General features: G+C 35.5%; 6 protein-coding genes and 1 long non-coding RNA gene across 14 annotated transcripts; 5 read left to right on the top strand and 2 right to left on the bottom strand.

Annotated features, from left to right (window-relative positions):
• Positions 1–47,098: 47,098 nt before the first annotated feature.
• LOC127840048 (low-density lipoprotein receptor-related protein 4-like) lies at positions 47,099–259,486 on the top strand. 3 transcript variants are annotated; one of them, XM_052368438.1, is made up of 19 exons: positions 47,099–47,218; positions 49,937–50,101; positions 50,503–50,613; positions 51,644–51,748; positions 52,540–52,711; positions 57,008–57,251; positions 57,948–58,149; positions 58,943–59,071; positions 59,271–59,475; positions 60,639–60,729; positions 62,636–62,733; positions 63,610–63,655; positions 64,346–64,569; positions 65,121–65,305; positions 70,942–71,073; positions 72,326–72,533; positions 73,277–73,397; positions 83,009–83,175; positions 258,153–259,486. In XM_052368438.1, the coding sequence occupies exons 1-18, from the start codon at positions 47,158–47,160 to the stop codon at positions 83,150–83,152; spliced, it is 2,643 nt and encodes an 880-aa protein (XP_052224398.1). In that variant the 5' UTR covers positions 47,099–47,157; the 3' UTR covers positions 83,153–83,175; positions 258,153–259,486. The 3 variants fall into 3 exon arrangements, with proteins under 3 accessions (XP_052224398.1, XP_052224399.1, XP_052224397.1); XM_052368439.1 differs by lacking the exon at positions 258,153–259,486 and adding an exon at positions 82,120–82,153 and having other exon boundaries at positions 83,009–83,138; XM_052368437.1 differs by lacking the exon at positions 258,153–259,486 and having other exon boundaries at positions 83,009–83,609.
• LOC127840053 (uncharacterized) lies at positions 100,881–105,408 on the top strand. Its single transcript, XM_052368443.1, has 4 exons — positions 100,881–101,042; positions 101,973–102,145; positions 103,220–103,560; positions 105,027–105,408. Exons 2-4 carry the CDS (start codon positions 102,001–102,003, stop codon positions 105,150–105,152), a joined length of 612 nt encoding a protein of 203 aa, XP_052224403.1. The 5' UTR covers positions 100,881–101,042; positions 101,973–102,000; the 3' UTR covers positions 105,153–105,408.
• On the bottom strand, positions 106,371–125,937 carry LOC127840052 (Na(+)/citrate cotransporter-like). Its single transcript, XM_052368441.1, has 14 exons — positions 125,730–125,937; positions 124,303–124,452; positions 122,300–122,415; positions 121,704–121,840; positions 120,166–120,268; positions 118,946–119,110; positions 117,631–117,762; positions 116,577–116,660; positions 116,031–116,156; positions 114,866–114,957; positions 114,297–114,406; positions 113,316–113,477; positions 111,251–111,388; positions 106,371–107,155 (listed from the first exon to the last, which is right to left on the bottom strand). Exons 1-14 carry the CDS (start codon positions 125,847–125,849, stop codon positions 106,967–106,969), a joined length of 1,824 nt encoding a protein of 607 aa, XP_052224401.1. The 5' UTR covers positions 125,850–125,937; the 3' UTR covers positions 106,371–106,966.
• LOC127840054 (14 kDa phosphohistidine phosphatase-like) lies at positions 128,280–180,774 on the top strand. Of its 3 annotated transcripts, none has more exons than XM_052368444.1 (4): positions 128,280–128,379; positions 132,852–133,058; positions 155,628–155,752; positions 175,363–180,774. In XM_052368444.1, the coding sequence occupies exons 1-4, from the start codon at positions 128,283–128,285 to the stop codon at positions 175,456–175,458; spliced, it is 525 nt and encodes a 174-aa protein (XP_052224404.1). In that variant the 5' UTR covers positions 128,280–128,282; the 3' UTR covers positions 175,459–180,774. The 3 variants fall into 3 exon arrangements, with proteins under 3 accessions (XP_052224404.1, XP_052224406.1, XP_052224405.1); XM_052368446.1 differs by having other exon boundaries at positions 128,298–128,569; XM_052368445.1 differs by having other exon boundaries at positions 128,298–128,652.
• On the bottom strand, positions 129,651–130,627 carry LOC127840057 (uncharacterized). The gene is made up of 2 exons (XR_008030376.1): positions 130,378–130,627; positions 129,651–130,222 (listed from the first exon to the last, which is right to left on the bottom strand). It is a non-coding gene; the product is annotated as an uncharacterized LOC127840057 (long non-coding RNA).
• Positions 193,801–259,486, top strand: LOC127840047 (uncharacterized). 4 transcript variants are annotated; one of them, XM_052368435.1, is made up of 4 exons: positions 193,801–193,924; positions 232,163–233,576; positions 254,725–254,859; positions 256,221–259,486. In XM_052368435.1, the coding sequence occupies exons 2-4, from the start codon at positions 232,236–232,238 to the stop codon at positions 257,442–257,444; spliced, it is 2,700 nt and encodes an 899-aa protein (XP_052224395.1). In that variant the 5' UTR covers positions 193,801–193,924; positions 232,163–232,235; the 3' UTR covers positions 257,445–259,486. The 4 variants fall into 4 exon arrangements, with proteins under 4 accessions (XP_052224395.1, XP_052224394.1, XP_052224393.1 ...); XM_052368434.1 differs by lacking the exon at positions 193,801–193,924 and adding an exon at positions 218,185–218,466; XM_052368433.1 differs by lacking the exon at positions 193,801–193,924 and adding an exon at positions 225,054–225,218.
• Positions 259,487–271,968: 12,482 nt separating this feature from the next.
• LOC127838244 (germ cell nuclear acidic protein-like) lies at positions 271,969–272,732 on the top strand. The gene is made up of 2 exons (XM_052365866.1): positions 271,969–272,077; positions 272,122–272,732. Exons 1-2 carry the CDS (start codon positions 271,969–271,971, stop codon positions 272,730–272,732), a joined length of 720 nt encoding a protein of 239 aa, XP_052221826.1.
• Positions 272,733–288,358: the final 15,626 nt, after the last annotated feature.

The raw sequence follows: 288,358 nt of genomic DNA, 5'->3' as shown, positions 1-288,358 counted from the left end.
GTTCCCAGTATAACGATATATGTCAGTGGGACGAATTCATGTAAGTGCTATTTCCCTGACTAGGTGACATGGCGTCCGATTGATATTAGATTAGATTGATACAAGGGGTCAAGGTGTCGATACAACTCTGTTCGATGCCTATTACGGACGGTTTTTATGTATTTTAGACAAACAAGGATTTTACCCGCCAACAAGCTATGCAACTTGCAGACAAGCCTATCATCCCAGCGTGGTGACAGTCTAATGTATATTCGTGTCTTGTTCTGAGAAAACTTGGCATAATGCATGTGCGTTAAGTGTCGTCCCAGATTAGCCTGTGCAGTCCGCACAGGCCAATCAGGGTCGACACTTTTTGTTTAAACTAGATGTTTGGTAAAAAGGACTTTCTATAAACGAAAAAATACCATAAGCATGTGGGGACTGCACAGGCTAATCTGGGACGAAACTTTACGCACATGCATTATGCCCAGTTTTCTCATAACACGACACATTCATTTACGCTGAAATGAGTCCGGTCGGCGATAGAACGCTGTTTGAATGATTATTTCACGCGGTTTCAAGAGACCCATTGCTGACCAAATTAGAGTGTTCGCTGTATAAAATCTATGAAACGTTGCAGACATAAGTAATGTCTATCACACTTACTTATTGGCATTTCGATAATATAAGTGCGAATATAAATCATATTGCTTATACCAGTTTCTATTAATTATATTATTTACTCCCAAAATAAAACCGTCACTACGATTCAGGCAATTATAAACAAATCTAATTGGGTTTATAAATAGCTGATACATTTCAACGCATTTAAAGGGGCCTTTTCACAGATTTTGGCATGTTTTAAAAATTGTCATTAAATGCTTTCTATTGATAAATGTATACATTTGCTCTAAAAAGCTCCAGTAAAAAATCTAGAATAAAATTTAGAAAAGGAAAGAAAGTTACCCTCAACGGGGCTCGAACCACTGACCCCTGGAGTCCTGGCGTAAAAAGTCTGCGACTTAGACCCTTGGACCATTCTTCCGCATACAATGTCAAATGTATTTTATACTATATATAAGCAATCATCGAAGTTTTACACAATATAGCGACAACAACAGAACTCTCCAAATTATTCAATCGTTTTGCGTTGCAACGCTTTCAGGTTTTTAAATCGTCTAAAGATGCATATAATGGCTATATTATACCATGGCAAAAGTTCAGTATTACTGTTTCCTCACAAATATCATAACTAAATCGAAAATTTGCGAATCTGAAACATTTTTTATAAATTTTGTCAATTTACCCAAACGTGAAAAGGCTCCTTTAATAGGACACTTTCACATACTTCAACGTCATTACATGTGCATATTCAAGTATGCATTAACAATACATGCAGAAATTGTGTTCTTTAGGCATTGCCTCCTACTTCTTTATGTCCGCATTATGTTATGGAAGATAAAAAAGAAAATTTGTAAATTACAAAATTGCCAAAATTACCATAATCTCCCATTTTTTGGAGTACAACATTTAAGTTACGCGTGCATTACAATCTTTAACGGTCGGCTATTTAAAAACTTTGAGGATGAATCAGATTATCGGTTGCGCACTTGTGTAGATCACGGCCGTAAATCACGCGCGCCATCTCTTTTTTGAGATGCATTAATTAATGAGCCAATGCTACTTCCGAGTTGGCGCTCAGGCCCGGATGTTTTGAAATGTAACGGATAATTGTACAGGGTGATAAGGTTTTATATATTTTTCAACATATTTCGCATTATTTTAAAAATCGGCCAAGGCAGTGCGATTCAGCGATTATAAATTCATTCAAAAATGTACAGAAACATACAATCACAACCCAATTGGAAATGTGAGGACCTCGATGTTCTTTGCCATCATGAGTAAATCTTTGCTGAATCGGACTACATTTCCAGATTTTAAAAATAATGCGAAATATGTTAAAAAACATACAACGACTAATCACCCTGTAAACTTATCCATGAAATGTAAAACATCCGGGCCTGAGCGCCACCTCGGAAGTTGCATTATCTCATTTATAAATGCCCTCAAAAAAGAGGTGGCGCGCGTGATTAACGGCCGTGTAGATATGACTTGAATATATTAAAATATGTTATGGCTAGAACCCGGTTGTTTATGAAATATTATGTTTATCAATTTGTTTAAATGGACCTTTTCATAGATTTGTACATGCATTGAAGGTTTCCTTAAATGCTTTAAATTCAAAAACTGTAAACATTTAAATTAAACAGCTCCAGTAATAAACTATAGTAAACTAACAAAACATTAAAAAGTCGACCATAACAGGGCTCAAACTATTGACATTTGGAGTAAATGTCTAGCACTTAAACCACTCAGCCAGCCGTGATCACACAGTGATCGGTGGCTCAAACTATTGACATTTGGAGTAAATGTCTGGCACTCACACCACTAGGCCAGCCGTGATCACACAGTGATTGGTGGTTCAAACTATTGACACTTGGAGTAAATGTCTAGCACGCAAACCACAAGGCCAGCCGTGATCACACAGTGATTGGTGGCTCAAACTATTAACATTAAAAGTAAATGTCTAGCACTTAAACTACTCCGCAAGCCGTGATCACACAGTGATTGGTGGCTCAAACTATTGACATTTGGAGTAAATGTCTAGCACTTAAACCACTCGGCCAGCCGTGATCACAGAGAGATTGGTGGCTCAAACCATTGACATTTGGAGTAAATGTCTAGCACTCAAACCATTAGGCCAGCCGTGATCACACAGTGATTGGTGGCTAAAACTATTGACATTTGGAGTAAATGTCTAGCACTTAAACCACTCGGCCAGCCGTGATAACACAGTGATTGGTGGCTCAAACCATTGACACTTGGAGTAAATGTCTAGCACTTAAACCACTCGGCCATCCGTGATCACACAGTGATTGGTGGCTCAAACTATTGACATTTGGAGTAAATGTCTAGCACTTAAACCACTCGGCCAGCCGTGATCACACAGTGATTGGTGGCTCAAACTATTGACATTTGGAGTAAATGTCTAGCACTTAAACCACTCGGCCAGCCGTGATCACACAGTGATTGGTGGCTCAAACTATTGACCCTTGGAGTAAATGTCTAGCACTTAAACCACTCGGCCATCCGTGATCACACAGTGATCGGTGGCTCAAACTATTGACATTTGGAGTAAATGTCTGGCACTCAAACCACTCGGCCAGCCGTGATCACACAGTGATTGGTTGCTCAAACTATTGACATTTGAAGTAAATGTCTAGAACTTAAACCACTCCGCCATACGTGATCACACAGTGATCGGTGGCTCAAACTATTGACATTAGGAGTAAATGTCTGCAACTCAAACCACTAGGCCAGTCGTGATCACACAGTGATTGGTGGCTCAAACTATTGACATTTGGAGTAAATGTCTAGCACGCAAACCACTCCGCCAGCCGTGATCACACAGTGATTGGTGGCTCAAACTATTGACATTTGGAGTAAATGTCTAGCACTTAAACCACTCGGCCATCCGTGATCACACAGTGATTGGTGGCTCAAACTATTGACATTTGCAGTAAATGTCTGGCACTTAAACCACTCGGCCAGCCGTTATCACACAGTGATTGGTGGCTCAAACCATTGACACTTGGAGTAAATGTCTAGCACTTAAACCACTCGGCCATCCGTGATCACACAGTGATTGGTGGTTCAAACTATTGACACTTGGAGTAAATGTCTATCACTTAAACCACTCGGTCAGCCGTGATCACACAGTGATTGGTGGCTCAAACTATTGACATTTGGAGTAAATGTCTAGCACTCAAACCACTAGGCCAGCCGTGATAACACAGTGATTGGTGGCTCAAACTATTGACATTTGGAGTAAATGTCTAGCACGCAAACCACTAGGCCAGCCGTGATCACACAGTGATTGGTGGCTCAAACTATTGACATTTGGAGTAAATGTCTAGCACTCAAACCACTAGGCCAGCCGTGATCACACAGTGATTGGTGGCTCAAACATTTGACACTTGGAGTAAATGTCTGGCACTTAAACCACTCGGTCAGCCGTGATCACACAGTGATCGGTGGCTCAAACTATTGATATTTGGAGTAAATGTCTAGCACTCAAACCACTAGGCCAGCCGTGATCACACAGTGATTGGTGGCTCAAACTATTGACATTTGGAGTAAATGTCTAGCACGCAAACCACTAGGCCAGCCGTGATCACACAGTGATTGGTGGCTCAAACTATTGACATTTGGAGTAAATGTCTAGCACTCAAACCACTAGGCCAGCCGTGATCACATAGTGATTGGTGGCTCAAACTATTGACATTTGGAGTAAATGTCTAGCACGCAAACCACTAGGTCAGCCGTGATCACACAGTGATTGGTGGCTCAAACTATTGACATTTGGAGTAAATGTCTGGCACTCAAACCACTAGGCCAGCCGTGATCACACAGTGATTGGTGGCTCAAACTATTGACATTTGGAGTAAATGTCTAGCACTCAAACCACTCGGCTAGCCGTGATCACACAGTGATTGGTGGCTCAAACTATTGACATTTGGAGTAAATGTCTAGCACTTAAACCACTAGGCCAGCCGTGATCACAGAGCGATTGGTGGCTCAAACTATTGACAATTGGAGTAAATGTCTAGCACTTAAACCACTCGGCCATCCGTGGTCACACAGTGATTGGTGGCTCAAACCATTGACACTTGGAGTAAATGTCTAGCACTCAAACCACTCGGCCAGCCGTGATCACACAGTGATTGATGTATTTTATACATTATATAAACTATCATCGCAATGTCACAATATATAAACATAACAACAGACCTCTCCAAATTATTTAATCGTTTCGCGTTTGTAACGCTTTATAATTTTTAGGTATTAAAATTGTAAAAATATGCATATAATGGATATTTAAGAGTATGGTAGATGTTCAGTATTTCTGATTCATCACAATTAGCATAACTACAACGAAAACTTGCACATCTGAAACAATTTTATTAATTTTGTCAATTTACTAAAACGTTAAGTCAGAATCATTATACGTTGTAGCTAATCGAATAAACCACATCATTCCATTTTTAATGCGCAGGGTATTGATATCCCCAGGCCCGGTAGGGTTTTGAAAAGGGGGGTGCGAATTCATTAAATTCATTATAACAACTGTTTAGAAAAGGACGTTCTTTATGGAAACGTATATGGTACACCCTGATACTGTGATGATGTCAACATTCTATGACGACATGATATGAAAAAGGTGTCATGTCGCCAAAAATAACCCATCGTGTCGACTATAACTACAATGGCAAGTCATTTTCAAAAGAGCATGACGCCTAAAATTATAATGATTTTTCGACATAAGATAAGTTGTCAAGACTTAAACAACTCGCATGTTGACATAAGCGCCTAAATCTCTGCCGATATTTTAACCTTTAGCCGTATTGTAAATTTATCTATTTCTGTGTTGTTTACTGTATGACGGCATATATCTTGATGACTTGCAAGTAACATAATGTTGACATGGCAATATAACTGAAGGAGTCGATATAATTTATGTGGACAAAGGTCGTTGTTTAAAAATTATGGAAGCGTATATGGTGCCCAAATAATATGGTCATGCCGAATTAGTTTATATCGGCTTACTGTAAAATAACATTTTTAGTTCAGTTTTTATTGTGCTATATTGTATTGTTTAGTTTTGAACATTTTGAGTTCAGTTTTTATCGCAAATTTTCTATTGAGCGTACTTAAGTACTTTCAGTACGATTCATCCATACACTAGTGCTGTATGGCTTTTACATAGATAGTGACACTTTTGTTCAGTTCTTTCAGATAAACCAAATTGAGGGACACTTTTTTAAGTTAAAACATTATAGGTATGTTGTTAATCTTGATTTTGTTATCCCCCGCCATAGGCGGAGGGATATTGTTTTGGCGTTGTCCATCCGTCCGTCTTTCCGGCACTTTTGTGTCCGGAGCCATACCTTTGAAGTGCTGTGGCGGATTTTATTGAAACGTGGTATGAGTATATATATGGATAAGAGGATGATGCACGCCAAACGGCATTGTACACCATCTGTTAATAATGGGGTTATGGCCCTTTATATCTTGAAACAATGCTTTTTAATATAAGCTTAGAGCTTTATATCCATAAACACATGAGTCAGAGGCATGAAACTTGCCATAGTTAATCTCAATCATCTGTGGGTATTCACATTCAACACCCATAATCCTAGGGTCTAAGGTCAAGGTGACACATTGTGGTCAAAGGTCACAAATTTGATTCATTATTAGGTCATTCATTTACTATGCATCAAAGGATTTTGTAATAACTGCATTTTATTGTCTGCAAACCCATCAAATGAGTTATAAAAAATAATTGAGAAAAGGCACAACCATTCACTTATTGAAGTCAGCCTTTGTCATATAAATGTTCTGAATTATTTGCACACGAGTTTAACTCGTATTTCTTTTCATATCATTCCCTCAGGTGAGCGACCTAGGGCCTCTTTGCCCTCTTGTTTGTGTTACTTGTTTTGTTGTTTAAGGAGATATCACTTTCAAACATACGCTATAAAATTAAAGGGATTTAATTAACATGTTTTCAATATGCATGTATCTTTCATATAATGTTTTTTAAAATTATCGTTTCTGGCCCACCATAATTTTTCAAGTGTACTATTTTTTACTCTAGTTGTTTACATTTTTTTTCTTGCACAAAAGTATCCTTTCTCTAACATTATCTTCTACAGTAGTGTAGGTTCCAGCTGGTGTCAGTGGATTTATGAACAAAACAAGAAAAAAATGACTTCCAAAGCCCAAGAAGAAAGTGGTTTATAAGGTGAAAACATGTTATTATTGACTCTTTTTGAAAGATTTCATTAGAACTGGTTCATGTATCACTGAAGTATATGTTATTTTAATTGTGCACATTGTTCCAAACTTCATAATAGAATGTTAATATAAGCAATTACATTATCCTACCCACTTCTGACCATTTCAGAAAGTGATATGTCCTTAACTTTGTTTTCATTTGTCTTACTTTTTCTGAATAAATACTGAAAAACAGTTTGAAACTCATTAGCTGTCATGTTGTTTTATAAAACATCTTTTTAAATTTGATATTTAGAATAAGAGATTTATTATTTAAATTATCAGCTTCTATGCGAAGATTTGAAGCTCGAACTTTTGTTAAATCTGAATAAAGTTTTAATTGAATCGGATTGTAATGCTCACCATTATAGTATCTGATTGATACTTCACTGCAAGTATTGAAGTGTTAATCTTGAACGCGCTTTTCGGTCTTTTAAATGTAAGATGTTTAGTTGTCTCCAGTTGAAAATGTATATGTTTTTTGGTGAGGAACTAATTTGCATAAAGCCGAATTAAATACCAAAACTTACCTACTTACATCGATGAAGCGAAAAAAAGAGCGTTTCAATTCTTATACATGTAATAACAATATCAGTCTGCATGTGCATATGTTTTCAATGGTTTGGCTAAACGACGATATAATTTGGGATTTATTCGTGCATGAATTTAGTAAGCGCCTCCTTTTCCAATACGCAGTTTCGATTGTGTACATGTCGCACATGGCATAATTAATCCAAGTAGTCCCACGATTGATTTCCTCGTGCGCTTCGTAGAGGCAACTCGCTTCATTGAATATTAAAGCTTTGTCAAATGATTTACTATAGCCAATTAGAATAATGTACACTAGTGAAACATAGGGCACTTGTAATTATGTAATCAACTGCAAGAAAAATAAAATGCCATTAAAGCGGGTATATACGATTTTGTCAAATATTTATGCATTTATATACTGTAAAATGTGTAAAAAAAACGTATTATATATATATTTCAATATAAATTAACATAAAAGTTAAGAAGAACATGTGTCGAAAAATGCGAAATAAGCCAGATATTTAATTCTGAAATTGAAAACGGCTGTACAGCCGAATTCGCCAGCATGTATATCATACATGTACGATGTGAATCTAAACTTAGTTTAACGGTTTATTTGAATTCCTGCAACGATATCTATTCATACGACACACGAACACTAACTCCAATCCTAATACAAAGACGAAGGCTTCGGTTATTGTAGGAAAATATGTACGTCACAATCGGCTCCGGCCGCTAATTTGTCTTTGCTGCATTTTATAAAATTCGGCTTTAATGTATAATTTTTCTTGCCTATTTTGTGTAATTGTAACATATTCTATCAATATATTACAATTAAACACATATAAATAATCGTATATACCCACTTTAAAGTCAAGCGTTACTTTTATATTCGCCGTTCATTTTTGTCGTTTTACAATGATGAGTGCACGTATAATCGGCGATTAAATGCATAATTCGCTTTCAATAACACATTAATAATCCTGTTGAGTATATATAAACATGCAGTAGTTCAGTGTACGAAAAATTATCAATTTTGCATTTTATCCGCTAAACTTCCAGATAAATATTTTGGTAGCCTAACATTTTCAAGGACCTTTAATAACGTACCTTCTTATTTTTAAGAAAAATACTTCTACGAAATATTGTATTCAAATAACCTTATTATATAGGGTCATATAATAAGTATTGTAATAAGAAGCAGAAATACAAATCAAGGGACGTAATGCAAAAATATTATATAATGTAAGTACGCAGTTATCTCTCTTGCTTTATCGTTTAACGGGTGATATCCGCGTGTATGTGTTTTTATGAGCACAAACATTGATGTCAATAACAAGGTATTAATTCTCATTATAAATACATCAATGCCTCTGTCGTCTTAGACTTTTTAAAAAAACATGTACGATAAACAAATACAAGTCTTATTACAGACAAAAATTATCTCAATCAAAATATGGTTTGTGTTTGGTCCCTTGTTCAATAAAAATCATGAATAATGTGTGTAGTAGTATTAGCAGCAGTAATAATTGCAATATATTATGCATAAGAAAATCAAGTACACAAAGTAGAAGCGATAACAGTTATATCAAAACCAAGTTACTTAAATTGTACTTAAATCAGAAGTAGTTATAACATTATTAAATGCCGAGCATTAAAAGCAAGCAGTAGGAGATCCATGGTATGATTCGAGTGAAGAATCTTTGCTGAGTAGCGGCGCATTTTATAACCAGGTTCAAGTTCTTAAGCATGTAACGAAATTACAAATTGTTCGTGGAAAACATACAGTAACAAACAAAGTTCATTTCTCTTTTTATCGTGGTTTATTTCTGTTGAATATTGTCTAAAACAACGCTGGCTAATGTACGTGTAATTCAATTTTACAGCACGGCGAGCAATATGGCCGCCACGACAAGAAAACGTGACTGCTCTACTTTATTGTCTTTTTAGAACCATGAAAAATCAAACTGATCAAATAGGCTGTATACAGTTTTGATTTGCCATTATTAATATGTCGGTTGACCGACTCTCTTATGTTCCGATTTAATGAGCGGTCGGCAGGTGCTTTACAGAAATTATCTTATATGAACATGTCAATGAATAATTTTGATGGCTTTTCAAGATAAGTATATTCGGACTGTGTTTCATTACTAATCTTGTTTGACATCTTAAAGTATATACCTATAGGCAGTCACGTTTTAATTTACATTATGTCCCGATTTAATGAAGCGGTCGGCAGGTGTTTGACAGAAATTATCTGTGTTTCATAACTAATCTTGTTTGACATCTTAAAGTATATACCTACAGGCAGTCACGTTTTAATTTGCCGTGATAACCATGGAACGTTTTAATGTAAACTTAATGACTTTCTCTTATCATTTGGTAAATATTTAAATTAAGATTCTATAATGTTATTTAAACCATTATTTTCTCTATAATTAAACATATATCACATTATATTCTTTATAATTAAACATCTATAAATAATCTCCACAATTCCAGAATCCTATTTATGAAATTATGGTTGTTGTGATAAAAGATTTATTAAAAAATTTCTACGATTATTTATTTATAAATACCAAGTATGTTACTAGCATGAAGACACTAAGATCAGTTCCAATGTATCATTCCTTTACTAAGGACAGTTACAAGAGTTACAGAATGTGTATAAACTTAGATGAGCTATGACAGATTTCCACGACGAGAGTCAGCTTCTAAAGTAAGAATATTTGAGCCTTGTTTTGAGAAAATACGGCAAAATGCATGTGCGACGACACTTTCCGCTTTTATGGTATTTTTAGTTTCAAGGAAGTCCCTCCTTACCGAAAATCAAGTTTAGGCGGAAAGTGTTGTCACTGATTAGCCTGTGCGGACTGCACAGGCTTATCTGTGATGACACTTTACGCAAATGCATTATGCCAGGTTCTTAAGCGTTAATATAAACTCTGCGGTTTTATTGATTTGTAAAGTTAATTTAAAGTGTATTTCTAATAATTACATATTTCTGTTTCACGTACATTGGTCTTTTTCGTTGAGTGTTTTAATCGTTAAACATGCGATAATACTATTCTGCCGAAGTCTGCAATAAACAAAGGCATTTGTTCTTTTGATTGTTTTTGTTTTGTTTTACATTTGTAAGATTTTTTACCGTTTTTAACAGTATTTCATTCCTATTTAGGATAACATTTACACAACTGACACGTTTCCTGGTCCAAAATGTTCACCTGTAATGTGTGCACATACGTATTTCAGTGGCTATTCTAATTGTATCAGATTAACCCATTTATGCCTAGTGGACTCTCCCATCCTTCTAAATTGGACCGATTTATTCCCAAAATTAGGGATGTCTGGTATATTTATTTCTATATTTAGAATATTTCTTACAGAAATTCATTTTAGCAAACAGCGCAGACCCTGATGAGACGCCGCGTCATGCGGCGTCTCATCTTGGTCTACGCTGTTTGCAAAGGCCTTTTTTCTAGACGCTAGGCATAAATGGGTTAAGGTAAGATTAAATTTAAAATTGGCCGTTTAAGAGATTGCCTTATAGATGATGACATATTTTATAATGTCGGGCGGAGAGCGAACCCGAACCTGCTTAGAACTGCACGAAAGTAAAGACCTTTTTGCCACAGACGTTCACAGTATCACGGCCGTGTTTAAATTTGTATCCCTGACAATAACACGTTACTATATTATATAGTGACCAGTTTGAAGGGGTTGTTATCGGTTTGCAAAGGTTGATAATTTACGCGTATCAGATAATTTTTTATTCGCGCCTTATTTTTGTTATGTATCACTTCTGGTAAATCTAGTAACAACTTTATTTTTCGAACATGTTTCTTGTTTATTATTGAACATATCATAACTTTTTTGAATGACAAGAATTTAAAATATTTTTAAGACTGAAACGGTGTGCTTCCTATAGTCATATAGATAATTTATAACTTGCGATTCTCTCACGTCAATTACATATTTGAATAGGATGCTTGGGGTTTGTGAATAAAATGTATCAAAAAATAATAATTGCACATCTGCTTGGACATTAAAACGATAACCTTTTTTAAAATTACGGTACACGTGGTTTACTCGACCATATGCTTAGTTAAGGGCTCTTTTCTTTCAGTAAGCTATTTTGTATACGACATGGAATATTTATAAGATTCATGAAAGACAGTTTCAAATGACCTACAAAGATTAAACTAATTACCGGCTAAGTATATTTACAGTTTCTTATTTTACAAAACATTTTCCCTTAAGCCAATGTCAAATTCAAGTTTACTCGCCACGGTTGAACTGGATGGTGTTTCCTTTATCATAAATCACGTTCTATCTTTAAAGATTACTTTGATTTTGTACGACCATGAATACAATTGCTATCTCAATCTTACATTAATTGTTCAGGTTCAATCGGAAATCTGGTTCATTTCGGTAAAAGATGCTACTGCGATACAAAATCGGCCATCGGTCACCCACAAAAGCAGCTTATCAAGAAATACCATCGCATTGGTTTGATCTTAATGGTCACGTAAATGGTCATTTAAATACACTTATTGCTTCTGGTTCATTTCGGATAAAGATGCTACTGCGTTTCAAAATCGGTCAACTGAATTATAACCCACTAGGGATATACAAAAGTAGCTTAACAAGAAAAACCATCGTATCGGTTTGATCTAAATTCGTAAATGGGCATTTAAATACACTAATTGCATATAATAGCGTGTCTCTATTTAACAACATATCACAAATACCCGCTGTAATATGTTTACACTACCCTTTGATATTTCGCGTATATTTATTAGGTAGATCCGATTCTAAAATAGTAGAAAAAACTAAATGTTTGATGAAAAAATAACTAAATAGATAAACTCCTACGACATTCATGATATGCCTTTAACGTGGGTTTTTGTTGTTAAAGATATGCAAACACAAGTAATGAAGATTACAATTAAGCTTATACGGATGTTGTTAATATATACATCAAGTCCGAAAATGCTTTTTTAAGACTTTTAGATAAGGAACCGAAATAATGAATGCAGATAATTATATATATTAATACATACATATTATAAATATATAATCTAATAATATATATATATATATATATATATATATATATATATATATATATATATATATATATATTATATATATCTATATATATATATATATATATATATATATATATATATATATATATATATATATATATATATATATATATATATATATATATATATTATATAGGGTCAGAACATAGACCGATCTATATCGGACCATATAAACCAAATATTTCACATTTTTGAAAATATTTTGATAAATAATGTGCGATGTGGACATAATATGAAAATATAAGCAAACAACAACCTTACTAGCTTTAAAGACTGTTCATGTTTTGGTAATATTGACACAGCTGAGTAGGTGATTTCGCTTTAGTGAAAATTTTGACGGACGACGAAGAAAGACCAACACACATTAACTAACCCTAAAATTGATCTACAAATAGCCCAATTTTGTGTCACATTTGAATAATTTTCCATTTCCTCAAAAACGAATTATTTGACCATTCAACAAAATAAAGATCGTATTGCAGTATGAACATTTATTTCAAACATGTGCTATATACACTACAGTTTCAGGAACAGCAAATCAAGTAAGAAAATACAAAATAAACGTATCATTTATTTGCGCCCGTGTTAATATTAAAAATAAGATTTACAACAGTCGTTTCGTTTCATATATTGAAGTTTGAAATGAAATGTTAATAAATCTTTTGAAAGAACCATATTTTGAAAGGAACATTCCACACTTTACGAGGATTTCATAACTAAATGACCGCCATGTTTTCAAACAATTAGTGACGTTTCATTCATTCTTTTGCAATCTAACAATGAAATGAGGAACATGATTAATCTTTTTTGCCAAGTTTGCAATGTCTGTAAATGTGTACAATAATATGAGTGAATTCATTTTAGCAAAGAAAAAAAAACAACGTTTAACTACTTCATGATCAATTCCAATAACAATAATATCAATTTTGTGTTTCTTATCGACACATCGTAAATAAAACTGGAAACGAAACTAACTTGAACTAAACGAACTTTACGATTAAATTTGCAAAATATAACCACTTTTTTAAGCATATATTTTTGCATATGTAATTAGTAACCATCCAATATTTCATTCAAGGCCAAGAACAAAGAAGTTGCACTTTCAATCGATTCAGGAATTGTCAGTTGCTCCCGCTGCATTTCACACACATGTTCTAGTACTGGTATGAAGTCATCTTTACATCCAAACTGCGGTTTCTTTACAAAGTATCTCTCTTGAATACGATCAATGGTTTCCAATTCGCAAGGAAGCCGAAATGAAAAATCTCGGGTTCCATACACCTCAGGCTGGTAGTACATTACTATCGGTATCCCATTTGGTGTTTCCACATGTCTTTGCTGCCGAATCCGATGAGAATTCCATAGATGGGTGAAAGGGTTCAGATCGCGTTGCATTAATGGTATGAAACAGAATCACAAGCATTCTAAATGCACAGGATCATCATTCCGAAGCAAGCCGCTGTCTACCATATCCTTAAAATAGTTCCTCCAAAACACAGTAAAACGTTCAATTCTTTGATTGCCAGTGGATCTCCCAGTCATGTAACTGTTCATTCCAGACATGTTATCTCTGTCATTAAACCTAAACGCTATCTGCATAGCCCGTACCCAAACGTTTTCTGTCCCTGCATCGCCACGAACTAGACGTGGAAGGCGACCAATCCGTTTCACAAAGTTAACAAAGAAGCCCGCGATAATTCGAGGGTCATTATTCGAATAACATGCCTCCAGCCATAATATGCATCTGGAAAATCCATCCACCGCAACGTGTATAGCAATTCCAACAGGCTTTAGCTTGTGTACAGTAAAATTAGGACCTTTATTGGCATAGACTCTGTTTCACAGGCGATGTGCAGACCTGAGAGCAACACCCTCAAGATCAATTACCTTCAATACACACCTTGTTGTTTCTTGGGTTGCTTTGACATTTGTGGTTGTGTTGACCAGTTTCCATATAGTTTTATAACCACATACAGCCATCCTTCTTTTATATACTGAGCGAATCGCTCGTATAACGTCTGGAAGAGGAGACGACGCGTTGCGTCTTTTGAGCCCTTTACCCACGCAGTATCCGTTTCAGTTGACTCAAACTGAGAGCAGTGTTGTGTAGGAAAAGCAAAAATCCACATATATCCAGACGCGTATAGCCCTGTATGTGATAACGCGAAAACCAAACATCCCTTTCTTGATTTGAAAGTACAGCTAACGATGAGTCAACATATATCAGTGCCACCGAGACACAAATCTGCAATATAAAAAAGTTGTGAGTCGTTAAACACACGTTTTGCATGTATAAGTTGAAGAGAAATATCTAAATGAATCAATCGAGATTTAAGCGCTCTAAATGCTCATAAAACCCAACGAACACATTAATATTTATTGTTTGCAAACATTGTATGTTATTTTTACCTTTATACCAAGCATTCCTGCTGTAAAAATGGACTGTCTGAGGTCTTGCGTGTATCGAAAGAATATACCAGAAACTAAAAATCGGTTCGACGCCGGAAGTCATGGACCAATGTTGCAATAATGGGATGATGTCAAAATTCTACGACGACATGATATGAAAAAGGTTTCATGGCTTAACAATAACTCATCGTGTCGACTAAAACTATGATGGCAAGTCAGCTTCACCAGAGCATGACGTCAACAATTATGTAGAATTGTCGTCTTAGATCATGTCGACCAAATATATTTTCGGGAAAAGCCGGAAACATTTACGTCGAGACTTCAACTTAATGTCGTTATGACGAGTAAAATTAAGGTCGGAAAAGCTACAAAACTATGTCGATATACCATGTTATTTCACAGTAAGTCGATAAAAATTATTCCGGCATGACCACATTATTGGGGTGTATCATATACGTTTCCGTACATTCTTAGTGTCATGTTTGACATAATTAAAACATTGTGGAAAGTTATGTATGCGGAGCAGAACAGATGCCATTAAGTGTTGGTAAACTACAAAAAGCTTCATTGCTTTGTAACATTGATTTGTTTTTTTGTCATTCAACAAAAAAAATATCATGACATGAGCATAGCTGATATTTTATGCTGGAAAACCCTTTAGGGGATCCGAAAATGGTTGAACGAAAATATAACAAAAAGACAACTCAGCTTGTCGAAAATGCTGTGCACAATGTGTTCTTGTTATAAATCGTGGTATAATGCATAACCAGTGACTCATTAGTCTTCAGCAATAGTCGAAGGGTGTTCTTTGATTTCAGTCAAGTAAATATTCAGTTGAAGGCATATAACATCAACTGGAAAAGAGACACGGCCAAAGAATGCTAAGAATTAATTATTTACTTGCTTTGAAGATTTAGTTGTAACGAGGGTAATGAGATATTGGAACGAGGCTGATTTAGAAAGGTACTGTACAAGTATGCTAAAACAATGCGGTTTTACACAATTTGTATGACCAGTGAAACCAAAAAGCTTTCTGCATCGTAAGTTTTCGGAAGCTGACATAACATTCCGTTAATTATCATCTAAAATGTATTTTCTTTTTTATAAGATTATGCCCTCATTCAAGTTAATCAAAGTGTTTTTCAGCCATTTAGAAAATTGTCGAAAACGGTTATTGGACTGGGATTTCGACCCACAATAAGTAGGCTTCAACATTTTGTTATGATATCTATAACAGTTAAATAAATTAATAACGATGACACAAGTTGCAAAACAATCAATACATTTAGCATCAAATATCTATACATAAGTATCGATTTTATACGGATCAGAGTGCCTGGTTAATAAATTTGCATTGTACAGAAAATAAATGTCTATTTGTATTAAAGATTCCGATTCCATTTTGCGGGGACCAGCTTTTAGATCTTCTCAAATTTTGCTGTCACAATTTCTGTTGATTTCAAATATTCTACGGTTAAAACGTGTAAATAAAAATCACGCGCTATGTTGGAAATGACTTAATCGAAAAATTAATTATATGGTGACCTGTCGGTCGCATATTGAATACAACATTATTTTAACGCTTAAATACGAAGCCTCACTTGGTTCTAGGAAAAACTAAAGAACCGTTTTTGCGTCCAATAAAGTTGGATGCAACTTATAGTACAATGTTTCAACTTGTCCAAAAAAAAACTTGCACCCACCCCCCTGGCTACGGGTATGATCCCAATTGTTAATGTCCATTTACAACTCGTTGTCAACGACAAAATGAGTGCGCATACCACGCGCATATAGCAAATATCAAGGACAAAACATTACAACGAATCAACATTTTGCGAAAAGTATTGTTGATATATTTTTCTGGTAGAAAAATTACACATGTTCGTGGAGAACACACAGTTATAAACAAAGCTGATTTCTCTTTACATCGCGATTTATTTCTGTTGAATATTTTCTAATACAACGCTAGCTAATGCTCGTGAAATACAAGCGAACGTGACTGCTTTACTCAATTGTCAAACTTAGACCATCTTTTTTATAAAAATAAATAATCAAAACTGACCAAACAGGCTGTTTAAATTTTCTGATTGGTCATCATTACTATGTCGATTGACCGACTCTCTTATCTTCCGGTTAAATGACGCGCAGAAACCCGCTAGACCAAATTAATATGTTTGAACCTTGCTGACAGGATGTTTTTGATGGCTTTTCAAGATAAGTATATTCGGACTATGTTTCATAACTAATCTTGTTTGACATCTTAAATTATATACCTATAGGCATTCACGTTTTTATTTGCACCGTGATAACTGTGGTACATTTTAATATAAACTTAATTACGTTCACTTATGATTTGGTAAATATTTAAATTAAGATTCTATAATGTTATTTAAACCATTATTTTCTCTATGATTCAACATCTATTACTTTCTATTCTTTATAATTAAACATCTATAAATAATCTCCAAAAAATCAAAAATCCAATTTATGAAATTATGGTAATTGTGATAAAAGATTAATTAATAATTTATTTTCTACTATTATTAATTTATAAACACCAACTATGTTACAAACTATTCAAAGGAAAGAGCGTTTACAGTTCATCATAATAATAAGCGAGTAAGTTAGTTTATTTTGTTGTTGATGATTTATGAATAAATAAGCACTTTAAACATAGAATTATAATACTAAATTTTGTAATTATTTTTATGTGGGGCTATATGTTAATTTGTATAGTATTTAACCCCTTAATATCTATGATATACAGTAAGAAAATTACACTTCTAGTTTGCATTTTTTGTGCCGCATTGACTTTCGAATATATAAGTGTTTTTGTTCTATGAAAAGAGGCTCAGAGTGGTTCAATATTATCGTATGTGGGTTTGTGAACAGTTATATAAAATTCTACCACGGTACGTTACTTGTTTTCTATATACAAAGAAGGAAAACTACCGTGGGTTATTACCCCGATATACCAACGGAGATAAGTATGATGTCATTCTGATTGTCCGCGTACTGTTTATGAATGAAGACGACATCATTTGATTGTCATTGTTGTGGTAACGTCACGTTTTCGCGGAAAAGTGGAGGACGTTCGGTTAATATAATTCTCATTTATAACCTTTAAATCGCGAATAACTTATTAACGAAATCGTGTTAGAATCGAAATAATCGACTTGTAAGCGTTGGTTATTGCGGTAATAACCAAAGGTATGGCGTTCCGATGCTTGTTATGAAACAACTCGGGCTACGCCCTCGTGGTTTAATTCCTACGCATCGGAACTCCATACCGTTGGTTATTACCGCAATAACCAACGGTTACCCGTCGATTATTTCTTAAACAACTTACCGCATCATTTATTCAACATTACTGATGCGCTTCCGCTACACAGACTCGGACATTATCACCAAATTATTCAGACACTATCATTTAATTCATGCGACACTTATTTTCATATTATTGATACAAAGTCTTACAAACGCTTTAATATTGATACAAAGTCTTACTAACGCTTTATTATTGATACAAAGTCTTACAAACGTTTTAATATTGATACAACGTCTTACAAACGCTTTAATACTGGCAAAGCCCGCGTAGCGGGCGTTGACCGTACATACATATTGAAATTTAGACAAAACAACAACAACAACAAATTACACATATGATGCGACTGGATTTGTTTTTGCCACGCGTCACCCATTTTCGCGATGCTATTTATCTCCCCTGAATACTTATTCATTGGACGCTTATCTTGCCTCCGTTCTAAACTGGTTAACTAAAAGTGTGACATTATTTTTTACACACAATCAAAAGAAAGATAACCCGTCTAAATTGTATTGCGTTCATCCGGTTTCAAATAATCGGATAAGATAAAAAAAAATCGTCTCGCATTTCTTTGTTTCAAGCAATATCACTGTCTCATTGTTATGTTAACCTTTTAAATTAATTTACAATTGTTTAAAAAAAAATATCTGTTCAAAACATGAACGACCGCGTTTCTTTCATCTTCTTATATACATTACTCAGTGACGTCACTGCTTTTGTCAAACAATGACGTATGAGTTCGATATCTCAAAAGGAAGTGAAAAGTGACACTGACTTTCTGATTTTTGTCAAAATTTTAAATAAAAAACAGATATGGAATAAAAATCGATTGGTAAAAAAATATATAACTGATTTATTGCATTTGGTTACAAGAAATATTATGCTAGATCTATATTGCGAAAGAATGCCTTTTATACAACAGAAACGGATGGACAGAAACCGTTTTCGTCACAAAGCAATTTTTTGCCAATTTTAAGTTTACTGTTTTTCATTAAATATAAATAAATAAAAACTTTATCCTTTTATGAAAAGTGATGGTGTATTTTTTCAATTTCAATTTTATTCTACATGGTTATTCCATGAGCCTCTATTGTTGGTATGTTAAGAACTTCTTAAGATAAGGTTATGATTGAAAATAATAGTTCAATTCGTACTCGATCATGTTTGTACCAAACTGCTATTTAGTGCTAACAATAAAACTGTGTTGACATGATCATCGGATATTGGCTTATTATGTGTTTTCTTTTGTTTAATATTTTAGAAGCTGTTCTGTCAAGCGCTCGGCTGCACACATTTCATGAATTATTCTGACTGGATGCTATGAAAAAATACTGAACGCCTCGATTCTGGATCTATCAAACTGGGAGGGAATCAAATATAAGCAACTGTGAACTCAACTGTACTGTTCAATTTTTGTGTTGAATTATTGTGATGGAACATAAGTGAACTATAAAGAAAATGCAGTTATAATAAAGGGTATGTGTCTGTCATCAAAAAGCAGCTTCGTTATAAAACATATCAGATATGCAAACACTGTGAAACACAAAAGAAATGAACAACTAGCAGATAGCAAACATGTTGCATTTATGTAAATTCTGATAGTGCAAATGCATTTATAGAATGTTTCAGTAAGTCTAGTAGTTAATAAAAAGCATGCCAACACAAAGAAAGCACACTGAGTTTTGGGACCTTTGTGTTGTAAAGACTCCAGTGAGACATCGAACTTTTACACATTATTAAAAAGCTTGTTTTAAAGGGATCTTTTCACGGTTTGGTAAATTGACAAAATTGAAAAAAGTTGTTTCAGATTCGCAAATTTTCGGTTTAGTTATGATATTTGTGAGGAAACAGTATTACTGAACATTTACCATAGTCTAATCTAGGCATTATACGCATCTTTTGACGATTTAAAAACCTAAAAATTATAAAGCGTTGCAACGCGAAACGATTGAATAATTTGGAGAGTAATGTTGTTGTCGTTTAAATTTGTGAACTACGAAGATTGCTTATATAACGTATAAAATACGCATCTTATGTATGCTTGGCAGGATAGCTCAGTTGGCAAATGCGTTTTTACTTCAGGATTCCGGGGGTCACTGGTTCGAGCCCTGCTGCGGGCTACTTTTTTTTACTTTTTTAAATTGTATTTTTGATTTTTTACTGGAGCTTTTAAAATTTAAAGTTTACATTTATCAATATAGAGCATTTAATGACAAACTTCAAAACATGCCAAAATCTGTGAAAAGGCCCCTTTAATATAGAACTTCTTGTTTATTGACTTGTGAATTGTATGTTACTTTTTTGTCCAATGACCAATTTGCTTAATGGACTGGCATAAATATAGGATCTTGCATGAGTGGTCGTTTTGTTTTGACTTTATTAAACAAGTCATATAAATAAAGATAAAAACGTTGCTTAAAAAATGACCACAAATCTAAGATTCTATTTTTAACATGACCAACAAATTTTCTTTTTATTTTATGCTCTTTTCACCGTTTATTCACATCGTAAAAGAGTTTAACTGAAGAAATTCGCTGGAATAAAGACGTCATTTTGTCAAAGATGACGTCATTTCACATTTAAATAACTAGTGTAATAACACCCGTGTAATAAACAAAATTGAGCATTACGTTATTCCACCCCTTGAGCGTATGTCATGTTATAATTGTGAATATTTAAATTAAAAATACCTGTTGTACTACTATGTATGTTTTTTAAGTACTGAATAAAAAATAATTTTACATATCATGCTGTGTTTATGTTTTTATGTTTAATCAATTTATGCCATGACCAATACTTTAAGGCAGCTTTAGTCTTACGCCTTAGGCTTAAGCAAAATATCACTTCCAAGATGGATGCGAACATTTCGGGAATCATTGTATTGTATAGTTTATTGACTTTAATTTATACAAATAGTGCTCAATTCACTTATGCAGGCTTTTCTATTAGACCCGAGATGAAAACAAAACGAGGTTCAACATCCTATTACTATTTAATACTTTTTTCTGCGTAGCTGTTTTATCAAGCTTTTCACATAAAATGACCTATATTGATAGCTATGAAGTGCTGAGAAAATTTCCAGTAGACGCGAATGAATACATCCGAATATTTTTTGGCTTATTTGAGAGAAATCCCCGAGAACATCGGCCACATCATTACATCTTTTAGTCCATCAAATAGTATTTAACACTGTTTAGTGTAAATATATCCAAACTATTCTCAGAAACTTCGAAAAGACTCATAGACACAGAATTAGGCTCAGTTACTATTACGCATTAAATTTCACCTTGCAGAAGTTCAAGGTCAGTAATCTGTCAGTTAATCGTCAGGGGAATACATTATTGACTACCGTTAAGGGCCTTATGAATGGCTCGAATTTAACTTTTTTTTCTACTTGCAAAACATTGCGAGTAGCTTTAATACCAACTCGCAAAATCAAAAACATTCTCGCAAATTTTGCTGGAAACATTTTTTAATTTCGTTTTTTTTATTCAACAGTTAACTTTGCTTTATCTTTCGTAATGTTATTTCCATCTGTGGGCAAAAAGAAACTAGTTATTTTTCGCCATGTCTGTTCAAGTTCAATGAACACGTGTGAATTAGTCGACTGTTTAACGTTCTTTGTACCAATACCATCCTCGTATCTGTACTATAAGTATACTAGTCTATATACAACCGCACGGGTATTAGGACGTTCTATGACCTATGGTTTAGCGTTCAGGACGTCGAACGCATTTAGCAATATTACTGTGTTTTTTTCACTATTTCTTTACTCGCAAAAAATTACTAGTGGCTTAAAGTGGCGCAATCGGTATTTTTCACTCGCATTTTGCGAGTGTGCGAGTGTTCATTTCGAGCCCTGGGTTAAACTCATGATGATAACACAGTATTGCTTTTAAGATATACAATAACATGAATGATTGAGAAAGAAATTAATGAAACCCTATTGGTAAATGCCACTTATTTGCATTGTGAGAAAAAAAACTACCTAAATACTAAAGGTGTCGTGATAAGGGGAAAATCGTTTAATTATCCAACCACACATGTATGACGTTCATTTTTAATTACACGGGTGCGTTACAAATATGTTTTATGTGATAAACATTGCGAGGTGTACCATGTTTAATGGTAGAAACTTTATAAACTGTTCATGCAATAAACTTTTAAAGTTGATAAAATAATTTATTTACGACGGATAAGGGATAAACAAGTGGTGCACGTTTAGCAATATTAAGTTTTTTAATGAATCTATATGGAATTACCGGCGTATATAGAATTGTTTATTTTCAACTATAATATTTGAAATTAGCGCTATATTTCGTGTTAAGTATATTTATTGTTTAAGCTGAAACTGAGTATATACGTTCTCATTACTTTTTAAACTATAATACAACTTACAAGTTCAGAAGAAGTAGCACCAGAAAATAAAGAAAAGAAAAGTTGTATTTAAAAGTAAATATTTTTCTGATGACCAGCCAAAAACTCCTTCATGTACAAAAGATATGTACTCCGTTTAGAAATTCCAATAAGTCTGTGCAGAATCGTTCATTCCACACAAAAACACAATTACGAGTATATGTGTCTGTATCGCTGTTATCTTGCTCATTATAAAGTTCACTGAAGTAAACAATTATTGATTGAATGTACCATATAAACATTGTTGATTATTTTTTTAACATTCCACAGTCATATTCATGTGTTGGATTTGCAATGATATAATATACTGTTGACATTGAAATCATAAATACTAGCTTTAAGTAAAATTAAGTCTTTATTTTATTTCCCTCTTCTACTTAATCTTCCATCTTATAAACATACTGACATCCCTGCATATTTTGACTATTTGGAAATTATTTCCTCTTTTCGTGGACCACAACTAAGCAGGAGTATGTTTGTCAAAATATGTTGTCCACATGATTCAGCTAGTTATTTAATTCTCGCAGGACTAGACGAAAGCATTGTTGTCGCACCTCTGTAAATAGAAAATGTGAAGTAAGATAAAAGATATGATATGACGGCAGTGATTTAATGATAACCAACACTGTATTATACATGTTCTCCTAAACAATTTTTTAATGATGCATGTATATTCTTCAAATAACATCACTTCCTTCTATTAAATAGATTTTTACATTTAAAATGTCTAATATTGTTCAATTAAAAAGAGAATAACATTCAAACTGAGTATTAAAGAGTTTGAAAACAAGATTAATGGTTGTTTCATCTAAAGCCTAACTCTTATTTTTGTTTGTTTATTTGTCTAAAAATAAATAACATTTTATTGATGTGTTCAGTTTACATATTTTTATGTCAAACATTTAAAGGTTTTGTTCCACAATAATGATTATGTGCAGACATTTACAACTTATGTTATCTAAAACAGACATCTTATTAGCTTTTGCCCGTAAATTAGGTAGCACCTATAATCATATTATTGATACACAGTCTTACAAACGCTGTATTATTGATACAAAGTCTTACAAACGCTTTGTTATTGATACAAAGTCATACAAATGCTTTATTATTGATACAAAGTCTTACAAACGCTTTATTATTGTGTCGAATTTGCCTGATGATTTTACATAATAGAGCCGCTATTTGTAACACATTTCATGGGTGTCATTATGCTTGTTCAAATATTATTCAAACATTCGTTTGGGAATATATGATTATAAACAAAATAATCTTGTCAAACTGTGACTAAATACCTTTCAACAACTTTAAAATTCGAGCTTATGTGTTAGCGCGGAATTCGCGATTGTTTTGTTTTTATTTGAACTGAATTGAGACTTTAAAGGGGCCTTTTCACACATTTTGGCATGTATTGAAGCTTGTCATTAAATGCTTTATATTAATAAATCTAAACATTGAACCTAAAAATATCCATTAAAAAATCAAGAATACAATTAAAAAAGAAAAAACAACTAACCCTCAACATGACTCGAACCACTGACCCCTGGAGTCCCGGAGTAAATAGTCTCCAGCTTAGACTCGTAGTTTCCCAAAATATGACGACAACAACAGAACTTTCCAAATTATTCAATCGTTTAGCGCTGCAACGCTTTATAATTTTCAAATCGTCAAAAGATGTATATAATGAATATTTTAGAGCACGGTAAATGTTCAATATTTCTTTTTCCTCACAAATATCATAACTAAAACGAAAATTTGCGAATCTAAAACAACTTTCTTTTTTTAATTTTGTCAATTTAACAAAACGTGAAAAGGCCCCTTTAACGTAACAGCCCCATAATGTTGTAATAAAATAATAGAAATTTATTTATCCATCTAACATAAATATAATATAAATAATATGATAGGAATTTAGTTACATTATTAGAGATACATAATATATTTATATTAATTGCATTTCAGAAAGTATCAATAGATGTTTTAATAATGTAACAAAATAATAGAAGTATATTTATATTAATATTTTTTAATAAAGTAACTTTTTACATCTTATATCATAATAATCGTGATTCTATAAAGAAAATATTTTAATGATGCAAATTATAATAATGATACATCTTATATCATAATAATCGTGATACTATGAAGAAAATGTTTAAATGTTTGAAACTATAATAGCGTTAGTGAAGTTTGGAAATTTAATATTAAATGTTTGATGTATTAGCCATACTTATAGAATCTGAAAATTGTTAGTATTTGTTTTAACTATAAATAATATAAGAGTATACATAAAATAAAATAATTTTGAAATGATTTCTCGCAAAAACCAGACGTACCTTTACATTAATTGTTAAAGAAGTCTATATCAATAATTTGAAAGGTCAAAGATGAGATACTCTGGACGAATGAATACGTTAATCAAGGATGTAAACTTAACAAGATGTCTAAGCAGATAAAATGTGTCATTATGGTCAAAAGTACTGCCGTGGGAATTATATTATTGTTAAATCATCTATTTCATCCGTTGAACCGCGCGAGTATGATGATAAGAATATTATCTTGTTATTATCAGAAGTGTAATCTGGGTTAGCAATGAAAAACATCCACGGAGAAGATCACGGGAGTCTAATCAGGGTTCTCCATCATTGACATCCGGTTAATGGACTAAAGCGTGGATAATTTGGTCACACCATTTCCGGGGAGTGTCATTGAAACATTACATTAGCGGTCATCCAATCAGCAATTAAAAAGTACTCGGGAATAACTCTTTGACCAATCAAATATTAATGAGAAGTATTATTATGTTTATGTAATTGTGAATATAAAATGAGATGTTTTGTGAAGAAACGGCACTCTGCGACCAATGAACTTGTGAGATTTATAAATATATTATTATAATTGGAGATATTAAGTATTTTATAAGGAAAATAAAAGTAAGACTTAGAATTTATTAAGAAACTTGTATTGTTTATAAGAAATAAAGCAGTTAATGTTTGACATTAAATTACGGTACAATACATTTGTTGTGTATGGAGGAATTAAGATGTTCGCATTCGTATTTTAATATTGTCAATAGTATCTACGTAGTTTTTCATCTAAAACGATTTTGTGCAATCGAATTGTACTACTTTGTGATTTTTCAGATCGAATTACTATGTTGACAGACTTCTCAAGTTGGTTTATACGGAAATACTTTGAGCTTGTAGAATCTTTACATGTCCTCGTGACCATACTTTGTGTCTTTAGGAAATAAACATTTCAAGCGTTACGTGCTGTCCAAAGTATACGCTAAGAACTCCGACGTTTCAAACGTGGGGATTGAACATGTTTCAAACTATGTACCACATTTTTTTAAATTGCAGATAACACAATGTCAACAGGCGTTATGGCACTGCTATTCATAGCGTTCTTTGGGACGGTGTTTTCCCGCGGAATTAAACTCTCTAAGTAAGTAATACGGGGAGTGGTGTCCTCCTCTCTACGGTACTGGTCAAATAACACACCTGATGGTGCATGTTGCCCCGAATTCACCTATAAATATGGTCAGTTCTATATTACATGTACGTTTGTACACGCATGTGTGACACATTCATTTACGATATACAATATTACAGCTGATTTATACACTCATAACATAACACTTTAAAGAACATAGTTAATTCAAAAATCGAATGATTTTCTTAAAAAAAAAATTGAAAGATTTAATTCGGTATGTACAGTTCCTTACTTTAGTTTTTTTTGTATACGCCAACTGGGACACGCTACTTAAATATTCTTGCTTATGTCAATAAGCAACCTCATTTGTTTACTAACTATTAAAATGTGTTATATTAAGACCGTGCAAGTACAAGGAGTGGACATACAATATAAGCAATGGTGGGATCTTCATGGACGAGGACGATTGTACCCTCTGTAAATGCCGGGATGGAAACGTTGACTGTAAAAGGATTGTCTGTGGTGGTAAGTTATAGCTATATAATATAAAAGTTGACTTCTATTCACGCAATTGTTTAACTATTTTAAAAACGAAACGTTAAATAAAAACACACATTTGTTAATAGTTCATTTGGCAAATAACTCGTTCCATCAAATAAAATGTAATCATTTAAAGTCGTTTCAATTAATTTTAACCAGCTAAGATAACTGGTTAAAGACCGACGTTACGAAGCGCAAGTCACAAGTGCGACGTTAAATCTAAACAATATGAATGCAAAATATAGTGTGTCTTCTTATAACGAAATTAAAAAGTTATATAATAAAAATAAATTAGAACGAGTTTAAGATATCAATTTAACGTTTTGCATTTCTTGTGTGTCGTTGAATATCAAATTAAAGCGGGTATATACGATTTTGTCAAATATTTATGAATTTATAAAAAATGTGTAAAAAACTCATTATATATATATTTCAATATAAACTAAAATAAAAGTTAAGAAGAACATGTGTCGAAAAATGCTAAATAAGCCAGATATTTAATTCTGAAATCGAAAAAGGCTGTACAGCCGAATTCGCCAGCATGTATATCATGCATGTACGATGTGAATCTAAATTTAGTTTAACGGTTCATTTGAAATTCCTGCAGCGATATCGATTCATACGACACACGAACACTTACTAAAAAGACGAATGCATCGGTTGTTGTAGGAAAATAATTACGAATTATCTTCGTCACAATCGGCTCGGGGCGCTAATTTGTATTTGCTGTATTTTATGAAATTCGTCTTAAATGTATCATTTTTCTTGCATATTGTGTGTTATTATAACATATTTGTATCAATATTTTACAATTCAGCACATATAAAAATCGTATATACCCGCTTTAATAGATGGGTCTAAGTATCTGAATACATGCAATTGTCCTCCGCTCTAATATACTTGTCAAATTACATCTGCTTGTGCATCCTGCCCCAAATGATCCATACGTACGTTCATTTCTATATAACATTTAAGTTCGTACACGCATATGTGACACATTTACCCTCGAAAATGATCAATGCTAATTTATACACTCGCACAATGACGATTGACGAACATAGTTTAAGCTATAATCGAATGTTTTGCTTTTAAAAACACTCGACAAAGTAATTGCGGATAGTAAAGTTCCTTACGTTTGTTTTCGTATACGCCGACTTGGACACACTACTAAAATGTTTTTGTCTATTTCAATAAGCACCAGTATAATCGTTCTTTTCTTACTAAACAATTGTATACTGTCTATTAACAGACGTCGCATGCAATGGAGAGTTTTACGAAGATGGTGAAAGATATGACCATTGTCAACTCTGTCCCCGCTGCAAGTGTACCGGCTGTGGTTAGATGAAAAAACCACCACAACTGTGGTAGTAAGTAATATCTATTTATCACATGCCATACCCTGTTTCCAATTTAATACAACCATTACATATTTTTCATATTACACATGTGTAATACAACATTTTAAAGCGTTTTAATTGGCTTAGTTTTCGTTTATTGACCACTCGCATTTTGTTATTTTGCTTTGTAAAAGCCGAGGCATTCCAAATGACAACAGGAAAAGATAAACAATATTCGAGATTTATTTTTATGTTTGCGTAAATATTTTGCTCATTTAAAAGCATGTGATAAAAAGATCTGACACTCGTTGTCATATCATACCATATTTTATTAAAATCGTCCAGGAAACTCGTTAGTAAGCTCGCCAAAGGCTCGCTTACTAACAAAATTCCTGAACTCGTTTAATAAAATATGGTATGAGATGACAACTCGTGCCAGATCCTATATATCATATAAAAGTCGAATACTATTCACGTTATTGTTTAACTATTTTAAAAGCGACACTTTAAATAAAACCACACATTTGATAATAGTTCATTTGGCAAATTAATCGTGCCGACAAATAAAATGTCATTATTTTATGCCATTTCAATTTATTCATAACATCTAAAAATGCACTTATTAAGTTTTACTGTATATATCACGTGATTTGAGAATTCCTTAATGGCAAATGTATGGCTTTTTAAAAAGCAATTATTACATATTCATCCAGGGATCAGTTAAATGGAAGGGTCTAAACATGTACTGATTTTATGATTCTACATACAATTGTACCTTAATGAAATTACTAAATGATATGAAGCAAACTTTGATGTATTTAACCTGTCTCGCGTCCTAAAAAGTACTAGTGTCCAAAACCATAGTTACGTGTTGGTTCATCATATATCAAACTAAAATAAGTTATCGAAACCGTTTTGTGGTGGACGTAAATGGAAATTGGATGTACTTTTTACCTTAAATTAATAAATGAAACAATTTGACTTGCTAGATATATTAATCTCTGGTTATGAGCGTTATAACATTGATAACACACCTAGATTACATTGAAGATTAAACAAAATTTCAATGTAACATTTGGACAATATTAAGGCAATCATAACATTAAATAAAGAGCTAAGATATCGGTTTAAAGGTCGACATTAGCAATCGTAAGTGACACGTAACGCCGTAAAATTTAAACCCTAAAACCATATGAATGCAAATAATAGTTTGTCGTCTTATAAGGGAATTAAAAGGTTACATTATTAACATAAATTCGAGTGAGTTTAAGATATCAATTTAACGTTTTGGATTTCTATTTTTCTATTTAATATCAGTTAAATAGAAGGATATAGAAATTTAAATTAATTAAAATGTACTCCGCTCTACTGTACTGGTCAAATTACACCTGCTGTTGCATGCTGCCCTCAATGCCCCATAAATATGTTCATAAAATAATCGATCAAAAATAATAAAATAAAAACACTTGAAAAAGTAAATGCGGTAAGTACAGTTCCTGACTTAAGTTTTTTCGGCGTAAGCTGAATAAGCCAGCTATTCACCTTAGCCTGACCTTTGTAAGTGTCCAATAAAATTCCAATAAAATTTCCCGCGGCTAGGTACGAATGAATACACTTCATTTATTCCATTGGCTGATTTGAGTATACCACCAGAACATTGGAAACATATCCGCGTCTTTGTAACACTGTTTTACTGTATGAAACAATTTTATCTCGAATGAAAAGGCTTAATAGATAGAACAGTTTTACACTCAATTCTCGACATCAATACAGTTTGTGCGTACACCTTTTATTTTCAGAGTATTACCAGCGCAAGAGCGTTTATACTTAAAAGGCTGTGTTCTCATATTTAGTACTTACTTCCTTATTCCTGTCAACATGTTAACATGTAAAAGTATAAAGAGCAATGGAAGCGAGGCCTCACTTTAAAGCATTGCATTTCAACCCGCGAGGTATATCGGGTCAATTCGCGGACATTCAGAGTTTATATACAGGTCATCACCGGAGTTGGCGGCCAGTAAAATAATCGTTATATAATAAAGACGCTATCCGTGAACTAGGTGACCTGGAATTTTCTTTAGACCAGAAATATGTTAAATGAAGATATTCAGCAATATAATTATGGTATGTAAATAATAGATTCTTAATGTGTTTTCAACAATACAATGATAAATATTATTGTTGATAAATTTAACAATAATTATTCGTCCATATTGCCTAATGTACTAAAGTGATATTATGAGCATGTAACAGTTTATAGGTGTCTATCGCAACCGTTGATTATTTTTGATGTTTCTACTTCATATACACTTATATTAATTAATGCAGCATCATCATACTAAAACAATATACCAGAAAGAGAAAAATAATGCATTTGAATATCAACCGTACTTTCGTTTGACAACTGATCATGCGTTTACGAGTTGAACCTAAATTTAGTTTTAGTGCAGATTTGTTCATACGACACAAAGACACGAAATTGTTTTACGGATCATTTCAGCTTACAGGACTGGGTGGGTCACGTAAGAATATCAAATATAAAATATATTTTTATAAACAACTGGTAGCAAGGTGAGTTGCAGATAATTAATCAGTAACCACATTTTAACTAACTATTTTGACCTGTTAATTCTTTTCAGCTCAATTCAACAGTGCAAAATGCCCATAATATCACTTTAAGCATTAGCACGATGATAATTGATACTGTTAATAATCGAATCAAATAGCAATGCCCGACAAACCACTAAAACAGGTTTGTTCGAAGAACGCGCCTATAAATACGGATACTTCTCGTGTGGCCGGCTGACTCATATGTTTAAATTTCACTTCCATTCTTCTTTTGGTTTTCTGTTTTGTATCTATAGGTTTATGACCAGCAATATGTTATAATGTAAAATAAGCCGCGAAAACTCCCCGTAACATCCCGTACTGCGTGTGATGCAGCTAAGAACTGCACAGAAAAAGACATTCGCTATACTTGATCTCATTCATTAAACTATTTACGCCGTATATCTTTTTTAAAGATATTTCTTGTTTCGTATACGCCGACTGGGACACACTGCAAAAATGTGTTTTGCTTATGTCAATTAGCAATCTTAATTTTTTTTTAATAATTAAATTTGTCATATTAAACGGAAATGCGTGCACTTACAAGGGGAAGGTTAACGACGACGGTGAACGCTTCATTGCCGATTGTAACTACTATAGCTATAATACAGCTATTAATGACCGTGTAAACAGACATTCTTGGTACAGCCAACGTTTCCTTGCACGCATTTACAGTAGTTACAATCGGCAATGAGGCGTTCATCGTCTTTGTAAACCGTCCCCTTGTAAGTGCACGCTTTTCCGTTTAATATGACATTAGTTTATAATATAACAGTCGACTTCTAATAATGTTATTGTTGTTAAACAAATTTAAAGCGGCACTTTAAATAAAAAATACACATTTGTTAATAGTAAATTTGGTAAATAACTCGTGCCATCAAATAAAAATGCCATAATGTAATGCCATTTTCATACATTCATAACATCTAAAACTTATTAAGTTTTATTGTATATATCACGCCATTTGGAAATTACTAAACGGTAAAGGTATGGATTGGGTTTAAAACATCAATTATTACTGATACATCATGCGATCAGTTTCATAGGAGGGTCTAAAAATGCACGAATTGTATGATCCATCATACATTGGTACCTTAATGAAATTACTGAAACGCGCAATTTGACTATTACAATATATTTCAACATTATGTAGCAACTTATGATACATTTAACAGGCATCGCTTCCCATAAAGTACTCGTGTCCATAACCATAGCAACGTGTTGGCCCATCATATATCAAACAAACAAAAGTTTTCAAAACCGGTTTGTAATGGAAGTTAATGTAACTGAATTATTCTTACGATACATTAATAAATGAAACAATGTAAACTGCTATATAAATCAACGTTAATGAGCAGTTAAACATCGATAACACACCTACATTACTTTTGATGAGCTAAAAAAAAATCAATGTACCATTTTAATACATTCAAATGTCCTCCGCTCTACGGTACTGGTCAAATAACACCTGCTGGTGCATGCTAACCACAATGCCCCATACGTATGTTCAGTTCTATATTACATTAAAATTTGTAGACCCATGTGAGATACATTCATTTACCTTAGCAAATAGTCAATGAGGATTTATACGCTCATAACATAGCACTTGAAAGAACATAGTAAATGCAACAATAGTATGTTTTTCTTGAAAAAGTGAATGCGAATATTACAGTTCCTTACTTTTGTGTTCGTATACGCCGACTTGGACCCACTACTAAAATGTTCATGTCTGTTTCAATAAGCACCTTTATGATCTCCTTTTTTAAACTAAATAATTGTATTAGGTATATTTCGAGGAAAACCATGCACTTACATGGGGAAGGTTTACGAAGATGGTGATAGATTCATACCTGAATGAAATAACTGAAACTCGCTTGTTGACTGTCACAAATCATTTGAACGTTTTGTAGCAACATATGACACATTTAACAGGCCTCGATCCTCTTAAACTACACGTGTCCAAAACCAAAGTTATGTGCTGGCGCAAAATATATCAAACTAAAATAAGCTTTCGAAGCCGTTTTTTATGGAGTTAATGGAAATTGGATTTTCTTCGTACCTTACATAAATTTATGAAACTTGAATTGTCATATTAATTGTCGTTTAAGAGCGTTATTACATCGATACCACACCTAGATTACTTTGGATCATTTCTTCTTCACTTGTTTTTCAATCTAAAATTTCGACAATATTACGGCAATCAAAACGCAAAATAGCTAGCTTAATTAACATGTTTTATGCGGACATTTTCACGTGTAAGTTACAAGTACGGCGTAAAAGTTGGACCCTAAAACAATATGAATGTTAAGTGAATTATTATGTTTTGTTCAATTCGATCTCGAGTTTGAGAGGTATATTTGCCTTGTTAACCAATTGTTCTAAACTCTAATAAAGTGTCCATGTTGAATTTAAATGACAATTGAATATAGGAAAGGAATTTGAAATATAGGTCCGTGAAAATAATACTTCTTCTGTTGAATATGCATATTTGACCCGATGTTTGTGTTCTCGCATAAAGGACGAGAACTGTTATTATGTGACGCTTCTTTACATAGTCTAACACAAATGTCTTATTTTAGGTGAGAAGTGAAGTGGGGAGCCTCAGCCGCAAGGGAAAGAAAAGATATGTGATTGATGTGGAGAAAAACGGCTAATAAAGTGTTTGTGTTTACCACAACAGAACATGTTTTATTCACGTAAACTTTACAGTTTGTTTTGTAGTATATATATGCATACATATACTAATTAATGTAACCGGATTATACAATGAAGTATGGGTCATTAGCTATCACATCTATTGAACAGGATGAACTTATATACAATCTATATTCTTGCTTATTTGGTATTATGATTTATTTCATATGATAACAATGTGTAATGTTGGAACACAATAAATTATAATCAAATAATAATCTTATCTTATAATAACCTTATCTTATATCAAAATATAAGATTATTAGATCTAATCTAATAATCTAATGCTATATCAAAATAACTTAAAATCAAAAAAATACATTATTATAATGTATTATATCAATGACTAGTCTGTTGTCTTGTATACAATGACCAGTGTAAAAAATTCATCAATGCTACGTTGCGAATTTTAAAAGCTGCAGATATATATTCTCGATTACCGTAAATTCGAGACCTTAACATTTAATTTCAATATTTAAATCATAACATATAAATAACAGAAATAAGAAACACTAACCCTTTAAAATAAATGCATCCCTCGCTGTTTTGTTCCAATATAAATTCAACACTCTGTTTTTAAAAGTCTTAAATATGTTCTTTGTTTACATCGGTGTCAGCCATTTTGTTTTGCTACCCTCGATTTGCGGTTATACAATAATTCATGAAAGTTTGAGCAATTAGGCCAAATCAACTTATTGTTAACAGGCAACATTCGTTTCTGGTGCTTATGCAAACTATAAGAAAAGTCCAACACGTAATAACAATTAAATATTAACATATGAACATTGTTTATTTCATTTAAACATTTATTCCGTCTTCTGACCACTCTGATAGGTATGCAATAGTTTAAATGCTTCCGACGCAGACATGGTCTGCCATTTCTCTGTATATTTTGGAGGCTCTGAGGGCGGACATATTTTCTTCCTTAATAGCTGTGTAAGCATTATCAAGACAGTTGGCGAATAAAGTCTATACTTCTTCCGACAAGGCTTAGGGATGGCCTTAAAAACAAAATAGAAAAAGAAAAATGATCTCAATTTTCAAGTTCTAAGATACACACAATAAAACCTTTTTTGGCCTCATTCGTGATCGGAGCGTAAAAGTGCCATATACGAAAGTCGTACTACAACAGTAGACGACAACTAACGAGAGCGCCGATGGCGTTGAAAGTATATTTGCAAGATACAGAAAAGTTGCTGCTGAGGTAAATGTTAAGGGAACAGTTGACTGAATGAAAATCTAAAAGGCTATCAAGAAGGAAGGATTTTTTAAGATTAAGTACAAATCAATTAAACAAGAAGTGACATATTGCAAAAATCCTATATCAATCGGAAAATCGGAAACAACCGCGGAAACATGTATCAAGCGAGCTGGAATTAACGAAGAAAATGTGTATTGATGTAAGTTTATTGAAGAAATGTACATAAAATATATTAAACAAGGGCTGTTGGTAAAACATGCATGCCCCCCATATGGGCTGTCAGTTGTAGTGCTAGCCATTGTGTGAATACTTTTTTGTCACTGTGACCTTGACCTTTGACCTAGTGAACTGAAAATCAATAGGGGTCATCTACCAGTCATGATCAATGTACCAATGAAGTTTCATGATCCTAGGCGTTAGCATTCTTGAGTTATAATCCGTAAACCATTTCACTATTTCGAGTCACTGTGACCTATTTCTTTGACCTAGTAACCTGAAAATCAATAGGGGTCATCTGCCAGTCATGATCAATGTCCCTATGAAGTTTCATGATCCTAGGCGTAAGCATTCTTGAATTATCATCCGGAAAACATTTTACTGTTTTGAGTCACTGTGACCTTGACCTTTGACCTAGTGACCTCAAAATCAATAGGGGTCATCTGCCAGTCATGATCGATGTACCTATGAGTTTCATGATCTAAGGCGTAAGCATTCGTGAGCTATCATCCGGAAACCATTTGACTGTTTCGACTCACTGTGACATTGACCTTGACCTTTGACCTAGTGACCTGAAAATCAATAGGGGTCCTCTGCCAGTCATGATCAATGTACCTTGAAGTTTCATGATCCTAGGCGTGAGTATTGTTGAGTTATCATCCGGAAACCATTTTACTTTTTCGAGTCACTGTGACCTTGACCTTTGACCTAGTGACCTGAAAATTAATAGGGGTCGCCTGCCATTCATGATCAATGCACCTATGAAGTTTCATTATCCTAGACCTAGGCGTTCTTGAGTTATCATCCGGAAACAATCTGGTGGACGGACAAACAGACAGACTGACGGACCGACATGTGCAAAACAATATACCCCCTCTTCTTCGAAGGCATAACAAGTTAATATTACATGTATATATAATTATTTCCAAACCAGTTTTCGCGAACCGAAAAACAAAAAACTGGTTGGCTCAAAGAAATTTTGGAACAGCGCTAGCCCTGGTAGATAAACCCCACGACACCAGTACATAATATAATCTGCAAATGTGGTCCTTTGTAAGCAAAAAACTGCATCCAAGAACTAGTCACTGTGACCTTGACTATGACCTAGTGACCTCAAAATCAATGAGGTCATCTGCCAGTCAAGATCAATGTACCTATGAAGTTTCATGATCCTAGGCGTAAGCGTTCTTGAGTTATCATCCGGAAACCATCTGGTGGACGGACGGACCGACCTACCGACGGACACACATGTGCAAAACAATATACCCCCTCTTCTTCGAAGGGGGGCATAATAAGCAATAGCGATATTTTTCTCAGCCACATAAGTGTTAATAGTTTGATGATAATGAATATCACAAAATGAAAGTGAAAGTAGAACTGTCAAAAATGACAACCTGTCAACGTGTTGTTTTTGCTGGCACGAGAGGGCGATTACACTCTGACAATGTTTTCACCTTTTTACCATAGGCTTTGTCAATGACCTTTTTAGTATGAGCGGCTTTGTTATTTTTAATTGCTGTCATGTAACTGCATGATTGTGTATATGATAACAATACACAAAGCACAAATAATGATATAAATATACTGATTTAGCTTATATTAATCTGATAACTATAGCCGGGTCAATTAAGGACTTAAAATACATTTTTTTGTCCTGAATTCATCAAGACTTGAGATATTTATGCACATAGAGTATCAAGATATGGGGTGATCCACAAATAAAAAATAATAATTTTATTTGTATTGTGCAGGCTGTTTTTTCCTTGACTGTGAAAAATGAAATTTCCATGTGAAAAGAATGTCAATTTTTTCTGAAGTATTTGATTCAACCATTGCATAAAATGAATTATTCTGAATATAATTTGCCATTTTGATAGGTGTTTGTTAGGTGATAGAAAGAAGATGACCAGGGATCCTGAGAAAAGTGATATACATTTGAGATCTGGTCAGGGCTCCATATGAAAGTGGTAAAATTGTATACATTTTATATTTGGCCAGTGCTCAAGAGAAAATGGGTATAAATTTTACCATTTAAAATGTTTAAACACCTCTTGACTAAGGCTCTTAATTCATCTAGCATGAACATTTGTACTTCAATGTATATCTTTTTAATACAAATAACATTACATGTACAAATTTAAGGTTCATGTAGAGGCTTCAGTTTGAAAAATGTCGGACCCCTAGCATTGAACTCAAATTTGACTAAACGAAGAGTGCCACATTGAAAATGTTTACATATTTTCTTAAAAGGGTGGTTTTCCTTCAAACTGCTACCAATTTTGTGCAGCAAAATCGCATACCATCGACAAAATCAATTAAAATACAAAGCGATTTTAACACAAAAATATACATTATTTTCAAAAAATCTGAATGATGTTTATTCAACGTATTTCGGCAGAAAATTATATAACTAGTTAATAATATCGACATTGATGAGGGCAAGTTATGCTTAAATAGTAAAAAAAAATACAAATCTAGAAATATCAAAACTCGAACACATGTGACGATGGGGACAGCCATTTTTAGATTAATAAAATTGAAAGAAACATGCTAAAAACTCACTCATCGCCTAATTGACATTCCAAACGGTTGACGATGACAAATGCATTGGATTGTAATCTTTCCGTTGATACGTGCAAACTGCATGATCAGACCTCATAAACACTACAAAAGATCGATACGAAACTCCGTTCAATTCATTACGGTATACTATTTTATTGATAATATATAATAATAATTCGCTTCAACAACCTAAATGTAAAAATAATTCTTTAAAACGAAGTTTTTAACAACGAAAGTGAAAACAACGGAAGTCGGATGGATATTATGTGTGATGCACTTCGGCTGCAGAAAAACAATACAAATACACTAAAAAATGACGTGTGGGGAAAAAAATTTCAGCTGGAAAATATTTGAAATGGGGTAAGTGATTATATCTCTGTGTGATCATTTCTGTTATTAAGCGCGATCTCTTCCTGATTAATGTTAACAGTTGTTTTACTAGTCGCGACCAACTGTCAAAATAATGATGTGTTTTCTCAGGTATGTGTATACACATACCAGGTTTTCTTACTACTTCACGTGATTTCGACCGATTTGTAATGCACGTTCGTTCTACGGAGCACATCGCGTGCCACGCTCTCAAAATGGGTTGAAGGAATCGATATACAAATGTATAAAAAGATTCGGTTTGCCAAAAGGAACACATTATGCAAAACGGTAAAAGGACAGTAGTTGTTCAGGACGGAAGAAAGAAAAAACTATGATACCTAGCTGTGTATTTCTATGTAAAACTATGATTTCTAGAGTCGTCTGCACAGAACTCATAAAATCTTGTTATTGATGAGCAATATCTCCTTTTATCACAATGATTTCTACCCAGCCGAACCTATTTCTTTATATTTATTTACAATTTTATATGTCGTCTGCAATTTCTTTCAATTTGAGATGGTTTAAAATTGTCCATTTGGTTATAGCAAAATTGTTAAGCCCTTGAAATAGAATGGTGACTCTTATTATCCACCATACCTGGATTTTTAAAAAGTAGTTCAGTTTAGTTATTTTTAGAATTTTGTTTAGGAAAATTATCCAAAAAAGGCAGTTGAATAATATTTCATTTGTTGTTTTCTGACAATAATTTTCTGTGAAATGTTGCTAACTTGACCTTGTATATGTATATAGCTTTGTATTTATTTAACTTAACGTCTTTAGATTGAGATTTTGTAAATTAGTGTACAAATGTATTGGTTTTAAACAAAAATATGAATAAAGAAAAAAAAATTGAATGTAAAAAATGTGTTTATGTTATTCTATCCGTCTTTACCTTTAAAATGGTATATAGTTTGACCATATTGTACCACATTGAATGAAGAAAAACCAAATCAAAGTTTTAATGAATTTTATCCCTCCCATGAACCAATGTGTACAGATACTACCTAAATATATTTGACTGTATTAAATGTAGCAACTAGCTAAAATATCCATTAGAAAAAGATCAAGGGGTGAAATATGCATTGCCTCAAGCTCTGACCCTGCGGCTATGTTTATATATCAAACACATTAATTAAAGAAGTAAAACAATACATTGATACAACAGATGGAAAATCATCCCCTCTAAACAACATGATACATAATTATGTATAATATTTTTAGATCTGGATCTGTACACAACAGGACCTTTCGGTATGCGTGCTGCGGGAGAGATATGACAGTGACTTAAATTTTGGATTTAATTTAATTCAATGAAATTCAGCATCGAAGTTTCAGTATGATCTCATTTGATATAGATGTACATGATTGTATCAAGCAACATATATAAAATAATCATCAGTATAAATTACTGTCTTGATCTCAGTATCATTTACATGATTTGAGTCAAGTTTATCATTCATATTATACATTTATTTTGTAAATATTATCAATATAAGTATACTAGATGCAAACATAGTTGACATAATACAGTTTTATGTACTGTATAATTTAATTGACCATTCGCCAAATACGAGATCGCTCCGCCCACTAAGTTGTGTTTTCATAAAACGCTTTATCCATTACTCCGACAGTCTTTGTTTGTCGGACCATGTGGCCGCAATACACGAAATCTGATTGATTATTTCGTGAGTTCGATTGACAGCTGGCGACTGGTCAATTATAATCTAACTACACATCCAAGCAGTCGATCAAACCATTGCAGCCAAGCCACCTGGTGTGCCGACTCAGCAGCAAAAAAGTCAAATGCATTCTGACTTAGTGCATTTTACTATTTATAACATCTACAATAGTTAAAGATACATGTTTACATTTGTATGTGTTTGAAAAACATAAATTATCTTTAATGACATCATCTGACCATGCATGTTCTAGATTTCAAAATCAAGGCCCTGGTCAGAAACATTGGTAACATTTAAGTGAAACTGATACCAGGCTTCTGAAATTAGTTTTTATTGAACTATGTAAGGAAATCTAAATCAGGCACTGATTGTTCTTGTTTTAAAACAGTCATAGATCAGTTGTGGCCTGTTGATAATGACCCATTGTTTGCTTACATGTCACACCCTTAAAACTTTCCACACTTCTATAATAGCAAATCTGGATTTAGGCGATCTTCAATAGTACATTTACAATTTAGCTCTGTCACAAGAGTGCTGGTAAAGTCTCTGTCATATATTTAAATCTAGGCCATATCAACTCAAAGTGTCAAAGACAAATAAAAGATGCTATGCTTTTTGGAAGATTCTGAAAATAATAATCCCTCGAGAGCAACCAAACCAAAACTTAAGTCATATATTACCGACTTGGTTTTATTGTGTCGGTTATTATTAGAGCCAGGTCACAAAAACGCAGTCTAATCGGTATCCAATTAAACTATTTGGTATTGTCAGAAAACCGCTTTTAAGCAAACAGCTTTCAAGCGACCGCAGGCTGATCTGGATCCAAACTGGCCACAATCGCCTTTATGTGTCTTTTACTGTGACACAGTTCATTTTTTACTTTAAAAATAGAAAGAAGAAAGAATACAAACCAGTAAAGGGTCTGTAATCAATTTTGAATTTCAGGACAGCTTGTCGATTTGCAAATCCCATATGGTATGTTGAGTTCGGTTATCATAGTCATTCAATAAGTCACAAAATGCTAGAATAAAATTTATAAAGCAAAATGTGATTTAAATTGATAACTAAAAATAACAGTATGCCAGTTTTGTCGTGTCAAGCTGTCAATATCCAGAAAGTCCTTCATTCACATCGAACATATCCTTCGAAATCCATCCATTGTAGTTATTAGCGATATTTAGTGAATAAATAACTCATATATCCAAAATAACAGTTTCTATATAGCCAAACAAACCGATTTATGACATTCTCTCATGGGCGCGGCCATTGTTGGTATCACGTGGGCGGGTTACTTCCAGCCCGTTGTTCTAAAATTGTTTTACAAACGAAATTTGTTTCAGTTTCTAATCACGTTTTTTCACGTAAAACGGTCTTAGAAAAATTCACTAAAAATGGTGTATGCAATATATTGGAGGAAAATGTTAGAAAAACGTTTTGAATTGAAAAATTGTAAGAATTACAAATCGCTATGTTAAATGTCTATTCCGTCTGCCCAAAATCTGGTAAGGCATCAAAAAGGCCAACCGATATGCGCAGTGTTTTTGAAATACGGTATTACTAAAAGCAAAAATACTAAAAATCATGATATTTGATTTTCACACAAATTATATTAAATTCAATTATCGGATATAATTGGTGTTAAGAAAATATGTTTTTATGCTAATCGATTTTAATTCATACGTTTTACCTGTTTAAAACGCATTGTTTTTCAAAAATCTTCAAACGTTCCAATTGAGTAAGCATTCATTAATATTTTCCCACGATCGCGCATGCGCATGAACAAATCTATCTACCGGTAATGTGACATAAACAAAATTCGCGAATCTAGGGTAGTCGCGAAAATAGGTGAGTCGACGATATTTACTTAACTTAAACAATTCAGATTTGTTGTTTGTATTAAACAGTTGTATCAACTTAAACATACTAGGTCTATTTCTTATATAAATTGGTCTTAAATGTGCATCTGCTGTACATTTAAACATCAAATTAAATTCGTCCTCGATCTCATTGGTAGAACAGATTTGACAAATACGTAATTGTCTATCTAATTGTTCGTATCTACCAGTGTGTATTCTCAAGTTAGGGGAACATATACGTTATTTCGTAAATACAACTCTGAGATCTCTCGACACAATGAGATCTAGATAAGATTCAAATCCATGTGCAGGTTAAGTGTTTTATACAAAGTTAAAACTGCACTATCTGTAACATTTTCTTGCTATTGTTGCAAATATTCATCAATAAGCCTTTGCCGAAATGTACAAATAAACTGGTTGGCATTTACAGGTATTTCACTACACCAAACGAAGCAAAAACCATATCGTGTAAGAAGGTTCCTTACTACTAAACCAATTCGTGTTATTACTACTAACATCAAACATAGCATCTTGTACAACTGACTTGGTAATAATGTTATCACTATCCTTTAACTTTAACCAATATTTTATAATACGTCCGTATCGGTTTATATACAATGCGTATCTACCCAGTTCACCGTATACAGGTACATTAGCTGTAGGTTGTCTAACACAAAGCGTAGCTTTGCAAAATTTCAGATGCAGCCTTTCTAACCGTGATGATTTGGTAAACACCCATAGTTCACCCATACGTAATAATAGGAGAAACAAAAGCATCAAATAGCTGCAGTGCTACTCTTGGTTTACATTCGTACTTTTTTAGAATTGACAATAAATTATTCATTGCTTTTAAACCTGTTCCATATAACGTCTGAGAATTAAGATTAAAATTACCAGTGAAGTTCAATGTTACACCTAAATATAGGTATATTGTAAATCTTCTGGGTTTTCACCAATAACAACCATGTCATATGCGAATAGCAAAAGAATCAAACACATAAAAATATTATCCTGTATACCTATACCTTTGCAATTTCTATTTTTCTGCATTTTATAAATTTTATAAATTTTATTCGAGCATTTTGTGACTTATTGAATGTCTATGATACCCGATATCAACATATCATATGGGATTTGCAGATCACCAAGCTGTCCTGAAATTCAACATTGATTACAGACCCTTTACTGGTTTGTATTCTTTCTTCTTTCTATTTTTTAAAATTAAATGAACTGTGTCACAGTAAAAGACACATTAAGGCGAGTGTGGCCAGTTTGGATCCAGATCAGCCTGCGGTCGCTTGAAAGCTGTTTGCGGTTTTCTGACAATACCAAATAGTTTAATTGGATACCGATTAGACTGCGTTTTTGTGACCTGGCTCAAATAATAGAATTGTCATTAATCAAATGATTTTATTTCGAACATTAATCAAGTGCTTTTTTCTGGTCCCTCGGGATCAATGACCCCAGCGCTTTCGTGTTGAAAATTGAATACCGCTTAAGGTGCTGCTAGGGGGCATGAGAGATATTGCACCTTCCATTATCTCTCATGAACCGACTCAATAAAACCGAATCGGCAATATATGACTAAAGTTTTGATTTGGTTGCTCTCGAGGGTATATGTTGCTTAATACAATCATGTACATCTATATCAAATGAGATCATACTGTAACTTCAATGATGAATTTCAGTGAATTAAATTAAATCCAAAATTAAGTCACTACCATCTCTCTCCCGCAGCGCGCATACCGAAAGGTCCTGTTGTGTACAGATCCAGATCCAAAAATATTATACATAATTATGTATCATGTTGTTTAGAGGGGATGATTCTCCATCTGGTGTATCAATGTATTGTTTTACTTCATTAAAAAAATGTGTTTGATATATAAACATAGCCCCAGGGTCAGAGCTTCAGGCAATGCATATTTCACCCCCTATCTTTTTTTCTTATGGATATTTTAGCTAGTTCCTACCTTCAATACAGTCAAATATATTTAATTAGTATCTGTACACTTTGCTAGATTAAATTTGTTCATTTAATGTTCTTAGTATTACAAAGATATACATTGTAGTACAAATGTTCATGCTAGATGTTTTAAGAGCCTTAGTCAAGAGGTATTTAAACATTTTTAAATGGTAAAATTTTCTGAAATGTATACCCATTTTCTCTTGAGCACTGGCCAAATATAAAAGGTATATCATTTTACCACTTTCATATGGAGCCCTGACCAGATCTCAAATGTATATCTCTCTTTTCAGGATCCCTGGTCATATCCTTTTTATCACCTAACAAACACCTATCAAAATGGCAAATTATATGCAGAATAATTCATTTTATGCAATGGTTGAATCAAATACTTCAGAAAAAATTTGCATTCCTTTCACATGGAAAAATCATTTTCACAGTCATGGAAAAAGAGCCTGCAAAACACGAATCAAAGATACTTTTTATTTGTGGATCACCCCATATCATGATACTCTATTTGCATAAATATCTCAAGTCTTGATGAATTCAGGACAAAAAAGTCCTTAATTGACCCGGCTATAGTTATCAGATTAATATAAGCTCAATCAGTATATTTATATCATTATTTGTACTTTGTTTATTGAAATCATATACACAATCATACAGTTACATGATAGCAATTAAAAATAACAAAGCCGCTCATAATATAAAGGTCATTGACAAAGCCTATGGTAAAAATGTGAAAACATTGTCAGAGTGTAATCGCCCCCTCGTGCCAGCAAAAACAACACGTTGACAGGCTGTTATGTTTGACAGTTCTACTTTCACTTTCATTTTGTGATATTCATTATCATCTAACTATTAACACTTATGTGGCTGAGGAAAATATCGCTATTGCTTATTATGGCCCCCTTCGAAGACCACATTTGCAGATTATATTATGTACTGGTGTCGTGGGGTCTATCTACCTGGGCTAGCGCTGTCCCATAATTTCTTTGAGCCAACCAGTTTTTTGTTTTCCGGTGCGCGAAAACTGGTTTGGAAATAATTATATATACATGTACTATCATCTTGTTATGCCCCCCTTCGAAGAAGAGGGGTATATTGTTTTGCATATGTCGGTCCGTCGGTCTGTCGGTCGGTCCGTCCACCAGATGGTTTCCGGATGATAACTCAAGAACGCCTAGGCCTAGAATAATGAAACTTCATAGGTGCATTGATCATAAATGGCAGGTGACCCCTATTGATTTTCAGGTCACCAGGTCAAAAGTCAAGGTCACAGTGACTCGAAACAGTAAAACGGTTTCCGGATGATAACTCAAGAATGCTTACGCCTAGGTTCATGAAACTTCATAGGTGCATTGATCATGACTGGCAGATGATCCCTATTTATTTCAAGGTCACAGTGACTCGAAATAGTAAATAGTACAAACAAGATGGCGACGTCCATTCCGAGGCAGGTATTTTTCGTCCTTTTATACCCTTTATTACTTGTATTATTATTTTTCATTTCGCCCACTTTCCAGCCATATTAGAAAGAAAGTTACTGACTTATTTCTAAGTAATATTCGCTCTATATCTCATCTTTACTCGTTGCAAAATTTCTTAGCGGGATGGCCTAATTAGGGCTCCACTAAGAAAATTTGCACCGAGTAAAGTCGAGATATAAAGCGAATTTAAATACGAAATAAACGCTAATCACCTTATTACTGATAAGGCTGGAAAGTGCGCGCCATTTAAAGAATAAACAGAAGTAATAAAGGGTATAAAACGGCGAAAAATAACTGTCTCGGTATGGACGTCGCCATCTTGACTATCACGTGATTACCCCCTTTGTATACGCGTTATCAAGATTTGAAACTTTAGTATAAAGTTTACCAATCGTTTCGCACTGTCAACAAGTTCAAATCTAGGATACCCAATACTAACATCTGACAATTAAGAAACATTACCAACTTTATTTGCAATGCTATGTTAAAACGAAACGACTACCTTGATATTTTAAGAAACATTACCAACGTTATTTGCAATGCTATGTTAAAACGAAACGAGTACCTTGATATTTAGCTACTTTGTTGTCTACTGATGCAAACCAATTGTTTATTGACGTACTCGTTTAATTATTTTTTTATCCTTATGCGTATGTGTTTTGTATGTAACCAAAGACATGTATTTGCTGATTCTGCCAAACAACTGAAACTAAAATTGTTCAGTGCTAAAATGCTTTAAAGAGAGACCTGAACTTCTTTTAGATAGTTTACATAGTTAAAACTATAAATATTATTGAAATTAAATTTTACTATACCCATTTAAGGGGCCTTTTCTCCGATTTTGGCATGTATTGAAGTTAGTCATTAAATGCCATATATTGATCAATTTAAACATTGTACCTAAAAATCTCCAGTAAAGAAAAACAAGAATACAAATAAAAAAAGGAAAAAAAATTACCCTCAACAGGGCTCAAACCACTGACCCCTGGAGTCCTGAAGTCAAACGTCTCCCGCTTAGACCACTCGATCATCCGTGCTCATGCTTTGAGCGGATGTATTTTTTACCTATATAAGCAATCCTCGTAGTTTCCCAAAATATACCGACAACAACAGAACTTTCCAAATTATTCAATCGTTTCGCGTTGCAACGCTTTATAATTTTCAGGTTTACAAATCGTCAAAAGATGCATATAATGACTATTTAAGTGCTTGGTTAATGTTCAGTATTACCGTTTCCTCACTAATATCATAACTAGAACACAAATTTGCAAATCTGAAAAACTTGTTTAATTTTGTCAATTTCTCAAAACGTGAAAAGGCCCCTTTAAGGAAAACAGCAAGGGATAACGTACCTTAAGTCTCAAAATAGAGGTTTCTCGATCCAGCGAAGTCTTTAAAGAGAATAAATAAATAAACACTGATAGTTAAGAAATACTCAATTGCACATCAATCGAAGATGGATAATTGGAGTAAAATGTTGATGAAAGACGGAGATCTTATGAAGGACGATTTTAAATTTTTTACGTCGAAATTTGATTGATTAAAAATGGCCATACGCAACAAGTATGTGAATAATAAAATTGTGTAGCATTCGGTTACGCTGTGCAACGAGACGGGTAAATTCAATAAACTAAAAAAGCATGAGCCCCTTTTGTAATTATTCACTGGTTTGCATATGGAGCTTTACAGTCAGGGACTTCTTCTGTTGTTGCTGCTTATGTTGGTCATGTTGATGATGATGATGATGATGATGATGATGATGATGATGATGATGATGATGATGATGATGATGATGATGATGATGATGATGATGATGATTATGATGATGCTGCTGCTGCTGCTGCTGCTGCTGCTGATGATGATGATGATGATGATGATGATGATGATGATGATGATGATGATGATGATGATGATGATGATGATGATCATGATCATGATCATGATCATGATCATGATCATGATGATAATCATGATGATTATGATGACGATGATGCTGCTGCTGCTGATGATGATGACGACGACGACGGTTAGGACGATGATGATGATGATGATGATGATGATGATGATGATGATCATGATCATGATCATGATCATGATCATGATCATGAGGATGTTAATAATAATGATGATGATGATGATGATGATGATGATGATGATGATGATGATGATGCTGATGATGATGATGATGATGATGATGATGATGATGATGATGATGATGATGATGATGATGATGATAATGGTGGTGGTGATGATGATTTTGAGGAGGAGGAGGAGGAGGCGGAGGAGGAGGTGGAGGAGGAGGTACATGATGATTAGGATATTAATGATGATGAGGATTATGATGATGACAACGGTCATGATCGTTATAGTGGCTCTTTCAAATTGATTTGTGTTCGTGTCGAACAATTTGTGCGTAAATGCAAACCTCGTTATATAACATTCAAATATTGTAATGTATTCACGAATTCCTCGTGCATTTTCTGAGCGTTTGTGTAGACAGTTTTCAATGCATTTTTTATCAGAAGGAGTTCGGATATAGAGACATGAACATGGGACGGACGACAATAATGTTTGTTTTATTTGCTGTAAAAGTTTTTTTATCAGGTAAGTTGCTTTTATATGAGATCATAAGATTTCATTCACGAAAGATTATTGCAAATAGCATGTTAATATAATTTTTGTATATATGTGTATTTGACGATCGTACATTTTTCTGGTCGGAAGCTATAAACTTGATCAGTAAATGTAATGATTTATATGGGTATCTTTAACAAGACACCTGTAAAAATACTAAAATACTAGAATAAAAACTTATTTATGAACAGTATTGTCATGGATTGTTTTTTTCTTTTCCTTTGAGGGAATTTTTAGTTTTGCAAACTGTCGTTTTATAACATAATTGCCAGATTAAAAATATATTGTATACAACATGTTTTTACAAGCCAAATATCACACGTGAGTAAGGAAAAATCTTTAAACTATTGTTTCATAAATAGATTATGATAGGAAATTTTATTGACGATTAAAGTCAGTACATAGCCATTTAAACATAATACATATTTCAATTAAAAAGCATTTCAAGAAAATGTGATTGATAAAAATTAGTTTACATGCGGATAATGTTCGACATATTCGATGTGAACTTAATATTTGGAATCTGACCTTCACTGAAACAATAGATATTAAGTTAAGTGTTATAACTGCTGATAAGTAAAATTTAACCGTTCCTATTACACGATACAAACAAAGCCAATATAAAATAGATATTAACTTAATTATGATAATTACTGAAAATAACATTTAAGTTTTCCTAGATAAAGATACTTACAACAACGACAATACACAATATGTATTCAAGTATGTATATGTGTTATGATTATTTGAAATTATAATTTGGAACATGCGTTGAGTACTAAGATAGCGTTTGTTTTGCTTAGAAAACGAAAGCCTGATTGGCACTATGGTAGCGCATTAGCTTTTGCTTTATTTAACCCATTTATGCCTAGTGGACTCTCCCATCCTTCTAAATTGGATCAATTTATTTCCAAAACTAGGGATGTCTAGAATATTTATTTCTAATTTTAGAATATTGCTTACAGAAATTCATTTAAGCAAACAGCGCAGACCCAGATGAGACGCCGCATCATTAATAGGTCCTGGGTTAGAGTCCCTGCTAATGAGATATTTTTAATCAACGTTTTTATGATTTGTATAATTAGTTACGACTATTCAAAACCTTTGAAATTTGTAAGGAAGCACATTAAATGTCTTTTTTCATAAATACGAAAATCAGAAAACAAGTCCTTTAAAAGAAGAATACACATATACAAGTCAGGATGATTTTAAATATGATATTTCTGTTTCACATTTGAGAATAACTCGTTATTTTTCACAGTCAAGCATTAAAGTTCAAGTATTTGTTGTTGTTTTATTTCTATTTGATTTCACGTAATTGACCTCACTTGCCACGGACTAAAAAACTTTTCAAATTAATGAAAACAATGTCCGAACCTCAATCATTTAGTAAACGGAACCTGATCACTTGTCGAAGAATTGATGCTGGTAACATATTATAATATTATTCAACCTTGTATTTATAACGATTTGAAATAAAACGAAGCACATCTTAGGATAAATAGATACAATCCATACTGTTTTTAAACAAATAATATGAAAAAACGTGTGTTACTCAAACAAGGAAATACTTTGCGATGTTTCTCTTGTTTTCGTTTACACTGTTAACAACGTTAAGTATAAATTGCATGCTCAATAGAAAATGTTGGAATGGCCAAACTGTTCAGGCATAATCTTTTGTACAGAGAATATTCGGTATTGAAGCCTATTGAAGTAAATGTTTTTGTTTTTTCTGTTTTGAAATATACTTTGTACTTATTCTTAGATATTTTCATGTATACATGTTTCATGTAATCCAAAATATGCTGACATGTCAATATAAAAGTTAATTAAAACAAATATATGTTTTCTGTTGGTTGTATAATAAAGTTCGCAAGATTATTTATGTTAAACTACCCGTGCATTTGAATGAAAACAGAGAATTACAGATTTACAAATCAGTCTCAATATTATTCATTTAAATCGAGCTTAAGTTTAACTGCAGTTATTATTGTTCTATTCAAATTAGTTAACAAATGCATTGTCCATCTACTATATACGAACAATAGTTTCAACAATAAAACATGTTTTAACAATACAATATATTGATGTACAATATTAGAAAGATGGCAATTAAATCAAAATGGACTCTTTATGGCTCTCTAAGATTATAAGGTTTATCACATTTACGCCTTACCAGTAAACGAAACATACATTCATGATTATATACTGTGTTTTGTGTAAATGAGTAATGTTCTCAGTAGTTATATATGGCACTTTGATGGGTTTAAAGACATTTTATGCCCCCGAAGGAGGGCATATAGTGATCTCACTGTCCGTCTGTCCGAACGTCCGTCTGTCTGTCCGTCCGTCCGTCTGTCCGTCCGTCTGTCCGTCACGCTTTGCGTTTAGGTTTCGAAAAATGCTCATAACTTCTCTGTTGCTTCAGATGTAACCTTCATATTTGGTATGCATGTGTATATGGTCAAGGCCTTTCCATACGCACACAAATTTTGACCCCTTTTACCTTGACCTTGAACTTGGGGTCTGCGTTTAGGTTTCGAAATCTGCGTTTCGGTTTCGAAAACGCGTTTTTCGGGAGCATATGTCTTCCGATGGAGACAGCACTTGTTAATATTAATTATGGTACATATCATATGAAGACTAAGGTTGGATTTAAAGCTCTTGTAAATAATAATCCCATTTCAGCAACAGCAAACCATTATCCAGACCCATGTTCCCCTGTCTTCGACGCCAGCAGCAGTGTTCCTCGCTGCAGCCAGATATGCCGTAGTGATGACAAGGGCCAACGGAAATGCTCATGCACTGCGGGGTACGCCCTGGCGGATGATGGCCTTTCTTGCATAGTCCTAGGTTAGTCTATACTTTGCGATGGCCCGATGAACGTGTTTGACATTCATTCCGGATGCCTGTACAACTTGTTTGGCCGAAATAAAATGTACCGGGTTAATACAATGATTTATGTATAATAATAGCGCACTTGAAAACAATACCGATTATTCAAGAAGTCTTCAAGCGAGCTAGTAATGCAATAAACTGATCAGCCATCAATCATGGCTTTATCGTCATACGGTCCGAAAATCCAAGCGGCTCGTGTGTGTGTTGTATGAATAGATTTTTATTTAGTGCAGCATTAATTTTGAATATGGCTATTGGCTCCAGACGCATTAGTTTCTTAGCAATTAAGCAGCTGTTGTGTAGAAAATAAGCATTACAAGTCCATCTAAGCCATGATATAATCTATTTTGTTTCAGGCCATGAGCCATTTCTACTGTATTCGACTGGATCGGCACTTCGTTCATTCTACGTGGATTCTCATCTGGACATGCCTTTAATAAAAACTGGAGCCAACATCAGTGCCTTTGGTAAATTGATGCCGTTCTGAGAAAACTGGGCATAATGCATGTGCGTAAAGTGTCGTCCCAGATTAGCCTGTGCAGTTCGCACAGGCTAATCAGGGACGACAATTTCCGCTATAATGGTATTTTTCGTTTCAAGGAAGTCCTTCCTTACCGAAAATCAAGTTTAGGCGGAAAGTGTCGTCCCTGATTAGCCTGTGCGGACTGCACAGGCTAATCTGGGATGACACTTTACGCACATGTATTAAGCCCAGTTTTATCAGAACGTGCCTTTGGTAAATTGATACTGTTTCAGTTCAAAGTTCTTTTTTTTTGTTTAAAAAATATAAGGGTATAATTAGCTGCAAAACGGTTTTCCGTTCGCATTTTAACAATTAACGAGTGATAACCCCTTTTGATAAAATACAAATTTCATGTTAGATTCATTATGCAATAGCCAGAATTTAACTGAATAGGCGGAGCTGTTACCGATTTAGAAAAAAGGCCTTAGCAAACAGCGTAGACCCAGATGAGACACCGCATAATGCGGCGTCTCATCTGGGTATGCGCTGTTTGCTTAAAGGAATTTCTGTAAGAAATATTCTAAATATTGAAATAAATATAATAGACATCCCTAATTTTGGAAATAAATTGATCCCATTTAGAAGGATGGGACAGTCCACTAGGAATACATGGGTAAATACGCACTTAAATGTTGGTGCTTCGTAGTGCTCTCTTAAAGGTGAAAGTCCTCATCGCTGTTTCTTTCACACGTTTGAAATTGACACGTAGCACGTGTGTTTGCACCAATTACATAAATATATATTAAATGAGCTTGTAGTATAATAGTTTTGTATAGTTTTTATGTAACACCTGTTTCATGGTGGAATCAGTTTCCTTTCAAAGATACATCCAATATGATCGAAAGCTTTGATCGCAAGCCGAACACACTATTTGTATAATACCCTTTAACAATGAATAACAATGCCGTTCACAAAAGAAATATCTCAATAACAAAATATGTTAATATTTCAAAATATACGTGGTATATTTACAGCGTTTGGAGTGGATAAGCAGGTATTCTTGGCTGATGCATCAACCTTGACAGTGTATAGCGTTGAAATAGACGATCCTGCCAAACGAAAGACTTTCATCGATACAGGTATAGTTTACAGGTCATTCAACTGTGTTATGTTGTCATTCTTAACCCATTTATGTCTAGTGGACTCTCCCATCCTTCTAAATTGGATCAATTTATTTTCAAAATTAGGGATGTCTAGTATATTTATTTCTATATTCAGAATATTACTTACAGAAATTCCTTTAAGAAAACAGCGCAGACCCAGATGAGACGCCGCATCATGCGGCGTCTCATCTGAGTCAACGCTGTTTGCCAACCCATTTTACTAGACGATAGGAATAAATGGGTTTAATCAGTTCCTTGGAAGTGTTTAAGTCTATGACAAATAAATTAAGATTTGCGTGTAATAGTTTTTTTCCTAGACGATTTAATGATACAGTCTCTGAAATTTATTTCAATATTGTTAGAAAATAATTGACGTGTATATGTCTGATATTTTTATTGTTTCTTTACATTGATAGAGTATAACCTATACATAAGGTAATGTAAAATTTACAAATTTCAAAACATATTGCTTTTCTCACGATTGATTGATTGCAGGTAAATCAATATTTTCCATGTTCCCTTTATTTGTCAGTTGAAAACACACAACCTGTCCTGTTAAAATCATATGTAAAGTCTGTATAAAACAGACGCACATATGTATGTGTAATACAAATCCATATTTGCCGTTGTTCTCCTTATATGTCTGTTGAAAATACATCGCATGGCATGTTACAAATTTATATAAAGTCTAAATAAAACAAACCCACATATGTTTGTGTAACTTGTGTAACACAAACGAACCTGTGGCATATATTATTTGGTTCCAGGCTTGTACTCAGTGAGCTCAATGGCAGCAGACCTTCTCACCGGAAACATGTACGTTTCGGACCCCAAACAAGGAAGAGTATTCGTTTGTGCAACCAAGAGTAGTGTCCCATGTTCAGTGGTCCTGGATAACCTGAAAAATCCACATTCAGTGATTGTCGATACCATTAACAGGTATGATAAATGGTTGTTGATGTTAATTATTAATGCTGTTCTAAAGCTTGGTGTATATTATTCGTGGCTGTTGTGTTTTTCTATTACAATTCTTCCCATGAAAAGAATGTTGTAACATGAAAAAAAGGCATCTAGTTAATCTTAATCATTACTAGATAGTAACTTTTTCGAATACCAGAAACGGCTAAAATTTGTTGCATCCTTGAATCTTAGATTGTTTTGGTTTATTTAAGTAATGTTGACGACAAAGACCGAAAATTTCCGGAACTTGTGTGACATTGCAAAACAAATATTACACTAACAGTAAATAATCAAACAGGGAAAATAATATTGCTGATATGGCGATATTAAAATAGGAAAGAACATACAGTCATATGACCACACAGATTATTGGTAGATTTATCATTATTTTCCAGTTAGTCTCATATTTCTTAAAAATACATATACATCCTCTATAAACACAATACCCTTGTATAATTTGACTCCTGTTCAATAAAAAAGGACTGCTTTCCAATTATAAAGAAAGGATTACTTGTATAGCGGATTCGATTGGTCTAACTTACAAAACATCAATCATATAAATTTGAGTTCTATTAATTGTCTACACATAGCTGTTACTGGAACCCGTTTTTATGAAAAATAATATTTTTGGTGACAATCGTTGTACATCTTCAAAAAAATACATAAAATTCATAAGCAAGCAGCATATATGAGACGATATGCTACTATATCGGCAATCATTGTTATTGTATGTTTCTATCCTAAAGCTAAGAAGTTGTTGATACACTTGTCTCAACGGCGGAATTTTCTCAATCGAAAAACTATAATACATTGATCAAAGGAGGAACCGAGATTTAAATGTACTTTGCACATCCCCATTCAAACTTTGTCAAAACGCTTCGATAGTTGTCAAAAACCGACAAGCGCAAGCAATTAACCCTTACAGCGCTGGAACCGAATTTTAAAGGCCTTTGCAAACAGTTTGGATCCAGATGAGACGCCACAGAACGTGGCGTCTCATCAGGATCCAAACTGTTTGCTATCCTGATAGTATTCTTTGAAAAAACTCTAAGAAAATGCTAATTTAAGAAATTCAGCAGACAACATTTTAGCAGACGACAAATTTCCCAGCATGCAAATGGTTAACATTGTTTACATGCACATCGATTCACTGCGGCTAGTTTTATTCGTATGGGGCATTATAATATCTGCATCATTGTAGTTACTTAACATATGAAGCAAACATTTGGCACATCTACATAAAAAGAATGTCACTATATCATACTGCTGTTATTTCATAATTACTTGCCATTTATTATGTCCCGCCCGAATCGGGGTGATATAGATTTGGCGTTGTCCGTCCGTTCGTCTGAGACCGTCCGTCAGTCAGTCAGTCAGTCCGTCAGTCCGACCGTCCGTCCTTCACATTTTTCAGGGCTATATCTCAGATACCATGCAAAATTTCAATATGAAACTTAAGGTATAGATATCAATGAGGAGAAATGTCATGCACAAGAACTATAACCCTTCACTTTCTTAAATAAGAGTTATTGCCCTTTGTTGTTGTTTTTATGATGGAATTTTTCAGGGCTAAATCTCAGATTCGCTTAAACATTTCAACATGAAACTTCATGGGTGTGTTAAAAAAACAAATGGCAGAATTGCCATGCACAATAACCATAACCATGCAATGTCTTAACTAAGAATAATTGTCCTTTATTGTTTATCTATGATTTAATTGTTTAAGGATATATCTTAGATACGCTACACGATTTCAACATGAAACCTCGTGGGCATTTAGATATCAATGAGGAGATTTGAAATGCATTGAAACAATTACCCTACACTTAATTATTTCTTATTAATCATTACCCTAAGAGATTTGCACCGATCCATAAACAAAGTTTTTTTGCGGGGGATATCAATTCAACGAATGTACTTGTTTTATGGTAGCAATAAGCGGAACGAGTGATAGTGACTTTACATGAAGACGTGACTGTGCAAAAATACACTGTTTTGGATTTTTTGTAATCAAAACAGAACAGAACAAAAAAATTAAAGACTTGTACATAGTACACCATCAATTTAACCATGTTATAATACACAGGTACTTGAAAAAAAAATTTGGTCCTTATATATATAATACGAGTAAAGGTATCCAAGGCGATTTTCGGTCGATTTTTCACAATAAAACAAGAACTTTGCTACGAACTGCACGTACGTTTTTCATTTACTAAGTTTTCCTTCGAACCACGTCGTTCTTTAGCCCCAGTTGAACGGTAAAAAGTCGGAAATTCAGAAGAAACAGCACATTTAGCGTACTTTCACTTTCACAACCACCATTGTGAGGAAGAAATCGGTGGTACGAAAAGAAGACGTTTCCATTGGTTGAAAATAAAATTGGTTAACTTGTTCTATAATTTACGACTCATTCAACCAATCGACAACAAGATACAATTTAGCGCGTTCCAACAATAACATGTATGCTGTGTTGAACTTACATGCTATACTAATTGGTGTATTTATACTTTTTCTGAGTATTTTTGTTCTGCCGTTACTACAGAACGATGCATTTCGAAGGAAAAGTTAGTAAACGAAAAACGTACGTGGAGTTTTTCGCAAAGTTCTTGTTTTATAATGAAAAATCGACCGAAAATCGCATTCATTCATTACTGACAGCTGGACGTCCGGAATTACACACTTCAATTTTGGGGTCATATTTGTGAAACTTTTAGCTGTTTTGGACATACTTGGTGGATTTTCATTAAATAAAAGGTATTTTATCATAGATGGACGATTCCTGCTTGCAACCACAACGACATATGTGTGCATTGATTGATAATTCATGCTGTTGGATTGTGTTATTCAATACACCTGTGAAATCATCGTTGCATACCTTTACTCTTATTATATATATAAAGACCAAAAATTGTTTTCAAGTACCTGTGTTATAATACATAAATCAAAAGGTCATGCGAAGCGGAATGATCATGCAGTAATAAGTATTGTACATACAATATAACGTAATGTATGACAGTAGTTTAGAAAAAAAATGTAATTTTACAAAATATTTATCTGACAATCGCTATTATGCTGTTAATATTCATGTTGATATTCTAAACTGGTAAATTGACTATCTTGCGCATACAATTCGTGTTATTATGCTTATAATAATAGTAAGAAGTAGCACACATATTTGTCCTATAGAACATAGATTCCATATGGCAGAAAATAAAACAACCAGACACGTCTGTTTGTATCTGTCTGTAAAACAATATTCTTTTTTTCATAAACGAATGCTGGAAATAGATCATATTACAAATACCATATGCTCAATTATGGTAATAACAATAATAAGGCCCTCACTTAAGAATATGTGGCTTTTACCACTAGTCCGCCTTTGTTAAGATATATCTCCACGTTTAATGACAGGGTGCCAGTTGTAACCCGTTGCATAATTATTTTGTAAAGTGTCAAACTATGTTGAATAATTATAGGAAACAATGAAGTGACTGCGTTCAGATGTTGCATGACACACATAGTGTAAACATGAGTGATAAAAAAAGAGTTGTATTCACGGTAACAACGAAGTAAAACCAATGCGTTTGCTATACTACCTTCGCCAATTTGAAAATTGTTCAATCTGCTTCATGAATTGTCTTCTTTATCGACAATTGCAAAAAGCAGCCAGATACCTGTAAGATAATATGAGCCTTGTTCTGAGAAAACTGGGCTTAACGCATTGGCGTAAAGTGTCATCCCAGTCCGCACAGGCTAATCAGGGACGACACTTTCCGCCTAAACTTGATTTTCTGTAAGGAGGACTTCCTTGAAACTAAAAATACCATAAAAGCGAAAAGGGTCGTCCCTGATTGGCCTGTGCGAACTGCACAGGCTTATCTGGGACGACACTTTAAGCACATACATTATGCCCGGTTTTCTCAGAGCACGACTCATATGTTTTCCTATTTATTTACTTAATCGTCTGCAGACTGGGATGAAGTTTGAAATAATTGAATTTTCCGAACAAACGCAAGTCGCATCTTTCAAGCGGACCAATTGTTAGTTGTTTGTAGTACTCGTATACCTTATAGTATAATTGAGAATCACGGTATGCCGACTACACCGCACGGTATGCCGACTACACCGCACGGTATGCCGACTACACCGCACGGTATGCCGACTACACCGCACGGTATGCCGACTACACCGCACGGTATGCCGACTACACCGCACCTACAAGATAATATGTTATATTACAAAACAAACTTGTGCAATTGTATTTCCCTTTCCCAGGAGCCTTCTCTGGTCCGAAGCGGGTAGTGGCAATGTTCTGGGTTCGATTTCTACGGCACGCATGGACGGAAGCGAGCGACGTGTTCTGGTCGACCGACTTGTCCAACCAAGTGCGTTGGCCCTAGATTCATTGTTCCAAGAGATTTATTGGCTAGAGTTTCTCGACGTTGATTGGATAGATGGAACCCCTGACGCTGATCACGTGATCAAAGCGATGAAATTGGACGGCAGTCGACAAATCAGGGTAAGTCTTCTTTGTTTGATATTTTCTGGCAATAGGCCCTTTTCACAATCTGCCAAAAGCGCTAAGTCACCTGACTCGCAGAACTCGGGAACGAGGTTGAACTAGATGCCATTTCTTATAGTGCCTGGCAACGCCGCATCTGAGTTCAACCCTGAAATATGTTGCATATTTTTTGCCAATTGGTCTTCATAATTGAAACAATTTTACATATGGGTACAACGGTTTCATTACAGAGATTTTTACATACCGGTACACAAAAGTATTTATTTTCCCTTAACACAGTTCAGTACAAAACCAGATATGTTATTTTTCGTAATCAAATTTCACTCCACTCCTAACTTAAGAATTGTCTTTCTTCCTTCATTTTTCATTTAAACAAAACCCAAAGATGTCCACGATTTGGTTTCAATTTATCTTTTGGTTTCACGTTCAACATGCAATTTTTTGTTCTGAATGCATGATATATCTAACAAAAAAATGAAGAAAATTCGTAGACCAAATGTTCATCGTTTAAAGTCTTTGTTATATAATTAAAATCTAACAACATACAGTTAAAACAGAAGTACGAAGTCATCCTGTTATTGAATGTTTCACATTGTCATAGTTTTAACGGTCTAGACCTTTTAGTTAAATTCTGAAACATTGTCTCAAATTAAGAGGTTAACCAGTAAAATTAGTTTGTTTCTCTTGTTTCAGACTGTATTTTCAATGAGCAATTTCCAAAATCCTACATTTTCACTGCTTTCTGATACCATCTATATCTCCGAGGGAAGACGTGCGTTTCAGGTCAACAAATGGAACAGACAAACCATGCCCATGTTTGATGGAGTTCCTGGCGTGATTTATAGCTCTTCCATTTACCATCCTATTCTATGCAAAATGACGGAAGACGAAACAAGTAAATAATCGTTTCTGACGTTCTGCTCTTACCGCAAAAAACAATCATTCGCTTCGAATAATTGGAAAGCTTTTAAGGACCGCTTTTAAAGGGACTTTTGTACATTTTGGTAAAATGTCGATTTTGAAAACTAGTATTTGTTTGTACACAAGGAATGCATACTTTATTTTTGAACAAGCAAAAAAACAATCATGACTTAGAAAAAAATGTTACATGTATTGGTTCAGCACTGTATAACAGGCAATTGAAATCGGTAAATTATTGGATCATTTGTAATGCCTTTTCGATAATTAGGAAATTATGTGTAGTACACACATAGCGTTTATAATTCGCAGATTATTTTTACAGCTAGCGTGGCGCTGTGATAGGGCACTAACTTTTTACCTACATATGGACATGGTTTAAATACCGCGGTAGCCAATGCTTTGTATTGGTGTTGTTATTAGTTAAGACTTTTCAAAACAGTAGAAAGTTATTAGTAAACGTGTTTAAAATTAGTTGATTTCATGAAAACAATGTGAAAAAGCCCCTTTAAAATTAGTCTTACAGACCTTTCGATATACAAACAAATCTCTATTTGACTAGTAATCAACAATTCCAAACAGAGATTTTGACGTTTGTTGTATTCAATTGTTATCAAAGATTAATATTCAGATACATATAATGTCAGCTTCGAAGTTGGTTGTCTTAATTTATATGAAGTTGCTGTACACAAAACTTGTACTGAGATATTTCCCTAAAGTTTCAATTATTTTCTAACCAATCATACTAATTTCTTAATTTATACTTACAGCGTCCACTCCTTGCAAGTCCGACCCATGCAGCCACATCTGTGTACCCATTTCTAACCGAGAACCAAATGATTTCCGATGTTTATGTCCGCCAGGATTGAAGCTTGACAACGAAGGGGAGTGTATCCCAGGTAATTATGCCCTGCTAACAGTTACCTCCCATTAGGGGGCATTGTGTTTCTGACAAACACATCTCTTGTTTGTGAATATTACACTTGCACAATTATATTTTCGCAAATTAACAAGTTGCATATTGGAACGTATTTTACTATATTTTGGATGGACGAAAAAAAACGAGCCACGACGTGATTCATTTTCATCGACTTTCAGATGACGACGCAGAGGTTCTTGTGGTCGCTTGTCAAAAGGGCCTATACCAAGTCCCAGTGGACTATGTCGGCCTCGCCAGCGAGAGAGCGGAGTGTATTGTTTCTGGGGATATCGACGTTATTGTTCACGAGCCGAACAGTAGACGTGTGGTCTTCCACGACGCTGACGAAAATGAGATAACAGTTGCTGACATTGATCATTTAAGGTATTTAAGGTTATTTTTAGCTCGGCTTATTCCGGAGAAAACCCGAGGTATTGTCATAGCCAGCTCGTCGTGTCGTCCGCCGTCCGCGTCGTGCTAAAACCTAAACATTGGCTCTAAAATCGAAGTGCTTACACCTACAACTTTAAAACTTCATATGTAACTGCACCTTGATGAGTTCTACACGCCATACCAATTTTTAGGTCACTAGGTCAAAGGTCAAGGTCACTGTGACCTCGAATATAAAACTGTAATATAGGCTCTAAAATCAAAGTGCTTCCGCCTACAACTTTGAAACAGTTACCTTTCTTCCTTTTCTTCTGGCAAGCTTTCATTTATTCAAAACTGCACCCACAGCCGAGTGTTGGCATTCGCTATGCGGTGCTCTTGTTTGTAGTTTCGGTTCATTTTTGTAGTTTTTGTATTTTTTTGTAGTTTAGGTTCATTTTTATACATGTTTGGTATTTAGGTAAATTTTAAGAAAAATACTGTAAAATCATCCGTATTTGACGGCATGAAATTTCGTGGTTAAAAAGAAATACTTCCGTGCACACTAAATTCGTGCATTTCTGACTATTGGGGGAAAATGAGGAATTTGCTAAGGTCATGTTCTCATGGTTTTGTGTTATATTCGTTGATCTGTAAACCCACGAACATAAACGAATAGTCATGCCTCACGAATTGTAAAGTGTTTCAGTATCGCAGTCTGTTCAGGTTTTATGCTGTTTGCTGCTCATCACTATGTAAGGGTTGGAAATGAAACCTTTAAAACTAGAATCTAGTAAAAAATAGGTTTAATTACATTAAACATTTTGAGGCATTACAAATGCGTCAAAATACGTATCATAGTGGCAAAGTGTTAAAACTCTTAATTAAAAAGTAAAATAGAACGCTCAACATATCAATTATCAGTAGTGTATTATCAGCAAAATGCCATCATTGGTGCAAAAGCAGGCAAATTAGTTGAATTTATATCCTCCGCCAAAAATAAATTTTGTGACGGACGGACGGACAACGGTAATTATATATCCCTTCGCCTTTAGCGGGGAATTAAAATTAAATAAAAAATTAAAGTATATCCGACACAATTGAAGAAAACAAAAACATTCCCGGGCTATTTTTAAATTAACTATTGTTCAATAATAAAATTTTCTTTGCAACTGCAGACACAAGAAAGTTCTGTTTTCTGCGGTGCAACAAGTTGAGGGTATGGCAGTTGATATCTCCAGCCGGGTTCTGTTGTGGACAAACAAAAATGTATGTATGAGGTGTTGCTTTAACCCATTTATGCCTAGCGTCCTGAAAAAAGGAAATTGCAAACAGCGTAGACCCAGATGAGACGCCGCATAATGCGGCGTCTCATCTGGGTCTGCGCTGTTTGCTTTAAAACAAATTCTGTAAGACATATTCTAAATATAGAAATAAATATACCAGACACCCCTACTTTTGGAAATAAATTGATCCAATTTAGAAGGGTGGGAGAGTCCACTAGGCATAAATGGGTTAACAACACAGATGAAACTTAAAATTCGAGTAGTAAATAATTACTTGTCTCCATGCATGTGTTTAATGTCAGCAATACAAAAGAATTTTTCTTTGTGTCTATGACCATGTAACCTAAAAATTGTATGTTTTCAGTTTTCACTAAAGCTAACTTTATGAAATCCGTGTGAAATGTCGTCGAAGCATTAATATCTGCTAACATTTGTTGCATCGAAAGCCTTGTAGTACATTATGAATGGAAGCCTTATAGTGCAGAGGTTTACTTGGTGTCATTTGAAGAAATGCTCGCAGACTGGATATCGAACCAGAGGCCTCCCTGATGCAGCTTATGTTTTACTTGTATCTCGAAACAATTCATGTAAAAAACATGATTGTGGATTAATATACACTTATCCCGTTTGATGAATTGGCTTGCTTCAATGTGTTAAGAAATATAATACATCCCTTTAATCAACACTAATCCCGACCATACCAGATACCCGTCAATTAATGCATGTTCTATTATAGATCGATAACCTATACTTTATTCAGGAAAAAGGCAAAATGCCCATCATTCCACATATAACACAATACAAACAAATATATAATTGGTTGATGGTGAGGCATGTTACGTCATGTTAGGTATCTGTACATGGTAACTTAAAGATACAGCAATATTTTGTTTTCATAATAAAACACGTTTGAAAGCAAAACGAGGAAAAAAATCTACCCTTTATCTGTCTGAGACACCTGCTTAATGACATGGAATTATGTATTAAAAAGTGTAAATTTAAAATTTGAAAATAATTTTTTCCAATGCATTTTAAAAGTGTATGTTATATTCTCCAAATATGAAGATCGGAATATACTCAAAAGATGAGTAAAAACACCCCCCCCCCCCCCCAAAAAAAAAATTAGATTTAGGCGACTTAATTAATATTACAACAATAATATTTTGTTTAATACGTGAATTGTATATTCGTAATGCAATAGCCAAAAATAAAGAAAAAACTTAAGTGTAATGACAAAGTGTTTCATTTCAGTTAAAAGTGCATGTCATGTACATTTAACCGTATAAGTTATTAACATATATTTATATATCATATAATAGTTATACAAAATTACGTCAGTTATTTACACACGTATATAGTAAGCGTGCATAGCGGAGGAGCCAAGCGCAAACTGTGAATTAGTATCATGCACACATAGAATATGGGGAAAATGTCCATGCATTCTGATTCACAATGTGAATCATTTGTGCGCGAAACGGTTTTAATGAATAATATGTTCTCCGTGTTTGTTTCTCTGAACATTTTAATATTTTCTGTGTCCCCTATGCTCAATGTTAAACTATGTTCGCATATGTGGTATGCCTTGTAAGTATTGTCTTCCTTGAAATGAAAAATGCTGTATAATATGTAGCCCATCAACCATGTACCTATTGATGCACTTTGTGTAGTTTTTGCTTTTATTGCTTTTTTTGTCTTGGTATGCATTAACTGAGCTTAAATAAATCAACTTGGTAAACTTGAAAAACGGCAAATTTCGTTAAACATTTCAATTTACGGGTAAGCTCATCAAGAACATTCACGATAATTAATATCATAAACAATTCATTCTTTCAGAGTAATGCATATACAAACAATCTGACCATAAACAAATCTTTTCTTTTCTTTTTCAGGGAGAGATTACTGTTGGCAAACTGGATGGCACAATGTCCAGAATCATAGTTAAAGGGCTTGGAAGAATAAGGGGAATCACTCTTGACAGTACTTCAGGGTAAGAGGTCGTATGACTTCCCTTATATCATTCAAATTATCTATGATCTTGATGAAGTTAAACAAAACACGCAATCATAAATGATTGATAATGTAAAAAAAGGAAATTTTAAATTACAATTTATCAAAGGATGACTGATTTTAATGTTCCCCACCACTATAGTGGGGAACATATTGTTTTTGCCCTGCCTGTTGGTCTGTTGGTTTGGTCAAACTTTAACATTTGCCATAACTTTTGCAATATTGAAGATAGCAACTTCATATATGGCATGCATGTGTATCTAATGGAGCTGCACATTTTGCACATTGTGGTGGAAGGTTAAGCTCAAGGTCATCCTTCAAGGTCAAAGGTAAAAAAAGTCAAAGCGGGGCAGAAGGGGACATAGTGTTTCTGACAAACACATTTCTTGTTATTGATGATTCACCATGAAGACGAAATACAATGTTATCATAAAATGTTAGGGATGTCCGGCTAGCGCAGTGGTTGGTACACTCGCTTGACACCTTGGCGACCGGGTTCAATCCCCGTTCCCGGAAGCTTGTGAGTTTGTGTGTGGTCACCATACCGGACAAATGGTGTTTCCTATCAGAGTTTATAATGATTTAATATTCAGTGGCATAAAAACATATTTCAAGGTGCTGTTTGAATTTCAATAATTACAGAACATTAAGCTTGGGGAATATAAACAATTTTGCATTTGCAAGCAAAATTTGGTATTTTCACTTTATACAAAACATGTTGGTGTTTTCAGCCTCAGTATTAAAGCTACTGCCATCGGATCTATTTCAAGACCGAGCGTGCACAAATAGGTTTAATACAAATATGTTTTCAATAGGATATACATACCATTTGTATTTACTCTTTTTCCAACTTTAGGCTGATGTACATTACTGAGTGGGGCAACAGTTCCAGAATCATTCAAGTGAGTCTTTAAACCATTTATGCCTAGTGGACTCTCCCATCCTTGTTAATTGGATCAATTTATTTCCAAAATTAGGGATGTCTAGTATATTTATTTCTATGTTTATAATATTTCTTACAGAAATTCCTTAAGCAAACAGCCCAGACTCTGATGAGACGCCGCACCATGCGGCGTCTCATCTGGCTTAACGCTGTTTGCCAAGGCCTTTTTCTAGACGATAGGCATAAATTGGTTAACACCTTCTTAAACCAAAGCATCAACCTTGATATCAGGGAACAATTTATCACAATTCTGTTTTTATATTGACATAGTTGCGGCCTTCATAATTTTATTAATTTTTTAGCTGCACGATAATAAGTTAAACGTTAAAATCTCGTTGACATGTTATTATGTCATGGCACTGATTTCTGATTCCTGCGACAGCGCAAAAGCCTTGTACACGATAAACGAAAACCACAAATACACACACATGAAGTAAAAACAGTCACCGCCTCGGTAGAGTAAAGAATTAAGGCTTTAAACCGATTTGCGAGCTCAAAACCTCACTTTTAGCCAAAGCTATTAACTTCATTGGCACACATAACTTTGAAAACGAATAAAACTTGTGTCGCCGCCTTACAAAGGTCAGTGTAATAGTATACATTGCCAAAACTACTTGATGAACGACAATGTTCTTTTTTTTTCCACCAGTGCAACATAGACGGCCAGTCTTGCATCACCCTAGTTACCATACCGGATGGCCATCCAAATGACATCGTCATGGACACACGTGACATGGGCATCATCCTTGACCCTTACGGTCGCAGCTACAAACTGAAGACCCTATTCTGGAGCGATTCCAAGCAAGATGTGATCACCGTATGGCCGTTAGATGTCTTCGCAAAACAGACTGGCTTTCCTCTCACGGGATACAGGTACTTATGAACTAATTACTCAATTGCAGGGAGTGGTTTATTGCTGGTCGACTGATTGTCAGGCGGCTATTCGATCCGTCGGTCTGTCTGCAAAAGTGGAGCTAACTGATGCCCCTGTTCTTAAAGCGACTAAAATGAAACTAAAATTGATCATCGCTATAAAGGATACTTGTTCAAATTCGCTTGTTTCATGATTGACTAGCCGCACTGTCCTCGGTTATGTGCACTTTAAGATTAGCTCGTGTTCAACGTTGACCGTGCTAATTAAAATGTTCCCTTTATTCCATTTATGCCTAGTGGACTCTCCCATCCTTGGATAGCCTAGCCTAGCGTCTAGAAAAAAGGCCTTTGCAAACAGCGTAGACCCTGATGAGACGCCGCATGATGCGGCGTCTCATCAGAGTCTGCGCTGTTTGCTTAAAGGAATTTCTGTTAGAAATATTCTAAATATAGAAATAAATATACTAGACATCCCTAACTTTGGAAATAAATTGATCCAAGTTAGAAGGATGGGAGAGTCCACTAGGCATAAATGGGTTAAACTATTTCAGGAACCCGCACCCGTACGCAATGTCCCTGTCGGATGATAACCTGTACTTTACCGACCTTAACTCCGGTCTACTTCATTTCGTGGAGATGCCGGATTCCCGGACACATCTTTCCGGAACGGTTCAGAATATATCGCTCGGTCTCGGTACTCTATATGGACTGGCTGTGGTCCGGAGGAACACGAAAGGTACACAGTTAAGTTTGAACCCATATGAGCCGTGTTCTGTGAATAGGGGGTTTAATGTATGTGTGTTAAGGGTCGTTTCAGATTAGCCTGTGAAGTCCGCAAAGGCTAATCAGGGACAACACTTTCCGCTTTTATGCTATTTTCTGTTTAAAGAAAGTCTCTTCTTGCAAAAATCAAGTTTAGGCGGAACGTGTCGTCCCTGATTAGCCTGTGCGGACTGATCAGGCTAATCTGGGATTTCATTTTACGCACATGCATTAAACCCCCATTTTACAGAGCACGTCCCAAATAATACATAAGGTTTGCTCAATCGCATGGAAAACCATGGTAAATTCATGCACTCTCTAGTGTCTTCATGGGCAGAAAAAGTGTATGATCTCTAATGATATAGCACTGAGAATGTCCCCAGGGTAGGGGATAGAATAAAGGGCTCTGGATATCTGACGGACGCTGTATTCACTACAGCACCATGTCCTTCGTGTGCATTCCCTGGGGAGTTTAATTGGTTAGAGTCATAGCGGACGCGCAGCTTTTCTTACGTCGCTCGCCGCCCCCGACTCCATTCTCTTTTAACACAAAATAGTTTGACAAAAAATACAGCATGGCTTCAAAAGGTCTCTTTTTTGAAAAACACCGACTCGTTTAAACTGTGAATGGTAGCTTGGTAACTACGCGTGTCCTTTTATGTATGTTGAGAGGACCGAAAACAAAGGAACCTTTTAACCCGTTAATACAGTTTTATGTGGAAATTAAAGTAATTGATAATGTAATCGGTTACTGCCGCCCAACCCCTCTTTCAACTCCTCCGCCATGGAAATCGGTTATTTCACAGACTTTGGGGTCATTTTACAGCGTTGTTGATAGTTTACGAAAGTACAACACGTTTTGTGGTCAATCGTTATCATCTTTCCGGTCAGTTGTGTCTGCAAAGACACGGTGTTTCGTCACATGGTCAGTAAACTCGGGGCAGCATATCTTGTCTTGTCTGTGGTTTTACTTGACGTTGTTTACATAGTGTCCACTTAGTCATTTTACACTGTGCAACTACTCTGCTCGAGGGGGTAACCAATAGGACGATAATTTATCACGATTTTGACCTGAATTCTTTGTATTTTAAGTGTTCCCATAAGGAGACCATATAATAGTCGCACCGTATATCCGGGTTTTTTTGTGTGGCTTGTATGGGTCCGTCCATCATGTTTTCGTTTCTGCTCAGTAACTTTTACATCTCTGGAAGAATTTTCATTTTGCTCTAAATTATTATTCTCCCATTTACACAGAATCGTCGCGAAGAACAACGATATTCCTCGGTCAAAGGTCAATGTTACAATTCAAAGTTCAGATGTCGAGATATTGTGGTTCCTTTAACATTCGTGGCAGAATTGTCGTAGTACTTTTGATTATTTTCACCCATTTCCATGTGATGTATTGCGTAAAACTTATTTTAAAGTATATTAAAGTATAAAAAAAAAGTATTTACATTAACCCATGTATGCCTAGAGTCTAGAAAAAAGGCATTGGCATACAGCGTAGACCCAGATGGCGGCGTCTCATCAGGGTATGCGCTGTTTGCTTTTGGGGCTTTCCTGTATATAATTATGACCCGGTGTAAATGACAACAAGTGCCCCCCGTGAGTTTGAGAACATTAGCCATAATTATGATTGTTATCTACTTGATGTCTCCAAAGTGTGCCAAATGTGGCAGACCTTGGATCATTGTAACAGTTTAAAGCCACACGCCTTGAATGAAATACATGTTAATCAATACATATAGATGCAAATTGAAAGTGGCCAAAATTGTCATTAGATCTATAGCCTAGTAAGCAATTTTTTTATTTTTTTTTCTATTTTAAAACCGAAAGTAGGATTTCTATACGTATTCGTCCATTTCGACAATGGCGATTATTTTTAAGTTTTAAAGCGCTAAAAGGCGGATTCTATCTTGTAACCACCAGATATATCCTATTTGGCAAATATAAAATTATATCTTTAGTCTAGTTAGCAAGTAATTTATAATTTTTCAAACGGTACCGCTTTAAAAACCGAAAGTAGAATTTCTAGACGTATACGTCTCTTTCGACAAACGCGATTTTTTTTTAAAGCGCAAGACAAGCGGATTTTTACCTTGTAACCACCAGATATATTCTAATTGGCATAGATAAAATATGTTTCTTATTTATACTTAGATTTACTATGCCAAATAAGGTGTGTGGCTTTAACGACATTCTGTCCTAGTGCCCGCGTAGTCAATATGACCATCAAAAGCCGGCCAAACATATTTAGTGGAAGGAAGAAATATAAAGATGTTTCGAAGATTTTCTGTAACCCATTTATGCCTAGTGGACTTCCCGATCCTTCTAAATTGGATCAATTTATTTCCAAAATTATGGATGTCTAGTTTATTTATTTCTATATTTAGAATATTTCTTACAGATATTCCTTTCAGCAAACAGCGCAGACACAGATGAGACGCCGCATCATGCGGCGTCTCATCTGGGTCTACGCTGTTTGCCAAGGCCTTTTTTCTAGACGCAAGACATACATGTTAATGGGTTAATTAATAAAATGTGTGGGTGTCATTAATTTTCAACTTAATGACATGGGTATAAATAATGTATTTGTAATCTATAAACGATTTGCGATGCAATGCGATTATCGTGTGTATTTTACCAGCGTCTTTGAAATTAGCCATTATTGGAGAGCTAAAGTGTACAAGATTCAACTGTCAAGGCGGAGTCTTAGAGAATGATAGAATGGCTATTAAATATAATTAAGAATTCACTTTCAAGAACGCTCTGACTCAAAACGTTTAATCGCTGTCTGATATTTCGCACAACCATTCCATTTAAGACATGCCCTTACGAATATGTGCATTGGAACTATTGAACATTGCTGAATTAAGTACGGGATTTTGTTGACATCAGTTCATTTTGTCTCCTGAACTCAGCGGGAAAAGTGTAGCAGGGTATAAGTAATGTTTATGCCAAAATCTCGTTATGTAATTATTCATGTGAAAAAGAAGTATCGTAAATTGTTTATATATATATATATATATATATATATATATATATATATATATATATATATATATATATATATATATATATATATATATATATATATATATATATAAATATCTAAAGGATACGCCGTCGATATTTCCCTTTGAACTTTTATTTGCAATGATTATGTAACTGTTCTTAACGGTTTAAACGCTTAAAATTTCGTTTTAGATACCCGCTTACCCTGTTATTAGTCATTGTCAAAATTAAGTGATGAATAGCGTTCAACATAATACATTCTTTGAAATGGTATGCTAACAGAGCTATATCGATAGCTTAAGAGAGGATACAAACAATTGAGAAAATGTATTCAATTCGCATCAAACAGTTTTGTTTGAACCATATTTTGTGTATTATTTACTCATAAAAATGGAGAAGCAGTGACACAAATATGGCAACGTGGTTGAAATTGTTTTGTCAAGCGTTTAAGCATTTCCGTGCAGATAATGAGCCTTGTTATGAGAAAACAGGGCATAATGCATGTGCGTAAAGTGTCGTTCGAGATTAGCCTGTGCAGTCAGGGACGACACTTTCCGCTTTTATGGTACTTTTAGTTTCAAGGAAGTCCCTCCTTACCGAAAATCAAGTTTAGGCGGAAAGTGTAGTCCCTGACTTGCCTGTGCGGACGACACTTTACGCACATGCATTGTGCCCAGTTTTCTCAGAACAAGGCTCATAATGTCCATTTGAAGCGAATGAATTTAATATGGTACATAGCCCAATACTGCTGTGTGTAATGTACGGAATCCATATAGTGCCATCTATAATCTCGTCAAAAAGGCGATATATCGTGTTAAATATATCGTGTGTCGCCGCGACTGTCGCGCAAACTATCGTGCGTCGCAGCGACTGTCGAGAATAATATCGTGCGTCACCGCAACTGTCGCGAAAAATATCGTGCGTCGCCGCGACTGTCGCGAAAAATATATATCGTGTATCGCTTCGTGTGTCGTGTCTCGCGTTCAAAGCACAGGTGGTTAGCGTGTGGCTATGATATTAATTAGTGAAAACATCATTTTGAATGATAAATAATCATATTATAACGAAAAATTAACTTTTCTGAAAAAAAAAATATTTCACTATCAAATATATATATAACAAGGTATGCAACTCAAAATCAGCCCAAAACGGGGTGCATCGCTTTGAACAGCCATATCTTCATAAATTTTGCAGCGATTTTCACGATCTCGGTCTTATTCAACGCAGAAATGAATTTCCTTTCTGGAAATGTATATGTCTTGCAATATTTTAACAAATGCTGGGTCAACTTTTAAGAAATAACACGATACACAACACGCATGACCCAGTTGACAGTGATCATGCTGTCTTTAAGACTGAAATCTTCACGGAGTAAAGGGCAACTTCCCTACAAAGTTCATGTAGTTCGATACCATAATTCAATAAAACGTATGAAAAAACATTATTACCGTTCTTGTCGTTACATTCTGCATCAAGACTAACTGTCCAGCGCCGTTTGAAACCTTTGTTTACATACATTTCAACTAACTGACATTTTAAACATACGAGTGATTTAATTGGTCCAATGCGGAGGTGTGTCTTTACGACTGGAGATTTCATTCATAAAGAATACATGATCACTGTCAACTGGGTCATGCGTGTTGTGTATCGTGTTATTTCTTAAAAGTTGACCCAGCATTTGTAAAAATATTGCAAGACATATACATTTCCAGAAAGGAAATTCATTTCTGCGTTGAATAAGACCGAGATCGTGAAAATCGCTGCACAATTGATGAAGATATGGCTGTTCAAAGCGATGCACCCCGTTTTGGGGTGATTTTGAGTTGCATACCTTGTTATATATATATTTGATAGTGAAATTTTTTTTTTCAGAGAAGTTAATTTTTCGTTATAATATGATTATTTATCATTCAAAATGATGTTTTCACTAATTAATATCATAGCCACACGCTAACCACCTGTGGTTCAAAGGGCGACACTAGACACAAGTAGCGACGCACGATATTTTGCGCGACAGTCGCTGCGACGCACGATATTTTATTATTCAAATATCGCCCATATTATCCGAATCTCGTGTAATTTTAGACCGCGACACTAGACACACGAAGCGATACTCGATATTTTGAGTCGCGGTGACACACGATATTTGTACTGTTCAAATATCGCTGTAATAATATCGCCTGTCGACTGCTGCGTTTTCAAAAAATCAGGGGAGACAAAAAGGGGATATTTTTACGTCATCAAGCATGTGCGTCATGTCGTATATATATCTTTTTATATAATATTATTTTATAATAATGTTTATGTCTGATCAGCAATTAAAATGTAAGCATCTACGTGCATATAAAGTACATTTGAAGCGAATGAATTTAATATGGTACATAGCCCAATACTGCTGTGTGAAACGAGCATTAATATTAACTACACAGTTGCAAGTCGGGCTTTGTAAATAAGTCTAGTCCAGGTGTTCGAATTGATCAGTTCACTTCTGTGTGACTGTAGTGTATTTATATTTCTTGTCTAGTACATTTATTGTATGTCCCACTGTTTGAGTGCATGTGTTACAAAAATGAGAGGTGCCTATTGCTCATTTAGATTCCGAACACACACGCTGTCTGGTAAACAACGGAGGCTGTTCACACGTCTGCCTGGCGTCCCCTGGAAACGGCAGAACCTGCCTGTGTCCCAGTGACCTTGAACTGTCACCAGATGGGAAAACTTGTACAGGTTAGAAGCGGTAAAGCGTTGATTTTGAACTGTCACCGGATGGGGCATCTTGTACAGGTAAGAAGCAGTACAGCGTTGACCTTAAACTGTCGCCTGATGGGGCATCTTGTACAGGTAAGAAGCGGTAAAGCGTTGACCTTGAACTGTCACCAGATGAGGCATCGTGAACAGGTAAGAAGCGGTAAAGCGTTTGTCTTGAACTGTCACCAGATGGGGCATCTTGTACAGGTAAGAAGCGTTAAAGCGTTGACCTTGAACTGTCACCAGATGGGACATCTTGTACAGGTACGAAGCGGTAAAGCGTTGAACTTGAACTGTCACCAGGTGGGACATCTTGTACAGGTAAGAAGCGGTAAAGTGTTGGCCATAAACTGTCACCAGGGGCATCTTGTACAGGTACGAAGCTGTAAAGCTTTGACCTTGAACTGTCACCAGATGGGCCATCTTGTACAGGTAAGAAGCGGTAAAGCGTTGACCTTGGACTGTCACCAGGGGCATCTTGTACAGGTACGAAGCTGTAGAGCTTTGACCTTGAACTGTCACCAGATGGGCCATCTTGTACAGGTAAGAAGCGGTAAAGCATTGACCTTGAACTGTCACCAGATGGGCCATCTTGTACAGGTAAGAAGCGGTAAAGCGTTGACCTTGGACTGTAACCAGATCGGACATCTTGTACAGGTAAGAAGCGGTAAAGCGTTGACCTTAAACTGTCGCCAGATGGGACATCTTGTACATGTACGAAGTGATAAAGCGTTGACATTGAACTGTCACCCGATTGGGGCATCTTGTACAGGTAAGAAGCGGTAAAGCGTTGACCTTGAACCGTCACCAGATGAGGCATCTTGTACAGGTAAGAAGCGGTAAAGCGTTGACCTTGGACTGTCACCAGGGGCATCTTGTACAGGTACGAAGCTGTAAAGCTTTGACCTTGAACTGTCACCAGATGGGCCATCTTGTACAGGTAAGAAGCGGTAAAGCATTGACCTTGAACTGTCACCAGATGGGCCATCTTGTACAGGTAAGAAGCGGTAAAGCGTTGTTTTTGAGAAATAGATCAAGTAATATTGTAATAATGTATCGACAAAGCAAAGCGGTCATATTAGTCTAATTCTCGAAAAACAACTATTATTATTTATCATTCATTAACAACTTGTTATAAATATTTCGTAAATCACACAAGCAAACTAAAAATATAAGTTGATAAATGATACCATTAAACCGAAAACTAAACATGGGTATACGTTAACTTCAGTTGACGGTCGACTGCCACCAACAACACCCAGCGAATCGACCACGCACCCTCTACTCATCACGGCAAGTGGGCCCCACCAAGACAACGAAATGGCGCCGTCACGTGACAACCACGATAAACTCATGCTCAGTCTTATACTTACGTCGTGCATATCCGTCGCGATCGTGGTCATCCTTGGACTGGTCTTCTGTTTCAACAAAACAAAGAAGTATGATGTTTTATATGGTTGTGTTGTTGTTGTAATAGTAGTTGTTTTTGGTGTGGCGATCGTGGTCATCCTTGGAGTGGTCTTCTGCTTTTACAAAACCAAGAAGTATGATGTTTTATATGAGTTTGCTGTTGTTGTTGTAGATGTTGTTGTTGTGTTTTAAATTTTAATGTTTGATAGACATTCCTATGAATGAACTGAGAACTAAAAAACAATTGAAAATACTGATAGCGTTAAAATACTGTTGGGCAGACAAGAGGCCATGACGTCCTTGTCAAATAATTACACGTACCGATCAAAATTTTAAGTACATCTCCATTATTTTTACAAATTTGTCATCGACCCGACCTCATCCTCAACCAATGCGAAGCAGTTTATTTATATGCAATATGAGCCTGTTCAGTCCGCACAGTCTATTCTAAGACGACATTTTCCACCTAAACTTGACTTTTGCTATGAAGAGACTCCCTTGGAATGAAAAACATCATAAGGGCGGAAAGTGTCGTCCCCGATTAGCCAGCACGGACTGCACGGGCTTATCTGGGACGACACTTAACCCACATGAATTACGCCCAGTTTTCCAAGAACGAGGCATATAATATATAATTTAATATTGCAGAAAACAAAGACGACTGATGCTATTTATGAATCATATAATAATATTTTATGTAGCATACCACAAAGGCCGCTGATTTTTTGCTTGATGCATTTTACAGGTCATATAATACTATTGTATTTTGCAGACGTCAAAGACAGCTCATGGATCGTCTGTCACGTTTCATACATCGACGCTCTGATGACGACCACGTGAAACTATTTGACGATGAACACTCCCAGAGCCCGAGTTTCAAGCATTTCGATGATGTTAGTGGCAATATCTGATTCTCGCTCTCGGAAAACTGGACTTAACCCATTTATGCCTAGTTGACTCGCCCATCCTTCTAAATTGGATCAATTTATTTCCAAAATTAGGGATATCTAAAATATTTATTTCTATATTTAGAATATTTCTTACAGAAATTCCTTTAAGCAAACAGCGCAGTCCCTGATGAGACGCCGCATCATGAGGCGTCACATCAGGGACTACGCTGTTTGCCAAGGCCTTTTCTTCTAGACGCTAGGCATAAATGGGTTAATGCGTGTGCGTATAGTGTTGTTCCTGATTGGCCTGTGCAGTCAATACAGGCTAACATCGATCGAAACATTCCGTCTTCGGTTGATTTTCGGAAAGAAGATGCTTCTTTTAAACGAAAAATACTGTACAAGGGAAAAATTTCTTCCCTGATTAGCTTTTGTGGATTACACGGGAGAATCTTGGACGGAAATTAAAGTACGTGCATTAAGTCCAGTTTTCCAAAAACGCAACTCATGGATTAAAAGAACTTTGGAGAAAACGTAATTTCTGTAGAGCTCTTAATACACCACCGGAAACAAACAGTAAAGTAATCGCAAAACAAATCCTTTACATCAACGGATATCTTTGTAATTATGCAATCATTTTTGAAAAAAAAAGAATAAAGATGACGTTTTGACAACAACCGTCAAGACGGCATCTGCATTTATTTTCTCCAAACTGCAAGTTTTTTTGTAATATGAGTGTTGTGCCAAATTCTAGATTCGTTGTGATAGAGATTATTTACGTTGGACTTTTTCCGAAATCCCGATTTTGTGCCAAGCAAATAAATGTGAGTTAATAATTTCCTGATATTCTTTTTACCCTTATGGTTCATGTTTTTTCCAAAAGAGAACATTATGTATACTTAATGTGATATTTTGTCAAGAGCAAACTTTACATGATAAATGTCTCTATTATCAATACTTTTTTCTGTAATTTGTAACACAGCTATATTCTGGTAGTAAATGTCTGAATAAAATTGTCCATATTTGTGCTTACAATCCAGTCAGTGTTTTACTTACTGCAATTTAAAATGAGTATCAACCCAAAACTACGGAATCCGGATAGTGCCATCTTTAATCTCACCCTTCTTTCATCAAGGGCGACACACGAAAAACGAAGCGATACACGATATTTTACGCGACAGTCGCGGCGACGCACGATATTTTGCGCGACCGTCGCGGCGACGCACGATATTTTGCGCGTTACACGAAGCGACGCGCGAGAATGTACCACGAAATAGCGCCCTTGTGTAGGTAGCCCAAAAGGAGATTATCGTGTTAAATGTAGCGTGCGTCGCCGCGACTGTCGCGCAAAATATCGTGCGTCGCCGCGACTGTCGCGTAACATATCGTGTTTCGCTTCGTATGTCGTGTCTCGCGTTCAAAGGGCGACGCACGAAACACGAAGCGACGCACGATATTTTGCGCGACAGTCGCGGCGACGCACGATATTTTATTATTCAAATGTCGCCCATATTATGCGAATCTCGTGTATCGCGGTCTAATTTCAGACCGCGACACACGACGCACGGAGCGATACTCGATATTTTGCGCGACAGTCGCGGCGACGCGCGATATTTGAACTGTTCAAATATCGCTGTAATAATATCGTCTGTCGACTGTCGCGTTTTCAAAAAATTAGTCGCTCTTTTATATGCGATATCTCGCCCTTTGAACACGACCGTCGCATATTAAAGGGCGACGGTCGCGTTCATAAAGGGCGACGGTCGCGTTCGTAAAGTGCGACGGTTGTGATAATACCGGGCGCAACCCTGTTAATTGGTAGATAAAACTTTGGTTTAGAAATCTTACATCGACGGAAAAAAATTATTTTGTTGAGTTCATTTTAAAAATAAATACATACCTGTTATCTCTAGCTAATCCCTTTCCAGGGAGTTAATTATCCGGAAAACTTAAAGCGCTGGGAATCATCCACCTCTAATAAAGAAAACCAAGTCAGGTTAAACATAGTACAAGGTAACCTAACCGGAAATCAAGAACAACAACTCATCTTTCCTTTCCGGACAACCACGAGTGCACGCCTATTTTGGCTCAGGACTTTTTCGTTCTTTTAATCGTGTTTATTGTCGGAGTTTGAAGGATAAATTGTATTTATCTTTTCTGTATATTATTCGGTTTACTTTTTTATACTTTTTATTGCAGTTATTGTTATAATTCTGCTTTTGCTGGGTATCCTTGTTTATAGTGCTCATGTACATGAGCACATGCATCACGAGGTTTTCGTTCCATTTCCTTCTATATGTAATCCACGAGGACTTCGTGCCTTTTTCCTCAATTAATAATTGAGGGCATTTGTACAGCGTTTGTTTATTTACGTTGTGGTTTAAATTTAACAATTGGTTTTGTCTGTTGTAGGATCTTTCTGTTTCATTTATTTTTAGAAATGAACTTACAAAAGAGAGGTTCGTGTGGTCACGTCAATGCAAGGTGGGATTCTCACGACACTTGCCTGGCATGTACCGGTTGTACTCTGCTAAAAAATGTGCGGTGTGCGATTTATGGTCTTACGACACATGGAAACAAGCTGGTCGCCGTCGGACGTCGATCAGCCGCAAACGCCACGAACCTCTAACGGACGTTGATGATCAGGTGACTTCACTGGTCACGGATGACCAGCTGACATTTCAGTCACCGGATACCGGGCACGATGGTGGTGTTGTCTGTCGGTCGTCATCTGACCGTATGACTCCCACCATACATACCGGCGACATTGATTGTGGACCTTAGGATCAATCAATGTCTGACCAAATGGCAGCCGCCATTCTACGGTCTTTGGCCGGTTACGTAACCGGTCATGATATGACCGGCCGGTCACTGGTCACCGGTCCGGTCATGATATGACCGACCGGTTACCGGTCCGGTCATGATATGACCGGCCGGTCAACGGTCCGGTCCGGTCACCTTCACCGGTCCGGTCCGGTCACCTTCACCGGTCCGGTCCGGTCACCGGTCAACAGTCAGAAGAAGGCATCGATCTTCATCATCGGATGACTCTTCTTCCTACTCGTAATCGACGAATGAATCTTCGTCATCAAGGAGTAGACATCGGACACGCTCATCTTCGTCGAGCGATTCTCATCGCCGCTACGCGCGTAAGCGATCACGTCGTCGTTCACGGAGACGCTATTCCAGAAAATCCCGGTCTCATCGCAGCCGATCTACATCTCGACATCGCAGCCGATCCAGTTCGCGACATCGCAGGAAACGAGGACGTCGACAAACCTCACGTAGACATCGTACCTACCATTCAGATAGTCGATCACCGTCTTATTCCTGTATGGAATCACATGTTTCCTCACCACATGTGTCGTCTCCCATGTTGACAGCCACACATGTTGGAACTTCAGGAGCGCAGCTAACAACTAACAACTGCTACATTATCAGCACCACGGGTGTCTTCGACCGTATCTAATCGTGTACCCCCTAATGCTACCCATTCGAATCCTGATGTTCTATGGGTACAGAATGCGTCTGGTCATTTTGTACCGGTCAATACTGATAAGCATTATCATATTGTTGACGTCGTGGATGGTAATTCATCTTTACCAGACAATCTGGCACAGGATAGTTTCATTCCTGTTCCTGCTGTTTCTCTACACACCTCTGTTCCTGTAGAGAGTGAAGCTGAATCGGATGCGGACATTGATTCGGATAAATTTTTGGCTTCCAGTAATCAAATTTACGAGCTGATATTCCAGACTCTGGGTGAAGAGTTGTGTCCATGACCTGTGGGCGACTTCTTCTCGATCTCGATCACTGAACAACTCGTTCGTACATTTGATCCCACAATGGTTACTAAGGCGCGTTACCGCTTTGATACACGCCTTCCGATTGGTACTACTGTCTTATCTGTTTTTCATTCGTTGGAATCAGTGAATAAAACGATTCCTAAACGAGGAGATATGTGGAAAGTACCGAAGGCTTTTGCGGAGTCTAAACTTCAGGAACGTAACTACAAACCACCAGTACCCGATCCGACTTCTTTCCCGGAAGAACTTCGGGATTTATTGATCCACATATCACGAACAGCATTATCCCTTTCACATTATGCTGCTTCTTCAATGTCTGAGATGTTAATGATTCGTAGAGATCTTATCCTTTCATCTTTACCTAAAGATTTTCTCTTAGAACCAGAAATGAACTCGCTCAGAACGGCTCCTCTCACATCAGGTTTCCTTTTTGGTGGAAGGATACAAGAAGCGATCACAGCTGACAAGGATGACCAACTTCATGCTTCTTTAGCTAGAAACAATTCTGGACAACGCCAAGGAGCCTTTAAGCAGCCTTCTTCTAGGCCACCAGCAGTACCAGCACCCAAGAAGGCTAAGAGAAACAATCTTCTGTCTAAAAGACCTGCTGTTAATCCACGGTCGGATCCTAACAGGCCTTCTTCCTATAACAGACCTTTTTCTAAGAAGTTTTCTGGTCGAGATTCTGGGAAAACGAACAAACTCAAGCCGGATCAGAGGAATTTCAAACCTTCTGCTGGCAAGGGCGTACCTCCTCCTTATCAGCCCTAGGTCCCTACCCTTTCTACCTCCACAACCTCCGATGCCGAAAACACCAGTCGGGGCCAGACTTTTCCACTTTTCAAACCTATGGCTTCAAATTACTTCGGACGCATGGGTTCATTCTCTGGTTACAAAAGGCCTGACTTTTCAATTCGAAAAAAGGCCTTCACTTTCTCGCGTTCTGATAGAATTGGTATCTCAGCATCCACATATTCCACAGTCCATGCCCGGGCTATTGGAAAAACAGGCGGTAGAAAGGGTTCAAGATCCTTATTCTCCAGGATTCTACAGTCGTCTTTCTTGTCCAAAAGAAAAATGGTTCCTGGAGACCAGTAATAGATTTAAAAGTGTTCAACATGTACCTTCTCAAACCATCTTTCAAAATGGAGACTCCTTCCTTCATACGGAACTCCATCAAACCCCTGCACTGGGGGTGTCTTTGGATCTGGAAGATGCGTACTTCCATGTTCCTATACATCCAAACTTCCGGAAGTACCTTCGATTCGCCTTTCATGACCAAGTCTACCAGTTCCTGGCCATGCCATTTGGTTTGGCGACCGCCCCACGTGTTATTACCAAACTAATGGCTGCAGTCGTAGCTCACCTCCGAGTTCACGAGATTGTTCTTCAGTATTTCGACGACTGGCTCTTACACCAGCTCGATCGTCATTTACTTCTGACCAACCTAGAATTTTCTTGGAAGGAACTCCTCTCTTAAGGACTCCTCAATGCAGACAAATCAGACCTCATTCCTTCTCAGGACTTCACTTTCGTGGGAATGAATTTCTTGACACACATCAATCGGGTCAGAGTGTCATGTCAACGTATATCAGACCTTCTGGTAAAGGTCAACTGGGTTTTGTCCCAATCTCATATAACAGCTCAAGAGTTCCTCTCTCTCAACGGTATCCTGAGCTCAGTAGCAGACTTTGTGCAGTTGGGACGTCTATTCCTACGTCCTCTTCAGCATTATCTCTCAGCTTGTTGGAAATGGTCTCCGGGCATTCTGTTAAAACAGATTCCAATCCATCCTTCCCTATTGTCTCATCTTCAGTGGCGACTAGACGGGGAGACTCTTAGCAGGAGTACCACTTCTTCTTCAGCAACCGTCATTACATCTAATCACGGATGCAAGCAAGGAAGGATGGGGTGCTCACCTGGAACCTCTCAGTCCATTAGTTTCAGGGTTGTGGTCTCATCAGGAATCTCATCTTCATATCAACAATCTAGAAATGCGAGCAGTATTTCTAGCTGTATCTCATTTCCAGTCGCATCTTCGAGACTCTTGTGTGATGGTGTCAACAGACAAAACATCGGTGGTGGCTTACATCCAGGCACAGGGAGGAACACACTCTCAATCCCTGTATCTGGAAACCAGGAAATTACTTGTTTGTTGCAAAACACTCAACATTTATATTCTGGCCGCATACATACCAGGTCGCCTCAACGCCCTGGCGAATGGGTTGTCTCGCAAACACCAGATACTTCCATCGAAATGGACACTTCATCAAGAAGTGACCAACCAGATCTTTTTCAAGTTGGGTTATCCCCTGGTCGATCTATTTGCGACCAGACATAACTACAAACTACCTCTGTATGTGAGTCCAGTTTACGATCCAGCAGCGTGGGCAATAGACGCGCTTTCGTTCGCTTGGGACCAACTGGAAGCTTACGCCTATCCCCCACCCATTCTAATTCCCCAAATATTGGCGAAAATCAGGGTGAGCTCATGCCGGATACTCCTGATTGCCCCTTGGTGGCCCAGGAGATCTTGGTTCAACGATTTTCTCAGTCTCCTGTACGATTATCCCAGGAAACTTCTCCACAGGTCAGATCTTCTATCTCAAAGCGGCAGACTACATGCGGATCCAGTAATTTTCCACTTACACGTCTGGCCGTTATCAGGCAATCTCTGCAGAGGAAACGTTTTTCTGTCAGGGCTTCAACCCTCGTTGCTTCTGCAAGGAGAAAATCCACCAGAGCAGTATATGATGCTCGCTGGAAACTCTTCTCTAACTGGTGTATTCGAGGGAAAATTGATCCCCTCAATCCCTCTGCTAGACGCATAGCGGATTTTCTCATCTATCTTTTTGATGATAAGAAACTTTCTCTTAGCTCTATCACAGGATACAGATCTATGATTTCGCATACATTGGCTTTGACTGAGTCATCACAAATCTGTGCTGATCCAGCGATTTCGGAACTGATTAGAGCTATGGAACTTAAACGTCCTGTATCTCGTACACTGGCTCCTAAATGGGATTTAGCTTTTGTGCTTTGTTCGCTTACTAAGGCTCCCTATGAACTTCTTGATCAGGCTTCTTTTCAGTTCCTAACCTGGAAGACCGTTTTCTTCTTACTATGGCTTCATCCAAACGGAGAAGTGAAAATCATGCTCTTTCTATAGGAGATAACCATCTTCGTTTTGATGCTGTCGATGGATCTGTTACATTATTATGTCAGCCAGGATTTCTTGCTAAAAATCAACTTCCCTCTATGGCTTCCAAAAGCTTTAAAGTTCCAAGTCGTTCTAGAATTTGTGGTAAGGGCTTTGAAGTTCTACCTTAAGATAGTAAAGTTTATTCGAGGTTCTCGTAAAAGACTTTTCATTCCATTAAAAGGGGGGGGGCGATGTGTCTGCGGCTTCTATTTCCCGTTGGATAGCCTCGACAATTAAGAAGGCTTATTCTTCTCTTTCATCCAGTGATTCATCCCTGTTTAAGATAAGACCGCATGAATTAAGAGCTCTTTCGGCTTCGTTGGCTTATATTATTTATACCCCACTGTCTGAAGTGCTTCAAGCTGTTTTCTGGAGGAATCCTACCACCTTCTCCTCTTTTTATCTTCGTTCTCTTGAGTGCCAACAAGACAATTTGTGTATGTTGGGTCCTCTTGTTGTGGCTCAAACTGTAATTTCTTCTATGGCGTTAGTACTCTAGGCCATCCGAGAATTAAGTACGTACAATATGGTACTAACGAAGATAATATGAGGACATGATCTACTATCTCTGGCTGAAAACCCGTAATATGGGTTCTGCTGTGATGGGAAAAAATATGCGAACCTTCCCGCCGCAGCTGCAAAATCATCTAGAGGTAACAGGTATGTATTTATGATATTAAAACAAATTTTTAAAGTAAAATTCATTTAAATTATTAAATACTTACCTGTTATCGGTAAGTCCCACCTCCCACCCCGCTCATCGACATTTTATGTTTTTGTAAAGGAAAGATGAGTTGTTGTTCTTGATTTCCGGTTAGGTTACATTGTACTATGTTTAACCTGACTTGGTTTTCTTTATTAGAGGTGGATGATTCCCAGCGCTTAAAGTTTTCCGGATAAGTAAATCCCTGGAAAGGGATTAGCTAGAGATAACAGGTAAGTATTTAATAATTAAAATGAATTTTACTTTAAAAATTTGTTTTCATGGCATTTGTAAATAATCACGGTATTGTACATCATTCGTACATTCCTATTGATATGACTGGTTTGGGTTTGGAATGTACAAATAACTCGTGTAACAAAATAATTAACAAACAAATTGTGTTTTTCTCAAAGTTTAATTTATTTTAAACCACAGAACGAGCCCATATGGATTTATTTAACGAACCGTTATTTGAGAAAAGTTCATTAACATCAAACAAGTTAATTATTTGGATAAAAAAACAGGAAAACGATACTTTATTTATTTTTATGTTTACGAATGTTTGCTCAGATTTTTTGTAATAAAATTAGTTTAAATATATGAAAAAAAACATTCTGATGTTTAAACTGTTCTTCCACATCAAACAATTAAAATAAATTATCTCAAAAATGCATCGTGCTATCGATGCAAGTTCATCAAAATAAGCTGTGCAGTTTATTTTGTCATGGTGACGGATATTAACACATTTATGCCTAGCGTCTAGAAAAAAAGGCCTTGGCAAACAGCGTAGACCCAGATGAGACGCCGCATGATGCGGCGTCTCATCAGGATCTGCGCTGTTTGCTTCAAGGAATTTCTGTAAGAAATATTCTAAAAATAGAAATAAATATACCAGACATCCTTAATAATGGAAATGAATGGATCCAATTAAGAAGGATGGGAGAGTCCACTCGCCATAAATAGGTTAAACCGTCCCACACTAAGTACAGACTGCCCCTGTTGAATCTATTTCAGATGCCTGGTTACAATACAATTCAGCACATCTAAGGTAAGTTGTCTATGCACGAAGTAGGCACAAATATGGACTAAAGGAGAAAATGTCATATAAAAGCATGGGTATGTTATCTGACCGAGCCCATCCCCTCCCCCTCCCACCCCTCACCCCCCCCCCCCCCCCAATCGCCTCCTCAGTCCATTCACCCACCTTCTCCCATCCACAACAATGTCCTATAATCGCATGGTGTAGGCTTCTGCTATGCATTTCAACGAGAACCCATCCAGATATTATCTCTTAAGTTTGAATGGGAGTGTTCGAATATTGTGTTGTTGTTTTTTCAAGTTTAATAAAATTATTCAATTCCATGCAATAGTCTTACGAATATAGACATGACAATAAGAATTAAGAGTTAAGTAACAAGAACATATATTTGCCAAACGATGAGTTTAACCCATTTTTGCCTAGCGTCTAGAAAAAAGGCCATGGCAAAGAGCGCAGACCCAGATGAGACGCCGCATCATGCGGCGTCTCATCTGTGTCTACGCTGTTTGCTTAAGGGAATTTCTGTAAGAAATATTCTAAATATAGAAATAAATACACTAGACATCGCTAATGTTGGATATAAATTGATCCAATTTAGAAGAATGGGAGGTTCCACTAGGCATAAATGGGTTAACTCGACTTTTCGGCTCGTCACATCTGTACACAATTGTCAAAATCGACATCAATTGTCCACATCTACAACAATTGTCAAGTCTTCAACAATTGTCCACATGTACAACCATAATCACATCTACAATCATCGTTACATCTCTAACACATCTACTTCAATTCGCATTATTATGACAAAAAATGATTAAAAAATATTAAATAGTCTGGCAGATTGATCTTTGTGTTAATTTTCAGCTGGATTATCCATGTGAAAGCCTATTACGCCACAGGAATGACGTCATCAACTATCACGAGATGTCGCTCATTTCGATGGATTCAGCCTTCAATGAAATGGGGGAATGTGACCTATACTCGTCAATAGTTGATCTATCGCCATAAAAGGCTTTTTAACCGATGTATGCCTAGTGGACTCTCCCATCTTTTATTTCCAAAATAAGGGATGTCTAGTATATTTATTTCTATATTTAGAATATTTCTTACAGAAATTCCTTTAAGCAAACAGCGCAGACCCTGATGAGACGTCGCATCATGCGGCGTCTCATTTTGGTCTACGCTGTTTGCCAAGGCCTTTTTCTAGACGCTAGGCATACATGGGTTAGGCTACTTGCAAAGAAATGTTATTTTCAAAACAGCAAAATGATTTATCTATTTATTGAAATTCTTAATTGCTCATTTGTTCCATGGATATTTTAGAGTATGGTAATCTATATAAATTCAATCAATATTTTTACACATAGAGTTCTATTTATTTAATATATTAAGATGTTTGTTTTTGTGCGTTTAACGGTTATAGTTCACTGTTATGTTGGTGTCTGAAATTAAATGCGTGTTTTGATTTGGGATTTTTATCTTTCATTTGTTCGCCAATTGAGTTACATATCGCTATTCAAAGTCCGTCTGGCATTCCGCTTCCCCGGGTCCGCTTCTTTACTATATGATGACATCTCTAAGAGATCACGTCCATACGACATTTTAATAACTCATCAAATCGTCAACTTCAAACGCTTTTGGTTTACTTTTTTATACATCGGTAAGGATAAAAGCCAAACGCCTTTCCATACCAAGAAGAATTATTGGTTGAAAACGGAAACCTGCGATTTTAGTGAAAGATCAACTGAATCTGACCTCTCACGGTATTTGTCAGCTTCTATCGGCCAGAAATCGTTTATCAAAACATAGGTTTTGTTTTTTATGACGTTTCTAAATTATATGAAATCCAAAGACGTGTGCTGAACAAATTCGATAAATCTGTTAAACGGAAAGTAATAATACTTGTGTATCAGTTTCCGCACTTAATAAGTCGCGATGCCTTTGCCTCATCTTCATAGACATGTTTTGGGCAATACTACTTCGTTTGGGAACAACCCTAATAAGTTAATGTATTGTCGAGGCCTGTGAATATTGTCAATCCAGTAATTTAACCCATTTATGCCCAGCGTCTAGAAAAAAGGCATTGGCAAACAGCGAAGACCCAGATGAGACGCCGCATGATGCGGCGTCTCATCAGGGTCTGCGCTGTTTGCTAAAAGGAATTTCTGTAAGAAATCTACTAAATATAGAAATAGATATTCTAGACAACCATAATTTTGGAAATAAATGTATCCAATTTAGAAGGATGGAAGAGTCCACTAGGCATAAATGGGTTAAGCCGTATTCAGGTACTCAGCCCATCAGGTTATATCATACCTCCTCCTAAGTTTGTGATAATGAAACAAGTTCAGTTGATATTAGCGTGGTCCCAGTACACCAGTTTTTTTAACACATTTATGCCTGGTGGACTCTCCCAGTCTTCTAAATTTGATCAATTTATTTCCAAAATTAGGGATGTCTAGTATATTTATTTCAATATTTAGAATATTTCTTTCAGAAATTCCTTTAAGCAAACAGCGCAGACCCTGATGAGACGCCGCATCATGTGGCGTCTCAAATGGGTCTACGCTGTTTGCAAAGGCCTTTTTATAGACGCTATGCACAAATGGGTTAAAACCGTTGGTTATAGTGAGCATGGTTTACAATTTGGAGACCATTTCCTCACTCCAATAATATATTTGGGCCGTGCTCTGTGAAAAAGGGGTTTAAAACATGCATGTAAAGTGTCGTCCCAGATTAGCCTGTGTAGTCTGCACAGGCTTATCAGAGACGATACTTTACGCACATGCATTAGACCCCCTTTTCACAGAGCGCGGCTCATTTTGCTTTAATGTGTATTTTGTACAGAACCACTCGTTATAAGACCAGCGTTTACTCATAATGCTGATTTGGGACTGTAATATATTGACACAGGCTTATCAAATCTCTATTTCTTTGAAACTACAATAGTTATCAAAAATGTTAGGACAAAGCCAACTTTCCACGGACAGACGAACAGTGTGACTAGTTCTAGTATATGAACTCCTCCGAGGATAAACAAAAAGTCTCGTCAAATTTAATTTCAGTTATATCAAATAACTTCATTATTGCAACCAATCTTCTGGAATTTCAACTCAATATTCATGTTTGTGAATCTCAAAAATTACTTTCATATCGTATTCTCTAAACTTGACAATATTTAAGGCAATTATTGAGATTGTCCGCGGATACTATAAAGGACACGTGATTGCAAATGTATGTGACCTGTATGTGTGTCAAACTAGTGTTCTAATTCTGTTATTTAACTAAACAATGATTGTTATTAGCCGAGTTTGATAATGACATTTGACAATCTGATAACACTCGTTCTGTTTAAATATTAATTATTATTTTGGTTAACTTATATCTTAATGGGTCGCTTTTTCGTTACAATATACTAATCTATTGTCTTAACGAAGGGCTTACAAAACGTGGTCATCTATTTTCACGTATTTGGTTGACTGTTATATTGATATCATGACTATATAAATAATGCTGTAAGCTTTAAATGTAACGTATTTTACATTACATGTATGTCAAATAATATTTTTTCTTGTGCGTGTACAAAATCCTTTTTGTTCTTTATAAGGTTTTCAATTTTTGATATCCATTTCAACTATTACCGAGCTACTTTTCAAATTATCCCCATATTTGATTGAAAAAGGTAAGACTATGACCTTTTGTGGAAACATCTGAAATAAACTGTAGATCTATGCGTTGTTTCTCGAAATATTAACATTGGAAAAAGAAACTACAAACCAGTGTTTAGATGCTTCCATGATGCCATTTTTAGCATGAAAACAACATCATTAAAGAGGTTAGGCTAGAAAACACTATGAAAATGTAGTGCAAAGAAAATGTTTGTTATCGTATTGCTTACGTTTATACGTTCAATTTGTTATCTAAACACGTTTAAACTGTAGTTAAATATAAGCATACTGCAATTAAAAACAAACTAGGTTCTTATTATCAAAATGAAAGCCTTTCTCTCAGAATGTAACCATTCCCTCTAGACTTTCGGTTTGTGCATATATAACTCGTTCTGGCGTGTCAACCTCCGCGCAGAGATTTGACTAGTACCAGCATAGCTGGATCAAATCCCCAACTTCATTACCAACCACTTGATGATAGCCTACCCATAATAGTGGGTGTCCCTAAAAGGTAGAATGAAAACCCTGCATATATTCGTCTACTGCCGTTTGCATATTTTTGCAACTGACTTTTGTCATTCTTAAACGTACTACTGACGTTTGCCATATTTGTTTTCACTCTTTAAACGTTTATTTATTATCCGCTAGATATTTCTGTTTGTTTATGCATAGACATATGTAATATATGTTCGTCTTGTAAAGTATAGACAGTTCTGTGATCGTTTATTTTCTAGAACACTGATTCTTTGTAATTGTACTACTGACGTTTGCTTCTTAAATGGAAATTTGTGTCGACGTGTTCTCGAAAAAAAGAGCAACACAAAAAACGCCTGATATACCGATCGAAAGCTATATGCATGCCATATTGCCTGCACTAGGTCGTATGAAAGTCAGCAAAGATATTGGAAAAATACCTACCTTGCGAGGCTGTTTTCAGTCATAAAATGACTACTGACGTTGACTTTTGTGGTCACGTGACCGTTTTTGATCATTCCCAGTGCTTACCACGTGGTACGATAATTTTACCGTTGTTAATTATACTTTTTTATGCCCCCGAAGGCGGGCAAATAGTGATCGGACTGTCCGTCCGTCTGTCCGTCCGGCCGCCCGTCTGTCCGTCACACTTTGCGTTTAGGTTTCGAAAAATGCTCATAACTTCTATGTCGCTTCAGATAGCAATTTCATATTTGTCGTGCATGTGTATATGGACAAGACCTTTCCATACGTACACAAATTTTGACCCTTGTGACCTTGACCTTAAACTTAGGGTCCGCGTTTAGGTATCAAAATCTGCGTTAAGGTTTCGAAAAAAGCTCATAACTTCTATCAAGCGTTTATAGGGGGCATAAGTCATACTATGGTGGCAGCTCTTGTTTTTATTTTAGGTAATTTAATTTAACTTATACCCTTTTTTCAAAACATACAAGAAAATGATACTACTTTTTTTTACAATATAATAGTTGTATGTGAAAGCAAGGAACGACAACTCTGCGTGGAGATTGCTGGCGTGTTGGCTGATTTGAAGGTCGCCAACACGATAAAAAGTTTGCAAATCTACATGTCTTACTTTAATGTAAGGGGCATCCGTTGCTATTGAAGGTCAAAATACAGCACTTAATGTCAGTCTTGTAGATATGTGTCAAGCAGTGAACATGATAATGTATTGCCGTCAGTTATAGCTCTAGTATATTCACTAAAGGCAAAACAGTGAAACAAATGCTGTTCAAAGTTTAAGGAATACCATTTTTATAAATAATGTTTCATCTTTGCGTGTAAAAGATCGTATGGCAGTTATTTAGGTTTATATAAAAATTGTATTGTTTTAATTTGTGGTTATAGTCAGATTAAATTAGATCACTGGCTCAGGGCACTATTTTGTAAAGGCGCCTCTTTTCGCACGTATGAGGACAGACGTTTGAAAAACGACGTAATCTTAACATTCTTTAAAATGACTTCTTGAATTTTATTATTGTACTTCTTTTTATTATTGCTATACATTTCAATTATGCAGTCTGTGCAGTCCACACATGCAAGTCAGGGTGGACATTTTCCGCCAAAATTTGATTTTCGTTTAGAAGAAATTTCCGTTCAGCAAAAAATTCCACAAAAGAGGAAAGTACCGTCCCAGTATTCTCAGAAAGAGACTCATAATAGACATTTAATACCAAATTGTGCGATATATTAAAAGCTGCTTTAGTGCATTCAACGTTTTGGAGATGACAGCTCAGTCTGTACCATACAGGGAGGCTCCAATGGTCTTATTGTTTACGATGTTCTCAGGTCATCTTCCGTCAATTTGAGCCGTGTTCTGTGAAAAGGGGGTTTAATGAATGCGCGTAAAGTGTCGTCCCAAATTAGCCTGTGCAGTCCGCACAGTCTTATCAGGAACGACACTTTCCGCTGTAATGGTATTTTAAGTTTCCAGGAAGTCCCTCCTTACCAAAAATTAAGTTTATGCGAAAAATGTCGTCCCTAATTAGCCTGTGCGGACTGCACAGGCTAATCTAGGATGAAACTTACCGCACATGCATTAAGCCCAGTTTTCCCAGAACAAGGCTCATAGCTTCTTTTTTCATTTGGAAAAATAAGAGTCTGCGTTGATGCGCATTTTCTATTTTTAGCACATACACATCTTTTTACTTCTCAATTTCAAGTACACACCACTTACGAATGTTATTTTAAAGTGTTGACGCCCTGTAAACGTCTTTAACAGTTTATAAAAACCTTCTCCTTTTCACGACTTAAATGTTAATACAAAAAGCAGTATCGCTCTAAACGCGCCACAAACATGACCAGATAGAACGTTTTTGCTTTTACCCAGCATAAATGCACTAGATGACCGACATCCATGCTTGAAAAGCCATCTCTTTAATCGCAGGATGTCCCACGCTTTCGCAAACATTGTACCCAGCTCGAAAGGATTGTTTACAACTTTGGTCATGAAATTAGGCGTAGTTTGGTTCAAGGTTTGCGTTTGTTAATATGTGCCGTATACCGTGACGTAAACGTGCTACTGCAGCTGAATCAAGGCGTTCGCGTCATCAAATAAACAACGAATAAATTTAACCACCCTCCAACCGATGTTTTGCTTGGTCCTCGTGAGCAAATGACACGAGTATGGGCACGATAGTATCGATTTAAAGCTGTCTTTAGTCCGATCTGAAGCCCGCTGTGAGATGTGACGATATTTGACAGGCCGCAAAGGCTTATCAGCAGCGATACCGTCCGCTTTTATGGAATTTTCCGTTTAAAGGAAGTCTCTTTCAAGCGAAAATCCAGTCTGGGCGGAAGTCGTTGTAGATTAGCATTTTCGGAGTGCACAGGCTACTCTAGACCGACACTTTACGCACATGCCATAAATCCCGTTTTCCAAGACAGCCGCTAAAATATGCCACGTGCATTAAGCCCGGTTTTCCCAGAGCGCCACTAAAATATGTCACATGCATTAATCCCGGTTTTCCCAAAGCGCCGCTGAAATGTGTAACGTGCATTAAGCCCATTTTTTCCAAAGCGCCGCTGAAATGTGTAACGTGCATAAAGCCCGGTTTTCCCAAAGCGCCGCTAAAATGTGTAACCTGCATTAAGCCCATTTTTCCCATAGCGTCGCTGAAATGTGTAACGTGCATTAAGCCCGGTTTTCCCAAAGCGCCGCTGAAATGTGTAACATGCATTAAGTCCCTTTTTTCCAGAGCGCCGCTAAATTAAAGGAAAACAACTTGTGTCTTTCACGGTCCGAAACAAATCTATGTATTGATAAAAAGTGTCATTCTCTACGTGTACTTGCGTGACTTATTACACATGAAGTAAAAATAACTCTTACTTGAATATACTGCGTCTTCGTTTATAATGAGCCTAGGATTATAATTCTTTGGTACGGCTTATCATACATAATCTCTTTTTTTAATTATACAAAATTTCGTCCCAAAAAAAAATAAACTCGTGAAGATAAGATCTTAAAAAACATCGTGCCTTTAAATGTTCTTAAGGTTCGTCTTCGATTGAAATGAGAACAGATGTTAAGTTCTTGGGTACGACTATAATACATGAGCTTATTTCGGATTTATGAGAATGAAGCCCGCATCGAAATAAAAATACCGCGTAAAAACAATACCTCAATCAATTCCCATTCTGTTAACATTTATGCATAGCGTCTAGAAAAAAGGCCTTGGCAAACAGCGTATACCCAGATGAGACGCCGCATGATGCGGCGTCTCATCAGGGTCTGCGCTGTTTACTTAAAGGAATTTCTGTAAAAAATATACTTAATAAAGAAATAAATATACTAGACATCCCTAATTTTTGGAAATGAATTGGTCCAATTTAGAAGGATGGGAGAGTGAACTACTCATAAAAGGGTTAAATAGACTTGTTCACGTATATTGGCATTACATTTTTATTTTTTATTTAATGCATATTGATTCATTTAAACCACAGGATTTAGAGTTCAATAGTTGCATAACAAAACTATAATGTAGGAAAACGAACAAGGAGAGAAGTCTACCCCACGGGGATCATATAAGTTTCATTCGGGTTAAAAGGATAGCCACTCGATCAGACGAACTTCTAAATTGTATATACGTACGTTTGTAAATTAAAGAACCGCTGCGTGTTTGTTATTGTTTATTGTTTGTTTTTGTTTTCAAGACAAGAAAAAAAAATGACAAAAGCAACAGAAATACTCCAAAGTATAATCGACTATTCAATCGTTGTACTTTTCGTAACGCTTTTACAATTTAACCCTTTCAGTGCGGGAACCGAATTTTGAAGGCCTTTGCAAACAGTTTGGATCCAGATGAGACGCCACAGAACGTGGCGTCTCATCAGGATCCAAACTGTTTGCTATCCTGATAGTATTCTTTGAAAAAAATCGAAGAAAATGCTCATTTTAGAAATTCAGCAGACGACATTTTAGCAGAAGACAAATTTCCCAGCATGCAAAGGGTTAATTACCCAATTGAAGAAATGATTTAGACAACTGTACCTGATACACAGTGTTATTTCATGTATTTCTTATTAAAATCTGTAGAGGTACGTTTGGCATTTTATTTATGACAATCTTCGAATACGTTCCTTTAAATGTACTCCATGTACATATTCGTTTGTAATGAGTTTAGATTTGCAATCTTTACTTATGACTTTTAGCGCATAAATAAAGGTGATAATAAAAGTGATACGACTGCTTCGGACTCATTTTGACCGTATCGCGTCTCTACAAACCATCTGTACAAACAAGGCCTGCGTACGCGTCTCTTTGTAGCCGATTTCGGGCCGCAGTTTTATAAACAATGAGTCAAATATAGGCGATCCTTGACGGGAATGATGCCTGTATATATGGTGATGAAATTTATTTAATAATCTAGACGTGAACTGAAAACCGAAGAAAATCTAGGGAACGCCAGGACATACAATTAGCTTAAATAATAAAGCGTTAGGAAACTTTAAGAAAATATTATTTTATAATTTAAGACAGTTACGAAGGAACTAAATTGTGTGCAAATTTAAAATTACCTAAACGGCGAATCAGTTACTCTGCAAGGACGCATATGCGCGTTTAGTGAACCTTTTGCCAAACCACGACTTGAAGACGTTTAATAAGTGTAGTCAACAGCGGACGAATATATAAACGCTTGCGCGAATAACCAGAAACAAGAAAAGGGAAGAATACAGTTTGAAATATTGTCGCCTTATTCTATGAATATGGCAAGCAGCGAGAATGCAGTTGTAAAAATTGTGCTTATAATGTCAGTTGCATATTCCGTGCTTGGGAACGCTGTGCTGACTCCCACAGCTGACACCGAAAGTGAACAAACGCGAATGCTGCAACAAAACCTGTTTAAATCGTTTGGTAAGTTTTGCCGTTTTTATTGAACTTTGATTGAATACAAGCATTCGTTCTTTTCAAAAATGTCAAATTAACCCATTTATGCCTAGTGGACTCTCCCATCCTTCTAAATTGGATCAATTTATTTCCAAAATTAGGGATGTCTAGTATATTTATTTCTATATTAAGAATATTTCTTACAAAAATTCCTTTAAGCAAACAGCGCAGACCCTGAGGAGACGACGCATCATGTGGCATCTCGTCTGGGTCTACGATGTTTGCCAATGCCTTTTGTTTCTAGACGCTACGCATAAATGGGTTAATTCTTTGCTTTTTCAAATGGTTTCAAAGGTGTGGCAATGGTTTGCATCACCGACAGTGCAATTCTGCACTGGAAAACACAAATCACGGAGATATTGATTCACACTAAGCTAGCTCAAATATTGAGCACACGAAATGGTACATTTCTTCATGACAAGAATTATGATAGGCTGTTTAAAACGAACGCCATGGGTCTTGTATTTTCCGCCGATTGTGTCGCAATGTTTAACACTTTAAGTGCGGGAACCGAATTTTGAAGGTCTTTGCAAACAGTTTGGATCCAGATGAGACGCCACAGAACGTGGCGTCGCCTCAGGATCCAAACTGTTTGCTATTTTGATAGTATTCATTAAAAAAATCGAAGAAAATGCTAATTTTAGCAATTCAGCAGACGATATTTAAGCAGACGACAAATTTCCCAGCATGCAGCAATTCACGCCTACATATTACCCTCCGCTCAAAAATAGACGAATGATGTTCATCATCGCCATATGGTCTTCATTTATTTTTTCTTTGGTTACAAACTGAAATTGTATGACACCTTAATTTTATAGCCATCGTCGTTTGAGGGATACATTTAAATCGGTGTATCTGTAATGATGTAATACAAATATTGAAGGTTCAAATTCGTAAACTTATAGAATTCCATTATACAAGAAACATTAGAGTGCAAAAGAACGCAACCAATATGTAATACCTCTTGGACCCATCCAACGTTTGTTGTTCGGATTTCGGCTTACCAACCCTATATAGTTAAAACCCTTTGCATGCTGTGAAATTTATCGTCTGCTAATATGTCGTCTGCTGAATTTCTAAAATTAACTTTTTTTTTCAAAGAATACTATAAGAATAGCAAACAGTTTGGATCCTTATGAGACGTCACGTTCTGTTGCATCTCATCTGGATCCAAACTGTTTGCAAAGGCCTTGAAAATTCGGTTCCGGCACTGAAAGAGTTAACGGAGACACCCTCGAAACATAAGACCTGTGTTTCGGCCTGATTAATAGTGTACTGATCCATTATTGCATATGTCCGTTTTCTCACGCGTTTGCACTGGATAACTTTACTGCGCATATGTTCATTTCCAAATTATTTTTTTTATCAAATTGACATGATGGTCAGTTCGACAGTAAATTGTATGCTTGGTTTCTGTGTAATCAAATCGTTTTTCAAACTCTTTTATCAAAATGTAGTTGTGGTGTATGTGTTTGTTAATTTTTGTGTATATGCATTTAAATATCTTGAAGTAAGCATTAGTGTTTGTTTTGTAATATATTTTCAAACACGTTAATATTTGAACTTGTTTTTTTAACTCTCTATGGAGCTACTATACGGGAAGACATTATTTATTGACCATCAATACTCAATAAAAAATGTGGAACCAAAAGGAATATTCACTTGGTCAATGAATGGCATTCCTTTCATTGCGCGATACATAATAATTTCTTCTCTTTTTCAGACGATGTGACCAATTTCCTTCGAGGCTGGTTTCAGCGTCTTAAATCAGACAGGACACAAAGTACGCCTGTGTCTCAAACTGACCTTTCAAAACGTTCAAAGCGTTCAGTTATCGAAATGTTGTCAGGCGTACAACCGGTAGTCAATATCGAAGCAAACCAGACTTCTTTTGAAGAGCTCGAAAAAGCGTTCCTGATTAACCGCACTATGATGTACTTAAAGCAAATTTACTTCTACACAAAGGATCAATCGACTAAAAAGGACAATGACAATTCTATCGGCGAAACGTCAAATGCGACGGTAACGTCAACCGGTTCCGTCCGCACCGATCCGCTTTTAGAACACTGGATGCAACAACTCGGGAAACTGGACGCTCATCAAATCACAAGCATTCTCAATAACGCCAGACGGTCTGCAGAACTTGGGGTCGAGCAAGCCGACGTGTCTAGCTTGTGTTGCAACATTGGTTAACCCATTTATGTCTAGTGGACTCTCCCATCCTTTTAAATTGGATCAATTTATTTCCAAAATTAGGGATGTCTAGTATATTTATTTCTATATGTAAAATATTTATTACAGAAATTCCTCTAAGCACACAGCGAAGACCCTGATGAGACGCCGCATCATGCGGCGTCTCATCTGGGTCTACGCTGTTTGCCATGACCTTTTTTCTAGACGCTAGGCATTTTGGGTTAATCCAGAACAAATTTCTGCACTTCAGCGTGTTTTCCATGAGGCCTGCTGTTTCAACGCAGGTTTATCGGCGCTGAAATGCGCGCCGATTTGCATAAAACGTGTGTTTTCATGGAGCTAAAACATGACGAAGTTTTCGTGCAAAACGTGAATATGTTCTTGATTTCAATTGTTAAACGATTCATGGATCTTAGATTTGTATGGTTTTGTGCATATGTATTTTGGATTGAAATATTTCGCAAACACATATTGATATTATTTTAAATTATTTTCAATATATTCAGGCTCAACATGTTGCTTATGTCATTACTAAATTGTTCTTAATGAAGTCTTATGTATTTCGATATGGTAAATTCCGTGCACATTAATAATTCTGAAATGTATTTTTATATACACCACACTTACAAATAAATATAAGAATTGTTCGGTGAATACGAGCGCTGATATTGTATTCTGACCAAGTAATCGAAAATATTTTTTTAATCTAGTATCTTTCCGGGCCGAAAACGCAATGTTATCGCTTCATGCTAACCCGGCTCTACACAATTTTACAATTTGTTCTCTTAATAATATAATGGAAGTTTGATTGGTCCGTTATTCATTTAGCGTTCCATTATCATTTCATTTCGATACCGTGTGCGTCTTGGATTACATTTTGTGTCGTGATTTAAAACAAAATTAAACTAATTAAATATAATAAATAAATAAATAAATAAAATAAAAATTAGATAAAATGTTTGTGTTTTGTATAACGGCTGTCTTACGTCAGAATTGCAGAAAAGAGAATGACTCGACAAAATATTAACCCATTTATGTCTAGTGGATTCTCCCATCCTTCTAAATTGGATCAATTTATTTCCAAAATTAGGTATGCCTAGAATATGTATATTTATTTCTTTATTTAGAGAACAGAAATTCCTTTAAGCAAACAGCGCAGACCCTGATGAGACGCCGAATCATGCGGCGTCTCATCTGGGTCTACGCTGTTTGCCAAGGCCTTTTTTCTAGACGTTAGGCATAAATGGGTTAATAGTTTGATGGCAGTTTTGTCAAAAGATTATTATACCTAATTTTAATATTGTCAAATTGTTAATGCTATTGTACTTTTATAATCACCACTGTTAATGGAATTACGTGCTCATTTGAATTTCATACATGTATGTTGTTGGCGTTGAAAACACCTTTTTCTTTGACAATGTCTACTTATGGACTGATTAAATCTTGCAAAATCTGTCGTGTCAGTTTTTCAAATTAAACTGATTTGAATAGCCCGAAGATGCACAGCGAAAAAGTAAAAACAGCGATAGCGTATTTGGGAGGAAGAAAAATAATTCAATTGAACTATACGTGAATATTGGCCAGAAAAGCAATGTAATTTCACTTTCATGTCATGTATTAACCCATTAATGCCTAGTGGACTCTCCCATCCTACTAAACTGGATCAATTTATTTCCAAAATTAGGGATGTCTAGTATATTTATTTCTATATATTCAGAATATTTCTTACATAAATTCCTTTAAGCAAACAGCGCAGACCCAGATGAGACGCCGCATTATGCGGCGTCTCATCTGGGTCTACGCTGTTTGCAATGTCCTTTTTTCAGGACGCTAGGCATAAATGGGTTAATATGATGATCTTTTTAAGAATTTTATTGTAATTTGAACGCTTAAAAAACCTTAATGCATTTGCGTCAAATATCGTCACATATTCGCGTGTGCAGTCTAGACGGAAAGTGCCGCTCCTGATAAGCCTGTGTGGACTACACCGGCTAATTTGGGATGATACTTTACGCACTTGCATTAAGCCCGGATTTCCAAGAGCGCGTATGTATGGTAATTCGCTAATAAGATGCGTTTAAGACGGAGAACAAACCCCACGTTCTTTGGCCAGCTTTTGAGATTTAACATTATATATAAATATATATATATATATATATATATATATATATATATATATATATATATATATATATATATATATAATTATATATATATATATATATATATATATATATATATACCAATACATAGTGCCAGTTACGCGGTCTCTGTAGTTTTCAGACTGTACTTACGAGGTCAATATAAAAAACGGGGTCTATATACAACCCCGCAATCTAGGCTCCTTTAATTACTATGAGGGGGGTGTAGGGGAGGTAATGCAATCAAATCTCACAATAAGGTCTTAAATCGAAAACCACAATCAGGTCTGAAATTGAAATTGTATATACCTCGCAAATAAGTTCGCTATATATTTCCTTGTATAAGACGTTAAATAAATGACGTATTTATATACAATAATAATAGTAGGTACCCCTATATACCTTAATTCGTGTTTATATCGGATAAAAAAGGGTATGGAGATACATGTATTTAAAGTGGGAACCCCATAACCTATTTCTAAATCAGAGACCCCGTAACTGGCCATATGTGTGAATATATATATATATATATATATATGGACTACTTTTTGCATTATTTATCACATAGTTTAAGAAAGATATTGTGTTTTTGTATAGATACAGATGTTTTTTTTCTAATTACACGATATTATTAAGTAAAAACGAAAACGAACACATGCATTAATTGTTTGAATAATTTAGCGTATGAGTGGATGCCTTTTTAAAACGTACTACCACCTGCCGTGTTATCGTCTGATAAAAATTAAGGTCGAATGATCATTCAAAAGCTGCACATTCTAACATAAACGAAGTGGCGCTAACAAAATTTAAAAATTCTTTATCGTAAATCCATTTGAAGTTATGACAATTTAACGATTTAACCGTTTAATACGTATTTGGCGTTATATAATTTTACAATTTATGCATACACATCGTCTGGGGTTGTTGTGGGTTTTTTTTCAGAAGAATTGAATTTCTCTCATTAAAGGGATCTTTTCACGCTTTGGTAAATTGACAAAATTGAAAAAAATTGTTTCAGATTCGTAAGTTTTCGTTTCAGTTATGATATTTGTGAGGAAACAGTAATACTGAACATTTACCATGCTCTAATATAGCCATTATATGCATCTTTTGACGCTTTAAAAACCTAAAAATTATAAAGCGTTGCAACGCGAAACGATTGAATAATTTGGAGAGTTCTGTTTTTGTCGTTAAATTTTGTGAAACTATGAAGATTGCTTATATAATGTATAAAATACGTCATTAAAGTGTACTCGGCGGAATAGCTCAGTAGGCTAAAGCGTTTTTACTTCAGGACTCTGGCAGGACTCCAGGGGTCACTGGTTCGAACCCTGCTCCGGGCAATGTTCTTTTCCTTTTTTTATTTTTTTTCTTGATTTTTTACTGGAGCTTTTACGATCCAATGTTTACATTTATCAATATAAAGCATTTAATGAATAAGTTAAAAAAAATGCCAAAATCTGTGAAAAGGCCCCTTTAATACATAATGCAAATCATCCAAAATGAGCTACAACCGGTAAGAATTGTTGCTTTGCTCATATCCAGAATCTTCAAACGCAGAAATTACCCTTACTGGCGCGTTTTTAGCTGATAAATTAAACTATATATCATCAAAACCCGCGTTGTTCGCATGGTCATTAAACACGAAAAAACAAGTTACGAACCTCAGCCATCAAAGTTAAATATAATTCTTAGGTTAATTGCTGAAAAGTTTGTAAATCCCCGAGGGAAAAAAACAACAAAGATCGCGTATATGTCGTTCTTCGGTAAAATAACAACTTTGTTCTTTTGTTTCATGACTGTTAAACAAATAGCATTAAAGTTTCGCAGTAACACTGCCCGAAAGCAACGCAAAACAAATGTCGATGTCCGCAGCAGTATGATTCTCATTTCAAACTCCAAAATGATTTTGTACAAAAATGGTGGTCGCATCGTGTCCGTTCGCCTCATATCCCGTTCGCCTTAGTTCCGTTCGCCCAAATTTTGACTATGAGATTAAGGGGTTAAATTAGAAAGCAAAAGTCTGTGTATTGTAATACATGTACACTGGTTAGAAATTGTCGCAATAATGAAATTTGAAGTATGAATTCCATGTCATATGTTGGTATTGTTCACAGTTTAAAGTAACATACATACTCAAACTCAACGAATACTTAGCAAAATATTTCGTAAAATAAAAATAATCCATAAAAAAAAATCAGTGTTCCTTATGACAATAGCCAAAATTTCAATGTGGTATGGTAATATAGATAAACGAGATACAAAATGCTCGTTTTTATTTTTTCTGCGACAATATATTCCATGTTAATTTCCCGCCATTACATCGGAACATTTTCGAGCTGTCTTCGGGCAGCGACGGAAGAGCAACGTATTCATAAGAAAACAATCTCGCGTTCGCTCGTAAATGTTCGGATAGAGTAGCCGGAAATTCACATATTGAGACACACAAAAATAAAAACGAGCATTTTGTATCGCGTTACCCGACCACATCTAGCGTTGAAATGTTGGATATTGCTATAAGGAATAATGTTGTTTTATGTGTAAATAACAAGACCACAATTTCAACGCCCGTATTTAAACAAATTACGATAAAATATATTGAACCTACCCTTGTATCGTTTAGCAAACAGCTATGTACTTTTCAGCTTGCGTGTTTTAAATACCAAAACTTAATTGATTATAACAAAAATGTACTTCCAGAGGTTGTTTTACAAGATATTTCATTGGTCAACAAGTATGAAGCGATGTGCTTTACTAATTGTATTGTTATTTGCTTTCCCACTAACATTTGTACTGCCCTTTCTACATTGTCGGCCAGCTTGGAAAAATGACATATTAGTAAATAACAAATGGCAACAGACACATGCGTTTTCGTGTGTAAAATGCAATAATCAATTGTTAGGTGCCGGTATTTTGCAAGAATATGACCGAATGCATGTTTGAAAGTAGTTCATCTGTTTAGTCTACAACTTTCGCTGTTTTGTTTCATTTATCGACATGAATTTTTATTTTTGCTTTGAATCAATATCACGTCTCGGCGGGTAAAATAATAATTTAATTACTGTTATTTGTAAATCAATTTGTCAAAATTTAGAGCGGCGTGAAGACAATTGATTGAGCCAAATATTGTTCTTTGTTTCCTTTAACATCTCCAAAACATGACATAGGTAGGTCGACTAAACAACTTTTATTCCATTAGCTTTTTTACGAAAGAAGATTCGTTGCCCACTTTAACCCATTCATGACTAGCGTCCTGAAAAAAGGACATTGCAAACCCAGATGAGACGCCGCATGATGCGGCGTCTCATCTGGGTCTACGCTGTTTGCTTAAAGGAATTTCTGTAAGAATTGTTCTAAATAAAGAAATAAATATACAAGACATCCCTAATTTTGGAAATAAATTGATCCAACTTAGAAGGATGGGAGAGTCCACTAGGCATAAATGGGTTAATACGAATATCAAGGATATGCGAACATCTGCTTAATATGCATCATGCTATTGTTTTGCTAGTTAGATCTAGTTACTTTGAACTTAATTTAGCGAATACTATCGAGTGTATCTAACATGATCGAAAACTCAATAGTCAATTTGGGGAATTTTATCGTTTGTATCAACAATATGAAAAAACTGCAATATATAACAAAGGCATTAAAGCGGATATGCACGATTTTGTCAAATATTTATGAATTTATATAAAATGTGTAAAAAAAAACTTATTATGCATATATTTCAATAAAAATTAAAAGAAAAGTTAAGAAGGACATGTGTCGAAAAATGCGAAGTAAGCCAGATATTTAATTCTGCAATCGAAAATGGCTGTACAGTCGAATTCGCCAGCATGTAAATCATGCATGTACGATTTGTATCTAAATTTAGTTTTACAGATCATTTTAATTTCCTGCAACGATATCTATTCATACGACACACGATCACTAGCTCCGATCCTAATAAAAAGACGAATGCTTCGGTTATTGTAGGAAAATATGTACAGGATATCTTCGTCGCAATCGGCTCGGGGCGCTAATTGGTCTTTGCTGCATTTTTTGAACTGCGTCTTCAATTTATAATTTTTCTTGCCTACTTTGTGTTTTTCTTACATATTTTTATTAATATATTACAATTTAACAAGTATAAAAATCGTGCATACCCGCTTTAAACGGCCAATAATCACGGGCGCCATCTCTTTTTTGTGATGCATTAATACATGAGCCAATGTTACATCCGAGGTGGCGCTCAGGACCAGATGTTTTGAAGTTTCACGGATAGTTCTACAGGATGTGTAAGTTTTATGGATTTTGTTCAACTTATTTCGCATTATTTTAAAATCGACCATTAGGGTCGGTACAAAAAATTAAGGTAGGTCGAGTTGAGTTGAAAATATCAAACAACGTGTTGACTTGACTTGTGCCAACACCCTTGTTGTTGTTGTTGTTAATGTTGTTTTGTTGTTGATGATAATGATGACTGTTTTTTTCGGGGTCGGGAACAAATAAAGAAGTGCAACGCTTAGCCGTTATTCTAAGAACATGTTTAACTTAAATATAAATTAAATATTATACCTGATATCACACGTACTTGCTAATTAAAATTGTGTATATTATGAAGCAAAATGGAGATTCACTCAAAGAAAAATAATATACATTTATTTTAACTTTTATAACTAAATCCGAATAAATAAATAAAACTGACGTTATATTGTGTTAATTTGAAGTTTCGAGCGAATGGTCCCAGACCACAGCTTTCGTCTAACCTCACGCCCTTTAACTGTTTATTTGGGTGCATTTCATTGTTTCTCAAACTTATACGTCATTCTTCGCGCACTTATCAAATGTTTTTCGATATTTTATCTTGACCGGCGTGTTATCACTCAATATCGTGTCTATTTTATTACTGTGTTTGCTGCCTTGTTTTGCCGCATGGACATTTGCGGTCTGCGTACGCCTTTAAATCTTTGAGTATTCCTTGCTTAAACATTTTGTTCTTGAATTTTAGAACGTGGATATCATTTATACAGAAGGTACGTGAAATATTATTTATTTATTTTATGAATAGCATGAATGGAAGAATACTGTACCTTTTAGTGATATGTGTCACTGTCTGTTTTATATTACATACGGACAACTCGCGAAAACTGCTAACTTTGTTGTCTAATTAATTAAAAATATGACATCTACATGTGTAAGCAAGGTAGACCTTCTACACTGTGTAATGATTATTGCGCAATATTGCTATAGCCAAATAGTTCCTAAATTAAGTGTCTGAATTAACAATATAATTGAAGATATATTCATTTTCATATGCCTCTACGCTGAGAATGTTTAAAACTTTTTGTAGCCGTTCATAAAAAGGCATAGATTCCTATAATAGCCAATAAACAAGGCTAAACCGAACATAAATAAGATTTAGCATGAGAAGTATGTAGCTGATTAAAATGTGCATAGGTCTTCAATGTCTTTTGGGGGCGGCGACAATGTATATAGAAAATATTATGTGAGTTTTGGATAAAGATCAAGTTTATCATGCGAGGCTTAGAACCGATGTAGCGCGAGGCTTGCCGAGCGCTAACATGGTTCGTGCCGAGCATGATAAACTTGATCTTTATCCAAAACTCACATAATATTCTATTTATCCTATTATTTTATGGTCGTTTATTGTTCAAAAAGAGTAAAAATACTTGAAAATTCAAAGAAACAGCGCCGGTTTTCCAAGTTGACTCGGAAGTGTTTGTTTACTTCAACGTCATCATTTGCTATGACGTCACATTGAAACATATAGTGTTCTTAAGATAGAGATCGGAAAACCATGGTCTAAAAAAGCGAAAGTATAAAGGTAAAGTTTATACGATCGTTGTTATACTATCGATTTTCATCTGGTAATAGGATAAATATCATGTATGTCCGTGGAAAAATAGTGATGATCACTTGTAACCATAATTTTCTTTGTCCAGGGATACAAAACATTGCACAAGCATTAACATGGAAAAAAATCCCCAGCAGCCATTGGTTCATTGGTTGTATTGTCTGGCAGTTGTATGCGTTGTGTACGTGGGTCTAGCCACAGCCTACGACTTGCACGCGTCGCCGAAAATAAAAATGGATATGGCGGAATTAGGTGAAAAAGGTCAGATAAAGTCGTTATTGAATTATTACATCGTAATATAAAATTTATTGTTTCAATGAATCCTTTAAATTTCGGTATTAATCTTTTGTTTATTTGATGCAATAGTTATTACTATTTGTTCTACTTTCGGTAAGTACAATACTGCATCGTTAAATTATGGATCAGAAATAAGTATGTAAATTGCGGTTAGTGCCATCGTGGTTACACATTCAAACCCAGAGTGCGACGGTGCGATAGTAAGATGGCGACAATGCAATGGTACGATGGCGACAATGAGATAGTACGATTGCGACAACGCGATAATACGGTGGCGACAATGCGATAGTACGATTGCGACAACGCGATAGTACGATGGCGAAAATGCGAAAGTGATATCGTACTGTCGCCATCGTGTCATCGCATTGTCGCCATCGTACAATCGCATTGTCGCCATCGTACTATCGCACCGTCGCCATCGTACTATCGCATTGTCGCCATCGTACTATCGCACTGTCACCATCGTATTGTCGCACTGCCGTCATCGTATTATCGCACTATCACATTGTTGCATTGTCGCCATCGTACAATCGCACTGTCGCCATCGTATTATCGCAATGTCGTCATCGTATTATCGCACCATCTCATTGTCGCATTCGTACTATCGCACTGTCGCCATCGTATTTCGGCACTGTCGCCATCGTACTATCGCATTGTTGCCATCGTACTATCGCATTGTCGCCAGCGTACTATAGCGTTGTTGCCATCGTACTATCGCATTGTCGCCATCGTACTATCGCATTGTCGCCATCGTACTATCGCATTGTCGTCGTCGTACTATCGCATTGTCGCCATCGTACTATCGCATTGTCGCCATCGTACTATCGCATAGTCGCCATCCTACTATCGCACTATCGCATTGTCGCCATCCTACTATCGCACTATCACATTGTCGCCATTCTACTATCGCACTATCGCATTGTCGCCATCCTACTATCGCACTATCGCATTGTCGCCCTCTGGATTTTAATGTGTAACCACTAAGGCGGTATTCCGTAGTAAATAATCAACAGTGGTGCTTATATTTTTTGATTACAGGTTCCAAGAGCATAATCGATGATCATTTTTGCGACGATGACGTTACAATTGTGAAAATCAATGGCGTCACAGCAAGCCATCTACGGAAACGAGATGCTCGAGGGAAACTCAAAAACGAAACGAGCAAAGTGATTCCAAGCACATCTGAAAAGATCTCCTTCGAAGATTTAGAAAAGATCTATCTAATCAATAAAACCATGAACTACTTGGTGCAGATCTACTTCTCCGCTATTTACCTAAACGACACAATAAACAACGTGACGTCATCGACGGATATGACGTCAAATCACAGCGTCGCAAACACTATCAGAACAATTCCTCTTCTAAACCGCATGCTTCAGGTATTTTCCACGGACTATGCTCAGTAGTTACACATATACCGACATTCTGCATAGTATTTACACAAACAAAATTCTTTGCAGCAGTTTGATATACTTCCTCATAGAAGTGGTTTCCTAATTCTTTCTGTTAAGTGATAGATATTTATCCTTTTTTAAAGTTCAACATGCACAATATGTGTGAACGGTTAGTTTTTAATTTTAAAATTAAAATTATTTGCCTCCAAAACTTAATACTAATCACAATTTTTAAACGTTTTATACACCGTGGATTCATTTTGAAATTCATTAAAAAAAAACCAGTTAAAATATTCTTGAATCACATTCCTTTTTATTTTTAACTTTAAACATATTTGTTATCGTCTATTTTATTGGATTTCCAAAAGTATGGATATTTTGGTGGTATTTGTAACGTCATGGTTGACGTCACAGTTTGGACTTTAGAATGGTTAAAGTAAATTAATATAGAAATAAATCAGTAACAAAACAAATACTATAAAAAAAAACTAATATAAACATAAGGCATCATAATTGACGTAAAAATATAACGTCATTTCACAGTTTTTACTCTGACATCGTTAACGGTCACTTGTATTCATACCGGTAAATCTGGAACATAATTACGCCAATCCAATTTACAGCATGGTGATTTTTGCAATCGTTTAGTGGGTTGGCGCAAAATTAAACTAATATTACGTATTTTCCATCATACAACGCGCATAAGCACACAGGTTAGTTGAGAATTTTTCTTTGTCAAACGTTCAACAAATTATCGATCCCGTTATGCAATTTTCATTCACTGTGTAAACGGACTGAACATGTGGCAAAATGCAAACATAAATATTGTGTCCCGCGCTGTTGTTTTTAAATAACAAACGCGATATTTGGGTAAGACGTCACATCCATACACGCGTTCTCAGACTAACAAAAGCATACATGTGCGCTTAAATAAGCGATGTAATGAACATATTTTTATATGATGTGTTGTTACAAAATAAAATTAAAGACTTAAAATGAGCCGCGCTGTGACAAAACTTTGCTTAATTCCTGCCGCGCTGTGACAAAACATTGCTTAATTACTGCCGCGCTGTGACAAAACATTGCTTAATTACTGCCGCGCTGTGACAAAACATTGCTTAATTACTGCCGCGCTGTGACAAAACATTGCTTAATTACTGCCGCGCTGTGACAAAACTTTGCTTAATTACTGCCGCGCTGTGACAAAACATTGCTTAATTCCTGCCGCGCTGTGACAAAACATTGCTTAATTCCTGCCGCGCTGTGACAAAACATTGCTTAATTCCTGTGCGTAGAGTCACCCCAGATTAGCCTTGGCAGTCCGCTAAGCGGAAAGTTTCGTTCGTGATTAACCTGTGCGGACAGTCTAATCTATAACGACACTTTACGCACATGCATTAAGCCCCGTTTTCCCAGAGCGCGGCTCAAAAAGTATTTCACTGTCGTTTCAGCAACTGAACGACATGCCCGACTTGAACTCGCTGCGAGCCGTTCTTGGGGGCGTGACACACTCGGTATCTTCCGGCCAAGTACAATCCGCTGACCTCACGAGTTTCTGTTGCAACATGGCCGGATGACGTCGGATAACTATTCGTTTTGGAATAGAAGAAAAGAATACCGAACGCACCATTGTATTGTGACGCTTTCATGTTGCAACATTTTAATGTACACAAATCTTGGCTGTTCTTGTTTTTAGTTCAACTTTAAATATATTACGTTTGATATCGACACTGTAAGCTTGAATAGCATGCAATGTTTAAATGTAATTTCATTAGTTTGTGTTGAAATGTAGTGTCGACGTTAAATTAATGCATAACTCACAGATATTTTAAAGTTGTGTTTGTTCCTTCTCTTTTATTATATATATATATGAACCAACAAATATATATATAACATCGACCGATGACGTCTTCTACAGAATTGGGCTACAACACAAATTCGTGTTTGTTATGGCATTTAGCACGTGTATGGGATATGTTTTAAAGCATCTGTGGTGGAATCGTTAAAACACGTTTCGAGGAAGCTTCCAGAATGTAATAAGGATGTTGCAAAATTATAAATAATCTTGTTCTTTCTGTTTTTCAAGGGAAACATACAAGTTCCATCATATTTAGGTAAAATTGGTAATTGTCGGCTCATGTATTACTTAAAAGAAGTCAGTGTACTCTTAAAAGGATCTTTTCACGGTTTGGTAAATTGACAAAATTAAAAAAAGTTGTTTCAGATTCGCCAATTTTCGGTTAAGTTATGATATTTGTGAGGAAACAGTATTACTGAACATTTGCCATGGTCTAATATAGCCAGTATATGCATTTTTTGACGATTTAAAAACCTTAAAATTATAAACCGTTGCAACGCGAAACGATTGAATAATTTGGAGAGTTCTGTTGTTGTCGTTTAAATTTGTGAAACTACGAAGATTGCTTATATAAGGTATAAAATACGCATCTCATGTACGCTTGGCAGGAGAGCTCAGTTGGCTTATGCGTTTTTGCTTCAGGATTCCGGGGGTCACTGGTTCGAGCCCTGCTGCGGGTTACATTTTTTCCTTTTTAAAATTTTATTTTTGATTTTTTTACTGGAGCTTTTAAAATTTAATGTTTACATTTATCAATATTAAGCATTTAATGACAAACTTCAAAACATGCCAAAATCTGTGAAAAGGCCCCTTTAATGCACGAATGCTAGTTCATAACCCTATTCAATTGTATTGCAGAATAGCGACATACAACTTTTAGCAAACCCAATACAATCATAACATAGGAATTCAAAAATGGATTGACAATGAAATGAACTAGGAAATTCATAAGTTTATTCGCGACGATCAAAGTATGATTATGGTGTAAGGTTATTGTTATGGACAAAACTGTTTGTGTAAAACAATTGTTTATTTCAATAATCGTTTATTCGTGGCTTAATTACTTTATCATCAAAGCAGAATTCACATGTACAAGCAAACAACGCACACTAAAAATGTATTTCGTTATTAAACAACTGTTATGTTTTGGTGTTGACCGCAATAATAATTTAAACGCTTTTAATGTTTTCTATTTGAAAGAAATAGTCTTAGGCATTTACTTTTTAAGGGGACACTTAATTACAACAAAACAGATATACATAATTCATTGATAAAGAATACATCATTGGTAAATTGTGAATGTATTTTTCTCTGTGTTTTGCAACACAATCTGCTGTTAAAACAAAACGGTGCTAAGTCTGCTGTTTCCAAAAACAGACACAAATTTGTTTTCATATTCATGCTAACGACTTATTTACAATGTGTTATTTAAGTGTAAGATCGAGTTTCCATAGCAACAGTTTCACACCCAAATAACACAAGAGTGTCATCACCGTGATCCACTGAGATATTCCTTTGTTGTTGTTGTCTTAATCACGTGATGTTGTTATTCTCGGTAGAATTCCACGATGAGTTAGTTGCCATGGCAACCGATGTCATGTTATTGACGGGTTTTAGGAAGTCCTGTAGGTGATCAAGGTCAAACAGCGACGTTCCCCAGGTGTTTACCGCAAGGACTGTACAACAAATGCCGATGATTTTCATAGGAAGTCCCGCCAAGGCCTAAGAATATATATTTATACAGACAATGAAATTGAATACTATAGTATATCGGTATTTATCATAGGGTAATACATATAGGATTTTGCACGAGTTGGCATATCATACTATATTTATTAAACGAGTTCAGAAATTTTGTTAGCAAGCGAGCCTTTGGGCAAGTTTTACAAAATATGCTATGATATCACAACGAGTCTCAGATAATGTTTTATCACATGCTTTTAAATGAGCAAATTGAACAAATATTTACGCAAACATAATGATAAAATCCCGAATGCTGTTTACATTTCGTGACATCATTTGACGTTGCAACCACAGGTGGTTAGCGTGTGGCTATGATATTAATTAGTGAAAACATCAAGACACTGTCAACTGGGTCATGCGAGTTGTGTATCGTATGATTTCTTAAAAGTTGACCCAGCATTTGTACAAATATTGCAAGACATATACATTTCCAGAAAGGAAATTCATTTCTGCGTTGAATAAGACCGAGATCGTGAAAATCGCTGCACAGTTGATGAAGATATGGCTGTTCAAAGCGATGCACCCCGTTTTGGGGTGATTTTGAGTTGCATACCTTATTATATATATATATATTTGATAGTGAACTTTTTTTTTTTCAGAAAAGTTAATTTTTCGTTAAAATATGATTATTTATCATTCAAAATGATGTTTTCACTAATTAATATCATAGCCACACGCTACCCACCTGTGGTTGCAACGTCATTTCAGCAAAAAAAGGTGATTGGTCAATCGAAAGAAAACTAAGCTAATGAAAACGTTTAAAAAGTATATTACACATATGTAAGATGAAACTATTCGATATGGTTATATTACATTGGAAACATAGTATGGCATGTGATAAAAAAGAACACATTGTTAACAAAATCTCCATCCAAACTAAAGATAATGTGTGGAAGCAGAATTTTCTTAGCAACAGTTACCTTGAAATTTATCCGACTGATCCCAAGCTCGGACTGCACATAAGCTACTTACAAAGAAAGTTTCAGCAAAATTCTTCCGTCCCTATTGACGTAATTGAGTGGACTCTTTAAATTTTCTTAAAGCTACTTTGACGTTGACCCAACTGACTATTACTGCAACTCATGCTATGTCTGTATATGAGCTATCTATCAACACAATTTAGCTCAACACCTCCATCTTGATTAACGTTTCTGAGCAGAAACAGTATTTTTCTTTTGTTTAAGTGTGGCTTGTAGCCCGAAATGGTTGCAGGGGTTGCTGTTTTTAAATTTTCTTAAAGATTTGTCAATGTAAACTGAAGTTATTGACAGTTACAATACCCAAAACAAATAACCAGGATTTTAAAATTAACAAACACCTTTTGAGATACATCTGGAAATGCGTTGATATAAGCATTTTTAGTCCTGTAAAACCAACTGAATTCTAGTAGTTTCTGTACACTATAACATTCAAAATAATCGTAGAATTGAATCTCGAGGAAAAATGTGTTGTTTTTTTTAACATGAAGTCCCATACATAATAACAAATATTGGCGCTTTTATCGCGTGAAACGAATTCAACCGGACCTGATAACGAAACATACATTAAGCGCAATTTGATAACTTTAAAACCGGGAACAATATCTATTAACGAATTTGATATGTGCAGCAAAAACTAAAGGGCACTACAATAATTTTATTACGCGATAAGAAGGTACAAAATGTAAAGTACTGTATGTCTTCATTTAAATTGCAGTCGGTGAATAATGGAATATTTAATGTTTCCGCTATTGTAATAACTTTAGCAATGTATTTTTTATCGGAGATAATTTCTTTTATTTTTACGAGAAACACATAAGTTTCAAATGCTTAAAAGGAATTTGTTCAATCTTTCTTGAAACGACGATTTTCAAAATTCGTATTATATATTAAAAAAGAAGTATGCATTTACTTCTCACCGAACGAAATTAAACAAAATTTAGCGAATGCTTCACATTCGAACTTCATTGAAACGTTTTTGTATTTGATAGTGAACATGTTTAATGATTTTTTTCAAAATTACAATTATCTGTAAACAAGTTTTAAAAGTTCCCTAAGCTTTCAACTAAACCGGTTACATGCAAATCAGTTTGATGCATACGTTTCAATACAAATAATAAATATACAAAAATATCTTCCTTTGGCACATATCAAAACAACGGCAACTGTGTAACGTACTTTTGAAGGGTTATCTAATCGATGCTTTAAAAATGTTTATTACTACAACAACAACTGATTATAAAAAAGAAGATTATAAATTGCAATTTACTAATGTGCCAAAGTTTAAAATTTATCTTTTTATCCCGTTTTTTGTTATAATATGCTGAAAAATATCTTAATATGTGGCTTTTTCACAACTTAACCTTTCAAACTAAACTATATAACATATGTGTGTACATATCTATTTTACCACATTTTTGACCTACACAAACGTTGTAGATACGCCATTTTATCTTCAGTTTAAAGCTCAAACAAGAGGTGGCATGGTGTTCGCCTTCAGTTCACGAGGTTCCGGGTTCCTTTCCTTCTCCAGCAGAATTTTTCAAATCCCTTATGACACGACGTACTTGTTCTACCCAGGAAAGGGACATGAGAGTGTCTCAACAAGCCTACGACTGTCGATGCCATTGAGCCAAAATGATACAGTTTAAATAAAAATGACACCAACAAATACGGATACCCGTAATGGACAGTCGCAAATGACATAATTTCTATGTTCATTGAGTGTGTTTTAATGGAAAATGTCAATGAAATGCCGAAAGCATACAAAACATGAAATTGCAACGCTTAGAAAAGCAGCGTCTCTAAACACGTCCATTTCATTACTTCGTAAAAAGCTGACAGGTTCCGTGATTCAACGATTCCAATCCCCGCCTGAACTGATATAAACTTAGTGTGGAAAAGGTCATTAAATGAGCACCGCTCTGATAAAAACTGGGTTTAACCCTTTGCATGCTGGGAAATTTGTCGTCTGCTAAAATGTCTTCTGCTGAATTTCTAAAATTAGCATTTTCTTCGATTTTTTTTTAAAGAATACTATCAGAATAGCAAACAGTTTGAAATATGATGAGACGCCACGTTCTGTGGCGTCTCATCTGGATCCAAACTGTTTGCAAAGGCCTTCAAAATTCGGTTCCAGCACTGAAAGGGTTCAGGCATATGCGTAAAGTTTCGTCCCATATAAGCTTGTGCGGTCTGACTGGATTCTCGCTTAGAAGGAAATTCCTTCAAACGAAAATTTGATGAAAGCGGAATGTGTCGTCCCAGATAAGCCTCCGCGGACTACACAGCTAAATCTGGGACGGCATTTTACGCAAAGGCATTTAGCCAAGTTTCCCTCCATGTATAAGGCAAACAATACGTTCTACGGCCAATCTCCACCTTTCTCTGTTTCAAATAGGAATGCTTTCACTTACTAACATTGGCATGTGAAATTGAATAGCGTTCAGGTAAACAGATTGTATCGGCTATGCCAGCCAATGTGACGTCGCTTGTATTGGCTATTCTTGCAAATATAAAGTTGCTTGTATCGGATATGCTGGTCAAGGTAAAGCCGTTTGTATCGGCTATGCTTGCAAGGGTAAAGTCGCTTGTAACAGCTATGCTTGCAATGGTAAAGTCGCTTGTAACAGCTATGCTTGCAAGGGTAAAGTCGTTTGTAACAGCTATGATTGCAAAGGTAAAGTCGCTTGTAAGAGCTATGCTTGCAAAGGTAAAGTCGCTTGTAACAGATATGCTTGCGAAGGTAAAGTCGCTTGTAACAGCTATGCTTGCAAAGGTAAAGTCGCTTGTAACGGCTTTACTTTCCAATTTTGAATTTTTATTGAACAGAAGAAGTGTGACTTGTCCAGGACAATTTAAGATGGAGCAGAAGAAGTGTGACTCGTCCAGGACAATTTAAGATTGAACAGAAGAAGCGTGACTCGTCCAGGACAATTTAAGATTGAACAGAAGAAGTGTGACTTGTCCAGGACAATTTAAGAAGCTTTACAAACTACCATGATACGACTGTGAAAACGGCGAAAATCGAAATTATTTATTGTATTTAGTAAAACAACAACATACGGAATAAAAATGTATTCTACAACATACTAACCATGTTCGGAATTGAGATGTACCCTGCAGCGAAGACGATGGCCGTAGGTGGCGCCCCAGTAGGCAGCATAAACGCGAACGAGGCTGCAACGGCGCTAGCTATCATCAGATATAGTGGATTGACACCCAGGGACACGGACTATAATCAGACGGTTAAATACTACTAAACATGAGGTATGCGCTAATTGTCTTCAGATATAGTGATAGGGGCACCCCGGAACATGGACTATAAATATAGGGTTCAACACAGCTCAACATTTAAAGGGGCCTTTTCACATATTTTGGCATGTATTGAAGTTGGTCATTAAATGCTTTATAATGATTATGATAAATGTAAACATTGGATCTCAAAAGTTCCAATAAAAAACAATAATTTAAAAAAAAAGAATGAAAATAAGTAACCCTCAACTGGGCTCGAGCCACTGACCCCTGGAGCCCTGGAGTAAAAGTCTATCGCTTAGACCACTCGGTCAACCGTGCTCATGCAATGAAAGGCCATATGTTATGCTTTATATAAGCAACTGTCGTAGATTCACAAACTATAACGACAACAACAGAACTCTCCAAATTATTCAATCGTTTCGCGTTGCAACGCTTTGTAATTTTTATGTTTTTAAATCGTCAAAAGATGCATAAAATGGAGATTTTAGATCATGGTATTAAATGTTAAGTAGTATTGTTGCCTCACAAATATCATAACTACAACGAAAATTTGCGAATCTGAAACATTTTTTTAAATTTTCGTCAATTTACCGAAATGTGAAAAGGCCCCTTTAAAAGGCGTTTGCCATGATCGTAGATAGTGATATCACATACTGGGACACGGACTACCAAAAAAGTTTAAACACTACATTTAATCCTATTATATATTTATGGTGTCGAATAATCTATGTTCCCATTTTCATTTTGACCGATTCTTTCACGACCACCCTTTGCTGTTTTTTATCAATAGAGAATAAACGTAAGCGTGCTTTATTGAAAATAAAACATTGAACGGGACCTTAACATTTGGACGCAGCTCGTGAATAGACCAGAAATTGTACATTTAAAACGCGTCAAACACATTGTGCAGTGCTCACCGTAAAACCACACGCGTAGTACAATTGATAGACAATGTATTTAAACGTGCTTTGTTGTTGTTAATTTTGGTATTCAATTTGCATAATATTGTCACTATTTATTTAATGCTTTCTGATGGTTTATACAGAGATAGTGAATTAAAACTGATAATTTCACTGCTTCAAACAATGAAAATTATCAGTGAAAATTACCGATAATTGTCACTGTTTACTGTGAAATGACGTCATTTTTTTACGAAATGACGTATTCCAGCGATATTCTTTTGTTGAACTCTTTAACAATGCATAAAAACGGTGAAAACAAGCATAAAATAAAAAGAAAATTTGTTGGATTTGGTGGAATATCGATTTTAATTCACCCGTGATCATAGAAACTATATATTTTCACTCGCGGCTGCGCCCCTCGTGAAAATATTATTTTCTATGATCACTCGTGAATTAAAATCGATAATCCATCGAATCCAACAAATATCCTCTATTTATTGTATGCTTTCCGTTGGTTTATAGAGAAATATCAGTGAATTAAAACTGATAATTTCACTGTTTCAAACAGTGAAAATTAACAGTGAAAATTAACGACAACATTTACTGTGAAATGACGTCATTTTTTTATGAAATGACGTCATTATCCCAGCGAAATTCTTTAGTTAGACTGTTAAACATTCTCTATAAACGGTGAAAAAAAAAGCATGAAATAAAAAGAAAATGTGCTGGATTCGGGTGGAATATCGATTTTAATTCACTCGTGATCATAGAAAATATATATATGCGCCACTCGTGAAAATATTATTTTCTATGAGTACTCGTGAATTAAAATCGATAATTCACCGAATCCAACAAATATCCTCTATATTACAATAGAAATGCCGTCCAACCTGATAATACACGCAATGTCAATCAAACAAGCAAATTTCACTTTGAATTATTTTTGATGGTTGACGTAATGGATGATGACGACAAAGACGACGACGACGAATACAGTCTTACCATGTCCCTCACTATGGGAACAAAGAGCTGCGCGGTTGCCGGATTACTCATCACCTCGGTAACGAGCGAGACGACCGTTACCACCACGAAGCACATAACCGTCGGGCTCTGGGCCCCGAACACCCTCAACTCTCGGCCTATCCACTTCGACAAACCTGATTCCTATAACGTAGACGTGTTAAAAGATAAAGTTGCTAAGGAGGAATATCATCTATTACAAACCTTACATTAATTTCCCAAGACGATAGGATTTATTGACTTGCGGTGATGACGATTATAATAAAGAAATCATGCTACGCTTCTGTTACTGCTACTGGCGTTGCAGCTGTTACTGCTGATGATGATTGCAGTGAGCATGATGTGAAGATACTCTGCTGATGACAATGATAATAACGATAATGAGGATTATAACGATGATGATGAGGAGGAGAAGGATGATGATGATGATGATGATGAGGAGGAGGAGGAGGAGGAGGAGGAGGAGGAGGAGGAGGAGGAGGAGGAGGAGGAGGAGGAGGAGGAGGAAGAGGAGTTGGATGAGTAGAAGGAGGAGGAGGAGGATTATGAAGATCATGTTGATGAATATGATTATGATTATGGTGATGATAATTATGATGATGATGATGATGATGATGATGATGATGATGATGATGATGATGATGATGATGATGTTATTCTGCTGCTGCTGTTGCTGCTTCTGATGATGATGATGATGACGACGATTGCGTTCATGACATTGACGTTGATGATAATGATGACGACGATGATGATGACGACGACGACCACGACGACGATGATTATGATGATGATGATTATGATTATGATTATGATGATGATGATGACATTGACAACTTCGACGTGGCGATGACCACGGCGACAACGACGGCAATGACGATGATGATGATGCGGAGGAGGATGAAGAGGAGGAGGACGACAACGGCAACAATATTGATGATGATGATGATCTAGGCTCAAACGCACCTGACTGGCTTTTGCCATGGCGAATCCTCCACCCACGAGAATCAACACTCCCCACGGCAGTCTCTTAGCCACCGTCGTCCACTTGAGTATCGGCGTGTAAAATGGGCGACCTACGAATAGAGTTTCGCAACGTCAAATTAGTTGTTCTTGTATTCAATGTTCCCTTTTAGTGAAAATTTAGTTTCGATTGTTTCCCTGATTAGGTTAAGCGAACTGCACAGGCTCATCTGGGACGACACTTTTTGCACAGTCATTAAGTCCCGTTTTCCCAGAGAGCGGCTTAATTTGGAAATAAACATTTTCTAGATTTAATCATAACGTTGCGTCTATAGTGATAACAATTTGTTGTTGTTTTTAAAAGATTTGACCTTGTGACCTTGTGACCACGATTCTAGATACACGTGACACTAAGATATTGTCAACGTGTCATCAAGATTGAGTGATAACACGGCTTCTAGACAGGAAACAATGTTGAACAGACATTTGATTTTGTAACCCAGTTTTCATATTCACATGATAAAGATTCGAACTCTCGGTCCAAATGAAACAGAATAAAAGAAACACGTCACCTTGCCGCCACCACAGTATGTTTGGTTTCTGTTCTGGCAGTATAAAGAGGATGACACTTAGAAGTATACATGGCGTAGAGTCCGACACCAGGCTAGAAAAACACATACATATTCAAATTTAGCTCCTAGAACTAAATGTTTAAAATCCTCTTATTAAAGCCACGCTTAAATAAAACGGGGCTTAGTTAATGTGCGTAAAGTGTCTTTCCTGATTAGCCTGTGCCGTCCACACAGGCCCATCAGGGACGACACTTTCCGACGAAACTACATTTTCGCTAAGAATATACCATTAAAGCGTTAAGTGTCGCCTATGATTAACATGTTTGGACTGCACAAGCTAATATGGGATAACATTTTAGGCACATGAATTAAAGCGAGATTACACGATTGTCAAATATTTATTAATTACTATAACATGTGTAAAAAACTTATTAAACATATATTTCAATATAAATAAAAATAAAAGTTAAGAAAAACATGTGTCGAAAAATGCGAAATAAGCCAGATATTTAATTCTGAAATCGAAAAAGGCTGTACGATGTTAATCTAAATTTAGTTAAACGGTTCATTTTTAATTCCCGCAACGATATCTATTCATACGACACAAAAACAATTACTAAAAAGACGAATGCTTCGCTTATTGTAGAAAATATGTACGAAATATCTTCGTCACAATCGGCTCGGGGCGCTAATTTGTCTTCGCTGCATTTTAAAAAATTCGTCTTCAATGTATATTTTTTCTTGCCTATTTTGTGTTATTGTAACATATTTTATCGATATATTACAACTGAACACATATAAAAAAAAATCGTATAATCTCGCTTTAAGCCTCGAGTTTCAAGAGCGAGGCTTGTTTATTAAATGCCTGAAATCTGTGACCCGTTCATGTTGATGCTTTCTATAGTTTCATCATCAATAATCAATCATGTTTTATCCAATAAATAACTTGAACTAGTCATCGTCATAATCATCAACACCAACAACAGCAACAAAATGATACGTACAATATTATCATAATTATGGTCATAATTATTAAAATTCTCTTCATAATTATTTAGTTTAAAGTATTATTAAATATTAAGTATAATTAGAACGTTTTCACGTTTGATAAGAACGAACTCAGTCGCGAGTAAGAAACGTATTGGAATACAACAGATACGTTAACCTGTGCCCGTTATTGACGTCTTTATCCTTGAACAGTGAGCCCCATCCCGGAATATTTGGGGGATTGCGGAACAACCAGAAGATCACCATGGATACGAAAACAGTAACCACCTGCCACTCGGCGAATCTAAGGTTAAATAATACACACATTTAATACTTCTTTATAGTGACATGACAGTGACATTTATTTAAATGTTAACATGTTGAGCACGCTAACATACTTCTATACTTTGATATTTCAATGGTATTACTTTGGAATTTGAATGAATAAAATAATAATGCATGTGCGTTAACTATTGTCCAAAATTAGCCCGTGCAGTCCGCACAGGTCAACCTGGGACGACACTTCCTGCCTTTACTGGATTTTCGAAAAGACGAAACTTCATTTAAAAAAGAAATACAATACAATCGGAAATTGTCGTCCCTGATTAGCCTGTGCGGTCTGCCTAAGCTTATATCGGACCACACTTCACGCACATGCATTAAGCACCGTTTTCCCAGAGCGCGGGTCATTAAACATGTCGCCTAAACATAGTAAGAAACTCACGTCACAGCACCCAGTGCCTTGGCCCTTTTTCTTATAACCGAGTTTATAGCCTTCTTTGTTGACGGGTCCATTTTCTTGAAACAGCTAGAAAAATTACAATTTCTTACATAATATAAACACTTGAATTCGTAAGGTATAATTCTAATTATATTTAGTACAATTAATTGGCATGCAATATGGATTTTTTGTACCATTAAAAATGCATATGGTATACGTGCATCGATATTCTTTGAATTTTAAGTGGCAATTATTCCATTCTGCACAAAGATGGTGCGTCAATTTAGACCTGCCATTGCTTTCCACATCTATTTATTTATTAGTGTATGTGTGTGTTGTATTTACACATGTAACATGCAAAAATATTTGATCATTTGAAAAAATATTGTGGCGTTGATTTACTTATTAACGGATACAATAATGACGGTTTTCAACAGTTAATATTATAAGTATGTACTTATAATTATATAATTATAAATATTATCATATGAGTCGCGTTCTGAGAAAACTGGGCATAATGCATGTGCGTAAAGTGTCATCCCAGATAAAACTGTGCAGTCCGCACAGGCTAATCAGGGACGACACTTTCCGCCTCAACTTGATTTTCGGTAAGGAGGGACTTCCTTGAAACTAAAAATACCATAAAAGCGGAAAGTGTCGTCCCTGATAAGCCTGTGCGGACTGCAAAGGCTAATCTGGGACGACACTTTACGCACATGCATTAAGCCCAATTTTCTCAGAACAAGACACATATTATAACATTCAGTTACTGACAGAGCCTTGTTCTGTGAACAATGGACTTCAAGCATGAGCGCAAAATATCATCCCATAGCCTGTGCTGTTCACACATTCGAATCAGAGACAACAATATCTGCTAATGTGGATTTTGTTCGTTAAAAGTGAACCCCTTCTAAACAAAAATCCAGTCTAGGCGGAAAGTGACTTCCCTGATTAGCCTGTTCGGAACACACTGGCTAATCTGGGATGACACTTTACCCACATGCATTACGCCCCGTTTTCCCAGAACGAGGATGAATAATTAAAAAAAAATTATAACCTGCGTCCAAGGAACCAAAAGGAAAGCCACATCCAGCCTATGAACATGGAGAGGAAAGACAGTGGAAGCCCAAACGCCATCCAGGAAGTGAAGGAGATGGGAGATTCGTTCACTCCATGGTCGCGGTAAAACCTGCACAAATAAGTGAACATCGCTCTGGAAAAACCGGGCTTAATATATGTACGTAAGGCTGTCTTCCTAGATTTGCCCTGAGTCCGTCTAGACTGGATTTTCGTTTAGAGGGGAATTCCTTTGAGCTAAAAATTTCCATAAATGCGGAAAGTGTCGTCCCTGATAAGCCTTATAATCCGCCAGGGCTAATCTTGAACAACACTTTACGCTTATGCGTTAAGCCCCACTTTCCAAGAGCGCGACTTATGTATTTTCCAATCATAAATGGATCGTTTGAGCGATAGGATAAAATGTTTTGCACACGTAATTTAAAGTTGTGTTCAGAAAATGTAAAGCAATGTTCTTCAGAGATATACATCTGTTTACAAATTATACTAAATCGGAACAACGTTTTCATCACCCTCCTCCTCTTCCTCCTCCTCCTCCTCCTCCTCCTCCTCATCATCATCATCATCATCATCATCATATAATAATAATAATAATAATAATAATAATAATAATAATAATAATAATAATATTAATAATAATAATAATATTAATAATTATAATAATTGTAATAATAATAATAATAATAATAATAATAATAATAATAATAATAATAATAAGTAGTAGTAGTAGTAGTAGTAGTAGTAGTAGTAGTAGTAGTAGTAGTAGTTGTAGTAGTAGTAGTAGTAGTTGTAGTAGTAGTAGTAGTAGTAGTAGTAGTAGTAGTAGTAGTAGTAGTAGTAGTAGTAGTAGTAGTAGAAGTAGTAGTAGTAGTAGTAGTAGTAGTAGTAGTAGTAGTAGTAGTAGTAGTAGTAGCATCATTATTATTAGTTAAAATAGTATATTAATATAACTGAAAATATTCAATCGTTCATCAAACGCACAATTCTTTGGCAGATTTAAAATCACGCGTTCGACATAATAAACCATAGGAGTTGAGCCCAGCTATGGGAAAATGGGGTTAAATGCAAAGACATAAACTGTGATCTCAGGTCGCACAGGCTAATCAAGAACCACACTTTCCGTATAAACTGGATTTTCGGGAAGAAAATACTTCTTTAAAATGAAAAAATCCATTAAAACAGAAAGTGTCGGACTGCACAGGCTGATCTGGAAAGACACTTAACGCACGTGCATTTAGTCCCATTTTCCCTGAGTGCGGCCCATATACAGATACCGCTATTTTACGCGCTCTTACTTGTCAACCACATCCTTTAGAACGAGGTTCGAAGGCGTTCCCGTGATGGTTGCTAGGCCCCCGCAAAGTGCGCCATACGCAACGCTGAGAGATTGGGCATTCGTCAGGGCGTAAAACTCTGCCTCCGCTTGTTTGTCTTCAAACACGTATGAAACGATGGGTTCTCTGTGTAGATATAAAACATAATATTTATTCAACTTATGCATAACAAGTTTATCGTTTTACAAATGCACAATAAAAAGATGCATTGAAAGAGATATGTAAGAATTTAACAACTATACATTGCTACAATGAATAAATCAAATCGATTTAGGCATAACAAAATTAGACTGAGAGAGTTAAATGAGAAACAAGATATGTGTTTGTTAGAAACACTATGTCCTCTTCTGCGCCACTTTGAAGCTATATATTTATTTTTTCCATGAGATACACATGCATGCCAAATATGAAGTTGCTATCTTCAATATTGCAAAAGTTATAGCAAAGTGTTAAAGTTGGGACAAACAAACAAAATGCATGAATGGTTTTGTTGTATTCAGATTCAATTATCGATACAGGAATGAAGAACGTATTTTCTTAATCATGTGCAAATAATAAACAGCAATGGTTTAGTAAATAAATAACTTGCAAACGATGTGATGTCATAGTGTTTAATAAACTTTATTTAACCTAAAGGGAATGCCCTTAGAGTGTTGTTCAAATAAGAGGTTAACAGTAGTGTTGCGTTTTATATGTGTATACTTTTTGACGTGTACATTGCCGAGTCGTTAACCTTTATGCCAGTCATACCCTCTAAATTATAATTTTAATTTAATGCAAATATTTTTACGCCTAACATACGTTTGACTGTTACCATCTTAATTATTACTGTACTTAAACAGGATTAAAATTGTCAAACTAATAGTTTATGTCAAAGCGATTTTTTGTTCAGATTTATATGAACCTCGTTCTGGAAAAACTGGGCTATATGCATGTGCCTTAAGTGCCATCCCAGTTTAGCCTGCGTATTCCACACAGGCTTAGTTAGCGGAGATGGCATTTTCCGCTTAAAACAGACGTCCTTTAAACGAAAAATACCATAAACGCAGAAAATTTTGTATCTGATTAGCGTGTGCGGACTCCACGTACTATCTGGGACAACACTTAACGGGCATGTGATACGCCCAGTTTGCATGAACAAGGCTCGTTGTATAATGACAATTTTGGAGATATAAACATACTGTTCTGCCATCGTATCACCATTTTGGGCAGCGGTCAGCGAAGTATCCACGTTGTGCTCCACCGTTACGTCCTCTTGAAGAATGAGGCACTCTTCCGTCGGAACTGAACAATAACATATAAACGGTACTTATACACGTGCGCAAAATGTCGTCCCAAATAAGCCTGTGCATTCCACACAGGCTAATAAAGGGGCGACACTTTTCGCAAATACTAAATTTTCGTTTAGAAGAGGCTTCAACCAACCGAAAAAAAAGCACAATAGCAGAAAATTGTGTCCATTATTAGCCGGTGCGAACTGCACAGGCTACTCTGGGACGACGCTATACGCACGTGCATTAAGTCTAGTTTTCACAGAGCGCGACTCTTATCGATTTTTGTCTAAGTTAGTTAAAAAAAAAACAGAAGCAAAAAGACGGTATAACGCACATACGGTATAATATGTATAATGTGCGGATTATTGATCCTTTTGCAGGTGCAATTACCTCAAATCTTGAGCGAATTTCTTAAAATTTGTTATTTAATGGGAGTAAATTTATTAAAACTCTTCGACGTATAGATTTGCTATGACGAAATAATATATGTAACATTTTTGTTTTATTTTTGGTTAATGTAAACGGCCTGCATGCCATACGTGTATATTGAGCGCAGTTACAACATACTAGAAGCTTGAAAATTGCAAATAAACACTTGGGTCGTGCTCTGCGAAAAGGTGGTTAAATGCATGTCCGTGAAGTATCGTCCCAGATCAGCCTGTGCAGCACAGGCTAATCAGGGACGACACTTTCCGCCTAAACTGGATTTTTGCTAATAAGAGACTTTCTTAAAACGAAATATATAATTGAAGCAGAACGTGTCGTCCCTGATTAGCCTGTGCGAAGTGCACAGGCTAATCTGGGACGACACTTTACGCACATGCATCAAACCCCGTTTTCGCAGATCGCGGCTCATTTATTAAGCAATATAACGGTCCATATTTTTATATTATTAGTCGTTAAAGAGACTCTGTACACATATAAATACGCCAACACTCTAATTTACAGATAATATACAGCTCCATTGTACGGACAAGCCTCGCTTTGGGATAGAATGGGCTAATGCACGTGTCGTCCCAATTTAGCGCGTGGAGTCCACAGAGGCTAATCAGGTACGACGTTTCCCGTTTATATAAAAAAAAACATTAAGGAGTCTTTTCTAAACGAAGATCCAGTCCATGTGGAAAAGAATCGTCCCAGATTAGCCTGTGCGGACATGAAGCCCTGTTTTTATAAAACGCGGCTCAATTTAACCCATTTATGCATAGCGTATAAAGGAAAAGGCATTAGCAAACAGCGTAGACCCAGATGAGACGCCGTATGATGCGGCGTCTCATCAGGGTCTGCGCTGTTTGCTTAAAGGAATTTCTGTAAGAAATATTCTAAATATAGAAATAAATATACTAGACATCCCTAATTTTGGGAAATAAATTGATCCAATTTTGAAGGTTGGGAGAGTCCAGTAGGCATAAATGGGTTAAAGCGGAACTAAAAAGTCAGACTACCATGGACCGTCTGTGCCTTGACTTCTCTGACGGAAGTGCAGACCGCGAGGATTATGGGCATCATCATGGCGGTGGCGGAGGTGTTGTTGATCCAAAACGATAAGAACCACGTGGTTACCATAGAACCCAACACCAACCTGAAATACGCGAAATTGTTACCTGTTTTTGAGTGGACTATAATTAATATTTAAAACTAAAATAATATATACATATATATATATATATATATATATATATATATATATATATATATATATATATATATATATATATATATATATATAAACTGAAAGAATTATGTTAATTAAAATACATTTATCTATTGCATTATAAATGTCATAACACGATAGCAGATTGCGTACTATTAAGAATGTAAGGCCTATAAGCATTGATGTATGTAGATATTAACTAAATTCAAAAGTAATTTAAAGATAGAAATTGCAAACATTTTCCGATTGTATGTTAGCAACCAAACAACTTTGTCTGAGTTGTCAAGTTTTTAAAACATTTCACATGTATTTTATTATTTGTCACTATCCCGAATATCGGGATACCGATTTCGGATACGATTCCCGCTTTTGGTTTACTACCCGTACATTATTGGTTGGGCACCGACAAGCACGAGCACGTAGAGAGAGATCCGGATGTGGAGGTTGGTCTCCTCCAGTGCCATGGCGATCAGCAAACCTCCCAGCAGCAACATTGAGATGTCCTGATATGTTTAAACATATGTATTTAAGCTCGATTTGGTCGAAAACGTTAGGCTTATATAAACGCTATCGAGTCCGTTTAATGGATAGAACCAGCCCTTGTTGGTTTGTTTGTTTTTTGTTGTTGTTGTTGTGTTTTCTTTTCTTTTTTTTTTTTTGGGGGGGGGGGGGGGGGGGTTGGTCGTTGAAAACGCTCCTACAGTGTCGGACTAACTTGTGGCCTCCTCGTAGATAGGCGAACAGCTTAATCACTACGTAACGGCGAATAATTCATGTGAAAACCGATATGGGTCAATTGGATGGGGCGGGTGCTAGATGCGAGGAGGAGAGGGGGCGTTATGTTGCGGATGGTGGAACGGCAAACCTGATCATCTGTTAAATCCTCATAAAGATATGTTTAGGTTATTTTAGATCTACTCATTAACAACAGATTTCGGACATATTTACAACATAAACGATAGCCTACTTCGGTTAACACATGCACAACATGTTAAGATATATACGTGGCATTCAATTAATTTAATCATTCAATAGGCATGCCAGTTATTCTATTTAACGGTCTTCGATAAGTATGTTATATTGTTTATATGTGACTTGTTCTGACAAAACTGGGCATAATGCATGTGCGTAAAGTGCCGTTACAGATTAGCCTGTGCATTCCGCACAGGCTAATCTGGGACGACACTTTCCACTTAAACTTGATTTTCGGTAAGAAGGGACTTCCTTCAAACTAAAAATACCATAAAAGCGGAAAGTGTCGTCCCTGATTAGCCTGTACGGACTGCACAGGCTAATCTGGGACGACACTATACGAACAAGCATTAAGCCCAGTTTTCTCAGAACAAGACACATATCTTGTAAAAATGCCTTTTTGAAAATAACTTCAAAATGAAAGTTAATGATAGTAAATGAAAGTAAATGATAGTAAATGATAGTAAATGATAGTAAATTTAATTGAGTGTACGTGCAAAATGTAAGCATACAAATTGTAACAAATAACGAAAACTACCCTTGTATAATCTTTATTTTTGAGGGAAAATCCTTAAATTGGTTACACACATAGCTGACCCATTAAATCCTATAATAATCATAAATCATATCTAATTTTAAGGAACCTTTTCACGTTTTGGTAAATTGACAAAATGAAAAAAAATGTTTCGGATTCGCAAATTATCGTTGTAGTTATGATATGTGTAAGAAAACAGTAATACTGAACCATCCTCTAAAATATCCATTATATGCATCTTTTGCCGATTTAAAAAACCTGAATATTATAAAGCGTTGCAACGCGATACGATTGAATAATTTGAAGAGTTCTGTTGCTGTCGTTTCTTTTTGTGATACTACGAGGATTGCTTGTATAAAGTTTTAAAAAATCTTCCATCATTGTGTGAGCATGGATGGCCGAATGGTATGAACCATAGACTTTTACTCCAGGGGTCAGTGGTTCGAGCCCAGTTGAGGGTTACTTTTTTCATTCTTTAATTTTATTCTAGTTTTTTTTACTAGAACTTTTTTGATCCAATGTTTACATTTATCAATATAAAGCATTTAATGTCAAACTTCAATACATACCAAAATCTGTAAAAAGGCCCCTTTAATTAATTGAAAAAAATCAAGTTGTGCATCAACTGGGTCATTGTTGTTTGTTCCATCGGATGAGATTAATTGTGCCAAATGTGTGGAATTTGTCTTAACCCATTTATGCCTAGCGTATAGAAAAAAGGCCTTAGCAAACAGCGTAGATGCGGGGTCTCATCAGGGTCTGCGCTGTTTGCTTAAAGGAATTTCTGTAAGAAATATTCTAAATATAGAAATAAATAAAATAGACATCCCTAATTTTGGAATTACATTGAGAGACATACGAAAGGAATGGTCTATTAACTTACCGAAAAATACGCCGAGCTCGCTTCCCGCGCGTGCATAACTCCCGCCATTGGGAAAAGAAACACGGGGAAAAGTGACGTCACTGGGATAGGGATGGCCTCCGTCAGCCAGAGGATGGCCATGACGATGATGACGTAAGCACATTTTGATTCCTATTAAATATATAGAAATATGTTCGAATAATGATACCCCGGAAACGTAATCAGTTGAGAAACTATCGAGCCCCGTTGTTGAAAAAATGGACTTAATTCATGTGAAAAAATTGTCATCCCAGATTAGCACGTGCAGTCTGCACAGGCGTATCAGGCACACCATCCGCTCTAATTGAATTATTCGTTTAAAGGATGTCTTTTCTAAACGAAAATCCAGTTTAGGCGGAAAGTGCCGTCCCTGACCAGGCGGTGCAAAATGCACAGGCTAATATTGGACGACACTTTTGGCATTTGCATTTAGGTAGGTTTTCTCAAAACGAGGCTCAATAAACTTGTATTCAAGAATACAGGACAAGACATAACAAAATACAAATGAAAAAGGATTAAAGCTGTGATATCTGAAAATGTACTGTCAATGCAAAGCATTTTATGTTAAAACTGGTTTAACCGATAGAAGGCTCTTTCGATGTATTTCGGATCGCAACTAATAAGGTCTGTTGAATAGACTGTAATTCATTTCATGATTATTAACAAATCAAGTTGTCTTTGATCTCTGTGTTTGGGTACAGGTATTTAGCGAATTAAGTCATCGAAAAAAGCTCTTCATTTTAAGGGCTGCGTCATTTAAAAGGGCCCCAGAGGGGAAGCAAAAAAAATATGAATTTTACACACACACACAAAAACATAAAATAAAGGATGTAGCTATCTTCATATGCTAAGAATATAGTTTTCCATTCTGAAATAAATAAAATAATGTTGGCTGTGTGCTGGTCCTGTTTATGTCTATACTCGTCAGTAAGAGTCCACACATGCTAATAAGGGACTAGCCTTTCCGCTTTTATGATATTTTTCGTTTCAAGAATGTCTCTTCTTAGCAAAAATCTTTTTAAGGCGGAAAGTGTTGTTCCTGATAAGCCTGTGTGGACTGCACATGCTAATCTGGAACGACACTTAACACACATGCATTAAACCCCCTTTTAACAGAGAACGGCCAAAATAAACAATTTCCGAAACTGGAATGGAAAATATCACTTAACTCTTTCAGTGCTGGAACCGAATTTTGAAGGCCTTTGCAAACAGTTTGGATCCAGATGAGACGCCACAGAACGTGGCATCTCATCAGGATCCAAACTGTTTGCTATTCTGATAGTATTCTTTGAAAAAAAATCAAAGAAAATGCTAATTTTAAAAATTCAGCAGACGACATTTTTGCAGACAACAAATTTCCCAGCATGCAAATGGTTAAGAAGAGAATAACTTTGCTTTTGTGTACTTACAAGTTTAAGCTCCGGATCGTAATCGAACAAAAGCTTGCATGGCAAAATAAGTGCCAATAATGTAATCCAAACACATTTAGTAACTGCTAGGTTGTGAGCAATTGTCGATAGGGTCACCATTGTCTAAGTACCTCACACAACGTTTTGATTATATGTGTCTGTGGTTTATACTGGTTAATGGCATCTATGTTTAATTTTTAACTATACAGTCAAGAAATCAAATGCGATAAGAACAGGGATGACGCAAAAGTTGCCAATGTAAAGTCATTAAAACAACCAATAATTGCATGTTCTTTTCGCAACAAAATAAAACAAAAACAAAGTTAGAAATAAAAGTTTATATTATCATCCGCCAAAGGCGGCGGGATTTAGAATTGGGCTTGCTCTTCCGTCAGTATGTCAGTCTGTCACACAACTTTGTATGGCTATATCTCAAAACTATATAAGATATCAACATGAAATTTAATATGTGTATAGATATCAATAAGTAGAAGTGCCATGCACAGGAACCATAACCCTACACTTTTTAAATAGGATTTATTGCCCTTTGTTTGTTTGTTTTTAATGATTTGTTTTCAGGACTATAGAGAGAAACCACGCAAGATTTGAACATGAAACTTCATGGGTGTGTAGATATCAATGAGAGGAATTGAAATTCATAAAGACGTTTACCCAAAAATTAATTAATACCTATTAATTATTACCCTACACTTAATGATTATACTGTATATCAAGGGATTTGCACCGATCCATAAACACAGTTTATTTTGAGGGCGATATCAATTCAACGAATTCGCTTCTTTTGATATATTTCTTTAGTTATTGATTGATAATGGCGTTTCTAGAAAAATCCAAAAAGTATGTTTTGTTTTATGTTTATGTCATACAAGTTTTAATACACGGGCTTTGAAGAACATAAAGCGAAAAGTCGATGCTTGATTAACACATGCATACATTTATATCCTTGTCAATTGTTCAAAGCGATGCATGTAAATGATTGAATTTGTTCGACTTTTCTATAAATTAAATTGTATGCTGTACACATATTTCGAAATAAAATAATCGTTTACAAATATTAATAAAAAAAGAAAAAATAATCGCTGTACAATATTTTATATTGTCAAAACAACCGTTACTTTTGATAGGACCCTTTCAGCTCTTACGGTTTTAATGTTCGCATGGTGACATTTCTATATCGCACGCACATTACCATGAGTATAGATACAATTTATAAGGGATGTTCCAGATTGGCATTCAACGCTATACATTCTCATTTAAGGGACAATTTATCATTTAATAACATTGAATCGCTGACAAATTGATCGGGGGTTTCAATTCATCCGCAGAAAATTACTTTTGGAATAAACCAAGGAATTAAGATGAATCTTCGTTATCTATGTGATATCGCACACACTGTTTACAAAGATCAAAGACCAATAGAATTCTATTCTATAGGTCTTTGCCAAGATTGAAGTGGTAAATTTGACTATAGTCGGACTTTAATCGTAAAACCGGGTCATGCAGCTGTTCGCCGAGACCGAAACTGGTCCCGGAAAAACAAACAATTACTTCATTTCGGAAACAATTTTCGACTTATGCCGAGTACCACATAATGGAATCTCTGGTGTAAAAGGACCTCATAAACTTCGAAATACACACACGCACACACACACAGACAGACACACAAACAGACACGGATGAGTGCATGACACGATTATGCAGGTTTTCCTTTTACTGCCTTTTAAACAGAACTGCTGTTGGCAAGCTCTAACATAATCGAGTACAGTTGGATTTTAGAGATTAAACGTTAAAGGGGCCTTTTAACGTTTTGGTAAATTGACCAAAATTAAAAAAAAATGTTTTAGATTCGCAATCGTTCGATTTAGTTATGATACTTGTGAGGAAATTGTGAGGGAATTGTAATAATGAACATTTACCATGGTCTAAAATATCCATTACCGGTATATGCATCTTTCGACGATTTGAAAACCTGAAAATTATAACGCGTTAATTGCAACGCGAAACGATTAATAATTAAGAAAGTTCTGTTGTTGTCATTATATTTTGTGAAACTGCGAGGACTGCTTATATAAAGTAAACATACGTCTCCTCATAGCATGAGCCCAGATGGCCGAGTGGTCTAATCGGAATACTTTTTACTCCAGGACTCCAGGGGTCATGCAGTGGTTCGAGCCCAGTTGAGGGTTACTTTTTTCTTTTCTTATTTTTACACTTTTTTTACTGGAGATTTTTGAAGTTCAATGTTTTAATTTATAAATATAAAGCATGTAATGACAAACTTCAAAATATGCCAAAATCTGTGAAAAGGCCCCTTTTTGCTTAAAAAACACACGCAGCAAAATCCAAATGTAAATGAACAATGTCGTGATGAAATAGTCACGGTGAACATTTATATGGTACACAGTAAAGCGCTCACTTAACGAAGATATGTGCTCTTCATAGACATCTAAATCTAGCTAAAAGCTAACTGATACGTTTTTCGTTGATCATACCCTTGCTAACATATTAAGGTTGTGTGTAGCCGTTAATTTAATGCTGGCTGTTCCCAATAAGCGCTTAGTGAGACAGATGTTATTGAACGCGGTTAGGAAGCCGTTAACGATTTCATTCCACTTGCTGCATACTGCAAGTACTTATATCGATACATTATCAATTAGTCTCTTGTGCTCATTAATTTAATACATCTCGTTTACCGGTAACTGAATGACAATCACGAAAAAAAACGTAGCAAGCTTTTAAGACAAGCCTTAATGCTGCACCTGGAAATTGTCAGTGTCAACCAGGCGCTCTAAAAATAACGAACACACGTTTTCTGCAAGGTATCAATGCTGTATTGGTAATCACTGCGTGAGCAGAACAAAACCTCAGAGGGAATACGTCTCTCATTATCTCTTTTCTGATGGTAAAAATTGCTTGTGATGGTAAAAATTGCTCTGTGTTTAATAACCTGGCTGATTGGAAACCAACAGTTGACTGGATTTTTTTTCTGATTCCATTTTTCTCAGAAATAATTATAACTACCGCATTCTACTGTTGTGTATGGATCTAGTATGTAGTGTCATTCTGGAATCTTGGAATACAATACTTATACAGGAAATTATTTAGCAGTCAGTGTCAGTGTTTTGTAAATGATAGTCAGATTGGTTTGTAAACATAAGGCCTTGCAGCCCCTGGCTCCTGCCAGATCACACTTTTCTATAGTCAAATTTACAGCGTTATGTCTGAATTTGTTTTATTTTAAATATTTGACAGATGATTCTGCAGAAAAACTGGTAGACAAATGGAAATTTCTTGCGCCAAATTTTCTTATTTGTAATTTCAGCAGTTGGCTTATTTGGCGAATGGCAGATTAAGCTCTGACTTGACTTCAATTTTCCCTGCAGACAAGTTTTCTGTATTTAAACACGTCAGAAAACAGTTACATATGTACAAACCTCAATTTCTTTTTGTGGATATTTTAAATCAGTTTAAATTTATTTGTAGCAATGAACAATTTAAAGTTATAATTCAGGATATATTTTTTTGCAATGTTCAGTTTAAATGCTTTGAATAAAGAATGCTATTAACCAATTAAGATACATGTAATACTCGCAAAGAAATGTTTGGTTGTTTGGCTATCAGTGAATTGACATTAGCTAGCTGCTTTCTAATATCACTTTTGCTCAGAAATTAATCCAGCATTGGAAAATGAGGGTTCATTATAAACCCCTGATTATATTCAGTGCTCCAGTGAAAAGGGCAGGGGGGCGTTTTTGTCAAAAGAGCACTTTTAACGCGCAGTTATTTGTCAAAAGGGCACTTTCGAGCGCGCTAGCGTTTCTGGAATGCTTCCTGTTGCTGCTGCATGTTCATTTATATGTTAGTAATAATTGTTAGAATATATTATTATACGCCCGTCTATTACGGGACGTATTATGGTATACCCCGCGTCCGTCCGTCCGTCCGTCTGTTAATGTCGTACGCTACGTCAAATATCCTTTGACAGATTTTCTTCAAATTTTAACACAATCTTAATATTGATAAACCCTGATCCCCTTTCGTTTTTGACGGAATTCTGAATTGTCGTTCCAGAGTTATGGGACTTTGTTCGTCAAAATTTCGTGATTTCATTGAATGTCCTACTGTAGCTATATAAAAATGTTAAAGTTGTTATAACTTTGGTATGCTTGGACCTAGAGTCTTGAAACTTGACATGAAGGTTGGCCAGAACTAGTAAGTAACCACTGGACATTTCAAGGTCATTCATTTGAAGGTCAAGGTCACTGTGACCTTGAATGTAAAAATGTTAAAGTTGTTCTAACTTTGGTATGCTTGGACCTAGAGTCTTGAAACTTGACATGAAGGTTGGCCAGAACTAGTAAGTAACCACTGGACATTTCAAGGTCATTCATTTGAAGGTCAAGGTCACTGTGACCTTGAATGTAAAAATGTTAAAGTTCTTATTTCATGTTATAACTTTGGTATGCTTGGACCTAGAGTCTTGAAACTTGACATGAAGGTTGGCCAGAACTAGTAAGTAACCACTGGACATTTCAAGGTCATTCATTTGAAGGTCAAGGTCACTGTGACCTTGAATGTAAAAATGTTAAAGTTCTTATTTCATGTTATAACTTTGGTATGCTTGTACCTAGAGTCTTCAAACTTGAAATAAAGATTGGCCAGTACTAGAAGATGACCACTGGTCATTTCAATGTCATTCATTTGAAGGTCAAGGTCACTGTGACCTTAAATGTTAAAATGTTAAAATTGTTATAACTTTGGTATGCTTGGACATAGAGTCTTCAAACTTGACATGAAGGTTTGCAAGCACACTTAGATGACCACTGGTCATTTCAAGGTCATTCATTCTAAGGTCAAGGTCACTGTGACCTTAAATGTTATTGTTGTTCATGTATCCTACCGTAGCTCAAATATCCCCCGATGTATTTTTATACGCCCGTCTATGACGGGACGTATTATGGTATACCCCGCGTCCGTCTGTCCGTCCGTCCGTCCGTCCGTCCGTCCGTCCGTCCGTCTGTTAATGTCGTACGCTATGTCAAATATCCTTTGACAGATTTTCTTCAAATTTTAACACAATCTTAATATTGATAAACCCTGATCCCCTTTCGTTTTTGACGGAATTCTGAATTGTCGTTCCAGAGTTATGGGACTTTGTTCGTCAAAATTTTGTGATTTCATTGAATGTCCTACTGTAGCTCAAATATCCTTCGATGGATTTTTTTCAAATTTCAACACAATCTTAATATTGATAAACCCTGATCCCCTTTCGTTTTTGACGGAATTCTGAATTGTCGTTCCAGAGTTATGGGACTTTGTTCGTCAAAATTTCGTGATTTCCATGCTCATGTACTTATAAAATAAACCATGTATTCAAATACAAATAAACTGAAGTAAAAAAATGATTCAAAGGGTTATTTATTACCTTACTACTTCATTGGCGAACGACGGGCGTATCATGCGCTCATGGCGCAGCTTTTATTCCAATTATTATTAAACCATTCAAATATAATGTCTACAATGAGGGATAAATTAATTACAATGTGATTAGAGATTTATTAATTACCATAATTTTATGTAAAAAAATAAAAATAAAAAATCATTTTTTAAAGGGCAAAGGGGCCTAGGAAGGGCAGGGCAGAGGTTCGGAGGGGCAGGGCGTGGCGCCCTTCAATTTAGGGCTAGCTAGAGAACTGATATTATATAAAAAATATTTATATTTCATCAATTAGTTAATTTTATAGTAAAATATCTAAATAGATATGAGATGAATATGTTATTTGAATAAGCTTAACAGGGGTTTTTATCTGATTTTGGGGAAAGGGCCTGGCCTTTTTTCAGGGAAATAAATTCCCGCGAAACGCCGGATTTTAGGGGAAAAAATTGCGCGAAACGCCAGAGTTTGGGGAAGATAAAAAGTCTTAAATAATCAATTTAACATATTTTACTGTTTTTAAAACAAATTCAAGGCAACAGATAATTAAATTATGCAATATTGTTCTATTTTCTACACTGGATCAGGTCAACTTATATATTTATTCAAAGGTTTAAAAAAAAAAAAAAATTTTTTTTGGGGGGGGGGGGGAATGAACCTAGGAGAAAATTTACCAGCTGAGGGGAAAAAAAATCCGAGGGGAAAGGGCCGATTTTCTGCAGGTCACAAAGAAGGAAAAAAAAACCTGGCTTATAATGTTATTATTAAAAATAATCACCCATCAATTATATACCTGTATTCTATTTTAATAGTATATGAATGCAAAGTTGCATGTCCTTGAGTGTAAATACCAGACAACTAGCCTTGTAACACTTGCTTAGAATTGTTGTTTTTTCGATCTTAATGTAGAATTCTATTTATAATTGAGTAAGGGTATTGTATAATCGAAGTTGACTTTTGTTCATTTTTTGTGGTCATGAGTACCTTGAGTACGCTCAAATTGCGCCCTGAATTCAAATATAAATTGTTATCAGTGCTCCGGCTAGGCCTAAATTGAAGGGCGCCTCGCCCTGCCCTCCTGAACCTCCTCCCTGCCCTTTCTTTGGCCCCCCCCCTGCCCTTTAAAAAAAACAAAACCATATGATTATTAATAAATCTCTTATTACATTGTAATTAATTTATTTTTCATTATAGACATTATATTTGAATGGTTTAATAATAATGGGAATAATATATTCAAACAATGATTAATAACATATAAATTAACATGCAACAGGAAGCATTTCAGAAACGCCCGCGCGCTCGAATGTGCCCTTTTGACAAAAAAGCCCCCCTGCTTTCAAATCCTAGCAGGAGCAATGGTTATGATTTGCAGTCACATAATCATTAAACTAGCTATTTGAGTCGTGTTCTGAGAAAACTGGGCATAATGCATGTGCGAAAGTGTCGTCCCTTATTAGCCTGTGCAGTCCGAGTGGTACCCTGATTTTGATTTTTTCTAAGAATAGACTTCATTCAAACGAAAAAATACCATAAAAGCGGAAAGTGTGATCCCTGATTAGCCTGTGCAGAATGCACAGGCTTATCTGGGACGACACTTTTAGCACATGCATTAAGCCCAGTTTTCTCAGAACGCGACTCCTATTTGTTTTCCTTTGCCCTTTCAGGGAGAAAGCTTTTTACAACCATGGCAGCTTCCCAGGCAGAGGTACAGTCTTCAGGGGCTTCCAAAAATCCCAAATTGAAAGCAGTGCCTGATGTGGATATCGATAAAAACGGGAGATTTAAATACATCCTTATTAAAGTGCACGATCCTGACAAAGAGAGGGAATTTAAGCATATTGTGAGAGGATATGCCAGATGTGAATATCATGGTAAAGTATTACACTTTTTAGTTACATTTTGGTAATATTTACAGGGATGGAAATATTAAACTGTTGCTGACTTAATTATTACAGGCGATTGGATAAAAAATCAGTACTCTGTCCGGGCGAGTAGCTTTTTGAAAAAAGCTGATTTTTAGCTCGACTAATATATATGAAATAAATATAGTGGAGCTATCCTGCTCGCCCTGGCGTTGGCGTTCCCGTTAGCATTCGCGTGCACATGTTTAAAGTTTGCGTACTACCCCAAATATTTCCTATGTCTTTTGACATATTGCTTTTATATTTTGCATACTTCTTAACCAACATGACTCCAATCTATAAACAAGCAGGGGTTTTTCAGCACTGTCTGCGCCTCCGGGAAACGGAGTCATTCCCAAAGCAAACGGACCCGTTCCCAATCGAATTTTGATTGCATTTTTCCCAATTCCAAAAAATGATATCTTCCAAAATCGTAAAAAGTAAACATAATTTATATCGAAAGAGTGACTTCCCTTCATTCGTGATGTAATAAAGCCTTTAGTGACACAGATTTTTTGGTTTATTTGCCTGATGCATTCACTCTCAGCGATGACGTTCGAACTGTTCTGCATTATATACGAGTATATAGAGCCGCACAATACACATTCTAAACCATATCTGTAGATGCTTATTTTCAATCATGGCTTCGCACAATAGTAAATATTACATTAAAAAACCACGAAAAATAGACGCTAAAGGATGTGTAACGATATCATCGATGCTTTCGAAACGCTCAGATTCTTCCGAAATTACTGCCGCGAGTAACCCTGAACAGACAGGCTCGTACGATACGCAGCAAAATGTAGTGTCTTGTGTAGACTCAGTGGAAAGGCCACTACACCAGGGAAACTTCTGGCAACATTTGCTGGTGACGAGGCTCTGCAGGCATGCTTCCCCAGAATGTTCCAACTCGTCCAGCTGATGTGCATAATACAAACTAGCACTGCTGTGGTAGTGCGAGGATTCAGCACCATGAACCTACTGTGCTCCCCATTACGCAGCACATTCACTCAAACCAAACTATGTTATATGATGCTTACCTGCATTGAAGGTCTAGACCTGAGTGACAAAACATTGGAGGAGCTTTGTGATGCTTTTAAAAATAGAAAGCAGAGAAAAATGTTGCTGTAACTTGTGTTTGTGCAGTGTTTGTTTTGCATGTGTTTATATAAAGAAAATTGTTAAACCACAGACTTATTTAAGCATGATTAATTCAATTTTTTTTCCGCAAAATGAGCCATTTCACTAAACAAAAATTCCCAAAATGGGCAATTTTGTCGATAAAAAAAATCCCCAATTTGGTCAGACTCCTTTTCCCAAAGTAGGCAGGAAAAACCCTGACAAGGGCAGACAACTGTATCAAGCATTTTGACAGAATTATGGCCCCTTATATACTTAAAATATGCATATTATTGATAAATCTATGTTAAAGTTTGCGTACCACCTCATACAGGGGTGGCGAAATCTAAAAAAACTATACTTGTCCACGGACAACCATTTAGGAACTTTAACTTGCCCGTTGCTGAACTACACTTGTCCTTTAATGTTTATATAAAGTATAAACGCATTAATTGATTAATGTTAAATAATGTGGAATATATCAAAATGAGTACGATTTGCTTGTTTTGTTTATAATTGTATTTCAATGGTACATTCATTATAGCAGTATATTATAAACAATATAAAGACTTTCTCAATCTTTAAATCTTGCGAAGCTAGTGTTATTAAAACATGTGCTGAACATAAGTCAATTGTAATCTTAACAAATTAAACTAGTCCAATATGTGGACCTCATCAGACTGAGGCTCCGCTACTGGTAGCAATTTGATTATATAAACTGGTAACCATTGAAAATCTGTTAGCCAAGTTTCTTGAAAAGTTCTGGTGCGTTTACTTAGATCATATTTTTTATCATAATCTTTCTTAGTTTTTGGGAGGTGGGCTGCTCAAAGCTTCGGGTTTCTGCTCCGTTGTTGAAGATTAAAAAAAAAGTTTCATCTTTACCATTAAAGTCGTCTGTGTTTTGATTATCTTAGATTGATACTTTTTATTTCCGTCTGATCGTAAAAATAAAGAAACTAGTCTGTACACTGTCTAACAGTCGGGCCGAATGTTGAAAATGCGGCATGCTCCCGGTCTCTTATAGAATAAGGGAGATCACTGCACAGGAAAGTGCACGTATTTAGCTTGATTGCTTTGCAAATAGCACTGACAATGTAATCGCGTGTCCACATCCGGTTTTGTAAAAATTAATTACGGCTTTAATACAATGTATTTTTGTATACCTGGACGCGACTTTTAAAAAACTTGTTGTCCACGGACAATTTAATCGAAAAAAGTCGGTTGCCCAGACTAGCAAATGTACGACTCGGGCAACTCGGACATTTGATTTCGCCACCCCTGTCATATATTTTCTATGTCCTTTGACATATTTATTGCTTTCATATTTTGCATAATTTTTTAACCAACATGATCCCTAACTACAAAAAAGAGCAGACAACTGTATCAAGCATTTTGACAGAATTATGGCCCCTTTTATACTTGAACATTTTGCTTAAATTACCATAACTTCTTTATTGATGATCACATTTGATTCATACTTTGACAAAACAACACTTACCTGACAAACCACAATGCACTCCACCCAAACCATCCCCCATGCCCCCCCCCCCCCCCCAGAAATCCCCTCCTTCCCCCTCAATTTTTATTTTTATTTGTCAAGCACTCGAATAGTTGAGCGCGCTGTCCTCTGACAGCTCTTGTTACAATCAATACTGACATTGTGCTGCAGTCATCAATTCTTTCACCCCTCTGGTGTGAAATGGCCATTCACAGTCAATAAATCGTTTTTTACAAAACACCACATGTACATAAAGTGAATAATTTTCTTCCAAAATGGCTGCGGCTAAAAACCCGTTCTAACCCTTTCAGTGCGGGAACCGAATTTTGAAGGCCTGTGCAAACAGTTTGGATCCAGATGAGACGCCACAGAACGTGGCGTCTCATCAGGATCCAAACTGTTTGCTATTCTGATAGTATTCTTTGAAAAAAAAATGAAGTAAATGCTAATTTTAGAAATTTAGCAGACAACATTTTAGCAGACGACAAATTTCCCAGCATGCAATTTGTTCAAGGCTATTCTAAGTAAAAAAAAACCAAACTTTACAGAATCACAATCATTTGATGACACAATTCTTGAAAATATTAACAATAAATGTGCTTATGAATTAAAAATCAATTTAACAATCAATTGCCATTTTTGGAAGGTAACACACAGGTGTACTGTGTATTAGTGCTGCAACAATATACCGGTATATCGGTATATATCGCAATACGCAATCCGCATATTGTATTGCGATACGATTTTCATCATACCGGTACGAAAATTTTACAAAAAATCATTCACATTTCGTCCAGAAAAGCCATCCGAAATAATGATAACAAGGTAAACAAAACAAAGCAGTGTAAATATTTTTTTTCGTAAAATTAGCATTCTGAAAGTGTATTATACGGAGTAGCGTTGTTACATCGGAGCATTCGTTCGATGCTTTTAACAGATTATCGTTGAATTAATTGCGCACAGCTATAAATGTTTCGTTCGATTCTGAATTGAGCATTATTAAATTTGTTATCCGAATTTCGGAAATACGCTTCCAAATTTTAATGCTAATCGAACAATAAAAAATTCTAGCATCAAATAACAAGTGCTTTATCCTTTGTCTCAATAAAAAGCGCGCAAAAATGATACAGACATGTAGAACGTCGCATGGAAAGAATGGGTGTATTTTGTGTTGTATAAAAACGGGAACATCACGCCAGGTGAATTACGCGTGTTCAGTGGAAAAAAACGCCGCGGTTGGACGTTATTTCATCACATCTTTAAATAGTAACAAATGCCAAAATGTATTTGATTCTTAAATTTTTTTGCAAATGTTTGTGTTTCTTGTTATTCTTGAACACATTTATAGTGAATATATACCAGAATTTGCTTTAACACTGGAATATACGGGATTATCGGGTAATTGGCAAGTTATAATTTTGGTACAAGTTAGCAATATATTGCGATATATTGCAATGCGGGTTTTTGAACTGACAATATATTGCAATACGGTTTTGGGCGTATTGTTGCAGCACTACTGTGTATGTGACGTCATATAGTGAATTTTAGGATATGTATTGCATGATTTTTATGTGAATGCAGAAGGGGTTAGTCCGATTGAATGTGCAATTATCAGGGAACACATGGGTTTTTCGTGTTAAAGAACAACAGTCATGGACTCCATGTTTTCAAAGTGTAGTGAACATGCTTTAACCATAGTGTTAACATGATTAATCTGGTCATCTTCTGTCTGCCTTCTGTGCATTAAACTGTGCAACATTTACTGGATACCTGTTTGCAATCAATAGTGCATTAGCAACATGATAAATAAGACTATCAGAAAACAGAAAGTACCATCATAACATAATGGAAATTTGTGCCTGTTTTATAGATCAACATGAATTTTTAAATTTTTGGAACTTGGAAATGAACGTGATTTGTGTAAAATTTACAGAACATATAGCTTACCAATAATTACAGATTTGGTATAATTTAATTGCCTTAATGTTTGGAAATGTAGTTAATGCTTTTTTGTTAACGTGTTACACTATTTTGTCTGTATAAGATGTTTTTAAAATACCAAATAAAGATAAAAAAATATGCCTCATTTCTGATCTTTAAAAGTAAAGATTTGTCCAAATGTACTGCCTTAAATACCATATTAAAATTCCCCATTTTTTTATTAGCTCACCTGATTGCTCAGGTGAGCTTTTGTGACCAGTCTTTGTCCGTCGTCTGCCCGTCCGTCCTTCTGTCCACAATTTTTGTCCGATCTTCATGAAACTTGGTCAGAACATTTGTCCCAATGATATCTCGATCGAGTTTGAAACTGGGTCATGCTGGGTCAAAAACTAGGTCACGAGGTCAAAAAAAAGAAAAACCTTGTAAACACTGTAGAAGTCACATTTCATGCCCAATCTTCATGTAACTTTGTCGAAATGTTTGTCTTAATAATATGTTGGTTGAGTTCAAAAGTGGTTCCGGTCCATTGAAAACATGGCCGCCAGTGGGCGGGGCAGTTTTCCTTATTTGGCTTTAGAGAAACCTTGTAAACACTCTAGAAGTCACAATTTTTGCCCAATCATCATGAAATTTGGTCAAAACATTGGCTTTATTGATATCTTTGACGAGTGTGAAAATGGTCCAGATCGGTGAAAAAACATGGCCGCCAGTGGGCGGGGCATTTTTCTCTATATGTATATAGTGAAAACATGTGAACGCTCTAGAAGTCACATTGTTGGCCCAATTTTCATGAAATTTGGTAAAACAATTTGTTTCCTTGATACAAGAGTTTAGTTTGAAAATGGTTCTGGTCAGTTGAATAACATGGCTGACGGGGCCCTGGGGGCAGTTTCCTTATATTTATATAGTAAAAAAAGCTTGTGAACACTATAGAAGTCACAGTCTTTGCCCAATCATCATGAAACTTGGTGAAAAGATTGGTTTTATATATATCTGAGATGAGTTTGCAAATGTTCCCCATCGGTCAAAAAACATGGCCGCCAGGGGTGGGTGGGGCAGTTTTCCTTATGTGACTAGAGAGAAACCTTGTGATCGAACACTATCAAAGTCACATTTTTTGCCTAATCATCATGAAACTTAGTCAATACATTGGTTTTATTGATTTCTTGGACAAGTTGGAAAATGGCTCAGATCCGTGAAACACACTTTTTAGCTAACCTGATTGCTCAGGAGAGGTTTAAGAATTGGTCTTTGTCTGACATCCATCCGTCCACATTTGGTTTGTAAACACTCTAGCATTCACATTTATCAAGCATTCTTTATCAAAGTTGCTGAAAGATCTCAGTTAAGTTTGATAATGAGCAAAATCACATAATAAATGCCATAATTATTGCCCTTAGATTGTCCAATTTTTCATTATATTATTCAAAATCCTTGTAAACACTCTAGAGATCACAATTTTGTTTCAGATTTTATGAATCTTGGTCATAATATTTATTTTTGTAAGCAAAGTTTGATGTTTGGTAAGGGGGGTCAACTCAAAATATAGGTCACCAGGTCAAATCTTACAAAAACACTCCATACCCCAGAGTTTAGGTTCAATAATGATGAAACTTGACCAGAATGTTTGTCTGGACAATATCTAGGTCAAGTTTGACGTTTGGTAAAGATTGAATGAACCGATGCCTCTCAGGTGAGCGAACTAGAGCCGTCTTGGCCCTCTTGTTATTCCACATGCTGATTTATTTCTGTATCCTGCAGCTCTTTTTAAATATTAAATGGGGAAAATGACACAATTTTGTTCTCATTTATAGCGTATTTTAAGCAAAATAACCATATTTAAGAGCCTGTCCTGTCCCAAAATGTTTAAAAAAAACCTCTGTGATGTATGTTTGATTTTAAAATTCACATTTTACTCTTATTATTCAAAAGGAATATCAATATTAAAGTGTTTAGTAACTGAATGAAAATTCAATAAACTGCTAAATATTGTTGTGTTGTAATTTATCATTCAAGGTGTAGAAAATAGATTACAAAGCAAAAAACACTAATTTTATGTACATCATTCTAATGTTAACTAATGTATGAAAATTATTTTCCTTTGATAAAATAATAATCTGCGAGTGGCATAAATGCACTAAATACCAGAAGCAAAGAGCCTGCCAATTTGTTTATTAAGGTACACAGGTAACTGATTATAAAAAATTATCATTAATTTAGTAATTGCTTTCGTTAATTACGTCCTCAGTTAACTGGCACACTTGAAGAAGAACAACGGAGAGTGTAATAAGTGTAATCATTTACAGATGGCGCTCTTGTGTGTACCCACTTCAGTTAAGCTGTTGATTTCCTGCATTGTGACCTAGCAGGAATGCTTCTGATGAACATTTAATGCTTTTTGACCTTACACATTGCACTCTGGTATTTAGCCATGATGTAATTATTATAACCAAAATTTTGGCAAAACCATGTCAAGGTTATGAATTGATTAAATCATTAAAGGACATTTACAGGGGTTTGGTTCTTGTTTTTATGCCCCCCCCCCCCAGGATCTAATGATCGGGGGTATATTGTTTTTGGCCTGACTGTCATTGTATGTGTGTGTCCCAAAACTTTAACCTTGGTCATAACTTGTGCAATATTGAAGATAGCAACTTTATATTTGGCATGCATGTGTATCTCATGGAGCTGCACATTTTGAGTGGTGAAAGATCAAGGTCAAGGTCATCCTTCAAGGTAAAAAGTCAAATATATGGCTTCAAAGCGCAGTAGGGGGCATTGTGTTTCACAAACACAGCACTTGTTTTTATATAAAATGAGCCACACTCTTGGAAAACAGGGCTTAATGCACATGCCTAAAGTATCATGCCTGATTAGCCTGTGCAGTCCTTACAGGCTAATAAGGGACAGCAGTTCCATCCGAGACTGAATTTTTGTATAGTGAACGAAAAATCCTGTTCAAGCAAAAAGTACCGTCCCTGATTAGACTGAAGTGTGGACTTCATAGGCTAATCTGAAACGACACTTTAGGCACATGCATTAAGCCTGTTTTTACAAAGCTGGTTGAAAATGTTTTTTAAGACAAAAAACATACAACTAAGTATATAGTTGAAACACAAAGTCTGTTGATTTTCACAACATAGTAGCATAATAGCAGCTGTTTGCAGTCTCGTCCACCTTACTACTTTAACATAAAGATGTTGTAGTGATCATGCTTTATTGTTACCAGGCATGAACACTGCTTACGGCTTAAAATTACTCCCACCATATGACATTAACCCATTTAAGCCCATTGGACTCTCCCATCCTTCTAAATTGGATAAATTTATTTCCAAAATTAGGGATGTCTATATTTATTTCTATATTTAGAATATATCTTACAGAAATTCCTTTAAGCAAACAGTGCAGACCCTGATGAGACGCCGCATCATGCGGCGTCTCATCTGGGTCTACGCTGTTTGCCAAGGCCTTTTTTCTAGATGCAAGGCATAAATGGGTTATTAATCATACAAATGATGAGATGCAGCATAGTTGAAAACAAAAACAAATTAACTGTAATCAAACTCAGTACTAGGTAAGACCTTCTGGTTTCTATTAACTAATAAGTATACAAAAGATGCTTTGCATAGTTTTTGTCAGTGATTCAGTTGGTAATGAGAATGCTTTTCTTTTTTTGTGGGCATTGTTTGCATTGTTTCTGTTAGTGTTGTTATGATGTTACCAGTCAACAACAGTGTGTGGATGCAGTGATTTGTTTTGCCCAAAATTACAACCTGTTACAGGCTGTTTCCCTATTGTACAAAGTTACATTTTTTATGCCCCCCTTCGAAGAAGAGGGGGTATATTGCTTTGCTCATGTCGGTCGGTCGGTCGGTCCGTCCACCAGGTGGTTGTCAGACGATAACTCAAGAACACTTGGGCCTAGGATAATGAAACTTCATAGGTACATAGATCATGACTTGCAGATGACCCCTAATGATTTTGAGGTCACTAGGTCAAAGGTCAAGGTCACTGTGACCCGAAATAGTAAAATGGTTTCCGGATGATAACTCAAGAACGCATACGCCTAGGATCATGAAACTTCATGGGTAGATTGATCATGACTCGCAGATGACCCCTATTGATTTTGAGGTCACTAGGTCAAAGGTCAAGGTCACGGCGACCCGAAATAGTAAAATGGTTTCCAGATGATAACTCAAGAACGCATACGCCTAGGATCATGAAACTTCATGGGTAGATTAATCATGACTCACAGATGACCCCTATTGATTGTGAGGTCACTAGGTCAAAGGTCAATGTCACGGTGACCCGAAATAGTAAAATGATTTTCGGATGATAATTCAAGAACGCATATGCCTAGGATCATGAAACTTTATAGGTAGATTGATCATGACTCGCAGATGACCCCTATTTATTTTTAGGTCACTAGGTCAAAGGTCAAGGTGACCCGAAATAGTAAAATGATTTTCGGATGATAACTCAAGAACGCATATGCCTAGGATCATGAAACTATATAGGTAGATTGATCATGACTCGCAGATAACCCCTATTGATTTTGAGGTCACAAGGTCAATGGTCAAGGTCACGGTGACCCGAAATAGTAAAATGATTTTCGGATGATAACTCAAGAACGCTTTTGCCTAGGATCATGACACTTCATAGGTACATTGATCGTGACTTGCAGATGACCCCTATTGATTTTCAGGTCACTAGGTCAAAGGTCAAGGTCACAGTGACAAAAGTCGTATTCACACAATGGCTGCCAGTACAACGGACAGCCCATATGGGGGGCATGCATGTTTTACAAACAGCCCTTGTAATTTTTATGTCCCCCTTTGAAGAAAAGGAGGTATATTGTTTTGCACATGTGGGTCCGTCGGTTGGTCGGTCCATCAACCAGATGATTTCCGGATGATAACTCAAGAACGCTTAGGCCTAGGATCATGAAACTTCATAGGTACATTGATCATGACTGTAAGATGACCCCTATTGATTTTCAGGTCAAAGGTCAAGGTCACAGTGACCCGAAATAGTAAAATGGTTTGCGGATGATAACTCAAGAATGCTTAGGCCTAGGATCCTGAAACTTCATGGGTACATTAATCTTGACTGGCAGATGACCCCTATTGATTTTCAGGTCATGAGGTCAAAGGTCAACGTCACAGTGACTCGAAATAGTAAAATGGTTCCCGGATGATTACTCAAGAATGCTTACGCCTAGGATCATGAAACTTCATAGGTACATTGATCATGACTGGCAGATGACCCCTATTAATTTTCATGTCAGGGCTCAACATTAACAGTTGTCCTATTGCCCCTGGCAAGTAAATGTTCGGTCCGGGCAAGTTATTTTATAATCTAGTTGTCCGCCTAGGCAAGTGCAAAAAAGAACAAAGAGCATTAAATTTAGACTTTAATTGCTGTAATCTTATCATTTTGTTAAATGTGCAAAAATAAAAAAGGTTTTGTGGTGTATCATTTTGTTCTTTATTAAAAAATATGAGGTTTACAGTTAATGTGATATTTAATGTTTGGGCAAGTGACTTTACGTCCAGGGCAAGTAGATTTTCTAAGTACTTGCCTGGCAGGGCAAGTTAGTTTTTTGGTTAATGTTGGGCCCTGCAGGTCACTACATATGTAGGTCAAAGGTCAAGGTCACAGTGACTCAAAACAGTAAAATGGTTTCCGGATGATAACTCAAGAATAATTAGGCCTAGGATCATGAAACTTCATAGGTACATTGATCATGACTGGCAGATGACCCCTATTGATTTTCAGGTCACTAGGTCAAAGGTCAAGGTCACAGTGACAAAAAACGTATTCACACAATGGCTGCCACTACAACTGACAGTCCATATGGGGGGCATGCATGTTTTACAAACAGCCCTTGTTTACCCAAAATTCATTCCCAAAAACTGATGCCAAACGTTTCCAATGAGTTTATTGAGTTAAATCTCCAGCGATATAATTATGTAGCACTTAATTCATATAAATCAACAAAAGCTGTCTCCATAGGATGACATATGCCCCCGAAAAAGGCTTAGATAGAAGTTTTGAGCATTTTTTAAAACCTAAACATGCGTACCAAATATATGAAGGTTACATCTGAAGCGACATAGAAGTTATGAGCATTTTTCAAAACCAAAACGCAGATTTAGAAACCTAAACGCGGACCCTAAGGTCAAGGTCATAGGAGTCCAAAATTGTGTGCATATGGAAAGGCCTTGTCCATATACACATGCATTTTTTGAAACCTAAACGCAGATTTCGAAAACCTTAACGCGGACCCTAAGTTCATGGTTAAGGTCAAAGGGGTTAAAATTTTCATGCGTATGGAAAGGCCTTGTCCATATACACATGTTTTGAGCATTTTTTGAAACCTAAACATGCATACCAAATATGAAGGTTACATCTGAAGCGACATAGAAGTATGAGCATTTTTCGAAACCTAAACTCAAAGTGTGACGGAAAGACAGACAGACAGACGGACGATAAAAAAGGTATCCTTTTTATGCCCCCCTTCGAAGAAGAGGGGGTATATTGCTTTGCTCATGTCGGTCTGTCTGTCGGTCTTTCTGTCGGTCGGTCTGTCGGTCCGTCCACCAGGTGGTTGTCAGATGATAACTCAAGAATGCTTGGGCCAAGGATCATGAAACTTCATAGGTACATTGATCATGACTTGCAGATGACCCCTATAGATTTTGAGGTCACTAGGTCAAAGGTCAAGGTCACAGTGATCCGAAATAGTAAAATGGTTTTTGGATGATAACTCAAGAACGCATACGCCTAGGATCATGAAACTTCATGGGTAGGTTGATCATGACTTGCAGATGACCCCTATTGATTTTGAGGTCACTAGGTCAAAGGTCAAGGTCACGGTGACCCGAAATAGTAAAATGGTTTCCGGATGATAACTCAAGCACGCATACGCCTAGGATCATGAAACTTCATGGGTAGATTGATCATGACTCGCAGAAGACCCCTATTGATTTTGAGGTCACTAGGTCAAAGGTCAAGGTCGCAGTGACCCGAAATAGTAAAATGGTTTTAGGATGATAACTAAAGAACGCATACGCCTAGGATCATGAAACTTCATAGGTAGATTAATCATGACTCGCAGATGACCCCTATTGATTTTGAGGTCACAAGGTCAAAGGTCAAGGTCACAGTGACCCGAAATTGTAAAATGATTTTCGGATGATAACTCAAGAACGCTTTTGCCTAGGATCATGACACTTCATAGGTACATTGATCGTGACTCACAGATGACCCCTATTGATTTTCAGGTCACTAGGTCAAAGGTCAAGGTCACAGTGACAAAAATCGTATTCACACAATGGCTGCCACTACAACGAACAGCCCATATGGGGGGCATGCATGTTTTACAAACAGCCCTTGTATGGTTAAAAAGCTTATGAACAAAGTCACATTTTTTGCCTAATCACCATAAAGTTTTGTCAAAACATTAGTTATGTGGATGTCTCGGACGAGTTTGAAAATGGTCGTGATCAGTGAAAAAACATGGCCGCCAGGGAATGGGGCAGTTTTCTTTATATGTATATAGTGAAAACATGTGAACAGTCTAGTAGACACATTTTTTGCCCAATCTTAATGACATTTGGACATATCTTGGAAGAGTTAAAAAATGGTTCAGGTCTGTTAAAAAAACATGGCCGCCAAGGGGCCATTTGTTGTTCATTCTTCATGAAACTTGGTTAGAACATTTGTTCCATTGATATTTTGGGCTGCAAAGAACAGGTCATTTCTGTTTATCTCAGGTGAGCGACTTTGGGCCTTTCAGGCCCTCTTGTTAATATTAGACATAGCAACTTGTTTCCATTGGGAATGGGGCGGAAAACTGGAACTGATTTTGAACCAAAAAAAATATGCTGAAATGTATACTTTTCAGTATGCTTGGTTATTGGAACAAAGTAGACCGAATCAATTTTCTTTTCTAAGTCATCTTGTGTATATAAATATTCCTGCTTGAAGAACCTTCTGCATTTTAGCTGAATTGTTCCTGAGATCTTAGCAGATGTCTCATCATAATTATCTCTTTCAGTGCTGGAACCGATTTTTGAAGGCCTTTGCAAACAGTTTGGATCCAGATGAGACGCCACAAAACATGGCGTCTCATCAGGATCCAAACTGTTTGCTATTCTGATAGTATTCTTTGAAAAAAATTGAAGAAAATGCTAATTTTAGAAATTCAGCAGACAACATTTTAGCAGACGACAAATTTCCCAGCATGCAAAGGGTTAATTGCTTTGCAGAGTGTCCCAGTAACTATAATGGATATGATTAGTTTACCAGACACCCCATAGATAACATTGTTCTGGAAATGATAAAGCATTTGGAAACAATTTGTGTGTGAAGCTGTGTCCAAAAAGTATTCCTGGGTTAACTTCACATTTAAACCAGCTGGGAAAGACATTTGCAAGGTCCAGTTAAGTGAATTTGCCTCTTAAACTTGTGGTTAAGCTGTTGTTTTTCTGAGAAAACTCATATTTCCTCTGTACAACTTCTACAAGGCCTGTTTAAAGAATGATGGTTGTCAACCATTGATATATGAAATGTTTCTATCCCTTATCGGGCCTTAACCAATGGTATGTCACAATACTGTTTACTTTAATATACACGACTCAAGGCTGATACTTTAAAAAATTAATTACAAATAATAGGGAAAATTAATTACTAAGTAATTATCATATTTTAGTAGTGCACTCTAGTAACATGGTAAAGTATAAAGGGAGACTCTGTGTGACACGAAAATCGTGCTTTCATTTCCTGATAAAGGGATAATGATCAAGAAGATGATGAATATGCTTGTCAGAAAATTAATTATCTTCGGAGCATGCCTTTAAATTAATCAGTGCCTTGTTTGTGTTTATGAAGCCACTGTCATGACGATAATAACTTGCCTGTCTACCTTTAGTCATTGATGCATGTTAGGGAAAGTTAAATGATTGAATGGAAATCTTATCTGCTTTTACATTACACAGTGGAATAACAAAACATTGAAAAACACAAAACATGGGTGTATAATGCCCGAGCTTCTGTGGGTTTTTTATGCCTCCGGATCCAATGATCAGGAATATATTGTTTTTGGCCTGTCTGTCTGTCTGTCATTGTGTATGTCTGTCACTAAAGTTTAACCTTGGTCATTAACTTTTGCAATATTGAAGATAGCAACTTGATATTTGGCATGCACTGGTGTATCTCATGAAGCTGCACATTTTGAGTGGTGAAAGGTCAAGTTCATCCTTCAAGGTCAAATGTCAAATATATGGCTTCAAAGCGGCGCAGTAGGGGGCATTGTGTTTCACAAACACAGCTCTTGTTGTTTGTTCAATTCAGGTGGAGCTATTCCCAATGGAATTTTTTTTCTCCAAATAGGACCTTAAAATTTCCTATTGAAGATTGGAAAATAATAATAATAAATAAGTCTCAATATTTAATTAATCTCAAATTCCAGCTCTAGAAGTTGAAATTTAGCAAATATAATATTAAAATCACTTTTATTCTCAATTTAAAAGTATTTGTAATAGCAAAAAAATCAAAAACACTAATTTTCCAATTTAGTAAAAAAAACTTACCAGGCAAGTGCATTTTCCATGTGTAAAATTAAAAAAGGCAATAGTAACCATAGAAAACATCATATTTCACATCGCCTTTATCTTCGTTCTTATAAAACAAACTATTAAAACCCCCTGTAAATTTTGCACATCATATTTTACATTGGCTTTGTCTTCGTTCTAAAAAAAACCCACTCCCCCCCCCCCAGAAATTTTGCATAGAAATTCTGTTATAGAAAAGAGGTTTTACCAACCAATACAGGAGTATCTATTTATAACTCCAGTCTCAGGAACATGTAACAACCAATCCAGAAGTTTTAATTACCCAGAGGTACATGTAAAAGGCGACAATGTGAGGTGAGTATATTTTCAGACCAATGGCAACTTGTTAACTTTATTTTTCAAAAAAGCAAATGGACAAAGCTGCTTTAAACCCTTTACCACTTAGATATGTATTTTCGCGCATTTATAGTCCCATAAAAATTTAAGACCTTTCTTACTAGATTCAAGTTGTTAAGGCTTCATCTCCAACCCTTAGATACTGATGAACAGCAAACAGCATAAAACCTGAATAGACTGCGAGTTACTTGCAGGCTGTTCTGGTTTTATGTAATTTGCAATAGCCATTTTCACAAAAGTCATTTTCACTTTGCTTCTTATGGGTGAAAGGGTTAAGAACAATTATTGTTAACTGATACATGTAGGAAAACAGGCACTCGTATCCAGATTTGCAATCACTCATTTGCAATCACTAGTCTTTATAATTGGGTGAGTAGGATTTTTTGGATTTTTACAACCAGGAAATACCTTTGATTTTGAAAAATTATATGAAATTTTATGTATGGCAACGGTTTTTCACCGAAGATTGTGTTACTTGTTCCCTGCATTAGGTCACTGAAGGAAATGTTGTGTATCTGACCCATTGAATTTCTGTTGTTGTATAAATGTGTTTATTTAACTGAAATGATGAGAAAAGTATACCCTTTGAATTTTTCTTTTAGAATAAGTCTATATTTTCAGCCATGGTTAAATGAGTTTTATCTATCAAAGCTGTCCCATTATCCCTGCATGGACCTATAACTTTCAGATTCAAGCATAGATAGACTTATCTTAATTGACAACATTTGCCTGTTTTTGTGCCATTAAATTGACAGGTAATCACACAAAAATCCCCTAAATTGACAGGCTTTCTGACAGGACCAGAGTGCCAGCATCAATCAACAGCATGGCTTGTAGATTGGATAGAACTTTATTACCCTAACAGGGATAGAAACTAACTTTTGCTATATATCTGTAGAATTCCAGTTGCCCATCTAAATGATATATAACTAGCCAGTGATCATTTACATGTTGTGTCATTTGTATCTAATATTTTCTTTATATTAAATAATATATAATTAAAAAATAACAACATGACTGAATTTACAAAATTTCAAATCAGTATGTATCATTGTGAGACAGAATTATTCATTTCCTAGGCTTGAATTAATGAATTATATTATGATCCCCAACCAAAGGCTGAGATTAGTGATGGTTTTTCATTATCCCTTTGCATGCTGGGAAAATTTGTCGTCTGCTAAAATGTTGTCTGCTAAATTTCTAAAATTAGCATTTTCTTCTTTTTTTTTTCAAAGAATACTATCAGAATAGCAAACAATTTGGATCCTGATGAGACGCCACGTTCTGTGGCGTCTCATCTGGATTCAAACTGTGTGCACAGGCCTCCAAATTCGGTTTCCGCACTGAAAGAGTTAGGCTGTCAGTTTATTAGTCTGTCACAAACTTTTTAGTTATGGCGGGAGATATCTATTCAACGAATTGCTTGTTGTAGTGATAATTTACTTACCGTTGTGATCATTGATTTACATTTTCATTCAATGTTTAATTGCAATGAATTGTTTCAAGCTTCAAAAAAAGCTACTGGACTACCAACTAATTGCACATCGATTTGAGATTGAGAATTATATTTTAGGAACTTTTGGTATAGGACAAGTTTCATTGCACAGTATTCTCTAAAAAAACTCAGAGGGCATTGAATAGAGGCTTCAGATAGACAGATCAAACAATGTTTACTCTTAGTGTAAGCATTTTCTGTTCATTTTTTTACCTGGCCATTGCCCCCTTGAGGGCATGAACATTTGTATGGTTATTGGGTTGTGATAATGGTTTGAACATACTGTGGGGTATTGAGATACATATGATATGGCTAATTATCCCTGGCCATCAGCGGAGAGATATTGTTTTGGCGTTGTCCGTCTTTCCGTCCGTCTGGAGCCATATCTTGGAAGTGCTTTGGCGGATTCATTGAAACTTGGTATGAGTATATAATTATATGGATAAGAGGATGATGCACGCCAAATGGCATTGTACACCATCAGTTAATAACGGAGTTATGGCCCTTTGTATCTTGAAAAAAAAGCTTTTTTGAGTGTCAAATATAACACTTTTGTGTCCAGAAGCATATTGACGGGGGATATCAATTCAACAAATTTGCTTGTTTGAAATGAATTGCAGAGCACAGTGCTTTCATGTCTGGGATGTTTGAAGTGTTTAGTTGCATGTACAGCTCCAGTTTGGTTACAAAACACTTATTCATTGTTGATGGATGAGTGATTTGTAAGGTTGAGAAGGTGTGTCACAGTATTTCAAGGTCAAGGCCATGCTTCAAGGTCAAAAGTTTGAGCCTGTTTTTTGAGTTGACTTCTTTAAGGAAGGAAAGATTTTCATCAAACTTGGCCATAGTGGGGAGGTCACTGAGTCCCGATTGGCAGAAGCACAGGTGTTGGGCACGTGACCAATTCATTGAAACACTATCAATATGTCATAGAACAACCTTTTTAACAAACAGGTTGACAAAAACAAAATATTCATATATATTCATATATTATATATCAGGATTTTGTTTTTGAAAAAGTGATGAAAAATGTTGTTTTATGTCATATTGAGAGTGTTTCAGTGAATTGGCCATGCGCCCAACAACTGTGGGCAGAAGGCATGAGTGAGTCTCTTTTGCTCCAAATCATCGTCATCATTTGAAGGTTAACAAATCTCTGCAGGGGTAAAAAATGGTCTCTTGAACTGCCTTGTTTGTATAAGTTACTTTCAGGGGATATTACTCAAAAGCAGATAGACATAGACAATTATGGAAATAATTTGTGGTACACATGTGTAATTATCATAAAATACATGTAAAATTTGAGTTTGGTTACAAAACACCAATTAATTGTTGATCAATGGCTTTGTGATGTAAAATCATATGCAGTCCTGTGGTATAAATTGTAGGTTCCTTTAATGTCATCTCAAAAGTCAGGTGGGTGCCAAGGGTTAACGGCCGTTATTCTGCATCTTCTAGCAAATATCTACCGTAACAGTCATAAACATAAACCCTTCATTAAACTATAATCACCTGTTTTCCCTTTGCATGAAATTTGCACAAAAAGCAATTTTAAAACCTGAAAACAATCTAATGAATATTCCCCCACCCACACAGCAAACATATGGCAGTCTTCAATAAAATGCAGAATTTCTGCCAAGGAAATTGATTAAGATTGGGAAAATCGGTATCAAGAAATGTGTTATACTAATTTATTGTCAAGAGCAAGTGCCTATTATAATTTCTGGTATATCTCAGCTTTATAAACAAGCAACAGGTAACCGTTTACAATTTCCTGATCCCTGAGATTCCACTGCCATTATAGTCAAAACAATGGCTGCTACTCAAAGCATGGATATATCAGCAACATTGTTCCCTTTTACCCCTCAATTCGATGTACATGAACACATTTTTTACACATATGTGTGCAATTTCCCCAGTTTATTAAGAAAGAAAAGTGAACAATTTCAACACCATTTCGTCCAAAAGTAAACTTACACATTCTAAGCTAAAACACACTGCCTAATATAATAATAGGTCAATCATCATTGACCTTTACCTTCAATATCCTGGGACCTGATAGGTTTGCACAATAATTACCAAACACAATGTGAAATATTTATGAAATATTTGAAATTCCTTCCATGCTAGACAAGGTAATACGGTAGTGCCTCATACATCTCTTTTGCATAAAGTTTTCTATTTAAAATTCCTTTCATGCTAGACAAAGCAGTGCCCCTAACTTCTCCTTGGCATTAATTCTTCTATTTGAAATTCAACCCACAACAGTGACCTTGACCTTTCACCAGGAATCAGTAAGACTACTACAAAATATTTAAATGCCAAGACCTTGGGTAAAATAACTGATTATTTTGGCGACAGTTTCACCCTGTGGCCCAGTAAATGAACGTTAAGGTGGGGACTCTAATTGGCTTTTACGTTCAAGATTTGTTCTAGCAGGAAGGCCATACTTTTCTGCGTAATTGCAATCCTGTTTTCATTTTTGCTGCCTATTACTACCAGGAAAGAAATCTTCACTGACAGCCACGGGTAAGGCAGCAAAATTAGATGCCTGGAAGGCCCAGACTTTCCAGTTTTGTGACTCTTTCACTGTTTCTCTTGACATTTCGACAAAGACCACAACAAAGGCTATGGACGTTTACCGTTTATTATAGTTGTTCCATTTGCCAGATTCCACACCTTAAGCTAAGGAATGTCTGAGATCTGAGAGGCATTTGCTTAACATTTTAGACACAATAGACTGCAACCATGGCTACATTATTAACCCTTTGCATGCTGGGAAATTTGTCGTCTGGTAAAATGTCGTCTACTGAATTTATAAAATTCGCATTTTCTTCGATTTTTTTCAAAGAATACTATCAGAATAGCAAACAGTTTGGATCCTGATGAGACGCCACGTTTTGTGGCGTCTCATCTGGATCCAAACTGTTTGCAAAGGCCTTAAAAATTCGGTTCCCGCATTGTAAGGGTTAAGGATAAACGTTGAAATATCCCTAATTTTGCTTGAACAGCTTGAAAGATGCTTTTGTACCTTATGTTTAGTTAATAACATTGATATAATTTCACCACATTAAAGGTCAATGGTTATTGACCTATTATTATATTAGGCACTGTGTTTTGGCTTTGAATTTGCAAGTTTAGTTTTGGACAAAATGGTGTTGAAATTGTTCACTTTTCTTTGTTAATAAACTGAAGAAATTGCACGCATATGAGTAACAAGAAATATCTTTTAAAAAGATATACGGCGTTGATTGTGGTTGGAGTTTATGAAAGGTAAAGAGTTCAATGAATGAGATCAAGGATAGGGAATGTCTTTTTCTGTGCAGTTCTTAGCTGCATCACACGCAGTACGGGATGTAACGCGGAGTTTTCGCAGCTTATTTTACATTATTACATATTGCTGGTCATAAACCTATAGATACAAAACAGAAAACCAAAAGAAGAATGGAAGTGAAATTAAAACGTATGAGTCAACCAGCCACACGCGAAGTATTCGTACATATTTTAAATATTTATACGCGCATTCTTCGAACAAAACCTGTTTTAGTGGTTTGTCGGGCATTGCTATTTGATTTGATTATTAACAGTATTGAGAATCATTGCGCTCATGCTTAATACATTAGTCAATATGGTGGAATAATTCTTGTTAAATTAATTAAAAAAATTATTTATCATGGTATTGTTGAAAACACATTAAGAATCTATTATTGACATACCATAATTATATCCCTGGATATCTTCATTTAACATCTTTCTGGTCTAAAGAAAATTCCAGTTCATCTAGTTCACGCTATAGCGTCTTTATTATATAGCGATCATTTTACTGGCCGCGTACTCTGGTCAGCACGTAGTCGTGAAGACGCAGCGATGACCTGTATATAAACTCTGACATTCACACACACTAATCGCGAACTGACCCTGATACCTCGCGGGTTGAAATGCAATGCATTAAAGTGAGGCCTAGCTTCCACTGCTCTTTATACTTTTACATGTTAACATGTTGACCGGAATATCAAAGTTAGTACTAAATATGAGAACATAGCCTTTAAGTACAAACGTTCTAGGGCTGGCAATCCTCAGAAAATAAACGGTGCACGAACATACTGTATTGATGTCGAGATTGAGTGTAAAACTGTTCTATCTATTAAGCCTTTTCATTAGAGATTACATTATTTCATGCTGAACCCGCAGTAAAACAGTGTTACAAAGACGCGGACATGTTTCCAATGTTCTAGTCGTATGCTCAAATCAGCCTATGGGATAAATGAAGTGTATTCATTTTGACCTAGTCGCGGGAAATTTCATTGTCCCCTACCGGTTTCACCTGAGGAGACTTATGGTTTGCGCTCTGTCTGTCTGTCAGTCTGTCTGTCAGTCAGTCAGTCAGTCACACTTTTCTGGATCCTGCGATAACTTTAAATGTTCTTAATATTTTTTCATGAAACTTGAAACATGGATAGATGGCAATATGGACAATATGCACGTCATTTCATTTTGTTCCTACGTCAAAAATTCTGGTTGCTATTGCAACAAAAATTCTGACAATGGTGGAATTTCTGACAATGGTGGAGCCAGTAGAGGACTATATTGCTTGGCAATAATCTTGTTTGAATTTTATTGGACAGTTACAAAGGTCAGGTAAGGTGAAAAGCTGACGTATACATCTAGGCCGAAAAAAAATGTTCATACATGCAATTGAGGGGTAAAAGGGAACAATGTTGCTGATATAACCATGCTTTGAGTGGCAGCTATTGTTTTGACTAAATGGCAGTGGAATCTCAGGGATCAGGAAATAGTAAATGGTTACCTGTGGCTTGTTTATAAAGCTGAGATATGCAAGACATTATATAGGCACTTGCTCTTGACAATAAATTAGTATAACAGATTTCTTGATACCAATTTTCCCAATCTTAATCAATTTCCTTGGCAGAAATTCTGCATTTTATTGAAGACTGCCATATGTTTGCTGTGTGGGTGGGGGAATATTCATTAGATCCTTTTCAGATTTTAAAATTGCTTTTTGTGCAAATTTCATGCACAGGGTAAACAGGTGATTATAGTTTAATGAAGGGTTTATGTTTATGACTGTTGGATATTTGCTAGAAGGTGCATAATAAAGGCCGTTATTACCCTTGGCACCCATCTGGCTTTTGAGATGGCATTATTAGAAGATACCTCATACAACATAACTTCATTAACTCTGGCAAAATTATTGATTGATAGAAGATACATTACTTCACCCTTTTTCACTTAAGTTTATCCTTAATGATGTAGCCATGGTTGCAGTCTATCGTGTCTATCGTGGAGCAAATGCCTCTCAGATCTCAGACATTCCTTAGTGTAAGGTGTGGAATCTGGCAAATGGAACAACTATAATAATTAAATGATAAATGTCCATAGCTTTTGTTGTGGTCTTTGTCGAAATGTCAAGAGAAATAGTGTAATAGTCACAAAAATGGAAATCCAGGGCCAACTGGGCATTAAACTCTTTCAGTGCTGGAACCGAATTTTGAAGGCCTTTGCAAACAGTTTGGATCCAGATGAGACGCAACAGAACGTGGCATGGTGTCTCATCAAGATCCAAACTGTTTGCTATTCTGATAGTATTCTTTGAAAAAAACACGCAAAAAATGCTAATTTTAGAAATTCAGCACACGACATTTTAGCAGACGACAAATTTCCCAGCATGCAAAGGGTTTACCCTTGGCACCCACCTGCTTTTTGGGATGGTATTTATACAGGTTGCAGAATTTTCAGGGGTTAACACGGGCTGGACAAAATGTAATCACACAGTTAGCCCTTTGCATGCTTGGAAATTTGTTTCATATTTGACCATATCACAGCTCCTTAATGCTTTATATAAAAAATAAAATATTGTCATTGCCAAAATTTGTATTGTTGAAAAATAAACAGTGTTCCTGGGATGTTAAAATATATTTTTTAGACAATATTTAGGCCAAGTTTGAATCCTGGTTACTAGTATTACAAAAAATTAGGTCAAAGGACAAATCTTAGAAAAATCTTACTACCACTCTAGAAGCAACATTTATGACGAAAAGAGTGAGAATTTTTTTTGTTGACAACATATAGGCAAAGTTCAATTCGGGATCCCTAGGATTAAAAAAATGAGGTTCCTGGGTAAAGTCTCATAAAACTCATGTCACTTCTCTAGAAGCCACATGTATGACTCAGTTTTGTTTTGCGAACATTTCTGAAAAGGAAGTTCATTATCTGTTTAAAGCCATTTATGCCTAGGGTCTAGAAAAAAGGTCTTGGCAAACAGCGTAGACCCAGATGAGACGCCGCATGATGCGGTGTCTCATCAGGGTCTGCGCTGTTTGCTTAAAGGAATTTCTGTTAGAAATATTTTAAATATAGAAATAAATATACAAGACATCCTTAATTTTGGAAATAAATTGATTCAATTTACAAGGATGGGAGAGTCCACTAGGCATAAATTGGTTAATTGCAGACATTTTCGATAAGGTAGTTCTTGTTCTCTTTTCCAGCGGATATATTCGATGAAGTAGCTCCTGCGATAGAGGAATCAGGGCTGGACTGTGAAGTACTGGGAGGGGGTCGCATTAATCATGATTCTAGCAAGAAGAAAATAGAAATAAACGGATACTCGCAGGTGAGAAAAAACTCAATGGGCCTTTATTTATTGCCCTGAGAATAGAGAGTTAAATGAATGTGCGTAAAGTGTCTTCTCAGACTAGCCTGTGCAGACTGCACAGGCTAATAAGGGACAACACTTTTCCCTGTTATGGAATTGTTCATATAAATTAAATCTGTTAAGTTCAGTTTAAGCAGAAAATGTCATCCCTGAGTAGCCTGCGCGGGGGCACAGGCTTATTTGGGACAACACATAACGCACATTTGTTTTCCCAGAGCTGCATCTAATAAATCCTAAGTGTTGACTGGAAAATGTGCCTTCCTTGGGACCATGAGGTGCCTGGTTGGATACCAAGTTTGGGAGTGTTCTCAAAAACTTTCTGATTGACATTATATACTGGTTTTTCCCAGGAAATAGACTCAAGAGTTTTGAGCCACTGGTTTTGATAAAATGGGCCTATGAAAAGGTTTTTACTAAGAACAAAATCCAAAGAAAAACAGAGATGATATTGTGATAACGCAAATTATGCTTACACCGTTTATACAGTCCAAGCCCTACTTCCGGTCACCCCTCATCGCCGGTCACCCTGTGTAGGCGGCCGGTCTGTGCCGCGACCGTCGATAAACACTATATAATGCACCCCTCTTAAGCGGTAACCCTGTTTTCCGGCCAGCGGCCAGCAATTTTTCATCCCAAATGTTATATTCCCCCCATATGAGTGGTCACGCGCAAGTAAGTCAGTCATGTACATTGGCAAAATTACACCGACGCAACGGCGAAAAAATCGATACGTACTTCCAGTCTGCGGTTTAGGCCCTGTAGTACTGAAGCGTGATGTGTGATAAACAGTTTGACAGCCAGTTTGCAAATTGCAATTAATTAGCGTCGGATTATCGGGTTATCGGGTTAAAAGCAATATGCGACCGTTTGATTTTTTTATTTCCACACGTGCGAATATCACCTATTATTACTGGAAATGAGATTCTTAATTTATAATTTATTATTTGTAGCTCATACTATTTCAAGCACACATTTATGACAATTATCGGCTAATTAAAAGTTAAAAAGAACAACAAAACTTTTAACCGAAATCAACTGATCTACATGTTCTCTGTGCTACAAAGTTTTTATCCAAAAATCAATACACGCATGCTTTCGAACCATGGGTATGGCGTGACATTGTACATTGGTGCATCATTTTCGCGCGCTTTTGTCGGGACAAAGGAAATACACGATGCTAGAATTTGTCTCGTTAACATTAAACAATCGGGAGTGTGTTTCGGATTACAAATTATTATTCTCATTTGGGAATAAAACAAAACATTTATATTTGTTTTGTATTAACAATGATTTCAATATTAATTTTTATAAGACCCTTTACGCGGCGAAAAAACGTTTTTATAATATTATGCATGAAAAGCATGATTACCAGGAGGATTACACCCGGTTGCTATTATCAGTCTCTTAAGTAACTGGCCACGATTTTATCGTGAAGGAGATCACTGTCGGGACCAATTCTTGCGGTAGGTATTCAAAGCCATAAAACTGCAATAAACCGATTAAATTATCGATTTTATAGTGACACGGGAGTTATTCACGCATAACTGATTCACAACTGTTCCCATCTTAAGTGCATTGGGGCCATACAACGCGCATTGTGTAAACAATGAATCATGAGAATGATTCTTTTTCATTGAATTGATTTTGATGATGATGATATTGATGATGATTAGAAAGATGAATAAAATATTTTTTTGAATGAAAATGTTGTCTTATAGCTGATTTTAGAAAGGAAGAAATAAAATTATTTAAGTCTATACATTGTTAAGTACATGTACACATATTTACCATTTTGTTCATACAAAAATTGAACAGTTGGCCATGCACTCATCAACTCCAGACTCCCTATGACCCAACCATTTCTTAAGAGGCCACCCCGCTTAAGCAGCCAATTTGGCTGTTTCCCTTGACTGGCTGCTTAAGAGGGGTTAGACTGTATAGGCAAGTATTCATGAAATGGTTAGGAGTCTAATGTTTATCAAGTGATCCAGTCAGGTTTCTTATAAACAAAGGATATAAGTGTTCATGCTTACTATAACCCTTTCCCACTCAGAAGCAAAGTGAAAATGGCTATGTGCAAACAGCGTAAAACCAGAATAGCCTGCGAGTAACTCGCCTTCTGTTCAGGTTTTATGCTGTTTGCTGCTCATCAGTATCTTAGTTTTGGAGATGAAGCCTTAAAAACTTGAATCTTAAGTAAGAAAGGTATTCAATTAAATATAACCTTCTTACGGACTACAAATGCGTGACAATATATATCTAAGTGGTAAAGGGTTAAATTAATGTATAATAAACACCCACAAGTTCTGATATGAAAATCATGTAAACATTGTTGGGTGTATTATGTTTGTATTAAGATTACAGTTAATTTCTTTTGACTTGTGAACTACATATCACAGTAGTAGACAGTGATTTTTGCCCCATCCTGAAAAATTAGCCCCCAAAAATCTGAAATTGGAAAATTTGCGTCATGCTGTCTTCAGATTGGGATATAGGTGTATTTTATTTTTATTCCCCCTTTCGAAGAAAAGGGGGTGTATAGTTTTCGCACTGTCCGTCAGTCTGTCTGTCAGTCTGTCACACTTTTCTTGTCTGCTCTCTAATTCAAATAGTTTTCATCCGATCTTTACCATACTTGGTCAGAAGTTGTATCTAGACAACATCTAGGTCAAGTTCGAATATGGGTCATGCCGGGTCAAAAACTAGGTCACGGGGTCACTTAGTGCATTTCAAGGATTTTGCATAGTGTCTGCTCTCTAGTTTATGTGGCTTTCTGATTTATTTTGATATTCTAAGACATTTTTATGTTTCCGAAGGAGGGCATATAGTGATCGGACTGTCTGTCCGTGCATCCGTCTGTCCGTCACACATTGCGTTTAGATTTCGAAAAATGCTCATAACTTCTATGTCGCTTCAGATAGCAATTACATATTTGGCATGCATGTGTAAATAGACAAGGCCTTTCCATATGCACACAAATTTTGACCCCTGTGACCTTGACCTTGAACTTAGGGTCCAAGTTTAGGTTTCAAAATCTGCGTTTCGAAAAAAGCTCATGACTTCTACCAAACGTTTATAGGGGGCATAAGTCATCCTATGGTGACAGCTCTTGTTTGCTAACAAATACTTTAAAATTGATGACTAAGTTTTGTCATGTTGTCAATATGATATTTTTTTGCATACTGCCATAGGGAAATAAACTAAAAATGTTGCCTTTATTACAGAAATAATTTTTTTTTTAAAGAAATTGTGTATTTTTTATATTTTTTTTTCTCATTGGAAGAGTGCCCTTTTCCGCTACTTTATAAAGAAGGAAAAAATTAGTAGAATTAATACGTAAATTAAATTTGATGGAAATTGTCAGTGTATCAAGTAATTAATAAGGTCATGTGTATTATGTTGGCCATACGTGTTTATAAAAAAGGCAAAATAAATGTTTTGTTTTACCCTCAATTTATGAATAATAAATACCCCCTAAATCTGATAAAAAAAATAAGGTTAAAATATGTGTTTGTATTATATTTATTGTAATAGTATGGTAAACATCTATTTACTTCAAACTGCTAACACTTAGTTAGTGTAATCTTGTTTTAAGATCAATTTAAGACAGAAGCGAGAAATATTTATCGCAAAAGTTAATCAAGTGCAAGTTTGCTTATATTATAGTGTTTTCCAAATTATTTGCTTTGATTTGTTTTCTGAGGGCCACCTAGACATTTCATGTATTCATCAAATTATATTAATTATCATGAAAGACTGATAAGTGATTTGTACGCTTGTATCTTTGCAAAACTGAATTGCCCGGAAATTAATTTCAAAACTTTGCCAAACTCCAGCATAATGAGCTTGTAACTGTCGTGCATTATCTCAACATATAATTGAACCCAACAAACTTGTTACAGTACTGCTGTACTCTGTAAAACTGGGATGTCTCTGGGATGGTGCATGGCTTAGGGCCCATATTTTATCAGACGTTAAGATAAAGAATAAACTTATATCCAAGAAAAATATGTTCATCCTTTAAATGAATTATTGGTTATGACTTAAATTGACACGACGCCTTATCAGTGATCGCTCCTCCCACTTAATCACGTGGCTCAGCAGGAAGAAAACCTAGACAAGCTAACACCAAAATGGCTTCTTTGCCTATAGACTGCATATAGATTTACGCGATATTCCGGATGATTTTATGGACTTGTTTAACACCATATTACACTTGTAAAGGGGTTGATGCCATTTAGTTATTCTGCAAATGCAAAAAATATACGATTAAATAGAACATCAGCTATTTATAACGAGTAAATCGGTACATTAAACACGCTTTCAAACGCTTGCGCGCTTACCGAAATTGAACCCGTTATTACGTGTAATGGTGGTATTTGCAATAAATTAACACTTCACCGGTATTTACCCGTATTATTAACAAAATTATTACCGAAACATCCTCCTACCCGTGTATTTGACACGAAATAGCGCTTAATAACTGGGAATTCGGTGAAGTTTTACGCGCTTTCTTACGCCGGGTGGGTACCTCAATCCCACATGTTATTGCGTATAAAAGTGATATTAATCATATTAAACATTGCTTATGGGACATTTATCAATCACTATAATTTAAAGCGCAAAAACAACACAGTAAGTTTGGACATTGTCTGATATAAAATTAGCGTTGTACGAAATGGAATACGGTCAGGCTATTATAAATTAATAAGGCTACCAATATCAGACGCTCGCGCAGGTACCGACTTCCCCGAAGTTACCGCATTTATTGGTTAACTAATATAAGTAATAATAACTCTTTTACAAAAGCATTTATCGATACGTCTTTATTAAAATAATAACAAAATGGTTTTCACTTGTTTCTGACACACACAGAAACGCGATTTTTAACGGGAATTCGTAAAGTTACACGAATTGGGTACCAAAATTCTCAATTATTTTACATGCGTGACATAATATACATACTTAATAATGCTTACTTATTGCTTATATGACATTTCAAGTCTGTGAAATAAATTATTGTTCTATAAAGAGGGATCTCGGTAATTCTTGAAGCTTCCACTCGCTCTTGTCAAGACCGCATTGCTGCGTTGGAAATGGTATAAATTTAATTCATCTAACTTATCTACTTGGTTACCAAATGTCAGAGTTGCATTAACCCTTTTTACACCGTTTTTGCCATATTTCATTTCCGTTTTTTAATCCGAACAAATAAACGAAACTCGTTTAAAAAATGAGATCTAGGCATTCGAGCACCTAGTGTGGATTAAAAGCGTTTATTGGTGACACCACATGAGTGCAAATGTGTAGATACCGTTAATAAGATAATATATCACATGTCACCTTCAAATAACATGTATGGTGTCAATTAAGTGCATTACTATCAGAGTAATAAAACACAGCATGAATTAGGCTTCATGCTGGGTTTTATTTCTCTCTAAGTAATGCAGATGAACCTCGCTTCTGACCTAGTAACTGATAAAACTATTTTAAAAAAGTGAAATATTATGTGATAATCAGATCGATAACACAAACTATTTAAATCTGCTAGTATATCAGATAAAAATATATTATAATTGTCTTTGACAGTGTTGACGTTCAGTTGTTCGTGGTGACGACCGCATGTATTTTTACATCTCTTACACTTCTCAAGATCTCTTTTCGGCTTTGGAAACGATATGAATTAAATGTCACCAACTAATCTTTCAGGATATTGAATGTCCGAGTTACATAATCCCCATTGACACCGTTAAACCATTTTTAATCGTTTTTTTAAAGAGGAAAACAAAAGAAACTCGTTGGAATAAAAGTGAACCTAAACATGTAGCTTGTCTAGAAAATGGCGGACAGGTCGTTGCTAACGAGTGCGCCCGATTAATCGATCGCTGATTGGTGGATCAATTCTAGTGGGCAGAGCGATCATAGATAAGGCGTCATGACAATTAATATTTATAAATGAAGATTGTGTAGTAAGAGGTGTTCAATTTATATTCTTTTTTTAACTTTCTTGTACCAGTAGAACAATCACAGTTGAACTACTTGTACCGTATTTTACCATGCATAGCGCGCGGTTTTTTACCTTCAAATTTCAAAATAAAAATTCAGTGCGCGTAATACATTGACACAACGCTTTCCTGGTTGCTAAATTGCAAAAAATCCATTTCGTATTCGTAAATCTTCACAATTGCCGCCATTTTTGTTATTGCAGAAAACTACACCCTATAATGTTATAGACCGAAGGGGCCGTTGTCGAAACAACATATAGCGGGAAAGGTTAGGAATGAACGGGGTAGTAACAGTTTTGACAAAAATTAAAAGATGAAAAAAATGTCTTTGTTGGTGTTTTCACACTTCTTCATTGATTGTTCATTAAAAAAAATCGAGCTATATCGATCCCCGTGCGTCGCGGTATTGTTTGTTAAAGTTTTTGTTGTCATGAAAACTCGTTGATTTACAACGCAAAACGTCTTATTTGAACTGAGGCTAATTATTTCAATCATATTTTTCAACTTCGCTTTTGCTTTATTTTGATAATTTAATCCAAAGTTTAATGTTAGCAATTCCGAAAATTTGCACTCTATGTGAATTGACAGTTTGACGTCATCAATGGAAAGCCGCTTCCTGTCTGAAGCAATAAAGTGATAAGTTTCTCGCCGACAAAATTGGCTTCCTTTGTCTAGCAATCAACATGCCGAACCAATTGTGTGTTTGTTCCTCAATGGCAATCGTCCAATTAAATAATAGCACGTGCAAAGCTCCGCCTTCGAACCTTTTGAAGAGAACGGAGGTGGAGTTCAACGGTTAATTGAGCAAGTGTATTACGTAGGTTGAGTTCCGATTTGCCGAAATTACTCGGCCCTAAGCATTGAAACGACGAATACGTTTATCAATCATTTTCCGATCTCTGCATAAATATGCTACTGTGCGAGTATACTACGTAGGTTACAAACCAACAATAGAGATATAGACTCGTTTTATTTTCTTTCAATAGAGACAAACAAATGATATTTGTCAAATGGCTTTACGCCAATAACGCCAACTGTATGGAATTGAGCGTTCGGGTGTATTGTTTGTCTCACTATAATATCAACTAGACGCAGTGAAGGCGCGAAATACCGGGTCAAACTGGATTTAATGGGGAGCATCTCTTAATGGGGAAATATTTAAGTCGATGAAAAATAAAATGGGATCCACGGACGATTTGCGTAAAATTGGACATTGCGATGTTGCGGGTCTGCAGAAGAAGATGTCATACGATGTTGTGAGCGGCAGGTAATGAAAATGTTACACTGTTCAAATGTGAGTAATAGGTAATGGTGGTTCGAATTTAACGCGCAGGGGTCTTGAAAAAACACGCGCAGTGCGCAGCAATAAGGACATATCGGTGTTCACGAGAGAATAATCTTAAAAATTATCAAAAAATATAGTGCTATGCAACCCATGCTCCTGATCGTAAAAACGCTCCCTACTTTAAAACAAAAAATTAAGCGCCCGAAAAACTCAGATTAAATGATTGCGCAATATAAAAATGGCGGCCATTTTCGGCCAAATTTTCGGGTTTTTGGTCTTGAATTCTTTTTTTTCTCCATTTTGGCTTTAAAAAATCGCATGCGCGTTATACATGGTAGCGCGTTATACATGGTAAAATACGGTAAATATATTTGGACTAAAGTATCTGATGAATTAATTTGCGAATAAAGTATCTGATGCATTGATAAATGAATAAAGTATCTGCTGAATTGATTGGCAAATAAAGTATCTGATGAATTGATTGGTGAATAAAGTATCTGCTGAATTGATTGGTGAATAAAGTATCTGCTGAATTGATTGGTGAATAAAGTATGTGCTGAATTGATTGGCGAATAAAGTATCTGCTGAATTGATTGATGAATAAAGTATCTGATAAATTGATTGGTGAATAAAGTATCTGCTGAATTGATTGGTGAATGAATTATCTGCTGAATTGATTGGTGAATAAAGTATCTGCTGTATTAATTGGTGAATAAAGTATCTGCTGAATTGATTGGTGAATTAAGTATCTGCTGAATTGTTTGGTGAATAAAGTATCTGATGAATTGATTGGTGAATTAAGTATCTGCTAAATAAATTGGAGAATAAAGTATCTGATTAATTAATTGGCGAATAAAGTACCTGCTGAATTGATAAATGAATAAAGTATCTAATTAATGGATAAATGAATAAAGTCACCGCTGAATTGATTGGTGAATTAAGTATCTGCTGAATTAATTGGTAAATAAAGTATCTGAATTGATTGGTGAACTTTCTTTTTTATTCTGACGTCTATGATCTTGCAACAAAAATCCAAGGGCAGCACAAACACAATACGTAGAGCCATAAGGGTATATTTATTCATTGAAAAGAAATATAAACTTGGCTTACCTGGTAAAAATACACGCAACTCCTTGGCGTAAATCATGAAAACAATGCCATTTTTTAAGTCATTTCCAACTTACCTCACTTAAACCTAGTCAGCTCCCGTTTAGGCATCCCCCCCCTATTTTATCTGCCACTGGCTTTCGGACCATAATTGGGTTGTAAACAAGTGCCAATGTGTCAACGGATCTTTTGAATGCAATAAAATGTCACAAACTAAAATAGAGGGTTCCACAAATTTTGTGTTAACAAATTTATCTTAATTAAAATTTACCAAATATTGATCTGTTATCAAATGTTAAAATTAAATCTATTTTCCAAAATTTGAAATGATAGCATTTTGAGTTTTTGTGTTTTACACCTTGTGGAAAAACGAGCATTGTATTATCAATACAAGCGTATTCAAAATGCAAACTGTTACAAATCTAGTGTTCTCGTGCATCATACATAATGGAAAAACCATACAGATTGTCATTCCAGCAAATCTAAACAGAATGGTTAAGAAAAGCACAAAAGAGGCATGTTTTAGCAGTTGTTTTTGCAAAGCTTAAGGCTAATACAGTATTTTTGTGTGTTTAGTAGTTGTCCCAGTGTGTCAGATGAGCGAAGGGCTTTTCTCACAATTTTGACATATATTAACCTAAAACTAGAAACTTTCTCAAAAATATACTGATCAAACCTAGGCATAAGTTCTCAAATTCATGAGGAAATAATTGTGCACACGATTTCAATAGATTTAAAATTGTTATATGACCCCATGCTTGAAATTTTAAGGGGTCAAGTTAAACTTTCTGGGGTGAAAATACTGAAATACAGATTTTATTTCTTCATATTTTTAAATGCTAATTATGCTCTGATGTACATGTGACGTTATGCATTAACTGGAGTGAAATACAATACAAATAAACACACTTTGTTCAAAATAAACTATGTTTTTGAGTAAGTGTCTTGAAAATGTTAACCCTTTGCATGCTGGGAAATTTGTCGTCTGCTAAAATGTCTTCTGCAGAATTTCTAAAATTAGCATTTTCTTCTATTTTTATGTCCCCCACTATAGTTGTGGGGGACATATTGTTTTTGCCCTGTCTGTCTGTTGGTCTGTCTGTTGGTCTGTTGGTCTGTTTGCGCCAACTTTAACATTTTGCAATAATTTTTGCAATATTGAAGGTAGCAACTTCATATTTGGCATGCATGTGTATCTTATGAAGCTGCACATTTTGAGTGGTGAAAGGTCAAGGTCAAGGTCGTCCTTCAAGGTCAGAGGTCAAATATATGTGGCCAAAATCGCTCATTTTATGAATACTTTTGCAATATTGAAGATAGCAACTTGATATTTGGCATGCATGTGTATCTTATGGAGCTGCACATTTTGAGTGTTGAAAGGTCAAGGTCAAGGTCATCCTTCAAGGTCAGAGGTCAAATATATGTGGCCCAAATCGCTTATTTTATGAATACTTTTGCAATATTGAAGAAAGCAACTTGATATTTGGCATGCATGTGTATCTTATGGAGCTGCACATTTTGAGTGTTGAAAGGTCAAGGTCATCCTTCAAGGTCAGAGGTCAAATATATGTGGCCAAAATCGCTTATTTTATGAATACTTTTGCAATATTGAAGATAGCAACTTGATATTTGGCATGCATGTGTATCATATTGAGCTGCACATTTTGAGTGGTGAAAGGTCAAGGTCATCCTTCAAGGTCAGAGGTCAAATATATGTGGCCCAAATTGCTTATTTTATGAATACTTTTGCAATATTGAAGATAGCAACTTGATATTTGGCATGCATGTGTATCTCATGGAGCTTCACATTTTGAGTGGTGAAAGGTCAAGGTCATCCTTCACAAGGTCAAGGTCATCCTTCACAAGGTCAAGGTCATATATAGGGGGACATTGTGTTTCACAAACACATCTTGTTTTCAAAGAATACTATCAGAATAGCAAACAGTTTGGATCCTGATGAGACGCCACGTTTTGTGGCGTCTCATCTGGATCCAAACTGTTTGCAAAGGCCTTCAAAATTCGGTTCCAGCACTGAAAGGGTTAATGTATCAAAATGATGCAATGCAGATAACTTGCATGAGTCAAAAGTGAGAAAATATCGTAATGCTTGCACCATTAAGCAGAATTCTTCTTCAATAATGAAATCCCAAGATTGGCTGTATGGGAAAACCAAGCATTTTTGTTTGTTCACCAAAGCAGTCAGACATTAATCATTTCATGAGAACATGGGACCCTGCAGTTCCTAGAAACCATTCGGGCCGTGCTCTGTGAAAAAGGGGTTTAATGCATGTGAATAAAGTGTTTTCTCAGATAATCCTATGCAGTCCGCACAGGCTAATCAGGGGTGACGCTTTCTGCTTTTATGATATTTTCTGTTTAAAGAAAGTATTTTCTTGGCAAAAATCCAGTTAAGGTGAAAAGTGTCCTCCCTGAGTAGCCTGTGCGGAATGCACAGGCTACCCTTGTCAAATAAAAACGCACTTGTTACCAAAACACACATTTAGCGCACTTAAAAGTGCGTTAATTGTGTGTTTTTTGTTAATATGTGCGTTTTCGGTGTTCAAAAGTGCATTTAAGTGCGCTTTTTGTGCGTTTTTTCTTTTCAAATGCGTTATTTTAGTGAAAAAGTGCGTTTTTTGTGTGTTTTCTTCATCTGTAAGTGCGCTTTTGAGTGTAGATGTGAGCAAAATGTGTGTTTTTTTATCTAAAAAGTGCGTCTTTTATTTAGGAAGTGCGTTTTTTGTGTGTTTTCTTCATCTGTAAGTGCGCTTTTGAGTGTAGATGTGAGCAAAATGTGTGTTTTTTATCTAAGAAGTGTGTCTTTTATTTAGGAAGTGCGTCTTTTATCTAAGAAGTGTGTTTTAAGGTTTACAGATGTGGGTTTTTTCTCACAAAAGTGCGTTTTTCTATTTTGATGTGCGTCTTTTTTTAGCATAAGTTAGTTTTATTTCATAAGTGCGTTTTTATCATATGATCTGTTTTAAACGGATGTATCTAAATAGACACATGTTTAACACACTTCTTAAAAAGTGCGTCTTTAACAACCGTTTAGCAAATGTTGTACAGAAATTGAACAAGAAACAAAATTGTTGCAGGCTCTAACAATTTATTTACATCAAATAAATAAACATAGACATATATCTCAGTAACATGTTACAATATAAGGGGCTGTTTGAATAATTACTGGTTGTCCATATTAACCTGTTTAATGTTTACATACTTTATCATACAATTTCAATGCATACCCTATTGCTTACGTTTTAATCTCATACATTTCTAAAAATTTCCACCTAAATCAGACTGTGTGTAACTAATTAAAAATATTGCAAGTGTCAAAAGTATTATGTGAGCTTGATAGTATCAATTATATTTCCTCAACATAAATAAGTATTTGAACTTTCTTATACTGATATGTATACCCTAATACAATTAATGTCTACCACATTGACCATAAACATACATTTTAAAAGGCAATTAAAATAATATTCAAACTATTAATATTATTTGCTAAAACCATTCAGCATGTTATATTTAAATATTTACAATTAAATATAATGTGTTAAGGGTGCTGTGTATTATTCAATAAATATTTTGGTGCTGAAATGACTGCCTTATCAGTATTTCTCAAATTATGCAATTTTTGGCTTAGACACAGCATGGAATCAGATAAGAGAATAGCCAGTCCCTATCAGTCCTCCATTTAAGCCTAACTAAGGGGTGTTGATATACTTTTGATTTGTTCAGGCACTATCTATTTGAGAACCACAGATAGGAAGTTATTTTTTGAAAACAAGCAGCAACAGCAACTGACTTTAAGCTAGAATTAAGACTTATTATTCTAGTGTAAAATGTCTTGAAATACTTTCAGCATGAAGTATTGTGTGATGAAAAAAATGTGTATTTACTACAATGTGAAAATCAACAATAAGTTTGTTGCAAAGGAGATTAAAAGTGGGTGGTTAAAGACATATAAAGTGATATGGTCTAGTTCAACAACTGCCTGTATTTTTGGAATACTGAAGAACAGTCTGTTGTAACAGGTTCGTATTTTCAAGTCTGCATCCCTTTTTTATTTAGTTTATTGAATTAATTATGATCATTTTCATATTTATGTATTGTCACTGGGAAATGTAAATGGATGAGTAAATGTAATGCAATTTTAAAGAAAAACAACACCATTTGAATTATTATGGCTGTATTTTATGGTTATTGTCATCTTAAAGTTATTTATACCTATTTTTGGTCATTAATGAACAGATTTTTCCCCCATATTAAATGAGAACTTTTAAATTTAAAGGTTAAACCCCATGGTGACCGTGAAATTTACATTGATCAGAAGATCCTTTGGAAAGAATGTGCATCATCGCATCGCCTGCCAAAAAAGGGAGCAAAAGAGAGACTACCTGATGTATGGACTTGAATACCAGGTAATACCCTGCACAAGCTGGTCGACATGAGGAGAACAGGAGTGGGAAAACCGCGCCCTCTCCTTGACCAAGAAAAGCTGGATTTGTTTAGAGGTAAAACTATACAGGGTACTGGTTATTGCATTTTAAAGGTGTCACACATCCGACCAGTCCACACAGCAAAATGAGACCACGTATCTTGGTACATTTTCGAACAGTATTTTCTATCAAACGTATTTATTTATGAAAAGCGTAAAGTCACATGTGATCAGGGGATTAAAATTGCAAAATAAACAACCAAAAACAACAAGCAAACAAACTAGTTTTGATTTAAATTTATAATTTTTATAGCAACAAGATTACCATAACAGCAATATTCAACACTTACATTATAAAATATCTTTCAGGACCTGATCAAATGAGATCATGCACGAGACGCATCGCGCAAAGGCCATGACAGTATAATAGTTGCAAAGAAGTTTGACCGGCTGGTGGCAGACTTGGAGAGAAAGATGAGAGCTGCACTCCGCCGCCTCAAAGAAATGCTGACAGGCCTTGATTGATATGCATCTTTCTTATGTATATAGCTGTTCGTGTGTATATACTGTACATGTTATTATAGTATGCTATTATTTTTTGTTTATTTATAATCAAATTATGTTTATATTTATTTCATCAAATTGCCATTGATATTTAACTACTCATGTATGTTAAAAAATGTTGGTGTACATTAAAGTATAAAATTGAATTATCTTGTAATTATTAAAATACACAAATATATATGTTTATATAATTATTGGTTTTTATTGCATATCTGAATTAAAAAAAACTTTTAACAGCATATAATTGAATCAACTGTTAAGGCAAAAGTATGCACCTTTAACGCACATGTGTGCTTTTTGTGAGGGCGTTTTTTGCTGCCATTCATGTGCGTAAATTGTGGGTTATAAATGCGCTTAACGTGCGTTAAATGTGCGCTTTTTGTGAGTTAAATGTGCGCTTTTTTATTTAAAAAGCGCACATTTAACGCACATAAAAGCGCACATTTAACACACATGTGCGCTTTTATGTGGGTTATAACTGTGTTTTTCGTGAGTTAAATGTGCGCTTTTTAAATAAAAAAGCGCACATTTAACTCACAAAAAGCGCACATTTAATGCACTTAAAATCGCACATTTTACACACATAAATGGCAGTCAAAAACGCACTTATAAAAAGCGCACGTTTAACGCACATAAAAGCGCACATTTAACACACATGTGCGCTTTTATGTGGGTTATAACTGCGCTTTTTGTGAGTTAAATGTGCGCTTTTTAAATAAAAAAGCGCACATTTAACTCACAAAAAGCGCACATTTAACGCACTTAAAAGCGCACATTTTACACGCATAAATGGTAGTCAAAAACGCACTTATATAAAAAGCACACGTTTAACTCACATTTAACGAACATAAAAGCGCACATTGAACACACTTATAAAAAGCGCACGTTTAACGCACATAAAGCGCACATTTATCCACAAAAAGCGCACATTTTCTTGTTTGTTTGTTTTTGTTAAAAACTCACTCGGTAAGAAAAAGCGCACAAAAAACGCAGTGCCAATACCGCCACGTTTAACACACGCAAAACGTACTTAAAACGTACATTTCACACACTTTTTTGAGAAGGGTAATCTGGGATGACACTTTACGCACATGCATTAATTTAAAACCCCTTTTCACAGAGCACAGCCCGTTTCTTCAACATGTGTTCAATATTATAATTCAGTAGATATACTGGGTATCAAAACAGCAGGTTTTTAATTCCTACTGTCATTAACCAGGGATTTAGCCATTCTGATATTAAATTTAATGCTTTTCATTTTGTATCATGTGTCTATGGATAATGGAATGGTATAAATCATTCAAAAATTGAAATGTTTCATATCCATGAGATTTATTGATGAAAATGAAATTGAGATTGCAGTAAGATAACATATAGGGTATAATAAATTCAGTTTCTGTTGATGTTCTTTTGTAAATGCAAGACAAAGAACTTCAAATGAGACACATCTTGCCAAAATGGATCTTATGAGTCTGTGTTTTTTTTAGCTCACCTGTCACGAAGTGACATGGTGAGCTTATGTGACCGTGTGATGTCCGGCGTCCGTTGTTTGTGCGTGTGTGCGTGCGTCCGTCAATAATTTGTTTGTGTAGACAGTAGAAGTCACAGTTTTCATCCAATCTTTATGAAATTTGGTAAGAATGTTTATCTTGATGAAATCTGGGTTGGGATTGTATTTTGGCATCTGGGGTCAAAAACTAGGTCACTAGGTCAAATAATAGAAAAACCTTGTGTAGACAATAGAGGTCACAGCTTTCATGCAATCTTTATGAAATTTGGTCAGAATGTTTATCTTGATGAAATCTGGGTTGGAATTGTATTAGGGTCATCTGGGGTCAAAAACTAGGTCACTAGGTCAAATCATAGAAAAACTTTGTGAAGACAATAGAGGTCATAGTTTTCATATTATGATCTTTATGAAATATGGTCAGAATGTTTATCTTGATAATATCTGATTTTGGATCGTATATTGGTCATCTGGGGTAAAAAATTAGGTCACCGGGCCAATTCTAGTAAAACCTTGTGTAGATGAAAGAGGTCACAGTTTTCATCACGTCTTAATGAAATTTTGTCAGAATGTATTAATTAATGAAATTTGGCTTGGGATTGTATATGGGTCTTATAAAATTAAAGTTCATGAAGCAAGGTTAGTCAGGTTAGCTATTCAGGGCCATGATGGCCCTCTTGTTTCATTCAAAACCGGGTCCGGTAATCCGCCTAATTCCTAATGGAAAAAAGTATATATTTGTCCCAAATGGGAGCTAAAAATTCCCAATGGAAGGTTTAAAAAAAAAAAAAAAAAAAAGATCTCAATTTTTTGTTTATCTCCAATCCATATAAGGTCAACCTTAGTAAATATTATACTGAAAACTCTTGTATTCTCATTTTTTTATTTTTTTTTAGCAAAACAACAACACTTTATTTCCCAATTTAAGTCAAAATGTCCCGAATTTTCCCAATCCAAACGGACACAGCGTCATTCACAAAATGGTGAAAAAAACCACTGGTACACATAGGAACAATATGTAGAACACTATAGCCAAACTCAACTGTGAGATGTTGTATGTCTGGATTATCTCTTTCAGTGCTGGAACTGAATTTTGTAGGCCTTTGCAAACAGTTTTGATCCAGATGAGACGCCACAAAACGTGGCGTCTCATCAGGATCCAAACTGTTTGCTATTCTTATAGTATTCTTTGAAAACAATGAAGAAAATGCTAATTTTAGAAATTTAGCAGACAACATTTTTGCAGACCACACATTCCCAGCATGCAAAGGGGTAATGTAGGCAACTCTTACCGCTATGTGAGAAAATCTACCTGGAGTATAATGGTGCTGTCTGATACATGACTATTAAGCTAAGTTATGGCACCACATTTTGGTATCCATCTGTTACAACAGAAAACATGTATGTGCCTTTCTTTTTGTATACCTTTAACATTAGTATTGCACCTATGCGGAATTTATAGCTCTTTTTCCTGGATCTTACTGTTCATTGGAATGACATTATTATTCTGTTGACTTCGTTGTTTGCAGGTGAATACTTTTAATGTAGATGTAGATGTGTTAACCACAGTATTTTGATTTATCTCAAATCTCAGAAACTATTGCCTATTAGTAAGATATGTTAATTTTAAACTACATTTTCTGTCGTGATGAGCAAATTTTGTTTTGTGCTACAAATGATTGTTTGTATAACTTCCCGGGGTAAATTTTCTCAATATTTGTGTAAAGTTTTAAAGGGATCTTTTCACGGTTTGGTAAATTGACAAAATTGAAAAAATTTGTTTCAGATTCGCAAATTTTCGATTTAGTTATGATATTTGTGAGGAAACAGTATTACTGAACATTTACCATAGTCCAATATAGCCATTATATGTATCTTTTGACAATTTGAAAACCTAAAAATTATAAAACTTTGCAACGCGAAACAATTGAATAATTTGGAGATATCTGTTGTCGTTTAAATTTACGAAACTACAAAGATTGCTTATATAAGGTATAAAATACTTTAACTGTGTATACCCGGCGGAATAGCCGAGAGGGCTAATGCGTTTTTACTTCAGACTAACTCCAGGACTCCGGGGGTCACTGGTTCGAGCCCTGGTACCGGCTACATTTTTTCCTTTTTATGCCCCCCTTCGAAGAAGAGGGGGTATATTGCTTTGCACATGTCGGTCTGTCGGTCGGTCCGTGCACTAGGTGGTTTCCGGATGATAACTCAAGAACGCTTGGGCCTAGGATCATGAAACTTCATAGGTACATTGATCATGACTGGCAGATGACCCATATTGATTTTTAGGTCACTAGGTCGAAGGTCAAGGTCACGGTGACCCGAAATAATAAAATGGTTTCCCGATGATAACTCAAGAACGCTTAGGCCTAGGATCATGAAACTTGATAGGTAGATTGATCATGACTCGCAGATGATCCCTATTGATTTTCAGGTCACTAGGTCAAAGGTCAAGGTCACAGTGACCCGAAATAGTAAAATGGTTTCCGGATGGTGGCTCAAGAACGCTTAGGCCTAGGATAATGAAACTTGATAGGTAGATTGATCATGACTTGCAGATGACCCCTATTGATTTTCAGGTCAGTAGGTCAAAGGTCAAGGTCACAGTGACCCAAAAAAGTAAAATGGTTTCCGTATGATAACTCATAAACGCTTATGCTTAAGATTATGAAACTTCATAGGTAGATTGATAATGGCTGGCAGATGACCCCTATTGATTTTCAGGTCACTAGGTCAAAGGTCAAGGTCATGGTGACCCGAAATAGGAAAATGGTTTCCGGATGATAACTCAAGAACGCTTATTCCTAGGATCATGAAACTTGATAGGTAGATTGATCATGACTCGCAGATGACCCCTATTGATTTTTAGGTCAAAGGTCAAGGCCACGGTGACCCGAAATAGTAAAATGGTTTCTGGATGATAACTCAAGAACGCTTATGCCTAGGATCATGAAACTTCATAGGTACATTGATCATGACTTGCAGATGACCCCTATTGATTTTCAGGTCACTAGGTCAAAGGTCAAGGTCGCGGTGACTCAACTTAGAAAAATAGTTTTCGGATGATAACTCAAGAATCCTTACGCCTAGGATCATGAAACTTCATAAGTATATTGATCATGACTCGCAGATGACCCCTATTGACTTTCAGGTCACTAGGTCAAAGGTAAAGGTCACGGTAACTTGACACAGTAAAATGGTTTTCGGATGATAACTCAAGAACGCTTACGCCAAGGATCATGAAACTTCATAGGTACATGTACATTGATCATGACTCGCAGATGACCCCTATTGATTTTCAGGTTACTATGATAAAGGTCAAGGTCACAGTGCCAAAATACGTATTCACACAATTGCTGCCACAACAACTGACAGCTCATATGGGGGGCATGCATGGTTTACAAACAGCCCTTGTTTACTTTTTAAGATCATCTAATAAATGACCCCACCCCACAGTATACCCCCCTCTCAACCCCCCCTACCCCCCCCATTTTTTTTAAAAATAATTTTGTTTCCTTTTTTTATTTTTGAAAGATCGTCTAATAAATGACCACACCCCATATTATACCACCCTCTTACCCCCCCCTACCCCCCCTCCCACAAAAAAAATCTTTTTTTTCCTTTTTTATTTTTGAAAAATCGTCTTATAAATTATTGAATATGAACAATTTCTCCATGATAGCTTACGTTATACTGTCAAGCACTCGAATATGGTCGAGCATGCTGTCCTCTGACAGCTCTTGCTATTTACTGCCGATCCGGATATCCTCCCGGGTTGGGTACCGGGCCCTTCTCTAGATTGCTTGACTTTTGGTTGGGAAAATAGTAATGTAGTTGACTTGTTTGTATCAGACATTTTGTAATGATTTTTGTTAAAAAGGTAGAGTTTATATATGATGCATTTCATTTGACCACAATTACTCAAACCTAACCTGACACGTTTGTTTGATACTAAAGAATGCAAAACTACATAAATAGTAATTATCAGCTTTTGATGAAATTATAAAATTAACACGCTACGCGCAGACGACAAAGGGAGATTATCGACTTTTGACGCGCCACGCCCAGGCGACAAAGGGGTGAAATTACGCTCGGTGTTTTGCAGTTTTGTCTTTGGATTTAAGATTGATAATTAGGTGCAAATTATAGTGTTGGGACCGACAGAATCACTTCGAATCAACGATTTCTTCGGTTTAACGAAGTTCAGATAAACAATGAAATTTTACATGAAACAAAGGAGAACCAAAATCGGGACCCGAAACATACTTGAAATAACGGTGACTTCAGATTATCAGTGTTCGAAATAACGGTGTTGAAGTTTAATTGACATGGTTAGACTCGTCAAAAAAATATTCCTTTTTGGAAATTGGAAACCTTCAACTGGGAATTTTTAGGTCCCATTTGTGAAAAATATATACTTTATTCCAATGGGAATCTGGCACCCTACTCGACCCAAATTTGAACGAAAAAAAACACTGCCTGTGCAGTATCAACAGGCTAATCAGTGACAACTGTTTCCCACTGAGCACTGAGCATGTTTACATGAAAAATACAATAAGACGTTTTATCCCTGATAAGCCTGTGCATATTGCGCATGCATTAAGCCCAGTTTGCACAGAACATGGCTCACATTACAATTTATGATTGCAGGGTTATGGTCAGGCCAATCACAGCATCACCGCTAGAATTCTTAACAAGCGATTCCGGGACTACGACAACATCACGTGGAACAATGATGGCTATTAGTGCAATACAACCGACCAAACGACTTTTTTGTCATGCCAGTTATGAATGGAGAAGTTCCAAAGGCTCGTTTTTGTACCTTCGTTTGAAGAGTTGAATAATTAGTCAAGGGAGACAGACATTTTTAATCTGGGCTTTAGGCCTTGAATAATAAGTCTAGAGAGATGGACATTTTTTACCTCCATTTGAAGACCTGCATGGTAAATCAAGGAAGATGGACGTTTTCAACCTCGTTTTGAAGACTAGAATAATAACTTAACCCTTTGCATGCTGGGAAATTTGTAGTCTGCTAAAATGTCGTCTGCTGAATTTCTAAAATTAGCATTTTCTTCGATTTTTTTTTCAAAGAATATTATCAGAATAGCAAACAGTTTGGATCCTGATGAGACGCCACAGAACATGGCGTCTCATCTGGATCCAGACTGTTTGCAAAGGCCTTCAAAATTCGGTTCCCGCACTGAAAGGGTTAAGTGAGTCAGACATATTTTTACCTTTGTTGGAATAGTCAAATGCGTTTTGTTACATCTGACTTATTTTTGGAATAGATGGTATGGTTTGAACCTTATTTAAATACTAATTCATGAGCACATAATTATTTGTTATGTCTTTTTAGATAGGAACATTTTTTAACTTTCATTTGAGGATATGAACATTTTTACCTTTATTGAATTGCCTGAATAGGTAATTGATAGGAATATTTTTTACCTTCCTTTGAAGAGTTGAATGAGTAGCTTATAATTAGGGATGGCAACGAATACCGATTTCGGTATTCGAATATTCGGTCACCCTTCCGAACGAATATTCGGATATTCGGTCAACATCCTGTTGGAAAAAAGTCAACTTTGTTTACCGTACCATTACTCCATGAATTCTACTTTCGTTTTTACCGGAAGTTCACCGGAAGTGACTAAATATTGACACAGCGTTGCCGTCGCTAATTCGAAGCTGATTTTGTTGATTACTTTTTATTGTTAAAATTGAAAGACAAAAACTGTTTTTAAACTATTAATATCGTACATCAACAATAGAACGAGAAATATAATATTACATGACGACAAAATAATTACATGACAAAACAGTTAGATCTACATATAATTAAAGCTGAACTTAAACGACTTATTTACATAGCCACAACACACTTTGAACCTGTTTAACAGACTAAACAGTCAGTCTTTGAAAGTTGCCACGTTTAAAAGACACTTGGATCGGCGACTTCTTATCGGATGATGTCGTGAAATACTTCCAAGCAGCGGAAGGCGTAGGTGGTATTTTGTTTGGACAGATATTTACTTTATGCGTGTAGCAATTATAATATTTTCAATTAAATGAGGGTGCAATACCAAAAACATTTCTTTAAGTATAATACCTGATTGAATATTGAGTAATTAATTAATGTTTGGACCATACAATACGCAAATACTCATTAGAGGTTGAGTAAATTATTTTCTAAAAGCTTTTTTGATTGGACAACATGATTATAACCATACGATCTGTTTTGTTTTTCACACCAAGTCGGCTCTTTCTTTACTCATTTAATCTTTGATCATTTTAAATGTAATTCGAGTTATTAGATCAAGACAGGTTGGTGTTTTAATTGCCATACGGTCTTATTTGTTTTTTTACACAAAGTTGGCTTTTCCTTTACTAATTTAATCTTTGATAATTTTAAATGTAATTCGAGTCATTGGATCAAGTGCAGGTCGGTGTTTTGATTGCCGAAGAGATTTGCACCTATCATAATTTTGACACAAAGTGTCTGGCTTTGTTAGCGGGATTTATGACTGGTATACTGTCATCACCATAGCGACGCATTATCGCGCCAACCGGAATAAACATTATGACACGAGGAACAACTTTTTTTTACAATGTTTGAAGCAAATTTTACGAATACAAAGTCTTTGAAACTACTCGATTTTTTATTTTTTCTTCCGAATATTCGATTCGGAAAACAGTATCCGAATATTCGGTCCGGGACCGAATATTCGGATATTCGGATATTAATTGACATCCCTACTTATAATTGATTGGAACATTTTCTTACCTTCATTTAAAAAATCGGATGAATAGAACTAATTAATGGGACATTTTCTTACCTTCATTTAAAAAATCAGATGAATAGAACTAATTAATGGGACATTTTGTTACCTTCATTTAAAAAATCGGATGAATAGAACTAATTAATGGGACATTTTCTTACCTTCATTTAAAAGGTGAATGAATAGAACTAATTAATGGGACATATTCTTACCTTCATTTAAACAATTGGATGAATAAAACTGATTAATGGGACATTTTCTTACCTTCATTTAAAAAATTGGATGAATAGAACTAATTAATGGGACATTTTCTTACCTTCATTTGAAAAGTTGAATGAGTAGCTTATAATCGATTGGAACATTTTCTTACCTTCATTTGAAAAGTTGGATGAATAGAACAATTGAATGGGAGAATTTTTGCATTTACTTGAAGACTTGAATAGAAAGGTTTTTTCCCTAGTAGCTGTGTTTAAAGAGCCACATAATAAGCCAAAGGAGAGGGTATTGTTTAGTAAACTATTCTGTCAGCAGACATGAACTTGTATATAGCAAATATCAATCTGCCAGGTATATGTATACAGCACAGGCACAAACTGATTACTTTTGAGTGTGGAACTATTGTATTATCCAGGTATTTTATTGTTCAAAAATGGGTCATGTAGGGGGACCGATTCCCAAGGGAAAAAAGTATATATTTTTCCCAAATGGGACCTGAAAATTCCCAATTGAAAATAATAAAAAAACAAACTTTGTTTCAATAAGTTTGAACATTAAATTCATCTCAAATCCAGCTCTTTAAGTTTAACTTTAGTAAATATAATATTAATATCACTTTTATTCTTAATTTACAGCATTTGTTAGCAAAAAACGAACAATTGTTATTTCCCAAAATTTAGTCAAAATGCCGCGAATTTTCCCAATGCAAAGGGACCCAAAATGGTGAAAAAAAAACACTGTTATCTGAGCCAGAATGTTAATCATTTACCAATTAGAAACATATTTTCACGCATTTGTGGTCCCTTAGAAAGTTATATTTCATTTAAGACTTTTCTTACTAGATTCAAGCGTTTAAGGCTTCATCTCCAAACCATAGATACTGATGAGCAGCAAACAGCATAAAACCTGAACAGACTGCAAGTTACTCGCAGGCTATTCTGGTTTTATGCTGTTTGCACATTGCCATTTTCACTTTCGACATGATGAAATAACCATTTAGATAATAGTGTTCAATTTTTTTAACATTGGAATTTTTTTATACAGAAGTAAACATACATGTACTAGGAAGCGCTTGGCTCGAAGTTTTGATGGCTGGAATTTTTTGTTCGCAGTCCCTGCCACACTGAAGCTTGTTGAATCAACTTATATTGTTAATTGTCACTAATTGTTGTTGATAGGTACTTATTGTGAGTACCTAACACGTACATGATTTATTTTATTGTTATTAACTAAATTGTTTAAAAATAAGTAAACAAATGATTTTTGGCCCATGACAATTATGCATTAGAAACCACGCTGGCATTTATGTTGCAGCAGTTTTGGTGATCTTTTTTTACAATAATAGATTTTTTTTAAATATGTCTTGAAAGAAAAATACTATGTGTAAACATGAAAAATTAACATAAGATCACTAAATAATCATTGTTTTGATTGTATTGGCAAGTATGCCACATTCATTTTTGCAGGAAAACTACTCTAGTTCTTCTTGTGTCAAAACTTAACCCTTTGCATGCTGGGTAATTTGTCTTCTGCTAAAATGTCGTCTGCTGAATTTCTAAAATAAGCATTTTCTTCATTTTTTTTCAAAGAATACTATCAGAATAGCAAACAGTTTGGATCCAGATGAGACGCCACGTTCTGTGGCGTCTCATCTGGATCCAAACTGTTTGCAAAGGCCTTTAAAATTCAGCTCCAGCGCTTTAAGGGTTAATGCAATAGCTGATAAAAGTTGATACTGGCAATTTTTTAGGTAGCTTGTATGTATAAGTTCACTCAATTATATTGAAAGAAAACAAAAATTACATGAATGAAATGCATGACATTACATACAATGATGTGTCTGTATAAATTCTATAGTTCTAATTCTACAGAACTGTGTGTGAATTCAAAAGAACTGTATTTGAAGTCTAAAAAACTGTATTTGTGGTTTAAAGAATTGTATTTGGAGTCTATAGAACTGTATTTGGAGTATATAGAACTGTATTTGGAGTCTATAGAACTGTATTTGGAGTGTGTAGAACTGTATTTGGATTTAAAAGAACTGTATTTGGAGTCTATAGAACTGTATTTGGAGTCTATAGAACTGTATTTGGGGTCAATAGAACTGTATTTGAATTCAATAGAACTGTATTTGAATTCTATAGAGCTGTATTTGAATTCAAGAGAGCTGTATTTTGGGTCAATAGAACTGTATTTGAATTCAATAGAAATGTATTTGGGGTCTATAGAACTGTATTTGGGGTCAATAGAGCTGTATTTGAATTCAATAGAGCTGTATTTTGGGTCTATAGAACTGTAGTTAAATTCAATAGTACTGTATTTTGGGTCAATAGAACTGTATTTGATTTCAATAGAACTGTATTTTGGGTCAATAGAACTGTATTTGAATTCAATAGAAGTGTATTTGAATTCGATAGAAGTGTATTTGAATTCAATAGAACTGTATTTGGGGTCAATAGAGCTGTATTTTGTGTCTATAGAACTTTATTTATATTGTATATATGTATGTCAGAGTGCTGTGTCTTTGTATGCTTTAGTAATATTTAAGTATATTTTTGTGTTTTCATGTGTATTTCGTAAATGTTTTACTTGCAATTCACTATGATATCTTTTAAGTAGTGTGTAGTCGTTTTTCTGTTAATTTTATTTGTATCCTTGTTAAATTTATTTTTGTTTGCAAGTTCAGAAATATTGTTCTTTATGTGTCTTTTAGTTTTGGTTGTTGTTGTTATAAATTGGTATTTTGCAAAATTATGAAAAGGCTTTAGATTTGTGTTCATATTTTTGAAAATTTAATTAAAGTTGATAAAAATGAGTTTGACTTTAATTGAAAAGATTAAATGCCTAAGACAAACTCATTGATTCATTAGTAGTACATTTCAACAAATAGTACCCTGGTAATGCAACAATATAGCATTATATGCACTTGTATTTTGTAGCAATAGAATTTCTGTGAAAATGTACCAAGGGAAGTTACTCCTGAAATCTATTTATTGTTTGATGGTTTGCATGATTTGTCTCCCTGAATTATCAATGCAAAGTTTGTGGAAATAAAATATAGAGTGAACTTCTGCACTTGTTGAATTGAAATGTTGTCGTGTTCTGAGAAAACTGGGCTTATTGCATGTGCGTAAAGTGTCGTCCATGATTAGCCTGTGCAGTCTGCACAGGCTAATCGGGGACGACACTTTCCGCCTAAACTTGATTTTTCGGTAAGGAGGGACTTCCTAGAAACTAAAAATACCATAAAAGCAGAAAGTTTCGTCCCTGATTAGCCTGTGCGGACTGCACAGGCTAATCTGGGAGGACACTTTACGCACATGAATTAAGCCCAGTTTTCTCAGAACAAGACACATATCGTCTTAATTCAAAACCTGTTTCTTATGGCATTTAAAGAGCATATAATCTTAGTGGCAATGATTTCATATTTGAAGTGATTTTAGTTTAATTATACAGAGAAAACAATAACGCGTTAAGTCATTAAAATTGTTATTATGTGAAAAAAAGATAAATTAAGACTAATTATTATGGTTTAGGTCACGTGCATAATCACATAGACAGCGGATGAGCCTGTGTCAGAACAGGCTTACGGGCAGAGCGACATGGGGACAGTGGACAAGCTAAGAGCGGTATTGGACAGATCCACCAGCACTAACACTGAAGTTCGTTACCCTGCCTGTGCTATCGTTACTGGAAGTCGTTCAGAGACGAACACTTCAATGCGCTACCTGGCATAACTTATTAATTGTACGCAAATATTTTAATAATAATTTTAATGCCGTGGACAAATTATCGCTAATTAAATGTCAACTTTTGCTTCAGGAAATATCAGTACTTAATGTCTGTTGCAAATACCGGGGTAACTGATGTCACGGTGCCTATACCACGTGACTTTTTAAGATCTGTGCTGGGAGAATAAAACGCGATCCAGATAACATTTTAAAGAATGTCTTTTTAAAAAATTTCACATTTTTAATGGGATAAAGTGGATTGCCTGCGCATTCGTGAGAGTTTTCTATAGGTGTCATTAATTTTTGAACAAATAAGTATTTTTTCAGTAAAATGCAACCACGCGTTTGAACGGTTAGGAAAATGTCGGATCAGTGTGGGGACTTGATATTACAAACTGGCGGTTGCAGGCACCTTGGATGTTGACGATACTTACTGTGTTTATGTTGATATTTACACTACTATGGGCAAAACATGTTTAGTATTTAAGAAATTAAAAAGCCCAAAAGTTACATGTTTCTATGGAACATTTCATTCAATTATAAAGTAAATTTAAAATTGATTAACCCATTTATTCCTTGCGTCTCGAAAAAAGGCTTTGGCAAACAGCGTAGACCCAGATGAGATGCCACATGATGCAGCATCTCATTAGGGTCTGCACTGTTTGCTTAAAGGAATTTCTGTAAGAAATATTCTAAATATAGAAATAAATATACTAGACATCCCTAATTTTGGAAATAAATTGATCCAATTTAGAAGGATGGGAGAGTCCACTAGGCATAAATGGATTAAAGTATGAAAGTAATACATAAACCATAACATAGTTTTATAAATATTTATGCATAAATGTCGGTGTCAGGATGAAATGTTGGCAATTTATATGAGGTAATAAAATAAAGAGGCAACATAAAATTAACAACAATGATGATCAAAAGCAAGTGACTGCTTTCCTTTCCAGAAGCCATTTTATAAGTATGAATGCATGGCTCTGACGGTTGTGATGATGATCTGAGTTGTTAAAAGTTTGATGCAATATTGGGATTTTAGAGTTGAACTTTGAAACTGTGTATTAGCTTAATTAACATTTCAATATCAGATGTCATTATAAGCTTCACACTCAACTTTAAATGAAAGTATGTCAATCAAACAATAAAATTAAAAAAAAAATTACTCACCTGAGCACATAGTGCTCATGGGTAGCTTTAAAGATACTGTGTTGTCTGTCATTTGTCTGTCAGTGCGTTAATGTTTTTATTCTAACAACTTCAACTCAAAGAGCAGATTTTAAGAAAGCTTCACAGGAATGTTCGTAAGGTGACTTTCTTTTAAAGATGTTCAAATATTTTCAGTCTGCTGTATCATAGGCGCTCGATGTCAATGACAATGTTTTTTTAATTTATTTATTTGTTTTTTTAGTTACCTGTTGTTTATTATAATGCATAAACATACTAAATTAATAAAAATCTTCCGACAAAACTTCTTCTTAAAAAAAGATAGTTCGACTATGTACATAGATATTGACAATATCTATACATACATAGTCGAACTATCTTTTTTTAAGAAGAGGTTTTGTCGGAAGATTTTTATTAATTTAGTTTGTGTATGCATTATAATAAACAACGGGTAACTAAAAAATAAATAAATAAATTTGAAAAAAAAACATTGTCATTGACATCGAGCGCCTATTTGCTGTATATGTACAGTAGGTCACAGGAGCTAGTATTTTGTTTGCACCTTCTTTGTGTTGGTCCTCCTAACATTTTTTCAAGTCATTCTCTGAAACCCCAGAGCCTAGAGCTTTTGCATGTGAACAAAAACAGAGTGGAAAATGAATGTGAATCTCACCTCAGCAGCTTTAAGACTAATTTACATATTTGTACACATTACATAATATTATGTAAAAGTAAATGTCTTATTAATTTTGAAGTCAAAATATTAATGAAAAAAGAGGCTGGATTTCACATTCATTGTCCACTCTATGTTTCTTTTCCATGTGTGTATATCAGTCCAGTCAAATATTATATAATGTGTACACAAAATTACTATAAAAAAACTGCTGAGGTCAAAGGGGAACAATTGTTTTCTCAAAACTTGTTTATTGAGTCAAAGTAGCCTCCCTTAAAACGCATTGTCTAATCAAATAATCAAGAAATTGTTGTTAAGTGAAGTCTTTCCAACCAATATGCAAAGAAACACAGTTTTCTTACTAAAATAGTTACAATTTGCTCATTTGTCATATGCCTGTTTGAAAAACTGCCATAATTATGGGGATACTTGGGGGGGAAACAGCTCACTTTTTTTTTTCAAACGCAAATAGATTTTAAAACAACTAAGCTGAAGTGACCAGTAAGATTCAAAAACTGCATCTCTGGATCCACACTCATAGGCACAATTCTAGTTGAAAAGTTGTCAAATTAAGGAACCTTTTAACTTTACTAGACTTTGCAACATTACTCAAACAGATGTATTTTCTAAACAGACTTTTTACTCTCTTTGATTAGACTGAATTGAGATATTTTATTGAAATTTCATCTATAGATACATTGTAAATAGAGCTGACTTGGGGTTTCAAAAATAGGGTGGGTTGGGTTACCTTAAGTATGTATAGCATTACGCTTACAATAGCTGACTTGAGGTTGCAAAAGTAGGATGGGCGGGGTAACCTTAAGTATGCATAGAATTATGCAAGAATACAATTTATTGCAATGAATCTTTGAACATAGATACCTTATACACAGACCTTAGTATTAGGGATTGCACATGGCACATGTGAGCTCAAGGTTACCATGACATCTAATGTAAAATATAATATTTACTCCTGTAGCTGTCATTGTCCCCCTGATCCGCATGTAAAGGCTCAGTCTCACTATGATGCCAGTGGAGCCCCGGAGTGTGATCCGGGATGAACTGGGGCTCTACTGGGATGAACCGGGGCTCGACCGGGAAAATATTAAAATGTTCAATACCTACGGGATGAACTGGGAAGGACCAGCAACAACCGGTGCGGCACTGGGAACAACCGGGATGGCATCAACTGGGACGGCACTGTAGCTCCACCAGGGCCAATACAGACAAGAGCTACAGCAACGCTCTGATTGTCGCCAGTGGTGCCCTGGTGGAGCCCCATTGAATGCCGGCAGAGTCTCAGTATAGCTATGGTACATCGGTAAACTGGCGCTCTGCCGGGACACCACCAGCATTCACCGAGGTTCAGCCTGGGCATTACTGGCGACGACTGTGGCCCTGCCTGGGCTTCACCGGGATAAACCGTAGAATAATTTTAAATTTAGACAGTTCCCCCCCCCCCCTTAACCAATAGGTGCCGGCAAAAAATCTTCAATTTGCAAGGAGTGCTGTATGGGAAGAAGAGAAAGAAGAAAAATTATTTTGGTTTAATAATTCTTGAAACTGCAAACATAGATTACTAGATTGCGTACAAAATCTTGACTGCAAATGGGCCAGATCAAGGGGGGTAATCATGTGACAAACAAGATGGCGATGTTGATGCAGAGACAGGTATTTTTTGCTGTTTTATTCCAGACTTATTACTATTATTAATCGTTAAAATGCTGCTCACTTTCCAGCAATATTGAAACTTCAAACATAACTACTGTGGATTCCTTTTATTTCATTCAAATGAAATTTCATGGATACCTAAATTATGATGTATAGTTGTATCTTAAGTCCGTGGATTTTATATATTTTCTGATAAATTTCAGACGTGACACATTATTTGATTTCGTGGCTGAGCGGACCCATGAAAATCAACAAAAAAATATAGTCCAAAGAATAATCTTTCACAGTACCTTATTAGCTCATCTATTTTTTTGAAAAAAAATTATGAGCTATTGTCATCACCTTGGCGTCGGCGTCCGGTTAAGTTTTGCGTTAAGGTCCATGTTTCTCATAAAGTATCAATGCTATTGCATTCAAACTTGGTGCACTTACTTACTATCATGAGGGGACTGGGCAGGCAAAGTTAGATAACTCTGGCTTGCATTTTTACAGAATTATGTGCCCTTTTTATACTTAGAAAATTGAAAATTTTGGTTAAGTTTTGTGTTTAGGTCCATTTTATTCGTTTAGTATCAAAGCTCTTGCTTTCATACTTGCAACACTTACTTACTTTCATAAGGGGACTGTGCAGGCAAAGTTATGTAACTCTGACTGGCATTTTGACAGAATTATGTGCCCTTTTTATACTTAGAAAATTGAAAATTTGGTTAAGTTTTTTGTTTAGGTCCACTTTTTTCCTAAAGTATCAAAGCTATTGCTTTCATACTTGCAACACTTACTAACTATCGTAAGGGGACTGTGCAGGCAAAGTTATATAACTCTGACAGGCCTTTTGACGGAATTATGGGCCCTTTATACTTGAAAATTTGGTTAAGTTTTGTGTTTTGGTCCACTTTACCCCTAAAGTATCATAGATATTGCTTTCATACTTGGAATACTTGCAAACTATCATAAGGGGACAGTAAAGGACAAGTTGTTTAACTCTGGTTGTCATTTTTACGGAATTATGGCCCTTTTTTTACTTAGTAACTTTGAATATATGGTTACATTTTGTGTTTAGATCCACTTTACTTCTAAAGTATCAAGGCTATTGCATTTAAACTTCAAGTACTTTCATGCTATCATGAGGGTACTGTACCTGGCAAGTTGAATTTTACCTTGACCTTTGAATGACATTGACTTTCAAGGTCAAATTATTAAATTTTGCTAAAATTGCCATAACTTCTTTATTTATGATTAGATTCGATTGATACTTTGGCACAACAACTCTTACCTGACATACCACTAAACCATCCCCCCCCGAATCCCCCCCCCCCATTATTATTATTTTTTAAGTAAAGATCATCTAATAAATGACCACCACACCCTCACACTATACCCTCCCCCCCATCCCCCACCCCAAAAAATAATTTTTATGCCCCCAGTAGGGTGGCATATAGCAGTTGAACTGTCCGTCAGTATGTCAGTCAGTCTGTCTGTCCGTCCAAAAAAACTTTAACATTGGCCATAACTTTTTCACTTTTGAAGATAGCAACTTGATATTTGGCATGCATGTGTATCTGATGGAGCTGCACATTTTGAGTGGTGAAAGGTCAAGGTCATCCTTCAAGGTCGAATGTCAAATTTATGGTTTCTGTCCATCCAAAAACTTTAACATTGGCCATAACTTTTTCAATATTGAAGATAGGAACTTGATATTTGGCATGCATGTGTATCTCATGGAGCTGAACATTTTGAGTGGTGAAAGGTGAAGGTCAAGGTTATCCTTCAAGGTCAAATGTCAAATATATGGCGTCTGTCCGTCCGGAAACTTTAACATTGGCCATAACTTTTTAAATATTGAAGATAGCAACTTGATATTTGGCATGCATGTGTATCCCATGAAGCTGCACATTTTGAGTGGTGGAAGTTCAAGGTCAAGTTCATCCTTCAAGGTAAAAAAAAATATATATAAATTTCAAAGTGGCGTTCTGATGAAGCTGCACATTTTAAGTAGTGGAAGTTCAAGGTCAAGGTCATTCTTCAAGGTCAAGGTCATCCTTCAAGTTCAAAGGTAAAAAAAATAAAATCAAAGCAGCGTTATCATGAAGCTGAACATTTTGAGTGGTGGAAGTTCAAGGTCAAGGTCATCCTTCAAGGTCAAGGTCATCCTTCAAGGTCAAAGGTAATTTTTTTTATAAAATAATTCAAAGCGGCATAATCTGAACCTGCACATTTTGAGTGGTGAAAGTTCAAGGTCAAGGTCATCCTTCAAGGTAATTTTTTTTTATAAAATTTCAAAGTGGCGTTCTCATGAAGCTGCACATTTTGAGTGGTGGAAGTTCAAGGTCAAGGTCATCCTTCAAGGTCAAGGTCATCATTCAAGGTCAAAGGTCATTTTTATGCCCCCCTTCGAAGAAGAGGGGGTATATTGCTTTGCTCATGTCGGTCGGTCTGTCGGTCTGTCGGTCCGTCCACCAGGTGGTTGTCAGACGATAACTCAAGAACGCTTGGGCCTAGGATCATGAAACTTCATAGGTACATTGATCATGACTCGCAGATGACCCCTATTGATTTTGAGGTCACTAGGTCAAAGGTCAAGGTCACGGTCACCTGAAATAGTAAAATGGTTTTTGAATGATTACTCAAGAATGCATACGCCTAGGATCATGAAACTTCATGGGTAGATTGATCATGACTTGCAGATGACCCCTATTGATTTTGAGGTCACTAGGTCAAAGGTCAAGGTCACGGTGACCTGAAATAGTAAAATGGTTTCCGGATGATAACTCAAGAACGCATAGGCCTAGGATCATGAAACTTCATGGGTAGATTGATCATGACTCGCAGATGACCCCTATTGATTTTGAGGTCACAAGGTAAAGGTCAAGGTCACGGTGACCCGAAATAGTAAAATGATTTTCGGATGATAACTCAAGAACGCTTTTGCCTAGGATCATGACACTTGATAGGTACATTGATCGTGACCCGCAGATGACCCCTATTGATTTTCAGGTCACTAGGTCAAAGGTCAAGGTCACAGTGACAAAAATCGTATTCACACAATGGCTGACACTACAACGGACAGCCCATATGGGGGGCATGCATGTTTTACAAACAGCCCTTGTTTTAATTGTTTTTTCAAAGCGGCGTTCTCATGAAGCAGCACATTTTGAGTGGTGGGAGGTCAAGGTCATTCTTCAAGGTCAAGGTCATCCTTCAAGGTCAAAGGTCAAAAAAAATAATTTCAAAGCGGCATTATCATAAAGCTGCACATTTTGAGTGGTGGAAGTCAAGGTCATCCATCAAGATCAAAGGTAAAAAAATAAAATAAAATTCAAAGCGGCGCAATAGGGGGCATTGTGTTTCTGACAAACACATCTCTTGTTTTTTGCAAACATGGTTGAAAAACACAAATATTTATTTTTATTATTATGCCCCCCTTTGAAGAAGAGGGGGTATATTGCTTTGCTCATGTCGGTAAGTCTGTCGGTCCGTCCACCAGGTGGTTGTCAGACGATAACTCAAGAACGCTTGGGCCTAGGATCATGAAACTTCATAGGTACATTGATCATGACTCGCAGATGACCCCTATTGATTTTGAGGTCACTAGCTCAAAGGTCAAGGTCACGGTGACCCGAAATAGTAAAATGGTTTTTGAATGATAACTCAAGAACGCATATGCCTAGGATCATGAAACTTCATGGGTAGATTGATCATGACTTGCAGATGACCCCTATGGATTTTGAGGTCACTAGGTCAAAGGTCAAGGTCACAGTGACCCGAAATAGTAAAATGATTTCCGGATGATAACTCAAGATTGCATACGCCTAGGATCATGAAACTTCATGGGTAGATTGATCATGACTCGCAGATGACCCCTATTGATTTTGAGGTCACTAGGTCAAAGGTCAAGGTCACAGTGACCCGAAATAGTAAAATGGTTTTCGGATGATAACTCAAGAACGCATATGCCTAGGATCATGAAACTTCACAGGTAGATTGATCATGACTCGCAGATGACCCCTATTGATTTTGAGGTCACAAGGTCAAAGGTCAAGGTCACGGTGACCCGAAATAGTAAAATGATTTTCGGATGATAACTCAAGAACGCTTTTGCCTAGGATCATGACACTTCATAGGTACATTGATTGTGACTCGCAGATGACCCCTATTGATTTTCATGTCACTAGGTCAAAGGTCAAGGTCACAGTGACAAAAAACGTATTCACACGATGGCTGCCACTACAACGGACAGCCCATATGGGGGGCATGCATGTTTTACAAACAGCCCTTGTTTTATTTTTGAAATACTGTCCAACCATCCCACCCAAGAATCCCCCCCCCCCAAAAAAAAAAAAATTATTTTTTTTGCCTTTTTTTGCATTTTTGGAAGATAATGTAATAAATGACCACACACCCACACTATACACATCTCTCCACTCCACCCCTCCCTCCTTTGTGATTGAAATTGAGATAGGTCCCTACACCTTTAAAAAGAAAAATAAATGAGCGGTCTGCACCCGCAAGGCGGTGCTCTTGTATTAAGACTTAGAATACAATATATAATGTATCCCGGAAAAGCAACCTTTTGGATAAAACTACTGCTGGTTCTAATAAGGTTTACCCATATATATTCCTTTTAAAATCACATACCATTTCAACCGTTTTTTCTTAAATAAGGCTATCATTGGTGGATATAATGGACAAGCTTTGTGCTAAGGCATTAGTGGGTTTTTCTAAACTTGAGCGAATTCCGGGGTCAGTCTATTGCGTATGGGGTGGTAGGTGTTGGTCAATGTGGGTAGATAGTGTTTGATCAAGGTGGGTGGGTGGTGTTTGTCAAGGTGGGTGGGTTGTGTTTTTCAAGGTGGGTGGGTGGTGTTTGTCAAGGTGGGTGGGTGGTGTTGGTCAAGGTAGGTGGATTGTGTTGGTCAAGGTGTGTGAGTGGTGTTGGTCAAGGTGGGTGGGTGGTGTTGGTCAAGGTTGGTGGGTGGTTTTGGTCAAGGTTGGTGGGTGGTGTTGGTGAAGGTGGATGGGTGGTGTTGGTCAAGGTGGGTGGGTGGTGTTGATCAAGGTGGGTGGGTGGTGTTGGTCAAGGTGGGTGGGTGGTGTTGATCAAGGTGGGTGGGTGGTGTTGGTCAAGGTGGGTGGGTGATGTTGGTCAAGGTGGGTGGGTGGTGTTAGTCAAGGTGGGTTGGTTGTGTATGTCAAGGTGGGTGGGTGGTGTTGGTCAAGGTGGGTGGGTGGTGTTGTTCTGAAGGTCACCTTTATTTATTCAGGTAAGCTCTCTGCATAATAACTCTAGAAGGAATTGAGCTTTTTTCATGAAAATTTTCAATTTAGATTAAGTTATATCTTCTTTTTTCTCAAAGGCGATTTAAGTTTCAGATCATGTTTTTCAGTGTTCCAAACATATGGAACATTATTTATAACAAATATCATGGACATTATACTGATCCAACCAAATAATTACCAGGCCTTTTTTAAATTTCATTACTCATTATATTTTTTACTACCTATACCATATGAAATGAACTGATACAATTGGGCTGTGCACTGACTGAAGGGGGATTAAAGCATGTGCATAAAACATTGTAACAGATTAGACACTTTCCACTTTTATTGTATTTTTGGTTTAAAGTATGACCCTTCTTGATGAAAATCCAGTTTAGGCGGAAAGTGTCGTCCCAGATTAGCCTGTGTGGACTGCACAGGCTAATCAAGGATGACGCTACAAAATGCATTAAACCCCCTTTTCACAGATCGAGGCTTAATTACATTCTTTTGTTACAGAAGATGATCTGGAAAAGTTGTTGACAGGTTCAAAATTCGAAAAAGTGTAATGGCCGATTTGAAAATACTTCTTAAGACCTGGTAAGATAAAAAACAAAGACTAAAAGTACATGATATTTTTAACCTTAATGATAGAGCTCCAACAGGTCAACGTTAAATAATTCAATGAGAAAAGTTGCAGGGTACAAATTAAGAAATTTGGTAATTTGGGGTTTTTCAGGCCAGGAATAAATAAAGTAAATATTAAAAAAAAAAAACATTTCATAAGCATTTTTGTTCTGTAGAGTATTTTATAATAAACTGCTTGCAAAGTAAGAAGTTCAAGTGGAAAAGAATACAAACTAGATATTTGGGTGAAGAAGCCAAATAAAAATGTACTGGTCATTGTTTTTCTTTAAGTCCCATTCACAGTTTAAAGATGATGGAGAAGTTCTGTTTTTGAAATTTCCTTAATTGCCATTAGATAGTCCAAAATGTAAATATCTTGTTTTTTCATGTTTGAATTCGATTCAATAGAAAGGCAACAATACCTTAACAAAAATGTGTTAGTGTAATATATATTCTCCTTTTATTGATTTCGAATAATTTAAGCATTACCCCGGGCAGACTATTTTAAAATAAGAGAAAAAATTCAAGCACTTGTGTAATCTATCAACAATTTATTTCTCTACCATCTTCCATGTGGTAATGTAGAGACTAATGACCCAGAAGCATAAGCAAATGCATTAACCCTTTGCATGCTGGGAAATTTGTTGTCTGCTAAAATGTCGTCTGCTGAATTTCTAAAATTAGCATTTTCTTCGATTTTTTTTCAAAGAAGTAACTATCAGAATAGCAAACAGTTTGGATCCTGATGAGACGCCACATTCTGTGGCGTCTCATCTGGATCCAAACTGTTTGCAAAGGCCTTTAAAATTCGGTTCCCGCACTGAAAGGTTTAAAGGGGCCTTTTCATGTTTTGGTAAATTGACACAATTTAAAAAAGTTGGTTCAGATTCGCAAATTTTCTTTTTAGTTATGCTGTTTGTGAGGAAACAGTTATTCTGAACATTTACCATGCTCTAAAATAGCCATTATATGCATCTTTTGACGATTTAACAACATGAAAATTATAAAGCGTTGCAACGCAAAATGATTGAATAATTTGGAGATTTCTATTGTTGACGTTATATTTTGTGAAACTTTGAGGATTGCTTATAAATAGTATAAAATACACGCCTGGATGGTACGAGCACGGATGGCCAAGTGGTCTAAGTGGGTAGACTTACTCCAGGACTCCAGGGGTGACGTATATCCAGCCCTGTTGAGGTCCACTTTTTTTTCTTTTTTTTATTGTATTCTTGATTTTTTACTGGATCTTTAAGATCTATTTTACATTTATCAATTTAAAGCATTTAATGACAAACTTCAAAATATGCCAAAATCTGTGAAGCCTTCGCCACTTTAAATGGTATTTAAGAGTATTTCTTTAGCTGTTATTTTCATGCCCTTTGGGGGAATGCATATCAAATGGCCCCCTAAACGGTTCGCCCCTTAACGATTTGCCACTTATTTGATAGACTTTCCAATTGTTTAATAACAAATGAAATAATTGAAATCAGGAAATAAGGGGTGAATCGTAACGAAATAAGCAGAGAATCATTAAGGGGTGCAGCATTTAAGGGGTAGGTTGTAAGTCAGTACCTTTTTTGGGTACCTGTTAGTCTAAACAGTTAATGCTGTAAAATTTCATACTCTCATTGTTGTTATTTCCTCCTTACTGGTACCGTAACTTAAATTTCTTCAGAAAGTGAAGAAAATTGTCCCAAATCAGAATGTTTATGCAAAAGATAGTTGAAATTAACCCTTTGCATGCTGGGAAATTTGTCGTCAGCTAAAATGTTGTCTGCTGAATTTCTGAAATTAGCATTTTCTTCAACTTTTTTCAAAGAATACTATCAGTATAGCAAACAGATTGGATCCTGATGAGACGCCACGTTCTGTGGCGTCTCATCTGGATTCAAACTGTTTGCAAAGGCCTTCAAAATTCGGTTCCCGTACAGAGAGAGTTAATGCCATAAAACAAATGTCTTTATTTCTATAAAAACAAATAAGAAAGTTGTGATATTGTGTACGAGATATTTATTACATTTGATATTTAAAAAACCAAAAAAAAAAACAACTGCACCATGATACCCCATCAACTACAGTAGCATTATTGTTTTGTTCTATATGTTCTGTTGCACTTTAGCAATATCAACACAACACAGTGTTTATTTATTTAATTATTTGTACTTTAATTTAATTTGTTTGAGGAAATCAAAGCTGACACATCCACTTAAAGCCTAAGGCAGTCTTGCATGATGAAGCCAGTTTTGGTGGTTGACCGTGATTGCGCAACAACTTTTGTGAAATGTAATTTAATGAAATAGTTTAAATGTTGTTCTGCTTGACTCACTGTCATTACCGTATCTGCTAATTTGAATTAAGGAAAACTGAAATATATTATCAAGGTGATCATGACATTTCATGAAATTTTTGCAAATAATAATTGCTCTATTTTCAAATGAAGTTTAATAATAACAACAAGTTAGTTTGAGCATATTTATTTTAGCTCAATATTCTATGGCTTATTGGTTATCAAGTCAGTTTCTTTGGTAGACCCAGTCCTTGGTACCTCCCGCTAACTAAGGCAGACGTACACCACGGTGACCTGACTTGTAAATTATCACTTGCCCCATTTAAGCTAAAATTTGTAACAAATCAAGATAACTATATTTCAGGGGTCACAATGATTTTGGAAAAAGGAATTAGGGGTGGAAATAACACAAAAAAATTAATCCATTTTCTTCTTTTTTGTGAATAAGCCTTTAACATCTTACCATCTAACTTTAAAATCCAACCATTAAAATATCACAGATTTGATTGATAGTGCTAAACATTATTTTTTCTTGCGGAAACATCTTTTTAACTCATGATCAAACGACGAAATATATTTGCCCAGGTTGTTTAAAAGACCACATACGGTAGCAGTGGTTTTGCGAGTCATTGTTGACAGCTGTAAGTGCTTAGATAAAATCATATTGGTAATAACTGTACATTGTGATTTGTCCCAAGGCACAAAACTGGTTTTGCAAAACATATTGTCAGTGATTTATGGCCTATTTGATACAACAAGTGTTCTCAAAATCAATGGATATTTGGTTGTAATTCCCAAGGTATTTATTTATTTGCATTACTTTGTTAATTTGTATTTAATTGGCTTTAATTTCTATTATAAAATATATATCAATATGGGCTTCCCTCCTGTGTTAATTTGTGGGTTCATTAATTTATTGTACACATTTCGTGTTTAGTTGTTATATTCATAAAAATATTAAATTATTTTTAGCTCATCTATTTTTTGAAAAAAAATTATGAGCTATTCATCACCTTGGCGTCAGCGTCGGCGTCTGCATTGGCGTCGGCGTCCGGTTAAGTTTTGCGTTTAGGTCCACTTTTCTCAGAAAGTATCAATACTATTGCATTCAAACTTGGTACACTTACTTACTATCATGAGGGGACTGGGCAGGCAAAGTTAGATAACTCTGGCGTGCATTTTGACTGAATTATGTGCCCTTTTTATACTTAGAAAATTGAAAATTTTGGTTAAGTTTTGTGTTTAGGTCCATTTTATTCCTTACGTATCAAAGCTATTGCTTTCATACTTGCAACACTTACTAACTATCATAAGGGGACTGTGCAGGTAAGTAATGTAACTCTGACTGGCATTTTGACAGAATTATGTGCCCTTTTTATACTTAGAAAATTGAAAATTTGGTTATGTTTTGTGTTTAGGTCCACTTTATTCCTACAGTATCGAAGCTATTGCTTTCATACTTGCAACACTTATTAACTATCCTAAGGGGACTGTGCAGGCAAAGTTATGTAACTCTGACTGGCATTTGGATGGAATTATGGGCCCTTTATACCTAGAAAATTGAAAGTTTGGTTAAGTTTTGTGTTTTGGTCTACTTTACCCCTAAAGTATCATAGATATTGCTTTCATATTTGGAACACTCGCAAACTATCATAAGGGTACAGTAAAAGGACAAGTTGCATAACTCTGGATGTCATTTTTACGGAATTATGGCCCTTTTTTGACATAGTAACTTTGAATATATGGTTAGATTTTGTGTTTCGATCCACTTTACTTCTTAAGTATCAAGGCTATTGCTTTCAAACTTCAAATACTTTCATGCTATCATGAGGTTACTGTACCTGGCAACTTGAATTTTACCTTGACCTTTGAATGACCTTGACTCTTTAGGTCAAATTATTAAATTTTGCTAAAATTGCCATAACTTCTTTATTTATGATTAGATTTGATTGATACTTTGACAAAACTGCTCTTACCTGACATACCACAATAGACTCCACCCAAACCATCGCCTGTGCCCCCCCCTCCCCCCCCAACCCCCGAATCCCCCCCTATTTTTTTTTTTTTAAAGATCATCTCACAAATGACCACCACACCCTCACACTATACCCCCCCCCCCCCCCACCCCACCCCCCAATTTTTTTTTTAAATGGTTAAAAAACAAAACTATTTATTTTGATTATTTTATGTTTGAAGTACCGTCCAACCATTTTTTTATTAAGATCATCTCACAAATTACCACCACACCCTCACACTATACCCCCCCACCTCACCCCCCCCCCATATTTTTTTTTGAAACGGTTAAAAAACACAAATATTTATTTTTATTATGTTATGTTTGAAATACCGTCCAGCCATCGCACCCAAGAATCCCCCCCCCCACCCCACCGCCCCCCCCCCCCCCCCGGATTTTTTTTTCCCCTTTTTTCGCATTTTAGGAAGATAATGTAATAAAGTCCACACCCCCACACAACACACAATGCACCCCTCTTCACTCCACCCCTGTGATTGAAAATGAGAGTCCCTTCACCTTTAAAAAGAAAATAGATGAGCAGTCTGCACCCGCAAGGCGGTGCTCTTGTTAAGTGTTGACATAATTCTACAGAAAATGCTAATAATTTTATCATTTTCCCCTGAGTGGGATTTTGTAGCTCAAACTTCAGAATAAAGAAGAAGTTGAAGACTAATGCATGAGTGTGGAATAATAAATTGTTGATATTAATTTTATGCTTTTTTTGGATATATTGAATGCAATTTGCAAATGCACAAAGATTCAAATTTGTATTGAACAGTTTTGCATAACAATATATAGCATTAAGAATGGTATTGATTAATTGTCAATCAGAAATGAAACATTGCAGACACCCATTTTGTTATCTTATTGATAATATGTTCGAACACATCTTATGTTTATCTTAACTCTTTCAGTGCTGGAACCAAATTTTGAAGGCCTTTGCAAACAGTTTGGATCCAGATGAGATGCCACAGAATGTGGCGTCTCATCAGGATCCAAACTGTTTGCTATTCTGATAGTATTCTATGAAAAAAAATCGAAGAAAATGCTTATTTTAGAATATCAGCAGACAACATTTTAGCAGACAAAAATTTCCCAGCATGCAAAGGGTTAATGTGCTACTTTTTTTTATTTAAGGCTAAATTTGCATTTTTTATTTTTGAACAAAATGAAATCCTTCTAGTTGTGTATGCAGTAATGTTCAAAGGGAATTCTTACACAATATTAGCAGTGGGTATTGAATCCATAATCCTTCAAACCAAATCCCTCCTCAGGTAATGGTTATTTATTTTGGTATGCACATTATATTAAAATGCCCAGGTGCCATCAAAGAGATCGAACAAAATGTCATTACCCTTGCCAAATATGTAAACTAAAGTATTTGAAAAGAAAAACTGTTTTTTGTTAACCCTTTGCATGCTGTAAAATTTGTCGTCTGCTAAAATTTTTGACTGCTGAATTTCTAAAATTAGCATTTTCTTAGATTTTTTTCAAAGAATACTTTGAGAACAGCAAACAGTTTGAATCCTAATGAGACGCCACATTGTGTGGCGTCTCATCTAAATCCAAACTGTTTGCAAAGGCCTTCAAAATTGGTTCCAGCACTGAAAGAGTTTAAATTCAATGACTATATGTGGAAAATCAAAAGATTGAATGTAACTGTTCAAGGATGACTTATCCATAATAATGCAAATAATTTCAATTTAAATAAATCTACTTTCAGCCATAATGGTGCATTTTTGTTTTGGTAGTTTCAAAGTAAATTTACCTATAGCTTGAAACCTAATTGTTTGCTGACAAAAGAAAGTTGTGTTAAGATACAGACCATTTCTTGCTGCTTTTAGCTTATGATTAATTAACCCTTTCAGTGCGGGAACCGAATTTTAAAGGCCTTTGCAGACAGTTTGGATCCAGATGAGACGCCACAGAACGTGGCGTCTCATCAGGATCCAAACTGTTTGCCATTCTGATAGAATTTTTTGAAAAAAAATCGAAGAAAATGCTAATTTTAGAAATTCAGCAGACAACATTTTTGCAGACGACAAATTACCCAGCATGCAAAGGGTTAAATTGCACAATTAAATGATTACAAAAAATATGTTTACAATTGAAAATAAACATCTTCTGTAGCCTGAAGAGTAAAATAAAGATATAAATTTTAAGACATGCATCAGTGACAAACATTTGGAAATGACCTATTGGCACTCCATTAGTTTGTAGTCCCAATATCACATTTTTACTCATATTTTTTTATAAGATTATAAAGTCAGGGCAATATAAAATGCAGCAATAAAATCAGCGGGGCGCAACACCTGTTCCCAGCTAGATGTGCCCCGCTGATTTTATTGCTAGGTGGAGATCTGCGACATCTCCACAACCATCTACACAACCATCTTCACAACCCTATTCTTGGTTGACTGCTCTAGTGTCATCACTTTGTTACTTGTCATAACAAGGACAGAAAAATTGTTGTTCGATGAAAAAACGTGAAAAAAAAGGCTGTGTGTTGCAATTTTAAGGAGAGAATCATTAAACTTTGTCAGAACATTCGTCTAAACTGTTTGTGACATGGTTCCAAACTTGGTCTCATGGGTTCAAAAACAATGTCACAAGGTCAAATGAAAAAAAAGGCTTGTGAACAGTCTGATTAGAGGCCATATTTAATGCCAACTCTTCATTTAACTTGGTGAGAACATTTTTCCTCAATAAAATTTTGATTGATTTCAAACCTCATGGGGTTAGAAACTAGGTCACTTATTCAAATGAAATTAAAAGCTAGAGGCAACATTTATTACCAAAGTTTTATGTCACTTGATCAGAAAATTTGACCCAATCTTATCTTGGCTGAGTTCATAGGAAACTGGGTCTCAGGAGGTCAGAACCTATGGTACTTGGTACTTGGTAAAATCAAAGAAATTAGCTGGTGCGAGCAGTCTATAGGCCTTGAGTTGCCCAAGTTTCATGAAACTTGGTGAGACAAAATTTGTCTTAATGATAAGTTTGAAACTGGGTCATATGGGGTCAAAAATTAGGAAAATAGGTCAAATTACATAGAAAGCTTGTTAAAACTCTTAACAGTCACACAAATGTCACAAATGTTTGCTCAATCTAAATAAAATAACTCTGAAAATTTGTTCTAAGTATTTCTCAGTTGAGTGAGTTATGGTTCCTGTCTGTAGAAAAAACATTATACCACCATTAGGTGGAAAGTTTTACTTATATTTATGTATATCATGGCTATATAATTGTAAAACCATTTCACCACTCTAAATAGTTACATTTTTTTACCCACCCATAATGACATTTTCTCAGAACATTAAACAAAATGTATATATTTGGGCTAAGTTTGAAAATGATGGGGGTTTCAGTTAAGCAACAAGGTTTGAAGGTGTAGGATATGTTTTCCTTAACCCATTTATGCCTCGCTTCTAGAAAAAAGGCCTTCAGCAAACAGCGTAGACCCAGATGAGACGCCTCATGATGCGGCGTCTCATCAGGGTCTGCGCTGTTTGCTTAAATGAATTTCTGTAAGAAATATTCTAAATATAGAAATAAATATACTAGATACTAATTTTGGAAATAAATTGATCCAATTTAGAAGGATGGGAGAGTCCACTAAGCATAAATGGGTTAAATAATATGAGTCTATAAACTCTACCTGCTCAGAATAGTTAAATTTCTTGGGGTCTCAGGTGAGCCCCTTAGGACCCTCCTGCTTGTGTACACAAACACACTAATAGTCGCTGTGTAAAATACAGTCAATTCGGGCCCTGTGTTCACAAAACGATTTTGCAATCGAAAATCAATTTTAACTGACGTCGATTTTCATTTTTGCCTATTAACTACAATGGAAATCCATTTTCAATGACAAGAAAATCGATTTTCGATTGCAAACAATGTTTTGTGAACACGGGCCGGAATTATATTTACCTTATAATATGGGCCAATGTCTGTGAAAAGGGGGTTTAATGCATGTGCATTAAAAAAGCGTTATCCCAGACTAGCCTGTGTGGACTGCACAGGCTAATCAGGGATGACTTTTTTTGCTTTTATGAGATTTTTCATTTAAAGAAAGTCTGATCTTCACAAAAATCCAGTTTAGGCAGAATTGAGTTTCATCCCTAATTAGCCTGTGCGGACTGCGTTTAACCCCCTTTTTGCAGAGTGAGGCTCATTTATATACCTAAGGTGAGGGTTTCTACAATGTTTTCAACATTGTTTTTCAATTTCTGTATTTACCTCGCCCATTTTTATAAAATGATGTGCTGGATGATGTTTTTGTTTTAAAGATGGAATTTTGCTGCATTATTAACCCTTTTCCACTTCGATACATATTTTTACTCATTTGTAGTCCCCAAGAAAGTTAAATTTAATTGAAGATCTTTCTTACTAGATTAGGAAGGATTGAGTGACTCGCAGGCTGTTCTGGTTTTTTATTCTGTTTGCACAAGGCCATTTTACTTTTCCTCTGAGTTGGAAAGGGTTAAAACAAGATCACCACTGAGTACTCTTTGTAGGAATTATGTCAGTTAGTCAACTGTCTTATTTTTGCCAGTCTTAGACAGTACAAGACTTTGTTTGGTAAGTCACTACCATAAACTTGATATGACAGCTTCTTTAGAACCATATTCAGTCTATGACAGCTGATTCACGAAGACAATGTAAACGGCTCATTAAATCTAGGATATCTTCTTTCATGCATTTTGTAATGGAAGAATTGTACCCATTTATTTGGTGGATATGTCTTCACATTGTAAGCATATGTAATAACAATTTCAATGTAGTCTGATTGTCTGTGTTGTTATAAAAGATTTATCAAAGGTGTCGTGAAGTGTATTCTAATTTTGACAAATCGCTGACAGGTTTTATGTTCGCTTGAATACCAACAGGAAGTTAAGTCCATTTTTTGCATATTAAAGCAGTCTTTGTTTTGATTGTTAAGGGGCCTGTTCATAGGTTAGAACTGAATTCTTTATATATTATACTTAAACAATACTTTATAGAAAAAGAAATTACCATTGACCACTGATTGATAGTTTTAATTCATTCTGCAAGTGTTGTTTCTGAAATAATCATCAATCGTTCAATTAGAATTTTTTTTAGCTCGGCTGTTTTCGGAGAAAACCCGAGGTATTGTCATAGCCAGCTGGTCGTCCACCATGTGGTGTCTGCCGTCCGCGTCGTGCTAAAACCTTGGAATTTGTCTCTTAAATCAAAGTGCTTCCACATACAACATTGAAACTTCATATGTAGATGCACCTTGATGAGTTCTACACGCCACACCCATTTTTGGGTCACTTAAGGTCAAAGGTCAAGGTCACTGTGACCTCTAAAAAAATATTCTTACAATCTTTCATTTATTCAAAACTGCACCCGCAGCCGAGCGTATGGCACCCATTATGCTGTGCTCTTGTTTAAATAACTTTAATTAGTTAAACTTTCCAACTTCCCTTTACATGGCAAAAGAGTGGATTGGGAGGATTGAATATTTTGAAAGTATGCTTAAAAAATAAGTAACTATCATGGTATAAGATGAAATCAGAATGTTCAAACCCACTTCAACACTGTTTTAGTAAAAATTAAAAAGCTCTAATCTCATGTGCAGATCAAGTTTTATGTCATCAGTTTCATTTTGAAAACATGCAAGACAAGATTTAATGCACTCCCATCCTTTCATTTTTCTCATTAAGTGGAAAAACATATTTTAATGTTGCGTGACACATTTTGTTAACAGTACTTATACATTTCATACAAAAATGCACATTTACGTAAGTGAAACATTTCACGACTATCAAACTGTAATGATGCTGCAATTTACACAAAGGTTTCAAACATGCAGTCAAATCTCTTTTATGTTACGTTTTTATGTCAATTGCTTTTGGGCAATTAGTGAGTAATAAAACCTTTCCCACTCAGAGGCAAAGTGGAAATGGCTATGTGCAAACAGTATTACACCAGAACAGCCTGGGAGCAACTTTCAGTCTGTTCAGATATTATGCTGTTCGCTACTTATCATATCTAACCCTTTGCATGCTGGGAAATTTGTCGTCTGCTAAAATGTCGTCTGCTGAATTTCTAAAATTAGCATTTTCTTCGATTTTTTTCAAAAAATACTATCAGAATAGCAAACAGTTTGGATCCTGATGAGACGCCACGTTCTGTGGCGTCTCATCTGGATCCAAACTGTTTGCACAGGCCTACAAAATTCGCTTCCCGCACTGAAAGGGTTAAAACTTGAATCTAGAGAGAAAGGTATTTAATTTACTACAATTTGTCAAAATACATATCGAAGTGGTAAAGCCTGTTAACTCACTCAGGATTAAGCAGACACCCTTTATGCTACATTCTCAGGGCCAAGCTTAAAACACTCATTGGTGTCATGTACATGTATCTGAAAGACTTGCAGCCTTTGGAAAAGGGGGCTTAATACATGCAGGTAACGTATGGTCCTTGATCAGCCAGCGCAGTCCATAAAGGCTGATCAGCCAGGGCAGTCCATAAAGGCTGATCAGCCAGTGCAGTCCATAAAGGCTGATCAGCCAGTGCAGTCCATAAAGGCTGATCAGCCAGTGCAGTCCATAAAGGCTGATCAGCCAGCGCAGTCCATAAAGGCTGATCAGCCAGTGCAGTCCATAAAGGCTGATCAGCCAGTGCAGTCCATAAAGGCGGATCAGCCAGTGCAGTCCATAAAGGCTGATCAGCCAGTGCAGTCCATAAAGGCTGATCAGCCAGTGCAGTCCATAAAGGCTGATCAGCCAGTGCAGTCCATAAAGGCTGATCAGCCAGTGCAGTCCATAAAGGCTGATCAGCCAGTGCAGTCCATACAGGCTGATCAGCCAGGGCAGTTCATAAAGGCTAATCAGCCAGTGCAGTCCATAAAGGCTAATCAGCCAGTGCAGTCCATAAAGGCTAATCAGCCAGTGCAGTCCATAAAGGCTGATCAGCCAGTGCAGTCTATAAAGGCTGATCAGCCAGTGCAGTCCATAAAGGCTGATCAGCCAGTGCAGTCTATAAAGGCTGATCAGCCAGTGCAGTCCATAAAGGCTGATCAGCCAGTGCAGTCCATAAAGGCTGATCAGCCAGTGCAGTCCATAAAGGCTGATCAGCCAGTGCAGTCCATAAAGGCTGATCAGCCAGGGCAGTCCATAAAGGCTAATCAGCCAGTGCAGTCCATAAAGGCTAATCAGCCAGTGCAGTCCATAAAGGCTAATCAGCTAGTGCAGTCCATAAAGGCTGATCAGCCAGTGCAGTCTATAAAGGCTGATCAGCCAGTGCAGTCCATAAAGGCTGATCAGCCAGTGCAGTCTATAAAGGCTGATCAGCCAGTGCAGTCCATAAAGGCTGATCAGCCAGCGCAGTCCATAAAGGCTGATCAGCCAGTGCAGTCTATAAAGGCTGATCAGCCAGTGCAGTCCATAAAGGCTGATCAGCCAGTGCAGTCCATAAAGGCTAATCAGGGACAACACTTTTCACCTTAGCTGGAATGTCACTCAGAAGAGACGTCCTTTAAACGAAAAATGACATAAAAGAGGAAAGCTACCTCCCTGACTAGCCTGTGCAGACTGCACTGGCTAATTATGCTCTCCCAAAAAATTGGGGGAACATAAAGTTGCCAGTTTGCCCTACCCGGGTGTACATTGTCCAGGGTAATCATGGAACTTAGGCTCGAAATCCATGGTATAACATGGAATTCCATGGAAATCCCTGGAATTTGAAACAGTTTCCAGGGTTTTCCAGGGTTTTGTTCTAGAAATGTCCATGAAACGTGGACTTTTTTCCCCAAGCATTTTCCAGCCTTGGATGGAAAAGCATGGAAAAGGAATGGAAAACGCTGGATTTAGGCTGGATAACCATGGAAAATATTTCCAGATAGCATGGAAAGTGGAACATAGAATTTTTTAAGCATGGAAAAGACTCTAACATTTTCAGCTGACCCTGGAAAAAACTTAGACTTTATAAGAGGAGAAAATAACTTATAAAAATGCAACACATTTTATTCAAAGTAAATCAGAGTTCAACAATTTACACAACATATTAATAAAACATAAAACAATGTGCATAGTTTGGGCAGAAATAGTAGTAGTTATAGTAGTAGTAGTAGTAGTGGTAGAAGTAGTAATGCTGAGGCTGGCAGTAGAATATGTTGTAGGAGTAGAAGTAAAAGTGGTTGTTGTATAAGTTGTACAAGCAGTTAAACTACTGATAATTATACTATTGGCGCAAATTAAAGTGACAGTAGCAGTAGTAGCAGTTATTATTGTGTTGTTGTTTTAGCATTTACAGGAATAGTAGCAGTAATGGTAGCAATAGTAGAATAAATAATAATAACAATACTAGTGGCAGCAGTAGTAGTAGTAGTTAAGGAAGTAGCATTAGCAGCAGCAGCAGTAGTAGTAGTAGAAGTAGTAGTAGTAGAAGTAGTAGTAGTAGAAGTAGCAGCAGCAGCAGTAGTAGCAGTAGCAGCAGCATCAGTAGGTAGTAGTAGCAGTAGTAGTAGCAATAGTAGTTGAAGTACTAGTAGTAGTAGTAGTAGTAGTAGTAGTAGTAGTAGTAGTAGTAGTGTAGTAGTAGTAGTAGTAGTAGTAGTAGTAGTAGTAGTAGTAGTAGTAGTAGTAGTAGTAGTAGTGGTAGTAGTAGAAGTAGTAGTAGTAGTAACAGCAGCAGCAGTAGTAGTAGTAGTAGTCGCTGCAGCAGGAGTTGTAGTAGTAGCAGCAGCAGCAGCAGTAGTAGTAGTAGCAGCAGCAGCAGCAGGAGTAGTAGCAGCAGCAGTAGCAGCAGCAGTAGTAGTAGTTGAAGCAGTAGTAGTAGTTGAAGCAGTAGTAGTAGTAGTAGCAGTAGTAGCAGCAGTTTTAGTAGAAGTAATAGTAGTAGTAGTAGAAGTAGTAGTAGTAGTAGTAGAAGTATAAGTAGAAGTAGCAGTAGTAGTAGAAGTAGTAGTAGTAGTAGTAGTAGTAGTAGTAGTAGTAGTAGTAGTAGTAGTAGTAGTAGTAGTAGTAGTAGTAGTAGTAGTAGTTGTTGTTGTTGTTGTGGCTGTTGTAATAGTAGTAGTAGTTTTGCAGAAGTAGTAGTAGTAGTAGTAGTACTAGTAGTAGAAGTAATAGTAGTAACTTTCAAAGCAATGTCTACAAGTTTAAATTCCTTAACCCTGTTCAAGGTGTATACACACTCAATATTTAACTACAGTCCAGGTTTGCAATTAACAAACTATCTGATAAACCTGTGTGTGAGTCAGATATGTCTGCTGCTTATCTATTGGTTATAAAATATCACAGCCTTTTCTGATTGGCTGAGTTCAAATACAGAAAGTTTACCTGTTAGATTGAAATTCTGGAGCAGGCCTATTGTAAAATATGCAGGTTAAACTTGTTGTTAAAATGAAGTTAATGTAATGTTCACAAACAGTAGAGTTAATGAGTTTTTCCATCAACAAGAATTTCTTAAAATAATAATGTATGGATATCATTTGGAAAGTGACATGAAATGTTGTTAAAAAGTGATGCATACAAGTGTTTCAGAAGTCTGTCTAGGAATAGAACAACAACTGAAGGTTTGTGCTTTTCATTATTTCTAAATATTCCTTTAAATTTATTCTTCTTATGTCATCATTGTAGACCTTTTTTGTGTGACATTTTAGGTAAAAGTATGGCAAATATAGAAGTTTAAAAGCAGCTGTCACACACATTTTCACTAAGTGCAGTTTGCAGCTTGATAAAGGAAGTCCTATGTGGAGATTTTAATAAGCTTGAATGTAGTATCGGAAGTTTATAATGCATGGCTAGGGAACTGAGGCTAAGGGAGTTATGTGCTGTGCATGATGAGAACTCAATGCTGATTAATGCTGTTAATGTTTATAAATAAATTAATTAAACCAATAGCATTGTTTTTTAGGTTTTACTGTGCATTTTCATACCAATAGAATTACACATCATTCTAATTATAGCAATAATAAATTTGTACTAATCATACCTACAAATTTTGTTATGCTATGCTTTGTGATGTATTAACTTCATTGTAAGTTATTATTTAAAGACCATTTTACTAAATATTTAAAACAATACTTGAATTATTTTCTATATACATTTTCATTATGTGCTTTAACTGTAGCTGACCAGTTGATGAAAGATACTGCAGAGTTTGGCAGGGAAATAACCCAAGACAGCAAAGCGGCTCTTTTGGCGCATTTACTAAGAGGACTAACATGGCCACAAATTCATGGTAAAAATTGTTATGCCCCGGGCTCATATAAGTAATTTAGTGTTAACCACCTGAAAGTATTTTGTCTTTTTGGTATCCAATATTTTGGTCTAGTTTCAATTACAGGTTATTTTTATATGAATTAGCAAATTAGCATAACTTTCATATAGCAATATCTGAATATAAAATTCCTATATACATGTATGTTTGAGTTTCCAGATACATGCTAGTTTACCCCGTTTTGGGGCATTTAACAATATAAATTTCAAAATAAAAGAGAGTCATATAAAAATATAAGTTAAATCACCAATTTATTCACTTTAAAGTCTCAGTTTTCCTGTGTGGTTGCCTGTTTGCAAGTAGATTAAAGCCCGCTTGCAAACTTTAAGAGAATAAATTTCAGTAAATGGAAAAGAAATAATTGCTAACTACTTAGGATCGTAAATGTTCGCTCAAATACAAAAAAGCCACATGTACCGAATTGAGCAGTGATATGAAATATCTAAAATAGATTAAAATATGAATGAGCATTGAAGTATAGATATTCAATCATATGATTGCTGCACATTTACTTTTACAGATGAATGTAAAAAACTTATGACTTTCTTGTAATATTGTTTGCTTTGTTTTTCTTTCAGAGATCATGCAGGAGCCGTACAGTATAACAGCAGTACAAGTTCTATAAAAGATCCACGACCTACTGAAGCCCAGCTAATTAACAAAAGTTTTTAAAAACTGTAATTTTATCCCACCTGGGTACTTATAATTGACTAAGCTGCCTACACAAGTTTTAGACTTGCAATTATATTTTATTTTTAAACTGTCACTTGGAAAGTATTTTAATGAAATTGAGCACCAAAATTGCATTAAAGTGAAAGTAGCTGAGAAAAATAGTATCCTTGTGCTCATGGGCAGCTACATATATTGTGACAAACATGAATTAGCTAAAATAACTTAAATTTTTCATTTTGTTTCTTGTATATCCTTTGTACAGGGTTTGTGAATTGTTACTGTATATTACTTGACTTGCTTGTATTTTGTTACTTTGAATACATGTTGTGAAGGTTGCATTATACTTTTTAACTTTTAAAGTAGCACCTGTTCTGTTATGTAAGAATGTGGCGTCTCATCAGGATCCAAACTGTTTGCTATTCTGATAGTATTCTTTGAAAAAAAATCGTATAAAATGCTAATTTTAGAAATTCTGCAGACGACATTTTAGCAGACGACAAATTTCCCAGCATGCAAAGGGTTAAGCCACGTTTTCGGAGAGCAAGGTTCATTTATAAATCCGAACCATAGTCACATAATAGAATAATTCAGGCATTAACTCTTCCAGTGCTGGAACCGAATTTCCCAGCATGCAAAGGGTTATACTTTATTGGTTTGCTCCCCATTCTGGATATATTCCCTGCAAATCTTTCTCAAAGTTACTGGGTCTACCCACACAGAAGGGTCCCAATAAGCTTCATAGGCTTCCAGTGAAGTTGAATGAATGTAAGCAGGTGTAAACTCAAGTGATACAGACATAATTATGTGAAGCTTTGTGGCTGTGCAGATTTAATTCATTTCTTCTGCACAGTGAGTCACTTTTTTTCACACCCATTGCAGTGGGTGTTTTTAATGTAGAGGCTCAACTTAGCTCAGAGGTTTGATTGCTGTATATAGTGCACACAATGTACATGTACTAGTATTTGTGGGTCACTCTGCAATTTACATCTCGGTTCTAAATTGACTAAATAGTAAACTAAGTCTTCATTACATTATAATTATTAACCCTTTATAAACACACTTTGACGCGTGTTTAGTCCCTTACAAAATCTAATTAAATTTAAAATCTTTACTAGAATCAAGTTTTAATAAATTATGCTTCATTTCCAACTTAAAGATACTGATGAGCAGCAAACAGCATAAAACCTGAACAAACTGCGAGTTACTCGCATGTTCTGTTTTTTTTGCTGGTTCACTGCAGCAAAAGCCATTTTCAATTTGCTTCTGATTGGGAAACTTAAATAAGACTTACAAAGACTATTTACAGAAACATGCTTCCTATAATATATAGTTGTTTATGTTGTGGTTGTTTCGCGGTTTGAACTGCTTTTGCCGTTGTTGTTACTGTTGTTTTTATGTCCCCCAGTCTTTACTAGGGTACATATTGTTTTTGCCCTGTCTGTTTAATGGTTTGTTTGTTGGTTTGCGTCAAACTTTAACATTGGCCATAACTTTTGCAATTTTGAAGACAGCAACTTGATATTTGTCATGCATGTGTATCTCATGGAGCTGCACATTTTGAGTGGTGAAAGGTCAAGGTCATCATTCAAGGTCAAAGGTCAAATAAATCGGGGGGACATAGTGTTTCACAACACACATCTTGTTTTTAGCTCGGCTGTTTTCAGAGAAAACCCGAGGGATTGTCATAGCCAGCTCGTCGTGTCGTGTCCATCGTCGTCCGCATCGTGCTAAAACCTTAATATTTTGGCTCTAAAATCAAAGTGCTTAATCCTACAACTTTGAAACTTACCTTGGCGAAATGTTGTTCATGATTTCATGAACACTTCAAGCCAATCAGGAATTGTTCATGAACCGTTCTCAAAAAGTTCCTGATCTTGGTTCATGAACTTTTGGACATGAACTGTTCTTAAGACACGTTCATGAACAGTTTATGAATTTTTGTTGAACACTTCAAAGTTCATGAACAGTTCTTCATCTAACCATAAATACTTAGTAATGAACATTTCATGAACAATTATTTCTGATGACTTTTCTGAGACAGACTTTGAGGATCCATCATGAATAACTCATGAATTCCTTTGTGCTAGATGTTTCATAAATATTTTTAAAAGTAATATTGAAATGTCTAGCATACTAATCTTGTAGATTTGTGAAACCTGTGAAGTTAGTATGAATATGCATAGTATTTTCACCACTGTAAGTAATAGTTCTTGACCTGTTCTAGAGAATTTTAAGAACTTTTGTACAAGAACTGTTCAAGAACTGCCTTCAGGAACAGTTCAATAACTTTTTAAGGACCTTTCCTGTTCTTGAATTATTCTTAAACTATTCTTGAACACTATAAGAACTTTTTTGAACAACATGTTTCCTTCTGATGTTCTTAAACAGGTCTACACAATGTTTTTTAACAATTATGATGGACTTTTTAAGAATCCAATATGTTCTTAAAAGGATCTGTCATTGTTCTTGGAAGACTTAAAAGACAAGTTTAAGAACGTTTTAAGGACATCTTATTTCAAGAACAGTTTAAGATGATATCAAGAACTCAAACATGTACATTGCATTGCTGTTTTTACAAAGGAAGAATATTGTGTGCACAGGAAGTTGAAACGGAAGGCACATGGTTTATGTTATATTTGAAAATGTAAGTCTTTAATAAATTACCGGCTGAACTGATCAGCCAATGGTTCTATTTCAAGTTCTTTGGCACTGTAAGTGTAACCATTTCAGGGCAACCATTGATTAGTAAATGATTCTTGAACTGAAAATGAGACTATTCATAATCTTTTTAATACATGAATTAATTATGAACATATAGTGCAAAGTTGTATTATGAAATTTAAAGAGTATTATCAAACCACTTGTATCTCAGTTATTAGTGTTATATTTAAATTATTGTTATATGTTGCTATCTGTTAATTGCTAATACAAGACTTGTTTCTTCTTACCCTGACCTGTTTGTTGAGCTTTGGTAACACTTATGATAACCTTTGCATAAATTGACAAATTCTTGTTCATGAATAGTTCATGAACACTTCATGCCACCTCAGTTCATGAACTCTTGAAGAACTATGGTTCATGAACTATTCACTGACAGTCCGTGAACAGAAAATGAGCCATTGAAAAATAGAAGAAAAATGTTCATGAACTGTTCATTTACAGCAAAACCCTGAACAATTTTTCAAGAATTGTGTTGTTCATGAACTGTTCAAGAACACTTAATGCCATTGGTGTTCATGAATAGTTCATGAACATTTCATGCCATAATGGTTCAAGAATAGTTCAAGAACACTTCATGCCATAAGGGTTCAAGAATAGTTCATGAACACTTCATGCCATTAGGTTTCAAGAATATTTCATGAACACTTCATGCCATTAGTGTTTATGAACAGTTCATGAACTAAAATTTCAAGAACATTTCACAGACTTGGCTCATTTTCTGTTCACTAACTATTCGTGAACAATTCATGAACTCAGTTCATGAACAGTTCACGAATTATTTGTGAACTGCAGAACAACATTTTGCAGGGGTGAATCATATGTAGCTGCACTTTGATGAGTTGTACACGCCACACCCATTTTCGGGTCACTAGGTCAAAGGTCAAGGTCACTGTGACTCCTAAAAAAAAAAACTAAAAAAAAACATTCTGTCAAGCTTTCATTTATTCAAAGCTGCACCCGCAGCCGAGCGTGGCACTCCCTTTATGCGGTGCTCTTGATTTCTGTTGTTGTCATTTCTGTTGTTGTTGCTGCTGATCATTATTGCTGCTCTAGCTGTGTTCATGTGATTTCTTGTCTATCTAAACATGGTCATAAAATGCTTGAGAAACTATTAAGTAATTTCCTTTCTTTAAGTCATAATTGTAATATGCAAACATTTAAGGTTTTTGTGTTGTTGCTTTCTGTCTTGTGATACTCTCATACAGCCTGTCAGAATTTTTTTGTTATTTTCAAGGTCTTTTGAAATTAAATAGTAAGTTGCCGCCTCTTGCTAAATTATTGTGAATGTTTACAATTAATAATAAATGTTTATGAGCGGATTGTTGAAGTAAAGGCAATAAATGTTATTGATCATAAAATAATCTTTTGTGTGTTAAAATGTCTGTATTGAACCTTTTATGTGGAGTGGTTTATTGTGTGAGTGCAAAATATGTTTGTTGTAATAATAGTAACCTGTAAAAAGTTTGATGCATGGGACAGTTCATGTTACAATAATTGGACATTTAAGATATTGCATAATGCTGTGCATATTTGTGTAATTATTTAAAAAATATTCACATATTATATATTATAATTATTTATGTGTAAGGTTTCACAAGGGTAGTTAAAAACCCAAGCCTTTGTGAGTAATACTTCTTTAAGTGAATTCAATAAAAATATATGGAATTACATTTTAATAATTTGATATCATGCAAAATGTACACATACATTTACACTAAGTTCCTCATTTGAAAAAAAGATCTGGTATGGATTTCCCTAGATTTTCTCTTGCCCTGTATTCACATTAGAAATTCTGTTTATTTTATGCTTTCTGGTGGTTTATAGAGAAATATCAGTGAAATAAAACTGGTTTTTCACTGTTTGAAACAGTGAAAAATAACATTGAAAAATATCGATATTTTTCACTGTTTTATTGTGAAATGACGTCATTTTTTCAACTAAATGACGTCATAAATCCAGCGAAATTATACAGTTTAACTCTTTTACAATGTAAATAAACGGTGAAAAAAGCATAAAATAAAAAGAAAATTTGTTGGATTCGATGGCATATAGACTTTAATTCACTCGTGATCATAAAAAATACATATTTTCACTCGTGGCGAAAATATTATTTTATATGATCACTCGTGAAATAAAATCAATATTCCACCAAATCCAACAAATATCCTCTATATATACAAACACAATTACAAACATTTTTAACTTGACATAAAAAAGGGAGATTTGATTGAAGCACGACACATATGCTGTCAAAAAGATCACTGTATCATTTGTTTGCTTTCTTCTGGCATGTTTACAATTGTTTTAATCAACTTAGTTCTTAGAATCCATGAAATTTAAAAGGCATGTATGTAACAAATAAAGGATAAACCAGAGTTATAAATCCCAGAAACTGTGAACAAGCATATCATTTCAACGTCATTATTGGCAATGCAATTGCTAAAACAAGAACTTCTGCATGTTTGTTTCTTAGAATTAAAATAAACTAGAAATGGCGCGGCAGAGGCCGACGCGTATCCCCACGCCGAATGTTTGACCTAGGTGTGCCCCAGGGTTGGTAATGGGGCCATGCATAGCTGAGATTGACCGTATTGTCATAAGAGAAGTTCATCATCAATTAGAAGTGAATTGGTGTAGAAATGAAGAAGTTATAGTAAAAGGCAATTTTGGGTGGGTGTGACATATGTGGGCAGGGCGCCCCAGGGTTGGTAATTGTGCCATGCATAGTTGAGATTGACCGTATTGTCATAAGAGAAGTTCAGTATCAATTTGAAGTGAATCGGTGTAGAAATGAAGAAATTATAGTAAAAGGCAATTTTGGGCGGGTGTGGTCTATGTGGGCGGGGCCCCAGGGTTGGTAATGGGGCCATGCATAGTTGAGATTGACCGTATTGTCATAAGAGAGGTTCAGTATCAATTTGAAGTGAATCGGTGTAGAAATGAAGAAATTATAGTAAAAGGCAATTTTGGGTGGGTGTGGTCTATGTGGGCGGGGCGCCCCAGGGTTGGTAATGGGGCCATGCATAGTTGAGATTGACTGTATTGTCATAAGAGAAGTTCAATATCAATTTGAAGTGAATCGGTGTAGAAATGAAGAAATTATAGTAAAGGCAATTTTGGGTGGGTGTGGTCTATGTGGGCGGGGCCCCAGGGTTGGTTATGGGGCCATGCATAGTTGAGATTGACCCTAATGTCATAAGAGAAGTTCAGTATCAATTTGAAGTGAATCCGTGTAGAAATGAAAAAATTATAGTAAATGGAATTTTTTAGTGGGTGTGGCCTATGTGGGCGGGCGCCCCAGGGTTGGGATTGGGGCCATGCATAGTTGAGATTGACCCTAATGTCATAACAAAAGTTCAGTATCAATTTGAAGTGAATCCGTGTAGAAATGAAAAAATTATAGTAAATGGAAATTTTTGGTGGGTGTGGCCTATGTGGGCGGGGCGCCCCAGGGTTGGGAATGGGGCCATGCATGGTTGAGATTGACCGTATTGTCATAAGAGAGGTCCAGTATCAATTTGAAGTGAATCGGTGTAGAAATAAAGAAGTAAATGTAAAATAACCTAAAAAAATGAGTGATAATTTCTGACGCGGCCCCACCCCAACCGCTATAACTTTTGACCCAGGGGTCAGATCAAAATTCCAAATAGTGCAGGGTCGCACATATGCTCATAGCTACCATGTGTGTAAGTATCAAGGTTCTAGTGCTTTTAGTGTAGGAGGTGATAGTGGCCAGGACGGACGGACAGACGGACGGACGGCGGAGATAACCACAATATCCCCACCTTTTTTTCAAAAAGCGTGGGGATAATCACGAAACTTTAAACACAAATTTAAAGTAGGGGAAAATTTGTCAGAGTTATAAAGGTATGAATTCTACATACATTTCTGTTTGGTTTGGTTAAATAAGCAAAGATTTTTCTTCCAAGAATTATAGTTATCTTTGTAGAATTTTCATGCTAGATGTAAAAGAAATTATCAAATTTTGCATATTTTCAGATTGCTATATAGCTCAGATAATTAAAAGGTACATTTAAAATATTAATGTCAAAGTATAAAGGAATTTGTAAAAAAACATTGGTTTAAGAAAACATTCATTTTCTTTGAAATAACTGAAAATTAACTGCTTCTGTTATTATTCCTCAATCAATATTTGCATCTGGTAGGTAAACACTGTCTGGTCAGTAAATATAGTTCATTAACCCATTGCATGCTGGGAAATTTGTCGTCTGCTAAAATGTTGTCTGCTGAATTTCTTAAATTAGCATTTTCTTTGATTTTTTTCAAAGAATACGTAACATGTATCAAAATATCCAAACTGTTTGCAAAGGCCTTCAAAATTTGGTTCCAGCACTGAAAGAGTTAATGTCAAGGTGTAAAGGAATTTGTGAAAAACATTGGTTTAAGAAAACATTCATTTTGTTTGAAATAACTGAAAATTAACTGCTTCTATTATAATTCCTCATTCAATATTTGCATCTGGTTGGTAAACAGTGTCTGGTCAGTAAATACGGTTGTTTACATAGTTCATTAAAACTGGCCATTGAATGTAAATATCATCAAACAGTTACCACATTGTTTAAACAAACTTTATTGACTTACTGAATTTTAAAGATTGTAGATAATCCATCGGTGTCCGAAAAGAATTAATATAAAGTTCCATTATTTACGAAACTTGACTCTCAGATGAACACATTCCTTATTGTTGTATAATTTAAACTCTAAATCAAAAATCAATACAAGAATTCACCAACATTGTGCAAGTTCTCATGCTTTTTTATAAAATTGTTAATTGTTTTATTTCTTCAGCAATAATACTTTTTAAGTTATATGTGACACAAGTTCACAAATGGACAGACATAGACATACAAGAGAAAATCTAAAAGAAGTCATGTAAAATCCAATAAAATTCTAGTTTTTTTATTGCATGAATTATATTTCTTGCAAAATATGAATACTATATTGTTTCCATGGAATTAGAATATTTCTTGATGACCATGTCCGTTCTAAATTTTATAACACTCAGACTTTGCGATGAAGTCACTATAATCAAAGCCCACATTTTGTTACGCCCGGTTTATGTTCTGACAGAATGAGAGTTATAATAATATTGATTGTTGATCGACAACATTAATAATTCATTTAGGACAATTTTAGAATTTCGTAATGTCATCTGGTTACTGGAAGGCCAGAGTTTATTATTCTTTCTTGCATTTTTTAAACATTATATTTTTTGATACAGAAATCAAGTAGTGTTCGAACTCTAAAATGCTGACAAGAAAGCCACATACTTTCATGGACATTGTAATTATCGAATGTCTCTTTATCTATAGTGGGCATGAACAAATGGGTACTTTATTTAAATTTCATTCATAATGATATGCTCATGATATACCAGTACACTTAAAAAACTCTTGTTAGTATATCTGAGAAACTGTTTTTATCAATGTATTTTTGCCTTAAGTTTCCATGTTACATACATGTATACATAATTGCAAAATAATGTTGATTCAATTGAGTCGCGTTCTGAGAAAACTGGGCATAATGAATGTGTGTAAAGTGTCATCCCAGATTAGCCTGTGCAGTCCGCACAGGCTAATCAGGGACGACACTTTACCCTTTTATGGTATTTTTAGTTTCAAGGAAGTCCCTCCTTACTGAAAATCAAGTTAAGGCGGACTGCACAGGCTATTATCTGGGATGACACTTTACGCACATGCATTAAGCCCAGTTTTCTCAGAACAAGGCTCACATAATTGCAAAATAATGTTGATTAATTTATTCCAAAGGTCATTAACGCAAGCAGTGTGATTTATGGCGATTTCCTATTATGGGACAACTATTGATTGGACCAACTGTTTTACTATCATAATTACGTATAAATAGAAGTCATATGCATTTGTCAGTTATAAATATAGCATAATTAATTAATCTTGTCTCTGGTTATTATAGGCTTAGTTACCCGAGGTGACACATAAAATTTATTGTGGAAATTTTAATAGATTTGATAATTTTTCTAGTTATTTATGTTTATATTAAACTTTAAACATAGTGTGATCAACATTGCATTTTGAAAAAATGAAAAATTATTTACCCATTTATGCCTAGTGAACTCTCCCATCCTTCTAAATTGGATCAATTTATTTCCAAAATTAGGGATGTCTCAAAAGTATATTTATTTCTATATTTTGAATATTTCTTACAGAAATTCCTTTAAGCAAACAGCACAGACCCTGCAGAGACGCCACATCATGCGGCGTCTCATCTGGATCTACGCTGATTGCCAAGGCCTTTTTTTCTAGACGCTAAGCATAAAAGGGTTAATATCATTATAATTAACAGTATTCCAATTGTTTTTATGTGCATCTTTAGCTGCATTTTAAATTTTAAATAAATAGTAAGTGGTTAACAGAATTATATAAATTTAACTCAATAAACCAATGGTTGAGTTCATTGGAAAGTTTGGCATCATGATTTTTGGGAAAATTTGGTTTAAGATTTTTTGGGGAAAAAAGTCACTTTTTGCAATTGGGAAACAGCCTGTAGCAGGTTGTTTTTTCGGCAAAAAAATCACTGATACAAGACAATACCATTCAAGATGAATAAATGTATTTACATCATCTCTGCATTTTTTCTGGATCAAGGCAAACATAAGCTTATTAAAAATGTTTAAAAAAAAAAGACTTCTATTATAATTCCATCAGTTTGCCTCATCTGTCATTCCAAATAATTAAATAATTGCATGTTTACCTTGTGCAACACAAAACACGCTACATATGCAACATCTGTGTGCATGTAAACACAAATTCATGGTGCATAAGTTTCCGAAGGCAAAATATAAAACGCCATGATGACAGAGACAGATTAATTGGCGCATTCAGATTAAAGTTGATGATGTAACAGCTTGGTTATTATTTTAAGCATGGTAACTAATTATATACCGGTATATAATGTTTCTACATGGGATAATAGTGTGATACTGGGTGGTAAAGTTATTTTTTGGGAGGTATTCATGATACCGTTAATAAGAAAGATTTTAAGAACTTATTTGCAATTATTTGATCCAGCCTGAGCATGTCATTATTTTGTAATAAAGCAACTTCTAAACACTATAATTATGTAGTTGTAATTTAGAAATACCTGCAACTTAAAGCAGCCTTTAGCCCTCTGCATGCTGGGAAATTTGTCGTCTGCTAAATTGTCGTCTGCAGAATTTCTAAAATTAGCATTTTCATCGATTTTTTTCAAAGAATACTATCAGAATAGCAAACAGTTTGGATCCTGATGAGACGCCACGTTCTGTGGCATCTCATCTGGATCCAAACTGTTTGCAAAGGCCTTTAAAATTTGGCTCCAGCGCTTTAAGGGTTAAAATGTTTGGTCTATAACATAAATTATCAACAAATCGTCACTTAAGAATCACGTTTTTAAATTGTACAACAATAAATTGATATAAAGAAGATATAAACATAAATGCCTAATAGTTTAATAATATAACTATCTATTTAAGAAAGAAGTTTGATTTACAAGGAAAACATATAGAACTGATATTAAAGTTGCAAAAACTGATTGAAAAATATTAATGAGAATTTTAAAGAATTAAGAAACGAATCCCTGTGAAATGAATGCAAGCTTACTGTACATGAATTATTACTGAACCATTAATTTCTAGTTTATAAACTGGGTTCATGACGATAAAATGTCACAAGTTCTCAAACAGTGCCAAAGACAAAGCTCTTAAACAGTTCAAGAACCGCTGAAACATGAAGTAATTTCATTAACTTTTATGTTCATTAAATTTATAGTTACTGCAAAACAACAAACTATTCTTATATATGTTTTTTTTCTCTGCATTATGTTTTCAAGAACTTGTTACAGTGCAATTCAATGTGCAATTTTATCTTAACGTCAGGTACAAGAACTACTGTCAGTTGAATTCATGAATAGTTCAACAACTTTTGCCAGTCAAGTTCATGATAAGTTCAAGAACTACTGCTAGTTGAGTTCATGGTAAGATCAAGAACTACTTCCACTTGACTTCATGATAAGATCAAGAACTGCTGCCAGTTGAGTTCATGAACAGTTCAAGAACTGCTGCCAGCTGAGTTCATGATCAGTTCAAGAACTGCTGCCAGTTGAGTTCATGAATAATTCAAGAACTGCTGCCATTTGAGTTCATTCATAATTCAAGAACTGCTGCCACTTGAGTTCATGAATAGTTCAAGAACTGCTGCTAATTGAGTTCATGAACAGGGAAAGATCTGATGCTAGTTTAGTTATAGTGGATGAAGATGATAATGATGTTCATGCTGAAGCTGATGGTTGTGATGATGATTTTAAGCCATTTGGATATTTATGAATTACTGATAATGAATAATGACGATACTGATAATAATTGATGAAGATGGTGATATGGAGGAAAAGAAGAAGGTGATGATGATGACTTTCATCATGAAAGTGGTGGTGGTGATTATGATATTAACTTAAATCCAGTTTGATGTATATGATTTATATGTAACTTAACAGTCAAGGTCACACTTCCAAAAAATGTTCTGTATGTGCAAAAGGTGTGTCTTCTCTCTGGCAAAGGTCAAGGTCACACTTCCACAAATGTTTTCCATGTGGAGAAGGTGTGTCTCCTCTAAGGCAAAGGTCAAGGTCACACTAAATGACACCAGTCAGGCACATGGATGGTGCAGTTTTGTAAAATACATTACAGGCATTATTTGCATAAATTTATAAACAATGGGAGCATGGGCTTGTAGCAAACAGAGCCATCTCATCAGTTACCCTTTGCATGCTGGGAAATTTGTCGTCTGCTAAAATGTCATCTGCAGACTTTCTAAAATTAGCATTTTCTTCATTTTTTTTCAAAGAATACTATCAGAATAGCAAACAGTTTGGATCCTGATGAGACGCCACGTTCTGTGGCGTCTCATCTGGATCCAAACTGTTTGTAAAGGCCTTCGAAATTCGGTTCCAGCACTGTAAGAGTTAAGGTTGCTTTTGGCTCTTGCTCAGTCACCGATTTCAAACCAATATGTAAGGCATGGAAAACATAATTTTAGCATTGTAGTCTCAGATTACCAAGACTGCCATGAGGTGTGTTCATAATGAATTTCACTTACTAAGGGACAACAAATATGCCAAGATAGGTATCTAAGAGACTGGTAAAGGGTTAACATATCTTTAAACTTAGCCCACGCTTATAACATAGGCATTATATATCTTGCCATGCTTCAGATGACTCATCTCATTATCTTGCTAAAGGTTTGTGGTTGTAATACTTTAGATTGTACAGCATTGGGTTTACAACGTCTTGACATTTTCGGCAGTTGCTGTCGTGGTTAAATGTCGCAACCTGTATTATAAGCCATTTAAATTTTAATTTTGGGAGTTAAAAGCATGAAAGATTATAAGGCTTAATTGTTGAATTTTGGGAATAGTAACAAAGTGAAGTTTTGTTATGTGAATGATAAGCTTTCCTCTTGACTATCAATGTTGGGTAATTGTGCTGAAATAATTATAACTTGTGTTTGATGAATGAAGAAGCAAAAGTAACTTGAGAAAAGTGTTTTTATTTATTTAATTAATGCCACTTCTATTGTACGCTATCCAGTTCTTTATAAGGAAATATCAGTGATTAAATAAAACTTATCTTTCTGGATAGGAGGAAAGGAGTAAGTAATTAACCCATTTATTCCTAGTGGACTCTCCCATTCTTCTAAATTGAACAATTTATTTCCAAAATTAGGGGTGTCAAGTATATTTATGTCTATATTTAGAATATTTCATAAAGAAATTCATTTAAGCAAACAGCGCAGACCCAGATGAGACGCGGCGTCTCATCTGGGTCTACACTCTTTGCAATGTCCTTTTTTCAGGACGCTAGGCATAAATGGTTTAAGCTCAGACAATTAGCATTCTATTTGATCTACCGGTTATATATTTATACATTTTTACCTCACCCCACATGCCGCAAACGATTATTTTTTTCAGAGGTGGGGGGGGGGTACCGGGGTATATTGGAATCACTGTGAAGGTATGTTGATTGGCCGGTCAGTCTGTCATGCAGAACACATGTGTCATCTTCGATGACTTATATAGTTTTTTGGAGGGAGGGGGTGAGGACTTCTTTGACACCTTATGGCCAATAATATGTGCTTTATTCGATCAGCTCTGTTGTAGGTGCTAATAATGTCCAACAAATGGCCCAGGATGGGTCCTTCATAGCATATGAATGAGTATCTCTCTGGGATAATGGGGCTTAATGCATGTGCGTAAAGTATTGTCCCAGATTAGCCTGTGCAGTCCGCCAAGGAAAATCTGGGAAGACACTTTCCTCCAAGACTTTATTTTTGTCTTTGAAAAGACCTCCTCTAAACAAAAAATTACAAAAAGTGGAAAGTATTTAATGCCTGATTATCTTGTGCAGACTGCTAAAGCTAATCTGGAACCACACTTTTTATTCCTTCTGATCTGTGATTGTGTGGACAATCCTTCTGATCTGTGATTGTGTGGACAATCAGTCTGATCTGTGATTGTGTGGACAATTAGTCCGATCTGTGATGTGTGGACAATAAGTCTGATCTGTAATTGTGTGGACAATCAGTCCATCACTTTGAAGACCAACATTGTCACTACTCCCCTCACAAACATACCCCCCTAGGACAAAATTACATCTATAGTATTATGAGGTGCATTAACCCTTTCCTACCCAAAAAAAAAGTTACATTGGCTATGTGCAAATAGCATAAAACCAGAACAGCCTGCGAGTAACTCGCAGTCTGTTCAGGTTTTATGCTCTTTGCTGCTCATCGGTGTTTAAGAGACAGAGATGAGGCCTTTTAAACTTGAATCTAGTAAGATTAAGGTCTTTAATAAAAGTTAACTTTCTAGGGGACTACAAATGCGTCAAAATACGAATGGAAGTGGTAAAGGGTTAACGCTATCCCACTCAGAAGCAAAGTGAAAATGGCAATGTGCAAAGAGCATAAAACCAGAACAGTCTGCGAGTACCTCGCAGTCTGTTCAGGTTTTATGCTGTTTGCTACTCATCAGTATTTAAAGGACAGAAATGAAGCTAGTAGGAAAGGTCTTTAATAAAATGTAATTTTCTAAGGGATTACAAATCGGTAAAAATAAGGATCAACGTGGTAAAGGGTTAACAAGCTTTCACTTAACCCAAATTGCATGCTGGGAAATTTGTCGTCTGCTAAAATGTTGTCTGCTGAATTTCTAAAATTAGCATTTTCTTCTATTTTTTCAAAGAATGCTATCAGAATAGCAAACAGTTTGGATCCTGATGAGACGCCACGTTCTGTGGCGTCTCATCTGGATCCAAACTGTTTGCAAAGGCCTTTAAAATTCGGTTCCCGCATTGTAAGGGTAAGACTATACCAAAGATGTACCTAAACAAACCGTCATTAATCTGATGGTCAACCAGAGTGCATTATATAATAATTATTTGTGCCTCAAGTGATCATTATGCAGTTAGGAATAATTCATGATTGGATACTAAATCTAGAGCTATTGATAATTGCTATATGTATTGCAGTGTTGTAATTTTATGACCGCAATGTGAATAAATGTGTCGAACACGTTAACAGGAAATGTTAATTTCTTTCGATAATGATTGTATGAATAGGTCACCAGGTCCTGCACTGACCTATTACTGCTAATTATACTTTTTATTATTTAGGACACAATTTTTGATCAACGTCACCTGAGGTCCTGCACTAACCTATTGCTGCTAATTATACTTTTTATTATTTAGGACACAATCCTTAATGTCAATGTCAGGCTCTAAGTACTACACTTTTCAATAAAAGAGTTTTTTTCACCATTTTGGGAAAAGGGCCACTCTGGTCCCTTTGGATTAGGAAAAATGGTGGCGTTTTGACTAAATTGGGAAATTTGGGTTGTTGTTGTTGTTGTGCTAACAAATGCTTCAAAATTGAGAACAAAAGTGTTTTTAATATCCACTATATATACACACACAATATTTACTAAGGTTAAATAACTTATAGAGCTGGATTTGAGCTAAATGGTGAGAATTATTTAAAAAAAAGGGTTGTTTTTTATTTTCATTTATTGGAATTTTTTGTCAACGTCAGGTTCTTACTACACTCTACTACGCATTTTAATTAGCTTCACTGAAATTTGCAAACGTTATTCATTATGATATGAATTGTATATGCAATATTTTTATAGTTCTTAAAAAAATGGCTTAACTCTTCAAGTGCTGGAACCGAATTTTGAAGGCCTTTGCAAACAGTTTGGATCCAGATGAGACGCCACAGAACGTGGCGTCTCATCAGGATCCAAACTGTTTGCTATTCTGATAGTATTCTTTGAAAAAAATCAAAGAAAATGCTAATTTTAGAAATTCAGCAGACAACATTTTTGCAGACGACAAATTTCCCAGCATGCAAAGGGTTATTTTAATTACCTTTATCAAATTCAACTATGTATGACATGATTGCTTATGTTCAAAATCTAGCTATTACTATAGGTTATATTGAGGGGATCAGTCATACAATAATAAAGTGCTTACTTCTTATCTTTTAATAGGCTTAATCAATTCTTAAAAATAGGTCAATTATTGCTGTACAAGATATTTTCCACTTGGTGGCTGCTAAGTTTACTTAGTAATTATAATTATTCAACTTTTTATCCCCAAGCTCCAAATTGGAGCGGGGGAATTATGTGATTATCTCCGCCGTCTGTCCGTCAGTCCTGGCCACTATCTCCTGCACTATAAGCACTAAAACCTTAAAACTTAAACACATGAAAGCTATGAGCATATGTGCGACAGTGCACTCACTATTGGGAATTTTGATCTGACCCCTGGGTCAAAAGTTGCTGCGTGGGGATTTGCGTTGGACGTTGCCGCACCATTTCTAGTTATTATAACATTAAAATCAATTTTTCTTATCGATGGAAATGTCCTATCACTGCTTTTAACTATGGGCCTTTTAATTTCCTTAAAAAGATTCATGTTTCAAAATCAGATTCAATTTTTAGATCAGATTCATATTCTAGATATGATTAAATTTTCTAAATCTGATTTATTGTTCTACTAGCTAATATTGACAATTTTAGATATTTAAGCTTAAAATCCTAAAGATTCATTTTTCAACAATCAGAATAAATTTTCTAAATAAGATTTAAATTTCTAGATAAGATTCAATTTTCTAAATGAGATTCAATTTTCTGAGTAAGATTCAAAATCCTAGCAAAAAAATCATTTTTTTGCAGCTACTGGTTGTAAACCTTCATTTAATGATGCATGGAAGTTTGTTTTTTTGTTTTCAATATCCTGTTTTAAAATAAATATTGCTATATTTTTCGAATTCTACCCACAAATATGACGACCAATGCTCAGTAATTTTTTTGCAATAACACATTGCAAGCGATGACTAAGGCTTTTCACTCCAGGTATCTGCCAATCATATCAGAGGCTTGAATGTCACCATAACCTTGATAAAATTTTAATTTAACTGAAATTACCGCTGTTTTACAGCTTTTTTTTGTTAAAGTTGCTTCACCAAATTTAGAGTTTACATTGCGAGAAAAATATTTTACTTGCATACCCTATACCAATCATTTGATTTTAATATTTCAATTTCATAGAATTTTTTTAAGTTTAAAGGTACTAAGATTCAGACGACTTTAGAGTAACAGTCAAGACAAAAATATTGGCTCCTTAGTCTAAAATAAAAATTTAGATTTCTGTTAGATTTCAAATTCAGCAATTTACCTCCTTTGTATTTACTCATGCATTTTTAGCTCACCTGAGCACAACGTGCTCATTGTGAGCTTTTGTGATCGCCTTTTGTCTGTCATCCGTCGTCAATCGTCTGTCGTCCGTCGTGCGGTGTCAACATTTTGCCTTGTGAACACTACAGATTCTGCATTTATTGTCCAATCTTCATGAAACTTGGTCAGAACATTTGTCCCATTGATACCTTGACTGAGTTTGAAACTGGGTCATGCTGGGTGAAAAATAAGGTCACCTAAGGTCAAAAAAAAGAAAAACCTTGTGAACACTGTAGTCACATTTGATGCCCAATCTTCATGTAACTATGTCAAAATGTTTGTCTAAATGATATGTTGGTTGAGTTCAAAAATGGTTCCGGTCCGTTGAAAAACATGGCCACCAGGGGGCGGGGCAGTATTCCTTATATGGCTACAGAGAAACCTTGTGAACACTCTAGAAGTCACAATTTTTGCCCAATCATCATGAAACTTGGTCAAAACATTGGTATCATTCATATCTCAGACGAGTTCGAAAATGGTCCAGATCAGTGAAAAAACATGGCCGCCAGGGGGCGGGGCTATTTTCTATATATGTATATTGTGAAAACATGTGAACATTCTAGAAGTCACATTTTTGGTTCAATCTTCATGAAATTTATTCAAAAGATGTGTTTTCTGGATATGACGGTTGAGTTCCAAAATGGTTACGTTTGCTTGAAAAACATGGCTGCCAAGGGCGGGGCATTTTTCCTTATATGGCTATCATGGCTATTGTAAAACCTTGTTAACACTCTAGAGGCCACATTTATTGTCTGATCTTCATGAAACTTGGTCAGAAGATTCATCCCAATGATATCTTGGACGAGTTTAAAAATGATGCCAGTTGGTTAAAAAACATGGCCGCCAGGGGGCAGGGCATATTTCCTAATATGGCTATTGTAAAACCTTGTTAACACTCTAGAGGCCACATTTATTTTCCGATCTTCATGAAACTTGCTCAGAAGATTTGTTCCAATGATATCTTGGATGAGTTAAAAAATAATAACCTTTGCTTGAAAAACATGGCTGCCAAGGGGAGGGGCATTTTTCCTAATATGGCTATGTATGGCTATAGTAAAATTTTGTTAACACTCTTAAGAAGCCACATTTATTGTCCAATCTTCATGAAACTTGGTCAGAAGATTTATCCCAATAATATCTTGGACGAGTTCGAAAATGATGTCGGTTGGTTGAAAAACATGGCCGCCAGGGGGCGGGGCATTTTTCCTTATATGGCTATAGCAAAACCTTGTTAACACTCTAGAGGCCACATTTATTTTCCGATCTTCATGAAACTTGGTCAGAAGATTTTTCCCAATGATATCTTGGGTGAGTTTGAAAATGGTAACCTTTGCTTGAAAAACATGGCTGCCAAGGGGCGGGGCATTGTTCCTTATTAATAATGGCTATATATGGCTATAGTAAAATCTTGTTATCACTCTAGAGGCCACATTAATTGTCCAATCTTCATGAAACTCGGTCAGAAGATTCATCCCAATAATACATGTATCTTGGACGAGTTCAAAAATGATGCCCGTTGGTTGAAAAACATGGCCACCACGGGGGCCGGGCATTTTTGCTTAGATGTGAATATGGCTATAGTAAAACCTTGTTTCGTAACACTCTAGAGACCACATTTATTTTCTGATCATCATGAAACTTGGTCAGAAGATTTGTCCCGATGATATCTTGGATGAGTTTGAAAATGGTTTTGGTTGCTTTAAAAACATGGCCACCAGGGGTGGGGCATTTTTCCTTATATGGATATATATCTTTAGTTAAACCTTGTTAACACTCTAGAGGCCACATTAATTGTCCAATCTTCATGAAATTTGGTCAGAAGATTGTTCCCAATGATATCTTGGATGAGTTCGAAAATAAATATGTTTGCTTGAAAAACATGGCTTCCAAGGGGCAGGGCATTTTTCCTTATATGGCTATAGTAAAATCTTGTTAACACTTTAGAGGCCACATTTACTGTCCGATCATCATAAAACTTGGTCAGAAGATTCATCCCGACAATATCTTGGACGAGGTTAAAAATGATGCCGATTGGTTGAAAAACATGGCTGTCAGGAGGCAGGTCATTTTTCCTTATATGGCTATAGTAAAACCTTGTAAACACTCTAGAGACCACATTTATTTTCCGATCTTCATGAAACTTGGTCAGAAGATTTGTCCCAATAATATCTTGTTTTCTCAGGTGAGTGACTTTGGGCCTTTCAGGCTCTCTTGTTATTAATACCAGTTAACCATGTATATCAATTTAAATGGCTGCATCAATGGGAACTGATTGTGTCAAATGCTTAAAAAGTTCTTTTCATTGTTTACAATTTACAAATTACAAAAATACACCTTTTTTGCAATAAATTAAAATGCAGTTGCATTACACCTTTAAATATGCTATTGATTTGTTCTGTCTCGTTTCAGTTTCAGATTTTTGCACCTGAGTGTTATATTTATATCAATACAACATGTACAGAGGCGGTTGTCCAATAAAGGCAACTTTTACAGTGCGTTAAAAGAGAAGCATTGATTGCACCACGCGAAGGCTAACAAAGAATTCACTAAAATCAATTTTGATTATAGTACTGTGACACAATCTCTCTACTGACGCGAAGGTACACACCAGGTATGAGTGGTGTTAAATAGTGAGCTTGCTAAAAATCGAAAATACACAGGAATGAGTGGTGTTAAATAGTGAATTCGCTAAAAAAACGTGTGGTATCTTTGGGATTTGTAGATTTTGTCAAGGGTTTTGATCACATTGGTGCTGGGATGTTACATTCACAGGGGGAATTTCTTGATTTTGTGAAGTGTTTTGATACAAAAGGTGTGATTCAATGGTTTGTTTGAGTGAGGTTTTTTATATACTGTAAGTCAGGCAGCCCTCTTTGTTTTATTGTTGCTTTGTTTTCATTTCTATGAGATAAGCTTTTATATTAAAAAAATAATTGGATTTATCTCATACACAGTCATCATGTGTGATCAGATATCATGCAGGTATGAAATGATGATTCTCATCAATTAATGCTAAATTAATGTATATAGTAATAGTAAGTTTATTGTAAAGAAAGGCCTCCGGCAAATAATACAACATGCATACATAATTATATATAAACAGATAATACAGATTATACAGAATCTATACAGTATACATGTATCATCTTTGTTTACCAGTATTGTTGTTTTCAATTGGTCTCTGCGAAAAAATTACTCGACTGTTCAAATTTGATGGGTTGATATCTTTGATATTTTTTTTATTGAAACCATAATGTTTGCATTTCAAGCAGAAAAGACTCACTATTTGTATATCAATAAATAATCAGGATACACGGGGAAACTGTGACTTTCAAACATTCGAAGTCAATTTTGGACTGAATTTTTACAATGTCACAGGTGTAGAGCACTTAAGCATGATACATGATTGTTAAATGTTAAAATTGGTAGATGATTAAATAATTGTGATGTATTGAAATGCAATTTGATGAATTGTGTTAATAATTGTGATGTATTGAAATGCAATTTGACGAATTGTGTAAAATAGATTTTGACAGGTCAAATAGTAAAATGGCCTGAAGGTAGAGTAAAATTGATAAACGACAGTCACTGTCACATTAATTAAGTTCAATTTACGTCCAAGTGATACAGCCTCAACAATAGGGTTATTCTGTCCTTATTGTTAAAAGAACCAACAATTACAGAACAGATGAACAGATTTTGGTATTCTATTTTACGACCATATATGAGGAAATTAAATTATGACACAGCAATTCGGTTGAGTTAGTCAATTATACAAAATAAAGAATTAAAAGCGCAGTCCCCCTGAGGATCATGAACACTTTGAGTTAATGAATTATAGTATTGTACTGTTCAAATAACAGTTCATTTAGTTGATGTGCACACAGATTAAATGGCACAAATTCTAGAACAGTTCATATGACATTTGGTTTTGAAACTGTCCCATGTTCTCACACAGTTTATGAACCACTGAAACATGAATATTTCATAAAATGTTCATGAACAAAATGAAATGTTCAGTTAGTAATTGGTTTAGTTGTTAAAAAATTGGTCTGTTCCTGTAAAGTTATGAACATTTTAGCGGGAAATATTATTTATGGTTAAAATCTGCATATTGTTTTTATGCCCCTGAAGGAGAGCATATAGTGATTAAACCGTCCGTCTGTCTGTCCGTCTTTGCGTCACACTTTGCGTCACACTTTGCGTTTAGGTTTTTGCGTTTAGGTTTCGAAAAATGCCCATAACTTCTATGTCCCTTCAGATAGCAACTTGATATTTGGCATGCATGTGTATCTCATGGAGTTGCACATTTTGAGTGTTGAAAGGTATAGGTCAAGATCATCCTTCAAGGTCAAAGGTCAAAAAAACTAATCCAAGGGAAGTAATAAGCTTCAAAGGGAGATAATTATCTGTACCTGCCAAATGATAAAAAACTATTAATAAATCAAAGCGGCGCAGTAGGGGGCATTGTGTTTCTGACAAACTTGTTTAGTTGTGAAACAGAGTTAATTAACAATTTAAATGAAATTAATGTCATATTAGGCAGGGGTGTAAATTTATGGTTGCCCGCTTGCATCGGCGACTTACTATTGGCCTCAGGCGAATTCAATTCTGAAACAGTCTCGCCCGATTGGGTGACCTCATTTTCATCAACATAAAATCTCTTTCTATGAATAAATCCAGTTCAATCCCATTTTTTGCACCTGGTTCTCGGTGTCTTCACTCATAGAGCAACAAGCATATATGCTTAACACCCTGGAATTGTAACAGTCCCACGTCATAAGCTTATAGCATGTGCTTCCCATGGAAACGTCTCTTCACTAAGTGGCATTAGGAATTAAGTTATGTACTTTTTTCCTTACACACAAATTACAATGCATGCGTTGTTTGAACTTTCACATCAGCTAATTTCACGTCATCATGTGTGACTTTTGTGAAGAAAAAATTGGATACGCTTTTGGGACTTAACATTGTTACCTGTTCGTATAACCCATAATTGCCATTTAACTAAATTAGTTTGATAATTTAACATAGATGTAATTCATTTAAATGGATAAGCCAATAGAGTAATGTTTTAATAAATTATATTAAACAAATGATGTGCTATACATGTACATCGCAAGCTATATCGCGATCATGATCCACGGATCTGCATTGAAGTTAAGTAAAGAACTGATTGCTTAAAACATAGAATCATTATCATTTTACTGTAAAAAATTCGGGGCAACCACAAAATAAGTATGGGCAACCTAATTAGCTCGGCTGTTTTTGGAGAAAACCTGAGGTATTGTCATGAGCCAGCTCATTGTGTCGTGTCCGTCATTGTCCGCGTCGTGCTAAAACCTTAACATTTTGTCAAGGTTTCGAATAATTTGTCTCTAAAATCAAAGTGCTTCAACCTACAACTTTGAAACTTCATATGTAGCTGCGCCTTGACGAGTTTACATGCCACACCAATTTTTGGGTCACTAAGTCAAAGGTCAAGGTCACTGTGACCTCTAAAAAAAAAAAAAAAAATCTGACAAGCTTTCATATATTCAAAACTGCACCCGTAGCCGAGCGTGGCACCCGTTATGCGGTGTTCTTGTTTTGTACGCATGAGTGGTGGCCCTGCAGGGCAACTTGCTTTTAGCAGAATTTTACAACCCTGCATAAGGGTCAATTGATAAAATATTGTTTGCAATAGCGAAATTATGTAACAGACACATGTAAACCATTCATGCTCATTTGATTATTATAGTTAAATAATGATGTATTACAAATTGAAGTCTCCTTTTTTGTTGAAAATCCAATTCATTATAAAATTATATTTAATTAAAAATCGGTGTTTTTTTAACTTTCTTTACATATTAAAATGCGTGCTTAAAAATTGTGGTAAGGGACGCCTTCCCTTTCTTGGAATATGTCGTTCACTTTCAGCATATTTTGCATAATTATTTTTAATTTCCTAATTAAAGGCCATTAGTAAAGTCAGTCATGCTTTAAGTACAGTTAATTAAGTTACAAGTTATCTAGATTTGCTAACAAGTTCACAGATAATTCTGAAAATGTGAATTAGTGTATGTTTCACTTGTTAAACAAAATGTTTTATCTCATTAGAGACATTTAAAAATAATGTTCTGTATTCACTCTGGACTCACTGATCACTGATCATATTATGTAACATACAGTTGTCAATATAGGAAATCAAAAGAATGGTACATGTACATGTGAAAGTAAAAAACATCAAATTATTTTATACATGAAAGCACAATTTATATGAGCTGTACTCTGTAAAAAGGGGGCTTAACCATTTGCATGCTGGGAAATTTGTCGTCTGCTAAAATGTCGTCTGCTGAATTTCTAAAATTAGCATTTTCCTCGATTTTTTTTCAAATAATACTATCAGAATAGCAAACAGTTTGCAAAGGCCTTCATAATTTGGTTTCTGCACTAAAAGAATTAATGCATGTCCGTAAAGTGTTGTCCCAGATTAGCCTGTGCATGTCCGCACAGGCTAATCAAGCACTAGACTTTCTGTCTAAACTGGATTTTGGCGAAGAAACGACTTTCTATATAAAACAAAAAATACCATTAAAGCGGAAAGTGTCATCCCTGATTAGCCTGTGTGGACTGAACAAGCTATTCTGCGACGACACTTTACGCACATGCATTAAACCCGCTTTTCACAAAGCACTGCCCCTATAATAATAGTCCTAACCAATACTGACATATCACATGGAGCACAATTTATAAACAGAGTAGATCAGTGGATTGTATTTTAACTCTGTCAGTGCTGGAACCGAATTTTGAAGGTCTTTGCAAACAGTTTGGATCCAGATGAGACGCCACAGAACGTGGCGTCTCATCAGGATCCAAACTGTTTGCTATTCTGATAGTATTCTTTGAAAAAAATGCTAATTTGAAAAATTCAGCAGAAGACATTTTAGCAGACAACAAATTTCCCAGCATGCAAAGGGTTAAAATGAGCACATTTCATTCACCTGTTACATACATTACAAACAAATCCAGCTGTCTACTGCATAGAACAAAATCACATCATCATAAAGTTGGCTTACCTTCATTTCAAAACTGTTGCTTCTCAACTATACTGGCTTTATAAGTAGATTGCAAATTATGTTGAGGGTGTTTGTTTCATTTATAAATATATAATTTTTTCCTAAAAAAATCAATCTTTATAAATCTGTCTTCAAAAACTCGTTGATAATTATTAAGAAAGTTAAACTGAATATTGTGTATTTAATATTGTATGGTCTCATATATATATTATACTCAGTGTTCTCCATAAAAAACAGAGTAGCCAGCTTTATTATTTGAGTAGCCAGCGATTAAGCTGGAGGCTTGTTGCGTGTTCTAGCCTCGAAGCGGCGAGTGGTGTAGGTTCGGGAGGGGTATCCCCTCAAGGCATGGAGATTTTGGGGTCACCTCCTCCTAGAAAATGTTCGAATTGATAGAGTGAAATTGTGCAATCTGGCGCATTCAAGAAAGCTTTTAAAATTGAAGTAATACAGCATTTTGCATAGAATATACAATATTTATTTGAAATCTCTCAAACCTAAAAATATAACAAAAACATTTTAATTGCAACTGTTTTAAAACTGTAATAATCTGAATCAGAGTCTAGCTTTAACCCTTTGCATGCTGGGCAATTTGTCATCTGCTAAAATATCGTCTGCTTAATTTCTAAAATTAGCATTTTCTTTGATTTTTTTCAAAGAATACTATCAGAATAGCAAACAGTTTGGATCCTGATGAGACGCCATGTTCTGTTGCGTCTCATCTGGATCCAAACTGTTTGCAAAGGCCTTCGGTTCCAGCACTGAAAGGGTTGAGTCTAACTCAAGGGCTTGGATTGCAAGCTGATATTGGGCCTCTCCAGATTGCAGGGCTGGCTGCAATTGGGTTTTGAAGCAGTTGCAGGTCCTCCTTTTCCAGGGATATTCCATGTGGTGACATCTGTTTTAACATACGTAATTGACACATCGTTTACTTTGAAACAAAGACCTCTTAAATTACCCATGGCTTATGCAGAGTATTAAACAAACCATTTGATATATACAACACGTCAAACAAACGAATCTGATCCAATAATATTTAGAAATTCGTTAGATTTTGTACCGGTAAAAAGAACACAATTCCGCAGATCCTTGCAGCCAATGTTGCAGCTGTCAATAAATGCAGAAGGGCATCGTTTACACAATCTACCAGTGATCTGCAAGGTGCTGAGTTATATTTTTGTTGATAACACAATCAATGGCATTAAAAATGTGTAAATAAAATGAGAATGTGTTATCAAATAAAATAATTATTACCTAAATCCAGGGGTGTCAGTTGTATCCCAATTTAAATTCCGGAAAATATTAGGCCGGAAGGTCTGTGGAAGAACGGAGATAAAGGACAGTGCCCCTCCCCTCACTAATTGTACTATTTTATACTCTTTCTAGTTGCTATTTCTGGTGAATACTATGCGTAATATTATAAATCAAACCGTCCATATCACCGCATGGGTAATCCTCATTCTATGTTTGTTTATTGAGGAAGTCATACATTAATTAAATCGGCGACAAATGCTGTATCTGAAAACAACAATCCGAAAAATGTACGAGTTTTGCACATGAAATAAAACGTGCTTATCGATTAAATTTCGAAAAATGAAACCATTTACCTAGAAAATACGTAATCAATATATAATTTGGTTAATATATTGCTTTACAATATGCTATTGAAATGCTTTAATTTTCTTATCCATCACTAAGAATATTTAAAGATGGCAGACATGTGCAACGTTTTGTTGACGTACAGAAAGTAGTTAAATAAGCTAGCCATAAACTTTCTGAAGTTAGCTAAAAATACCCCTGTGTTCAGCAATCTTCGTCATAAACGAGCAATTAAAAAAGCGGGTGAAAACTGTTACGTAAAGATAGGAAATATCGATCGTTTGTTTATTCGTGCTTGTCACTGTGCGAATATAATGCGCGTTAAAGTAACTTTCATCCAGTTAATTCCCAGCATGCAAAGGGATGAAAGCAAAAGAATCGCGTCAAACTTGGTACATGTATAAACAAGCGTTTTTTTCGCCGCTTCTAATTGGTATTTTTTGGAAAAGTAGCCGGCGCAAAGATTGTTAGTAACCAGCGAAATCGCTGGCCGCCGGTGCTTCCGGAGAACACTGTATTATACTACTCAAAATTTGCTAAGGATCACTTTTTATAGTATGTGTAAGTTGAAGTTCACCTTTAGCTATAGATTCAGCCAGTGTTACACATCAATGATAAATCAATCGATAAAAATAAAATCAAAAACACACTTATAATATCAAAACCTGCAAAATAACAATTTAAATTAAATTAAATTGAAGATAATGTGGAAATAAAAAGTGATCCTTAGCAAATTTTGAGTAGTATATAGCTTATTCAACTTTAAATGTTATGCTTGGCTGATAAAAAATTCTGTTGTTGGTGAAATCTTAATTAGAAACCTTATTGTGGTCTCAAATTAAAATAACACACATTTATATGCAAATGAATAATGAGCAAATTTGCATTTTCCTTTCAGCTCAGCTGACTACAGATGGTAGCAAGGCGCAGCAAAATTCACACATGTTGCCATTGACGCCGTGAACACCACTATGGAAGTGGAGAAGGGACAATGGGATAATTTGAATAGAGAAAACATTTGTGGAAATTGTGTTGAAGAAGTAAAGAAAGTCACTGATTGTGATGGAGGTGGCATAAAAATAGAAGAAGATCATAAGTCCTATGGATTGGTGCATGAAGAATGTATTGATAAGAGTGAACAAATTGAAACTGAAATTGTTATAAAGGATTTAAGTAATGATGTGGTACTTTGCTTAGGGAGTGTTACTGAGGTAATTATTGAGGATCTTGGGAAAGATAAGGATACAAGAGTGTCTGAAAGTGTTAAAGAGACACTTAAATTGAAACTGGATGAAAAGGATCATGAAAACGATTCTGGAACAGACCTGGGACCAGACGATCACAATTTTTATGAAACTGAATGCTCCAAAGTTAGTGTGGTGAGAGATACAAATGTTGATGTGGTAGATATTGATGTAAGTGATATTCCAGATACTTTTGGTGTCTGTAGTAATCATTCAGAAGATTGTACAAATAGTGTAGTTGAAAATATTTTTAAAGAAGGGGGTGCAATGGGGAATACAGTTGAAGGCGAAAATACGCATGAACATGATATTAACAGAATGAATGCAGATGAAGATGAAGCAGAAAAAGACAGTGCTACAAACAATAATATTGAATGTGATATAAGTAAACAAAACTTTAAGAGCAATGATACAGCGATTGAACTTCATATTACAGAAGATAGAAAAGAAAAAGATACTTCAAACAATAACATCTCTGAGTGCTTACAAATGACAGAAAAATGTGAAAATTCAATTATTGATTGTTTGCCAATTTCACAAAGAACTGATGAGTCAGCAGATCAAAATATGAACAATGACACTAAAGAAGAATTTAGTCACAAAACAAGCATGTCAGAAGGTGCAAAAAGTGTGGAAGATGCTGAAATAGTAATAGACCGAGAAATGGTCCAGCAGTTTATTGAAGGAGTATTAAATGACATTCAAAACATGGTAAATGATGGTGAAGTTGATTTGGATCTTTACAAACATATACATGAAACTTCCAATGTGAAAATGGTAAATATTGATGAAATTGCAGCAAATACAAACTCAGAAGAAAAGAATAAGGATAAAAGAAATGAGGCAGATAAGAAAGAAGCAAGAGATAAAGTAATGGAAACTACAGAACCTAAAACTATAAAAGATACACTGTCAGAAAAATCTAATGATAATGCAAACTCTTCAGAAAATTATATTGCAACAACTAATCTAGAGGACCAAAATTATGTTAAGTCTTTGGATCAAAGTCTGGGAACTCAGAAAACGCAAAGCATTGCTGCTAAGGCATTGGTTGGAGTGGGCCGACAGGTAATTTATGATAATCTGAGTCTGGTACATTTGGTTTAATGTTTTAGTACAAAGCAACCAATTAACCCTTTCAGTGCGGGAACCGAATTTTAAAGGCCTTTGCAAACAGTTTGGATCCAGATGAGACGCCACAGAACGTGGCGTCTCATCAGGATCCAAACTGTTTGCTATTCTGATAGTATTCTTTGAAAAAAATCAAAGAAAATGCTAATTTTAGAAATTTTGCAGACGACATTTTAGCAGACGACAAATTTCCCAGCATTCAAAGGGTTAAGTGATGCTTAATTTAGGTTTTTTCAAATATGGGAGACCCGAATTTCAATATGGGCTCTTGTAAAATATACATTTCTTTGATACATTCTCTAAATTATGGACATAGTAATGACAATGGTCATAGTTTAATCATCATTATCATTTCATTAGTGTTTAAACAAGTGTATATGATTTTCATGTCAACACTTTATTTTCGCTATCATAAACAAACACATAAATATGAAAGATGAATGTTATAAAAAATAGTTTACTTCGTTGTTATGGAACCACAAATCAAATATAAAGTTTTATGTTTTTTTGAAATTCATAATGCACTTTTTTGTTTTTGTTGAGACTGACATGTTAATGCGTGTTTAAGATGCAGAACCAAAAAGTTGTGTCTATTTGTTGTATGAACAAATATGCACAGACTGGTGGTTATATTGCAACAACTAATCTAGAGGACCAAAATTATGTTAAGTCTTTGGATCAAAGTCTGGGAACTCAGAAAACGCAAAGCATTGCTGCTAAGGCATTGGTTGGAGTGGGCCGACAGGTAATTTATGATAATCTGAGTCTGGTACATTTGGTTTAATGTTTTAGTACAAAGCAACCAATTAACCCTTTCAGTGCGGGAACCGAATTTTAAAGGCCTTTGCAAACAGTTTGGATCCAGATGAGACGCCACAGAACGTGGCGTCTCATCAGGATCCAAACTGTTTGCTATTCTGATAGTATTCTTTGAAAAAAATCAAAGAAAATGCTAATTTTAGAAATTTTGCAGACGACATTTTAGCAGACGACAAATTTCCCAGCATTCAAAGGGTTAAGTGATGCTTAATTTAGGTTTTTTCAAATATGGGAGACCCGAATTTCAATATGGGCTCTTGTAAAATATACATTTCTTTGATACATTCTCTAAATTATGGACATAGTAATGACAATGGTCATAGTTTAATCATCATTATCATTTCATTAGTGTTTAAACAAGTGTATATGATTTTCATGTCAACACTTTATTTTCGCTATCATAAACAAACACATAAATATGAAAGATGAATGTTATAAAAAATAGTTTACTTCGTTGTTATGGAACCACAAATCAAATATAAAGTTTTATGTTTTTTTGAAATTCATAATGCACTTTTTTGTTTTTGTTGAGACTGACATGTTAATGCGTGTTTAAGATGCAGAACCAAAAAGTTGTGTCTATTTGTTGTATGAACAAATATGCACAGACTGGTGGTTATTTTCTAACAGTAGACATGCCTTTTGCACATGACTGAGTTTTTGACTGTACAAAAGAAAATTGCATAAGTTTTAAATAGCTATAATTTTGTTTTTTCTTCTGAGCTTTAATTTTAGAATTGTATTCATCAATGTTTTAATTGTTTTAAAATAAAAATAAGATCAAAATATACGTAGAAAATATACTTGCTTTATAATCATAATAATAAACATAACATAATACATTTCCTCCTCCTCCTCCTTCTCTTCCTCCTTTTCCTCCTCCACCTCATCATCATCACCCCCTCCTCCTCCTCCTCCTCCTCCTCCTCATCATCATCATCATTAAAATTTTGTTAGTGTCAATCTCATAATAATTTGTATCATCTCCATAATTACTATCAATGTAAACATCATTATCATAAAAAAAGTGTATGCAATCAATCAGCAAATGTCCTTTCAATCATAATTTGAACTTAAGTACAATACATGTCTGTATTTGTGTTTCAAAATGTTGTTGTTTTGAAAATGGGTTGCCTTCTTGTATAAACAAGACTATTGCCAAGCAATATATGTTCCTACTGGCTCCACCATTGTCTGATTTTTTTATATATATTTGTTGCCATAGCAACCAGAAGTTTTGATGTAGGAACAAAATGAAATGATGTGCATAATGTCCATATTGCCATCTATCCATGTTTCAAGTTTCATGGAAAAATATGAAGAACTTTTAAAGTTATCGCAGGATCCAGAAAAGTGTGACAGACTCACAGACTGACGGACACATAGAGCGCAAACCATACGTCCCCTCAGGTGAAACCGGTAGGGGACAAAAAAAACAAAACATAAAAAACACTGGGTATAACTGTTGCATAATATTATTACAAAATTTACTACTAAATCGAGTTAAATGTCCCAAGTGGTTCAGTAAACATGTCAAAGTAATGTCACTTTTATTTCTTTATATGACTTATTTGTACTATGAAACTTGATGTTGTCAAAATTAAAGGACAGCGTTTTGAATTGCATGAATTATTCAAAATGATGTTGGCTATAAAATTTTGTTTATATAAAATATTCTGGAGTTAGATTTATTCAATTTTACTCTACATTTTTCCTTCTTAATAGAAGAAATTAATTAAGTTTCAATGTGCTTTATGGAAATAGATTTTGTATTTATAAAAACTATGAAAAAACCTGTGCAAGAAATTAATGTCATCATGCAAGTACTCACAGCAAGGGTCACACTACTCACTGTTATGCACTGATTGTGAAGGGAGTCGCATAAAATACAAAGAAGAGCAAATGGATTGGTGCATGAACAATGTCTTGATGAGAGTGAATAAATTAAAACTGAAATTGTTATAAAGGATTTGAATAAGGATGAGGTAGTTGGCTCAGGGACTGGTACGAAGGAAATTATTGAGGATCTTCAGAGAACAGTAATTTCTTTTGCTCAAATTACCGCCGATTTTCGGCTTAGCAGCTTCCTAATCGCAAAATTCCACCTTTTTTTCCACAAATCTGACCAAAATTTCCCCCCAAAAAGCCCCAATTTTTTTTTTAAGAGAGTAGTCTCTTATGAATGACTTAATTATGATTTCTGAACTCTAGATCTCAACTTAATTTTTTAAACATTCTACAAAATATATAACTTTAATTTAGTCCTTTTTGTCGAAAAATAATTCCCAAATTTGCCACTTTTATTTATTTAAAAAAAATCCCAATTTGATCAGACTCCTTTTTCGCAAAATGGCCAGAACATGCACTTAAAAACAATATTAATTCAGTTACTTATAGATCATATTTATGATGCTTAATTTTTCCCAATGTCATGGTTTATCGTGCTATTTTTCTCAATATCATGGTTTATTACGCAAATTTTCCCAATTCAAATGGCACAGGCTGTAACAAATAGAAGCAAAAAAAAATCACTTGAGAAAGATAAGGATACAGGAGTGTCTGAAAACTACACACACTTGTTCGCCCATGTCCTCTACTGTATCGCCTACTGAATGTAATAAGTTATGTAACTGACATTTTTATACATTTTTACTTTTTTCCATTTTTGTGTTTATTAAGGTGACATACATCAACTGTTAAAACATTAAGTCAACCTTTTTGGTAAAAATAATGTTTTTATCGAATTTTCGAAATTGACATTACAAACGCATGTCATTTTCTGAATGTAAAAAGTAGCGTAACTGACATTTTTTTAAATTTTCAGGAGAAGCAAAAAGATGTTTTATTAAAATAATAAACATTTTTCCGTATTCAAATTTTCTGATTAGTATTATAATAACACTTGAAAAACAAAACAAAACTCCAAATTGATATGTCTTTTTTAAAACAATCAAAATTTAAGAAAGGAGCAGTTATTTCAACACTGAAATATTTTGAGCGCAAAAAATAACGTAAGTGCTCTTACTGTATTTTGGAAAATGTCTGAAAATATGCTTTCCTGAACAATTCACAAAATGTCAGTTACCCTAGTTATTACATTCAGTAGACGGTATGTTATTCTGTCTGCCCCTCAGTCTGTATGTACTAATATGACCCAAAATATATATCACAGATCACCGTGGCGTAGTGGATATGGTGTCCATCTAGCAATTAGGAGGTCACAGGTTCGATCCACACTGTGGGAGCGTTCTTTAGATCTCCCCTATTGACACAAAGTACTGGTTCTATTCCCAGGAAATGGAATTGAGAGCGTTTTAAATAAGCCTTCAAGGCTTTCTTTGCAACGCAGCTTAAATACACAGGTTTAAACTAAAAAAATATCCCGAAATTGCTTGTTTTGTATGACATCAATATAGAGCTTTGATACTTTCAAGGTTGATGTCTTTGGACACAACTGCATCACCTTATTTTGACCTTGACATTGACAAAGACTAACTTTTGGACCTGGACTTATTGAAATGGGCCAATAAATCAATACTCAGACAAGGCATTCAACAGTTTCAAGCGCAATTATTAATTCGGCATCTTGTTTATTCTGTTAAAGAACACCAAAAATAGCAATAACAAGAGAAATCTGAGAACATTGTATTCCAAATAGATTCACACCCAAAGAGAAATTGCACAATAATTTGAAAGTGCGGTGTTTAAACTCCGCCCACATAGTGTTAGGGGTAGAGTTTGGGGTAAGGTTAGGGGTTAGTTGTAGGGGTCAGGGTTTAGGGTAAGGGGTAGGATCTATTTGGTATCTGTTATTTGTGTGGTATCTATCTGGAAAACAATGCCACCAAGAGAAATCACCCTGTTCCAACAAAGTGAAAAGTGAATAAATGCACACATTGTTTCTGTACATGGCTGTAACTAAGGTACATGTTGACAATCAAATACACCAAACTTTATCAGCGGAACACTTCTAAAACGATACTATACGTCTTCCGCGCAGTTTGACATGATTCGTAATCACAGGAAGCCCTGTGACCCAAATGTTAGCACCAAGGGTTTCCATGTTTTGTCTTGTTAAACCTGACATTCTTGCGTAGTTTACAAGTGTATATCAAGACGACAAGTCACGAAGACAGTCTCTAAATGTGTATGTGTGTATTACTGGGCCATCTGTAATTTTTTACTTGACTGGCGACCTTATAAATGTTAATGATCTATCAGTCTTATTCAGTCATAATTAATTCAGAGTGACGAAAATAAAATGTGCACTGAATCAATGGTAAAAAAATAAATATTATTTCAGTTTGCTGTCATAAGCTTTAATGGTTTTGTGTACATTGTAATTTCAAGTTTGTCTAAATGTATCATTATCCTTTACATACAGTTATATTTAGTTTGAGAAATTTATTATTTGAACAAGTTTTTTTTAATTATTATAGAAATGTATAAGCAAGACTTGATCATACTTAAATTCCAAAAAGTGATTGTTATGCCCCTAAATAAGGTGATCACAAGAGGTCTTTCTGGGTTTCATTCGCTCCATACGCCTTTTTAATGGTTGGATGGATTTAGATATTGATTTTGATACAAACATCTGTTGAACTTGGATGAACAATGGATTTGCAACCGTTTGTTGTACAGAAGTGTGATTACATGTTCATTTGCATCCTGGCAAAATGCTTGACAATCTGTTGTCATATTTCCTAGAAAACTGCATTAAAATTATATTTCCATAGCAACCATATGTTTTGTAATAACTGATTAATGTCACAGTTTCTCTTATTGCGATACATGATCAGGTTGAAGGCCATTTTCATGAAATTGTTATTTTGAATTTTAAGACATATCAATAACATAATATTTGAGGGAACTTTAATTTAATCTTGTGTTTTTGATCAGGGATTTGTATAATATTTTATGTAATACTTGGACGAATTACAATCTTTGTAACCAAATAATTCAGCAGGAAATTGTCATGCTCACTGATCCAATGCCTCTGATTGATTAATTGGACTTGTTTTATTTAAAAGTGGCCTTTTCATGTTTAAGTAAATTGACAAAATTAGAAAAAAAATGTTTCAGAATTGCAAATTTTCGTTGTTGTTATGATATTTGTCAGGAAATGATATTTGTGAGGAAACAGTAGTACTGAACATTTACCATGCTCTAAAATATCCATTATATGCAATTTTTGACAATTTAAAAACCTAAAAATTATAAAGCGTTGCAACGCGAAACAATTGAATAATTTGGAGAATTCTGTTGTTGTTGTTATATTTTGTGACACTACGGGTATAATGCTTAAATAATGTATTACATACATTAAATACATCACTCATGGCATTAGCAACGTTGGCCGAGTGGTCTAAGCGTTAGAATTTTACTCCAGGGGTTAGTGGTTCGAGCCCAGTTGAGGGTTATTTTTTTTCTTTCTTTAATTTTATTCTTTATTTTTTTGCTGGAGTGTTTTAGATGCAAAGTTTACATTTATCAATATAAGCATTTAATGACAAACTTCAGTATCTGCCAACATTTGTGAAAAGGTGCCTTCAAAGTAATTTTTTTATCACTGCATGACCAGTGTGTTATTGTTCTTGCTTAATTTTTTTAAAGATTATTTTACATTTAATGAACACAAAACACACATGAAAATCTTAAATTTATATATAGTATCATTTTTATCGTCATTGCGTTGTACGAGCATTTAAAGAACATTCAATGGTTAAAAAAATTTAAAGCTTTTTTATTCGTGTGTTTTTGTTTTGTTTTTGATGATATTTGATGTACGATAAAATAAGACTGACATAAACTAACTAATCTATTCAACCTAGATGTCATTTCAAATAACGAACACAAAAAAAAAAGGCCAGTGTCTTTTCTTAAATCCGAAACCTCATGCATGTCAGATCGAGATAACAGAAATCGTTTTGTCGTCAAGTGAATAGGCCTGGTGTAAGACACGAAAGATTTAACCTGGATAATACCTGTCTGAGATGTCCTCAGTCTTCCCTAAAGACCGGCTTTAAATCGTAATCTCTAATCTCAAAGTTTGTTTATTTACCATTGAAAGAAAGCAGTTTAAATGTGTCTTCACAGAGGGGAGTTTGTCTGAGTTTTTTTTGTGAAAAAGACAGGCTTTAACCCTTTGCATGCTGGGAAATTTGTCGTCTGCTAAAATGTCGTCTGCTGAATTTCTAAAATTAGCATTTTCTTCGATTTTTTTCAAAGAATTCTATCAGAATAGCAAACAATTTGGATCCTCATGATGAGACGCCACGTTCTGTGGCATCTCATCTGGATCCAAACTGTTTGCAAAGGCCTTCAAAATTCGGTTCAAGCACTGAAATTGTTATATCGTAATCTCTAATCTCAAAGTTTGTTTATTTACCACTGAAAGAAAGCAGTTTAAAGGTTCTTACACAAGAGGGTTTGTCTCATTTTGTTTTTTCGTGATGAACTGATGAATGTTGTGGATAGTGTCATGGGAATTGTGCAAAATTGGGCTAAATTCAATGTTTAATGCGTCTGTACTATTATACCTGTGTGATAGCCACCAGGCAGAAAACGTCAAGCAAAATACATGACTTAAAACATAAGCTATTGTTTCCATATCAGACGCACTATGAGAAAATGGGGTTGTAAATACATGTGCGTAATGTGTCCCAGATTAGCATGTGCAGTCTGCGCAGGCATATCATGGACGACACTTTTTGCGTGTATGGTATTCGTTGAAAGGAAGACTCTTCTTGACGAAAATCCAGTTAAGGCGGCAAGTGTCGTCCCTGATTAGCCTGTGCTGACTGCACAGTCTTAGCTGGGACAACACTTTCCACTATGATGGAATTTTACATTTATAGAAAGCCTCTTTTTTAGCAAAAACCAAGTTATTTATTAAGTGTTGTCCCTGATTAGCCTATGCAGACTGCACAGGCTAATCTGGGATGGCACTTTACACACCGTTCATAAAATTTTTACACTTTATATTTTTATATTTTTTAAATTACATAGAGAGATTTGTAATGAAGTCAACGCTCAGTTTGAATAATTTACACCATTTACCGATCTAAAAAAGTAATCTAACAAGTTATAATTTCATGTAAAAATTCTTTATATAGATTATCAGTCAAAAAATCATTTGAGTGCTAAATCACTAAAAAGGACTTTGATATATTCAGCAGTTATGTTCAATATAATGGCAACACCATTATCGTCCTCATCATCAATATATCAACATCATCATAATCATCACCATAATTGCATGAATAGTATCATCATCATCATCAGCAGCAGCAGCAGCAGCAGAAACAAGAGCATCAGAAGAAACAGCATAATTTTATTCTTCCTTTAATGAGTAACAATTACACCATCCAGATAGCATTGCTTACTACAGTCACAAAAGTACCATTAAAAAGGTCATTCTACCTTAATTTAAATGCAACTATTATTCTTTTGGAAGTCGTGACAGATAATATCCGCCCCACTAACTGTTAGACATATTTGAAGTCAGTTGGGGCAAACCACAAAAATGAGTAATTTTCACTGGCTATTTCAGAAGACAACCCATAATTAAAGGCAAATTATTCTACTCAATCTTGACACATCTTCACAAATCACATTCAACAAAAAATGCATTGACTGTGTAACAAATACCCTAAGGAATGTCAGACTGCTTCTATGGTGCAAATGCCCAAAATAAATTCAAATATAATAATAGTAACTATTATTAGCTCATCTTTTTTTTGAAAAAAAATTATGAGCTATTGTTATCACCTTGGCGTCGGCATCGGCGTCGGCGTCTGCGTCGGCGTCCGGTTAAGTTTTGCGTTTAGGTCCACTTTTCTCAGAAAGTATCAATGCTATTGCATTCAAACTTGGTACACTTACTTACTATCATGAGGGGACTGGGCAGGCAAAGTTAGATAACTCTGGCGTGCATTTTAACTGAATAATGTGCCCTTTTTATACTTAGAAAATTGAAAATTTTGGTTAAGTTTTGCGTTTAGGTCCACTTTTTTCAGAAAGTATCAATGCTATTGCATTCAAACTTGGTACACTTACTTTCTATCATGAGGGGACTGGGCTGGCAAAGTTAGATAACTCTGGCGTGCATTTTGACAGAATTATGTGCCCTTTTTATACTTAGAAAATTGAAAATTTTGGTTAAGTTTTGTGTTTAGGTCCATTTTATTCCTTAAGTATCAAAGCTATTGCTTTCATACTTGCAACACTTACTAACTATCATAAGGGGACTGTGCAGGCAAAGAAATGTAACTCTGACTGGCATTTTGACAGAATTATGTGCCCTTTTTATACTTAGAAAATTGAAAATTTGGTTAAGTTTTGTGTTTAGGTCCACTTTATTCCTACAGTATCAAGGCTATTGCTTTCAAACTTCAAATACTTTCATGCTATCATGATGTTTCTGTACCTGGCAAGTTGAATTTGACCTTGACCTTTGAATGACCTTCACTCTCAAGGTCAAATTTTCAAATTTTGCTAAAATTGCCATAACTTCTTTATTTATGATTAGATTTGATTGATACTTTGACAAAACTACTCTTACCTGACATACCACAATAGACTCCACCCAAACCACCCCCGTGCCCCCCCCCCCCCCCCGAATCCCCCCCCCCCCCTATATTTTTTTTTTTTTTTTTTTTTTTTTTTTTTTTTTTAAGATCATCTCACAAATGACCACCACACCCTCACACTATACCCCCCACCCCCCCCCCCCAATTTTTTTTTTTAACGGTTAAAAAACAACTATTTTTTTTATTATTATATGTTTGAAATACCGTCCAACCATCGCACCCAAGAATCCCCCCCCCCCAGCCCCCCCACCCTTTCCCCACCCGAATCCCCCCCCCCTATTTTTTTTTTTTTTTTTGTAAGATCATCTCACAAATTACCACCACATCCTCACACTGTATACCCCCCCCCCCCCCACCTCACCCCCCAATTTTTTTTTTAAACGGTAAAAAAAACACAAATATTTATTTTTATTATTTTATGTTTGAAATACCGCCCCCCCCCCCCCCCCCCCCACACCCCCACACTATACACCCCTCTTCACTCCACCCCTCCCTCCTTTGTGATTGAAAATGAGAGTCCGTTCACCTTTAAAAAGAAAATAGATGAGCGGTCTGCACCCGCAAGGCGGTGCTCTTGTTTTTTATTTTGGTATGATTTTCAGTCAAAACACACAACATTATACTATCCCAACAAAATGCCAGCCCCATGTGGTTTTATGCCAATTGGCACCATAAAGTTTCTAGTTCACACCCAGGATATTTGATTTTCTTGATTAAAGATTTTATTCAATTTCTTTTTTTTTTGGCTGATTAGCTAGACTGCGCTTTATGTAAATTTAAATGGTTACACACTCTCAGAGTACTCAGTTATTTAGCTATAAACAAATCCCTTCCATCATGTGATCATTATCCTTTCAAAGAATTCGTTTTTTATTATTTATGGTTCAAATAATTTATCTTTAATTTCCATTTTTCAATATTATTCTTTTACTGCAAACTGACTGTATACAAAATCTTATAAAAAAAGAAAATAATGTACTTAGTAAAAAACAAAAAATCATAAAAAAAATAAATAAGCAATAATCCAAGTTTTCTATAATATATTTTCCTTGTAGCAATGTGACAATACTAAAACACTAAAATATAATTTAGATTGGTTTCAGGTAACCATGGACAATTTACTGATAATTTTCCTGTGTCAATGAAAATGTCATGTAACCCCCTTTTTATGATTATGAAAGTACTCTGGTTATTTGTAAATTGCTTAAAATTACATGTTTTTTTATTCATAATTTTATGTACATGCCATTAAAAAGAATTCTATTTTTAAAAAGAAGAGGAGGAAAAACTGATTATTCATGGATGGGCCGTTAATTTATAAAATCCACACAAAAAGTTAAATTTAAATAAAAATAAAATGGCTTTTCATTTAACAATGCATAAAGACATGTTAACGAAATGTAATTTTCTTTTATGTGGGCGTACCCAAACGGAAGATAATGTAATTAAATTAAATGTTCCTTCGCTCTCCATTGAATACTGAATACTGACTTACTAGGTATTTGATATGCAATCCATGATTCAATGCCTTGAATACAATTTAATTTTGGCTTTGTATGGACTGCTGCCTTAACCCTTTGCATGCTGGGAAATTTGTCGTCTGCAAAAATGTCGTCTGCTGAATTTCTAAAATTAGCATTTTCTTTGATTTTTTTCCAAAGAATACTATCAGAATAGCAAACAGTTCGGATCCTGATGAGACGCCACGTTCTGTGGCGTCTCATCTGGATCCAAACTGTTTGCAAAGGCCTTCAAAATTCGGTTCCAGCACTGGAAGAGTTAATTTTGGCTTTGTATGGACTGCTGCCTTATATACAATCATGATAACATGTGTACAAGAGGGTTATTACCTGGGTTGAGTAGGTTGTGTGACATATAATAAATGGAATTAACCCATTTATGCCTTGAGTGGACTCCCTACCGGTGAAACCGGAAGGAACTTATGGTTTGCAATCTGTCTGTCTGTCTGTCTGTCAGTCTGCCTGTCAGTCTGTCAGTCTGTCTGTCAGTCCGTCACACTTTTCTGGATCGTGCGATAACTTTAAAAGTCCTTCATATTTTTTCATGAAACTTGAAACTTGGACAGATGGCAATTATATATTATGGAGATTATGCACGTCAACTCATTGGGTTCCTATGTCAAGAATTCTGGTTGCTATGGCAACAAATATATGGGGAAAAAAATTACTGACCATAGTGGAGTTTCACCGGTAGGGGACCATATTGCTTGGCAATCTCTTGTTTAAAAAAAATAGAAAGATGTAATGCATTAAGTCAGAAACAGAATTTGTAGTGTGTCTTTTCCATGACTCACAGATCAAGGGTTGAACATGTTACGTTTTTGTCTTACCAAACCACAGATCAAATGATGACTTTTATTGCTTGTAGGATATGTTCTTGTTTTTTGTTCACCTGTGTTGTTGGCACTTTGCGCTGTTGTTTTACATGGCTATAAAGGACAAAAAATAACAATAAAGAAAACCTTAACACATTTCTTACATGTATCCTAAATTATTCATGCTATTAAAGGTTTCTGGTGCATGGTTTTGTGTAATCCCAAATCAACATGAGGATTTAAAATATAATTGGGCCATTCTCTGTGAAAAGGGGTTTAATGCATGCGAGACAAGTGCCATCCACGATTAGCCTGTGCAGTTTGCACAGGCTAATCAGGGACGACACTTTACACCTAAACTTTATTTTTGCTAAGAAGAGACTTTCTTGAAACGAAACATATCCTAAAAGCAAAAAGTGTTGTCCATGATTAGCCTGTGCAGACTGCACAGACTAATCTGGGATGACACTTTATGCACATTCATTAAACCTCCTTTTTCACAGAAGCACAGCCCAATTTGATTTTCTCTTCAAAGCAAAACTCCTGTTAAGGCGGTAAGTGTCCTGTCTTATTAGCCTGTGCAGAATTCACAGGCTAATCTGGGACGACACTTGACACTCATGCATTAAGCCCCATTTAACCATATCACCGCTCATAAATATTGGCTTTGAGCTGAATAGAGAGACTGGGTCACAGTAATGTGTTTAAGGTGTGCCTGAGTTCTGACTTGTTTTCATCAATGACAACTGCCAAGTTCAAAACAATAGTGGGCAGGTACACTTATAATGATCTCATCACAATGGACAAACATTATTTCATGCATTTTGTGATAATAAGATAAAACAAGGGTGCGAAAACAATAGTTTTTGGTTTTAAGATGACATGCAGGTTTTCTGATCTGTTAATTACCTTTCTGAACATACCGTATATTCTCTTGTAAACGAGCCCACCTTTCAGAACATATGGTATATTCTCTCATAAATGGGCCCACCTTTCAGAAAATACTGTATATTCTCTTGATAATGGGCCCGCCTTTCAGAACATACCGTATATTTTCTTGTAAACAAGCATACCTTTCAGAACATACTGTATATTCTCTTATAAACGAGCATACCTTTCAGAACATACCGTATATTCTCTTTTAAACAGGCCCTCCCTTATAAACACATGTTATCTCTCCCAGAGTTCTATGCCAAATTAAAGATTTTGTTTGCTTAAGCAGCTTGTCATCTTTGAGTAAAATGTTTAAAAATGTCAGCTACACAGTCAAATTAGAAAGGTTAGTCCAATAGGGGCACCTATTAGAGAATTTTCCATAGTTTTGCTATAATTTATAATGTGGCTTAAATGGAGCGAAATGGAACTTACTGTGAACCATTTCATTTATTTTGCATAAGGGTGTATGTTTCAAACTAAATATAAGTTTTGTTCTAAATTATTAATTATTAGTACCAGATACATTATAATGTTTATAAACCCTATGCATCAAATGATTATGTAACTTACCCCTTACTTTTAAATTAGCCAGTTGATAATGGAAACAATTTCCCTTTCTAGCAGTATGGGTATTCCAAAAGAATATTAGCAATACAAAAAGTGGAAATTAATTGTTTTCTCTAAGATTTTCGAATTTCTGAAATAAATGAATGCATAAAATGTATTTTCGCATGTGGTTTTATTAATGTGGCGAAGAGGTTAATGCTAAGATATATTGTAAAGTTTCTTGCTTATGTTTGTAAAGAATTATTAAAAAGTGCAACAAGCAAAACTTCCTCAGAGAACTAAAAAAATAAACATTTGCGTAAATGTATGCCACAGTTGTTAATGAGTTTATGTTGATATTTACTACCCTCAAGGGAATGAGTATATTGTTTTTATCGAGCACTTAATATAATTGATATCACATTAAACTCCCCAAAAACGCATTAATATATGACTGAAATTTAAGCTGTTAGGCATAAATATACATCATCTAATGAATGTAATATTGAGTCATGAAACTGACATTTTTATACATTTTTCCATTTTTATGTTTATTAAGGTGGCATACATCAACTGTTAAAATATTAGGTCAACCTTTTTGGTAAAATTAATGTTTTTACCAAATTTTCGAAAATGACATTACGAACACAAAAGCGTAACTGACATTTTGTTAAATTTTCAGGAGAAGCAAAATTATAACTGCTTTATTAAAATAATAAACATTTTTTCGTATTCAAATTTTCTGATTAGTATTATACAATTAATAACACTTGAAAAACGAAACAAAACTCCAAATTGATATGTCGTTTTTAAAACAAAAAAAAATTAAGAAAGGAGCAGTTACCTTAATTTCAACACTGAAATATTTTGAATGCAAAAAATAACCTAAGTGCTCTTACTTTATTACAGAAAATGTTGGAAAATATGCTTTCCTGAACAATTCACAAAATGTCAGTTACCCTAGTTATTACATTCAGTAGACAACATGGTTTGTTTACTGATCACTCGTCTAATTTGTGTTGGAAAAAATTATTAGCAGTACATGGGAGAGCATTAAGCATAATTCTATTGTATAGAATAATAGTGTATGTTAACCCTTTTCCCAATTAGAAGCAAAGTGAAAATGGCTTTTGCAACCAGCATAAAACCAGAACAGCCTGCGAGTAACTCGCAGTCTGTTCAGGTTTTATGCTGTTTGCTGCTAATATCAGCCTTAACTACGGGTTGGAAATGAAGCTGTACAAATTTCAATTTAGTAAGAAAGGTATTTAATTAAATGTAACTTTCTCAAGGATTACAAATGCGTCAAAATAAGTATTTTGAAGTGGTAAAAATAAGTATTTTGAAGTGGTAAAGGTTTAACAGTTGTTTTTTTTATTACCATTTTGGGAATCTGAATGGAGCCCTTTGGACTGGGAAACATCCCACCATTTTGACTAGCATTGGGAAATATTTTTACAAACAAAATTTCTTTAAAAATGAAGAATAAAAGTGATTCCAGTATTTTATTTACCTTCTTTAATTCTTTCTTGTAACTATAATTTGTTCCTGGCATTCTGAATTCCTAAATTGCAACAAATGATATAGACGGTGTCAAAATCATTAAACAATGCCCGAGACAAAAAATCTGTTGAATGACATTATCATTGTAAATATTTGTCAGGTTATACCATCTAAAATGTGGTAGAATAGCTAAGAATACAAAATAATGTTGGATTTATAATATTTTCTATTTTATTCACTTTTGATAATAAAAAATACGCCCCTTTTTTTTTTATATTGTTCCGATCAATCATGAATAAACATCACAGAGAGGACAATCACATGTCAATCATTAAAAATGGCGACGTCTGTGCAGAAACAGGTATTTTTGCCGTTTAACACCCTTTATTAGTTTTATTAAATTTGTAAATGCCATTCACCTACCAGCCATACCAGCAAGAAAGTGATTAATGTTTGTTTTGTATTAATATTAAATTGGGATTTTGTGATGCCATTTTGCTTAGGAATGGGTTCCATAGATACGCCAGGAAAGACCTCCAAGTACACCCATTTAATAGATATGAATTGATAAATAACAAAGTTAAGGACTCCGCTTAAACAGCAACAGTTTGCAATATATATTGCATTTGTAATCACAGTGGTGTCATTATGGGGAAATTCCAACAAGCATGATTGGTTATTGATTTATAATTTAATTTTCTATGTTCAGTACCAGTGAACCACTAGAGATCTAACAAGAGAAACACAATTACCCCCGTACTGCGCTGCTTTGATTGATTGATTTATTTTATTATATCCCTTTAAAAAATATGACTTCCCTTGTAAAAATGATCTGTACCTGCCAAATCATAAATAGAAATTATCTCCCTTTAAAGCTTGTTACTTCCCTTGGATTATTTTTTAGCTTTGACCTTGAAGGGTGACCTTGACCGTTCACCACTCAAAATGTGCAGCTCCATGAGATACGCATGCATGCCAAATATCAAGTTTCTATCTTCAATATTGCAAAAGTTATAGCAAAATGTTAAAGTTGGGGCAAACAAACAAACAAACCAACGGACAGGGCAAAAACAATATGTCCCCCACTATAGTGGTGGGGGACACATAATAAAACACAAATTCTTTGAAAGGATAATGATGACAGACAGACAGACAGACGGATAGACAGACGGACGGACGGGACAGGACAGGACTGGACAGGACAGGACAGGACAGGACAGGACAGGACAGGACAGGACAGGTCCAGACCAGACCAGACCAGATGTTTATTTATTTGAAAACTGTTTCCTTTTATTTGTAAAAGTCATTTTGTACTATAGTATGTAGACTTTTATATTGTTTCGAAATGCTGGTTGATTGGACATTATTTACACGGCTGGTAATCTCTGGCTCCACATTTGTTTAGAGATGTTGCAAGTTAACCTTTTAGGAAGAATAAATCATCTTTAAATTGCACTACTTTGCTGTTGTTGTTTTTTTAATGCAAATAAGGGTTGACGCACTGCTTAACTGAACAATCTTCTAAATTTCTGTTAAATAGTCATTTATGGTCCTTAGAATTGGGAACAATTGTTAACTCCTTTATACATGTTCTCAAAAAGAGGTGGTGCAAGAGATTACGGGGCGTGATTGATAATAATGTACATCTAGAACTTCTAAATGTAACATTCCTTGCTAATGCTACTTTCAAACGTTAAATAGCTTAAGATTTTCATGCAAATTTAAGGGTATTGCAGTGTTTTAAATTGCAATTTAAAATGTTTTATCAATATAAACTGACATCTGTTAAATTGGAAAGAGTGATTTGCTATCAGCTACTGTACTTGTTTTCCGCATAAAGTACAAATACTTCCTTTGCCTGTGTCAACAGTAAAAGCCCATGAACAAATAGACATACTTTAGAGAAATACTCCATGTTTTTTTCTCTATTGATTTATACATTTTCAGCTTTCTTTAAATGTTTGAATTTAACCAACTCTAATTTCAAATGTGAATGTTTTGAGGCAACAACGATTTCAACATTTGCTAGTTTGGAATTAGGAATCTTACAAGTAAATGTTATGTGGTATTTTGATTGTGTATTCTTTTTATTATTGATATTTTTTTTGGTTTGAATTAAAAAAAAACACTTAAAAATTAAAATAACATTATAATCTACAGAAAAATTTAAGAAGTTATGTTTCATATAATGTAAATATGTTTTAGATTATTTGTAAAATTGTGTTTAAATTATTGATGTAAATTCTTCAATATTAATTATTTGTAATTTTGTGTAATTTTTTGTTCGAATTGTGTAAATACAATAAATTGATCATCAGTTTGTAAAAATAAGCAGTTTATATACACTTTATTATAGTTTATATTAATATTTAATATTTCATATTGCATTTCATGATAATCTTTACCATTACATTAACCCTTTCAGTGCAGGAACCGAATTTTGAAGGCCTTTGCAAACAGTTTGGAACCAGATGAGACGCCTCAGAACGTGGCGTCTCACCAGGATCCAAACTGTTTGCTATTCTGATAGTATTCTTGAAAAAAATCGAAGAAGCTGCTAATTTTAGAAATTCAGCAGACGACATTTTAGCAGACGATAAATTTCCCAGCATGCAAAGGGTTAAATTGCATTTAAGTCAAGTATCATCACAGTTGCGCATAGTAAACCATTATTCATTCAATCAATACCTAAGTATATAAAATATTAAAGCATTATTCAAGCAATCAATACCTAATTAAGTGTAAAGGCCTATTGCGTTTAAGTCAAGTATAATTATAATATATAACTAAAAAGGCTTAATGTATTTAGGTCAGGTTTGTATCACATACTTAAATCTTTCCCTGGACTCAGAAGCAAAGTGAAAATGGCTTTGTGCAAACAGCATAAAAACCAGATAAGCCTGCTAGTAACTTGCAGTCTGTTCAGGTTTTATTCTGTTTGCTGCTCATCAGTATCTGAGGATTGGAAATGAAGCCTCAAATTAAAACTTGAATCTAGTAAGAAAGGTCCTCAATTAAATTTAATATTCTGAAGGACTACAAATGTGTGAAAATATGTATCTATGTGGTAAAGGACTAAGCAGTGTGTGTGTATTTGAAGTTTGTGAGGTCTTTCAGGGTCTGAAGCTGCATGATGTGTGGACCCAGAGTGTGTCACAAAACTCCTACATAATATATTGCTTCCTTGACTCACAAGGTTGGGACAATTGTTTTGAATTATAGCTGCAATTTCCAACCATATGGTGACCGCCAACCAAACTCATATGAACAAAAACTCATATGCTACTTTGAACTGGGATTGAACCCAGGTCTTCTAGTTGTGTGTACTAACCAATATTAAGAAAAATAATTGCACCACAACATACTTGTTCCGTTCAATATGGTAAATGTAGATTGCTATTAAAGCAGAATCTGCAACTGGTTTCATTCTTCATACTAATGTTCCGTTCAATATGGTAAATGTAGATTGCTGTTAAAGCAGAATCTGCAACTAGTTTCATTCTTTTTGGTAGCTAGTGTAAAGTCTTAAAGGGGCCTTTTCACAGATTTTGGCATTTTTTAACTTATTCATTAAATGCTTTATATCGATAAATGTAAACATTGGATCTGAAAAGCTCCAGTAAAAAATCAAGAATAAAATTAAAAAAGGAAAAGAACATTGCCCGGACCAGGTTTCGAACCAGTGACCCCTGGAGTCCTGCCAGAGTCCTGAAGTAAAAATGCTGTAGCCTACTGAGCTATTCCGCCGAGTACACATGCTGCATGTATTTTATACCTTATATAAGCAACTTCGTAGTTTCACAAAATTTAACGACAAAAACAGAACTCTCCAAATTATTCAATCGTTTCGCGTTGCAACGCTTTATAATTTTTAGGTTTTAAAATCGTCAAAAGATGCATATAATGGCTCTATTAAACCATGATAAATGTTCAGTATTACTGTTTCCTCACAAATATCATAACTAAAACGAAAATTTGCGAATCTGAAACAACTTTTTTCAATTTTGTCAATTTACCAAAGCGTGAAAAGATCCCTTTAAAGCTTTACAATATGTCAACATCCAATATCCATGAATTTTGCCATAATATCTAAACATAGCCTATTTTACCTTTAAGACAAATGTTTATTCATCAATACCTAAATAGGCCTTAGTTATGGCCATAAAATGATTTATCTAACATTTTTATTGGAAATTCTTTATACCAGTTATTATGTTCCTTTTTGAGTGAATGTTTATGGTGCATATTAAAATGGGAGTTATAAAGTTATGTGGTCATTTTAACCATTAAAATAATGTTTACCCGTAATTATTTGACAGTCATATTTCCATAATCATGAACCCCTTTTGATCTTTTGCAAAAGAGCTTTGAACTGGGTGTTTTATCAATAACCTATTTTATGAGATCCTATTTTATTATCTTATTTTATTATCTTATTTAGATTTTATAATTATTTCATGTTCAGGCAGCGGCATTTCATTGGAACCAATGGAGAACTTTAGTCTAACGAGCCATGGTATTTGGTAGAAAGAGCATGCCACTATAAACTTCGAAATAATTCTATTATTTGTTTTGATAATTTTGTGGCGGATATAATATATAATTATATTATAACTTCCTTAAAAATGATCTCAATGTGATTTCCTTGTTTTTCTCTATAAGGAATAAAATGGCATAATGCGAGGTAATAATAGGTACAGTTAAGAGCTTATTCCTTACACAGTTCGTTTTTTTATTTGTTGTTTACAGTGTCTTAATATATGCCTTTACATGATGTATAAAAGGTACATTGGTAACACAATTAAGAGCTTATTCATTATCAACAAAATAAACATTCTGAATTATTAACTATCCAAAAAATATTAATATTCTATAACAATTGGCTTAAGAAATACTTTTAAAAGAAGATAAAATAATATGCGACATGATTACAATGTTCATTTTAGGGAAGTTGTTTATAGTGTCTGTTATGCTTTTACATGATGTATATTTAAGGTTAATTGGTAACACAATTAACCTTGCTTAAGCATTGACATATACTAGAAGTTTGTTTAATGAAGAAGTGACATAGATTTTCCGATATTCTGTTACCAGTTACTCGTTTTTCCATAACCATTGAGGAAATGTTTGTTCAATTAAATGAAGTTTTATGCAAATTTACAGTGATAAGAACAGTTTGTGCCTTTGGGGTTTGTGGTCTAGACATACATTTGGCAATGTGTTTACACTGTGTGTGACATGATAGCCAATATGATATTTGTAATAAATGGTAATATTTTGTAATTTAATCATGAATCAATTTTTAATTAACATAAAATTGATTTTGAGCCAGGTAGTGTAATTTGCTTACATTCAAGTATGTTTATTTTATGTTCTTTGAGTTTGACAATTATTTTGAAGTTAACACTTAAATTGATGGATTATTCTTTGTTATGTTCTTCTTGTTAATTCAATATTTGTTTATCAGTAAGTATCACACTTTGTTTCTTGCTAATTAGTTATGGTATACTTTCTAAGAAACAATAAAAGAATGATGCATGTTACAATAAAACAGCAATAATGTTGACAACATGTATTTTTTGCAAATAACCTATTAAATGGTCATTTAGTCACTTGCCGGTAATTTGTCTTGTTGGTAATTTGTCTTGTTGGTAATTTGGTCACTTGCTGGTCATTTGGTCACTTGCTGGTCATTTGGTCACTAAAGCTTAGGTTAACCACTACTGAAGGCAAGATAAAGCTTTCTCTGGGTTTTTAACTCTTTCAGTGCTGGAACCGAATTTTGAAGGCCTTTGCAAACAGTTTGGATCCAGATGAGACGCCACAGAATGTGGCGTCTCATCAGGATCCAAACTGTTTGCTATTCTGATAGTATTCTTTGAAAGAAATCGAAGAAAATGCTAATTTTAGAAATTCAGCAGACAACATTTTAGCAGACAACAAATTTCCCAGCATGCAAAGGGTTAAAGAGCCTCACTCTCGGGAAACCAGAACAAGATTTCACACATCCATTATGCTTGGTTTTCCACGAGCGAGACTCAAATATCATCATCATCATCATCACCATCATCATCATAAGCATCACCTCCACCACCACAACCACAACCTTCATCACTTCAATTTTAAAATTGAGACATTGTTGTTTGTCAACATGATGTTTCAATAATACTGGTAAAAAATAGTTGAATTTGATCCTGATATGTTTTTCATTCATTTGAGATCTCAATTATTTGGGGGATTCAACAAGATGTTCTGTTGTAATTTGTACTAATTTCAGAAGTACAAATTTATCTTTTATACATGTAATTTAAAAAAATGGCTGAAATTTCAACACGCTGCTTTGTTCTGGTTTCAGAGTTCGGCTATGGTGGAGGATGAGATGGTAGTAGCAAGGCAGGCCCTGCAAAGAGCACAGGAACTAATGCAGAACGAGCGCGCCAAACACAACAGACAGGTCATGGAACTCAAGTTGAAGCTGTACCACAGCCAGGTAGGTTTTTGTTGTGTAACTGTCTAACCTATTTATGCCTAGTAGACTCTCCCATCCATCTAAATTGGATCAATTTATTTCCAAAATTAGGGATGTCTTAAGTATATTTATTTCTATATTTAGAATATTTCTTACAGAAATTCCTTTCGGCAAACAGCGCAGACCCAGATGAGACGCCACATCATGCGGCGTCTCATCTGGGTCTACGCTGTTTGCCAAGGCCTTTTTTCTAGACACTAGGCATAAATGTGTTAACTATTTTCCACTTAAATACGTTTTTTGACGCATTTGTAGTCCCTTAGAAAGTTACATTTAATTTTAAGACCTTTCTTACTAGATTCACTTTTAAAAGGTTTCATTTCCAACCCTTACTGATGAGCAGCAAACAGCATAAAACCTGAACAGACTGCGAGTTACTCGCAGGCTGTTCTGGTTTTATGCTGGTTGCAAGTCATTTTCACTTGGCTTCTATGGAGGAAAGGGTTAATAAACCTATATATCAACAGCCAGGGTTCTGCCTTCATGACTTCAAATAGTGTTAAATTATAATATGAAAAACTGGTTTACCATCTTTGTTGAACAGTTTACGGTAAAGAATGTACACTGTTGGGAAATACCCACTTGTGTGTGTAGATTTGTTCATATGATGTTAACACATTTTTGGGTTTCCTCATACTTTTACAAGTTTATTTGTCTGTTTCCGCTGTGTACTATGAATTATATTGTGTTGATATCAATTTTGGAGCATTATTTCACTGCCAGTCCGCAAAAATGTTAAAAGGCTTTTTAAGACAGTATTGTATGTAAAATATTCATTCGCAAATTAAAATCAAGATTTAAAATAAGACCCTATACTGATGTTTATCGGCTACAGCACGAATGATTTTCATCTCCATGCTTGTTTTCACAAAAGACTATCCTTTGTAACTGATGTTTACATTCTTGAGTAGAGTCCTTATAAGTTTGAAAATTAGATCTGTCCTCATTTTAATGTATGTCGGTATGATGTGGCTACGAATATTATATAAACACATGCAGAAATAACATCTCATACATAAGTCTTATCTTATTGATTTTAGTAATGATCATTTTTTACCAACAAAAATCAATGGTCATCAACACCGTATATCTTTAAAAAATGATATTTCTTGTAACTCCATAAAATAATATCCTGGTCAAGAATCTGAGTTTTAAGTTTATACCATTATGAATATATTACCCCATCGGTGCAAAACGGTCCTATGTGCCTTCTAATTTTAATGTCACATGATACCTTTCTGCATCAAGGGGGCTATATCAGATTGCTCTCCATTTTAAGGCGACATGCCCGTTTAAATGAGCACTCTTTTACATTCCTACAGATGGCCCTAAAGCAACAACGTGTGAAGTCAGAGTCTCAAATGAGCAACGTCATGTCTCGACTGATGCTATTGGAGGGTCGCCTGCGGAAAGAACAGGCAAAAGTGAAGGAGAAGCTGTGGACAAAGGATCGGGAAATATCGAACCTCGAGGTTGAGGTAAAGAAGCACAGAGAACAAAATGAGCAGCTATTGAACTTAATGAACGAGATATGTGCCCAAGGGGGTATGAATGGATACATGCGTGATGGAAAGAAGAAAAATGGGGAGAAAGGTGATTTGAAAGACAAGAAAGGGAAGGATTCAGGAAAGTTTGGGTCAAAGTTTTCGGCCAAAAATCGAAGCAGTTTGGAGTTGAGTTCGTTTAGATTAGAGGATTTGTTGAATGGCGGTCGTCTGTGTTCTAGTCAGGAAGATTTGAGAGGTTTGGGAGGTGAGAGGAAGAAGAGTGATCCAAAATTGATTCCGGTGAAGAATGATAGGAGCCCAAAGGAGAATTTCAGCCCAAAGGAGAATTTCAGCCCAAAGGGAAATGTGAGTGTGGTTGATCATGGGCGGATTACGAGCATTTCTTCTAAAAGTGCAAGCAGTTGTTTACACAAACCATCCCAACTTTTTTTCGGGGATAGTGAGTCAGCAATTCAGCAAAACATGAACAGATCTACGAGTGAGTCATTGCAAATGAGTGAAATGACGAACTCCAGTGGGGTTTATTCAAACAACGATCTGAATATTTACGGTCACGAGTCCTATTATGATGATGATGATGAACGTATTTTTTCGTTCAATTCAACACATATTAGTACTCCAATAGCGGAAGAGGAAGGCCAAGCGTCCCCTAAAATTCATGTTCGTGGTCACATGATGTCGATGGGCTCAATGCCGGACATGGCCTATAGGGATCGCGACCAGGGTCTTCAGTCAGGGAAAAATCGCCCGCATTCCTTGTCGAGCGTTGACCTAGATATGATTCAGAGGCATGAGCAGCATTTAGCTCAACAGCAGCCTGAAGGATTGTACAACGAAATACACACCACCCCGCCCTCTAGTCCCTCGTATAATCAGCCGAAAAACGAGCGAACACCTTTCCAGCAGTTTAAAACGATGTTCAAGAGAAAAGGAAGCAAAAACAAAGGAAAGAAACGGTCCGTTTCATTGTCACAGACTTCTGACACTGAGCACAGGGAAGCATTGAAAAAGGTTTTCGAGAAATATGATATGCAATAATGTGTATGTGAGATAAATCTATTAATGTGATTAGTATTTGATAACTGTCAATTTATTTGTCTATTAAGATTTTTTTCTGATTTGTTTTTTATATAATGGCTTGTGTGCTTTTTCACCTGATAGGTGTTTTGTCAGTAAGCAATTAATAAGATACAATTTTACTTATCTGGGACCAAAGTTACTAAGTGGCTTAGTGGATATAATGTCCGCGTAGTGACCGGGAGACCACAGCATCAATGCCCACTTTGGAAGGGCTCTTTAGACCCCACAAAAGCACACAGTACAAGTTTTGCATAGAGAACGGACTCGAGAGCTCTCAATATGCATCAGTTGTCATTCTAATGTTTAAGTTCTTAAAACTGAAAATTATTGATTAGAAGTTAAGAGGTTCTGACTTATGTATGCAGACTTCCTTACATTTTACAAAAATGTATTGTCTTTTTATTGAAAATTTAATTAAAATCAAGCAAAAAAATAAAATCATAATAAGCTCTAACCAAAAATAGTCAAATGCAAAATGGGACATAATTAAGGTTCAATCAAAGACTAATACAAACTGGTTTCAAGGCTTATTATGTTTCTATTATATGTGTGTATATAATGTTGTCATATAGTGCTGCTAATATTAAGGTGATTAGTTTACTGTAGTTTCTCATTTTATGAATGCATAGAAGAATATTGTTATATGTTTGTTTAACCCATTTATACCTAGTGGATTCTCCCATCCTTCTAAATTGGATCAATTTATTTCCAAAATTAGGGATGTCTAGTATATTTATTTCTATATTTAGAATATTTCTTACAGAAATTCCTTTAAGCAAACAGCGCAGACCCTGATGAGGTCTGGGTCTACGCCTTTTGCCAAGGCCTTTTTTCTTGACGCTTAAGGCGTAAATGGTTTAACCATTGATTAAAAAGGTATGTTAATGTTAGCTATAAACAATATATTATAACACATCCAAAAGAGCTTTAGAGACGAGTGTTTGAACAAAGATCCTTCAAATTCCTGTTTTGAAATTCCATTTATTGGGATTTATTTTGCCCCCCAAACTATAAAACTGTCCTCGCAAGAAACAATGTCTACTTTATTGGGTTCTTAAGGGATCATCAAAACAAAGATTTTTTTTTTTTAATATAATAATTATGAATACAATGATTGAACAAAGAAAAAAACAGGAAAACAACACAGATACAATACCCTGTAAAAATGTACTAGAAGTGCATTTTATGGTATCGTATTTAAACATGCATTATGTAAAGACAGAAATTTTGTGAAAAAATATGTGTCCATGTAGTGCTTCAAAGCTCCAAACAATACTAAACCATTGCTGTCAAATCTGTTGTTGTCTTGTTTTATTTTGTACTTTTTGTCTCTTATGTATGTGCATAAAATAAACTTAAATAACAATATTGTATTTATTTGAATCGCTTTTCTTTGGTAATGCTTAATGTGCCTTTATTTTTTCTAAGGTAGCTATATGCAGATCTAACTTCAAGATGACATCATTTATGAAAAGTATGTTTATGATGTTGATGTTTTTTTAAAGAAAAAATAATTGTATAATAGTACTGGGTATATAATAATAAGTTCACAAATACAATTAACCCTTACAGTGCGGGAACCGAGTTGTGAAGGCCTTTGCAAACAGTTTGGATCCAGATGAGACGCCACAGAACGTGGCGTCTCATCTGGATCCAAACTGTTTGCTATTCTGATAGTATTCTTTGAAAAAAAATCGAAGAAAATGCTAATTTTAGAAATTCAGCAGACGACATTTTTGCAGACGACAAATTTCCCAGCATGCAAAGGGTTAACGTTGCTAACTTATTGCAATCTTCTATTTATCTACTAATTACCTATATCAAAGTGACATTTTATTGAGTAAAGAATTATTTGTATGCATAAATTTGCAGCATTTAAAGCAGATAAATGGCCAAATAATTTAAGCATGATCTGAATATGAATTGTTATGTTCTTGCTTGTTATGTTTGTATTGCAATTTTCCATTACTGTTTGTGCGATAATAAAAGAATTAACTACTTTTGTTGTATTTGATCTTATTGTTAACACATTCTTTTGGGACCGGTAGGGATTAAGATGTGAACTTTTAACTTTTAAAGTTGAACTTTGTGAATAACTAAAAAACACATTATTCCACATCATGGCATAATCCTATTGAAAGTTACAGCTTACAAAAAAAAGATGTAATATTAAAATAAATACCCTTTAGAAACTTAAATTGAATTTTTAAGATAGGATTTGTCTGTGCAGTGCTCTGTGAAAAGGGTGTTTAATGCATGTAGGTAAAGTGTCATCCCAGATTAGCCTGCGCAGTCCGCACAGGCTAATTAGGGACAACACTTTGCGTCTAAACTTGATTTTTGCTAAGAAGAGACTTTCTTGAAATGAAAGATATCATGAAAGTGGAAAGTGTCGTCCCTGATTAGCCTGTGTGGACTGCACAGGCTAATCTGGGTGACACTTTATGCAAATGCATTAAACCCCTTTTTCACAGAGCACAGCCCATTCAAGTTAGATTAATACTAAATCTATTACTGATTTTATCATGATTCAACAAGGAATACTCTCTCCCAATAACTAGGAGAAAGATTTACAATTTTGTAATAAAATGGGAAAACTAAATTAGTTGAAGCAGTTACAGCTGACAGCTCTCTCAATTAAATAAAAGACAATTTATTCCCACAATTTATTTAGAGTTTCTAATGCAATCATAGATAAATGATTTTTGAATGTTTTCATGCATTCATGTAAACAGCAATTATATTTATAAATAGGCTACCAAATATGATGATGTTGATCTGTATGGATGCATTAAAAATGCATGATCTGTATATAGGCATTCATGAATACATGGATTATCTGTAAGGATGCATTCATGAATACATGTATTATCTGTAGGGATGTATTCATGAGTACATGGATTATCTGTATGGATGCATTCATGAATACATGGATTATCTGTAGGGATGTATTCATGAGTACATGGATTATCTGTAAGGATGCATTCATGAATACATGGATTATCTGTAGGGATGTATTCATGAGTACATGGATTATCTGTAAGGATGCATTCATGAATACATGGAATATCTGTATGGATGCATTTATAAATAAATTGAATATCTGTAGGGATGCATTCATAAATTCATTGATTATCTGTATGGATGCATTTATGAATACATTGATTATCTGTATGGGTACATTAATTAATACATGGAATAAATGTATGGATGCATTAATTAATACATGGATAATCTGTAAGGATGCATTCATGAATACATGGAAAACCTTTATGGATGCATTCATGAATACATGTTTTATCTGTTTGGATGCATTCATGAACACATTTATTATCTGTATGGATTATATTTATGGATGCATTCATGAATACATTAAATATATGTATGGATGCATTCATGAATACATTCATTATATGTATGGATGCATTTGTGAGTACATGGATTATCTGTATGGATGCATTCATGAATACATTGAATAAATGCATGGATGCAATCACGAATACATGAATTATCTGAATGGATGCATTAACAAATACATTGATTATCTATATGGATGCATTCATGAATACATGGATTATCTACATGGATGCATTCCTGAATACATGGATTTTCTGTATGGATGCATTTATAAATACTAAAAATGGCTTGGCCAAGGCTGACGCGTATCACCACGCCGCAGCTTTTGACCCAGGGGTCAGATCAAAATATCCAAATAGTGCACTGTTGCACATATGCTCATAGCTACAATGTGTGTAAGTTTCAAGGTTCTAGTGCTAACAGTGGAGGAGGAGATGCAAGGATGGACGGACGGACAGACGGCGGAGATAAAACATAATTCTAACAAAGATAATCTGTATGGTTGCATTCGAGAATACATTGATTATCTGTATGGATGCATACATGAATAAATTGATAATCTGTATGAATGCGTTCATGAATTCATGGATTTTCTGTAAGGTTGCTTTGACAATATATGGATTCTCATTATTAAATTAATACACATAATTTCAGTATGCATGCATTATTGATTCCACACAGTTTGAATATTCATGCAATAATTAAACCAAAGAAATTCAATGTGCAGACATAAATGATTGCATTGAAATTCAGTATGCAGATATTAATAAATTCATGGACTTTCAGTGTGCAGGCACTACTGAATACAATCATGGACGTTCAGTATGCAGGTATTAATGAGTACACAAAATTTCGGTTTGCATGCATCCACAAATAGATTAAATTCCAGTGTGCAGGCAACCTTAAATAATTACATGGAATCGCAAAATGCAGGCATACATAAATACATGGACTTTCAGTATACAATGACATTAACAAATAGATGGAATTTCAGTAGACAAGTATGAATGAATACATTGACGTTCAGTATGCATGCATTATTGAATACATGGACTTGCAGTATGCATATATTGATAAATACATGGACGTTTTAGATACGTGCATTACTAAATACATGGGCTTGAAGTATGCAAGTATGGATGAATACATGGTTGTTCAGTATGCAGGTATCGATGAATACATTGGATTTTATGAATCGCCTTTCCACTAACATATTGACTTTTACCAACACGGGATAAGGACAGAGTGATGAAGAAAGTCAATATGAGTGAATTGGACATTTATTGCAAAATGTAAAATTGAACAAAACCCTCTTAATAAATCTAATGATAAATGACAAGTTCCCTTCTACCCTGCTGGGCAAGCACGAAACCGCCTACATGAAAAAGTATGCATGTAAACGCTTTAACCACACATGAAGGCATACATACAACTGCAGAAATCTGCATGTTAATGTTAAATGCACACATAGAAAGTAGTATGGTACAAAATGAAAACACAAATGGCGGAGGCAGGCTGGGGTAGGTGATTAATTAAAAAAACTTTCTGCTAACCGCGTTCCCTTAGTCTGCAAAACCACGCTAGACGCTAGTGAAGTTATATATCACGTGACCCAGAACCCAGCGCCCAATTGGCTGACCCGTTACACAATATAAGGCAACCTATTTGCACCATTCCCATCTGCCCCGCGCTTTTTACGTAACTTAGATTCCGAGTCCGATTCACAAAGCCTTTTTTGTGTGCATACAATTTAATTTATTAATCACCTTTCCACTATCATATTGACTTTTGCCACGAGATAAGGACGGAGTGACGAAGAAAGTACAGAAAACCAATCTGAATAAATTGGACATTTATTGCAAAATGTTGTAAAATTGAACAAAAACATCTTATTATCTAATTGATTAATGAAAAGTTCCCTTCTACCTTGCTGGGCAAGCAAGAAACTGCAAAACGTGAAACAACTTCACGCCGCCCAGCATTGAATTTAAGCAAGCAGGCTTATATAATTACATGGAACATCGTTACACAGGTATAAATAAATATTTGGAATTTCAGTGGGCAGGTATTTATTTTAGTTAGCGGGCATACATGATTACAATGTATCTCATTACTCGGTTATCAATAAATAAATGGACTTTCAGTAAGAAGGCATTAATGAATACATGACTTTCAGTAAGATGGCATTAATGAATACAGGACTTTCAGTAAGATGGCATTAATCAATACAGACTTTCAGTAAGCTGTCATTACTCAATACAGGGACTTTCAGTAAAATGGCATACATGAATACAGGGACTTTCAGTAAGATGTCATTAAACAATACAGTACGTATAGTAAGATGGCATTTATGAATACAGGACTTTCAGTAAGATGGCATAAGTGAATACAGAGACTTTCAGTAAGATGGCATTAATGAATACAGGGACTTTCAGTAAGATTGCATTAAATAATACAGGATTTTCAGTAAGATAGCATTAATAAATACAGGCTTTTCAGTAAGCTGGCATTAATGAATACAGGGACTTTCAGTAAGATGGCATTAATGAATACAGGACTTTCAGTAAGCTGGCATTAATGCATATAGGACTTTCAGTAAGATGGCATTACTGAATACAGGGACTTTCAGTAAGATGGCATTAAATAATACAGGACTTTCAGTAAGATGGCATTAATGAATACAGGATTTTCAGAAAGCTGGCATTAATGAATGCAGGGACTTTCAGTAAGATGGCATTAATGAATACAGGACTTTCAGTAAGCTGGCATTAATGAATACAGGACTTTAAGTAAGATTGCATTACTGAATACGGGGACTTTCAGTAAGATGGATTAAATAATACAGGACTTTCAGTAAGATGGCATTACTAAATACAGGGACTTTCAGTAAGTTGGAATTAAATATTACAGGGACTTTTAGTAAGATGGCATTAAATAATACAGAACTTTCAGTAAGATGGCATAACTGAATACAGGGACTTTCAGTAAGATGGCATTACTGAATACAGGGACTTTCAGTAAGATGGCATAACATAATACAAGACTTTCAGTAAGATGGCATTAAATAATACAGGGACTTTCAGTAAGATGGCATAACATAATACAAGACTTTCAGTAAGATGGCATTACTGAATACAGGGACTTTCAGTAAGATGACATTACTGAATACAGGGACTTTCAGTAAGATGACATTACTGAATACAGGAACTTTCAGTAAGATGGCATTAAATAATACAGGACTTTTAGTAAGATGGCATTAACGAATACAGGCACTTTCAGTAAAGCTGGCATTACTGAATACAGGAACTTTCAGTAAGATGGCATTAAATAATACAGGACTATTAGTAAGCTGGCATTACATAATACAGGGACTTTCAGTAAGATGGCATTAATGCACGAACTTTCAATAAGATGTCATTTTAAAATACAGTTACTTACATTAAGATGGCATTACTGAATACATGGATTTTCAGTATTCGGGTACTTATAAATAATTGTTTATTTGAGAATGTAAGCAGGCTCTATGCGAATACAAACTTATCAATATAATACTACAGGAATGGTAGCATGACACAAAAACACGAAATAAAAAACCCCGCGATTGAGTGATTGAATAATTAAAAAACATATTTTAACAATCGGCTCCTAAAGCCCATTATCATAAACTTAACATAGACCTTCATGCTTTTCACATACGAGATGTCTTATACAGAGACACAACTGGTACGTATTTCTTTAACATGGGCAACACCGTTGTCTCCCGTTATTGTGCCGACACACAAAATACACGAGTTACTCTACGAATGGACGAACTTATACGTTAATTAATACGTGTAATATGTGTTTACATGCATGTATGAATACATGTTCAATTTTTTGACACGCGTGCAATAATACCGAGACGTAGATAACGGTCTGTACAAATTAATTGCTACACATTTAACATAGTGTGGCTACTGTATGTTATTAATTAGTGAAAACATCATTCTGAATGATAAATAATCATATTATAACGAAAAATTAACTTTTTCTGAAAAAAAATCACTATCAAATATATATATATATCAAGGTATGCAACTCAAAATCAGCCCAAAACGGGGTGCATCGCTTTGAACAGCCATATCTTCATCAATTGTGCAGCGATTTTCACGATCTTGGTCTTATTCAACGCAGAAATGAATTTCCTTTCTGGAAAATGTATATGTCTTGCAATATTTTTTACAAATGCTGGGTCAACTTTTAAGAAATAACACGATACACAACTCGCATGACCCAGTTGACAGTGACCATGCAGTCTTTAATTTTTATTTCACGCGTTTCGATAGTATAGCGTGAAATATTTGTCTTACGCGAAACGAGACTGTTTTACAGTAATAAAATTATTGGTCAGTCTTGCACGAGGATCTCAAACGTATGATTATGTTATGTAGAGTTCATTCTACCAGGCGTCTTCAGTCAGTGCGGACAGGTTTTATTTTAATTCTATGTGCTAAGAAAAATTTGTTGTTGTTTTTTGTTGTGATTGTATATGTTTTGATTTTTATATGAAACCAGACACATGAATGAGGCTCGACATTCGTATTGTGTTCCGACAATTGGCAAACGAGCACAGGTTTCCAGCGTTAACCGTCTCTGGTTTTTCCTGGCCGGTCGGTTCACATTTTGTAGCTATAAATCTTGTCATGTATGTATTCAATGTTGAACTTGGCTGCACAGTGTCCCGCAAATAAACGTCTCGTCTGGTATTGCAAACATGAGTTTGTTGTTTTTAAGGAGAAACAGAAGTGTAGCAAAGACGACTGAAATCTTCACGGAGTAAAGGGCAACTTCCCTACAAAGTTCATGTAGTTCGATACCATAATTCAATAAAACGTATGAAAAAACATTATTACCGTTCTTGTCGTTACATTATGCATCAAGACTAACTGTCCAGCGCCGTTTAAAACCTTTGTTTACATACATTTCAACTAACTGACATTTTAAACATACGAGTGATTTCATTGGTCCAATGTGGAGGTGTGTCTTTACAGCTGGAGATTTCATTCATAAAGACTGCATGATCACTGTCAACTGGGTCATACGTGTTGTGTATCGTTGTATTTCTTAAAAGTTGACCCAGCATTTGTAAAAATATTGCAAGACATATACATTTCCAGAAAGGAAATTAATTTCTGCGTTGAATAAGACCGAGATCGTGAAAATCGCTGCACAATTGATGAAGATATGGCTGTTCAAAGCGATGCACCCCGTTTTGGGCTGATTTTGAGTTGCATACCTTGTTATATATATATTTGATAGTGAATTTTTTTTCTTCAGAAAAGTTAATTTTTCGTATTATATGATTATTTATCATTCAAAATGATGTTTTCACTAATTAATATCATAGCCACACGCTAACCACCTGTGGCTTATAGGATGCTTATTTATGCTTCAAACAAACTGTTAGTGTTACGGGTTGACATTTTCTGTTTTACATATGACCGTGAATCTTCGACAAAGGAACCTTGTTCTTGCGCGTGACAACTGCTTAATATGTTAAGACCTCTGCGAAAGAGTTAAAGCCCAATTACTACTGCAAATCAACGAAAATTTCGTACAATATTTCGTAAAATAAAGTTAAACAATTAAAAATCAGTGCTCCTTATGGCAATTGCCGAAAATTCAACGCCAGATGTGGTCTGGCAAAATAAATGTTTGCAGATACAAAATGCTCGTTTTTATTATTGTTTTGCATATTTAATTCCATTTTAATTTCCCGCAACGATATCTATTCATACGACACATGAACACTAACAAAGTACCATTTTAATGTTCGTGTGTCGTATGAATAGATATATTCAAAGTAAATAAAATGAAATTAATTGAGTCACAAATAAATAAAAACGAGCGTTTTGTATCTACAAAAATCTATGTAATCATACCACATCTAGCGTTGAAATTGTGGCTATTGCTATAAGGAACACTGATTGTTTAGGTGTTAACTTTATTTTACGAAATACTTTACGACATTTTCGTTGATTTTGAGCGTTATAGAGGCTTTAACCTTAGACCTTGAACTGTTGAACCTAGGCACCAGTCATCTGCGTGTGACATGCATTCGCACCATGCGAAACTGTTTCATCAACGTATAAGAATAGAACATGCCGGACAACGTTATTCTTATCCGATGCATGCATGCAGCATATACGGCTTATTTTATCTTTAAACACGCCGAAAACTCCTTCAAAAGCTTTATTCAACACAATACGAACCCATCTTAGTGACGTTTCTTAATGAAGACTTGGTATCAGTATGTCAAAGATAAAGGTAAGACATGTCACTTTTTGTAACCATTAAAGGGGCCTTTTCACAGATTTTGGCATTTTTTTAACTTATTCATTAAATGCTTTATATTGATAAATGTGAACATTGGATCATAAAAGCTCCAGTAAAAAAATCAAGAAAAAAATTAAAAAAAGGAAAAGAACATTGCCCGGAGCAGGTTTCGAACCAGTGACCCCTGGAGTCCTGCCAGAGTCCTGAAGTAAAAACGCTTTAGCCTACTGAGCTATTCCGCCGAGTACACGTTCATGACGTATTTTATACCTTATATAAGCAATCTTCGTAGTTTCACAAAATTTAACGACAAAAACAGAACTCTCCAAATTATTCAATCGTTTCGCGTTGCAACGCTTTATAATTTTTAGGTTTTAAAATCGTCAAAAGATGCATATAATGGCTATATGAGAGCATGGTTAATGTTCAGTATTACTGTTTCCTCACAAATATCATAACTAAAACGAAAACTTACGAATCTGAAACAACTTTTTTCAATTTTGTCAATTTGCCAAAGCGTGAAAATTCCCTTTAAGACTTAAAAACACATAAACCTATTGTCTGTAGGTAATAACCGGCCTGTGTCCATTTTAAATGTTATTTTTAAAATCCTTGAAAAGGTAGTTTATGACCAGGTTGAATCTTATTTTAAAGATAATAAATTATTGTATAAATTTCAGTCAGGTTTTAGAAGTGGCTTCTCCACGGATACTTGTTTAATTCACCTAACAGATTTTATCAGGTATGAAAATGATAAAGGTAATATTGTTGGCATGGTTATGTTAGATTTACAGAAGGCGTTTGATACAGTCGACCACTCAATTCTTCTCATGAAGCTTCGTGCATCCGGTCTTAGTGATAGCGTTTTAAACTGGTTCAAATCATACTTGTCGGATAGAAACCAGCTTGTTGATGTCTCCGGTACCTTTTCTTCTAAGGCCAGTATAACCTGTGGTGTACCCCAAGGCTCAATCCTTGGACCCCTTCTTTTTCTAATTTACGTGAATGATATGTCAGCTGTGGTTAAAAATAAATTGTTATTATATGCTGATGATTCTGGAATCCTTGTTTCTGGTAAAAGTGTACTTGATGTTGAAAAGGCACTAACAGATGATATGAACTTGGTTAGCCAATGGTTGATCGACAATAAGTTGTCATTGCACTTAGGTAAAACTGAGTCAATTGTGTTTGGGTCCAAGCAAAAACTTAGGTCACAATCTAGCATTGATATATCTTGTAATGGTACACCCATTGCTTCTACATCATCCGTAAAGTATCTTGGAATTACCCTTGACCAAAACCTTTCTTTCTGCTCAATGGCTGAGTCTCTTTTGAAAAAGGCCAATTCTAGGTTAAAATTCCTTTATCGTAAGAAAGATTTCCTTACTTTGCATACGAAGAAACTTCTTGTAATGTCACTGATTCAGTGTCATTATGATTATGCTTGTTCTGTTTGGTATAATAGTATAACTCAGTCTTTAAGAAATAAGTTACAAACCTGTCAAAACAAGTTAATTAGGTTTGTTCTTGACCTTGATTCTAGAGTTCATATTGACCTATCTCACTTTAAGTCCCTCAACTGGTTACCAGTTCACATCAGAGTAAATCAAATAATGTTATGTCATGTCTTCAAAATAAGAAATGGCCTTTTTCCAGATTACTTGAGTGAACACTTTGTGTCCCAAGATTCTATGCATAATTACAGCACTAGGCTTAGTAAAAAGGGTGGGTATTGTTTACCCAAGGTCAAATGTCATGGTTCCAAATCCTTTTCTTTTAACAGCATTAAACTCTGGAACTCTTTACCTGAGTCACTCACAGAGGTCAACAGGTTAGAAGGCTTTAAGGTTGCCATTAAAAGTCATTTAATGAATAATATTTAATTTTTATATATGTGTATATTTTCACTTTTAATAAGCAGATATTAACTTCGTCTCAGGTTTTTATTTTTAATAATTATTAGTTCCTACTTCATAACATACATTTTAGCAATATATTTAATTTAGATAATTCTTGATACCTCATATCATCAAATTACAACTGTCAAAATATCTATGTGTTGCAATAATTGATAACATTATCAATTGATCTTAGTTTCCAGCTCCTGTCATATTTTCTGAGCACTACTGTGATAATTAGTTTGATCTCTTTTGAACAGTGATATATATTTTTTATTTCATTAAATAATTATTTTACTATGAACATAGTTATGTTTAAGGTCAACATAGTTATGTTTAAGGTCTGCCTCTTTTTGTCATGCCACCAATAATAAGGACCACAATGGAAATAAGGGCTTGCTCTTTTTTGTGTTATCCTTGGTTTGGTGAGGATGTCATAGTTTATTGTACATGATATAGTTTTTAATAATTGCTTATTATTTTATTCTATGTTATGTTGTGAACTGTGTATATGCTTTCTATGCCGAAATAAATCTATCTATAAATCTAACCAGATAAATATCGATCAAACTTAGGAATGCTCCCAGCGGATACGCTTTGTCGTAATATGTGGTCAAGTGTTCCTGTTTAACCCTTTGCATGCTGGGAAATTTGATGTCTGCTAAAATATCGTTCTGTGGCGTCTCATCTGGATCCAAACTGTTTGCAAAGGCCTTTAAAATTCGGTTCCCGCACTGAAAGGGTTAATGATAAATAACTCCATTAAAACTCACTGGAGAGTACCGCTATGACAATTTGCGCATGCTCATCCTTAAAGGGACCTTTTCACAGATTTTGGCATGTACTGACGTTTGTCATTAAATGCTTTATATTGATAAATGTAAACATTTGATATAAAAAGCTCCAGTAAATATCAAGAATAAAAATTAAAAAAGTTACCCTCAACAGGGCTCGAACCACTGACCCCTGGAGTCCTGGAGTGAAACTCTACCTATTAAGCCACTCGGCCATCCGTGCTCATACAACGAGGAATGTTTTTATACTTTATGTAAGCAATCCTCGTAGTGTCACAAATATAACAACGACAATAGAACTCTCCATATTATGCAATCGTTTCGCGTTACAACGCTTTATAATTTTCAGGTTTTTAAATCGTCAAAAGATGCATTTAATGGATATTTTAGAGCATGGTGAATGTTCAGTATTACCGTTTCCTCACAAATATCATAACTAAAACGAAAATTTGCGATTCTGAAACAACTTTTTTAATTTTGTCAATTTACCAAAACGTAAAAAGCCCATTTAATCAAAGTTGAATACCTGCTTGAAATGATGATTGAGGGGAAGAACCTGAAAATATGTGTATGTCCACAAATAAGGATGTTTGAGAGAAGGATTCAATGCGGTTGATTAGTGCGAAAGATCGCTCGAAAACGAAAAAAAAATACACATAAATAATCGAAAATCAAATATTATATGAAACAATCATTTCACCGGAATGAAATGACAACGACCCTCTTCATCGCCAGTTAGGGTTGTTGCATACCAAGTTTAATAAACAAAAGCGGATCTGTATTGTAAAATAAGATAAAATAAGATATCGCACGTATGAAAAATAACAAAAATATTAAAGGCAATAATCCGCTGAAGCAAACATTGAACCAGACCGACTTGCCATGGATCCGCATGTCAAAATCATTGGGATGCTGCATGACAAGTTTTACCGATTCGGATCATTTGTATAAGAGATCTCGCACGGAAACGATATTGCTAATAAAAGGCGCAATTACTCCATAAAAATTATTTAATCAGAACGACCTTTCACCATATGTTGCATGTCAAATAGAATCAAGTTTGGATTTCTTCTTCTTCTTTCTTTTTCTTTTGACCTTTCGGTCAAAGATAACCCATGAAAGCGCAAGCACCTATTTCCAATCGAGTCCTTTGTTTTTTGCTGAACAGTATTGATATACAAGGAATCCGGGTGCGATACCTTGGCTCTTGGCGAATAGATCCCTTGGTTCTTTTACGTGCTCAGTGTATAGCGCCGATACTCGCGAGAATTACCTTGATTTCATACGAGTACATCTCTATTTGGGTAGGAAACACTTGAAGCATTTCTGAAATGTCCAGTGCTCCGGCCACGAATTTAACCGGGGACCTCTGGTATCGTAGACCAGAGTGTTACCACTCGACCACCGCACCAACCCTGGATTGTTAGTATCTAAGGTCTCGCGCGGAAACAAAAACTGCGACGGAATTAAAGAAGGAAAGAAGGATTATCGGACGCACGCACATTCAATTCCATCATAATTATAATTCGAAGGTCAGCATAACAATTTTGGCCCATAACCACTGTAAAATGAATTATGTTCACGCTCATGATGGGTTCACTTTTAACCCACGGTATATAGGTCACGGACGTCCCAGTTGCCATCCACATACGACTGCCTTGAATGTTGCTTGCACCTACAGAGTGCCTGGCCGATGACAAGAGCTGGTTGGTGACAAAAGCCTCACTGATGAGGGTCTGGCAAATTACAAGGGAATTAATGATGATAAAAATCTGGCTCATGTCAACTGATGACAATTGCCTTGCTAATGACAAGGGTCTGGCTGATGATAAGAAGCTTGTTGATGACAAGTGCTTGGCTGATAATCATGGCTGATGACAAGGGCCTGTCTGATGGCAAGACGCTGGCTGATGACAAGGGCCGGGCTGATGAAAAGGGCCTTGCAAATGACAAGGAAATTGCTGATGACAAGCATCTGGCTCATGGCAAAGGTCTGGCTGATGACAAGAGCATGCATGATGACAATAGCCTGGCTGATGACAAGGGTTTTGCACATGACAAGAAGAAGGCTGATGCCAAGAAGCTGGCCGATGACCGGGGCATTGCTGAGACAAGGGCATGACTTATAATAAAAAACTGGATGATGACAAAGACATTTCTGATGACAAGGCTGATGACAAAAGCCTCACTGATGACAAGGGCCTTGCTCGTGACAAGAGTTTGGCTGGTGACAAAAGCTTCACTGATGACAAGGGCCTGGCTGGTGACAAGATTATAGCGACAAGGGCCTAGCTGTTGACCAAAGCCTTTCTGATGACAAGGGCCTAGCTGGTTACAAGGAGTTTGCTGGTGAAAAGAGCCTCACTAATGACGAGACGCTATCTGATGGCAATAGCCGGACTGATGACCAAGGCCTGGCTGATGACAAGGACCTAGATTGTGACAAAGGTTGGGCTGATAACAAGGGTCTTGCTGATGACATAGGCTCGGGCGATGACAAAGGCTTGGCTAATGACAAAGGCTTGGCTGATGCAAAAGACCTAGATTGTGGCAAAGGCCGGGCGGATAACAAGGGTCTGGCTGATGACAAAGGCTTGGCTGATGACAAAGGCTTGGCTGATGACAAGGAACTAGATTGTGACAAGGGCCGGGCGGATAACAAGGGTCTGGCTGATGACAAGGACCTAGATTGTGACAAAGGCCGGGCTGATGATAAGGGTCTGGCTGATGACATAGGCTTGGGCGATGACAAAGGCTTGGCTGATGCCAAAGGCTTGGCTGATGACAAGGACCTATATTGTTGCAAAGGCCGGGCGGATAACAAGGGTCTGGCTGATGACAAAGGCTTGGCTGATGACAAAGGCTTGGCTGATGACAAGTAACTAGATTGTGACAAGGGCCGGGCTGATAACAAGGGTCTGGCTGATGACAAGGACCTAGATTGTGACAATGGCCGGGCTGATGATAAGGGTCTGGCTGATGACAAAGACCTAGTTGGTAGGTAGGTGACAAGAAGCTGGCTGATGACAAGGGTCGGTCTGATGACAAAGGCTTGGCTGATGATAGCTATTTTACCAGAGTTTTGCCCTTTTGCGCTTATCAGGTCACCTGATAATTAGTCGCCAAATTTAAGTCTATGTGAGCCCACAACAAATTGATTAGATATCAGATTTTCCGAAGAAAAAAATCATGAAACGAAATTATATCCATTCGTCCCACGCAACCGATTTTCAACAATATATGAGTCGTGTTCTGAGAAAACTGGGTATTATGCTTGTGCGTAAAGTGTCGTCCTAGATTAGCCTGTGCAGCTAATCTAGGACGATACTTTACGCACATGCATTATGCCCATTTTCACAGAACAAGACACATATTTTCCGAGATATTTTGTTTAAGTCTACATATTGTATGACATATACAGTCATTTTTAATTAAAGGTAAATGGAACACAACGGCAACATAAAGCTATGTTGTATTAGGCTGGCATTGTTAACGATTTACTGTATTAAACATAAATGTCATTATTTCTCCACTTCTTCTGAATGAGCTTCTTTGTATTATTATATGAGTTTTGTTATTTTCTTCATCACTGCCTTTTACTGTGAAATGCTGCTCAAATAAGTTCTATAAATAAAAAGACCATAGACTTACTCAGGAATGAAGGTTACAAAACCCATTAATCTGAAGTACGCAACAAAGCTGATTTTAAATCATTTCAAATCTCGTATCAAGTAAATTTCAAAACTTGTAAATTGGTGCATAAAATCGGTCAGCATTGTTTGTACGTACCGATTTTAATAGTTTTTCTTCATGCGTACAGATTTGAATTACAACTTTTTGATTCACCGTAAAGACAAAATAATATTGATAAAAAAAACATTACACGCAAAAATAACAGGTTAAAATACTACTGATCCTTATGAACAACTGTAATTTTAATGAAATGGTCTAAACGCACGTGCTGTGGTTGTTTTGCGCGGGTTATTGACAGAAAGGCTGGCTAAATGGCTGAAAGTTTTTGGAGATATACCATGGCCTTCGTTTCTCACCAATGAATGGCAACAGAATCAAAACGTTGACACAAGTCATCAGCACTGTTTAACAATAATTTACAAACTTCAAGAACAAACACTGGACGAAATGACTGTATTAAGAGTTGATTTTGGCAATATATAAAGCTTTGAATGTGTTTGGCAGAAATATTCAATTAATATGGACAAAACAAATTTTCTGCGCTTTTTACTCACCTCTGATTAGAATGTAATGGAATTAATTACTTATGTTTTAAATTCGCTCGCTTGCTACAATTTGTGGGGGACTTAAATGAATTGAAAAAAATCATCAATCTGTTGTGGTCTAAGTATTGCTTGGTCAATACTGGCCCAGAGGTCATATCCAAAGTGATATCAATTAATAGTTAAAATCCAAAATTAGTTGAACATACGCTATGTGTAACTATAATTTTATTCGCCAAAGCATTACTTTGGCATTTTTGTCTAGACAGCTTTTAAACGGATGTGATATGATGGTAAAAATAAAGAAAGAAACAACAACAGATTTTTCACTTTTACAGCAACAGCAACACCACCATAGCACATATAAGAGTATAAAACAATTCCTGTACATCTAATATTTTATCAATAAATACATTAAAAATAAATGATAATTGTCAACAAACAAATGGTGTTACTCTAAAACTTTAACACCATATACACCACACAAATGCACCATCTGATAACATGGATTTGGTAAGGTATGTTATATAGAACTACTTTGATGGCATATGTTTTCATAAAACCGTTACAATCAGTGGAGCATGATATATTTTTCGAATTTATAAACTGGTATACAAAACAGAATGACTATTTTCATTTTAGTGTTGACAGTTTATTGAACAAGGTAAAAGTGCATCTTACATGTATAGTGCATTCATACTGCTATCTGAAATTGTTTCATGTACATGTTTGTACAAATTTGCATCGTATTCAACCAATTGGGATTTAATTTACTTTTAGAAAAATATGCATAAAACAATTTTGTTTTAATAAATCATACGATAAGCAAGTGCAGATTATTTACTTTAAAATTATAATATTTTGTACGTGAAAGGATTGATAACATAACTAAGAAGGGATACCAAGTTGATAGAGAAAAAATACTTCATGATATTGTATAAAGTAGTAATTGATTGTTATTAAAAACTGTCATCAATACACAAGATGACCCTAATGATTCTTGAATGCTCATATTAGGGATTGTAGCTACGTGGTATAATACTTGAGGCCACTGGTTTAGGGCTACTTTTGACAAAAGGGGAACAATGTGAACGTTTTGACCCCGGAGGCTCAAAATCTCCATTTCAAGGGGCGCTATGTATGTGAAACCTTCCAAAATTGACATGTTGCATTAGTCTCCCTTGAATTGAAGTAAAATTTAATTAAGAAATAATTCGTGTACGTTATAGTTTGTTGTCGAATAACCCACGGCCGGAAGTTTAGATGCGTAGGGATTAAATCACGAGTGCGAAGCACGAGTGATTTGAAACCACGCATCTAAACTTCCGGCCGTGGGTTATTCGACAAAAAACTATAACGAACACGAATTATTTCGATTCTAACACGATTTTTACTAAAGATTTATAGAATGTATCTTATTTTTCTTGCATACTATTTTATGTGAAGCTCCGCCCATAAAAAAATAGCTTTCGGCTGTTCTGTCGATCAGATCTCCGCCCTCAATAACAGCCAAACTGGATGAAAAAAAACAACATTTTATTTCTCACGTTTGGTTAACTAAGAACAACAACAACTTGCGTAAACTAACATGTTTTCACTGAACACTTTTTATTAACGCAAGAGTGTTAAATCTACAAGAAAAGAACTCCGATTCGAACTTCAGCCATTTTAGTATCGAAGCAGCAGACGAACACCGTGGGAAATTGGGTCAATTTTACGCATTTCTGTTCATAGCGTAGTATTTTGTCACGTGACTTTCATTCATAAAATACCAGATTATTACGCTGGAGGAAAATGTATCGGCATGTTTTATTTAGCTACAGCGCGTGCTTTCAGTGTATAAGCTCCGCCCATAAGTTATTGCAGAATAACCCACGCTTGATTTCCTTCTTTGTCTATAGAAAAGAAGTCACGTGCCGTGTTAGAATTAAGAAATAATTCGTGTACGTTATAGTTTGTTGTCGAATAACCCACGACCGGAAGTTTAGATGCGTAGGGATTAAATCACGAGTGCGAAGCACGAGTGATTTGAAACCACGCATTTAAACTTCCGGCCGTGGGTTATTCGACAACAAACTATAACGTACACGAATTATTTCGATTCTAACACGATTTTTACTAAAGATTTATATAATGTATCTTGTTTTTCTTGCATACTATTTTATGTGAAGCTCCGCCCATAAAATAGCTTTCGGCTGTTCTGTCGATCAGATCTCCGCCCTCAATAACAGCCAAACTGGATGGAAAAAAAAAACCATTTCATGTCTGCTGGTGGAAAATGTATCGGCATGTTTTGTTTAGCTACAGCGTATGCTTTCGGTGTATAAGCTCCGCCCATGATTTGTTGCAGAATAACCCATGGACGATTTTCTTCTTTGTTTATATGAAATTTGGCACGTGCCGTGTTAGAATTACGAATAATGCGAAAGTTATTATGCGCGTGAATCACGTTCATCCGAAAGAAACATTTCCTTTCTTAATGAATACATTCAATATGCTTATACTAGTATTTGAAAACACTCGAAATGAATATGAACTTCATACATTATTTTTATTGAGTATGACGTGTTCATTCTTAATTGATTTATTAATAAAATGTTCGTGACAATAGCAAAGTTTGTCTTATAGCATTAGGTCCGTTATTATTTTAAGTCACCGTGTACGAGTACATCATATACTTAATGATCTTTCTAAATTGATATACGGACGCCACATGCTGTGTAGTTTTTTCATTCAGGTTTACTGCATATAGATACATTAACTGCTGTCGCATGCATTATTAGAAAGGAAACGTTACGAAAACTTCAGTAGTCTACATATTTAAATGCCTCTTTTATACGTTAAATGCTCCTTTAGCGAATGATTGCAGTAAAATTTGATGTGTACTATTTGTTTTTGGACTGTTTCGTGACAATGAGCTTCCAGTCAACATACAATCTAGCTGTGGGAAAACGGGGTTTCATGCATGTGCGTTAAATGACGTCCCATATTTGCCTGTGCAGTATTCAAAGGCTAATGTTGGACGACAATTTAGCTTAGATTGGATTTTCGTTTAGGGGATAATTCCTTTCAACTTTATTTTATTCGATAAAAGCGGAAAGTGTCGCCCCTAATTATCCTGTGCAGACTTCGAGACTCATCTGGTAGTTTTTCCGTTTATTATAAAAAACAAGAATTTAACTTATTGGGTGTAAGTCTTATTATTTAACAGTTGTTTTTGTACCCATTTTATGTTTGAATAATACTATTATTCTCTGAAATTTTTCAGGTGAAACTTGACCGCGAAAAGGTCAGCTGCACAAGCAGAAACAAACACATTTTATAGCGCGTGGTCATTTTTTACTCACCTACTCAGACTTAAACGAGACTTAAAAACGAGTATAAGGGAATTTAAACTTATTCTTGACGTGATTTGTAAATAATACTGTTATTGTGCGTAAAATGCTTACGGGCATCGAAGTTATAACAGCGATTTTGCACTGCGCTCATATCCGATTATTTCAATGGTCAGTTTCCTGTAAAACCGTTATGAATTCACCGGTTGCATTAGTCTCCCTTTAATTAAAGTTAACGTTCAAGCTAACGTTATGAACAATTTAATAATTTAAATTCGCTCGCTTGCTACAATTTGTGGGGGACTTAAATGAATTGAAAAAAATCATCAATCTGTTGTGGTCTAAGTATTGCTTGGTCAATACTGGCCCAGAGGTCATATCCAAAGTGATATCAATTAATAGTTAAAATCCAAAATTAGTTGAACATACGCTATGTGTAACTATAATTTTATTCGCCAAAGCATTACTTTGGCATTTTTGTCTAGACAGCTTTTAAACGGATGTGATATGATGGTAAAAATAAAGAAAGAAACAACAACAGATTTTTCACTTTTACAGCAACAGCAACACCACCATAGCACATATAAGAGTATAAAACAATTCCTGTACATCTAATATTTTATCAATAAATACATTAAAAATAAATGATAATTGTCAACAAACAAATGGTGTTACTCTAAAACTTTAACACCATATACACCACACAAATGCACCATCTGATAACATGGATTTGGTAAGGTATGTTATATAGAACTACTTTGATGGCATATGTTTTCATAAAACCGTTACAATCAGTGGAGCATGATATATTTTTCGAATTAATAAACTGGTATACAAAACAGAATGACTATTTTCATTTTAGTGTTGACAGTTTATTGAACAAGGTAAAAGTGCATCTTACATGTATAGTGCATTCATACTGCTATCTGAAATTGTTTCATGTACATGTTTGTACAAATTTGCATCGTATTCAACCAATTGGGATTTAATTTACTTTGAGAAAAATATGCATAAAACAATTTTGTTTTAATAAATCATACGATAAGCAAGTGCAGATTATTTACTTTAAAATTATAATATTTTGTACGTGAAAGGATTGATAACATAACTAAGAAGGGATACCAAGTTGATAGAGAAAAAATACTTCATGATATTGTATAAAGTAGTAATTGATTGTTATTAAAAACTGTCATCAATACACAAGATGACCCTAGTGATTCTTGAATGCTCATATTAGGGATTGTAGCTACGTGGTATAATACTTGAGGCCACTGGTTTAGGGCTACTTTTGACAAAAGGGGAACAATGTGAACGTTTTGACCCCGGAGGCTCAAAATCTCCATTTCAAGGGGCGCTATGTATGTGAAACCTTCCAAAATTGACATGTTGCATTAGTCTCCCTTGAATTGAAGTAAAATTTAATTAAGAAATAATTCGTGTACGTTATAGTTTGTTGTCGAATAACCCACGGCCGGAAGTTTAGATGCGTAGGGATTAAATCACGAGTGCGAAGCACGAGTGATTTGAAACCACGCATCTAAACTTCCGGCCGTGGGTTATTCGACAAAAAACTATAACGAACACGAATTATTTCGATTCTAACACGATTTTTACTAAAGATTTATAGAATGTATCTTATTTTTCTTGCATACTATTTTATGTGAAGCTCCGCCCATAAAAAAATAGCTTTCGGCTGTTCTGTCGATCAGATCTCCGCCCTCAATAACAGCCAAACTGGATGAAAAAAAACAACATTTTATTTCTCACGTTTGGTTAACTAAGAACAACAACAACTTGCGTAAACTAACATGTCTTCACTGAACACTTTTTATTAACGCAAGAGTGTTAAATCTACAAGAAAAGAACTCCGATTCGAACTTCAGCCATTTTAGTATCGAAGCAGCAGACGAACACCGTGGGAAATTGGGTCAATTTTACGCATTTCTGTTCATAGCGTAGTATTTTGTCACGTGACTTTCATTCATAAAATACCAGATTATTACGCTGGAGGAAAATGTATCGGCATGTTTTATTTAGCTACAGCGCGTGCTTTCAGTGTATAAGCTCCGCCCATAAGTTATTGCAGAATAACCCACGCTTGATTTCCTTCTTTGTCTATAGAAAAGAAGTCACGTGCCGTGTTAGAATTACGAATAATGCGAAAGTTATTATGCGCGTGAATCACGTTCATCCGAAAGAAACATTTCCTTTCTTAATGAATACATTCAATATGCTTATACTAGTATTTGAAAACACTCGAAATGAATATGAACTTCATACATTATTTTTATTGAGTATGACATGTTCATTCTTTATTGATTTATTAATAAAATGTTCGTGACAATAGCAAAGTTTGTGTTATAGCATTAGGTCCGTTATTATTTTAAGTCACCGTGTACGAGTACATCATATACTTAATGATCTTTCTAAATTGATATACGGACGTCACATGCTGTGTAGTTTTTTCATTCAGGTTTACTGCATATAGATACATTAACTGCTGTCGCATGCATTATTAGAAAGGAAACGTTACGAAAACTTCAGTAGTCTACATATTTAAATGCCTTTTGTATACGTTAAATGCTCCTTTAGCGAATGATTGCAGTAAAATTTGATGTGTACTATTTGTTTTTGGACTGTTTCGTGACAATGAGCTTCCAGTCAACATACAATCTAGCTGTGGGAAAACGGGGTTTCATGCATGTGCGTTAAATGACGTCCCATATTTGCCTGTGCAGTATTCAAAGGCTAATGTTGGACGACAATTTAGCTTAGATTGGATTTTTGTTTAGGGGATAATTCCTTTAAACTTTATTCGATAAAAGCGGAAAGTGTCGCCCCTAATTATCCTGTGCAGACTTCGAGACTCATCTGGTAGTTTTTCCGTTTATTATAAAAAACAAGAATTTAACTAATTGGGTGTAAGTCTTATTATTTTAACAGTTGTTTTCGTACCCATTTTATGTTTGAAAAATACTATTATTCTCTGAAAATTTTCAGGTGAAACTTGACCGCGAAAAGGTCATCTGCACAAGCAGAAACAAACACATTTTATAGCGCGTGGTCATTTTTTACTCACCTACTCAGACTTAAACGAGACTTAAAAACGAGTATAAGGGAATTTAAACTTATTCTTGACGTGATTTGTTTTTATATAAATAATACTGTTATTGTGCGTAAAATGCTTACGGGCATCGAAGTTATAACAGCGATTTTGCACTGCGCTCATGTCCGATTATTTCAATGGTCAGTTTCCTGTAAAACCGTTATGAATTCACCGGTTGCATTAGTCTCCCTTTAATTAAAGTTAACGTTCAAGCTAACGTTATGAACAATTTAATAATCACACAAATTCGTCTTCTTTAATAATAATAATAATAATAAAAATAATAATAATAATAATAAGCAATGCCACTGGACCACTCAGACTAAAGAACAAACGTATTTAAAACGCTATTTATATGTACTTGTTGTATGTTCCAAATTATAGATGAAGTGAAATATCGCTATTTTTTTTAAATAATTATAATGTACACATTCTTTTCCAAATTTATCACAAACCTTTACTGCTTCATGGATAATTTCTATTAAACCAATGCGAAGGATTCTCTATCAGGAGATATACAAAGAAAGACTGTCACAAAATTGTTTGATAAATCGATACAATTTTAACCCATTTATGCCTAGCGTCCTAAAAAAAGGACATTGCAAACAGCGTAGACCCAGATGAGACGCCGCATAATGCGGCATCTCATCTGGGTCTGCGCTGTTTGCTTAAATGAATTTCTTTGTGAAATATTCTAAATATAGACATAAATATACTTGACACCCCTAATTTTTTTAATAAATTGATCCAATTTAGAAGGATGGGAGAGTCCACTGGGCATAAATGGATTAATTATCATATGACCTTAAGAACAAACTTTTCTTGAAAATCAACTTTTTGATGTTTGTAATATAAATATGCCGAATATTGACGATGTACTGAATATGAGAAGTGCTCTGTGAAAAGGTGGTTTAATGCATGTGTGGAAATTATCGTCCGTGATTAGCCTGTGCAGTCCGCACAGGCTAATCAGGAACAATACATAACGCTTTTATGATAGTTTTTGTTTCAATAAAGTCTCTTCTTAGCAAATATTTAGTTTAGGCGGAAAGTGTCGTCCCTGATTGACCTTTAAAGTCCGCACAGGCTATTCAGGGACGACACTTTCCGCATTCATGATATTTTTTGTTTTATGAACATTTCTTCTTATTTAAAGGCTAGTAAAGGCGGACTGCACAAGCTAATCTGGGACGAAACTTTACTCAAATGCATTAAGCCCTATTTTCACAGAGCACGGCCCATGTCTGTTCTGTTCTGTAAGTAGCCATAAAAGCGCCAACCGGGATAATGCACGTGCGTAAAGGATCTTAGCAGTGCAGTCCGCTCAGGCTAACCAGGGAAGACACTTTCCTTCCGATTTATGTAATGTTTTATTTAACCCATTTAGGCCTAGTGGACTCTCTCATCCTTCTAAATTGGATCAATTTATTTCCAAAATTAGGGATGTTTAGCATATGTATTTCTATATTTAGAATATTTCTTTCATAAATTCATTTAAGCATCATGCGGCGTCTCATCTGGGTCTACGCTGTTTGCCAAGGCCATTTTTCTAGACGCTAGGCTTAAATGGGTTAAGAGGAAGCCTCTTCTGAACGACAAGCAAGTCGAGACGGAAAGAGTCGTCCCTGAGGCGCATATGCCTCTCAGTATTTTTTTCCGATTATCTGATTTTCATCAATAATAAAAAAATCAAATAAAGATGCAATGAAAGTATCTCACAATACGATAGGACATATTCTATTCGTGAATACAATGATTTATTTTCTTTTTCTAATTATATTTTATGGACATTATTCATTAATAAACCTAACATTATGTTGCCCTTATTTTCCCATTACACTGATATAAAACACGAGTGAAATAGAAAAGAACAGCATAAGCGTTGAAATTTTATATTACAAAGCCTAAAACTTGTGTGTTGTGCGCGATTTCATATCGTGCGGTCTCAGTTTGATTATGGTCAAGTTAAAATTTTAGCCGGAAGTTGTTTGTTTCCTATCGAAACAGTGCGGCGGTTGCTGTATTAAATATGCATGTACATATTTCAACATCAATGGCAATCGACAGGTAAAACGTCGGTCAGCGTTTCGCCCCTGGAACTATCAACGTCTACGTCGCATTTTAATGCGCGTTTTTATGGACGGTCTTGCGGCGAATAATCAAGGGAGTTTCCACAGCGTCTTGCGGAGAAAATTTTGAGTTAAAATGTCTAACATTAAATGAGGAAGACCAAGCGGTGTTTGACGGCTGCCGGACATTTTGTCCAAATTTAAAGTCATGACTTTTTAAAAGTTAATAATCAAGGAGTGTTGGTCAATAAAGCAGTTTCCATTTCCGACAGTCCTTGACCGGAAATGGGAGTTTCAATAATGAATCTTAATATCACGTGGTGATACCCATCCGCTCATTGGTTGGTTGGATTTCCGTAGAATTAATGTGCATAATTACTTCGCACGAGGCCGGAAATCTATTGGTGGAATATAAACCTTCATTTGACTATTTCAGTCGACACACAGTTTTGTTCCGGTAGTCGCAGTTGTGCCCAAGTGACCAAAACAGGCAAGGTAAGAGGCATTGACTTAATAATATAGGGTATGAACTAGTTCATACCAAAGTATGAATACATTTTGTTTTGTTGTCGGGGATCAGCACAATGTTTTTAACCCATTTATGCCTAGTGGACTCTCCCATCCTTCTAAATTGGATCAATTTATTTCCAAAATAAGGGGTATCTAGTATATGTATTTATATACTAAGAATATTTCTTACAGAAATTCCTTTAAGCAAACACCTCAGACCCTGATGCGGCGTCTCATCTGGGTCTACGTTGTTTTCCAAGGCCTTTTTTTCTAGACGCTATGCACAAATGGGTTATGCATGAACACCAAGACTTCGTACAATGTAAAAAATGTCATGTATGACTTTAAAACATGTTATATGAATAGTGCTATATTTTTGGTTTCTTGCACAGTATCACTCAACATTTGAAATGCTTTGTTGAAAGCATATCAAAGCTTATTGGTTAGGCACACCTGTTTGAATGTGATTTGTGACTTCTGGCCATCGACCATTTGAGTCGAGCTCTGGCAAAACAGGGTTTAATGCATGAGCGTAAAATACCGTCCCATATCATCCCGTGCCGTCGCACAGGCTCATTAGGGACGACCCGTTCCGCCTATACTGGTATTTTGTTTAGAAGAGACCTACTTTAAATTCAAAGTGTCGTACCTGATAAGCATGTGAGGACTGAACAGGCTAATCTTGAACGACACTTCAAGACTTTACCAAAATTGTGTTTGGAAAAAGTAATCGCGATTTGTAGTGAACCAGGCTATGGCTTTTACCCCTTAAAGCCGGGAAAAAGACGACATGAAGCGTAAACAATTTGCGGCAAAATTTTTTTTAGCGGAGAAAACATTATAATGCGAGTATATTGAGTTAAATCGCCACAACACTATTGATGTTATTTGTATTTTTTTGTCTTGATATATGTTAATACATGTTATATAGAACATGCCGAAGTGTTTTTGATGTTTTACGGTTTTATTATAGCATCGCGAAAAGATATGACGCGTGACGAAAATTCTATTTGCAGTTCCATCATGAAGGTCGCTACAGTGGCTCTGCTCTCAGTCGTCTGTGTCCTTGGCGCCATTATTGGTGCCCAGGCCAACTATGGCTTCGGCTACGGTGACTACAACTATGTGCCCATCGGGTACGGTGGCGGCTTCGGAAACAACAATGGTGGAAACAACGGCGGTGGTTTCGGAAACGGCGGATGGCGTAAGAACCATTTTATCATTTTTTAATTTTAACTCATTTATGCCTAGTGGACTCTGCCATCCTTCTATATTTCCAAAATTAGGGATTTCTAGTATAGTTATTTCTATATTAAAGAATATTTCTTACAGAAATTCCTTCAAGCAAACAGCGCAGACCTGATTAGACGCCGCATCATGCGGCGTCTCATCTGGGTCTACGCTGTTTGCCAAGACCTTTTTTCTAGACGCTCTAGGCATAAATGGGTTAGGTGTTAAATAATTTCATTACCATTATACTTCGGATCGGATAAAATCAATTGCCAAAACGAGTATTGAAATAATAAAACTAGGCAAAGCCATCTTGTTTGCACGATATATTAAAGTTAACTTGTTGTATAATATGGAACGGAAAACCTGAAAGTGATTTGTTGACGTTTTGATTTTTACAGTCACTTGTCAATATTTGCCTGTTGTTCTTAATGGTTTACTTTATGTTCGAAAAATTATCTGATGTATTGTTATCTGTGAAATATTATTTTATGATTTGAGCAATCGGATAGCTGGTGTCATTGTACCCCAGAACAGAGATCGATATTTTCATATTGATTGTATAATCGAAGAGTTTGGGTTTTCCTTTATTTGTTTGTAAAGGCTTTAATCATTGAAATATTACCCTCTTTATGCCTAGTGGACTCCCCCATCCTTCTCAATTGGATCAATTTATTTCCAAAATTAGGGAGTATATTTATTTCTATATTAAGAATATTTCTTATATAAATTCCTTAAAGCAAACAGCGCAGACCCAGATGAGACGCCGCATCATGCGGCGTCTCATCTGAGTCTACGCTGTTTTCCAAGGCTTTTTTCTAGACGCTAGGCATACATGGGTTAATGTTGTTCATCTTACAAAAAAAATGAAAATACATAATTGGTGCTTATGTCTGTTTCCCCGAGAACTGTTTGGTTCCTTATTCACAAAAGTCCCCTAGATGAAACTGATTATATGAGGTCCCATACAGATCTTTTAGCCTATGGATTGTTTTGTTCATGTAGGTAATTTCAAATGAAATAAATCATGCACTTGAACAATGCTTAAAACTACTATTACAACTTGTTTTAGCCCTTTGTTTCTTTTAATGATTTTTCAGCAAAAAAAACCCTCATACAATTTAACAATTTTATGACGGAATAGTCACCTATTTTGTTGCAGGTGTTTTTACACGTATTAAATTAACATATAAAAAGCAACTAAACAGATTTAAGAAATTTCTAGTTTTGTCAGTTTTTCATGTTTGTCCAAAAAGTAATCGCGATGCGTTTTTTTTTTATTATCTTCAGTTGTTGCACACTTTGTCAAAAAAGTAATCGCGATGTGTTGTTTTATATTATCTTTAGTTGTTGTACACTTTAACCAAAAAGTTACCGCGATGTGTTGTTTTATATTATCTTTAGGTGTTGTACACTTTATCCAAAAAGTAACCGCGATGTGTTGTTTTATATTATCTTTAGATGTTGTGCACTTTGGACCAAAAAGTAATCGCGATGTCGTTTTTTTTTAATTTCCTTTAGTTGTAGCACACTTTGTTCAAAAAGTATTCGCCACGTTTTTTTTTTAATATCATCTTTAGTTGTTGTACACTTTAACCAAAAAGTTATCGCGATGTCGTTTTTTTATATTTCCTTTAGTTGAAACTTTGAAACTTGAGCATTTGATTTAACGCCTATTTCTACGTATAAAACATATTCAATGGCGTTGTACAATAGAAAAAAAATGCAAACACAAATTAAAAACATACACAGGTACATCACGTATTCCCTTAAAAATATGCAAAAAAAGTCATCGAACAAGTATGTGTTAAGTTGTTTTTTTAAAGTGTCTATTGAAGTACATTGTCTTAAACTCAAAGGTAGGTTGTTCCATAGTTTTGGACCTACAGTGCTGAAGCTTCTATCACTGAATGATCTTTTTTTGTTGAAAGGTACATTGCAACTCCCTATTGATGATGCTGATGATCTAAGATTGCGTTTAGAAATCGGCGTGGGTAGAAGTTCAGTCAAATAGTCAGGGGCATTACCAATTGAACAGTTAAACATGTATGTGAGAATTTTGAATTTAATTCTAGCCTTGAGTGGCAGCCAGTGCAGGTCATGAAATGATTGTTTTGAACTGTCACTTTTTCTACGGCTCAAAACCAATTTTGCGCACATAATTTGAATACGCTGTAATTTTGCCAATTCATTCTGGGAGATGCCGTACATCTGGGAGATGCCGTACAAAATAACGTTGCACACTTTGACCAAAAAAGGGTTCCGAAATAAACATTATAATTTTTGCAATCTTAACAAGCGTATGGCAAACATGTCTTTGTATTTTGCAGTCGCCCTCATTGGTTTCCTGTTTCTATTTTCTATCTTGTTCGGGGGATTTGGAACCACTAACAGTACCAGCAACCTGGCTCCCATAAATATCATTCAGGGGCGTTAATAAAACCGTCCTGAACCCATCAATGGTAGTACGCATTTAGAATTGAGTATATTACATTTAGTCGTGTTCTGAGAAAACGGGGCATAATGCATGTGCTAGAAGTCCCTACAGTCCGTACTTTCCGCCTAAACTGGATTTTCGTGTAGAAGAGACTTCCTTTAAACGAAAAATACCATAAAAACGGAAAGTGTCGGTCATGATTAGACTGTGCGGACGGCACAGGCTTATCTGGGACGACATGTTACGCACCAAGTGTTGTGCCCAGTTTTCTAAGAACGCAACTCATATAATTGGTATCACAGTAATTCTCATGCAATATCCCACACCTGTTTTCAGTGGCACTGATCGGTTTTCTATTCCTATTTACGATCCTGTTCTCGGGCAACAACAGCTTATTTAACTTTGGAAGTTCGAGCACTGGAGGAGCGGTGTCCGTCATTCAGGGCTAAGAAACAACGACTTTGCGAAACAAATTAAAGGTTTCTTTATAACTACACACCCAAATTCTATCTTACTGTTGCAGTGGCACTGATCGGCTTCCTCTTCCTTTTCACACTGTTGTTTAGCGGCGGACTTTTCAATAGAACTACCACTAGCACTAGCAGTAACCTTGCTAGCAATGCCATCTTAATTCAGGGATAAAAGCGCCGAGCGCATCATAGGTACTTTCGAAAACTATTCCCACCTTGCTTTGAGTTCAATAAATAACACATTTCTCCTTTGGGTTAAAAAACATACTCATTTCTCGTTTGGGGTAAAAAGAATAACAAATTTCTCATTTTGTGTAATTTCAGTGGCTCTGATTGGTGGCTTGTTCTTGTTGACCCTTTTGTTCTCCCGAACTACTACCACAACAACAAACAACTCCATAGGGCTCTCTGTGTCGGGATAAGGATTAAGCTTCGCCTTTTAAAAAAGGTTTTTCGTTTCCGTCCAATTCTGTTTTATATACACAAATCTGGTGCCATTCATTCAAAATTTCAGTCACCGCTACCTCAGAACTTTTTCTATTATGACCAAAAAGGTTTTTCGGAACAAGACCAAGCCCACAAATGTGTGCATTATCAATTAAAATAGTAACATAAAATAACACTAATCACTGCCACTGAAACAGTATTTGGGTGTTTTGGTTTCTTTACATTTTGTGTTTAAAATGTTTTTACACTTTCTGTTTTAATCTTTACAGCATGGGATCTGGAAGTTGAAATTTTGAATGCAAATGTGTGGTTTAATACTTAACACTTGAATGGCTTTCGAGTGTGTAATTAACCCATTTATGCCTAGTCGACTCTCCCATCCATCTCAATTGGATCAATTTATTTTCAAAATTAGGGATGTCTAGTATATTTAATTCTATATTTAGAATATATCTTACAGAAATTGCGTTAAGCAAACAGCGCAGACCCTTTATGAGACGCCGCATGATGCGGCGTCTCATCTGGGTTTACGCTGTTTGCAAAGACTTTTTTCTAGACGCTAAGCATAAATGTGTTAAATACTTAACAATTGAATGACTTTTGATTGTGTAAATAACATGAAGTAAATAATAGTAATGATATTTAATCTCTCACTTGAATAAATTTCAA

The sequence above is a fragment of the Dreissena polymorpha genome, chromosome 7 (assembly GCF_020536995.1).
Source record: "Dreissena polymorpha isolate Duluth1 chromosome 7, UMN_Dpol_1.0, whole genome shotgun sequence".
NCBI lineage: Eukaryota > Metazoa > Mollusca > Bivalvia > Myida > Dreissenidae > Dreissena > Dreissena polymorpha.
Note: the sequence above shows the minus strand (reverse complement) of the source record. Positions and strands in the feature narration are given on the sequence as shown.

Coding starts and splice junctions, on each gene's coding strand:
- LOC127840048 (XM_052368438.1), top strand. CDS start 47,158: ATGAACATGGGACGGACGACAATAATGTTTGTTTTATTTGCTGTAAAA. Junction 60,730..62,635: donor TGTTGTGGACAAACAAAAAT/GTATGTATGAGG, acceptor TTTCTTTTTCAG/GGAGAGATTACTGTTGGCAA. Junction 72,534..73,276: donor TGTTTCAACAAAACAAAGAA/GTATGATGTTTT, acceptor TGTATTTTGCAG/ACGTCAAAGACAGCTCATGG.
- LOC127840053 (XM_052368443.1), top strand. CDS start 102,001: ATGGAAAAAAATCCCCAGCAGCCATTGGTTCATTGGTTGTATTGTCTG. Junction 102,146..103,219: donor GGCGGAATTAGGTGAAAAAG/GTCAGATAAAGT, acceptor TTTTGATTACAG/GTTCCAAGAGCATAATCGAT. Junction 103,561..105,026: donor TTCTAAACCGCATGCTTCAG/GTATTTTCCACG, acceptor CTGTCGTTTCAG/CAACTGAACGACATGCCCGA.
- LOC127840052 (XM_052368441.1), bottom strand. CDS start 125,849: ATGGTGACCCTATCGACAATTGCTCACAACCTAGCAGTTACTAAATGT. Junction 116,157..116,576: donor AAGGCACTGGGTGCTGTGAC/GTGAGTTTCTTA, acceptor ATTTAACCTTAG/ATTCGCCGAGTGGCAGGTGG. Junction 107,156..111,250: donor ACATCTCAATTCCGAACATG/GTTAGTATGTTG, acceptor ATATATTCTTAG/GCCTTGGCGGGACTTCCTAT.
- LOC127840054 (XM_052368444.1), top strand. CDS start 128,283: ATGCTGGCTGTTCCCAATAAGCGCTTAGTGAGACAGATGTTATTGAAC. Junction 128,380..132,851: donor CCACTTGCTGCATACTGCAA/GTACTTATATCG, acceptor TTGCCCTTTCAG/GGAGAAAGCTTTTTACAACC. Junction 133,059..155,627: donor TGCCAGATGTGAATATCATG/GTAAAGTATTAC, acceptor TCTCTTTTCCAG/CGGATATATTCGATGAAGTA.
- LOC127840047 (XM_052368435.1), top strand. CDS start 232,236: ATGGAAGTGGAGAAGGGACAATGGGATAATTTGAATAGAGAAAACATT. Junction 233,577..254,724: donor TGGTTGGAGTGGGCCGACAG/GTAATTTATGAT, acceptor TTCTGGTTTCAG/AGTTCGGCTATGGTGGAGGA. Junction 254,860..256,220: donor TGAAGCTGTACCACAGCCAG/GTAGGTTTTTGT, acceptor ACATTCCTACAG/ATGGCCCTAAAGCAACAACG.
- LOC127838244 (XM_052365866.1), top strand. CDS start 271,969: ATGACTTATAATAAAAAACTGGATGATGACAAAGACATTTCTGATGAC. Junction 272,078..272,121: donor TCGTGACAAGAGTTTGGCTG/GTGACAAAAGCT, acceptor GCTGGTGACAAG/ATTATAGCGACAAGGGCCTA.